Source organism: Furipterus horrens, unplaced genomic scaffold (genome assembly GCF_987537825.1).
Source record: "Furipterus horrens unplaced genomic scaffold, mFurHor1.1.pri manual_scaffold_11, whole genome shotgun sequence".
NCBI lineage: Eukaryota > Metazoa > Chordata > Mammalia > Chiroptera > Furipteridae > Furipterus > Furipterus horrens.
Genome location: NW_028327181.1, coordinates 88,786,564 through 89,067,192, shown reverse-complemented (window position 1 = coordinate 89,067,192; position 280,629 = coordinate 88,786,564). Strand labels below are relative to the sequence as shown.

The 280,629-nt window shown below is 45.0% G+C and overlaps 13 protein-coding genes, 1 long non-coding RNA gene and 1 pseudogene across 25 annotated transcripts; 9 read left to right on the top strand and 6 right to left on the bottom strand.

Moving 5' to 3' along the window:
* Nucleotides 1–1,293: 1,293 nt before the first annotated feature.
* KCNH6 (potassium voltage-gated channel subfamily H member 6) lies at nt 1,294–18,685 on the top strand. Of its 2 annotated transcripts, none has more exons than XM_090290722.1 (13): nt 1,294–1,369; nt 2,185–2,415; nt 7,168–7,329; nt 7,431–7,636; nt 7,979–8,404; nt 9,563–9,962; nt 11,041–11,240; nt 11,394–11,646; nt 14,414–14,607; nt 16,083–16,167; nt 16,740–16,908; nt 17,593–17,779; nt 17,863–18,685. In XM_090290722.1, exons 1-13 carry the CDS (start codon nt 1,294–1,296, stop codon nt 18,136–18,138), a joined length of 2,865 nt encoding a protein of 954 aa, XP_090146848.1. In that variant the 3' UTR covers nt 18,139–18,685. The 2 variants fall into 2 exon arrangements, with proteins under 2 accessions (XP_090146848.1, XP_090146849.1); XM_090290723.1 differs by having other exon boundaries at nt 17,593–17,787; nt 17,871–18,685.
* Nucleotides 18,686–21,166: 2,481 nt separating this feature from the next.
* Nucleotides 21,167–42,032, top strand: DCAF7 (DDB1 and CUL4 associated factor 7). Its single transcript, XM_090291373.1, has 7 exons — nt 21,167–21,374; nt 33,431–33,589; nt 34,271–34,382; nt 34,774–34,892; nt 37,848–38,057; nt 38,982–39,099; nt 41,563–42,032. Exons 1-7 carry the CDS (start codon nt 21,237–21,239, stop codon nt 41,733–41,735), a joined length of 1,029 nt encoding a protein of 342 aa, XP_090147499.1. The 5' UTR covers nt 21,167–21,236; the 3' UTR covers nt 41,736–42,032.
* An 8,595-nt stretch (nt 42,033–50,627) lies between these two features.
* TACO1 (translational activator of cytochrome c oxidase I) lies at nt 50,628–64,400 on the top strand. 2 transcript variants are annotated; one of them, XM_090291840.1, is made up of 6 exons: nt 50,628–51,132; nt 51,436–51,542; nt 55,937–56,064; nt 56,587–56,764; nt 57,097–57,253; nt 64,092–64,400. In XM_090291840.1, the coding sequence occupies exons 1-6, from the start codon at nt 50,853–50,855 to the stop codon at nt 64,121–64,123; spliced, it is 882 nt and encodes a 293-aa protein (XP_090147966.1). In that variant the 5' UTR covers nt 50,628–50,852; the 3' UTR covers nt 64,124–64,400. The 2 variants fall into 2 exon arrangements, with proteins under 2 accessions (XP_090147966.1, XP_090147965.1); XM_090291839.1 differs by lacking the exon at nt 64,092–64,400 and having other exon boundaries at nt 57,097–58,857.
* Nucleotides 59,502–61,451, top strand: LOC149998807 (hepatitis A virus cellular receptor 1 homolog; annotated as a pseudogene).
* Nucleotides 64,401–68,341: 3,941 nt separating the features above from the next.
* MAP3K3 (mitogen-activated protein kinase kinase kinase 3) lies at nt 68,342–126,687 on the top strand. The gene is made up of 16 exons (XM_090291838.1): nt 68,342–68,718; nt 76,989–77,110; nt 89,130–89,170; nt 93,640–93,739; nt 96,806–96,919; nt 103,728–103,848; nt 113,473–113,606; nt 117,130–117,203; nt 118,875–118,942; nt 119,148–119,240; nt 119,857–120,048; nt 120,598–120,746; nt 121,593–121,724; nt 122,224–122,353; nt 122,725–122,902; nt 123,951–126,687. Exons 1-16 carry the CDS (start codon nt 68,715–68,717, stop codon nt 124,177–124,179), a joined length of 1,881 nt encoding a protein of 626 aa, XP_090147964.1. The 5' UTR covers nt 68,342–68,714; the 3' UTR covers nt 124,180–126,687.
* Nucleotides 126,688–128,628: 1,941 nt separating this feature from the next.
* Nucleotides 128,629–130,317, bottom strand: LIMD2 (LIM domain containing 2). The gene is made up of 5 exons (XM_090291837.1): nt 130,250–130,317; nt 129,417–129,510; nt 129,182–129,226; nt 128,963–129,102; nt 128,629–128,887 (listed from the first exon to the last, which is right to left on the bottom strand). Exons 2-5 carry the CDS (start codon nt 129,456–129,458, stop codon nt 128,728–128,730), a joined length of 387 nt encoding a protein of 128 aa, XP_090147963.1. The 5' UTR covers nt 129,459–129,510; nt 130,250–130,317; the 3' UTR covers nt 128,629–128,727.
* A 3,908-nt stretch (nt 130,318–134,225) lies between these two features.
* STRADA (STE20 related adaptor alpha) lies at nt 134,226–163,656 on the bottom strand. Of its 5 annotated transcripts, none has more exons than XM_090290501.1 (13): nt 163,523–163,656; nt 154,808–154,887; nt 152,878–152,935; nt 150,599–150,627; nt 144,253–144,355; nt 143,710–143,831; nt 142,197–142,305; nt 141,970–142,093; nt 137,973–138,144; nt 137,344–137,448; nt 135,110–135,351; nt 134,804–134,846; nt 134,226–134,535 (listed from the first exon to the last, which is right to left on the bottom strand). In XM_090290501.1, exons 2-13 carry the CDS (start codon nt 154,841–154,843, stop codon nt 134,383–134,385), a joined length of 1,296 nt encoding a protein of 431 aa, XP_090146627.1. In that variant the 5' UTR covers nt 154,844–154,887; nt 163,523–163,656; the 3' UTR covers nt 134,226–134,382. The 5 variants fall into 5 exon arrangements, with proteins under 5 accessions (XP_090146627.1, XP_090146628.1, XP_090146629.1 ...); XM_090290502.1 differs by having other exon boundaries at nt 154,832–154,887; XM_090290503.1 differs by lacking the exons at nt 150,599–150,627; nt 152,878–152,935.
* Nucleotides 163,657–167,828: 4,172 nt separating this feature from the next.
* Nucleotides 167,829–183,168, bottom strand: CCDC47 (coiled-coil domain containing 47). 3 transcript variants are annotated; one of them, XM_090292666.1, is made up of 13 exons: nt 183,094–183,168; nt 179,316–179,581; nt 178,753–178,857; nt 178,076–178,250; nt 176,634–176,755; nt 176,328–176,393; nt 175,839–175,940; nt 175,545–175,655; nt 174,816–174,901; nt 173,464–173,522; nt 173,049–173,158; nt 172,675–172,842; nt 167,829–169,530 (listed from the first exon to the last, which is right to left on the bottom strand). In XM_090292666.1, exons 2-13 carry the CDS (start codon nt 179,574–179,576, stop codon nt 169,450–169,452), a joined length of 1,446 nt encoding a protein of 481 aa, XP_090148792.1. In that variant the 5' UTR covers nt 179,577–179,581; nt 183,094–183,168; the 3' UTR covers nt 167,829–169,449. The 3 variants fall into 3 exon arrangements, with proteins under 3 accessions (XP_090148792.1, XP_090148793.1, XP_090148791.1); XM_090292667.1 differs by having other exon boundaries at nt 183,078–183,153; XM_090292665.1 differs by lacking the exon at nt 183,094–183,168 and adding an exon at nt 182,460–182,670.
* A 41-nt stretch (nt 183,169–183,209) lies between these two features.
* On the top strand, nt 183,210–212,753 carry DDX42 (DEAD-box helicase 42). Of its 4 annotated transcripts, none has more exons than XM_090292660.1 (18): nt 183,210–183,233; nt 187,420–187,656; nt 189,279–189,429; nt 193,204–193,265; nt 194,617–194,653; nt 195,477–195,626; nt 199,031–199,135; nt 200,660–200,779; nt 201,606–201,782; nt 202,356–202,484; nt 203,536–203,635; nt 204,228–204,275; nt 204,778–204,875; nt 206,356–206,632; nt 207,131–207,357; nt 208,760–208,870; nt 210,038–210,139; nt 211,222–212,753. In XM_090292660.1, the coding sequence occupies exons 2-18, from the start codon at nt 187,436–187,438 to the stop codon at nt 211,912–211,914; spliced, it is 2,808 nt and encodes a 935-aa protein (XP_090148786.1). In that variant the 5' UTR covers nt 183,210–183,233; nt 187,420–187,435; the 3' UTR covers nt 211,915–212,753. The 4 variants fall into 4 exon arrangements, with proteins under 4 accessions (XP_090148786.1, XP_090148785.1, XP_090148784.1 ...); XM_090292659.1 differs by lacking the exon at nt 183,210–183,233 and adding an exon at nt 183,258–183,405; XM_090292658.1 differs by lacking the exon at nt 183,210–183,233 and adding an exon at nt 183,258–183,416.
* A 183-nt stretch (nt 212,754–212,936) lies between these two features.
* FTSJ3 (FtsJ RNA 2'-O-methyltransferase 3) lies at nt 212,937–219,663 on the bottom strand. Its single transcript, XM_090292663.1, has 21 exons — nt 219,503–219,663; nt 219,311–219,406; nt 219,043–219,148; nt 218,703–218,749; nt 218,503–218,582; nt 217,983–218,082; nt 217,703–217,897; nt 217,507–217,622; nt 217,290–217,394; nt 217,103–217,203; nt 216,788–216,868; nt 216,561–216,707; nt 216,317–216,452; nt 215,086–215,267; nt 214,860–214,980; nt 214,514–214,782; nt 214,157–214,242; nt 213,966–214,065; nt 213,672–213,855; nt 213,495–213,589; nt 212,937–213,410 (listed from the first exon to the last, which is right to left on the bottom strand). The coding sequence occupies exons 2-21, from the start codon at nt 219,375–219,377 to the stop codon at nt 213,218–213,220; spliced, it is 2,511 nt and encodes an 836-aa protein (XP_090148789.1). The 5' UTR covers nt 219,378–219,406; nt 219,503–219,663; the 3' UTR covers nt 212,937–213,217.
* A 218-nt stretch (nt 219,664–219,881) lies between these two features.
* PSMC5 (proteasome 26S subunit, ATPase 5) lies at nt 219,882–223,995 on the top strand. Its single transcript, XM_090292668.1, has 12 exons — nt 219,882–219,965; nt 220,493–220,564; nt 221,519–221,588; nt 221,888–221,985; nt 222,151–222,207; nt 222,287–222,517; nt 222,812–222,938; nt 223,039–223,229; nt 223,312–223,410; nt 223,489–223,599; nt 223,694–223,780; nt 223,886–223,995. Exons 1-12 carry the CDS (start codon nt 219,942–219,944, stop codon nt 223,937–223,939), a joined length of 1,221 nt encoding a protein of 406 aa, XP_090148794.1. The 5' UTR covers nt 219,882–219,941; the 3' UTR covers nt 223,940–223,995.
* A 44-nt stretch (nt 223,996–224,039) lies between these two features.
* On the bottom strand, nt 224,040–233,812 carry SMARCD2 (SWI/SNF related BAF chromatin remodeling complex subunit D2). The gene is made up of 13 exons (XM_090292664.1): nt 233,280–233,812; nt 228,694–228,878; nt 228,459–228,501; nt 228,184–228,306; nt 227,218–227,373; nt 226,691–226,786; nt 226,437–226,538; nt 226,140–226,301; nt 225,922–226,019; nt 225,605–225,740; nt 225,298–225,420; nt 225,063–225,164; nt 224,040–224,988 (listed from the first exon to the last, which is right to left on the bottom strand). Exons 1-13 carry the CDS (start codon nt 233,493–233,495, stop codon nt 224,935–224,937), a joined length of 1,596 nt encoding a protein of 531 aa, XP_090148790.1. The 5' UTR covers nt 233,496–233,812; the 3' UTR covers nt 224,040–224,934.
* Nucleotides 233,813–233,928: 116 nt separating this feature from the next.
* Nucleotides 233,929–247,921, top strand: LOC149998797 (uncharacterized). Its single transcript, XR_016514333.1, has 4 exons — nt 233,929–234,052; nt 244,039–244,378; nt 245,269–246,406; nt 247,706–247,921. It is a non-coding gene; the product is annotated as an uncharacterized LOC149998797 (long non-coding RNA).
* A 2,645-nt stretch (nt 247,922–250,566) lies between these two features.
* LOC149998796 (intercellular adhesion molecule 5-like) lies at nt 250,567–258,385 on the top strand. Its single transcript, XM_090292156.1, has 8 exons — nt 250,567–250,599; nt 252,564–252,639; nt 253,680–253,946; nt 254,819–255,139; nt 255,396–255,674; nt 256,156–256,422; nt 257,071–257,313; nt 257,510–258,385. The coding sequence occupies exons 1-8, from the start codon at nt 250,567–250,569 to the stop codon at nt 257,659–257,661; spliced, it is 1,638 nt and encodes a 545-aa protein (XP_090148282.1). The 3' UTR covers nt 257,662–258,385.
* A 10,097-nt stretch (nt 258,386–268,482) lies between these two features.
* Nucleotides 268,483–270,151, bottom strand: LOC149998795 (somatotropin). The gene is made up of 5 exons (XM_090290973.1): nt 270,096–270,151; nt 269,698–269,858; nt 269,430–269,537; nt 269,062–269,202; nt 268,483–268,786 (listed from the first exon to the last, which is right to left on the bottom strand). The coding sequence occupies exons 1-5, from the start codon at nt 270,103–270,105 to the stop codon at nt 268,586–268,588; spliced, it is 621 nt and encodes a 206-aa protein (XP_090147099.1). The 5' UTR covers nt 270,106–270,151; the 3' UTR covers nt 268,483–268,585.
* Nucleotides 270,152–280,629: the final 10,478 nt, after the last annotated feature.

Genomic DNA, 280,629 nt, shown 5'->3' with positions numbered 1-280,629 from the left:
AGGACTCCAAGCTGTCACCTGGGCTCCAACAAAAACCTCACTGCGTTAGTTTTTTTTGTCCATCCTCCCCCCCCACCTGCTATTGTAAAGTTTATTTCACCGAAATATTTCTTTTATGTCTAACTAGTTAAAAACCTGGTTCTCCAATTAAATGCAGGTGTTCAAAATGTCATCTGAGGATGTTTATCACTTCCCCTTTTCTCCAGCCTCACCTCTCCTGTCTCCAGCTCAGCCCCTTTGACCCAACTGTTCCATTGGCCTTTGCCTAAGGTGCATGACCCCTTTGAATGCTTGCCCTCCAGGGCCTGGCTCAAAAGTGGTCATTGGAATGTCTGCAAAGCTCCAAGCAGGCTGAGATGCTCAGTAAACAGTGGTCCATTTTTCTCTCTCTCCATTCTAAGAAGACTCTTTTAGTAAACCTCACCCCATCTTCTTCTCCTAGTGTATTTTCAATCAGTACTCAGTTTTATCAGTGGTCACTTGCTAATAGGTGGTTTTAAACCTGGTCTCCTCTCAAGCAGCGCTTGTATGCTAAGTGCTCTCAGGCCTCTCAAGAAAGCTCTTGACTGCATATTTCTTGTGCGTTTCATGTGTATTCCTACCCCATTCTCCCAGGACCAGAATTTGGATGGGCTTGCCATTAGGAGCTCTGCATGGGCACTGGGGTTGAGCTGGAGGGCACTTGGCAAAGACGGGCAAGAGATCTAACCGCACCATTGCCAGGGTCAGGTCCAGCAATAATCTTTAAGAAAAGACCATCTGAGGCTTCTAACAACCCTTTCTGCCCGCCCCTCCCCCTGCCTGAGAGACTCGCCCTGGAAACTTCCAGAGTACCCTTCGGTGTCATGAGAGGGTCCTAGGGGGGCTAAGGCCACTGGCCACTGGAACAAGAGCAGAAGCTGCGCAAAGAAGCCCTGCCCCGTTCCTGGCGCGACACTCCAGCCCAGCTCCGTGCCCTAGGAATCGGGGCCCCGCCCCTGCCCCGTCGAGTCCGGGAGAAGTCGCCCCCGCCCCGCGGACCCCGCCCCGCCGCCGCTGCACGGCTTCTTTCAGCACCGCGGCGCGGACAGCTCCCGGGCGGCACGGACGGACGGAGGCGCCGCGAGCGGCCTGCCCCGGAGGGCCAGGCAGGGAAGCGGACGGTGGACGCAGGCGAGCAGGCAGGGCTCAGAGTCCCGCGGCCCTCCCCGGGGGCGGCGCCCACCCAGAGCCGGACACCGCTGAACCCGAGGACAAGCGGAGGCGCAGAGAGCCGGGTCGCTGGTGTCTCCGCGCAGAGGCTGCGGCCGGAAGATGCCGGTCCGCAGGGGCCACGTCGCACCCCAAAACACTTACCTGGACACCATCATCCGCAAGTTCGAGGGCCAGAGTGAGTGTGTGCGTTGGCGTGGGGGGATGATCTGGAGTCCTGGTTCCCTGGCAGCGATAGTCGGACCCCTTTGCTAACTTCGAAAGGAGCAGGGTGGAGGTTACTGGATGCTGTACGCAAGATTCTTCGCTTTCATGTCCCCGAACACCGACTTCTCCAGCGGGCCCCAAATGCCTGCCCGCTTCTATTCTGGAGCACAAGTGTCAGAGCCCAGCCCCTCCTTCCCCCACTGATGTGTTTTCTTCCCCCCAAGCCCTGATCTCCCCTCTGTCACTACCCAGCTTCCTCCTAAACACACACACACACACACACACACACACACACACACACACACACACACACACACACACACCCCAGAGGTTTCCATGACTTATTCTCACCTCCTGACCCTGACCACCCTGGTCTCGCTAAGGGCTCTCCCCAGGCCTGATCCCCAGGTCACATCCCTGCTCCCTCCTCCTGACCCTCTCTACTGTCTCCAGGAAGCCTTAGGCCTCCCTCCCACTTCACTGACCCCGTTATTACCCGGCTCTTCTCACAATCCCCAGGATTGACTTCCCTTCCCCCACTTCTCTGGTCACTGTCTTGCTCCCCTCTCCTGACCACCCCCCTATTACTCTCAGGAGTCCCATGACCTTCTTCCACAACTCTGGCCTCTTTGGTTTTCCCACCTTCCCCAGACCTGACCTCCCCTCCCCTCATTACGGTCACTGCTCTGCTCCCTGCATCTAGATAGCCCCTCACTGCTGGCAAGAGTCCCTTTGATCTTGCCCTTCCTGCCACCCAGTTCTTCCCCCTCCCCCTGCCCACCTCAGGTCGAAAGTTCCTCATCGCCAATGCTCAGATGGAGAACTGTGCCATCATTTACTGCAACGATGGCTTCTGTGAGCTCTTTGGCTACTCCCGAGTGGAGGTGATGCAGCGACCGTGCACCTGCGACTTCCTTACAGGCCCCAACACCCCACGCAGCGCCATGTCCCGCCTGGCACAGGCCCTGCTAGGGGCTGAGGAGTGCAAGGTGGACATTGTCTACTACCGCAAGGATGGTGAGGCACCCTCGAGGCTCAGGTTTCTGGCCCCTCTCCTGTACTGCCAGAGTGACCATGGGGAGGGCACTGACCCCAGGCCCAAGGATCTGGGCAAATCCTGTCTCCTCTCTGGGCCTCAGTTTCCTCCTCTGCATGGGGAGGTGATGGGCATTGGATGTGATGCCTTGAGAGGTCCTTTTCAGAAACTGGACACCAGGCTGAGCCACTGACTGGTCCTAACACTGGGCAGGGCCTCCTGCTCCACGATCCCTCCCCCAGTCTCCTGACTGTCCACTCTGTCATTGTCAACCTCAGCTTTCAGGAAACTGGGGCAGAAATTAACCTTTCCTCATCTCCATCTGCTCTGGGGATTAGAGGAGTCAAGGCCTCTGGCCATGCAAAGCATGGGGGCTTCTGAGTGGGAAGGAGGGGTGGGTCTGGCTCACCCAGTCCTGGTTCCTTTGGCCTGACCTGGAGGCTCATCCAGTTTGGGATGTCACACCAGCCCAAGTTTACTGCAAGCAGAAGAAAAGGACAGGGCAGAGGCTGATGATAAAGACTTCTTCAGGCCTTTGAGACCTTCCCCCCAGGGCCTCTGATTCTCTACTGGATCAGGCACGGAGGGAGATGGGTGGGAACTAGGATCCTGAAAGTCCCTTTGAAATTACTTGGGGCTTGTGTTCCAAAACACACCTTTCCTAGAGAGAGGCTGACTCAGAGGTGTGAAGTGAGGCCCAAACAGGTATATTTGCAAAAATCTCCCTGGTGGTTTGGATATTCAGCCAAGTTTAGGAACCCCTGATTTAGATGAGTCCTTTCATTTTATGGATGTGGACACTGAGGCTTAAGAAAAAGAAGAGCCTTGCCCAGCATCCTACTGCTACAGTCCAACCTGGGGCTGGATCCCAAGTCTCCGGATTCTTCCCTAGAGATATCTCTGTTCTGAGTAATCCCAGGAAAGGGAGAAAGGACTCCAACTGCCTCTGTGCTCAGAGGCAGGACTTTTGGGAAAGGAAGCCCCAGAACAGGCCTCCCCAGGGAAAGCAGGCTTGAGCGGCCATCTGAGTGCAGATGGAGGTCAGACGCCTCTGGGTTGGACCAAGCAGTACTGAAGCTTGAGTTCCAAGGGCAGGGTGTGTGTGTGGAGCATGGGTGTAAGTGTAAACAAACATATGTGTGAGTGCATGCATGTGTGTGTGTATGTGTGTGTGTTTAATGGCTTCCGGGGTGCTTCTTGGGCAAGTCTGGCTGTCCCTGTGGCTGTCTCCTGTTGCTGCTGCCCAAGTGAATGCTGAGTAGAGATTGGGGAACTAGGGAGAACCTGGCTTAGTGGTGGCACTCACAGGGTTAATGAAGTCAGGATATTTTAAAAAGCTGTGACTTCACCTTCTCATATCATTGCAGGAAGGTGACAGTCAGAGGAATGAGAAAGGTCCTGGGGGAACAAAATGGGACAGCAGAAAATGAGGGGAAACTATAGGTCCTTCTTTGTCCCTCTCCTTGACCCCAGAACTCTGTGTGGGCCCAGAGGGGTGAGGGCTGATTCCTGACTCCTGAAAATGTCAGATCAGGATTCTTAGGGTCTCCTTAGTACCCTGCATTTAACTGGCCAAGGGAAAGGTTAAGGCCAGGTCTTGGCCCCCTGAGATCAGGACTCAGGTCTTCAAAATCCCACTGGGGTCCTCCAGCTCTCAGACTTGACCCTGACAACCTAGTCTTAGAGGCTGACCCTAGGTGAAAATGGAAAATTACCCACATACCTGATGCCCCCAAATGCCAGTCTACCCCCACCTCTACTGCAAATCTTCCCTGTTCTATAGTCCTAGCCTTTTACCACCTGGACCTGCCCGAAATTGGCCTGAAAAGGGAGCCCAGAAAAGGGAGCTTCCTGGCCTGCATTACCCTAAGGGAAGGATGTGGTTCTCAGATCATTTGTGTTCACCTCATGGTCCACTCTGACCACATGACCTTTTTAAAAAAATCATATTAACATATCTCTTACAATCCTGCTAAGGAGCAACCTAATGCTATTTTCTCCTGCCTCAGGTCGATACCACCTCTGCCCCATTCTCCCTGGTTCCAGGGAGGTAGGAAACTGAACAGAATTCTAGCTGGTTTATTTATAATTCTCTTTTCCTCTAAAGGAGTAATCCAGTGACAGTTCCCCAAGTCAAAGGGGAAGACCTGTGTTCATGTCTCCACTTCGCACAGCGGCACCATGTTGGGCTCAGAGAGGCCAGGGCACTTGGCAGAAATTACCCCACGGCACAAGGCTCTGAGACCCCTGAGAAGTTGGCTCTTCCTCCATCTGCCTTTATACGGAAAGTACGAACCTAACAGATAAGGAGGAACAGGATAGCCACAAGACTAACCAGTGAGAGTCTGGAGGGAGCGTTGGGAAGCACTTGGATCTCCCCCACCCCTACCCTACCTCCACTGGACACCAGCCCTGCCCAGCTTTGCCAGGTTCCCTGATCCTTCAGCCAGACTAGAGGAAGCCTGGGGCTCCTCCAGTCTTCAGCTCCAGATGAGGAGGACAGGGCACTCACAAATGCCAGAAACACCAAGCGGGGAGTGGGTACGGAATAGCCACTGTCTTAGTGGCAGCATTTTGTAGCACCTGCTCCTTCCTGAAGGCTCACCACAATCCTGGATGGGGTGTGAGGGAGAGGTGGAGGTAGCAGATGGCAGGAAGGCTGTGCAGAGGATGGGTGAGGGCCAGTGGGCAGAGGAGAGCACAGGAACAAAGTGAATCTGAAGGAAAGGGCACATCCCAGAGGCAGAGAAGAGCAGAAGAAGGGTGGTGTGCGTGTGTGGCAGACAAAACTGCTGTTCTTGGCCAGAGAGGTGGGTGGTAGGAGGAGCCCCTGAAAGGGAGTGTGAGACAGTGACTGTGGCTCTTCCTCTAGGAACAAGGCAAGGGTACACGAACACTGCCACTTCTGGGTACAACCTAGGACAACACACCCACTTCTGATCACCCCGTTATTCATGAGCAAGGACAGCCTAGCGATGGGTGGAAAGAATGCTCTGAACTCATCCAAATCCTCATAGCCGCCCTATGGGCAGCAGCATGAAGGTCAGGCATGGGGTGCCATGTACCACCCCCCTCCAGGCCTCACTGCTATGATGGCTGGTCTCAGTTCATTCACAGCTTCAGTTTTCCAAAGAGAGCCTCAGTGGGTGGATACAGCCAATCAAAAACTGGGCCTTGGCTGCCCCCAGCAGCATATCTAGCCTGGAGGCCCTGCCCTCTGCCCGGCTATGCCCTCTCCCTGCCCCATCAGGCCAGATCTCTGCAATGCCAAAGAGCGTGAAGAGATAGTCTGACCTTGGGGGCAGTGTCTTAGGCTGCTGGCCAAGGAGGCTTCCTGGCTAGGTTCCAGCGCCCATGCCTTGCCATGCCCCAGGCTGACAAGAGTGCCAGGCTCTGGCCTGGGAGGCAGGCCTACAGCACTGTGAGCCCAGGAGTGGGTCACAGAGGCAAGTGAGTGGCCTCTCCCCAGTGTGGGTGTCTCCCCTGGGGCTCAGTACAGCAGCTGGCAGATGGCTGCTTGGTGCCTGGGAGTCCGGGAATCTGATCCAGGAGATTCCTGCTCCCGGGGAGGAATGTGGGAGGGAGGATGGAGATAGCTCAGCTGCACCCAGTACTGTTGGCTGTGAGAGGACACCAAGCGAAGTGAGCACTAAATGGGATGTCAGGGGGAAGAGTGACTCTAGTGGACCCCAAAGGAGCAATATCCTGCCAGCAGACCCCCCACTCTCTCACATTTACACTCATATTCATTCACTCAATCAACAACACCACTGGCAAATGAGACAGAGCCACACCCGGGCAGCTGTCTTCTAGTTCGCGCATTTACCTGAGGCCCCTGCCCCTTCGGATCCTGTTTGGGGCCTGACACCCACAAATGGTTTGAGTTGAGGGACATGTAACCCCCCGGTACCATAGAGAGGGGGCTCGCGTACCCACCCAGCCCAAAGGTCATTTTAGCTTGTTTTGATCCATCCACAGATGGCTGCAGGGGAGCAAGACCCTGTGGCGGAATGAGAGAAACAGTGAAGCAAAGGGCTGGATCTGGGCTGCCCAAAAGGGTGGAGAGAGTGGCAGGAGGGGCCTGCCCTGTCCCCACACTGCCATCTCTCTTCCTCTCCAGACCCCAAGCCACTGCCCCGCCTGCTCCTCAGTCCCAGGGCCTCTGCCTTGAAACCCAGCTCCATGTCCCCTCCCAGCACCAGCAAGTCAGCTTCTCTCGTCTGCAGAATGGGGGTCTCTGCCTCCCTCCAAAGGCCCAGTGGGCTCCACCATGGAGACTGAGGCCTAATATGGCAACTAGCTCAGTGCCCAGCATTTAGTGTGTTCTCAATGAGGAGGTCCTCCCAGCGTCAGCTTTGTGGGATGGGAACATGGGAGCTGGACCCAGGGCCAGCTAGAGCTCCATGGGGTAGAACGCCTGACCCACCTCCCCATTTAATCCACTCCCATCTGCTCCGCTTTAATTATGGCAGAAGCAAACCTCAAGGTTAAGCCCTGAGCTGAGGGCTGAGCATGGACTTGGATCTGATGCTACATTATCTCCTAATGAGTAGCTTAGCTGCTCTCTCCACCTCTGCTCTGTAGCACCGCCAGCCCTCTGTTCAGGCCTCCTCACCCTGTGTCTGCCCTTCGTTTGATCTTTACCCGGCCCCCTGCCTAGCTTCCTCTGTCCAGGCTCCTGCAGGAGAGGACCCCTTCAGTGACCGCCCCCCACCCTGCCATGGTGTTTGCAGCCTCCACCCTGCGCTGCCTGGTGGATGTGGTGCCCGTGAAGAATGAGGATGGGGCCGTCATCATGTTCATCCTCAACTTCGAGGATCTCGCCCAACTCTTGGCCAAGAGTGGGAGCCGCAGCCTATCCGAGCGCCTGCTGTCTCTGAGTTTCCGGGGCTCCGGTGAGGTGGGGTACAGGTGTTGGAGGGAGGGACGGGTGGGGGCACCAGGCAGAGAAGCTGGTCCCTGGCCCTGGCTGCTCTGACCCTGGCCCTGCTTTCAGAGGGCTCTCACAGCAGGCCAGGTACACAGGGGCCTGGCACGGGCAGGGTCAAGTACAGGACGATCAGCCAAATTCCACAGTTCACACTCAACTTTGTGGAGTTCAACCTGGACAAGCACCGCTCAGGATCCACCACGGAAATTGAGATCATCGCACCCCACAAGGTGGTGGAGCGGACCCAGAATGTCACCGAGAAGGTCACCCAGGTTTGGCCTGCAGGGCAGGACACACAGGACTGTGCTGGGCCTTGAGGGTGGGAGGGGCAGAGTGGGGAGGGCTCAGCTGAATGTAATGATCAAACCCCTCTCAGACATGTGAGAAGCAGTCAAGGCTCCCTGGTTCTCGGGACCTGTTGAGGCCCCAGATTAGCTTCACACCCCAAATTTGGCTCTTCCCATGGAAGGCTCTGAGAGTTGGCCCCAGGAAAGGCAGACACTGGTCCAGCCCCACAGGGCCTTCCTAGGCATCACCCCTACATCTTCACCGTTCCCAGACCCATCTCACCAGCAGTGGCCACCCCGCTGACCACCCCATGGCCCCCACCCCAGGTCCTGTCCCTGGGTGCAGACGTGCTGCCCGAGTATAAGCTGCAGGCGCCACGCATCCACCGTGGGACCCTCTTGCACTACAGCCCCTTCAAGGCCATGTGGGACTGGCTCATCCTGCTGCTGGTCATCTACACGGCTATCTTCACGCCCTACTCAGCTGCCTTCCTGCTTAGCGACCAGGACGAGTCTCAGCGCGGGGGCTGCAGCTACCCCTGCAATCCACTCACCGTGGTGGACCTCATCGTGGACATCATGTTTGTCGTGGACATTGTCATCAACTTCCGCACCACCTACGTCAACACCAACGACGAGGTGGTCAGCCACCCTCGCCACATTGCCGTCCACTACTTCAAGGGCTGGTTCCTCATTGATGTGGTGGCAGCCATCCCCTTTGATCTGCTCATCTTCCGCACCGGCTCTGATGAGGTGAGCAAAGCCCACCTGGGTCAGCTCCTGCGGCTGGAGAAGGACCAGCCAAGGTTATGCCCCAGGCCAGGGTGGCCCCCCTGTGCTCCAGAATTTGACCCCTTCTGGGATGGGCATTCCTATAGTTCCAGCCCCTCGCGCAAGCTGTTCCTGAATGCAGCCTGACCCCTTCTCACCCCTAAGCTCCTCTACTGGGCCAACTCCACGTCCCATAGCTTATTATGAGGGCATTTTCACACTTTTCTTAAAGCTTCTAGTCCTACTGTGTCTTCTTGCACCACCTCTTTGGGATCAGCTTCTCCAAACAGCTCTCCCTTCTGTGTTCCCGTCATCCCTCAATCACAGCCCCTCAGCTTGTCCAGCAGGGGCTGACCCTCATGATTTCCAGTTCCCATGCCCACCCAGTCCCAGCACACCTATCCCCAAGTCCTCTTCCCTCCTCTCCACCCCCACTGCCCCTGCCTGGACACTGAGTGGCCTTCCCCACATCTACCCCAGCCCCACACCTGTCAGCTTCGCCCCCTCTACACAGAAGTCAGAGGGAGTTTCAGATCACTTGCACAAGCCTGTTACTTCTCTGACCCTGTGCTCAGAACTGGAAATGGCTCCCCAGTGGCTTGGGCAAAAACCAAGCTCTTTATGGACCCTCTGGCCCACAGGAGCAGCCCCTACCCATCTTCCAGGCTCATTTCTCTCTACTCTGCCAGCTTCCTCACTGAGCTCCAGGCTGTAGCACCACACTTGGATTCTCACATGGATTGTGCCATTTCACACTGCCAGGCCATTGCTCACGCTGCTCCCTGAGCCTGGAACGGTCTTTCCCTCTCCCTCCTATCTGCCTGGAGGCCCAGCCTCATCTCAAGACTCAGCTCATGTGTCACCTCCTCTATGTAGCCTCCCTGCTCTGCTCCTACAGATTTGACCTCCTCTTCCTCTGCGCTCTCCCTAGATTTATGTCCTGGTAACCATAACACTGATTTCGAGCTTTAGGGTAAGAACTCCTTTAGGTCCCATGCTGTGCCCCACTGCCAATAGCCTGCCCCAGAGCAGGTTCTTCATGAGTGTTTGTCGAATGACTATGTGACCATATGCACGAGTAAACAAATATGGTCCCGAGCACAGCCTCCCAAGGGCTGACCACCTGCCCTGCTCCTCCAGACCACGACCCTGATTGGGCTGCTGAAGACGGCACGGCTGCTGCGGCTGGTGCGCGTGGCCAGGAAGCTGGACCGCTACTCTGAGTATGGGGCAGCCGTGCTCTTCCTGCTCATGTGCACCTTTGCACTCATCGCGCACTGGCTGGCCTGCATCTGGTATGCCATTGGCAACGTGGAGCGGCCCTACCTAGAGCCCAAGATCGGCTGGCTGGACAGCCTGGGCGAGCAGCTTGGCAAGCGCTACAATGGCAGTGACCCGGCCTCGGGTCCCTCAGTGCAAGACAAATATGTCACTGCCCTCTACTTCACCTTCAGCAGCCTCACCAGCGTAGGCTTCGGCAATGTCTCCCCCAACACCAACTCAGAGAAGGTCTTCTCCATCTGCGTCATGCTCATCGGCTGTGAGTGCCACCTCATGCCCCAGCCCTAACCCACGGAATTCTATTTTTAGTTTTGTAGTGCGACATAACAGAACATAGTAACAATTGTGTGATAGACGGATCCTAAGCACACAGCACAATGAAATATTGCCTTTATACACCAACTGTACACAGAATTTAATATCAGTACAGCCCTTGTTGCTATGTGCCAGGAACCAGGACGAGCTACATCATTTGCAGGATTTAATATCAGTACAGCCCTTGCTATGTGCCAGGAACCAGGACGAGCTACATCATTTGCAGGGCCCAGTGCAAAATAAATTTTTAGAGCCCTTTGTTTAAAAAATATTAAGAATCTCAAGACAGTGAGAGCAGAAAGTAAACCAAATGTGGAGCCCTTCTTAGCCCAGGTTGCATGCCGATGAAGCCAGACCTGTCAGGCCTTTTTTTAAGTGCTCATCGAAGGCCCACTTTTCATTCCCAGCACTACTCCCTTGAGGGCTATATTATGAGTTCAGTTCACAGACCAAGAAACCAAAGGTCCTCATTTGCCAGGGGATATGGAGAGACCCAGTTCCATTCCAGGGAGCAGCTGCCAGGGCGGGTGCTCTCAGGTCCTGCCCTGTGCTGCCTGCCTCCCAAGACACCTGGTCTAGGAACACAGAAGCAGTGTGGGGTTTTACACATAGATTAAGTCGTCATGTTCAGACTGTTCAGAGATGCGAAAGCCCAGAAAAACAAAAACAACAAGAAAAAAATGGGTGAAAACAAGAAACAAAGAGTTTTCCCTTCATTATATTTTTACAGCTGAAAGAGAAAACAAATCTGAACTAAAAAATTCCATTGCCTTAGTTCTTCCTTCTCAGGCGTTTGGCCTCCGGGCCCAGGAAGGTGCCAAGAGGCACAGGGCAGAGGGAGGAGGGCAGGAAGCCCAGGGGCCTCTGTCCTCCAGGCGCCCTGGTGCCATCCTGGGCACTTCTGACTTTGCCCTGGAGAGAGGGCTCCCAGGAAGAGGGAGGCTTGGAGCAGGCCCTGGGGTGGTGTGGCTTGGGGGATGCAGAGGAGCTTACTCCCCGCACCCCCGCTCCTCCCGCGCCAGCCCTCATGTATGCCAGCATCTTTGGCAACGTGTCCGCCATCATCCAGCGCTTGTACTCAGGCACCGCGCGCTACCACACGCAGATGCTGCGTGTCAAGGAGTTCATCCGCTTCCACCAGATCCCCAACCCGCTGCGGCAGCGCCTGGAAGAGTACTTCCAACACGCCTGGTCCTATACCAACGGCATCGACATGAATGCGGTGAGCTCACGCCGCCCCGCCCCGGGAGGGGCGGATGACCCAGCTCAAATCCCAGCTCTGGCTAAAATGCCCCCGGGGGAGGGGGCAGGCAAGGCCCCCAGAACCCTCCTTGCCTGGTCCCCCAGCCCCACCCCCGCCCACTTCGCCTTGCAGGTGCTGAAGGGCTTCCCCGAGTGCCTGCAGGCTGACATCTGTCTGCACCTGCACCGCGCACTGCTGCAGCACTGCCCGGCCTTCCGCGGAGCCAGCAAGGGTTGCTTGCGCGCACTTGCCATCAAGTTCAAGACGGCGCACGCGCCGCCCGGGGACACGCTGGTACACCTCGGCGACGTGCTTTCCACGCTGTACTTCATCTCCCGCGGCTCCATCGAGATCCTACGCGACGACGTGGTCGTGGCCATCCTAGGTGAGTCAGGTGGGGAGAGTGGGGGTAGTGGGGCTGGACCACTCTATTACTAATGATGATGGTGGCACCTCTTATAACTTGCATGTACTTGAGCGTGTGCCACAAAGAGCTTTATCCCCAGATCACTGAATCCGTAAAACAAACCTCTGCCATGGGTCCATTTTCCTGATAGGGAAGTTGAGGCTCAGAGAGATCATGCTGGTAAGTTGCCAAGCAGGGGTTCCAGGGCCACATGTTTGACTCAGAAGTACAGGCAAGTTCCTACCATCTTTCACTCTTGGGGAGCACGGAGTGAGTGAGGGTTTGTCTTGGGTGGAGGGGGGTCTTCAACACAACTGCAGGGACAGCTGGACTTCGGAGGAAGGATATGAGCACTGGATAGGGGACAGATGTGGCCACATGCACCTCTGCCACTTACCAGTTGTATGAGTGAGACCTTGGGTAAGTCACTTCATTTCTCTGAACCTCACAGGGTCCTCTCTCTCTCTCATCTTCCTTGCCTCTCCTTCCCCCTGACTTTAGCCCATCCCAAGTTCCTGACCAGGATGTCAGCCTTACCCTCCTTTGGTTTCCATGGCAGGACTGGAATATTCCATTCCTTCCTGGCATGGCCACCCTTATAATCCTAAGGCAGACCAAACAATATATCTCAACCTAAAATCATCATCTGCGCTCAGAAGCAGCTCCATTGGCCTCACCATCACTGTGAACCATCCATTGCCTGAGCTAGAGACCTTCCTGCCCCCCATCATCCAGGCAGCCATAGAGTCCCATCTGTTTCCCTCTCCGCCCCACACATGGCTCTCTGTCCCTACCTGGGTCCAGCCCTCCTTGTGCCCATCCTGGGCAGGTGGCAGGTGCTCCTTTCCCATGTGCCCGCATCTGGTTTACTCCCATACCCCATCTTCCACCTTCTGCCAACCGTGCATTCTCCTCTTCTGCTCAAAATCCTTCCATGGTTCCCATGGCCCACAGGGTAAGAGTGAACCCCTGTGTGCACAGCTGTCCCCCATCTGGCTACCCTAAGTCCTGCCACCCTCCCGCTGTACTTCAGGTCCAGCCATCAAACTGCTCATCGTCCTCTAGACCTGCCTGTCTCTATCGCACGTCCGTGCCGTTGCACGTGCTGCAACTCTGCTCAGAGCACCTGAGTTGCACTCCTGCCTGGCAGTCTCTGGCCGGCCTCCAAGGCTGAGCTTAGGCACGGGCTCCTAGCTGAGACCTTCCCTTGCTGCCAGCCTACTTTAGAAGTGCCATCCAAATGGGAGGGATAATAATTATTATTAATAATTAAGAAGACAGTCCAATTTAAGTTTCAGTTGGAGACATGAAATCTTCTCATTTTGTCCTGAGTGGAAATGAACATTAAATCATAATCCTTCATCTAGTGGAAAATCATTGCTTTATAATGTTGCCAGGTTTCAAGCTCCTGGGTTTCACATGTGACCCTGGAAAGTCTCTTTCCTCTTTAGGCCTCAGTCCCCTCCTCTGTAAATGACCTTTGAGCTTGTTCCCTTTGGGGACATATCCTGGCCTCCATCCATCATTGTCTGCACAAATTATTAGTGACTTTGTTCAGCAGAGGCAGGCTGAAGGAGCTGAACTTCTCTGTAGCGAATGGATGTCAAAGCAATCAATGTACCCCGGCCCTGTGCTCTCTACCATCCAGCCCTGACTATAGCACTAACCACACACTGTTTTTTCTGCCCAGATTGCCTTTCTCCTTGAGGCCCAGTCCTCCTCAATTCTCACAACACAGCCCCCACTTCACTTCCTCTGTAAGCCCCCCTCCTCTCTGCCCCCAAGCACCCCTAGTTCAATGAGCCCCTCCCTCCTCTGTGGCCCCATAGCTCTTGCTTCTTCCCTGTTGTAAGGCTCAACATTCTGTAAACTAGTTGCTTTTGCTATGTGCCTATTTTACAGGTATGTTAGGGGCTTCTTGTGGGTAAGGCATCATCTTATTCATGTATACACCCTGTGGCCAGCACAGTACCTGGCACCAGGAAGGCCCAATACCCTTGATACATGCTTCAAATATCAGCCTATGTCCACCCTGTGACATCTGTTGATACCAGTGCCTTGCATCAATCTATCTGGTGCCTCTTACTACTCAAGATACTTTCTCAAGCATCACGTCTGCTCCTATGGACAGTCTAGGGGGTAGGAAAGGCAGATACGATTACACCCATTTTAGAGATGAAGACACTGGGTTCCAAAGAGGGTAAGTGACTTCCCCAGGCCTCCTCTACCAGGACCATGCTGGTAACCTGGCCCCACAATGGGTAGTGGGAACACAAATAGACGGAAGCCCCAGGCCCTGTGCTGGGGGAGCTAGGTGCTCCTGGCCCTGGGTTCCCTGCTCTCTTATGTCACTGTGGGAGCTGAGGAGAGGGGAAGAAGTTAAGCATGGAGCCTTTAGTGCTCACTGTCTCTCAGGGTGGGGGGAGGGGCAGTGCCAAAGCATGTGGAAGTAGGAGGGGGATTCTGATAGAGCATGGTCCTGAGGGGCTTGGAGATAGCAGGTGCACCCACATGCTGGAAGGGGGGTCTCTGCAGAGCTCAGAGGATAAGGTAAGGAAGAGCACACTCCTCATTCCCAGCCAGTACCTCTATCCTTGTCCCCAGAAGTAGATCCTAGCACCAGGCCCCAGCCTGGCAGATTCCCTGAGGCGGGAGAGAGCTCATGAACAAGGAGCCCTCAGGGAAGCTCCTTAGAGGAAAGCTTGGAGCCAGGCCCTGGACAGATCCCTATCCCTCTGGCTGGCAGGAAAGAATGACATCTTTGGGGAGCCTGTTAGCCTCCACGCCCAGCCAGGCAAGTCCAGTGCAGATGTGCGGGCCCTGACCTACTGTGACCTGCACAAGATCCAGCGGACAGACCTGCTGGAGGTGCTGGACATGTATCCCGCCTTTGCAGACAGCTTCTGGAGTAAGCTGGAAGTCACCTTCAACCTGCGGGATGTGAGTCTGGGCTGGGTGGGCCAGGGTGGGAGGTGGTCCTTGGCCAGCTGGTAATGGATGATGCCCAGGCAGCCAATTGAGAGTGTGGCCAGCCTGACCTGGGGGGAGCCACCTGACCACCTCCTTTTCTTTCTACCCCGTACTGCATTCTTTATCATAACTTTTTTTCTGTCTACCATGGTCTGCATAACACTAAGCATGATGATAGCTACCAGTTATTGAGCACCATCTATGTGATAAGTGCTGAGATTCCTTTACATTATCTCAGTTAATCCTCTTCTTGCAAAGAGTATTATTATCCTCATTTCCCAGATGAGGAAACTGAGGGCTGGAGAGGATAAATTCACTAAATCCATACAGCCCCACAGTAAGGCATACAGTCAGTGGCAGAGCCAAGCTGGGGAGTCAAGTCTGTGTGACTCCCTAACCCAGGCTTTCCCCACCCATTTGGACCAAGCTGAAAGGGAGAGTGCCTGCCATCCAGGGGCTCACAGTGCCAGGTCCTGGGGGTGTTAAGAAGTGAAAGAGCTGTCTCCTCTCAATCTTATCACTCAGTGGAGGAGATTAAACAAGTCAGGAAAAATAAAGAGCCACACAGTTAAGTAACCAAGGGAATCATGAGGTTGTGCAGGGTGACCAAATTTCTGTGGAGCTCAGGGTTGCCAAGGAATGGGACAGCCAGTACAGACTGGAAACCCAGAAGAGGCTGCATGGAGGAGGGGGTCTGGAATCAGCCAGTGGGAAGGAGGTGGCAGGCACGCTTGGCAAGGGCCACAGTGACTGAGTCCCTGGCTGTGAGCCCTACTTCCCCGCAACATAACCCCCCAGCCTCAGGAGGAGGGGGTCTGCTGGCCCAGGCCCCATTCCCAGGATGGAGGGTATAGTGCTGAGACGGGTTTTCTTACCAAAGACAGCCCTCTGCACCCTGTGCCCTTTGCTGTCATCCCCCCGCCCCCACTGGTCTCTCCCCTTCCCATGTGGCTAGACACCAGGGCGAGAGTGATGTGGTCTTCATGGGCATATGCAGCTCCCTGGGGGGCCCCTAACTGGGGTATCAGAAGGGTGAGCTGCCAAGGGTGCTGCTGAGGCACCTCCTGAATGGACTAGGGGTTCCAGACCCAGTCTCCTCAAAGAAGACTTCCCATTGGCCCACTGAGTGCGGGAGCACCAGGGCATTCAGGAAAGGGAGGACTGGAAGAACTCTCCCCCCCCACCTTCCCCCACAAATCTTGATGTTCAAAGCAGCGTTTCCCAAGACTCTGTGTGGGTCTCCTGTCTCCATGTCCCTGTCCATCTCCTGCCCACCCACGCGGGAGAAAGCCTGCAGGAAGCTGCCTGGAGCATTATGGGAGAGCCCAACCACCTGTCACCACTTTCTCACCTAGCTGTTACAAGGGGATTAGGGGGCAAGGGACAACCAAAGGGCCCTGTCCCAGCTTTGGTCCCTGTTACTTGATGCTCTTGTTCCCCACAAGGCAGATGGGGGTCTCCATTCATCACCCCGACAGGCTCCAGGCAGTCAGGACCACCAAGGCTTCTTCCTCAGTGACAGCCAGTCAGGTGAGCAAGCCATTCTCCACCAGTGTCTGCTCTGCTGCAGCCCAAAGCCCCTGCCAGCCTCCTGTGCCTTCTCAGTTCTTACATCCTGCTTCCTTTGGGAGAGGCCTCTCCAGGCCCTGGATGAGTAGAGATGGACTCCCTCCCTAAGCTTGGTTCTGGAGGCCCTCCCCCTCCCCGCACCCCCCCCCCCCCCAGTGTACTTAGAGGATACCCAGGTGCCTAGTGCTGCCACGAGGGGGTGGTAGGGGGAATACTGGCCAAGCCCCTGGGGTTCCACATCAAGGCACCAGGGGATCTACTGGGTTTCAGCTTCCTGGACAGTGAGGCCAGGGCTGGATGTCCCCACCCAGCCAGCACCCTCAATCTGGGGCCCCAGCCCCCTCCCAGGGCTACAGCCTTCTGGGTCATGGAGGCCAGACCTCTATGGAGGCAGGACCTCATACTGCAGGGCACCCAGGTGAGAAGAGCCACTCCTCCTGCCCTGTGTACCCATTGCAGGTAGGGGGAGGGGCATAGGCTCAGGTGTGTGGAACCAGCTAAACCAAGCTCAGGCTTTCCTTTCCCTCCTGCAGGTGCAGCACCTTCCCTGAGCCTCTCGGATGCAACTGGCCTCTGGCCTGAGCTGCTGCAGCAAGTGCCCCCAGGGCCAGGGGACAGCCCACCAGACCCTCAGGGAGACCCAGACTGCTGGCCTCGGGAGCTGAGCTCCCGGCTGGAGCACCTCCAGGCCCAGATGAACAGGTGAGCGCCCTGCGGGTCAGGTTCCGGTGGCTGCAGAGAGCAAGCCCAGCAGCAGGCTAGGCGTGGGTGCCCCCTCCTGGTGGTTCAGGAACACCACGAATGTCCTGTTAGTTTCAGAATGGCCAGCCCAATTTAACAGCAGTCCTCTGCATCCCTGATGGCTTGTCCCAGCAAACCCTGGGACATACCCAGGAAGCTGTCTTGAGGGAGTGGCATAACTTCGTGCAGAAACAAATTTCATGGGACCTTGAAAAAGGGTCTGTGGATGACAGGGCTCTGGTGACAGAGTTAGGCCTTAGGGGCAGTACAATCCTGGGTTCATATTCTGATTCTGCGTTTACCAGCAAGAGTGTGGGCAAGTTACTGAGTCGCTCTGTGCCTCAGTTTGCCCTTTCATGAAATGGGGACAATCAGAATACCCTTATCAAAGCTTCTTGATCTGGACCGGATGATGTGTGTACACTGCCTGGTCACTTGTTTTCAAAGTTAGGGATGTGCTGAGGGGAATTTGGGCAGAGGCTATGGATTGTAGCAGGAACATAGCTTCAGGTAGGCCCCAGGCTGCCATTCCAACCAGCTGGAACAGCATGTAGGCTACAAAACTGGGAGCTGTCCTCAGGACCTGAACTGCTGTTGCCAATCCCAACCCTGACCCTGACTGTGGGGTTTTGTCCTTTTGGGCAGGTTGGAGTCCCGCATGTCCTCAGACCTCAACCGCATCCTGCAACTCCTCCAGCAGCACCTGCCTCAGGGCCACACTGGCTACATTCTGGGAACCCCAGCCTCCAGTGACCTGACTTTGTTTCCTTCAGCCTCTGCTACTCAGAGTCCAGGAACCAGTCTGCCCCAGGGTGGTCTGCCCCCTGCACAGGTGAGCTGGTGTGGGGATCCACAGGGGCTTGCCTGGATGCAGCTGCATTCCTTCCCCCATTCCCTCTTTCTTGCCCTTCTCAGGACCCAAGCTGTGGTAACTTAGACAAAAAGCACACGCACTCCTCGTCCAGGATGCCTCACCTGGCCATGGCCATGGACAAAACACTGATCCTGTCTTCAGAACTGGAGCAGCCTAAGGGGCTCCTGTCACCCCTAGCCTCAACCCTGCGTCCCGTGGAGGTACAGGGTCTCTTCTGCGGTTCCCGCTTCCCCTCCCTTCCAGAATACCTTGGCTCTGTGCCCCAGCGACTGGAATTCCAGAGACATGGCTCAGATCCTGGATTTGCAGGGAGTTAACGCCACTGAACCCCAAGACAAAAAACACCATGAGGGGCTTGAAGGTGGGTGAGGTTGAGAGTTCTGGATTTGAGAGAGACAGAGTGCCACCAAAATGGACCCATGAAAACCACTCTCCTAGAATGGCTACAGCCTGCTAACCCAGATAACCCAAGATGGCAGGGGCAAAGAGGCCCAGGTCTTTTCCAGTCCTCTCCAGGCCTGGTGGAGGGTGGGCAAAAGCCTTGGGCATTGAGGTAGCTTACAGGACAGAGATGTCAGTGAGGAAAAGAAAAGTTTCCAGTCTTCTGTGTGAGAGCCTCTCCCTGGGCTGGGTGCAACCATTTCCTGGCCCAGAACTATCCACTGCCTCCCAGCCCAGTCCCCAAGGTTGGTCAGACCTGTGAGAGCCTGTGACCTGGCTGGAGATGAACGTGTCCTCTCTAGTGGACACATCAGGGCACAGCACTCCAGCCCTCAGCTGCTCAGCCGCTGGTAGTTCTGTGAAGACCTTTGGGACCTAGCAGATAGTGGAGTGTATCACAGCTAATAAAGTCTGCACATTTCACCGTGGGCTGGGTGTATCATTTACCTGAGAATGATTATGTCCTTGGCTGTTCCAGGACCCCAACATCAGTTGTCTTCTCCAAGAGCTGTGTTGGGGACTTGAAGGTGGCTCTGCTAGACCCACAAGCCCTTGGACCATGGGGCTCTTAGCCAGGCTGGGGTGAAAGGGAGCGGAGAGGTACTGGCTTGGTGGTCACTGGGAATCATGACAACAGCCAATACTTTCATAGCAGTCACCCTGTGCAGGGCACTGTGCGGACTGCTCTCAGACATTAGTTATCTAATCCCTCTCAAAACCCCTGGGGGTGGGGTATCAATGTTATTTTCCTGATTTTAGAGAAATGGGATCAAAACCAGAGAGAGACAGAACAACTTATACAAGCACTGGGTCGGGGGGGGGGGGGACTCCTGGGAGGCTGGTACTTGTCTGTCTCCTGATCTAGGTGCTTGTTACATGAGTGTGTTGTGAAAATATGTGCACTTCTGTGTGAATTATACTTCGATTTAAAAAAATAAAAGAATCTTGCCCACACTATAGGAAAAGAGAGATGTAATTTCAATCCAAATGTTCTGGCTTGAGCATATGCACAGTTAACTACTCCACTGAAATGGACTGTTGCCCCGTCACTAGCCTTTGAGCCTTTCTGCTCTAAGGTTCCCTGAAAGAATTTTGAAAATGTATTTGCCTCCTCACACATTTTTAAATTGACATCTGAAGTATTTCATTAATACATTTAAATAGTTGTGAAGGACATAATTTCCAGTGTGTTGTAAATCTTGACACTTTATAAACTGTTTCATTTTTAGTGATCCATTTTGATCCAAATAGCATAGTGATTTGAGAGCCAACATCATTCATTTTAAAAACACTAGAAGAAGCACTTCTGTAACATTATTCCTTTTTTTCTCATAGTTCCATTCTATTCCTTCCAGTGTATGCTACGTATAATTTATTTTCAAGCTTTAAAGTTTGTATTATTCATATCTATTTGCAATACAAATATATTAATTGAGATTTTTACATTAATTTTTTGTAAACTTACTAAGGCTTTAAGGGCTACACGTAATAGTACAGAGTTGTTCAAGACAACATAAATATACGTTAAAAATTTTATAAACAAATCTTGTTGGAAATACATCTTTTAAAGAAGGGTATTTTCCTGTAGACTAGTTCGATTGTGGATGAATGTCATTTTTTACTAGAATAAGACAGGTTTCAGCAACAATTTTGTACCTATTTTCCCTTCCTTAAAAAAAAAACAAAAAACAAAAAACTTAAGCACAGAGAAAACTTGTTCACACAACTAGGACTGTAAAGGGTTTGCTATATATAGCAGTATCATTCAGTTCTTTGAACTGAGTTGTCTGGTAACAATCACATTTATCACTAAAAACTATATTCAATAATATCTAACAAGTCAATACAATCCTTTAATTTTGTTGAAAGCAAAGAATCAGAAACCATTTAAATCATAGAGATTCAAATTCTTCCCATTTTAACTCAGGACACATAAATTTAGGGCTTGATTAGGTTTTGCTAGCATTTGCTTTGGCGATCCAAGGCGAGGCGGGAAAAGGATGGTGAGGGATCTAGGAAAACTTAAGTTGAGCCATGCTGGTCGGATAAATTCCTAACATTTCTGGATAGACAGGACAGCGTAGGAAATCTTGACTGAAGGTCGCTTGGCCCTGGGTACATCAGCGAATCGGTCTGCAAACGGCATGTCTGCAGCCGGGCCTTAGGGTACTGGGAAAACAACTCTCCTGGCTTAAAGGGGGTGTTGGCATGAGTGAGGAGAGAAGGTGGTTTCCATTTGCCTCTCGCGACAGGCTGCCAGGCTGCGAGGCTCAGTGCCGCGAAATGCAACAGGCCCTCGCGTAAGGCAGGATTTTAATTTTTACTGGACAGCGTGGAGAAGCCGCTCGGAACAGCCAGCTGCAAAGTGGAAGTCAAGGGAGGTCACACAAGAGGTTCCGCTCTCAAACTTGGCCCAGAACTTGAAAACCTACCTCTCCACACTATCACCCCCAAACCACCCACGCCCCCATTCAACCGCACTGCGCTATCTCCCTGACTGACATTTTTGTCAGCCAATGACCTTTGGGACAGAGAAAGAGCCTGCCCCCTAGAATTAAGCTGGACAAGTAGTTGGGATGACAGACATTGGCACCAATAGCGAGGAGGGTCCAAAAGCTACATGCACAGTAGCCAATGAGGAGAAGGAACTGTCCTAAATGATGTGCCAGGGAACCAATGACCGGCACCACTGTGGATAATGCGTGGCTTCCGTTTTGAAAGGGCGGGGCAGCGTCTCAAACGGAAGGTGGCTGTTGTCCGAGCCCAAGCAGGTTTGAAACTAGGGGTCGGGCCGGCGGCAGTCGTTGTCTGTTGCTTAGGCCCTGCTTCCGGGCGAGGCTGTCGCTGCCCGCCCCAGCCCCGCCTCCCTTCGGACCCCTGAGTCCCAGGGCTAGCTTCCTCCCAGCCGACGCGCGCCTCGCCCGCTTCAGCCAGCTGCCGACCCGGCCGGCACTGCGGCCCCACGGCAGCCACGATGTCCCTTCACGGCAAACGGAAGGAGATCTACAAGTATGAAGCGCCCTGGACCGTCTACGCCATGAACTGGAGCGTGCGGCCTGACAAGCGCTTTCGCCTAGCGCTGGGCAGCTTCGTGGAGGAGTACAACAACAAGGTGGGCCGGGCAGGGGCTCGGACCCCCGTTGACGGGGAGCGGGCCCCTGGAGCGCCCGTTCCGGGCCGGAGCCCTGACCCCGGGACCCTCCTGCGGACTTGCCTTAGCGTCACGGAGCGGTTCCTCTGAGTCTGGTCCTGAGCAGAGGGTTTCGCACTTGCATTTAATCCTGGCAGCATTCCTGTGTATTCAGGAGTGTAGTTACCCCGCAGCCCGATTTTACTGATGGGAAAACCGAGGCACAGTGTTGTGACTCGCCTAAGTCAGACAGCTGTTTCGTGGCGAAAACAGATCTCAAACCCGAATTTACACCTCAATGCTATGCCATTTATCACTCCTATCTCCCTCCCCTCCTGCCGCATTGCTTCAGTTGGGGGGCGGAGGAGAAGGAGGAGGGAAGAGGGGAGTGATGACTGTGAAGGATAATGCCCGCGATTCAGTTGTTGGTCACTCCTGGTCTTGCTGAATTTCTGTTAGGGCTGTTTAATTGCGCAGACTTCTCCTCCCCTTACTCCCAGCCCCAGGTCCTGCTCGTGGTTACCCAGTCCCTCTGCCAGGATTGCCACTGCCGCCTCATATCTGCCCTTTAAAAAGCGATCTCTTTTTGGAAAACTTGGCCTTTAACCTTGATCCCGCCATTGTTTTCGGAATAGAGAAGGATGACATTTGCCACATCATCTTACTTTGGCCTCTTTCATGCTAATACAGATGTGTAACCTTGAGTGGTAAGTATCCATCGATTCGAGAAGCCTTCAGAAGCACAGGTAGTAGGCGGAAGCTTTTAAGCTGGCAGTGCAGCATAAGTTTATTTTTGAAAGTTGTTGAGAAGTCAGTGGGAAGAATTTTCTTTCCTTTACGTGTTACTCTCTTCCTTTTATTGTATTAGAGTAAATGTTGTGATTTTAGGGATCAAAGCAATCGAAAGCCTTGACTAGTGTGTTTAAAGCACTCCTGCTAGGCGTGGTGCAAGGAAAAAAGCCAGGCAGCCTAGGACTGGGCCCTCTCTGGCCCATTGACTAACACATACCAGTCTTACTATTTCTGACCCTCGGTTTGTTGTAGGAAAGGCAAAGGCCTCATAAAAAATCATTTGAACATTGTAAGTTTGTTTACAGTTCTTCGGGAGCCCAGCTGTTTCTCTAGAGTTAGGTCTTCTTTGGAATTCCCTTTGAGAAACTGATAAAAGTGATGGCCCTGCATGGCCCAGACATTACACATGCACAATTTACAAACAAAGACCATGGAGTGCACACTGATCTTCAAGTCTGCCCTTTACCCACAGAAACCAGAAAGTCCTGAGTGAGACCTAACTCTATTTTTTCTCTTAATTCCTCTTTCTTTCTCATGGCCGTAGTAGACAGCAGAGCTGGGAATGGGATTCATGGTCCTGATGTTGAAACTATCTTACTAAAATGAAGAGCACTAGAACTATTGTTTACGGATACATGCTTTAAATAAAAAGTAAACTATGTCTTTTAAAAGGCTTGAGTCATCACACAAATAGATGTTTTTTTTTCCCCTTGCAAGTTCTTCCAGGGTTAACTTGAATAAGTAGCAGGTAGTTACATTTCTAAGAGAGGACAAACTGAGCCATAGTTAGGCTGCTGGTGGAATCAATGGAGTAACTGGTGTCAGACCTCAGTGGCAGGAACTTTACCCCAAAGTTTGTCCTTTCACTTAGCAACTGTATGAGAGCTCCTTTGTGCCAGCACACAGGCAGTGTGGCCTTAGTAGTGCAGTGCAAACTGGTAATCCCAGTAGTAATGGAAAAAGCAGTTCACTAACTATATCTTAACTCGCTTATGTGATGTACATGATCAGTGTCGTAAAGCTGTTTTTGTGCCCCACCTATTTAAGTCAGAGTTTTGAACTTGTGGGTATGTGTGTGCACACACACCGTGGACACCTTTGGCAATCTGAAGTCAATAGACCTTTTTTCACAACTTTGTTTTCAAATGCATAAAGTACATAGGATTATGAAGAAAACCAGTTATACTGAACTACAGTTATCAAAAACATTTTTTAAAAAATAGTGATACAGTAATATGTATGCCTTTATATTGACTCATTAAATTGCACCATCCACTGTAATTATTATTGTACTTTTGAAGTAGTGATGAAGGTTAAACAGCATTTCAAGATGTTTAACAACTATAATGTGATGTGAAAAAAATCAGTGATTTATATTTGTGACAAAGTCACAGAAAAACGCTGCTCTAACCGCCTCCATTTGTAATTGAAGGAAAAGCTAATTTCAGCTAGCGGTTAGTGAAAATATGAATGTAATTTTTAAACTCAAGTTCATGGGCCCCAAGTTAAGACAGGGCCTGTGTCTAGGGGCTAGTGGGCAGTAAATCCCACTTTAAAGCAGTGGTTCTCAGGCTCAGTTTTGGAGAAAACTTGACATGGAGTTGCCAGGCTTCATAATTTGCAGGAATTTAAAAATTACTGGTTGGACTTTTCACACCTTTGGTTTCTGCTTGCCTTCAACAGTGATTGCCAGCAAGACAAAATAAATGGACATAGCAAATTAATGTTGATGAAAAGCCCAGAAGTGGTCTTTTTACTGTGAAGACATTGTTATAATTTTTAAAGTTTATATTAATGTAATCGTTTTCCTATAGTAAAATTATTCCTAGTTTGAAGAATTAATTTGTTAGCATTTCAAGAACAACTTGACTTTCAGGTGTTCCAATGTTTGAATAAATTTGGAAGTCATTACAGAGTGAAGGACAGGATTCTGCCCCATTTATTGGTCATTGTGTTTTATGTTCTCTCTTTGTGGTCTCTGCTGGGCGATAGAGCAGCACTGGCATTGAAGCAATCGTTCTCTAAGTTTTAGTGTAGGTGTGATATCCCCTGAGGGACTTGTACATTCCTGGGCTCCACCCCTGAAGTTCACAGACACTCAAGTGATTCAGACACAGGTGGTCCAGATGGCACTCTTAAGAACATTACCCTGGAATTACCTTGGCATCTGCTGACCACAGACAGGAACCTGATCTTTTTGCATCTATAAGCAAGTGCCCTTTCATATGATGAAAACAGCTGTATTACCAGATAGCCTCCTTGAGGTATCCTGGATTGAGATCTCAGGCCTGCCACCTCCCAGTTCTGTGTGGCCTTAGGCAAGTTAACTTCTGTGCCTCAGTTTCCTCATCTGTAAACTGGGGGTAAGAAGTCAGATTAAATAAGCTAATATGTGTAATGAAACTGCCTGGCACATAGTAGGTGATTTAGAATTGTTAGCTATTATTCAATCATCATTGTTATTGTACCTGTAATTGAAATATAATCAAAGAGAAATATATGGGTATTAGGTAAATTTGACTCCTGAATTTTCCAAAGAGGAATCAGGACCTTGGGAGAGAAAGTTACCATAAAAGGTCATTATGCCCATTCAACTGCCTTTTAAAGACCCCAGGGGAAGGGTGGGTAATTCCCCTGATTCCTTTCAACTAAACCCATTTTGTGGTCTGGAAGACTACAAATACTGTAATGTGCTCATTTAAGTCCATTTTCTCTTGTCCCAGCAGGCTTAGACACAGCAACTCTGATGTAAGAACTCTGGTATTTCTCCTGAGTTTTGACATTATCTGTGGTGTTTGGGCAGGTGATATTTCCCCACTTCTATGGGGAAAGATAGGCAGCAGGTCGTGGCATGTTTCAGGGTTGGTTTTGAATAGAATTGGCAGAGTGGTGGGATTTATTTTGCCCTAATTTTAACTTAGCTGATCACTTGTGCTTTAATATTTAGCATCTAGGAAACATTTTTGAGGTTGTGAGGAGAGAGACTGTAGGTATACCTGATGGTTTTTGAAAAATACTGCTAGTGAATCTGGGTAAGATTACTTTGTACTTGAAATACACATGAGATGAATGCTTGTCTTGTCAGCCTGTGTTGATTCCTCTGAGAGTGTTTTAATGCAGTTACTTTATTTACTTGGTGCATGATTATTTTCACTCTGGTATGTTACTTTGCATTTTCACAGTATTTGTGTTAGCCCTTCAGGATTCTCATTCAGTTGTTCATTAATTCAGCAAATATGTATTGAACATATACATGTATGTTTTAGGCACAATGATGATGCTTGGTAACTTACTGTAGTCTTTGTTAGCAGACATGGGATTGGCAGCAATAAAGAAAATGTGTTTTAGTACACGTAAGTATTTTTGACAGATATTCAGACTTTTGGAAATTTTGCAGTGTTCCATCAGCTCTGGTAAGACCGTCAGCAGGGGAATTGAAAAGATAAAACTCTTCTGGTTTTAACTTCCTCCTTTCTTTTTTCTAGACAGTGAGAGGACTAATTCCTTCATAGGACCAACTGGATAAAAGTGCTGCTGCTTTATTGCTTTTTGCCCTAACCTGGCTCACACAGACTTATTGGAGATGCTGTGATTTGAACAATGAATGAATCTGTGTTCTGTAGGTAGTTTGGTCTGCTTGAGGTTGTGATGCCTGATTGGTCAGCCTCTGTGCCAGGAGCTGAAAGGGAGCTATGTCAGAATTCATCTCAAAGTTTGACAAGGCAGGACCTCTCTGCAGACATGAATCAGCAATAGTCAGGAATAGACTGGAAGGGAGGACAATTGGAAAAGACCAAGAAAAGCTACTTTATTCTCTCAGAAATTTGCTTTAGCTGATTTTGGTTATATTAACAATTTTGGGAAGATATCCCACTGACTAGAGCGGTATATTGAATGGGATAACTTGGAGGCTTAAAAACAAAATACATATATATATATATCAGCATATGTGTTGGTACTGGCACCCAGTGTAATAAGTGGAATACACAGTTTCCTCCCTCAGGAAGCTTACATTAACAAGATAGATATGACATCTTTAATTTTTTTTTTTAATGTAAGGTATGAATAATGTGAACAATAATGTGTGTGATTCATTAAAGTAATAAAAATGAAAGTGAAGATGTGGTCATGCCTTCAAGGAGTAAATATTTTATGTTGCATATCTGCTCCTAAGGAGACATCTGGCATAGTAAAATCCACAGTTTAAAAATAAATGAAAATGATCTTGCTTCACAGCTATTTCCTTTTAGGGGCATTTGTTTCACATGTTGTGGTGAAGTGTTGTGATGCAACAGTTACAGAAGGAGCATGGAGGTGGGAAATACCAGCGGTTCAGCAGGAGGACAGGCAACCAGGGAGAACAAAGCAGAGGGCTAGCCTACATGTTGGTAATAAGATGATTAAAGTCAGATAATTTTTGCTTATGTTCTGGCGAGGAGTGAGGAAGGATGGCAGGATAATGAAGATCAGATGGGTATAGGAAGGTGCTGAGAAAGGGTATCTATGGTTGCAGTTTTAAAACTCAGAAGAGCACAGTTTTCCGGAATAGGGATTTGATAGGCCAGATCAGCAGCCCTTTGTTTGGGACAGTGAAAAGAAGGTGCACAGACTGGCAGCAGGAGATTCTTCAGACCCCAGTGCACACTTTGGGCAAGAGAGGAGCTAAGCTGTACAAGGAGACACGTAGATGTACCATCTTCTCTAGAAGCATTAGATGAGGCAGATTGAACAAGTGCTTAAATTGTCAGCAGCTTGGCAGCTCCTCATCTCTGTAGGCTGGGGAGATGCAAAAGCTTTACGTGGTTCTGCTAATTTGGAACATGGCCATGACCTTTCTTCCACAGCAACCTTCTTTACGTCATCTAGGAAGAACTTGCTTCATTCAGAAGGAACCAGCACAGTAGCTATGGAAAGATACTCTTAAGAAAGGAGTGGGGGGATGGGGAACAAGTGGCAGGTAAAGTACCCCTGCTGAAGAAAATGTTTTTTACCTCAGCTGAAAATTAGTGGCCAGTCCTGCCACCATAAAGTTAAAGAATTTAAGAAAATAAAGACCTCCAAGTAGAGATACTGGAGATCGGGCAAAGTAGGGCATGATGACGGGAGACATGAAACGTCAGCAGGCAGAGCCTAGGAAAATAGTGGAAGAGAAAACGAAAATTACCCCAGAATTAAAGGGATAAAAATGAATGCCAACTACCGACAGTACAGTGAGGCATACGGAAGACAGACTGAGACAGTGAAATGGAAATAATTAGAAAGGACATAGTAGATACAGAAAATAAAGATCTAACTTGGGTCTAATTGGCATTCCTGAAGAAGACCAAAGAAATGAGACACAAAACCTCAACTATGCAGTTAAAGAAGACTTTATAGAAATGAAGTTTTAAAGTAAAGAAAAATGGACTCAGAAAAATTGGCACTAAAACATTTCCTCGGAAAGTTTTCATTGTTCATTTCAAGGGTGAATAAAGAATGTTTTGGACATCCAGGCAGAATAATCGAGTCTTCTTGAAGCGGGGAAGGGGAAATCAGGCTAGCCACATTTGACAGAAGCTATTATAGATTGTACTACTGGGAATACCTCGTAGGAGTGTGAGTTGCTACAGCCTATTTAGAAAGTACATCAGCATCTACTAAAATTTACAATGCACATTCTTCTAATACTCTTGGAACTTTGGCCTCCAGAAATCAAGACAGCAGGACACACATACATATGAGCAAGGCATAAAATGTTGTGCATCATTTAAAAGAATGAGTTGGACCTACATAGTGACCTGTGGGATGCCCATTATTTTGTTAATAAAAAATAAGATTTCTAGCATTGGATATAATATCCCTGTTTTTTTTTTTAAAGTTGAGGGAGAACCTGAGGCTTGTGTGTAAATATGTTTGAGCATAGAGAAGAGCATGGAAGCAACAGACACCAAGTTAATAATGTGATATACTGGGGATGGGATGGGGGAGTTACTAACTTTAATATACCTGTACTTTGATTTTATACAATGGTCATACATTTTATAATTTTCTTACAGTCTAAAAGTACACTTAAAGAATAAGATAAACCCAATTGTAAGACCAGTAAGATAGATAAAACTTATGTCAGAGCAAGAAAATGATAGAGAATATAATGGTAAGGGGTTTGGGGCATGATTTGGTGTCTACATTCTACCACTCACTTTCCCCTACAGGGCTTTTTTCAGGAAAGTCATATACAAATAATAGCCAAAGGAGAAATCTGGCTCCCCTCTATTAATAGCTGAAAAAGTACCCCCAATAAAAGCACTTAGGGCCCTGGCCGGGTAGCTCAGTTTGTTGGAGCATCGTCTTGATACACCATGGTTGTAAGTTCGATCCCTGGTCAGGACACGTATAAGAGTCAGCCAGTGAATGTATAAATAAGTGGAACAACAAATCAATGTTTTGTTTTTCTCTCTCAAATCAATAAAAATTTTTAGAAACACTGAGGAATAAAGTTAATGAACAGAATGCAAGACTCCTACATTGAAAACTTCAAAACTTTGCTGAGAGAAGTCAAAGAAGGCCTAAATAAGTGGAGAATTGCTATATTTAGGGATTGGAAGTCTCAGTATTTTTAATAAAGCAGTTTTTTCAAACTGATTTATAGATACAGCACAATACCAATCAGAATCTCAGCAGGCTTTTTGTAAAATTTGATAAGCTGGTTCTAAAATTTATAGATAAAAGTAAGAATGTAGAATATAGCAAGACCTTTTTGAAAGAGAATAACAGTTGGAGAACTCACTCTGATTTCATGATTTTACTAGAAAGCTGCTATAATCAAGACAGTTTGGTACTAGTAAATGGAGAGGCATATAGATCAATGGGAAAGAGCAGAGAATCCAGAAATAGATGCACAAATATATGGTCAATTGATTTTCAACAAGAGAGGCCAAGGAGAAAGTACAGTCTTTTCAACAAGTGATGCTGAGACAATCAGATAGTCATATGTAAAAAAGTGAACCTTGATTCATACTTTGCATCATATAAAACAATCGACTTGAAATGGATCAGAGACCTAAATGTAAAACCTAAAACTACAAAACTTTTAAAAGAAAATATTTGTGCCCTGGCGTTGAATAATGGTTTCTTAGCTAGGATGCAAAAAACATGAGCTATAAAAGAAATAATAAACTGACATTATCAAAACTTAAAATTTCTCTTCTTCAAGAAACATTGAAAAAAAAAATAACAGAGCAGCCATAGTCTGAGAAGATACTTGCAAAACACATAACTAGGGCCTTAGCTGTTCTGACTCAGTGGACTGAGCGCTGGCCTGCAAACTGAAAGGTCACTGGTTCAGTTGCAGGCCATGTCTCCAGTTAGGGGCATGCAGGAGGCAGCTGACAGATGTTTCTCTCCTCTCCCTCCCCTCTCTCTAAAAACAAAATCTTAAACACACACACACACACACACAAAAAAAAAAACCAAAAAAAAAACCGAGGGACTTGTATCCAGACTCTACAAAGAAATCTGAAAACTCAATAAATAAGAAAACAAGCAACCAAGTAAAAAACGAAGTGAAACTATTCTATATGATATTCTAATGATGGATACACATTATGCATTTGTCAAAACCTATCAAATGTGCCATACAAAGACTGAACTCTAAACTCTGGACAGTAGGTGGTAATGCTGTATCATTGTAGATTCATCAGTTGTTAACAAACATACCACTCTGGTGCAGGTGATAGTGGAGAAGGTTGTGCATGTGTAGGGCCAGGGGGTATATAGTAACTACTTTCTGCCAAAGTTTTCTGTGAATCTAAAAAAAAGAAAAAAATTTTTAAAGTATATTTTATTGATTCTGTTGTTACAGTAGTTCCAATTTTTTTTCCCCTTTGCTCCCCTCTGCCCAGTACCCCCATTCCCTCTGGCAGTCCCACTCCCCTTAGTTAATGTCCATGGGTCATGCATATAAGTTCTTTGGCTTCACCCTTTCCTATATTAATTATTCTTAACTTCCCCTTGTCTATTTTGTACCAATTGATTATGCTTCTTAACCCCTGCACCATATCCCCATTTCTCTCCCTCCCGCCTCCCAGCTGATAAGCCTCCAAATGATCCCCATAGCTATGTATGATTCTGTTCCTATTCTGGTTTGCTTAGTTGGATTTTGTTTTTATTTTTTAGATTAAGTTGATAGTTGTGAGTTTGTTATCATTTTAGTGTTCATAGTTTTGATCTTCTTTTTCTTAAGTCCCTTTGACATTTCATATAATAATGGCTTGGTGATGATAAACTCCTTTAGCTTCACCTTGTCTGGGAAGCACTTCGTCTGCCCTTCCATTCTAAAAGATAGCCTTGCTAGATAGAGTAATCTTGGTTGCAAGTTGCCTTTCATCACATTGAATACTGCTTGCCAGTCCTCTGAGAAATCAGCTGATAGTCCTTCAGGCATCCCCCTGTAGGCAACTCTCCCTCTCTCTCTTGCTGCCCCCAGGACTCTCTCTTTATCTTTCACCTTTGGCATCTCAATCACGATGCATCCTGGTGTGGTCCCCTCTGGGTCCAGCTCGCCTGGGACCCTCCGTGCTTCCCAGACCTGTATGTCCATCTCCACAAAATTTGGGAAGTTTTCCTCATTTTTTTCAATTCTTGCTTCCTCATTCTGCACTGGTTGACTTTTTTTCTTCCTTATGTTCCAAATCATTGATTTGAACCCCAGTTTCCTTCCCTTCACCATTGGTTTTGTGTGGATTTTTCTTTGTTTCACTTAGCATAGCCTTCACTTCTCTTATGCGTTTGCCATACTCAAGCATATCTGTCAAGCCTGTGAGCATCTTTATCACCAGTGTTTTGAATTCTGCATCTGTTAGGTTGGCTCTCTCCTCATCGCTTAGTTCTCCCACTGGAACCTTGATCCATTCCCCCTTTTGGGCCATACTTCTGTGTCTCCTCATTCTGACAGGCTCCTGTGTTTGTTTGCCTCAGCGTCCCAGGTAAAGCTGTCGCTCCTGTTACATTGCTAGGGGCGGAGCCTTAGGGATTCGTCAGTACTGGGCGACCTGTTTCACCACGTTGTGGTGCTGTGGGGGGGGGGAGGGGTCCGAGAGGGAACAATGCGGTCTGCCCAGCACTCGCCCCTTTTCCAGGCATCTCTCCCACTTCTGCACCAGACTGGCGCCCCTCTAGCTGCTGCCCTGGCCCTTGTTCCCAGAGTGGGTGGGTCTGCGGACATTCTAGGACCGTGGGGGCCCTTTAAACAAGCAGACTCTGCTGAGACTCGCAGTTTCTGCCTCCACCCCAACCCCCACTGGTTTGCACAGTCAAAAGCAATGAGGCTTGATTTTCCCTGGTGCTGGGACAGTGAGCTGCGATGTCCGGTGAGGAGCTGGGAACGCTCCCCAGGTGTCCCTCCTGACTTTTTAAAACGTGTGACTGCACTTTCTGCTGGCCTGCAGCTGCGGCCGCTGCCACCCCCGCGTCCTCTCAGCCCCGGCTACGCCCCTCCTACCTGTCTGGATGAGTATTTCTTCTTTATATCTCTGTTTGCTGGACTTCCATGCAGTTTGAGTTTCTGGAACTTCTGTTGTCTCTAGTTTTGAGGTTGTTGTAGTTCTTCTTAGTTGTGGAGGGAGACAGAGTGTCTGTCTATGCCTCCATCTTGGCCGGAAGTCCAAAAAAAAAAAAGAATTTTTAATGGACAAAATATTTGAATAGATTTTACCAGAGAATAAATATAGATGGCAGATAAGCACCTGAAAAGGTGCTTGGTATCATTAGTTGCTAGGGAAATGCAATAAAAATACTACTACACACCTATTAGAATGACTTAAAGAGAAAAGCTGGCGGTACCAAGTGCTGACGAGGATTTGGAGCATGTGGAACTCTCATATCATGCTAGTAGGGATGCAAAATGACAGCCACTTTAAAGACAAGTTGGGAGTTTGTTTTTTAATGAAGTTAAATGTACAGTATGACCCAGGAATTTCATTCTTAGTTGTCTACCCAAAGAAGAAAAAAAGCTTATTCCCTCCCCCAAAAAACCCTCATACATAAATGTTTATATCAATTTATATTAATGGCCCCAAATTAGAAATAACCCAAAAGTTTATCAACTGGATATAGTGTTTCCATATGATGCAATATTATTCAGCAATAAGAAAAAGAAAACACTGCTGATACACACAACACGGGTGACTCTCAAGCGTGGCATGCTGAAGGCCAGCACGAAAGACTCAATACCATGATTCCATTTATATGATATTACAGAAAAGGCAAAACTATAATAGATCAGGGGTTTTTAGGACTTGGGGTAGGGGATTGACTGCAGAGATAACTTTGGGGCGATGCAAATGTTCTATATCTTAATTATTGGGGGTGGGGTTACACAACTATATATACATTTTCAAGTGTATGCATACCAAATCATTGAACTGTACGCTTAAAGTAAGTGAAGTTTTATTGTATGCATCTGTATTTAAATTGAAAAAAAAATAAAAAGGAAGATACTGGTATCTAAGACTGAAAGTGAGACAGAGTAAAAGAAATTATATTTTTCTGTTGTGTGGTTAGTGCTTATCCTCTCATTATGGACCTTTAGCAAAAATTCCATTTTCCAGTTCATGGGGGTTCATAAATATATACGATGGCATTTCCCTCTGAGCCAGCTTGTGATTGACAGCAAAGAATGGAAATCAATATTGGCCTAAAACTGATTCTTAAGAAAAACTGGCCAGAACAAGGGAACTTTCTCATCAATGGTACCCACTTTTTTTTCCCCCTCAGTACAGGGGTTTTGGTCTTCGAATGCTCGTTTTTCACACCTTTTTGTCTAAACTTGTTACGAGCCGGTGGGGGACGAGGGTCACTTTGTTGTATGGGACTGCGCAGGACCTAAGTACCCACAGCACTTCAAGATAATGGAGTAACTATCATAAAAACATACTTCAGTAGATGCCTCGGGTGTGGGGGAAGGCGTAACATGCTGGGCAGATAATGCAGGTATATGAGTCAAAGTGCAGGATTTGGATCTCAAAACCTGTCTTCAAGTTTTGTCTCTGCCTCTTACCAGCTCTGCAGCGTGGGCTGTAACCCAGTCCTCCCGAGTCTGGGTTTCCTTGTCTGAGCAATGGGATGACTGGACTAGATGACCTCTCTGTAATCATTCTGGACTGTGCAGTACAGTGTCAGGACTTCTGCCACTGACCAGGGGTCTAATGTATTTGATGTGTTTGCTCCAGAAAAACACGTTTATGTGGCTCAATTGTGTTGTGTTACAGGTTCAGCTTGTTGGTTTAGATGAAGAGAGTTCGGAGTTTATTTGCCGAAACACCTTTGACCATCCGTACCCCACCACAAAGCTCATGTGGATCCCTGACACAAAAGGGGTCTACCCAGACCTACTGGCGACAAGTGGCGACTATCTCCGAGTGTGGAGGGTAAGCAGGTGCTGGTGTCACTGCTGTTAGCAGCATGGAGGCGTAGAGAACAGACTGGGGTTGGAGGCAGTGAGTGGCGTTGCTGCCCGGGAGAAACAAGTACTAGCATATCTGAAACGACCTTGTCTGGCTCAGCAGATTTCCTGGTAAACCTCGCCAGGATTCCTGGAAGTCCCTGCTGCTGGCTGCAGCTGCGCTGGAAACCTGAGGCTCAGTTAACCTGATATAACCTTTTGTGGGGGTGGGGATACTTGTGGCCTCTTACTCAGTTTACAGCCAAGACACTTTTGAGTAAATGAAACTACCGGGCCACTGACTCTAGGGAAGTGTGCATGTGGATTCCGGAGCTTCTGCTCCCCTTTCCACCGAGCTTCTCGGTGGTGGCGTCTCCTAGCCCAGAGGCATGGTGCCCAGCCTGGCAAGATGCCGAAATTCATTCTGGGCTGGGCAAGGTGAGAAGAGATCTCTAGAAAAGTTTGGAAAACAAAGCTACGCAGAGGAGAAACCTTGGAAAGAAGTAGCATTCAAGGAGTTCCTCTGGGTTTTATTACTCTTCATGATAAAAACACTCTGGCCCCTGCCGCCCCCATGTCTTATATTTACTAAGATGTCATCTAAACAGTGCTTTAAAGATTTTTGGTGAAGATGAGACTGGCTAATTTTTTTTTATTGTTCTTTTAGGTTGGAGAGACAGAGACCAGGCTGGAATGTTTGCTAAACAATAACAAGAACTCAGATTTCTGTGCTCCTCTGACCTCCTTTGACTGGAACGAGGTGGATCCTTATCTTTTAGGTAAGGGAGTGAAGGAGTGCGGATTCCAGTTTGAAGAAGCAAAGATACATTTTCTCAGCTATTAACACTGGGCCAGTTTTCAGCCAGGGGCCTGAGGTTCATGCATCATCCTAGAATGGGGCCAAAGAGACTAGATATGGAATGTGGTTATTAATTCCTTACATGGAATCAAGCTTCCCGTGTGTGTATGGTTTGTCTCCAGTCAGAGTCAAAGGTCCCAGGGTAAAGATTGAACTTTTGACTCTTCTGGGCTCCCCTGGTACCCTCCCTGTTCTAGGAAGTGTTTGTGGCGTGTGGTCTCCTGTGCTGAGCAAGTGAGGAGGCGAAGGGGAAGAAGCCTGCCTGGGAGCCTCACTCCCATCAACCACTGACATGTGCTGGTTGTTTCCAGGTACCTCCAGCATTGATACGACTTGTACTATCTGGGGGCTGGAGACAGGGCAGGTGTTGGGACGAGTGAATCTTGTATCTGGCCATGTGAAGACTCAACTGATCGCCCATGATAAAGAGGTAATGATGCTGTCCCCCTTCTGTTTTCTGTGCCTTCAGTGTTGTCAGACTGTCCTCTCACTGTTTTGCAAATGATGCTGAGATCATAATGTTAACATCATGTCTAAATTGAAAATAGCAATGTGTCAAAACAGTGGAAAACACTGTTGTAAAGGGGCTCATTTCTTGACTGATATAAACAACTTGTTCTGCAGTTTGTCGTTTTTCTTTTCATGCCAGAGATTGCTGTTCTTTAATAATGAACTCTTTTATAGACACACTTGGACCTGATGTGATTAAAAATTAATCTTAGAGTAACATTTATCTTGAAATGTATGCTTTCTGGGGGGAAGGGGTAGTGGGAGAGAGGCAGGAAGAGGGAAATTTCCTAGAAGTTAAACCTAATTCAACAATTTTTCTCTAAACTTACTTTATGAAATTCTAGTATGTTCACTTAATACTTAAAACTATTTGAATTGAATATCGGTTTATATTGATAGTGATGTGTCTCCTGTGTTTATTATAAAACCACAGGGAGCTCTTTGTGATTGTGTTTTAATTAGAGCATCCTTACGAGTGATTTTTTGAAAATGGTCATAAATCTTTCCCTCCCAGAGCTGCTGCATGCTCCTGGTATCCCGGTTTCCTGTGGGTAGTGTTTCCTTTTCTCCTCTTCCTTACCTTGCACAGCGAGGAGTATTAATATGTGTACAGATGAAAAGGATGCCTGGACCTTAGGTCAGAAATTTGAGGTTGTCCACAGAGGGGAAGTTGGTGACCAGGTTATCATTCTTAGTAAGGGGTTGTTCTTTGGCTTTCTGTGCTCCTAAGGGTAAGATCTGTTACAATACTGCTGGACTGGGCTGCTGCTGAACCAAGGGGCAAAGGAAGAGTTTGTCCTGCAGGGAGGACCAGTAAGGAACTTCTGGAAACCCCCTTGGCATCAAGTGGAACAGGCTGCTACATGTTAGTTATGTGACAATTTAGTCTGCTGTTCTCTGTCAGGGTCCAGTCCAGAAAACCAGACTACTATAAGTATGTAAACGGAGGGGGTTTCATCCAGGGTGTTGCTTACACAGATGATGGCAAAGCCAAGAGCCACACTGGCAACAGGGAATAGGAGCAGCAGGAAGCGGCACTGCCTATGGGCCCGAGGGCCAAGGGAGGAGGCAGTGTCACCAGGGCCCAAGTGCCGAGTTTACCTGACGAAAGCGAGAACCATGGAGGTGACACAGCCATTGCCAGAGATGCTTCAGGGGGCAGAAAGAAGGCAGGAGAAGTCCCTTAGCTTCTCCCTACCAGGGGAGATGGCTGGGACCAGCAAACGGGCCCCAGGCTAGCACCTGGCCTTGAAGAAATGAGCCTGAGGATAGTTGCTCTGAGAGAAACAGCGATATCTCCCAGCGCCGTAGGGTTTTCCCAGCCCACCCCTCTCTGTCAAAGCCGGACCTTGTGTGGGGGCTCTTGTCACTGCGTGGCAGATTGGAGTAGAGGAGAGCAGCGCATGGGGGGTTGTCATCTTCCCTCAGTTTATGACGAAATACCCAGGTGGAGCCCCGATGAAGAAGCAGTCAGTTAAAGCTGGGAGAGCTTTGTACCCTCGGCCTCATTGCCTGCGGCACCTCGTGGCTGAGTGCTGCTGTTGTGGCGTCCCTGTTCTTGGGGGTTACTGAGAGCCGACCCCAGTGTTGGGGGCTGGAGGGCTGCTCACATTGATAACCATGCGCACGCAGCTGGGCAGAGCTGGATGGAGCCTGGAGCCGCCGGGCCTCCTTATGGTGAACTGCCCCGTTCCCTTTGGAATCATTCCTAATTCCTACCATAGAAAGAGAAGTGTAATTTCTTCATAGAGAAAAAGGAATTTATGAGGTTGAATAGAAATAGATGCTGGCTTGTCAGTGTCCCTTAGTAGGCAGAACCTTAAGAAGGCTGGAGTCATGGTATTTAGTAAGAGATTCAGCCTTGTTGCTCCAGAAATCAGGTGTTACTGATCTTGACCCCAGAAGATGGTTTTGTTTTTTCTTTCCATTTGTTTTTCCTTTTCAGTTTCTCTCTCTCTCTCTCTCTCTCTCTCCCTCCCTCCCTCTCTCTCTCTCTCTCTCTCTCTCTCTCTCTCTCTCTCTCTCTCTCTCTCTCTCTCTCTCTCCTTCTCTGGCTTTGTCTGTCTGTTTCTGTCCTTTCTCTAAAGCTCTCTGCTGCTCTCTGCCTCTATTTTCTCATAGACAGTAGTGGTGCCCAGTGCTTGCAGCAAGTAATAAATGCAGAAACCAATGATTCACAACACAAATTGATTCACTTATGAATGCAGGGCAACTAGGAGAAGAAACAGGGCATGTCCTAGGACAAGAGAGTGATGCTAACCCTCTCTGTGAGTATGGGAATACCTCCCATGACTTAAAACTGCTGTTACTTCTTACCAGTGAGTCTCAGGTCCAGGTTTCACAGCAGAAACAGCTTGGCTGTTATTAAGGAGCTACAGGAGGGCTGCTTCCACCTCTCTAATTGCTGGTCTTGGCCTTAATGTGATCATGGTTCTGCCTCTGAACACACACAAATGAAAGGCCCCAAGGCCCAGGAAATACATGTCTCAATCTTGTATCATGGTAGGAGACAGCCACTGCTCTGTCTTCCACTGAGTCTGTCCAAGCATGCAGAATACTTGCTCAGAAAACTTGTACTCTCTTGGTCAGCAAGGTATGTACTCTTTGTTTTATCACAGGGGTTGGAGGAAGAAGACTTGGAAAGCAAGTGTGGGAAGAAGCCAGCCAATTTCCATAGCAGAATTATCTTCACTCTTTGGAAAGTCATTGATGTTAGAGTTCTTGGGTTCCAGACTTGCAGACACTGTTTGGCTTTATTTGATTCCTCCTGTGTCAGGAACAGGGGTTTAGATGAACTAGGGATAGCAGATTTCCCTGGTGTGTGAAAAGGAGGTCAAGGATTGGAACCTGACTGAAGTGTCTTATTCACCAACAGGTCTATGATATCGCGTTTAGCCGGGCTGGGGGTGGCAGGGACATGTTTGCCTCTGTGGGCGCTGATGGCTCGGTGCGGATGTTTGACCTCCGCCATCTAGAACACAGCACCATCATTTATGAAGACCCACAGCATCACCCGCTGCTTCGCCTCTGCTGGAACAAGCAGGACCCTAACTACCTGGCCACCATGGCCATGGATGGAATGGAGGTGAGAGCCCTGGTTCAGGATAGCATAGGCCCTGCCATCTGACTCTGGCACTACTTAATATATCTAGAACAGTGGTTCTCGACTGGTAGCAGTTTCTTCCCAGTGGATTTTTGAAAACGTCTGGAGACTGTTTCAATTATCCCAACTCAGCGGGGGCAAGTGGTGCTACTGGCATCTAGTGGGCGGAGGCCAGAGATGCTGCTAAAGCTCCTGCAATGCACAGTACAGGGCCCCACAGCAAAGCATTATGCAACCCAGAATGTCAGGAGTGCTGGGATGGAGAAAACCTGATCTAGAACAAGCACAATGTGTTAAGAACTTCTGATACTCAAAGAGTTGAACTTGGCATCAAGGAAAGCAATATCTAAAAAGTAAACCACATCATACGTGCTTATGGTGCTGAGAAAGAAACAAGCAGTTCCCCCTTCTGTAGTCAGGGCAGATTCTTCCAGCTTCAGCGCACAAACATGGAAAAGACAACTCTCGGTAGCCTGTTACTTGACAAAAGCAGTAAATTGTGGGTAGAGATGATGCAGTGATTAACTTCGTTTTGGTGAAGCCAGCCCCTCAGACTCCTCACATTCCAAGTTCTGCTTTGGGGTAAGAGGGTGCTGAGTATGCACAGAAACTTCACGTGCACCTACAGGAACTTGGTATGTTACCCAAATTCTGGTTGCCTGTTCCTGCATCTTCCCTTCCTTATCAGTTTGAAGACCCTGTATTGCTTTAGAATTAGACTATAAACTATCTGTGTCCTCTTTGCTTTCTTTGTCCTCAATCCAGTAGCTACTTTTGGGACAGAGACCCTATGTATCTAATAATCTTTAAATCCACAAATTTTTTTTCTCTTGTGTAGTGTCTTTTGTTTTGTTTTTTTCTGTCACACTCTGAAGTTCCTGGGCCTTTTACTTGCTATTTCTGCAGGTAGTGATTCTGGATGTCCGAGTCCCGTGCACGCCTGTCGCAAGGTTAAACAACCACCGAGCGTGTGTCAATGGTATCGCTTGGGCCCCGCATTCATCCTGCCACATCTGTACTGCAGGTAATCATGGCGGGGGAGGGGCCGCATGGGGCGGGAGAGGTAAGAAGACCTTTCTCATCTTAGAATTGTAATCTTATTATTTTCCAAGGATAGTTTGAGAGATTTACACCAAGTAACTCAATTGAGAGCTTCCCCACACTTGTGAAACTGAAGCATTCCAATTTTCCAAATGCTCTTGTACTCTCAGTGATATCAGAGTGTCTTCCATTTACTATTTACATCACTTACCAGTTATAGGCTTGTGTCTCATACTGTTCCTCCCCACCCCCAAAACCTAGGTTGGCACAGAGGACTCAGATCCAGGAATGTGGGCAATCTCTCTTAACCCTTTGAGTGCCAACATCACTGTGAGCGACACTGACAAATTTTCCCAAAAGTGCCAGCATTGCTCCCAACAACTCTGTTTTCGATGGCTATAAATATAAATAACAAGGGAATAATTCGTATTTTATGTTCTGTTCTCTTTTATTTTTATTTTTGTACCTCAGGTTATATATTGATATAATTTTTTCTCATGTTAATCCAAATTTCGAATTACGCATGGCACTCAAAGGGTTAAACATAACAATCTTTGGGACTGCCACGATTGGGAGTTGCAGTTAACCTACAGGGAGCTCTGGACGCATTGAAGGTCCTTGTGTAGCCTGGCCTGGTCAGTGGTGTGCGACTTGTAGTTTTCATTTCTGTTCGCCAGACCAAAAAGAGAGCCAGCCCCATGAGAATTAGCTGGCTATCAGTGTGCTTTTATTTTAGAATTACATAATTCTCTTAAAACAGAAATATATAAAATAGGGAAGTGAAAATCTTTTCTCTTTCCTATCTCATTTCCACCTTAGTCGTATTCTCTAACAACAACTGTGTATGTCCTTCCAGGCCTTTCTATGTGGATAGATACAGACATATAGTCTCCCACCCTCTATGTGAATCTCTCTCTTTATTTCGCACAGGTAGGATTTCACTCTAGCCCCACAGTGTTGTGCTCCTTCTCTGTCAGTGCCTAGGGTTTCCTTCTAACATACGAGTATTCATTCCTCTTGCTAATCAGTACTGTCCTCATTTCCTTGTTCATTACGGAGCCAGAGGAGCAGTGTAGTAGTTACATGGCTTTCTGTCATTTTAGCATTAATTTGAAATGTCTATGAAGCTTTTCCTGTTTTGGGCCTTTGCTCATGCCTGTGTGTCTCATTGAGGAACAGGTAGAGCCCTGCTGCCTTCCTCTGTGCCTGCTTAGCTTGTGGTCTGACTTCTTCATTATTGCCCTCTTTTTTTTCCCAGGGGTGTGGATAGGAAGGGGTGGGAGAAGAAAAAAATAAAGGTGTCGTCCATTGTTTATGGAGAACGGGAATGATCCCCCTAGCAGGAGTCCGTCATCTGCTTCTGGCACTGCTGTTGCCTCGTTCACTGCTGTCTTGAGTCCTTTCAGTGGAAGGAGGTGCTGCTGAAGAGGGTGCTTGGCTGAGCATTGAGGAAAAGGAACTCAGTGCTTTAGAGGTGCTGAGTATTTAAAACAATTCCACAGATCTGTTGACTACAGATTGTCACTGGGAGGCCATCCTGCAGCTTGCCTGGGTTACGCGGCCATGGCAAAAGGCCAATTATTCAGATCCCTTGTGTATCAGAGATGGACTTTCACATCAGGATGGGCCGATGGGATTTCATGACACTGATAGTGAAGGTCCTTGCCTTTCTTTTTCTTCTCGTACACTAAAAACTTACTGTTTTGATTATAAAAGTAACATGATCACATTGCAGGTCACTTCGGAACTAGAAAAAAGTGAACCTGACAGTCTTGCCATCCTAATAGTACCACTGTTCTCATTGTGTATTAGTTCCTTCTAGTCATCTCTCGTGTGCTTATATCTTTATTTAAGGTGATTACCTTCTTCCCAGTGTTTTCCAGGGGCCTTTTATTGGGAAAATTGTTTTTAATAGCACATGTCCACACAGTACTTTATCTCATTATCTGTTTAAGACCTCACATAAAGGTAAATGTCCATAAAATAGGGGAAAGTTCCATTAAATTGAATCATGAGAGAAGGATCTTGAATCACGCAAGTACTTTAAGTGGCTGAAAATGACATGTTTTAGAATCATTTCTATCTTATCCCATCGCCCTTTCCTGGTGCCTGCTCATGGAAGATGAGAGGTGTCCACAACGTCCCATTCTATTGTCCCGGCTCTGATGTAGTGAACGCAGCCCTGGGACAGTCAGAGGCGCACTTTGAGTCCAGCTCTGCCATTCACTGGCTGCATAGCTCTGGTTTGGGGCAAGTCCCTTAACATTTCTGAATCTCAGTTTCCTCATCTGTAAAATGGGGACCTACAATAATAAAACCTCCCTCAGTAGGGTTTTGGCGAGCAGATGTTTTATAAACTGATGACCACCACCTCCAGATGCAGGGATCATGATCTTCTTTGCCTGAGTTGTGTGTGACCTTGCTTTCTGGCTTTCTCTGTCCCTAGCGGATGACCATCAGGCTCTCATCTGGGACATCCAACAAATGCCCCGGGCCATCGAGGACCCTATCCTGGCCTACACAGCTGAGGGAGAGATCAACAACGTGCAGTGGGCATCGACTCAGCCCGACTGGATTGCCATCTGCTACAACAACTGCCTGGAGATACTCCGAGTGTAGTGTGGAGGCCCCATGCCCACGAGGCAGGGGCTCAGGTGTTTTCTGCCTCTGCCCCACCCCAAAGTAAGAAGAAATGTGTTTCCGGTGGCCAGTGTGTCTTTCATCCATTGTTTTGCACCACTATTACCAGAAACTGCTCTAGATGTTCTTGGCCAGTCACCCCATCGCTCTCTGGGCCAGACTTGACTCAGTGCTATGTGACGCCTCCTCAGCCCAGGGCTGAGTTTTAAGATTTCTCTCTCCTTTGCTCTTCTCCTCTGGTTCCTCAATTAAAATTTTCTGTATATTTGTCTGTCACCCATTGTGTTAATGAGCAGTATAGGCACTGGCTGTGTTTGTATTCATCTGCCCCAGATGTCTGTCTGTCTGTCTGTCTGTCTGTTGCCCAAGGCAGCAATCTGTGTCCGTGTCCGTGTTAGCACTTAAGTGGGAACAAATAACCAAGCTGAAGTTGTCTTTCCTCCTCTTTTCAATGTCTGTAACAAATTTCAACTTTGTATATTTTTTATCTATCAGGCGAATTTTTTTATGAAAAGAATTTTACTCTGGCTTCTTCCTTTGTCCCGTAGTTGTCCCTCTTAGCACCTTCCTCTCTTCCTTCAGTGCCTGGACCTGGCACTGGGCCCTGGCCCCCGTGGGCAGTTTGCCTTCTTGAATCACTGCCTGAGTAGAACAGACCTGACCGGGAGTCCCAAACCGCCCTGGTGCTCTGAAGTCGGCCAGCTCTCACACCTCTTCTCAGCCTGGCTCTTCTCAAGGGCATTCTGGGCTCCCACACAGATGCTTGCAGCCTGCTGTCAGTCCCCAAAGTACCTCTCTCCAGCTGAGATAGGCTGCATAGGGACTTGAGGGGAATAGTTTCAGGAAAGCCAAGCCTAGAGCATATTTCCAGTACATAGTTTCAGAGTCTGTTTTTCCCTCCAAAAAAAAAAAGCCCCAGACCATTCTCTTTCATGTCTTGAATGATAGGTAAGAATAATCCATGAACGGAACCTCCGTATCTCCGTTTAGTTTACTGGGACTGATGGTGTATGCTCAGCCACTCTTTGGATCGAGTGCCCCTGAGGTGAGAGACTCCTGCTTGAGAGGCACACAACCTGTGTGTTTAACTCTGAAAAAATCCCCTTTAGAGTATGGGGAGATGTCAGCTCTCCTAAGAGAGGGACTGATAGGCCATCCTGATTTCAGGCCATCAAATAAATAGATAGCTACAGAAAGAATCAGAGACCCCGGGGTCAGCCCGTTAACAGCTCTTTGCATACCTGTCCACTACCCTGCCTCCAACTTAGCTTCTGAGCAGTGTTGGGCTTGCAGGCTGCATGGGTCTATTTCTGTTACAAGAATGAGTTCCTTGGAGGGGGCTTGTGTGTGACTTTGGTTGTAGGCTGAGTTTGGGACATGCTCGGAGTCTGGGCAAGAGTCTTCCTGGTGTGTTGTGCTCTGCCAAGTCGTGGAAGGTTTCTGAGACCCTGGGAGGGTAGCAGGCCTTAAGGCTGATAGTTTTGTCCACTTAGGCTCTCACCTGCTCTTGAGAAACAAAACAGTCAGCTTTGTTATTCTGAGCCCTTTGAGAGCTTTTCGTTTGCCTTCCTTTTCCGAAGCAGACCTATTTTTATCCCCAAAGTCATAACTCCTTGTTTACTACACAGGGGCTTGTCCCAAAGTAAAAAGTTCTTTTTTAGTCAGGGTATTACCCTTTCTACCTTTCTACTTTTTAATTCTGGTTTGGGGCTCTTTGGCTGGTCATCTGCTTGAGGTTTGTTCACTCTTCTGCATTTGCCACCAGATCTGCAGTATGCCATTCAGAGATGTAACGTGAGCGGCTCCGGGTCAGGACCTTCCTCTGCTTGTAGTTGTGTGGGATGGTCCCAGGGCCCTTCTTGCAAGGGTGGCAAGTCTCAGTGGATGGTTGCTTGCTCTAGGAGGCCGTCAGTTCCTTCCTGTGGAAAAGGGTCTGAAATGGTTAGAATGGTAGGAGGACCGGGTCTTGCTTGTCAGGGCTTTCATGTACCGAGTACTGATTTAAGATTCCTTTCCCAATCTGCACTTAAACCTGGTCTGAATGGTGAGAAAATTTTTTAACTAGAACTTGAAAACAACCTAGAGAAAAAAATCAGTTAATAGTAATCAGAATATATTTGGGTAAAGTTGCTATTTATTCAGGACACCAATTTTGGGGGTGTTTTTTTCCCCTTGCCCTGTGGACTCCCAGCCCTATCACCGTCCTTAGACCCTGCAGCACAGTCCTCCTCCTCATGTCCCATCTCCTGAGCTAACACACACGCTGTCCCAGGGCTGGGATGCTGGCATTTGGAAGTCCTGGTTCCTACCCTCTCTTTATGTCACAGGCCAAACGGCCTCATGGTTGAGGAGGGGATTTCCATAGTCTCGGGATTTAGAAAGCCTCTTAGCCAGCCAGCCATGTTTCAGGAAGCAGAGATCTGTTGTAGTTTCAGAAGCAAGTGACTGTTTGTTTTAAGTTCTCATATTGACAGCCAGAGGGCATGTGTGGGAGGCTCTGGGTCCGCTCTCCCGGAGTGTGAGCAGAGCAGCTGCCAGGACACCCCTGAACAGGCTGCAGGGCACCCCTGGGCTCCACTCTGATGGCCCTTTGGCTTGTTCTCAGCCCCTGAGCTGAAGCTACCCTTTGTTTTCTTGTCTGCCTTGAGAAGAGGGGGAAGGTGCTGAATACACTTGGCCTCAGGTTCCACATCAGAGAGCTGGTAAATGGGTGTAAGTGCTTCCAGAGCCTGGGTGTTTCCTCTTAGGAGAGTTGGAACCCTCTCCTTCCAGGGAGGAATCTGGCTGGGAGGCAGGACTTGAAGAGGGAAGATATTTGATAACTAGGCAAGAATTTCCTATTAGGACCAGGATCAGCTCCCAGAGAACTGGCTAAGTTTTGGGAAGAAACAAAAAATTGAAATTTCTACAAGGTTTTGATGATGGTTATGGCTGAAAGGAAATTTAGGATGTGGGAGAAAATCAATGATAAGTGTTGCTTTAGATCAAAGTAGAAAATATTAGAGGGCAATAATGACCTGAGGTGGGCAAGTATTCAGACTGCTGTGTGGCCCTGGGTGTCAGGAACCATTCACTTGTTGTCTATGATGCTGGGTAACTATGGGGAGAGGGGGACAGCTTAGGGTGGAGGAGCCCCTCCCTGCAGCAACACAGACATGCATGCTGTTTGATGGTAGAAATCTTCAGGTCTCGGGAGTCCCATGATGGTTCCAGACTGTGGCCCTTCTTTGCTGTGGGTTTGTAGAGAGCCAAAGAAGCAGAGTTAGTAAACTGTCATGCCAACTTCCCCCACTCTCCCTCTCCTCTTCCTCTTCTCTTCTCTCTCCCTTTCCACTGTAGAACTTTCTCCCTGCTGCAGCCTAGGCCTTGAATTCCTAGGCTATAAGAATATGTAGGAGCTGCAAGGTTTTCCGAACACGAGAGGGCCAGCCCAGGACCATCTCTCCACCTTCCCCAGTTTGAGAATGTGGCAGTTCCTTCAACTGCCTGGCCTGGGGGAAGGGAGGCCATTGAAATAGTAGTGTCAGAGCAGACTCTCCCTTTGATTCTCTGCACTCCAGGATGAGGAAGGAAGGTTATGCTTGGCACTTCATTTGGGTTTTCCCTGGGAGGAAAGCTGAACTGAGCAGTCACTGTGACCTTGGGACCAGGCTCTCTAAGAATTGTCTTCTTTTACTGAAAAAGTCCCATGTTGCAGAGCCTTGCCCACCTCCCCCACCTGCACCCTCTTCTCCCACAGTTGTCATTGCTGCTAGTGGTCAACAGCAAATGTGTGGGCCAGGTCCTCTCAGGCTACTTTCTGGATGTTATTTTTTAAATATAGGATGTGCAGGTGCCTTTCCAAAGAGGCTTGGACTGGTATATCAAACCAGAAACAAAGAAGCTAATGAAAGCATGAACTCAAGAAGAAAAATGTTGGCAGTCTGTGTAACAGCTGGAAAATTTGTAAGTGCCCACCTTTGGGACAAGCGAATGAATATGAACTTGTGGTATCTGCTATTTAAAAGAAATGTTCTCACCTTGGGTTGATTGTGGTGTACAGTGTGTTATGAAACTTGTTGAGCTAAAGCTTTGACTTGCTTGAGTCAAGTCGAAATCATTTGCTTTGGTTCATGTGTATTTTATGAACCCCCTCACCCTGTCCCCGTCAGTGACTTTTCATCCCTCCTCCCCGTAGTGTGAATTTGTAGCATGATTGTACAAAACTCTGTGTAGAAAATGGAGATTTCTTGTTCTCTGAAATGTTAAGCTCTAGCCAATCAATCTCTGTCCCCTTTAGCCTAGTGTGTCTGAACTTACTTTCTTGTTATATATTTAAACTGTTCCTCTACACTGTAGGTTTTGTGGCATCCTAGGGTCAGGTGGAGAGGAAGCTTCCCCTTGCAGAACTGTACTGTAACCATTTTTCTTTTTAAGATATTATTTTCACAGGACTGATTGTACACAGGGCTTATAATAAAATTTTAACACTGTGCTGTGAAACCACAATGGTAAACCCCATTGAAGGCTATTTCAAAGGCACCTGAGAATGGAGTGTTATGTCTATGATTTTATTTCTTGCTTAATTAGGTATATTAAACCTAATTTTCACCCTTTCATTCTGTTTCAGCCTCCTGTATAAGACCGTATTTTTTGTCCATCATACTTTGTAATAAAACTTGAACATGTATAGGTTGACTGAATTTTGTCTTGTGATAAATTCAGTTCTTTCCATTCTGCCACTGTGGTCGTGTTTCAGAGACACTGGCTGGACTAGACTCCATCCCATCTCACCACTCTCTGATAGCCTTTCACAAAACTCAGAGCACCTACTCCATGCCAGGGGCCATGACCCTCAACTTGCTCACAGTCTACCAGAGGAGACACCCACATAAACAAATACTGTCAGTGTTGAGCGGTAACAGGTGTGTTCAGGCTCGCTGGTAGCCCCGAGGAGTTGGTGATCACCTATGACTGGGTGGGAGCCAGGGAGGGTCAGGGTAAACTTCACAAGGCAGATGCTTGAACTGGGTTTTAAAGGCTGAGTAGGAGTTCTCTGGGAATAGGGAAAGGCATTAAAGGCAGAGAAAACATCCAGGTAACAATCTATAAATGCAAGAAAGAGCATGGTCATATTCAGAGAATTACAAGTTGATGTGGGATTCTATATGGGGGCTGGTGGGAAATGTAGCTAGAGGAGTAGGCAGGAGCCAGATCAGAATCTTTTGTGCTTTGCAGGAAGATTAGACCTTACTCCAGTATGAGACTGGAAATTTTACATAGAGGGAAGTCATGCCCAGAATCGCATTTAAGAAAGTAGTGAAGAAAGTACCTCTGAGTCAGGGGGGTGAGGCAGGGAGTCAGTTTACCTATTACAATAGCCGAAGTGAGGGGAAAAGAAAAAAAGCCTGAACTAAGGAGCAGTGGGAAAGGACACTAGGTTATGATTGAAAAGGTTTAAGAGATGGGATAATCAGGATTCAGTAATCTAGTGGAAGAATGACAAAAGAAATGATAACTCCCAAATCCTGTGGGTTTGGATACCAGGCTCTAATGTGATGATCAGAGTTTCCAAGTCCAAGCCAATTCCCCCAAAGTGGTAGGATGGAAAAGGAGTTCCTGTTCCCACAACTATCTAAATTTCTGAGTCCTGGATGAATACCCCCCCCCCCATTTATTTTTATTGTTGGGCCATTTCAAGGAAAGAAAGAAAAGTGAATTGTGATACTTTGATGAGCCAGAATGTAGGAGTGCCTGCCATTCTGTCAGAAGAGTGGAGCCAGGGGTGGCATTGGGTCTGTGAAGGAAAGTATGTACTTGGGGAATTTAAGTTTTACATGGCAAAGTGAGCATCTGCTGGCTCTGTTAGAACTGTGCTGTATGGTCTGACAATGTGTATTTTGGGGAAAATGCATGAGGTTCCTGCTCTGGTTTGTAAGGGAAAGGCTGGGAGAATAATACTGACTATTCATCTCAATAGACCAGGTTGTACTGCAGAAAAAGAAGAAAAAAACCTCAGAGACTGAACACAACAGAAGTTTGGGTTTTTGCTTACATCAACAGTTTTCATCCCATGCGCCACAAGAATTTTTAAATGCAATACCTGACTGTTTAATCAGGGGCACTGACCTCTTTTCCCTTAGATTGTCAAATAAAAAAAAAATGTCAGCAACCAACACAACAATTCGTCTGGTGTAAATGAATCAAAATTATACTAATTTTTTTGTCAGATAGGAAAAAGTATATTTTTGGTGTGCCACAGAATTTTAGTAATTAGTTTATGTGTCCCAAGAGATGAAAGAGATTGAAAATCACTGGCTTACATGAAGTCCTCTAGAAGTTGCTCAGCTGTCCTCCTTTTGTAGCTATAGTATCCGAAACATAAGGCCTTCAAGGATAGGCCTGGAGGTATTTACTCACTTCTGCCCCTATCTGCCAAACTTAGTCACATGATTCCAGCCTAACTTCAAGGAAGATCAAGAAACGTAGTCTTCCCATGTGCCTAGGAAGAAGAAATAAAATGGTGAATCAGCAGCCATGCCTCTGCCACACCATCATAATAACAAAGTATCTGGACTGCTAACTGGTGTCATCTTATTTGTTTAGAGCTGTTAGTGTGGACAACACACACTCATATCTAACAGAACGATGTCTTCAGCCAGTCTTTCACATCCAAGGCTCATTGTTAGTTAATGACTTCAGTGATCCTGAAAACCAGGCCTCTAGAGATTGTTCAGTCACCTGTGAATTTATCTCGAGACAGTAGACACTTGCTCAGACTGAGAAGGTAAAAAAATCTTCCCTGCCATTCATCACAGATGAACACACAGATAAAAGCAGCCGCAGAGTTAACAGGAATCAATCTTCTTCCTAAGTACACACTACAACTTAAAGTGTCACAACAATTCCCTTCTCTGAGAGACTACTTTTTTAATTCACTCAAAAACTTTGTTCTCTAACATCATAAATTGTTAGTTTCCTGTTTGAAATTGTATCAGCGAGAATGAAGCCTTACAGTCTTGCTTAAGAGAACCTAAGTCATTTTGACAGGGAAGCAGCCTTGATTTCCAACCCAGGTGTATAGCTTCAGAGCAGGGGTTTCTGAACACAACATTCTACATTTTTTAACTTCGTAGTTTCCAAGGAAACTGAACCCTGGGTCTGCTTTGCAGACTAAAGTTTATGTCGATCGTCTTTTCATATAGCTCTGTGTTCCTTTGAGCCTATCAAACTATTTCATTGAAATTTCACCTAACCTCCACCCTTCCCCTCTATCCTACAATTACTATCTTTTCCTTTGGTGAGACACCCTACCTCCCTCTGGTGTGGTTACCCTTATTGCAGTGAGCCAATAAGCCTGACTTTGTTGGACTAAAGGTTTGCCCTGATGGACTAAGGCTGACTGGTCCAGGGCAGTTGCTTTGTTTTGGCCTCTATACTTATTTGTGATTATAAATTCCATTAATTAGAAATCTACTTAAAGTACCATATTAAACTATATATTTTTCCTGTTGTTATTGAAATATATTGACACATTGGATTAAAGGTACACGATATATTTTTAAATTACAAGAAGTAATACTGTATATGAATAGCTAGTAAGCATATAAAAAGATGCTCAACATCATCCATCATTGGAGAAATATAAATCAAAACCACAGTGTGCTACCACTTCATGCCCACTAGGATGACAACAGCTATAATCAAAAAGTGTTGGCAAGGATGTGGAGAAATGGAAACCTCATACAATGATGATGGGAATGTAAAATGACGCAACCACTTTAGGCAACAGTCTGGTAGTTCCTCTAAAGGTTAAATGTAGAATAACAATATGACACATGAACTCTATTTTTAGGTATATACCCAAGAAAAATTAAAACATATGCCCACAAAAACACTTCTACATGAATGTTCATAACAGCATTATTTATGATGATAGTCAAAAGCTGGAAGCAACCCAAATGTCCATCAACAGATAAATATATAAATAAAATGTGGTATATTCATACAATGGAATGTTATTTGGTAATAAAAATGGATGGCCCTAGCTGGTGTGGCTCAGTGGTTTGCCCAAGGTTACACTAGTAAGTGTAACAATGGACTATTACACCCAGGCTAATTTCAGAGGCCACAAGTTTAAACTTCACACTCTGCTGCTCTTTATCTAACAGACCAAGTCCTTTGGATTTAATGGTATGGGGAGCCACTAGAACGTTTCTCAGCATTTGCCACTTTGCTTCTTCTCTACTTTATCCTCCTAATGGATTCAGCTTTCCCTTTTGGGAGGGCAGAAAGAAAATGGAGAGGGGAGTTTGGCTCCAGAAGGCTCTCCTGATTATCCTCCTTCTCCAGAATGGCCTGTGTCTCATCTAAATCTCAATCCGTCTCATGCATTTAGGGGGGGCTTCAACACTATTTACATAAGGTTTATTATTTCAAAACTCCAAGGGCTTATTTTGTGTTTTTAACCTTCTTATGTTGGTAAAGCAAGTACTAGCAGCATCCTTATTTTCAAATACCGAAGAGGAAGTTCAGAGAGACTAAATAATTAGGCAAATCTCAGCTCTGGGCCGTGATTTCTTTTCCTGTAAAATAAGGTTGTTCAAGTAGATGTTTCTTTGCAACAACAAAATATTTATCATTCTGTACCTGCTCAAAGTTCGCAAGCAATTCAGAAGCAAAATCAATTTCATAACTCAGATCTATCTCTACTAGATTATTGTGGGAAATCAAGTCCTGAGCTCCCCAGACAACCGGGAGGGACTGAGACTGGGCTCGCTTCACGTCACCCCACCTTTGAGCCTGGGTAACAGAGGAGCGAGTGCGTGCAGTGGCGGAACGGGTTTTGAGTGCCGTGGGGAAGCGTTTTTAGAACGGACGGGGGAAGGGAAGTGCGTTACACCATCGAGAGGCCCCACACCCGGCTGCCGCGGGGACCCGGCCGAATCCATCGAGTTTGGGCTGCTCCCGGCGGGCCTGAGCCTTTGAGTCACTAGTGATAGGTGGAGGCGACCGCAGGCTCCGTACCCATTTGTTCCGGCGGTGGGCTGGACGGGCCGACTTTTTGGTCGCTGCCCTTTCTCAGCTCTTGCTGACCTTGGCCCAGGGTCGGAGCCCATGGCGGCTTGGGCTGCTGTCAGCCGGAGCAGGACCGCTGCACCATGCTTGCGGGCACGAGGCCCTGGAGTCTGGGCGGCTCTCCCGTGCGTCTCCCCAGGCTCCCAGCCTGACCCTCCGGGCTGTAGCCCCGCTCTGAGGCGGATGTTGCACCTCACCACGGCGGCACCCGCGGGGCACAACAAGTGGTCCAAAGTCCGACACATCAAGGGTCCCAAGGACACTGAGAGGAGCCGCATCTTCTCCAAGCTTTGTTTGAGCATCCGACTAGCGGTTAAAGGTGAGAACCTGACAGTCACCCACCGCTGGTCCCCGCTGCCCTCTGTGCCCAAGGCCTCATTTCCCTCTTTTGCCTCCGGGAGCTGGGCCGATCGTTGGCCCTTCATTTTCTTAAAGACAGAGCGAGTTAAAAAACTTTTCCAAAATATTTCTCCTCCGTATTCTATACAAACATTGGATAAAGTGTTCTAAACTAACCCAGAACAAAGTGGTGATGACTTGCCACTTTTTGGGGGGTAATGAGGGGGTGTATGTCTGGATATGATGAAATGAGATTACCTTGCTTGTTCTTTTCTTATCTTAGAAGGAGGCCCCAACCCTGAGTTCAACAGCCACCTGGCCAATATCTTAGAGGTGTGTCGGCAAAAGCACATGCCCAAGTCAACGATTGAGGCATCGCTGAAAATACAGGTGTGTTCTCAATTTGAAATTCTTGTTATTGATCAGAGCCCCTAAAGAGCCCATGTCTGAAAGGCCACCAAACACTCCTTAAATTATCAGAGAGAAGGGTAGCAATGTGGTTGACATCTTCAATCCACAGCCTATTGATGGCTCTTCTTGGCCATCGGTTATGGGATCAAATCAAGAATAGGATGAATAGATAATGTACAGAACCAGAGCCTAGGACTGCTTGGCTGAGTTGTGAGAAGATGAGATAGAAAGAATGGGCACAGGGTGGGAAAAGCCCTGATGTTAGATTGAGGAGTGTTTGTTTTTCTGATATTTATACCCAAAAGAGAAAAGCCAGTAGAAAGAGAGGATTTGGATGAGAGCGATAGAGCCCAGGTGAGGGGACATCTATTCCTTTAGGACAAGTGGAAAGGAGCTGAAGAAGTAATAATTATCTTTTTTTTAAATTATATTTTATCGATTATGCTATTATAGTTGTCCCAAATTTCCCCTTTGCCCCTCTCCACCCAGCACCCCCCACTTCTTCAGGCAATCCCTGAACTATTGTTCATGTCCATGGGTCATGTGTATAAGTTCTTTGGCTACTCTATTTCCTATGCTGTACTTTACATCCTCATGGCTATTCTGTGGCTACATATCTGTACTTCTTAATCCCCTCACCTCTTCATCCACTCTCCCACACACTGTCTCCCACCAGGCAATCATCAAATGCTCTCTGTATCCATGATTCTGTCTCTGTTCTTGTTTGCTTAGTTTGTTTTTTTTAGATTCAATTGCTGATACGTATTTATTGCCATTTTACTGTTCATAGTTTTGATCTTCTTTTTTTTTAAATAAGTCCCTTTAACATTTCATATAATAATGGTTTGGTGATGACGAACTCCTTCAGTGTTTGTTTGTTTTTTTTCTGGAAAGCTTTTATCTGCCCTTTGATTCTAAATGACATCTTTGCTGGGTAGAGCAATTTTGGCTCTAGGTCCCTGTTTTTCATGACTTTAAATATTTCTTTTCAGTCCCTTCTAGCCTGCAAAGTTTCTTTTCAGAAATCAGCTGACAGTCTTATGGGAACTCCCCTATAGGTAATGAACTGCTTTTCTCTTGCTGCTTTTAGATTTGCTATTTATCTTTAACCTTGGCATTTTAATTACGATGTGTCTTAGGATGGGTCTCTGCATCCATCTTGTTTGGGACTCTCTGTGCTTCCTGGACTTGCGTGTCTATTTCTTTCACCAAATTAGGGAAGTTTTCTTCCGTTATTTTTTCAAATAGGTTTTCAATTTCTTGCTCTTTCTCTTCTCCTTCTGGCATGATGCGAATATTAGACCTCTAGAGTTGACCCAGAGGCTGCTTACACTATCCTCATTTTTTTGGATTCTTTTTTCTTCCTCCTGTTCTGATTGGTTGTTTTTTGCTTCCTTATGTTCCAAATCATTGATTTGATTCTTGACTTCATCCTCTCTACTGTTGTGTCCCTGTAAATTTTTCTTTATTTCAATTAGTGAATCCTTTGTTTCTGATTGGATCTTTTTTATGCCGCTGAGGTCCTCACTAAGTTTCTTGAATATCCTTATTATCGGTGTTTTGAATTTACATCTGATAGATTGCTTATCTCAATTTTGTTTAGCTCTTTTTCTGGAGTTTTGATCTGTTCTTTCATTTGGGTCATGTTTCTTTATCTCCTCATTTTCGCTTCCTTCCTGTGTTTGTTTCTGTGTATTAGGTAGAGCTGCTTTGACTTCGTGTTTTGCTAGTATGGCCTAATGTAGTAGGTGTCCTGTAGGGTCCAGTGGCACAGCCTCCCCTATCACCCAGGCTGGGTACTTGGGGTGCACACTTCGTATGGGCTGAGTATACCCTCCTCTTGTAGTTGAGCCTGGATTGCTGTTGGCAGGTCAGTGGGAAGGATTTACCCAGGCCAATCAGCTACAAGGACTGGCTGTGACCACTGACCAATAACCTCAGCCCTCTGTGGAGGATCAGCTGTGTAGAGGCAAGGTGGTGGTGCTCTGATGTGGTCTGTAGCTATCCAGTTGTCCACTGGGTGCGCCATCTCTAGGGTTTCCCGGGCGGTGCAGGCCAAGGTCAGCCCTCACATATGTTCTGCCCAGGGCCACCCTGCCTGAGCTATAAAGCAATCTGAGGTGGCTACTACTTGTGCTGGGTTTGGAGATTCCCAGGTGAAGCCAAGCTGTGAATCTAGGCTTGCTTCTGCTAGTGCTGGGCCTGGGGCCACTTAGCAAGAGTTACGGGGGCTGGGGACTACGAGCTCACTGAGGCCATCTGTTGCTTGTTTGATAGGATTTAGAAAGTTGTGAAGCATGAGCCAAGACCAGCCATTCATAACGTGGGTGGGCCCGTAAGTTGGGTGGGATGGAGTCTCAGGGAATCTCCAGGGTGGGGCAAACAGTGTTAAACAGTTTGATGGAGTCTCAGATATGGCACCCATGTGCAGGCTATGTGGCTCTGTTGGGGTGGGGGTTCAGAAAAGGGACAATGGCCCCTGCCCCACTTTCTGTTCTGCCTTGATGCCAGACGCTTCAGTTCCTCCCTGTATTCCACTAGTACCTTTCAAGCTGCTACCAAGCTTGAGCTCAGAGGGAGTGAGTCTGAGTTAGTTCATGCATGGGTTCTTTAACAGGAACTGCTTAGGACTCCAGAAGTTTCTTCCATTGACTCAATCCCCACTGGTTTTTGCAGCCAGAGTTATGGGGACTTATCCCCCTGGCACTGGGGGCCTGGTGTGGGGCTGAGACTCTTTGCTCCTGAGTTTTTATCCGTCGGCAGCCATCCGTCTTGAGAGACGATGGTGTAGCTTCTTAAGTGTCTATCTGCACCGCCGAGAATGGTTGTGCAGTCCGACTCGGGAGTGACACGGTATCTGTCTCCTCCCGTGTTGAATCGACATCTTACGATGACGCTGGAGTGTCCTCTCCAGTGAAGCTGAAGCTACAGAGCCTGGGCAGGGTGATATGGAGGGTCTGCTGTTGCCCGTGCAGCAGACCCCCCCTCTCTTCGCAGCTGAGGGATCCAAGGGAAAGACGGAGTCAATACAGCTTGGCTTCAGGTGCGCCGCAGGAGTTGCCGGTGTTGACTACAACGTCAAACCGCCTTAGGGACTCCGGCTCCGGATTTTCTGTCGGGGTTTACTCCCTTAGCCTTTCCCCTGAAGAGGTATGCCGCAAGGCAGCGGAGGTTTTTTGGAGTCAGAGTTTTCCTTCTCTGATGTGCCCTGACTGGAAGATCGAACCAGCGACACTTAGCTCGCAGGCCGACGCTCAATCCACTGAGCCAAACCAGTGGATGTGGGCGAGCTCATTCCGTGTCTCCATCCCTCCTACCAGTCTGGATGGATGTGGTTTCTTTAAGTCCATAGTTGTCAGACTTCAATTCTACTCAATTTCTGATGGTTCTGAGTGATGGTTGGTCTATATTTTAGGTGTAATTTTGATGTGGTTGCGCGAGGAGGTGAGACATGTTTACTTATGCTACCATCTTGATTGGAAGTCTTGAAGTAATAATCATCTTAATAGATAATAGTTGAGTGCTTACTTCAGGTCAAGCATTTTGATAAGAAATCTGTATGCATTATCTCACTGAATCCTTAGAACAATCTTAAGTGGAAGCTAAGACACAGAAAGATTAAGCAACTTGACCAAGTCACACAGAAAATGACAGAACTGAAAAGAGACAGACTCCAGAGCCTATACACTATCATAAATACTGCCTTCACGTTGGCTGTGGTATAGATAAAGTGGTGGAGTCAGAGGGTTTTCCCCCATCCGGTAGACCTTTTTTTCTTTTGTGAAAGAGGAAGGGAGAAGTTATCAGGCAAGATGCTTAGAGGAAGTGGTAAAGGTCAGATGCATGGGCAAGGTGGCGTGGGAGGTCCCGATGAGATTGGTCATTATAGTTTGTGATTGAGTGTTTGAATTTTTGAGATGATGATATTTTCAGTGGCTCTTAAGAAAAGGCATAGGTATGCAATTTTGTGTAGCAGTACTCAGCAGCCCAGGGATAGGATCACAGGTGGATTTTGTAAGGGTTAGGGTGTAGGAGGATGAGTCTTGGTGGGAATGATAGGGAGGGAGGGTGGGTGTGGAATTCAGCTGGGGAGTGGAGGAAGCAAAGCTGAGAGATGGCTAATTAATTGTTCAGGGATCAGGGAAACAGACTCCCTTCCAGGTAAGGGATAGTAGTTCTAATTACCTTAAAAGCTGGTCCTATGGGCCTCCTGTCAGAGGGTGGGAATAAAAATGAAGACTTGGGAGCCTAGGTTCCACCCCAATGAGCCTATCCCATGGAGTCAACTTTATGGGGGTGGTGCCTGTGGTTCTGGGCTGGCATGTAGAAGGGAAATTGGGAGACGCAACCATGTGTTTATGTTGTTTTTACAGAAAACCAAGGACGTTCATTTGTTGTATGAGTGTCGAGGCCCTGGTGGCTCTTCTCTGCTCGTTGAGGCATTATCTAACAGTGGCCCCAAGTGCCGTTCGGACATCAAACATATCCTGAACAAAAATGGGTAGGTGTGTGAGGAAAGTGGAAAGGGATGGAGCCTTTAGTTTCTAATTCTGTGAAAGGAAAGTACTGTCCTTTCTGATGGTGATACAAATTTTACACATGCTTCATCCTTAGCAAAATCTAAATGGGAAAATTTACTCCCTCTTAATGTGTTCTGCACTAGGCAGGATCCAAAAGACTTTTGTAAGTGTTGAAGGGGCTTTTTGGTCCCATTATCCCATCTGTAGCCTTATAATGTCTAGGTCTCCAAATGTACCACCAGGACTGGATCTAAGTGGTATAGGAATTGATGTGTAAAGTCTTTGCATCTTCCAAACTTAAATCAGGGCAGAAAATAGAGGATGCGGATATATTTGGATTATTCCGTTGCCCAGTGGTATAGCTGCATCTTCTTCAGGAAGAGAGCTGCTCTGTGTCTATATATATTCCAGAGGCTGGGTAGGAAAGGGACAGTGCTGTGCAGCGTGGTGTGGAGGCTGAGTGTCTGAAGGCATTTGTTCTGGCCTCTTTCCCTTCCTATCAGAGGAATAATGGCTGAAGGAGCTCGCCACGCCTTTGACAGAAAAGGGGTGATCGTGGTTGGAGTGGAGGACAAAGAGAAGAAAGAAGTGAACTTAGAGCGTGCCCTGGAGCTGGCAATTGAAGCAGGAGCTGAGGATGTCAAGGAAACTGAAGATGAAGAAGAAAAAAACATTTTTCAAGTGAGTATGAAGTCATAGTGTTTGGTGGACTTCTGGGAGGGCATTGATAGCTTCATTAAGGCCTGCCTCTCTCAGTTTCTTTCCTGCACCTAGGGTACAAGTGAGATAAAAAATTTTATATATTGCACAAACATTTGTTAGGTGAATACTGGGTAGAACTTACTCTACTAAGGACTATGAGAAGGATTCAGAAAAATTGAAAGCAATATTGCTGCCACTGAAGAGCTTAAACCCAGGGCTATAGTAGTTCCATTCAGGCTTTTGTAACATTCTGACCAGCTTTGTCCTATTATCTCCCGGCTCCTCATCTCCTGACTTTGCTTTGTCCCTAGTTTATTTGTGATGCCTCTTCACTGCATCAAGTGAGGAAGAAGCTGGACTCCCTGGGCTTGTGTCCTGCGTCCTGTACATTAGAGTTCATCCCCAACACAATGGTGCGGCTGGCTGATCCTGACCTGGAGCGGGCAGCCCATCTCATCCAGGCCCTCGGTAACTATGAGGATGTGATCAAGGTCTATGACAACATTGAGTAACCAGACTGTATGTGCCCTCTGGCTCCTTCCTAGGCAATTGGCAGTTTGTTCCTGAGCACAAGCTTCTGCAGTGTCTTCTAAGACTGAAGCAGGCCGGGGGCCTACCAGGTTCAGAAGCATAAGACATACAGCTCTGTGGACACAGGAATCTCCATACTTCTTTGGGGCCTCTTTGTTCGCTCTGTGGGTGTGTCAGAGCCCTCCTGGATGAGTCCCCCCCCCCTCCCTCCTGGATGCAGAGTGGGGCTAGTCAGCTAGTCAGACTGATCTCAGGAAGCTGGCCCTTATGAGGATGGTAGGTGCTGTGAGGGCCCATGTAACTAGAAACTCTCTTAAGTAATAACAGTGATTGATCTGGGTTGCTGCATTGTTGTTTTATGACCTTTGAGTTTTCCTGGGTTTGTGTCCAGCTGTTGGGACTCTCTTGACTTCCTTTCAAGTATATAAGCCTAGTTCCATTTCTCCAATCCTAGGACTGTTGTTTATGTTTTTGATTGACTATAGAAATGTAGCTCTCTCCAGGTACTCCGTGCTCTAGTGCTGGTCCAATGGCCTAAAACTGTTATTCATTCATGCAACAGATATTTATCAAACACCAGGAACTCCAACCAGGAACTGTACCAGGAAGTAGTTACCAAGAGCACTAGCTGTTCAGTTGGTGCCCTGTGTTAGATCCTGCTCTAAGACATAGGACCTTAGGGGGAAGACACAGGACTGTTCTCTTCTGGAGCTATCCCAGGGCAGTACAAGCTGCTGTGCACACATCCTTGTTCTCTTTTTGTGGCCTTTGTGCCCTTATTCTGCCAGGGAGCTTAAGGCTCCTGCCCAGTAGGAAATCAAGTGCCAATGATAAGAGACTCCCAGGCCCTGCCTTGCCAGGGCTCTGTGTTTTCTGAGATTTGTCATAGTGGACCAGTCAGCAGATTAGGCTACTCTCAGAAAAGGCCATATCAAGCTGGTGTTGAAAGTTGCTTCATTTCCAGAATGCCCAACCCTAGCTCCTCTTCATCGCTGATGCCAGATGATGGGGTACTGGGAACTGGAGGGGAAATGAGAACAGAAGGAAGAGTGAAGGCTTAGTCAGAAGCCTGGCCAAGTGGGAAATAGGGTCTTTGATGCCTTTTGCTTCCAAGAGTCACATGGGTTTAGAGATCAGGAGTGCCAGCTACCTGTGCTAGAGCCCATCAAGCATGTCAGGCCTGGAGTGGCTTTTCTGATCTCTGCTATTCAGCTACTTATAAGTTAAGCCAGATCTGAGTTCAGAGTAATTTTCCTGAAGAAGCCTCAGGTAAATGAGGATGGAAAAGAACTAAAGTCACATTAGTTATAAATGATAACTTCAGCTTCTATGAAGAACATTACTAATTATATGATGACTTAAAACAGCTAGAGAATGAAGGCTAGGGGAAGAAAAACCAGTGAAATAATCTATGAGCATGCCAAAGTATATGCTCTTATGTGTAACTCATTTCATAATCATGATATTACTTGGGATTCTTTAGGTTTTATAGGAGATTACTCATTCAAGTATCATTAAAATAGAGCAATTTAAAGTTTGAATGCTGCTTCATAATTTATAATATACTTTCATATTTTATTTATTTGATTTTCACAACCAACCTAGGAAATAGTTAGATCATGTTATGCACAAACGATCTCGTACCACACAGGTAAGAACAGGTCTGATACTACATCTTGTATTGATAGACCTTTGTTTACAAAATAATGTTTTGTAAATGTTGAATATAAACTAATTTGATGGACTGTGATCCTTTCTGAACTAAGACAGTCCACTCTTGAAGGGAATTTGCCTACACATGTGTAATAGTCTTCTAATAGAATTTGTTGATATGGATTCTTGTGTAACCAATTTTCTTACATCAAGGCATACTAGATAGCGCTGCACTGACACCTGGTGGTGCCTTACAGTCTTGCCTGCAGTTAATACGGGAAAGGCAGAAATGAAACCTCACTTGAACTTGTTCTGCCTCTAGATATGGTAAAGACCCTTAGCTACATAGGTTAGTTAAGTAACTATTTAACTGAATACTTAAATAAAGAGCGTATGAGTTATTCTGCCACGAGATATTCTTTTTCAAAGAATATTTTATGTCAGAACAAATACAATACATTAAATGGAAACAAAGATGCAAAACTATGTGCATTGTATGGTCCCAATTTTAAAATATGCATCATACCATAAAAATATGTCTTTTTAAAAAGGACTAAAAGGAATTGTACCAAAATGTCAAAACTGGTTATATCTTTATGGAGATGTTACAACTGAGTTTTATTTTCTATAATCATGCATTACTTTTATCAGGGGAAACATATTTTTTAGATTTTTACTTATTTTTAGAGAGAGGGGAAAGGAGGGAGAAAGAGAGGGAGAGAAACATCAATGTGAGAGAGAAATGATTGGTTGCCTCTTGTACTGGGATCAAACTCATAACCCAGGCATGTGCCCTCACCGGGAATCGAACTGGCAACCTTTCGCTTTGCAGGACAATGCCCAGTCAACTAAGCCGCACCAGTCAGGACCAAGGGAAACTTTATTTTTTGAAGGAAACTAGTCACATTATTGTCCAACTAGGGAGACAGCATGTGACAGGGTAAGAGTCAGGTGTACCTTAAAGTCAAAAGAATGGGATCTGGGACAGTAACCAGAGGAGCTGGAAGCTGGAAGCCTCCTAACTCACTGGCTGATATCATCATGCATCCTTGGGTAGTCTTCACGGGCCACATACTACTTTGGACAGACGCTGTAGTTTCTCAGGCTCGTGTTAATGAAGTGGTAGGTCAGTCTGTCACGCTACCCTGCACCTACTCAACAGCTCGTGAAACCACAACCATGTACTGGGGCCGAGGGGCATGTCCTTCATTTCAGTGCTCAGATCAGCTCATCTGAACAGATGGACACTGAGTCACCTTTCAGAAGGACAAGCGTTATAACCTAAATGGAGTGATTTCGAAAGGGAATGTGTCTTTAACCATAGAGAATGCAGCCCAGTCTGATAGTGGCACGTATTGTTGCCGTGTTGAACACACAGGGTGGTTTAATGATTTGAAAATCAACATATTATTGGATGTAAAGCCAGCTCAGTCACCAGTGCTCCAACATCACCTAGGGTCTTCACCTCTGCTCCTACAACTGCAGCATCAACAGCAGACCTTACAACAGCTCCACCTAAGGTTACCAGTGTTCCAGCATCACCTAGGATCTCTACCCCTCTTCCTACAATGCATTCATCCACACCGAACCTCAAGACAGAAACTACTTCATCTTCTCCAAAGCAGACAACAGAAACCCAGCCTTTCACACCACGGGAAACAAATATGACTGGCTCATCATCGAACTCTTGCCCAACAGATGGGAACAGCACTCTGACGCAGCCTTCAGATGGCCATGGGCAAAGCAGCAGAAACCACGTGAGCCTGAAGCAAAATCCATGGACAAGCAGCAACAAGGCACTCTACATGGGACTCGCCACAGTGGCCCTGAAAGTGCTTATTATTGTGGCTGCCATGGTCACCAAAAAATATTTGTGTGTGAGAAGAAAGGTGTTGCATATAAGCAAACCTTCATCGAGTGACATTAAGGATGGAACTTCGCAAAATGAAACTGCAGTGCACTACTGAGCAAATGAGAATGTCTACTTTGAGAACAATCTTTACAATGTACATTAAGACCCAGCTTTTTGCCCTTCCTTGCAGAAGACAATGACCAAATCTCACCTGCAGAGCCCTTTTAAGCTCCAGGATGATTTTTCTGTCAAATTCCCATCACATTCCAACATGTCAGTGATGCTGGTTAGAGCGTCTCTAGCTCATCTGTGTGTGGTCAACCTTATTGGTAATAGGCCCTGAATTTTTATGTGAAAACTTAATCTTTCTGATCATAGCAGAGCTGGCTCCCAAGTATGGAATGAACACTTTAGAATCATATGTTCTCGTTAGACCTTATGAATCCTGTGCCCAGCAGGAATCATCTCTAGGTAAACAGGAAAAGAGCTACCTTGGTCACAAAGGACTTCAAATCAGCAAATCCAATTTAAGTCCCCCAAGGGTTTCAAATTATGGAGGTGCATAAATGTTTATTTCCTTTATGGGAAAATAAATTCAGTGTGATATCACTAAAAAAAAAAAAAAAAAGAGAGAGAGAATGGGATCTGGTCCTGGCCTGCATTTGCCTTGGTATTGATTACTGTCTTAGCAATACAAAATCACCTAGCACCTTGTAGCTGGCTTGGGTTCATTTTCAGGTTTCCTTTCGGTGGGTTAGAGGTATCTGTCTGTGATACTGTTCATATCCTTGACTCATCTGATTCGGAGCTGCCTGCCTGCTCTGCCAGAGGCACTGGCTGAATTGAATAGGAACAGTGAAGGCTCCACCTCAGCCCACTATGGAGATTCAGCCATGTGCTTGAGCTCCTATCTTTTCTGCCTCTGAAACATAGCATAGCAGTCAATAAAACTTCAAACTCTAAGAGACCCTCAAACTTTAGGCTTTTATTTGAATCCTTAGGGACTGCTCTGGAGACATTCTATGAAGGGAAATGAGCCAGTAGGTCTGGCCAAACAGTGTTTTGATAGATACCACACTAGTCTTGACTGAAATCATTTTCTCTCTTTTTCTTTTTAATTTTCATTTATTGATTTGAGAGGGAGAGGGAGAGAAGGGGAGAGAAACACCAATTTGTTGTTCCACTTCCTTATGTATTCATTGATTAATTCTTTTATGTGCCCTGGCCAGGGAGTGAACCCTCAACCTTGGTGCATTGGGATGACACTAACCAACTGAGCTATTTGACCAGGGCAAGTGAAATCACTTTCTCTATTTGGTCCCCAGAAGGTGACTGGGATAGCAGTTTTTGCTTTTCTTCTTTTTTATCTTCCTTTTGTCTCTGACAGAAAGGTAACATTATTTTTTAAAGAGTCAAACCTTATTGAAATGTATAACAAAGTCCCATCTAATCCTATCTCCTAAGATATAACTACCATTAAACTATATTCTACTTATTGGAACCAACCTACTGGGGAACAAATTGTGACTGCCAATTGCTAGCAGCCTTGGATGAGAACTTAGCCTCTGCAGCTATTTCTTCATCTCTAAAGTGATGATAATAACCTATTTCATAGGGCTGTCTTTTTAAAAATTAGTTATTGACTTATTTTATTTTTTGAAGAGAAAGAGAGCAAGGGGAGAGAGAGCAACATCAATTTGTTGTTTCACCTATTTATGCTTTCATTGGTTGATTCTTGTATATGCCCTGACTGGGGATCAAACCTAAACCTTAGAGTATTGGACAACACTCAAACCAAGTGAGCTACCTGGCTAGGGCTTACAGGGCTATTTTGAGAATTAAATTATGTTAATATACAGGGTGGGGCAAAAGTAGGTTTACAGTTATGAGTACTCGAAACACAGTTTATTCTTGTATTATTAATCATTGTATTATTTTCCATATGAACAACTATAAACCTACTTTTGCCCCACCCCATATGTTAAACTGGTAATAGTAAGTGTTCAATAAATGTTGGCTTTTTTTTCCACTAAGTATGAATGAATGTTTTTAAAAACTGCTTTATAACCTGTTTTTTTTCATTTCACAATATATCCTGGACATCTTTTAGTATTAGTATGAAGAAGTCTGCTCCATCATTTTTTGGTAGCTACGAAGTATTTTATTGTATTTATTAATGTGCAGTAATTTATTTAAGCCCTTCCCTGGCTGGTGTGGCTCAGTGGATTAAGCGTCAGCCTCTGAAACAAAGGGTCGCCAGTTCGATTCCCAGCCAGGACACATGCCTGGGTTGCAGGCCAGGTCCCCAGTTGGGGGTGCATGAGAGGCAACGACACATCGATGTTTCTCCTCCTTTCTCTCTCCCTTCCTTTCTCTCTAAAAATAAAAAATAAAATCCGTTTAAAAAAAAAAAAATCCCTGACCAGTGTGGCTCAGTTGGTTGGGCATTGTCTCAAGAATCCAAATGTCACTGGTTCAATATCCTGGTCAGGGCACATGCCTGGGTTGCAGGTTTGGTCCCTCGTCAGGGTACATATGAGAAGCAACTGATTGATGTTTCTCTCTCACATCAATGTTTCTCTCCCTCTCTTTCTCCCTCCCTTCCCAGCCTCTAAAAATAAATAAACAAAATCTTTAAAAATAATAATTTACTTAACTAGTCTCCTGTCAATGGACATTTGGATTGTCTATCTTACAAAAGATCCTGCAATGAATGTTCTAACTTAAAAGAATTTTTATCAAATCAGGTGATAGGTTTATTGGTTTATTTTTTTTTATATACCAATTTCATTGAGCTATCCCCCAAGAGCATTCATTTGTATTTATCATTCCCTGTCACATGTTCAAGTGTCCCTATGTTCTTGAAATAAAAAAAAAGAGAAGTGTGTAGCCGGTGTGTGATTGGGCTGTCTAATGGGACCAGCACTTTCCGAGGCCCTAGTACTACGGACAGCTTATGATTCTTGGGGTCTGGTATGGCTCAGGTGCTTATCCAGGGGCATCTATCCAGTGCATCACCAGAGGAACAGACTTGAGAAGGCGTGGCCCGGCTGGAAGACTTCATAGGAGGAAATGAAGAGTGAGCAGAGAAACAGCATAGAAAAAGAAAAGACATAGCTAAAAGTGCACACTTGTGAAAATTACATTCAATTGCTAATATCCCCATTTGAAGTTTATTTATTCAACAAATATTTGTGTTTTGAATGTGCTGTGAAAGATGCCAGTCGTGCTCATTTGGATGACAGCTTCTGTCTTTATGCTTACTTAAAGGCAACTACAATAGAGTAGGACAACTGCTTTGATGAAGAAAGTACTAGGTGCTCTGGTAGTCCAAGAGAAGCTGCTGAATAGACCTTTGGATACAGACCATGAAGCAGGTACCTCATTTCTACTGGCATAAGTGTGTCTCTTAAAAATATTTATCTCAGGTCAATAAAACTAAAGGTTAGATCTGAGTCTCATTTTGGCAGATTATGACCTCCAGCATACGCCTATTTATACTCATTCTCAACAGAGTGATAACCCCAAAGGGGTGACGGAGTTTGGGTTTTATTCTGGGTGAAAGAGGTTTTTTTTTTTTAGAGTATTTTATTAATTTTGTTACAGTTGTCCCAATTTCTTTTCCCTTTGCTCCCCTCTGCCCAGTACCCCCTTCCTTCCAACAATCCTGCCCCCTTAGTTCATGTCCATGGGTCATGCATATAAGTTCTTTGGCTTCACCCTTTCCTATATTATTCTTAACTTGCCCCTGTCTATTTTGTACCTACCAATTATTTTCTTAATCCCTGCACCATTTTTCCCCTTTCCCCCTCCCAGCTGATAACCCTCCAAATGATCCTCATGCCTATGATTCTATTCCTATTCTGGTTTGCTTAGTTGGATTTTGTTCTTATTTTTTAGATTCATTTGTTGATAGTTGTGAGTTTGTTGTGATTTTGATGTTCATAATTTTGATCTTCTTTTTCTTAAGTTAAGTCTCCTTGGCATTTCATATAATAATAGCTTGGTGATGATGAGTTCCTTTAACTTTACCTTGTCTGGGAAGCACTTCATCTGCCCTTCCATTCTAAATGATAGCTTTGCTGGATAGAGCAGGTCCTTCTCATCACGTTGAATACTTCTTGCCAGTCCCTTCTTGCCTGCAAAGTTTCTTTTGAGAAATCAGCTGATAGTCTTACAGGCATCCCTTTGTAGGTAACTCTCTGCTTTTTATCTTTAACCTTTGGCACTTTAATCATGATGTGTCTTGGTGTGGTCCTTTTTGGGTCTAGCTTGTTTGGGACTCTCTGTGCTTCCTGGACTTGTATGTCTATTTCCTTCGCCAAATTTGGGAAGTTTTCCTTCATTATTTTTTCACATAAGTTTTCAATTTCTTGCTCTTCCTCTTCTCCTTCTGGCACCCATATGATTTGGATGTTAGTATGTTTAAAGTTGTCCCAGAGGTTTCTAAGCCTCTCATTCTTTTCAATTCTTGTTTCCTCATTCTGTACTGGTTGACTGTTTTTTCCTTCCTTATGTTCCAAATCATTGATTTGAACCCTGGTTTCCTTCCTTCACAATTAGTTTTGTGTATATTTTCTTTCATTTCATTTAGCATAGCAGTCACTTCTTCCCTTATTGTTTGCCCTACTTAAGCATATCTGTCAAGTCTATGAGCATCTTTATCACCAGTGTTTTGAACTCTGCGTTTGTTAGGTTGGCTATCTCCTTGTCGCCTAATTCTTCCACTGGAACCTTGATCCGTTCCCTCTTTTGGACCATACTTCTCTGTCTCCTCATCTTGACAGGCTCCTGTGTTTGTTTGTCTGTGTCTTAGGTAGAGCTGTTGCACCTGTTACGTTGTTAGGGACAGAGCCTTAGGGATTCGTCAGTACTGGGCGACCCATTTCACCACATCGTGGCGCTGTATGTGGGGGAGGGGTCTGAGAGGGAACAGTACCACTTGCTCAGTACTTGCCCCTTTTCCAGGCACTTCTCCCACTTCCTGTGTGGGACTGGCACTCCTCTAGCTGTTTCCCTGGCCTTCGTTCCCAGAGTGGGTGGGTCTGCAGATGTTCTAGGACCATGGGGGCCCTTTAAACAAGCGGACTCTGGTGAGAGACCAGCAGTTTCTTCCTCCACCCCAACCCCCACTGATTTTCACAGTCAGAAGCAATGAGGCTTTATTTTCCCTGGTGCTGGAACTGTGAGCTGCAAGGTCTGATCTGATGTTGGGAGCACTCCCCAGATGTCCCTCCCTACTTTAAAAAATGTATGACTGTGCTTTCTGGGGGCCTGCTGCTGCTGCTACTACTGCTGCTAATTCCACATTGCTTCCTCTGCTCCGGCTCTACCCCTCTTACCTGTCTGGCTGAGTATTTCTTCTTTATATCTTTGTTTATTGGACTTCCACGTAGCTCGATTTTCTGGAACCTCTGGTTGTCTCTAGTTTTGAGATAGTTGTATTCCTTCTTAGTTGTGGAGGGAGATGCAGCATGTCTATCTAGGCCTCGTCTTGGCTGGAAGTGAAAAGAGACTCTTATGGGTAAAAATAATTCTTAGGTACTAACAATGGTGTGTGGCTTTCAAAGCTCAACTCTACATGACAAAATCTTATTTTTTATTATTTCTTTCATTAGGAAGAGTTTAAATTTAATTAACTTGGTGGGTGTGCCTTCAAAGCTCAACCTTGCCTGACAAAATCTTACTCCTTAATATTTAATTTCTCTAATCAGAAAGGATTTAGATTTAGTTAACATGATGGGTGATAATTGGAAGAAAAATAAAGACCAGTTGAGAAACACTAGCCTAGTGCAAACACATAGCTTTTGGATATCAGATATACCTGGTATGAATCCTGACTCTACCACTTGTACATGGTACTGAAGTTTTCTGAGCTTCATTTTCATCATTTAAATGCCGATAGTATTACTGACCTTAGAATTATTAGGAAGACTAAATGAGAGGACATGCCTGGCATATAGTAAATGACCGATAAATATAAATTTCCTTTTCCCTATATCACCCCTTTCCTCCCCAAAAGAGATTATTATAGTTAAGGGACTGCAATAAACTGGATAGGGATCTAATCAAGAGGGAGAATGACAGATTTAAACCTTTATTCGAGAAAAGAAAACTAACAGGACAAGAGGACTGATAAATATTGAAGTGGAGGTGTAAATAAAGGAGTCTGAGGTAATTCTTAAGAGAGTTGACACTCAAGGCAAAGCCATCACTAAAGGTTCTTAGTTGACAGTTGAAAATTGTATCTGAGGAAGATTATTCTGACATCTCATTTATTTGACACTGGAACAGGAAGAGAGCCCTTATTAATTGTGGTGGACTTGGAATCTGAAGATCTGGGCGTACAAAATGTTGAACAATGGGGGTTTGGGTAAATAAATTATGGTCACTCTCTTTTGAAATATGCAGCACAGTGCAATTGTTTTGGAACAATATTCAGCGGCATGGGGAAACAATAAAATGTAAGCACACCACAAAACAATATGAAGCCATTTTTGTCGAAGGTTGTGTATCTAGGTAGGAAAGATAAAATTATCTCTGAGGTGGGATTTTTTTCTCCTCAATTTTAATACATAGAGCTTGTATTGCTTTTATAACCAGGAAGAAAAGTTTTTGGTTTTTCTTTTTCCCCCGAAGAACCTTTCTGGCTTTGCCACTTAACTGGTTTTGGCCCTGGCCAGCACCGGAACTCCGAGATTTCCGAGGACCCACATTCCAGGACTACCCCAGTCTCTCGGAGGGTGTGGCCCAGGAGGTATGAGCCCCAGGAAAAGGCAGGCAGTGGTGAGGCCGCTCCTGCCTCCGGGCAAGCGTAGCGTCTGGACCGGAGGATTGCCGGAGGATCCCCCGGAAGAGGTGGCCACACTCTGGGAATCGCTTAGAGCCAGAACCCTCCCCGCTAATTAGGCACCCGGTATGGGCACATGGAGGGAGGGGCGGGACCCAGGCCTCAGGGTTCCTCAGCCGGGTAGTGAGGGCGGAAGGCCTGGGAGCCTATCCAGAAGCATTCCCAAATTCCAGCCCCAAAGTAGCCAGTGGGGAACCGCGCCAGCCCGCGCGCCAGCCGAACCGTCGGTGACTGACGGGACATGGGGGTGTGGGCGGAGCCTCACGCATGAACTGTGATTGGAGCAACCAACACCTCTCGGCGAGAGGGAGGGCGAACAAGCGAGTGAGGGAGCGAGAGATCCGCAGAGACGAGTGATCCGAGCTCGCTACATGATTGGTTAGCAGCAGAGTGAACCCGGTGCTGGTTTGATGATTGGCAGGCAGTAGCTAGCCCTCAGAAACCACCTTGGCTTCGCCTATTGGCATCCTGCGCGAGTAGGCGGGATTGCTTCATCGTGTCGTGCCGATGATTAGCTGGCGGCTGAGAGGGTGTTGGGGAGAGAGCGGTGGAGGGGGCGGGGGGCGGTGAGGGCAGCGACTTCCTCTTTGTTATTGGCTGGTGTAGTGAGTGGGGGTGGTACGAAGGTCCTGCGACTGCCTGGGATTGGCAAGCTCTGGTGTGACTGACAAGCAAGGGGGCGAGCTGCGCGACCAGCGGTTTGTTTTTCGGAGCGTTCCTGAGGTGGAGAACGGTGGCCCGACGGAGGAACTGCGGGACTGAGGGACTGGCTGGCGCGAGGGCCGAGCGGCGCAGCCGAGGCCAGGCTGGGCCGAGCCGAGGAGTGCCGGGGATGTAGCGGGCCACCCTGCCCATGCCACAGTGCCCGGCCGCGGCCGGAGCCGGAGCCGGAGCCTGGGGAGGGGGCAGGGGGCCCGAGCGCAGCCCGCGCTCCCCGCGCGGAGCCAGGCCCGCTGCCGTCCCCGCCGCCCGGGCCCCCGGCATGCAGCCCCGACTTCGGAGGTGACACTCGGGCCCGAGCAGCCGCCGCCGCCATCGCCACCATGGGTGAGTGTCGCCACCGCCCCGGCCTCTGCCCGCGCTACTTAGCGTTGCCCCGCCCCGGGATGAGGGGAGGAGGACCCTGGGCCGCCGCCTGACAGGCATGGACAGCCCGCCCGCCTGGGGCTGCGAACCGGCGCAGCCTGCCCGCCCGGCTCGCAGCTTCACCGCCCGGGCGGGGGTTCTGGCTCCCCTGGCCCACTGGGGCGGCCCAGGCTGGCGGAACCCACTCGGCAGCCTCCTTCCGGGCCGCGCGGCAGGCGCATCCCAAGGAAGCAGTGGCGGGGATGGGGGCCGTGCTCGGCGCGGCAGCCGGCTCCGGCCTGAGCGAGCCAGATCGGGAGCTGGAGGGTGGGGGTGTGAGAGTGCAGTGTGGGACCCGGGCTGGAGGCTGGTGCGGGCCCAGCTGCTGTTGTGTCTTTTCCTTGATTTGCTTTTTTTTCCTGCCTGTGTCATTTCCTTCCCTTTGCTCACACAGGCCGGCCTGTGAGAGAGTTCCCGGGGCTTGCTCTCGAGCCCTGCGCGCGCCTCGGCGCTGGGGGGGAGGGCGTGCGGGGAGATAGGCTGGGAGGTGATTAAAACGGCAATCACTGTTATCAGCAGCGCCGAGGAGAAATGCTGCGGCTGAACTCAGATTGCTGGAGGTGGGGAATTGGTCGGGGGCTGCCAGTTATAATTCATGTCCTGCTCTTTGAAAAATCAGATTGCAGTGTTTTGCATCATTATTTTTTTTATCTTATGATGTCCCTGGAATTATATAACTTTTGATAGAAGCATTCGCTGCACAAAAGAATCTCTATGAAATCATTTCCTTCTTATCAATATTTGCAGTTTCTGTTGTGAGAATGTAATCAAAGAAAAGCTTCTAATGTCTTCCACACGCAGCATATGAACCGAATTCCATTTCATGTCCTTTTTGATAATTTAGCAAATGACTATTGGACTAGATTAAGAAGCAGATAACATTTTAAATGTACTTTGCTTGTCTTGTTGGATCAGTTATTGTAATACTATTGTGTGCAGTCGCAAGTTTTGAAAAGTTTTGATATTGTCATAAATAATCGAAGGGTAAACTTCAGTGAAAGAATCCTTTGCAAAGCCATTCATTGCATCTGTGAAGTGTTCCATGTGGAGGGAACATTAATGTTTGCTTTGCCCTATAGCAAGGTCAAGTCATTTTTGTAGGAGGTTAAGTGTATGCTGTGTCACATTGGGCAAATACTCTTTTGAGGCCTGTCTTTACACTCGGACTTTGAATGAGTTGCCTTGTTGTCGTCCAGGCTGCCCCTCATTCAGTAAGGGATGGATTTGTTCACTTGCTGGGCTTACTGTTGCCTTCCCATGCTTTATCTCAGAAGTGCTTACTTTTCTGGGGATAGCCTGTGACAATAAGCAGAAAAGGAATCCAGTAAAGCCTGGTATTTAAATACATAAGTCAACAATTACTTACTGACCACTTACTGTAAATGGGGCACATAATTTTTCTTGTCTTCCTCAAGCTTCAAACATTTATCTAGTGTTCTGGAATTTGAAGATTGACTTAATCTTTGAATTGATTTCTGAACCTGTATTTGTGATAGTCTTCCTAATAAGTCTTTCCTCTGTGTCCTAAGGGGGCAGTCTTTTAAGTCCCTTAGGGGAATGTGAAATACTGGAGGGTATGCAGACCTCCCACTCCCCACTTTCTTGACTGCTAAACCGTTAGAGTGCCCAGATGTTTTGGCTACTTTTCATTGTCTAACATGAAAAAAGATGTCAGCCTGTTTTCACATTTCAAATCATTTTCAAAAGTTTAAGTGTGTAAGTCTATGGAGAGGCAGTGATGGGGAGGAAATGAATGAATCATACAGGTGGAATCTAGAGCCCCAAAGGCAAAAGGAGAAAGGTGACGGGATTGCGAAGTACGGATTGCTAGTTTCAGAATAGTCACGGGGACATAAAGTGCAACATAGGGAATACAGTCAATAATACTCTAATAAATTTATATGGTGCCAGGTGAATACTGGAAATATCCATGGGAACACTTTCTGAAGTATATGGTTGTCTAATCACTATGCTGGACACCTGAAAGTGATACAAAATAATATTTAATGTAAACTGTAATTGAAAAAAATAAAACATTTTTAAAAAGAAAAAGGAACCAGGATCTCAGTGTCTTCTCATTTGTCCCAGCGTCAGTGTTATATGAAAAAAGCTGAGACTGTGAGGAGGGAATTAACTTGCCTGGTGGGCTACAGTATATTAGGGAAGGTGGTTTAAGAACCACTGCCTGGCTTTCTTCAGCACTTTCCCCTCGTACCATTCTGTTTCCTTTTTGTAGATGACCTTGACTTGCATAGCTAGTACTGAATTCTCAGAATCTGGCTCTTTAATTTGCTTTGTATAGAGCTCAGCAAGGATGTGCACACATGCGCACACACACACACACACACAGTTTTTCTTTTAAATACTAGTTTCCATTTTGGTGATATTACTGATGAAAATTAAATTTCCCAGACCTGTTAGTTTGCTTTAGTTGCTATAGTTATAAATAAACTCAAGGGTTGATAAGAGACATAGACGTATTAATATTTTCATAATACTCATTAAACTCGGCCCCAATGAGGAAAGGACTAAAGTTAATTTGAGTCCCTGCAGTTTCTTTGACTAATAGTCATATTTTCCTGAGCTGTTCCAAGCCCCAGACTCAAGCCTGCTTGACAACTTAGGTTGCTAATAAAAACATGTCAATTTTTTTTTTATTGGCTGTTAGAGCCAGTAAATTTCTAGTGGAAACTATACTCATCCTTGTAAATAATAGGAAATATTCTTTTTTTTTCTTTAATACTGTGTGGTTATTTTTAAAAATTGAGATTGACTGGTCATTTTTTCTTGGTCATGCCAGAATTCTCTCCTAGTTTTAGTAATTATAATGGCAAATGCTGTTAATAATGCATTTGGACTTTTTATAAATGCAGTCTGAAACTTAGTGGGAGGTATTACTGAATAATATGTAACAGCTTGGAAACCTTACAGGAAAGTATAGTGAACTGAGGCTAGGATTAAGGATGGTGTGGTTCTGGTTTGATAACTTGGTTTAAAGTCAGAATCAATGTCATTTATAGACACCTTATGTCTCTAGGGCTCCCAGGCTGTTGGAAGCTCCCAGTTAGACCAGTCTTAATTCATTTTGGCTAGATTTGACCACCTGTGTAGGCTCTGAATAGTTAGCAGTTGTTTTCATTGAAACTGTGATCACAGTACGTATAATGAACCAGTATGGCAGTGTCACAATTAGATTCTTGATAGTTTAAAAAATGATAGCTGGATTTTAAAAATGAATTTTAGGCATTTGTGAAAAAGTAAATGTCTTTAACTGAATATTACTTAGTGTAATAATACACAAAGGATAAGAAACAGTTTTCTGGGTTCTATGTAAGCTATCCATTTATTCATTGTCCATTTATTGAATGTCATTTATACGTCAGATAAATGTTAGGCCCTGTATCTGAATTTATCCTGTCCTTAAGAAGTTACAATTACCTGACTGTCGTGTCTCAGTGAGTTGGGCATTGTCCTGCAAAGCAGAAGGTCGCAGGTCCCCTTCCCCATCAGGGCACATGCCTGGGTTGTGTCCCCAGTTGGAGGTGTTCAAGAGGTAACCTGTCGATGTTTATCTCAGTCTCTTTCTCCCTCCCTTCCCCTCTATCTGAAAATGAATAAATAAAACCTTAAAAAAACTTTTTTTTTTAAAGAAAGTTTTCTTTCTTAAAAAGTTACAGTTAAAGTGAACTAGAAACAAATAAATGCAATGAGGTGTTGTGGGTCATACTTTGTTGAAACTGTGTAAAGGTACACAGGAGGGAGAGATCAATTCTATAGTTTAGGGATTGATATACATAAGCCTATAGTTGGACCTTTATGTTAATTTCATTAAATGTTAAAATAAAATATAGCGGTGTTATATTGATTCTTATGATAAAGCAGTGGCTTACTTTGTACTATGTATTTTTAAATTTTGAACCATCAACTAATATTGAAGGGCTCTTATGTCCCAAAAACAGAAAAATAAATACCAGAGATTACTTTAAGGTCTAGCAAAAGTTCAACCATGTCCTTGAAGAAAAAAAGTTTCTTGTGAATTGAGGATCAGGCCTTTTTGCTTATACTTATTATAAAATGATATTTGCCCAGGTATGGACAGGGTGGAGGCAGTGGGAGTATGTGAAATATGTAGAGTTAAGATAGTCAAGTCTGACTCGGGTAGTCTAAAGCACAGGATTTCCCCGGTGAGCATTGTGATCAGACTATCTGGCACAGTAGGGTAAGATGAAGAAGTAACATTGTTAGTTAAGTAAAAACAAATACTTAAATATTACTTTGGAGATTTGTATACAGTATATGGAAAAGAGAGTATCTGACATAGTAAACAGACATATTTATTGAAGGATATAGTACTTCTGGAAACTTTTCTGGGTTTTTAGCCAAGAGAATTCATAAATGGAAGTGCCTTAAGACCCTGTTTTTAGTAGAGAAGTATAGCTGGGTCAGGAAGAGTGACTTCCTGATGGAGCTAAAGAGAGGAGTGTGTTGCTTGGCAGCTGCATACCATAGGTCAGGGTATTTGGAGAAGAAGTACATGCTACTGGATAATTAAGGGTAGCTGTCTGCTTGAGATGGCTGAAGAGCTTCCATTTTTCAAGCCTGAACTCTAATCCTTGTTTCATAGATCCCTTCTTTTCTATTTTCTATGAATATCTCTCCCCTCTAGATTCTTAATTTCTTAATCTCTGATTTAAATTCTTCCTTTCTGCTTCTGCCTGGTAGCTTTCAAGTGTGTCAGACCACCCCCATCCTCAGGAAGTCTTTTCAAGATTATTGCACACTATTACCCCAGTCTCAGCTTGTTCACATGTAAAGTTCACAAATGAATTGATTGTTGATTTCCACTACTTCCAATTTTCTTTTAATCTCCAGCTTCTTGATTCCCTTTAAAATTTTATTTCTGCCTCTATGACTCTATTAGACTTGCCTGGTCAATGTCTCCCACTGGCCTTCTTTGCTCTTTGCTCTGTGGTGTCATTTCCCATCCCCCCACCCCACCCCCACCCCCAATCTTCTTAAAGGGTTCTTTGCCCGAAAACCCTCTTCCTACCCTACTCTGTAAAGATTATAACTCACTGAGGGTCAGTCTCTTTTTTTCCCCTCTACATCTTACTTTCTCCACAGCTCATTTTAAAAATTCTGCTGCATAGCTGCAACAGCTTGCTTTTCTGTAAGAATCTTTATTCTGTTAATAATTATGTAAAATCTATACTACTACTGCTACTCACCCTGTAAAAAAATTTTTACACATGTGTGTTTATATACTCTGGTTGGTTATTGTCTAATTCAATCTCTTTGTTTCTGTACCTCCTATTTGTGTTGTTTATCCTTTTATACCTAGAGTTTGAATACCTTGAAGTATCTTTCAAAAGTAAGTTTGTTTGTTTGTTTTGCGTTTTGCTTTTAACTCTCACGGAAGCTCTGTGAAATACTTTATTTTCTCCATTTTACAGATGAGGATATTGAGGTTTAGTGAGAAGAATTGATTCGTTCATGGCATCCTTAAACACAGCTCTTCCTGACTCCAAAGTTCATTAACCAACTGCTTGTACTCTAAGAAAGCTGCTATTTGTTTTCTAAAGTTTTGTTTGTTTGTTTTTTTTAAAGAATCCCATGCTGGAGTGCTGATCATTCAGTTAAAATCTCAATCCAGGAAGGAATGCCTAAAGGAGCCACTTGATTTACTTCCTGTCTTTATCCATGTCCTCAGTGTGAAGTATCAGTTTAAAAACCTGTCTGCTGCCTCTAGCAGTATATTCAACTTCAACAAAATTAGATTCTGTAACCCTGTTTCACTTGTATCAGTTATCCTGGATTTCGAGAGAGAGTGCCAAACTGATTCTCTAGTGTATTTTCAATGCTGGAACTACCAAGCAAGTTTATCCATTAAGTAATACCAGGAATTGGTTAGGTTCCTGGAAACAGAACTTGTCAACCTGATAAACCAGCTCTTAAAATAGCATCATCTTATACAGAAATAGAAATGGCTTCTGAAGTTTACTTGCCATGAATTTTACTTAAAAGTGTGTATGTGTCTCTGTGTGTGTGTTTACGTACATCTTGGTTCAATATCTGAGTTGAGACAACTGAAATTCTCAATTCTAAGGGTGGTTATCTTGATATGGAAAACTCCATGCATTCTGCTATTATTAATATTGCTGGATGCCCCTATGAAAACACCTACCTAGTCATAATCCTCTTTATCACAATTTACTGTTACAGTTGGCCCAATAATTTTACACATACGTATTTAATAATACAGTATTCCCTCACTTATCACAGGTATTACGGTCTAGACACACACCCCACCCCCGCGATAGGTGAAAATCCGCGAAGTAGGAACCTTACATTTATTTTAGTATTTATATATATTTTAAGGCTTTATAAACCCTTCCCACACACTTATAAACTGTTCCCAGTCCCTTATTAACCTTTCCCAACTCCCTTATTAACCTTTTCCACACTTTTATAAACACTACTTATGTTCTTAAACACATTCTACACTCTTAAACCTACGTAACTTTAACAACATACATATACAGTATGTACCGCAAAATCCTGTGATATAGCGAAAAATCCACGATAAATAATTAAATATAATATTTTTAAAAATCCCATGATACAGTGAGGCCACGGTAAGTGAACTGTGATATAGAGAGGGACTCCTGTATATAAGCCAGTATAATATATAAGCCTATATATATGATATGTGCCAAACTTCCTAGCTTAGATATTATTCTCTAGTTTTTAAAATACAAACACATAAAGACCAAAACAGTTCCCTTTCTTTAAGGAGCCTAGAGAACATTGTTAGAAAATATAAAGTAATTGATGGGATATATGTGTTTTAATTTTGACAAACGTCTTTCTGTAAATATCAACTTCTTCATTTGTTGTCCCATTTACTTCATTCTTTTGATACAACTGTGTCACTCTCATGCATACTTTTGTATACATGTATATTTTGAAGTGGAATTAGATGAGAAGCTACTCTTACTGGTGTTTTTCCTGCAAGTAAAATCTAATTTTACTTTTCTGAGCAGGCAAAAACCTCTTCATGGGCACCCTTCTTTTCCTGCATCTCCTAGAGTGCATGTAGGGCATCAGCAGATTTTGTCTAGGAAGAGGGGAGAGGCATAGAGTGCAGTTTTACTCCCTATACTTCATGCTGTTCTTTCCTTTCCACGGGGTCTTAGAATATTTTCAAGGGACAATGGCAAAGGGCAGAAGATGGGCAGTCTCTTTGGGTGGAGTCTTTTGTTCTTGATTCTTTTAAGGTGTGCCCCAAGTCCCCAAGTGACTCACTTGTCACCAAATCAGTTGTAACAATTCATCCCTCAAGTTTCTTTCCAGAACAACAGATTTATTTATTTTCAACTCTCAGATGGCATTTGAGTGGACCAGGATCTCTTGAAAGTCCTGGGAGAATTTTGCAAAACATGGAATTGGGCTGGTTTTGGGTTCTGGGTTTTGACTAGTTGTCTTCGGTACATGAGAACCCTAGGACTTTATGCTATTTCAAGAAAAGGGGGTTGAAAGTAATGCATGTAAAACAGTGACAATGCATTGCTTGGTCAGTTAGGGAAGAAAAACAATAGAACTGCCTTTTGACTTCCCTTTGGGAAGCAGAAGGCCTATAAACTTGGAAGAGAGCATTCAAAGGCGAGGCTTGTAAGACAACTTCTTTTCAAAGCAGCTACCTGAGAGGTCCTTATTTGGTACCTTTTAAAATGTGCTCTCCTATATATGATAGTTTAAGAATAAGTCTGTGACTGACTCTGTTCCGTGATTAGCGCTCCATGAATTCACCTTTTCACTCAGCACCCTACTACACTGTGCGTGATGCTCTTCAGTTCACTCCAACTTTCATCTGTTTTTCCTGGTTGAGTTTCTCTGGTGCTGGAAGAATTACTCTGTTTGAACACCTCAGTTGTCCCCATTGTCCCCAGTGAATTGGTAAATATTGCTGCCAGCGATCTGACTGGAGAACTGTTTAAGAATTTATTAAAATTCAAGCTGCCATAGTCTGATCTTAGTTACCTACATTTTAGAGACATCAAATGTGTATAACTATAGTTATGGGGTCTGTCGTTTTACCTGGGAAGAACTTCCTGATTAATCATATAATTCGTAAAAGACCTTTGCTACTCTGTATTACAGTATCTTAACCCATGTGGTATCTTTCATTGCAGATGAACAAGAGGCATTGAACTCGATCATGAAGGATCTGGTGGCACTCCAGATGAGCCGACGTCCCCGGGTGCCTGGATATGAGACCATGAAGAACAAAGACACGGGTCACCCAAATAGGCAGGTGTGTGTGGCCCTAACAGACTTAATAAAATTTAGGGGGGAGGAATTTTCAAATAGGAAATATTTGAGAAGCCAAGAAGATATACTTTTTAAGTGGTATATATCACTTGCCACTTAAAATATTGTGGAAAGAAGCATGATCTGGAGTTCTAAAACCTTGTGCATCTAACTTTGTATATAGTGTTTCATCTGTGGAGAATAAGAATAAATCTTTGGTTTATTATGGGACAATATTCATATAACTTTTCTTTTACTGATTATTTGGCCAATATTTTATCCAGATCTATACCTAACTCAGAAGACTTTTAGCTACTTCACGGTATATATTCATAAAAATGCAATTAATTTTAGTATTAGCTTATGTAAAAAATCATTAGGAAGGGTAATTCATTTGATAAAATGTCATATAATATATTCTAAAATAATAATGAGTGATTTTATTATTGTTGTTTTCAGTTGTTTCCCTTTGTTAACTCAGATAGTTGAGAGTGCCTGTTTTATTGAGAGCTGTATAGTTCTTTAGAAAAATAGCTATTATTTTTACTAACATTTAAACCTACCTGCTGAGAACCTTCTTGCCTGCAGTGTCATTTACCTCCCTGTTTCTTGGGTACTTTGGCCTGCACAAAGGAGTGAATGATGGGGAGCTATCCCCTCTACTGGGTATCTAACACTATATCAGATGTTGGTGTTTGGTGTTTGATGGAAACTTGTTCAGGACATCCTTCCTTGTAGTTCTTTGTTATCAGCTAACCTCTCCTTATTTGCACCTTGTCTACCAATTATTCAGAAGTAGCCTTGGCTCCTAGAGAAAGTATAACGCCCTAGAATTTTTTCTGAGGTCTGCTAGTCATAGCTGCCAAGAGTATTTCTTGCCTTTAGGGAAACTGGGGACCTTGAGTCCTTTTGTTTCATTTTAACAGCAGGATTTTTGTGGTTACCTTACAGAACTGGGGGAACAACAGAATAGGGCCCATTCTTGTACTATTTTCATACATTATTCTGTCTAATTGTGTGGGTTCTCCCTTGCTGCAATTCATTGCTATTCAAAGCTGCTTTTGGAAGGAACACTTTTCCAGAAGTGAGTCCCCTCCCCCGGGCTTGAGCCTAATGACCTCACTTTCCTTCCTGTCTTCCTATGTGCAGTGTGCTTGCTAACTGCTGTCGTCAGTTGATCTTTCTCCAAATAGGACTACTAGCTTGGGTATCAGTTTGTAGGTGAAAAGGAGAAACTTTCTTCCTTTTTAAAAAAAATGTATTTTATTTATTTTTTAGAGAGGGGGGAAAGGAGGGAGAGAGAAAGGAAGAGAAACATCAGCCGGTTGCCTCTTGCATACCCCCAGCTGGGGACCTGGCCTGCAACCCAGGCATGCATGTGCCCTGACTGGGAATCAGACCAGCAACCTTTCAGTTTGCAGGATGATGCCCAACCCACTGAGCCACCCCAGTCAGGGGTGAGAAGCTTTCTTGAGTTGGAAGGCCCAAAGGGAGCAGTCTGGAAAGAGGAGGCATAGAGTAGTCCTTGATTGATCCTTGTGGGATATCTATCTTGTGGGAATCCTTCTGCTTAGAGCCTAAAAGTCAGTATAAGAAAATTGTTCCTACTGCTGTTATTGGAGTGTAGTCAGTGGTTATGAAAGTAGAGGGTTGTGCAAAAGATTGACTACTGGTTAGGAAGTAATCTTAGGAAGAGGTGCTGGCTATTTGAATCCATAATTTACTTGAATATCATCAAACTTTTTCTGTTGTATAGAGGATACAAACTATTAATTTCAGGTTTTTATTTTTAAAGAAAAACACAGCAGCCCCTCAGCCCTTCTGAACAGCCCCACAGTAACAACAAGCTTAAGTGCAGGGGCCAGTGAGAAAGAAATTTTGGGTAAGGAACCAAATTTACCCGTCAAAGTTAAAATATACTTTTAAACCTGAAACTAGTGCTGGAAGAGTATGGAGTTCATTTCCCAGACAAGTCGTTTTAGTGGATTTGTAGGGAGCATTGGTTACTCATTCCCTATGTTCTATGCTTCTAGTCACCATTTCTCACAACAGTATTATTCATAACCAGACTCTTATCAGTGCTAGCCAATAAAATTTTTATAATGATAGACATGTTCTGTATCTGTGCTGCCAGTGTAGTAGCCACTGTCACACATAGCTAATGAGCAATTGAGGAACTGAATTTTTATTTTTATTTAATTGTAATTATTTCAAATGTAAATAACCACATGTGGCTAGTAGCTATTGTCTTGGACAGCACACGTTTATATACTGTATAAGGGACTGCTGATTTGTTGGACAAGACATTTAGTACATACTTAGAGATGGTTAGTAATTCATTGACACATTCCTTTCTTCACACAGGTCATAAGTTTCTACCCACTGTCATAAGCTTGTGAAGCTGTGGGACAAACATGGTTGTTTAGAAATTGAAGCTCAAAGTTTTATGCTTATATTGGATAAAAGGGCAATGATAATTTTTTTCCCTTATAAAGTCAAGATTGTGGAATGGTCTCTCCTGGGAAGTGTAGCAGATGTTCACTTCCCAGAAGTATTCTTCAGCAAAATCCTGAAAGTAGAAAAAGGAAGGAAATCTCAGTTAATGTGTTTCTAGGAAGGACAGAGTGAGATGGGTTTGAGGGGAGAAACCTTTGGGGAGAGAGGTGTTCATAGCTTAGTGTAATGAAAAGAACGAACCTAAGAGCCTGGAGACAATACGTTAACATAGGACTTTACAATTTACAGAGTGAATTTACATTTATTATTATCTGTATTTTTGTTCACTTGGGCCTGGGGTAGAAATAAAGTCTTTCTCCATTACCAGATCTTCTGCTAGAAGGCCCATGCTAAGGAGAAGAGAGGAATGAAAGATCAAAACCTAATTTAAATGGCTAAGAGATGTCAAATTGGACCAAATATTCAAATTGCAGAGTCCTGATTGAAAGTAACCATGTACTTTGGCCAGCAGGAAAGGTTGTTTATTCAGGGGAGGGATGGTGCTGGCAGGGGCAAACAGCACTTCATTGTGAAAATGGCAGTGTTGGCTACAAGGCAGAGCTGAGACTGGCACAGCTCCACCAGGTTCAAGCTTGGTATAGCAGGGAAAGCCAGAGGAGTTACGGGTTCGTTGACAGAATTGTTTGGGAGCTGAGGCCTGTCAGAATTAGAAAACCAAATTTAATATCTCTGCTTGACAGGACTTCAGACATTCTCTTCCCTAAGTAAATAAGCTAAATAACTGGTTGAAAAAGAAAATGCTTTAGAGAACAGCTAAGCTTCTGAAAAACAATGGAAGTACACAGGCAATAAGATGCTCAGCTATGAACTATTTGCTAGGAGGTAGTATCTGTGTTCTTTGTATTCTCCCTCCTGTACATTAGGTCCCTGAAAGCCTACAGCTTGGTTAGAGCTGGCTGGACATTCTTAGACGTATTGTACATCCTAAGTGTGCTGGGGCCTGTGGATTGTTTTGCAGGTGATGATGTGCAACATACCTTTAGCAGTCATCAACTCACAGTGCTTTATAACCAACAGGTGCTCGCTGTTTCTCTGAGGTTGACAGCTTAGTGTAGTCAGAAGTTATTGAGTTGTTGATCCATTAACAAAGGCTTTTACAACTGGCAGAGGACTTTCCGCAACAACAGTTAACAGTAACAACAACAATAAGCTGGTGTATCATACTTTAAAGTTTACAAAGTGATTACATAACATTATTGAATAGAGCCAGGAAGCAAACGCAGATCTTCTGACTGACTCCTGGTCACAGTAATTCTACTGTGTATAAGGCTAATAGCCTTTATAAACCTCAGTATTTCTATCTGAAATACAGAGATGATAATACCTGCTGTGTTTAGCTCTTAAAGCTCTTTTAAGCCCTGGCTGGTGTGGCTCAGTGGATTGAGTGACAGTCTGCGAACCAAAAGGTCACCAGTTTGATTCCCAGTCAGGGCACATGCCTGGGTTGCGGGCCAGGTCCCCAGTTGGGGGTGCGCAAGAAGCAGCCTATCGATGTATCTATTGCACATAGATGTTTCTCTCCCTCTTTCTCTCTCCCTTCTCTAAAAATAAATAAATAAAATCTTTAATTTTATTTGCGTACACTTTTTTAAAGTATATTTTATTGATTATATTGTTACAATAGTTCCAATTTTCCCCCCTTTTGCTCCCCTCTGCCCAGCACCCTCCTTCTCCCAGCAATCCCACCCCTCTTAGTTCATGTCCAAAGCTCTTTTAGGACCATGGACTGACATAGAGCATTTTATACATTGCAAAACAAATGTACAAATATAAAGTGGTAGTGATTACATCTCATCTGTTATGTTCTGGCATTGTGAGTATGAACTCTAGTGAAAGCTTCTAACCAGAACTATGCATACTGTCATGGAACTGAAAGGGTTAAGGTTTTCTACCTTTCTCACATTGTCATTACTGTCTGATGGCCCTTTGCAAACTTCTAAAACTATTCTCATTTCTGAAATTCCCAGTGGAGGAAGAAATAGAATTCTTATTTCCACAAATTCTTATTTCCCTCAAATCTTTATCAAAATGGTAGGTAGAGGCTTGAACAGAGCCTACGGTCTTGGTCTGACTCTCCAAATGTTTACTAGTCGATGCTTTAGAAGGGAAAAGTTGCTTTCTTTATAGCAGGCAAAGCAGAGCAGGTCTCTTGGCTATCAGTTCTAGAGGAGAATTTTAGAAATTGTTCCTCCAGCAGGGTCAGTGATTTAATAGACTGCTTTTTATTGTAGACCTGGCTCTTCAGGGCTTCCTTTGCCTTTCAGGGGTTCTTGTATAAGTTAGGCTAGCTAGCTTGAAAATAAAACATAGAGCAGTACATAAGTCTGGTAGTCTGTTTTATAAGAAGCTGCTTTATAATGTCTTCTAATGATATCTTGGGATTTTTATGACTCACACTTATAAGTAAAATTATTTTTGATGCCCTTTTCTTTTTCTTCTCATTTATTGTCTTTGGCAAAATAAGGACTCCAGTGCCAAAGATGTGGGAGCCATCAAAAGAATATAGCAAATACAGGGAGAGAAAACACTACAGAATCAGAGACAGGGTACCCGCCTTGATGGCTAGCTGCGGCCTTTGCCAGGTCAAATTAGTTCACAAACCTTTGTTTAACAAACTTTGATTTTTTTGTATTCTTGGGAGCCCTCTTGGGTTACCTGTTCAGTTGCTGTGTTCAGACTTTGAGAGAGTCATTTCTGCATAAGTTTAGTCTCTGTTGGTTTCTCTTATTGCCCCTGCTGAGTTTCCAAATATGTAGCTCACCTTGGAGGCTGGTACTGTTCTTCTCAGTGTGGCTCTCACTCTTCCTGTTGCCAGATTGGCTATAGTTGGCAGGGGATTTGAACCTATCTAGACGTGAGTTTTTGTACTGGAGCTTTTTTCTCAGCAGCTGTGTCCTCTCCATTCAACTCAACATGTATCTATAGTTAAGTTTCATAGACTTACAAAAGAAATACAAGTTCTGTTCACTGTGCCCTAGAAAGCATGCAGTCTTAATCGGGAAATGAGAAATTCATGGAAAAAAGAAACTAAGGTAGAATGTGACTATGCCTAAATACATGGTACAGATAGTAAGTGCTATAGGAAGCCAGGAAAGTAAAAGGTGAACTTGGGCCAAGGAGTTACGGAGTCATTTCCGGAGGAGGTGGCACTTGAACTAGGTTGTAAAAGTTTAGTTAGGTGGAAAGGAAGAAGAGTGGCATTCCAGGTTGGTACACTAAGTGATTGAAGGCCTAGGGGAAGGAATGAATATGGCATATTTCAGGAAATATGGTGGACATTGATTTGAGAGGGTCCCTGTTGAGAACAAACAATGTATGATGGTTACATAAACTGAATGATCTTCAGTTCCAGAGGTCTTTGAATGATAACTGAGAATTTAGACTTTATTCCATAAGGTCATGAGGATCCCTGTTTACTTTTTGAATAAGGAAGGGACATGGTGAAAGCAGTGGTTAAGATGATTGAAATTGTAGAGGAATGCAAACTATGTTGGAAGGGGGTTGCCAAGAAATACAGAGTTTCTTTTGGAATAGAGGAGTGAGCGCTCAGTGAGAGTGGTGATGGAGAGAATGGACAAGAGAGTCTTATACCAGAGGCCTTTGAAGGGAGAATTGGAATTTACTGCCTGTCTGTGAGGAGGGGAAAGAAAGGAAAGAATCAAGCAGAACTCAGGGGTTTGAGCCTCTAGCCAAGAGAGCAGTGGTACCAAGGCTAGAAATACAACACTAAGAAGGGAGACTAGTTTAGGAGGGTAGCTGATGTAGGTACATATGGTTAAGTTAACCTTGATATTACAGAGAACAATTTAGACTGTGTGTGTATATGTGCTTGCGATGTTTGCAGGTCCACAGTCCCATATCTGCAGTTCTGAAATCCAAAAAGTACTTCAAACTGAAAGGCTATTTAAAAAAAAAAAAATTATGGCAACTCATTTGGCAATAAAACCTGGTCTGAATGAACACAAGGCTGTTTGTAGTCTACTCCATTTATTGTGATTGTTCATACTTTTCATTACAAAAACTAGGTGTGTTTTATTAACAGATGAACCTTAAATCTTAGTGACATAACACAGTATGTCCAGTACAGATAAGGGAGGACAGGATTCCCCATAGTCACCTAGGGTCATTAACTGAGGTTGATTCCTCTGATCTGGAACATGTGGCTGCCAGGTTAGAGAGTCTAGAAACTGAATTCTGTTCTCAGTGTTGGGTCAGAAATACTTACAAAGCCCAAAACTAACTCGAGAGAGGCTAAGTGCCCTGGCCGGTGTGGCTCAGTTGGTTGAAGCATCGTCCTGTAATGGAAAGGCTGTGGGTTTGATTCCCAGTCAGGGCACATACCTAGGTTGCAGGTGTCATCCCCTGGTCTGGGCATATATGGGAGGCAACCAATTAATGTTTCTGTCTTTTCTTTGAGGGTTCTCTCATTCCCTTTTTCTCTCTCTAAAAGCAATGAAAAAAATGCACTTCGGTGAGGATTAAAAAAAGAGAGAGACAGAGAGAGAGGCTAAGCAGTGCAGAGGAGTGGAGTGCATGAGATACCTGTGCACATTCTGCCTCTGCCATGGGAGTGCCGCCCCAACACCCTCCTCCTGGGGGCAGGTGTCACATATACATAGAACATGTACCATAATACCTCTCTAAATCCAATCGTGCATTCTGAAACACTTTTGGCCCCAGTGGTTCTGGCTAAAGGATAATAGGCCCATGTTATTATTTACTGAGCACTTATGATGTGTCAGGTACTGTTCTCATACCTTTATCAATTATTTTATTTAATTCAGTGAGATAGATACTACCACTATTTTCACTTTACAGATGAGGAAACTGAGTCACAGAGAGGTTAGTAACAAGTTCAGAGTCACACAACTAAGAGGTTGTAGAGTCAGGGTTTGAAGCCAGACAGTTTGACTCTAGCGCTACATTCTTAACAACAACGTATCTGCCTCAGATACATGGCAGACAGGTGAAGTTTCACTTGAGAGAATGGGGCTGAACATAAAGATTTGGGAATCTTTTATTTAGAGGTTGCCTGATTTTTTTGTTCCTACTGAGGAGATGTGAGGAGATGGGGAGAAATCCAGAGGCCAAAAGTCCAAACATCAGGGACAGATCACATGTGGGGGAAGGGGTGAGAGAGGGCATGAGGAAGAGGAACCAGCAAAGAAGAAGTGGTTAGCTGATGGCACTTTCCCTGGGCTAGGACAGAGTCACAGAGGCGGGGAAGATAGAAGTTCATGAAAGGGGACTTGGCCTGTTTGAAATGCCTCACAGGCAAGGAGAATGGTTGGCATGAAGGAATTGAATTAAGTTATCTTTATCTGAACGTTTCTTACCCATGGTTTATTCTCGTCAGCTTGACGGGAAACTCAGATTTAGGAATTTGGCAGATTTGGGCACACTCTGTGGTACATGGAAACTGGTCATGGGCCTGCATCCTGCTCGGAAGGGCTGTCACCACATCAGAGAAGGGATTCAGAGTGCTAGGCTTCCTAGCTTACCCTACTTACTTATCACAGGCTCGGTTAGTCTTGAGTAGAAGTGATTTGTGGTTTGGGCCAAAAGTTTAATTGCCTTTCCGACTAAATGCACTGATTTCTTACTATAGAATAGTGCTTGGATTATGACCGATCATGAATAAATTTGGTTCCCTCAGTCCCACTAAGGGACTGAGGGGATTTCTTTAAAAAAAAACAAAAACAAAAACATATATATGGCAGTTCTAATCTCCCCTCCTCCTCTCAGCCTCAAGCATCCACTAATCTGCTTTTTCTATAAGTTTGCCAATTCTGAAAATTTATATAAATGGAATTATATAATAAAATATATATATGTATGCATATATGTTTCTTAACACTCATCTGAGGGGGAGAAGGGAAACATCGATAGGTTGCCTCCCCTATGCTCCCCAGCCAGGGGAATCAAAATGCACAGCATTCAGGTGCATGGGACAGTGTTCCAACCAACTGAGCCACCCAGCCAGGGCCTGAGGGGATTCCTTTATAGGTACATCTAAATATAATGTCCCAGTTTAAAAATTAAAGCTATTGTTATGTGTTTATTTTTGCTATAAAAAGATAAAAATCAACAGTAAAAAAATAAAAATAAAAAAACACCAAGGGACATCTGGATAACGTATGGACTTTAGTTAATATATCAATATTGGTTAGTTAGTAATAACAAAAATGTCCCGTACGAATATAACATGTTAATAATAGGAGAAACCATGGAGGGGAAGTATATGGGTACTCTCTATTTGTTCAGTTTTTCTGTAAATCTTAAAACTGTTCTAAAAAGAGACTCCATTAATAAAAGTAATCATGATCATGAGAGAGCTACACCAAGGTGTCCTGGGCTGTGAGCAAGAGGAGGTGAAAGGATATGGAAACCCACCTGCAGGGACAGACAGGGATGCAGACTGTGGTGAGCACTTGGGCTACTCCACAGCCAGTTGTGGAACTAGAGATAGTGGGAAGCTGGAGATGGCGTGTCAGAGCGTGGCAGCATGTCTCAGGCACCATGCTTTGGAGGGCTCTTGCCTGGTAACTACTTAGTGCTTCAAGGGGAAAGAGAAAAAGAAAACTGAAAAAAAAAACTGCTCTCATTGATATAAACCTTAAATCTACACAATAACTTCCTCTGCAGCAAAACCTCTCCACCTTTCTGCTGCTACACACACACCCTCACCTAGAATGCAGACCAGGTGGGATACACTGCCTTTATCTACCTCCTCTGGCTCCATCCACTCACAACCTTAGCCACAGCCCCCCACTACTAGTCCCCCATGCCCCATAGCTTGTTGCATGATTGGTATCAGTCTCCTGGCTCTGACTCCATTGTTATCCTAGATATGGGGAGCTTTGCATCTCCTCCATAAGTTCCAAAAAGTAATACAGTATTCCCTCACTTATCGCGGGTATTAACGTTCTAGACACACACCCCGCCCCCGCAATAGGTGAAAATCCGCGAAGTGGGAACCACATTTATTTTAGTATTTATATACATTTTAAGGCTTTATAAACCCTTCCCACACACTTATAAACCGTTCCCAGTCCCTTAACTAACCTTTTCCAAACTTTTATAAACACTACTTATATTCTTAAACATATTCTACACTATTAAACCAACATAAATTTTAACATACGTATACAGTACTGCAAAATCCCGCGATATAGCGAAAAATCCGCGATAAATAATTAAATATATTTTTAAAACTCCCGCGATACAGTGAGGCCGCGATAAGTGAACCGCGATATAGAGAGGGACTCCTGTATCACAAACAGAACTTTGCTAGTTTCCTTCTTTCAGTGCTCTGAGTGAAGCCCTGCATCTGTGAGTAAAATAAACCTTTGCCTGCGCAGTGCATAACTTGTAGCATATTATGGTAGTTTAAAAGCTAGGCTCCCACAGTTCAAATCCTGGTTCTTCTTTTACAAGCATCATGACTTTAAGGAAACTTATTTAACCTCATTGTAATTCAGTTTCTTCTGTAAAATAGGGAGACTAATAGTACTTGTGAGGATTAGTTTAATTGATATATGTGACATACTTAGAAAAAGTCTCAGAACATCATGTATGCTCAATAAATGTTAAGTATTGTCATGCATTATTCATGGATAAAGTGGTTCATATGTTATATTAAAGGATGAGAGGGTTGTATATCAGGGCTGTATTTTGAAGCGTCACATCACATACCTGTTTTTCAGGGAAGCTTTGGTCTTTATTGTTTAGTAGGTGATCTTTTCAGGGCCATTAAGCTCTCTGACTCTTGGTTTCTTTGTCTTTAAAATAATGGGTTAGAGAATGGTAAACTTGTATTTTAATTTAGTGATTCTCAAGGTGTGGTCTAGGGACCTCTAGGAGGTTCCCAAGACCCTTTCAGGTGTCAGTGAGGTCTAAACTGTTTTCATAATAATACTAAGATGTTACTTGCCCTTTTCACCCTCATCTCTCAGGAATGTACAGTAAAGTTTTCCACAGGCTACATGAGTATGTGTCATCATAGCATATTGAAAGCAGAAGCTGGTGTGAGAATCCAGCTGTCTCCTATTAAGCCATACATTGAAAAGATTTGTATTCTTTCACTAAACTTTTTTAAAAATATGTATAGTTAGTTTTAATTAAAAATGTGTTTATCGTAGCGTGTACTGGTTTTTAATTATTTTTAAATGAATAAAATAAATTTTCTCAGTTTTAATTTCTAATATGGCAAATATTAGATATAATTTACATAAAAGCTCTTTGGGGTCCTCAATAATTTTTAGAGTGTAAATGAGAACCACAGGTTCAGTTCAATGGGCTGGAAGAGAATTCTAGGTGCTTACTTTCTTGGGAAAAGGAAGTCCTTATGCACCCATTCTAGCTTTCAAACTCTCTGCCTTTTCTATCTGCTCTGTGTTCCTTATCTTCAAATACTCTGAAACCCTCTCCTTTCTTTCAAGATACAGTCTGTTAATGTATCGTTCTCAATATGATTTTCATTGTCTTTCTCTTCTCTCTTATTATTTGTTGATTTCCTGACAGTCTTTTCTTTTTTTAAATTTATTTATTGTTTTTCTATTACAGTTGTCCCACTTTTTCCCCTATTGCTCCCCTCCACTCCACCCACCCCCAGCCTTTTCTTTTTCCTCTATACCTATTTTTTCTTCTGTCATATCTCTTTTCCTGTCACTTTTAGTGTTAACAAATTGCTTGCCCTTTATAATATTTCTTCCTCCTTGATTTGTTCCTTAATATTCTAACACTCCTACTTCCTTTAATTTCTGATACTTAACACTCAGCTCTGTTCTCCAATAATTAATCCATTTAACAAATATTATATACCATTCCCTTTGATTATCATCAGGGTACAGAAACCAGATAGATATGATTCCTGTCCTCCCAGAGCTTATATGATACCCTTGATGGTGATTTAGGATAAAGCCGGGGTCAGTTATAAGGTAATTTATCCAGGGTCTCATTTTACCCCACTGGGCATAGCCTTGAGAGGATCATGGAAATCAGTGGTAGCAGCAGCAGCAGCAGTTTCTTGCATGTCTACTATATATCAAGTATTTTACTTACATTATCTTATTTAGTTCTCATTAGCAACTCTAAATTAGATATGTTTAGCCTCACTCTACAGATAGAAAACCTAAGACTCATAGACGATAAGTAACTTGCTTGTGCTCATATTTCTAGGAAATATCAGTAAAGATTTTTCTGTTCAGTGACATCAGCCAAGAAGGAATGATATCCTGGCCAGGAGGTTATATGGAGGGATGAGAGGCCAGAGCATAGCAAATAAACTGGGGCAGCCACCTAGGGATCTTATCCCAAGATCTTTGTTGCCCCTGAGGTTAGAACTGGAAGGCTACAACTCACTGGAAAGGAATGCCTGTGGGGAAGAGAAGCTGGAACAGGACATCAGGGATGTTTGCTTGATATTGCTAAAGGACTGCTTGTGGCTTACCTGGAAGTAACCCATGCCAGAGAACCCACTAACCTGTCTGTCATTTCTTTGACAGAGTGACGTCAGAATCAAGTTTGAGCACAACGGGGAGAGGCGGTAAGTCTGCCTTATGATCAGTGGTTGTGTTCCTGTGTAGTCACTGGCTAGGCATTGGAGTCGATTGGGCATTAAGGGGAAAGTTTCACCTTTGGCTTGTCCTACACAATTGAACCTTGTTTCTGGTCTATATGGAAGCAATTTCAATTGCTGATGTTTTATTCTTCTGCTCTTATTCTGCTACTGTGATGTCTGCCAGTTTGCTAGGGGAAGAAGTCAGGACTCCAGCTGTACTCAGTCATGACTTTCAGACACACTGACACTGTTACCGCCAGTGGGCATTAGAAGGAGTTCCATTCCCATCCCTGGTAAAGTGGCCCTGATTTTGTCTACATCAGGGGCCAGGCTGACAAATTGGAAGTTTCTTTATAATGTCCCTAGGTCATGGGAAGCTTCATCAAGTCCTTCAAATGTGAAACATTTCAGAGCATTTGAGAACACAGAAAGAGGGAGTTATTCAATCTATATTCTGTATTTTACCTTGTTAGGGAAATGAAAGTAATAGTACAAAACCCTGATGTCCTTTTCTTCATTGTCAGCATTTAGTTTTTTTGAAGTCAAGGTAGATGTTCTCAGTGGAGGAAAATATGACTCCACTTAATTTCTCAAGTTATTCAAGGAAAAACTTCTAAAAATCATAGAGAACTCTGTTCATGGGATATTTGGGACCCTGTGTGTGCATGCATGTGACACTTAGGAGCATAAGTGTGCCTTTCATATCTTGTTTCCCACTTTCTGCCTTTCTCCCATTGATGCCCCCCATTTTTCTTTGCTCTCAGCATTTGGAGAGCTGAAGAAAGGTACCCATGAGGGTGAGGTCCCCCTACTTGACAAGTCCCACCAGAGGACCTAGTACTTCCAGACATTCTTAGTACTGGTAGTTCTCTGTTGCTGGCAGCTTTCAGTCCACTTTGAAGCCAACTCAATGGGATATCTATGGCTGCTGCTCTCTCTTAAAAAGATACATCCACAAGCCCGCAAGGTTATCAGAGGCTGCCTGGTGGAAACATTGTGCAAAGAGTGCTCTGCAGAGCCACAGTCCTGCTGCTGCCTTGTGGGTTCTGGGGCTCTTCCACGCCTGGAAGGAGGAAGGTCTTCTGAGCTCTGTCCTAGTTGCTCCTCTTGTGTCCTGCCAGTAGCAGGGAAGTTAAATTGTCACTTCGTTATTGCCGTTTTTCAGACTTTTAACCTGACTGGGTTTTAGAGGGATGGCCAAACTTTGTAGCAGCACAGAGTTTTCAAAAGTAGATATGAAATCAAAAGGTCAGTTGTGTTGGAGCTTAATTATGCAGTTAACGCTCTCCTGAATTCCTGTTCCCAAAGTGGTATGCAGTTACAGTGAGCAGACTTACACTGAGAAAGTGTATGTGTTTAGTTTCCGAGAAGCTGCCAGATCGAAACCACAAATATTTAAGGTGGTCAGGCAGGAATGGCCTTTTGAAGCCCTGAGCAGTAGAGCATTGGTATCAAGGTTTTGAAAACTGTGCATTCTCTTTTTATGGAGCTGTTTTCAGGAGCCGTGGCATTTCACTGTTTGTGTACTATGTGTGGAATTGAGGACTTCATAAAATTGGTGCAGGGAAGCCAAATTCCAGCTGCTCTGTGCCAGACAGCTCTGGTTTCATGTATTTCATGTGTTAGAATTTTGTAGAGAATTATATTGTGGGCTTTCTTCACTTTTTACAGAGAATGTGGATACTATCTATCTAAATATTGTAAACCCTTATAGAATTAAAATTCATAGAAAAAAGGAAAGAAGTAGTGACTTTTCCCATTCATCTATGTCAAGTATCCATTCTGGTGAACTGACTTCCCTTTTGCTTTGGAAGGTTGGGGCCCAGGCTCCTGACCCTTCTTCTCCCTCTTAACCTCCAACAGGGCAGAAGAGGAGGACTGTAGATTAGGATCTCCTTCCCTTTGAAAACCTTCATGTCTGGACTCTGGTGGAGCTGGTTGTAATGGGTGTCAGACACCTCTTTAAGCACTGACCTAAAAATGCTTGTTATTTATTGTGATGGCAGCAGTTTAGGTCTTACCAAATCTGGATGTCCTGGTGTCTGATATTGATCAGACTTTTGGGCTGCTTTTGGGGATTTTGAATGTCTCGTTGCCTGGCCAGATGTAGGAGAATTTATCTCTGAGCCCAATCCTTTTCTAATAATAGTGTGCAGTGGCCAACTCAGGGGTCTTTTGGTATTTTATTCAAAAAGGCTGGCCCCTTTTGAACTGCTGCTGAGGTCCTGATGAAGGGATATGATTTGTGATTAGGAATTTACAGAGTCGTTCTCTAAAAGGTTCCAGGAAACACTCACATCTAGATAACCCACATCTAGATAGCACCCGACAGTATGATTTAAGGGAAAAATATAAGGATTACAGTATGGTTGGGTTTTCTGGTGGATACAGACTAATATATTCAGCAATATAATTTCCAACATTAAATAAATTATTTGGTCAGATTTCATTAAAATCCAGTTGCATGGATTCCTCTTTCCTGTGATTTATTGCTTCTTCCTCTGGTCATACCTCTTCCCACTCTGGGGAAGCAGGGAAGATGTGAAAGAACCACACACCGCTTCCTCTCAGTGTGGAGGAAGGCACAAACTATAGAGGCTCGAAGGCTGAGTGCTGTTACTCCACCACACACAGGTTAGTCACATTTCATTTAGTCTAGATGTACTAAGAGATGAAGGAAGTTTTAATATGCTTTCCCTCCATCACATTAAGCTTCTTTTCGTGTGCTTATTAGCCATTCATAACTCTTCTTTGAATTGTCTCATCATATTCTTTGCCTGTTTTTTTATTGGCTTGGCTATCTTTTTCCTATTGATTTTGCAAGAATTTTCTCCAAGTTTAATATATTTTTTTCACTTTGTTAATGGTTTATTTTGTCATCAGAAGTTTAAATTTTTGTTGTCAAATCTCCCTTCTTGTCTTCTGTGTTTTATGTCATACTTAGGAAGTCCTTCCCCAATATTAATTTTTAAATCTTATATTTTCTTCTATGTATATATAGAAAGAGTATATATATGAGTTTCTCTCTGGTGGTCTCTTCTGCTTATCTCTTTGCTTATTTTTGTTTTAATTATTTAAGTTTCAGAATATTATGTTGAACCCATATGAAATTGCCACTTTAGGACTGTCAGCAGTATCATATAATTCAGCCTAATACATTCAATAAAACATCTTAATGAAAATTTTAAACACACACAAAAGTAGAGAGATTAGTATACTGTATGTACACTCCATGGTACCATCACCCAGGTTCAACATAATCAACATTATAACATTTTCCCAATTTTGTTTCATCTTTCCCCACTTTTAATTTTTTTTAAAGATTTTATTTATTTATTATTAGAGAGAGGGGAAGGGAGGGAGAAAGAGAGGAAGAGAAACATCTATCAGTTACCTCTTGCACACCCCCAACCAGTGACCTGGCCTGAAACCCAGGCATGTGTCCTGACTGGGAGTCGCACTGGTGACCCTTCGGTTTATGGAACGATGCCCAGTCCACTGAACCACACCAGTCATGGCCCCACTTTTAAATTTTGTTGTGATAGTTAATGACTATTCATGTTAACACTTATACAGTTCTAACAAACTGTACAATTCAGTGGGTTTTAGTATATTCACAGAGTTCTTACTCTACCCTTCATTTCTAGAAATTGTTCTTTGAACCAACCTAATGAGTCTTTCTAGAAAAGCATCATTATCAACACTGCTAACATGCCCGCATATGTCACTGGTTAAGAAAACTGATCATGCATATAACCAACTCGAGGGTAATTCCTGTGACTCTCTGGTAGAAACTCTTGATTCTGAGGATAATTGTATTGAGACTCCTGTGGCATCTCCAAATTGAACAGTGGAAAAGATTCCTTTTTACATTTTATTTCTTAATTTTTAGAAAGAGAGGAAGGAGAGAGAGAGAAGCATTGATTTGTTGTTCTACTTATTTATGCATTCATCAGTTGCTTCTTGTGTGTGCCCTGACCTGAGATCGAACCTGCAACCTTGCCATATTGGGATGGTGCTCTAACCAACTGAGCTACCAGGTCATAGCTGGAAAAGATCTTTCAAGTTCTGAAGTTGAGTCACTTCGGAGTTAACACCATGTTTTTAGGACTGCTGCTTCAATCTCCAGGTTTTCTTCCTAACAGGAGTATTTAAAACAAGTTTTTAAATCCAGGTGTCATGCTATGACTGAGCTGTCACTGACAGAAAGATCCAAGCTGAAGTGGTAGAGCAGTGGTTGGGACTAAGGAATGCTTGTGGGTACTATTGACAAACCTGAGAGATGTTCAGAGGAAGAGTGAAAATATACAGATAGATAAGAGAAGAAAAACAATAAAGAGAAAGGCAAGTTGTGTCCTGTATTGGAAAGAAAAGGAAGATAATCATTCAGAAGCCATAGCTTTGAAACCCTCCATTTAAGTAGGCAGTTACCCGTACTTCCTGTTCCTTTTCAGAATTATAGCCTTCAGCCGGCCTGTGCGGTATGAAGATGTGGAGCACAAGGTGACAACAGTGTTTGGGCAGCCTCTCGATCTACATTACATGAACAACGAGGTAAGGAAGCAGATTAATGGTGTGGGGACAGCTACCTACCTTCTTTCTCCCTGCTTAACTGAGGATTTCCTGGTTTGTTCCTCTAATATCATCATGTGTTTTCACTTTCTGGAGCCTTTTTCCTTAATTCCAGTAACTCTAATTTCTGGAGGTTTTTTTGTTTTGTTTTTACTACATGGAAGATTCCATAGCTATTTCCATTCCCCCTGCTCTCCCAGTGCTGATAGCTCTAATACTCCATGGTGGAATCAGGTATGGTATCAGGGCCAAGGCTTATATTGTCTCCTTTACATTTTATAGGTTATCCTTTTCTTTCCAGCACAGACTTAACAAAAAGCAGGGGTTCATTAGGCTGGGGGAGAACTGGTAGAAAGAACCTCTATCAACAGTCATAAATGCTGGATTCTTCTCTCAGAGTTTAACTCCTGATTGTAGCTTATTTCAAAAGTTAGCACTTGCTTCAAGGATTTCTTTGACTCTTCCTCCTCCTTCCTCCCACTCCCTGCCTCAAAAGTCCTTATATATTCATACTCTGAATATCACCTGGGAAGGAATTCTTTTGAATGTCAGTTACTTGGCCACTTTCCCAGTGCCAGGAAAGGTACTAGAGGCTGTATTCTGCTTAGGCTGATGCTTTGCAGTAGTCTGAAAGGTAATGTGTTTGTGCCTAGTAAAAAGTATGTATCTAGAGCAGTGATTTTCAACTTTTTTCATCTCATGGCACACATAAACTAATTACTAAAAGTTTGTGGCACACCAAAACTTTTTTGCTGATCTGACAAAAAAAAATGGGCATAATTTTGATTCATTCACTCTTGACAGCTCTTGTTGTATTGGCTGATACCATTTTTAAATTTGAATGTCTAAGGGAAAAATGGTCAGTGCTTCTGACTAAATAATCACTTACTGCACATTTTAAAAATGCTTGCGGCACACCAGTTGCAAATTGTTGGTCTAGATCAGTGGTACTCAACCTTCCTAATGCCGCAACCCTTTGATACAGTTCCTCATGTTGTGGTGACCCCCAACCATAAAATTATTTTTGTTGCTATTTCATAACTGTAATTTTGCTACTGTTATGAATTGTAATGTAAATATCTGATATGCAGGATGTATTTTCATTATTACAGATTGAACATAATTAAAGCATAGTGATTAATTACAAAACCAATATGTAATTATATATGTGTTTTCCGATGATCTTAGGCGACCCCTGTGAAAGGGTCGTTCAACCCCCAAAGGGGTCGCTACACGCAGGTTGAGAACTGCTGGTCTAGAGGGAACTGGGTTGAGGGAACAAGACAAGAAAGCTAGGCGATATCATGGCTCTTTGAGAGTCAGGTTCTTCCTGTGTGGTTTTGTTTTATTGGTTGAAGAGTTAAGAATTCCCTCCATAGTTTGGGGCTTAAATCTGTAGGGGCTGAGATTTGTTTGCCAAAAACTCCCTAGTCCCTTCATATAAAATATACAACTACAATTGGTTATACTGCCAAAGAGCTAACAAAAATGAGACCATTTGGGTCATAGCAGCACTATTTACAATAGCCAAGTGCTGGAAACAACATAAGTGCCCATCAGTAGATGAGTGGATCAAAAAACTGTGGTACAGTTACACAATGGAGTACTGTGTAGCAGAAAGAAAGAAGGAGCTCCTACCTTTTGCAACAACATGAATTATGCTTGGCGAAATAAGCCAGGCAATGAAAGACAAATACCATATGATATCACCTAATACAGGAAACTAATGAACAACACAAGAAACGAGCAAGATTGAACCAGAGGCATGTAAACAAGGAGCAGACTGACAATGACAAGGGGGAGTGGGGAGGGAGAGAAGGGAAGTAAGAAAGGGAAGGGCCTAGTCAAGGAACTAGTATAAATGACACATGGACATGGACATGGACATGGACAGCGGGGTGGGGGGAAGCAATGGGGAAAAAATGGGACAACTGTACAGTAGTCCCTCTCTGTATCGTGGTTCACTTATTGCGGCCTCATGGTATCGTGGGATTTTTAAAAATATTATATTTAATTATTTATCACAGATTTTTCACTATATCGCGGGATTTTGCAGTACTGTATATGTATGTTGTTAAAGTTATGTAAGTTTAAGAGTGTAGAATAAATATAAGGTTCCTACTTTCCGGAGGGGTCTAGAACATAATACCCGCAATAAGCGAGGGAATACTATAATTTACATTTTATTAATTTAAAACCCCTCAGCTCCCTTTCTTTTCTTCCCCCCCCCCCCTCTAAACCCTGTCTTAGGATTTGAGAATCACAAATGAAAAAATCTGTTGATTTTATTTTATTTGTTTATATATTTGTAATAACTTTATTGAGATATAATTCATAAAATTTACCCTTTCAAACCCTGCTATTTGGTCTAAATTTGTGTCCTTACTTGAGTAACAGTTTTCATCCTCTGCGTGTCCCCCTCTTCCACCTGTGCCTTTTCTGCTTGTTCTTTTAATGTCAGATATGATTCTGCTGCTTAATTTGGAAAAATATATGAAGACTATAACTGTTTGGGATTTGATTCTTTGTAGTAAAGAGTATTTTCAGAAAAGAACCTCTTAAAAAATATCAAAACAAAAGTACTGATACTCTAGTATGGATGAACTTAAAAACATTAAGCTAAGTGAAAGAAGCTAGATGCAAAAGACTGTACATGAATTGAATTGAAAATACATGAACATTATGATTCCATTTATATGAAATGTCCGAAAAAGGCAAATCTGTAAAGAAGGAAGGTAGATTAGTGGTTGCTTGGGACTAGAGGTAGAAAGGGGGATGACTATAAATAACACAGAGATCTTTTTGGAGCAGTGGAACAGTTTTAAAATTGAATTGTGATGGTTGCACAACTCTGTAAATTTACTAAAAATTATTGAATTGTACACTTAAAAGAAAATACCTCTATGGCTTCAGTTAGATCTTTTAAGATTCCATAGTATCCAATAAGATTGGTTTCTTCCAAACTTATTTTTATTTTTTGTTATTTTGCTTATTTTCACAAACTAAAGACTTTTATATGAATTCCTTTTTCTATGTCCTGTGTCACAGCTCTCCATCCTGCTGAAGAACCAAGATGATCTTGATAAAGCAATTGACATTTTGGATAGAAGCTCAAGCATGAAAAGCCTTAGGATATTGCTACTGTCCCAAGACAGAAACCATGTAAGTAGCCCGTCATGGCCTGGCAGCAGAAGACAGAGCTTGCTGTCCTTCAGGAGAGAATTTTGTGTTCCTCAGCCACTGCTAAAGCAAGAACATAAGCAGGGCCCAGCCCACTGTGTCTTTGGCCAATGAACCTTCTGTGTTTGATTCCACTGCAAAGCCAGATCATCAGTGTTAAAGTTGCAACTAAAGGTTGCTTGGCTTGTGGTGTAGGAGGAAGCAAAACATTTTATAGTAACGGATAAAATTATTTTTCTTTATATTCATGTTCTTTTAATTAGATTTGGACCCCAGCAAGAGAGATTTGATTAGCGTGGGAGGTGCTGATAAGCAAAGGCTGTCAAGGATTTGAGACTGTCATGCTTTGTAAACCCAACTCCCACAACTCCTCAGCAACTGTGCCTTTCCCTTTGGACACATGTAGGAAATAAACTTTTTCTTCTCTTCATGGGGGAAAAGGTCATTGGGCTGGAAGATTCTTGTAACTTACCAGCTGCTGCCTTACCAAATGGCAGGTAATCTACAGGAGCCATCAGAAGCGAGGAGTTAATTCCTTATGCAGTTTCTTCTAAATGGTCCCTGGGGGTCCACGTTCACAAGAACGTCTTCTAATCACTGATTCCTATACCAGTTTTCTTCAGACACATGTTCCTGATGGTGTCTTGGCACTCTTTCCCTTATCCTCAGAGACAGCCAACTATAGACAGCTAACATTGCTTCATGAGAACAATGGATGGGCCATACCAGGACAGAGTCTAGATGGAACAGTGCTCGTGCTGACCATTTGTTTTTAAAGAGACTCATGGGGTTAGGCTATCGTATTAATTAGGAGGAGGCACAGGAGAATGCAATTAGGAAGCCTTAAAATTAAGACTTTTTATAATATTACGGAAGTGTCCTTGCGTGTGAGAATTGGTCTTCTCTATCCCAGGTGTTTTTTTTTTTTCCTGGGTAAATATATACTTTATTATTTCTGAAGTAAACTATATACTTTGTTATTTCATTTCTCTATTTAAATTATTCACCTGCACCTTATAGTCCTTCTTTATTGCCTACCATATAAAACTACATTTAGCCTAGCATCCAGGGTTTATCACAAAGTACCCTTGCTTTTTTAACTCCCCAGTTTCATCTTTTTACATTCTTCAACATACTCCCCCATTTTTCAGTTCATCCATCTTCCTCTTTGCCAGATCTAGTGTGATTTACCCCCTAAAATTTGATTAATATATTGAGTGCAGCCATCTTGATAATTCCCTATTTTAGTCATGGATGTAATTTGCATACCAGTGTATAGGTTGCTTAGTAATTACCCTCTAGTTGTTGCATGTTTGTAAGTTTTACCCCAAAAGATTACAAGCATCTTGAGAATAGGAGCTGTATCTTTTTTTTTTAATCCTCACCAAAGACGTGGCCATTGCCCATTGATTTTAGAGAGAGGAGAAGGGAGGGAGAGAGAGGGAGAGAAAGATTGATGTGAGAGAGAAACATTGATGGTTGCTTCTCATATGCTCCCTGACTGGGGACCAAACCCACAACCTAGGCATGTGCACTGACCAGGAATCGAACCCGAGACTTTCAATTTATGTGACAAGACTCCAACCACACCAACCAGGACAAGAACTGTGTCTTACTATTTTGCATCCCCTTCCCTCCTCATCCTCTTCAGAATACCACAGTAAATACTTACTGAATTATTAGCAAGAGTCAAACAGAGATCGTATTCAGCAAACCTCTTTCTTACAAAAGAAGTTGGAATTAGGGTTTGGTTTAATGATGTGTTGCTTGACTGGGAGCTAGCTCCCTTAATTGTGACCCCTCCACTCCCCTGATGAGAAGGCATAGACAATCAGTTTTTTACATCCACTTTCCCATTCATTAAGGAGTGCATGCACATGGCTTTAGATACTGCTGCAACACCCCGAGCTGTTTGAAAGATGATCACAATAACACATTAATTTTTGCATATGATCCTGCAGTCTTTGGCCATATGTGTACATACTTTAAGTGTTATCATGGTATTTGTACAATTTTCTAATTTATTTTTTCACTTAAATTGCCATGTACATTTTTCTGTGTAATATACAATCTTCATCATTATAATTTATAAGGATACATAATTCTCTTGAGTAAATATGCCATACTTTAATTAAATAACCATTTTTGCTACTGTTGGAACACTTAAGCTACTCCTGTTTTTTGCATTTATAAAGATATACATTTAAAACTAACAGTGATGATGGTGGTGATAACAGTCTTTTCTTGGGAACTTCCTCAACTAGACTTAAGGCTTCTTAATAAACAGAAGTATGATCCAAAGTTGTTATGTGCTCAAGAATCCCACCTCTAGAACAGTACTTCTCTGTCGGTGATGAAATACCAGTTTTGTTTTTCTAATTTCCAATCTGTCATGGACCTTTTTTTTTTTTTTTTTTTTTTTAAACACAAAAACTGAAAACATGGAAAAATTAACTAGAGACATACCAAAAAAAAAAAAGCCAACAGTTTTTATTGTTAAATTCAGTAGACACAAAGTCACTCTGCCAAAATGCTATAGAAGTTTTTCAAGAGTTCCTCTGCATTTCTGTACTTACCTGGTTGAGGACTGGTACACAATAGATTGTGGTCTGGCACCGGCTCCCAGATCACACTCGAAGTTCACTGCTCCAGGATACCATATCACCCTGGTCTTCATCTCCTGCTGATGACTGTCAGCCACTTTGATTCTCTGCCTAGTGTCCTCCATTAGCCATCCATTACCTCATGTACCTTATTACCACCTATACCTTTATCTCTCTTCTTATTCCTGTTTTTAAATGCACTGTCTCTTTCTTCTTTCTGGATTTCTTTTCTACTGATCTTTCTATAAGAGCTTCTAATTTTTCCTCTGTCTTCATCTCTTGCCAAGGTGGATAGTCATACCCCTTTTCACCTCACCTGGCCAAGGCCATGACTTAGGCCTCAGTACATTTCATACTTGAGAACTCCTGGATTTTAGTAATCACAGAACCTCCACTTAGTCTGAAGAGCCTCTCTCTAGCCTTGCTTTCTGTTGCCATTTTAAGATACTTCATAGTTTCCTTCAATAGTTCTTACTGCCTTAGGCCACTGCCTTAGTCAACTCTTATTAAAGAGTTCTCTAAACATGTGTGCATGTAACTCTTAATTGATCTTTCTGCTCTTGACCTTCTTATAACATTCTAGACCCAAGTTTCCAGTGTAATCTCAAGCTTAGCATTCTTTTTTATCTTCATACTATAAAAACACAATACCCAGCCACGTAAAAGAGAATGGCATTTCGTTTTATTACCTCATATTCTCTGTAACAAAAAAATAAACTAATCCCATCCAAATGTTATCCACTTCCCAAATTACTCATCAATCAGTTTGACACTTTCCTGTCTACCATTTAGGTTCAAAATATCAAGGATAATCTAAAGGGTGATTCTTTTCAGTCTTTCTAAAATAATGGGGCAAGTGCAAGACACAAAACTTATATGTGTCTCATTCAATTTTTGCAATTTTGAGGGGTCCAGGGTAAGTAGGCATCTGTTATCACCAGTCTACACCTGGGGAACCTGAGACTTAGAGTGACTTGCCCTAGGTGAGGCAGTATATAGTGACAGAGCTGGTCTAGAATCCAGATAGTCTGATTTGTAGTCTAGTACCTATCAGTTACCATTTAGCAAAGGAGTCTTGGAATTTTTATAGTCCTAGAAAAACTCACCCATGTTCCCCCACAATTCATTAGAAGCAGAACAGAAAGTGTAATGTTGCCCGCAAGGAAAACTGGTGAGATGTGTCATTGTATTCCCTATAGCTCAGAAAATTTTAAGGGGTTGAGGTCACTTTTTTATATTTAATCTAAAAAGCCTAGAACTCCTTAGTCAGGAAAGGCAGCCTAAGTATATATGTAATCAAAGTATGCGAAACATTACAGAGTAGAAGTAATAAAAACAGATTTATTCGACTAATCTCAGTGTGGCTGAGCTCCTTGAATTGGTAATATAGAACAAAAAGAAACTTAAGAATTTGTATAATGGTTGTAAACATCGAATCCATTATTTAAGATGTACAGCTTCAAAACATTTTTTTTAATTTTATTTATTTTTAGAGAAAATGTCCTGACTGAGAATCACAAAATATTTTTAAAGGCTTTAGTAAATTAATGGATGTTAAAGCTGTAAATTCATCAAAGAACCTAGATGCTCCCACTACTATTGTAATTATCATGGTCTTCCATGCAGCTGTCTCTTGGAGCCACCATTGAAGTGTCCAGACGTACGTGCATGCACACACACACACACGCCCCACTCTCTTTTCTCCCCTGTGTCGTTGAGTCCACTTTTATCTGGTATCACCAAATCTTTTATCAAGATTGTGGGTTGGCTTTTATAACCTGCTGATCTCCTGGCTTCCAGTTACTGCAGTCTTTATGTACGTGTTTCCCTGGTAGTGTTGCATGTTGTTTGTGGAAGCTACACACACTGCTACCCACAGAATCTTTTAGTGAGGTTTTCATTGAACGGTCGAATGCCATGTTCTGTTTGCTATCTTTAGGACGTTCTGCTGGCTACATGCTTCTCACCTGTTGGCTCTCCTCTCACTCTACTATGGTCCCCATTTATTTTTCCTAGTCCTACTTTCCTCCTTCCTCTCCCACTGCTAAGTCTTATTCAGGGTTCCCTGAATTCTTGCATCAACCTCATATTTGTTTGCCATACCATTCTCTTTTATCTGCTTAAATCAGGGTTTTTCAAACTTGCCTATTAAAAACACTTGAGGAGATTATAAAAATACCAGTCTCTGGGCCCCACCCCAGCTGGGCTGAAGTGTCAAAAGCCCCAATAGACAGTTTGAATGGGTGGCTAGGGTTGAGAACCACTGCCTTAAATTGAAGCATGACTCACCTTCTGTGACCTGGCTGCTCCAAGTGTGGGCCATGTGCCAGCAGCAGCATCACCTAGAAGCTTGTTAGAAATGCAGATTCTCAACCCCACCCCAGACCTACTGTATCAGAGTCTGCATTTTAACAAGGTCCCTGTGATTTGTATACACATTAAAGTGTGAGAGGCTGTGCTTTGAAATCATTCCTGGTTTCCCTTCATCTGTTTCCCATCCTGTTGCCACAGCTTCAGCCTCTCTCTTTTTTAAAATCTATGCTTGTGTTGGCTGTTGAACCTACTTTCCTATCTCGGCTTTTAGATTTTAAAATTGGGAGTTTATAGAGTGTATGTTCTTTGAAATATTTCTAATTCATGCTGCCAAGACTTATTGAATTCCCACTATGTATAAGGCCAGTGCTGTGTTTAAGCAGGTGAGCCTGGGACGCTCGTCATGCGGCTCTACTCCTTCTGACTGCATGACTGGCCTTCTCTTGCCCTTCACTGGCCTGCTTCCCCAGTGCGTGGCTTTGACTGTTTTTTCCTTTCTGACTCTCAGCAGAGAGCTATTGCACATCGGAGGCTTCAGCAAGAACATTCACTTCCCCTTGGTTCTGACTTCCCATTAGAGCAAGACTGTTTGTCAAGCCAGCCTGCGTGTAATCAAGTCTGGTGTGGGGAGACTGGAAGAGGCTGCTTGGCAGCTGAACTCACCCCTGAGAGCAGGAAGCCTTTTTCCTGGAGGACAGGATATAGTGTGTTTAGGTCGGACTCCTTTTTCTTCTGGGAGGTAAAAGAGAGAGAAGCAAGTAGAAACTTTCATCCAAGTTAATCCATAAATCCCAGGCTCCCATTCCCATTCTCATTCTCAGTCGTGCTTTCTATATTTGTAAGCACATCCTGACATCACTTGCTCACCTCCACGCTTCAGTTTTAAGCTTTTCAGTGCAAGGGCCCCTTTTATTGCTTTGTTTTCTCTAGGGCACATCTGGAGGTTTGACTGGGTCAATGCAAAAGTGGGGGTCGATGTGGTAAGGCTGCTGACCCTGTTCTGAGGTCCTTCACCTCTGGCAAAATGGTACCTATCATAACTTTGCCCAGATGAACACAATGCTGAGGTGGTTCACATGGAAACTCCAGTAATACGAAACAATTGAGATCTTACCTTAATTTTCAGGAAGTGATTATGGTTGGGGAAGAAGCAGCATAGAAGCTACTTTTAAAAATACATATTTAAGCCCTGGCTGCTGTGGCTCAGTGCATTGAGCGTTGGCCTGAGAACCAAGTGTCACTGGTTCAGTTGCCAGTCAGGGCACATGACTAGGTTGCACCTCAGGTCCCCAGTTGGGGGTGTGAGTGAGAGGCAACCACACAGTGATGTTTCTCTCCCTCTCTTTCTCCTTTCCCCTCCCTCTAAAAATAAATAAATAAACAAGCAAACAAACAAATAATAAAAAAATAAAAATACATATTTATTAACCAGAATTTTGTTGGGCAAGGAGGTTGCCATCATTCTCTATTCTGACTCACCACTCGGCAGGTGATCTTACTGCTGAAATAATTTCCTGCTTTTCCTGCTATTCTTCCCAAACTCTCTGGAGAATTTTATGAGAGGGTATTTACAACTCTCTTCTGTTTGGCAGATTAATAGAGGAATGCCTGTTTATTCCTCTGTGTCTGGGTCATCTCCTATTAAATTGGGACACTGAGTCTCAGTGCTCATATATCAGTGAAGCTATAAAACTGCATAGAACAAATAGTGATTTTCCAAGACACATTGAGGAGTGAGATTTGGAGGGAAGCTCGGTAGCAGTAGCTTGTGTTTTGAAAGCGTGAAGGCAGTTGAAAGTATCAGGAAGGGTGCAGGGGCTTTTCTTGGCATACCTGCTTAAAGATAGCTCAACCTTCTTCCTCTTATCTTGCAGACCAGTTCCTCTCCCCACTCTGGAGTGTCCAGGCAGGTGCGGATCAAAGCTTCCCAGTCTGCAGGAGATGCAAATACCATCTACCAGCCCCCCGAGCCCAGAAGCAGGCACCTCTCTGTCAGTGAGTATTTCAGCCCCTTTTTTTCCAATCTCATCTAATTTATCTGCCTATTATTTTAAAAAAAAATTATTAATTAAAAAACAATCAGCAAACGTTATTGACTGCTCCTCTGTAGAATAACACTCTATGTCATTATTTGGGGAAAAGGGGTAAAGAAATGACTGGGATGGTGTCCTGACCAGCAGGAAGCTTCCACTGTGATGATGTGACGGCATAATCAAATTCCTTTTAAACATCCCTGAACAAGTGATCACCTCAGACATCTGCCTGAAAACCTCTAGCAGCAGTCTGCCTTTGTTTTTGATCATTCTTTCCTCAAAGGATTGTGCACTCGTGGAGTTTGGAATCAGGTTTAAGTTTGAATTTCGACCTCAAACCTCTTGCCAATAATTCCTGAGGAGTCCCTATACTTCAAGGTTGATGCTGACCAACGAAACTCTTGAAGAGTCAAATTCAGTTGTCTGGGAAGGATAGGAGACTATTGATGCAGTATATAGAAAAAATTGGCTAACTAGGAAGAAAGCTATGTAGCTGCTGCCACGCCTCTCTAGGAAAGGAATATAAATCAGGTCTGTTTATTATACCAGGTAACCCCAAATTGCTCCATATCTCATTTCCCAGAATCTGAGGAAAAGGCCCATTTCTTGAATTCTGGAATTTGTTTCAAGGGGAAATCTGGCCTAGCAAACATTTGTATTGAGTCTACTGTCCTAATGTTGCTGAGAACCCTGCTGCCACTAGGAAGCTAAACTCTAGCCATTCAGGGAGAATTGCATCAGACCGAACTGCTCTCTGAAGATGTTGAGCTGGAGTTGGGGAGATCAGAGCATTGGTTGTCTGTGAGTGATAAGCCTGCAGAGGGAGTAGCAGGAATAGTGTCTTGCTCAGGCACTGACTTTGCCTCACTGGGTAATTTTTGAAACTCAAGCAAGCATTGGTAGTGAGTGTTGCCAAGCTGAAAGTCTGTGTATGTATTTCATATTTCTCTAACATTGTGGATAATTGGTAGCTGTATTGGTAGAGGAGAGAGAGCCGGAACCCCAACACAGAGACTGTCCAGAGCACCTCTTGGCCCTGGAGATTGAGAGGCTGAGTGGATAGCATTGTTCATTTGTGGAGTAAGCAGTGAGGAGTGACAAGGGGCAGTGATTGGGCCTCCTGCTCCTAAGTAAGTGCCTGTGATTTATATGTGGAAGCAGGGGCTAAATGCTGGGCCATGGTTGTAGGGAGTCATATATGGAATTCCTTGTCTGAGAATGCTGAGAAATAAAAGTTGTGGTTTCTATTTATCTAGAGAGTGGGCAACACAGCCTCCTGACACAGGTAGATCCTGGGTTCCTTCACTCAGCGAGCACTGTGTACCGGCCATGGTGCTGGGGTGAATGCTGCAGGGAAGGCCAGGGGTGGTGTGGGAGCACTGGGGTGGCAGGCAGTAGCCACCTCTGCCCAGGACTTTGGAGAACAGCTTTTGCAGAAGAGGGAACATCAGAGTTGACACACAAAGGAAGATTTGCTGAGCTTAAAGTAGAGACAGATATTCCAGGCACAGGAAAGAGCACCTGCCAGGCACAATCACAAAAGAAGGTGGTGAGATCCAGGTGGTTGGAGTGGTAGATGTGATGAGAGAAGTGGGCAGAGCCTGCCAGCCTTTCTATAGAGCTGAGAAATGGCAGATTATGTCTAACTGGATGGAATGACCTGGGAAGTGCATTCTGGGGAGGAGCTGTTTGAGCTGGATCTCTAGAGATTATGGAGAATTTTCATAGGCAAGGATGAGGGCAGAGGGCTTTTCAGCTATTTGCCTGTGGAGCTCTCACTTATCCTTTAGATTGGCTGATGTGTCCGGAGGAGAAATAGAGGTGAGACAGGATGCCTGGACCACTTTCTGAGAAGCCTTGACTGCACTGGGGCTTCTTTAGTAGGTGTAGTGGGAAGCCTCTGAAAATGCTGGCCCTTTATATCCATTTTATTATAATGCATATCATATTATCTTATTATCTCCCTGTCAGACTGCATTTTTAGTCATTCATTCATTTATTCATTCAAGAAATAATTACCAAAGTATCTGTGTGCCAGAAACATGGGAATCAAAAAGACACGGCTCTTGTCCCTATGGCCCTTAATAGACCCATAGGAAGAGAGCTATTTACTTGTCATGCTGTAATTAATGTATAATTATAGGCTATGACTAAAGATATATGGTGTTGTGAACTCGTATAACAGAGGGATGTGACCTGTTTTGGGGACCAGGAAAGCCTTAGGCTGTGACCCAGAGCATGAATGAGAGTTATGCAGAGGGAACACAGGGAAGAGAGTTCCATGCAGGGAGAGCCGGGTGGCGCAGGGAGTGTGGAGTTTGAGAAACAAAGTCCTGAGGGCTGGAGAGCTGAGAACAAGAGGAAGGGGGACCAGCTGAGACTGGGGAAGGAGGCAGAGCCCTGTGATTTGTGATGAAGATTTTGATCCTTATGTTGAAAGCATTGGAAATCCATTTTAGGGTTCAGTGAAGAGAAATAGGTGATGTGACATGCTTAGATTTATTTTGAAAAGATTTCTCTCAGCTACAGTGTGGAGAACAGATTTCAGTGGGGCAAGAATAGATCTAAGGGAACCATATTAAGCTAATACCGTGATCAAGGTGCAAGAAGACAGAAGCTTGGATTAGCTTAGTGACAGAGTGGAGAGAGGAAGGAGCCGGCGATTTGAGACATTTAGCAGATAAAACTGACAGCGTTGCATTGCAATGGTCCTCAAGAGTGTGGTCTAGGAACTCCAGGATGGTCTCTGCGGTCATTTAAGGAGGTCTGCAAGGTCAAAACTGGCTTCATAATGCTACTAAGAAAAGACTTGCCTTTTCACTCATTCTCTCATTACTTTTCCAGAAGTTACACGCCTGAGACAATGGCATTGCTCTGATGACCTGTGCATTGTATTTTTTAAATTTCTGAGTTGTGATTTCTAATACAGTGACTATCAGTTGACATAACCCACATGAATAAAACCTCTTTAGTGTCTTCAATTTTTAAAGTGTAAAGGGGTTGTAACGCCAGAAGGTTTAAGAATCGCTATGGTATTAGATTGAATTTGCGGCTGTTGAGAGAGCAGGAGATGTTACTGCTTTATGGGTCTGTATAAATGGCACTGCCTTTCATCCTGATAGGAACTCCAAAAGAGGGCCTGGTTTGGGGTTCTGAGAAGGGGCAGACCTGATGTTTTAGACAGGTTGAATTGGAGATGCCTTTGAAACAGCTAATAGGAGATATCAAATACCCATTTGATATGTTAGATATATAGGCTTCTAGCTCATAAGTGAGAACACCATGGGTAGGGAAAAAATTGGAAATTGTCAAATTGAAGCCATGGGCTCGTAAGAGAGTGCCTAAACAGGCAGTAGAATGAGAAGAGAAGAGGGCCTAGGACTGAGCCTTAAAAACCCAGACCCTCAGTGCCCAGTTAGAGGAAGATGAGCCTCTAACGGTCACAGGAAAGGAATGTCTAGCGAAGCAGGAGAGGGTGGGGAGGAGGAGGTTTTACATAGTACCAGCCAGGTGGGAAAGGACAGGCCATGGGTAAGAGATGTACACTTGTCATTTCATCCACAGTTGTCAGTGCTTGCTATGCTGGTACAGGGTAAGGCCTTCTAGAAGTAGAAAGAAGCACGAAGAGAGGAGTCAGGGTCAAAGCATGAGGGAGTAGAAATCCTAGCAGGAGAAATGGAGTTAAAGGACCAGCCTTAGCAATTCAATTCCCCACCACCACCACCACCAACAGAAGTGGGGTTCTTTTTCCTCTTCCTCCACCAATATTAACATAGTTAAGAGTATTTAGTGAGAGACTGAATGGGCAGGTCATTCAGCTCCCACTGCAACATTTTCAGTGATGGAGAAGTGCATTGTAGCCCGATCCAGTTTTAGACAGCTCTTCTTCTTTGCAGTTCTTCCTTATCTTGAATTGAAAACCTGCCTTCTCTCACTTTACCCATTGACTCTAGTACTGCTCTCTTGAGCAGCATAGATAACACAAATAACATCTTCATATGACAGTTTTTCAATTATTTGAAACCAGCTAGTGTTCACCTTTTGTTTTTGACATCATACTATACATACCTTGAACTCCAATTTTTTAAAGCCAGTTAGTCTGTTAAATAGTTCGTGCCAAAACACAATAACAAGCCACCCCCCACACACACTGAAAAAAACCCCAAAACTACAAGGTAATGAGTTAACCCAAAAGAGAGACCCTAGACAAAGCAGATGGAATTGCCCTCCGTATGTGAAGCTGTTCTTCCTCCTATCTTTGCCTGTAGAAATTGTACCCATGTTTGAAGTTAAGCTCAAGCACCATTTCTTCCATAATACATTGAGTGGGTGGTGCCCTTAGCCATGTAGCTAGTGAGCCAGGCCTCAACTAAAGGACTTGTCACGTCAAATTCTGACTCCCACGTGTTCTAGGCATCTCAGGTGCCTTGCCCTCTGTCCTTACTCCATCTCAGTCCTTGTCTCCTTGCCACGGCTTCCCACAGTGAGGCAGCCCAGGTTGCAACCTCTTAAGGCATGGGTATCCAACAAGACAGGTGGAGGCAATCAGTTCTTTCAAGGAGTTTGGCCATGAAAGGAAAAAGACGGGGTAGTGGTGTAAGGAGTAGCAGAAGTAAGCTCAGGATGTTTTTAGGCTAGAGATCTGAGCAGGTTTTTGAAGGGAGGCACAAAGACAGCTAAAAAGATTGAAGGTGGTGAGACCACGGAGGAGCTGACTCTTGCTGGGGAGGAATTGGGGAGCCTGGGTAGAGGTTTATAATGCCTTGGCAAGGAGGAGAGCCCTCTTCCTCTGAGAGGAGAGGAGGAAAAATTCAGACAGGAAAAAAAGGAGTGTTGAAAGAATGGGGTAACTTACAGTCACAAGCAGCCAATAATGAGTTAGAGAGCTGCGCACAGTGCAAACCTCCCGTCCTGGTACAGACGTGGAGGAGTGGAAACCACGACTGTGGAGGTAGGGACCACACACAGGGAAACAAAATGTCAGCTTCCTTCACTTCTACAGGTTTTTTCTCCTTGTTATAAATTCTTCTGTGACACTAAGTGAGACCAGAAACTGTTTAGTAGTGGTAGCAACTTCAAAATAAAATGGGAATTTTGAAAGTTGAAACACCTAGGCTCTTCTCAGGGTCTTAGGGAATGAAAATGTTGAGAAGCTCGGTTCTTTGCAGCCTGGTTCAGTGTGAGCATATTGGGAAATATTGGTTAAGATTTCCCATTGAGAATGAAAAAAGTTATTTTATTCCTCCCCCCATCTCATCCGCCCTCCGAGAGAGAATAGGGTTTAGAGAAAATAGTTGATGGCCAACAAAAGCTATCTCTTTGTACTTGCAATGACCTGCACATTAACACTGACCCAAAGCCCTAGAACGCCCTGCAGAGGCAACTTCCTGACTGCACCAGCTTCCTGCCAGGAGGCTCCTATGAGAAGGGCTAGAATCTGAGAGCCTGCCTTTCAGCTTTGAGTTAAGAGTACAGAGCAAAAAAATCAGCCATCTCCTACAGTGAGAGTTTTGCTCAGACTGCTGCTCTGGGTTTAGGAGTGTAGCACACAGCTAGCCTGCTCTGGGAGGAATGGAGACCGTTGGCAGCTTAACCCCCTGGCTTTCTCCTTCTCGGGAAGTTATGGACCGCTCTGAACAAGACTTCTACTCTGCTCTTCTGCTTCAGCTGGTGCTGGGGTGGGGCCCTTGGTACAAATGGCCTGATGAGCCAGGGAAGGTTGTTCCAGAGAACCTACCGTTCTATTCCTGCTGTGCCTGCCTTCAGAGACCTAGAATGAGCTGTGTCTCACATAGCACTGTAATTTGTGCTGTCTGGCTCACTGCTGTCCCTATTGGTAAATATGTGAGCATCGGTGAGTCTTCGAGTTCAGTGTCCTCTCCTGTTCAGGTCCCTGTCTCACTTCTTGACTGCCATTGTGCATCTCATTGGTCCCCAGTTTCTGAAATGAAGATAAAAACAAAACTGAAAATGCTCTAGAGCAGTTCTGCCAACTCCTGGTTTTTCCATTTGCTTCCTCTGATAGCCATTGGTTTGGGGAGACTTCCCTTTCCTGCCCCAAGCTGTGGACCTGTGCACAATAGCCCCTGGCCCATTGCCCATCAGATAACAAGGCTGGCTCTCTGCAGGCAGCAATGTGTATTGGAAAAAGTGAAAGTCTCTGGCTGGAAATAAAAGCTCAGAAAACCTTTGCTATTTTCCCCCAGCCCCTCCTGGGTCTGTAGTGCTGGCTTCATGTGAGTTAGTCCCATCCCACCTGCAAAACCAAGGAAGAGTTTACTTGCAGCTGATGAAGAAGAAACTGAGTGTCAGGGGCCATGGATATTTTATCCCAGGGAGGTCTCACACTAGGGGCTCCAGGTAACAGATTGAGGGCAGTTCATCCTCTCTGAGATAGTCTGAACCATTGTCTGCAATCTCATCAAGTCAAGTTTTTCTTTCTTTACAACATATTTTTTGTTCTACAACACTTCAGATTTTGTTGGTTAGGGTTCAGTTGTATAGAACAGAATCTACACTTAACTGTTTTCAGCAAGAAGAGATTTAGTGCACTTCTGGCTTAATAATGTTACAGAACTCCTGGGCTCCTCCAATTGAAACAGAACCCATGGGCTGTTTAGTTAGGGGCCCGATTTCCCGCCGCCAGAATTATAACTCAATACCGGAGTTTAGTTAAAAGAAAAGAAATTGTTTATTTAACAGTTATATAGATTTAGATTATTTGCTGACTTCTGCCGTTAGGTCTTATTTTCCTTAAAACACCCACAAACACATATTTCTGCCTCCCCCTACCAAACCAGGCTATTTTTAGAAAAGTTAGAGAAACCATTTCCCTACTTCTTAAACAGTTCAGCTTTACCGGTAGCTGCGTCATTCAGTTCTGATTGAGAAGGTCTTTCTGTGTTGTGGTGCCCGCCAGCTTTTAATCCAGAACCGCGTGAATTCCCAGCCTCCTTGTAAGCTGCATGGAATTTTCCCTTCTTAAAGCAGCATGGTGTACCCTCTTAAAACCGTATGGTGTACCCCTCTTTGTAATCCACATGGAGAACTTCTCAAAACCGCATGGTCAGTCCTGTTAAAAATGTCTGCCGCTTATTTTTAAATCCCTGACTGCGTCAGGGTATGGTCCCCAGATCTGACCATTCACAGAACCTCATGCAGGCTCTGTGTGCTTTTTCCATACCATCCCCCAGTCCAAGACACCTTCCATCTTCCCAGGCCTTGGGTGCATTAAAGCTATTTTCATAACAAAGACACTAGCCCCTAACCTCAGGCATGTGAAGGCATCCTGAAAGCTGCTTCCTTCTCCCCATCCCCCAGCCACAAGCTCTGGGGATTTTTGGACAACCCCCTTCTGTAACAATAAGATCATTGGGAGAGTGAGAAACAGACACACCACAGAGCTCCTTCCTCTGCTCTAATCAGGAAGCCACCAGATCTGAAGCACAGCACCACTCTGCTCTGATCCTCACCACTTAACCTGGGGATTCCTGCACCTGTGTCTTGATAGCAGGAAAACTGGACACCAAGTGTGGGGCCTCTTCTAATCCTTCAGCAGAGAAACCAAGTCATCCATATTGTACCCAGAAACAGCAGAAAGCCATCTACATCTCACATAAGTGCAACTGATTGGCTGAATCTACAGGGGGGGTCCTAGAAGTAATAACTTATAGCTGATTGACTTCTGATGCACAGGAAGGCATACCAGAAGGGTGGAGTGGATCTTGAGTCTAGCTCATTATATCTGCCATGGAGTGTGAAGGAAACAAATGGAATTCTACTGAGTTTCTATCATATGATATACCTGTGCCACCACATTTATAACTTCCTAAAAAAGTTTATGAAATAGATAGTTCTCCTCATTTTTTTCAACTGAGGAAATTTTGGCAAGAGTTTAAATTATTCAGCTGAGTGACAAAGCCTGATTTGAACCCCTGTTCATTTAATTCCCAAGCTTAGACTTTTTTCACTACACCTTGCTCTAGATTGTTTCTGTTGCTAACAAATATTGCCAACATATGCATTAACTTTCCATAGAATGCATGAGCAACTAAAATGTTTTCCAAAGCCAGAAGTGGGAAGCAGGCACTAGGCTAGTGTTTGTAAGCCAAGTATTAAATAGTCCTCCATGTTTTAAAAAACCATCCTTTTTTCACAGCTGCCATAGAATTTTATGCTACAGTGTCAAGGGAAATGGCTAGCTACATGGGTCTTTGACATCTGCACCTCTGAAAAGTGGAGTAGATTTCTTATTTTTGATCGATTTCCCTTACCTCCATCTTGTCATTGCCTTCAAACCCTCTTTTGGCCAGATGGCATCTTGCATCCCTGGCATCCAGCTAACAGTCACCATGGACAGACAGCTTTGAATTTGAGCTGCATGAAACATGGCGCTGTGTTTCCCTTGTGCTGTCATGAAATCCCCACGTTAGCCTCCCTTCTGCTCCTGGAAGAAGGGCTATCACATTTCCTTGTGGGTGGGGATCCCCACCCTCTGTTTGGATCATGCATGGGGAATGTATGGCCCAGAGAGTTCAGGGAGGTTTGCCTTCCACCTCTGTAATGAGCAGCATGTCCACCTTTTGGAAATATGTTCTCAAAATTGCCTAGGCTGAACTGCATTGGGAGTCACAAAGACTGTTTTCTAGCTGTAGCCCCACCGTTAAATCATTCCATGGCTTTGGGCCTGGGCCTCCCCTTCTGTTCAGTGTGAATGATAATACACCTCCCCTGCAGGGGTATTGTGAGGAGTAAACGCGAGGTAATCGTGTAAAAAAGAAAAGAAAAATTGTCTTGGCTGATTTCATCGCCCTGTTAGTTCATGGTACAGTATCCCCAAATTTATACTCAGCAGTGTCAGTTTCTGCTTATAGGCTCAAGGTATCAGTTAGGGCTCAGAAAATCTGGACAGATTCTTTCCTCCATGAGCTGTTTGAGATCATTTGGAAGGCATGACTCAAGTACCTCTTTATCTTAGACTTGGTAGCCTCTACCCCATGAGAGGGGTGTTGAGACTGGAAATCCAGCAAATATCTATGTCTGTTTTCAGAGCAGTTTTGCTTCTGGCTTCTGCTCTGGAGTCAGGTGGGGAAGCCAGGTTACTGAGCGCCTCAGGTTAGCCTTCCCACCGGAGAAACCTCATTGTCAGTGGTCATTAGAGAGAGAGGCTGAGTTGATGCCTCCAGCAAGATATTGGAAGTGAACTTGATAGCAGGTTTATTAAATGTCTTCTGAATAACTGTCTTCAGGTGGAAGAACAAAGGAGTCAGTTTCTTGAAGGACATTGAAAATAATAGTTTAAACTCCTTAGAGAGTTTCTTTCAAAGAACAGCCCTCCCCACCATTCTTTGATCTTTCTATAAGTAATTGTTTCCCTTTTGGGGGGTTCTTGGAGGAGGGGGAGAAGCCACCTGGCTCAAGAAGCTTACTTGAGCCTCAGTACTCTCTCCCAGGATATTCAAAGAGCCATAACTGGCTTTCCACCAGCCTCTGTAAGAGGTGCTTGGTCTGAGCTGATTGTATGGGTGTTCCTCTCAGGCTGCACGTCCTGGGCTCTGTGGTCAAAGATCTTGTTTCTGTGATCTAGGCTCCCAGAACCCTGGCCGAAGCTCACCTCCCCCTGGCTATGTGCCTGAACGGCAGCAACGCATTGCCCGGCAGGGTTCCTACACCAGCATCAACAGTGAGGGGGAGTTCATTCCAGAGACCAGCGAACAATGTGTGAGTATGGGTTGGGGTGTGCCTTGGAGTGTGTCAGACCAAGGTTAAATTGGGGGGAGAGGATCTCAGTGGGTCTGGTGCAGAGCTAAGGGACATAAGCCCCATCCAATTGTTCTTATGCAAATCAGGCCTGCAAAAATATGTATTATTCCTTTCTAGGGGTAAAATATCAATGTATGCCAAAATGGGACCTAAACGACCTAGCATCTTTGGGTGCTGGATTCACATTTGACAAATTTTTTCTCTTCTGTGGTTCTCTCACCAGCCTCCTTGCAGAATACCACTCTTCTGTTTGTATACTTCCTTATAACTGCCTATCATTTCAGCATCGTTTTAACACATGACCAATTCTGAACTGACAGATTTTGTTTTTCATCATCTTATTTTAATTTTGTTATTTTTTGATAAAAGTTAGGCAGTATACCATATCCAGATTACACTGTAGCATTGGTTACTTTCTTTGGTTGAACTTTTATGGTGGTAAGCAGCTATATTTGGTTTTTATTATTATATAACGAAGTACCACAAACATATACCGTGTCACTCCCGAGTCGGACTGCACAGCCATTCTCGGCGGTGCAGATAGACTCTTAAGAAGCTACACCATCGTCTCTCGAGACGGACGGCTGCCGACCCCCGACCACAAACATAGTGGCTTACAAACAGCATACATCTATTTTAAGAGTTTCCTTGGGTCAGGAATCCAGTCATGACTTAGCTGGGTCCTACAACTCAGGGGATCACACAAGGCTGCAGTCCAGTGTTGACCAGCCCACATTTCTTTCTGGAGCTTCGGGTTCCCTTCCAAGCTCACATGGCTGACAGAATTTGGTTTCTTAGGGTTGTAGCACTGTGGTTCCTGTTTTCTTACTGGCTTTTGGTCAGGGGCCACTCAGAGCTCCTAGAAGCCACCTATAGTCCCTTGCCATATGGCCCTCTCACAGTATGGCAGCTGCTTCAGGGCCAACAGGAGAGTCTCTTGTTCCAGTCTCTTGTAAAGATGGAGTCTTTTAAAATCTTATAAAATGTAATGTAATCATAGGAATGAATATCCCATCATCATTGCCATAGTCTGTTGACTAGAAGCAAGTTCTAAGTTCCAAGTTCTACCCAAACTCAAGGAGAAGGGATTATACAAGGCTGTGACTCATGGAAGGCGGATCACTTTATGGTGTGTCCACCACAATGAGTGACCCATTTTAATAGCTAGCTTTTTTTTTTTTTTTTTTTTTTTTTTTTTTTTTAGCAAAGACTTCTACATGGATGTTTATAAGAGTTTTACTCATTAAGAGTCAAAAACTTGAAACAACCTAAATTTCATCAAAGTAAGAATGAATAAACAATTGTGTTATCATCATACAACAATACTAGACAGGAATTTTTTAAAACGAACACTGATATATGCAACAATTCGAATGAATCTCAGTATGCTGTTAAAGAAGAATGTCTAGCTTTTTTAACTAGTGGCTCACTTGATAAAAATGGTATTTTGGCTTAGTAAACCCAGCAAGAATGAGATTTCTGGCTTATTCTGAAGTCTTTTCAATGAATTTGCTTTGATTGCAAAGAGAAGGATCCACTCTTATAAATTTTGGGATTTTGGTCTTGGAAAGGGAAATTTCTTCAGGGTAATAAACCATCCAGTAAAAGGGCCAGCACTATTACATGGGGGATTTTACCAAAAATTGCTTCTTGTAACTTCTTTCTCCTAAAACTGATTCTTAGAGCTTTTCTTTTCCCTTTAATAGCATAACATTATTCAGACTATATAGGCTATAAGAAGCTCTTTATACTGCTTCTTTTCTGTATTTCTGCCTTCCAGATAAATTTATGTTTAGAACAATGACTTGTTCTAAACAGGATGGTTAGTATTTTAGTTTTCTCTACCCAGAGCACTTCTGAACATCAGCTGTACTAGGGTTGACGAGTATAAAATCTCAGATTACAGCAAGTTTGATTGCTTTTGGTCTCTGTCCCTTCCCATGGCCCTATACCCTGGCCCTTTTACTGCTTTGCTTTACATGCCTGGCCCTCGAAGGCATGGGAGGATTAGACGCCTAGTGAGGACAGATTTCTGGAAAGATGCCAAGGAAGGTGACAGCTGGGAAATGCCTAGGTCATTCTCCAGTGCCCTGCCTCTAGCTAAAGAGAATTGCTGCTGCTAATTGAGCCATTCAAGATAAATCTACTTAGAGACCAACACAGCGTACTATATAGTGAAAGAATATTCAATTGAAACTTTCTTAAAAAGTGAAACTAAGATAAGTTTATTTTGTTTTCGCTTTAATCAGATTTAGATAATAGTTGCACCTATTTGCTAATTTTTAGAATGAAATTCTAAGAGGCATGATTCATGTTGATTTTTTTGGCTTAATTTTTCTAAGAAAAAATTTTGCTCACACAACGTAACTTCCTTCACTTCCCTTTAATTTCTGCAGCACTGTCATAAAGAGGGTCCTTTTTTACAAAAGCTTTCATGGGATTCCGAGGGTTTTCCAAAGGCCTCTCTTGAACCTTTGGTATTCCTGCTCCCTCATCACCCTGTCATGTTGTTATACTCACCCAGTCTCTCTTTTTCTATTAACTGTTCCAACTGTGCCAAATACTCATTTGATGGGTTGGGAGCAGTTCTTTCCATATTGGTTTTATCCACTTCGGAAAATCCTATATTCTTAGCAAGATTTGCAGTTTTACCTTGCAATTAATTGCCTTGATTGGTAGTTTTTTAAAAAAACATCATATATGACAGTATGACCTAAACTGTTTGAGATCATGGATGAGATGAACCCTAGAATTAAGTGGGACACTTATTTTGAGTTGGAAACTAATTTTATAAATGTTAGTGAATTTTTATAATTTCGATGCTCTGCTTCCCTGTGTCATGTTCACCTTTGAATCTCAGATAATGAATATGCTGTTAGTAGGTACCTCCTGCCTCCAGGGACAGAATGAGGGAGAGGTTAGTTGGAGACAAAGCTAGTCTGAAGGCTTTTTGTTACTGCATGAGAACCAGGAACTGGGAAATTTTTGATCTGTATCAGCTGCACCCTAACTATTTTCATGACTTTAGACAATTCTCCTAACTTTCCTAGACCTGTAGTGGCTCACAGCAGTACTTGTCTCTGTAAATTATAAATTATGGAGTGTAAACAGAAGCATTCTGGTCCCACCCAAACGTACTGGAAGCCTCCGCAGGGTAGTACCATCTCCAGCACCAGGCTCCAGCAGTCCTGAGCCAAGAAAATGCCAACAAGAGAAGCAGCGTCAGCTTTGCTCTCCTGACAGAGCTCCTTGGGATACCAGCCAGGCATTTTTCTCCCTCCTGGATACTTGCCTTCCAAACTTCAGGGGAGAAGGGTACCTTCCTAATCATTTTTCTCACTGCATGGGCAGAGAAAGGGTGCTTTCATATTTTAACAAAAAGCACCATTTGCTGCCCTTGGCTGGGCTATAAAGCCCTCACTCACCTGGATTCAGGGATTTGGGCTAAGGTTGGAGTTTTATTGTATAATTTGCCTTGCAGATGTTGGATCCCTTGGACAGTGCTGAAAATTCCTTGTCGGGAAGCTGCCAGTCCTTGGACAGGTCTGCAGACAGGTATGGGACTGTGGCTGGTTTGGGGGTTAGTGTGTAGGCGTTTTGGAAGTGATGGGTTGAAGAAATAGTTAGCTAGTGTGTGTGTCTCCCACCTAAACACTGGTCTGCAGGCCCATGGTGAAAACATCATGCTTCTGGAAAAGAACCCCCTCTTTAATTTTCCAAACACCATGAGAATGTTTTGCTTATATAATTAGACAAATTTAATAGCAGCTCACATGTATATTAAATGCTTTCTTTATTCCAAGTGCTTTACATGTTTGACTCTCCACATACTACATACATGCTACTCTAGTACTCTTGGCCTCATTGCTGTGATCCTGGACTGAGAAGCAGTGGACCTTCAGTGTTTTCGAGATAAAATTGAATTATCTGTGGGTTCACTTTTTTAAGTGTTTTTGGTGGAATAAGAAACTGGGATATAAAAAACGGGAAACAAAATATGCAGACTGCCTGGCTTACCACACTGCTTGTTTGGTGTGTAATCTTGTTCTTGCACTTTGGGAGGGAACAAGTGCTGTCCTTTATGTACCAGACGATTCTGTGGAGCCGATTTGCCCATCAGTTGGGGGTATGTTGAATTGGCTTTGGCACTGATCCAGCCAGTCTCTCACCTTGCCCTTGTTATGTCCAAGCGAATGTTTGATCACGTCTGGCTATGGTCAGAGGCCATGGGGCAGGTTTGTAAATTTTTTTTCTTTGTGTCACTTGTTAATTAATTGTTCATGCCCGTACTAACCTCACTGTCTTTCCTAACAGATCTGAGCACTGATAAGCACTCTTCCCTCTAGATATAGAATACAGTCACAGTTACTTGTTGGTATCCAGTTTGTACATTTGTTTGGAGCTTGCTGCCACAGATTGAGGGCTCTGTCAGGATAGGGACTAACTCTGGCTTTGGACTGTCTCCTAAGCTTTGTGGCCAAACTGGGGGTGTAGGGGCTGGGACAGTAGGACAGGATTACAGAAGGTCTGGGTCTAGCAGTTGTAAGGGAAAGGATCTTTCAGGTGGACGCTGGGAAAGATAGCTAAATTTACTCAGTTGATTCTTGGGTTTTTCCCCTGTCCCTCAGTTGCCTTGTTTTCTTCTCTTTGGGAGTGAAACACCGGGACCAGGACTGACTTCTTTGATGCCTGGCCTAACTCGAACATAGGGTTTCCATCTTCCCTTTGTGGGAACTAGAGCCAGATGGACCCCAGCTCCACCAAATATTAGACAAGCAGCTTCGGATAAGTCCATTAACGTCTCTGTTCCTCAGTTTCCCCATCTCTAAAATGGGATGGTGGTGATTAGTCTGAAAGGAAGATGCTTGGTAGTGTTGCTATTTTTATTACTATCCTCACAAGAGGTTTTTTTGCAGCTCTTCCTGTTACTAAGGTGGGAGGAAAGGGCAAGAAGGGAAAGCGCTGTGCAGCCGGAGTGGAGTTCAGCAGGACTGGAGGGGCTCATCAGTCTGGGTCCTGTCACATTTGTGTCTCAGACTAGTAAAGAGAAAGTAGGAGGCTGAGCCCAGAAAAGGGCTGTTTGTCTTGTACTCTGCTTCTTAACGTGTAAAGATGTGTGAGGAAGTCAGAAAAGGGAGTCTGTCTGGGTATCCTGCCTTACGCCCTGGTGAGCTGCTTTGGATGTGTGCTGAAGTCTACTTTGTGATTTTACTGTGTTTTTTCCAGTCCATCCTTCCGGAAATCTCGAATGTCCCGAGCCCAGAGCTTCCCAGACAACAGACAGGAGTTCTCAGGTGAGTTCCCCAGAGCCTGGGTGAGCACTGCAGGGTGTCTGGGAGGGGCTGCAGGCATTCTGCTTTTTGAAAGCTGAGTTGGGAAGCCAGAACTTATTTTAATTCTTCTTGGGCCTCCTGTCTGAGGTCCAAGGTAGCCTAGGGGCTTATATGAATCACTCACTACTATCCACCCAGAAGCCAGTGATTCCTCTGTCTTACTCAGATCGGGAGACTCAGCTCTATGACAAGGGGGTCAAAGGTGGTACCTACCCCCGGCGCTACCACGTTTCTGTGCACCACAAGGACTACAACGATGGTGAGTACACTTCCACCCTCCTGGCTGCCTCAAAAAGGAAGTAGTTACAGCTCTGCTGTGGAAAAGCCACTGCCAGGGCCTTGGTTGGGGCACTCCAGACCCCGTGTTTCCTTTATTCCAGAGGAGCTGTGCCCAGACTTGCGGCATTAGAAACAGAGAAAAACAAAAAGGGGGAGGGTGGTATTTGTGTACTCAGGATACTGCCACTAGGAACTCTTGTCCTTTGTCTGAATGCACAGCCGGCTCCAGGGCAGCAGCTCTCCATCGCCCTCTTCTGCCACTTGGCAGCAAACAGAATGGAGCTTCTGCAGAGGGTTAGGATTAGGGTGCCAAGGAAAACAGAGACTTCAACTGTGGATTGGCCTTGCAAGAGCTGTGGGGCCTGCGGGCCAGCCTTGTGCCTTCTCTTTGGCCAGAGCTTCCTGAACCATCTTTGACTGCTTCCTGATTCCTGCTATTGTCCTGATTCTCAAGATGCTTGGGACATTAGCCGTTCTGGCATGAGTTAGGTAGCAGGGAAGAAAGGATGGACCAGCGTTGGTATTATGACCTGCTTGCACGTTTGCTTCAAGGCCAGAGTCTGATTTACTCTGCTCTGGCCCTTGCTCCCCTTCAGGTAGAAGAACATTTCCCCGAATACGACGTCATCAAGGTAACCTGTTCACCCTGGTGCCCTCCAGCCGCTCCCTGAGCACAAACGGCGAGAACATGGGTCTGGCGGTGCAATATCTGGACCCCCGAGGCCGCCTGCGGAGTGCAGACAGCGAGAATGCCCTCTCTGTGCAGGAGAGGAATGTGCCGACCAAGTGTGAGGAGTGGGCCCTGGCTCGGAGGAGGCTGCTCTGGGGGTGCTCAGATGAGCTACAGGTTGGGAGGCCAGTGAGTCTACTGGGGTGTTTAGTTCAGCAGCAGGCTACTCTGGCCCATCCTTTCACACTGGAAGAACCTGCACGGGAACAGCAGATCCCTTTGACCTTAGTCCTTCACTCTTGGGTGGCAAGCCATTTCCCCTCTTTGGTCTTCAGTTTTTCCTTTTTAAACTGAAGAACTCTCCTTAATTCCTACCATATTAAGATATTTAGGGACTTTGGAAATGTAGGTGTTTGATCAGTGCAGAAAAGCATTTAACAATGACCTCACCAGTCTCTGCTTCTGGGGACTCAGGTCTTGAGGTCTGATTGACCAGGGCTCTGGGCCTGTTCCAGGTGGGGGTGTAGATGGCTGCAGTCAGATGTGATAGTGCCGGCTGATGGGGGAGCTCCAGCCTAAGGTCCCACATAGAGCCTCTGGAGAATGAGGCAGGATATCAATGAGTAATGTGCACAGACTGAAGCTCTTTCCTTCTGTTCTCCTGTAGCTCCTAGTGCCCCCATCAATTGGCGCCGGGGGAAGCTCCTGGGCCAGGGTGCCTTCGGCAGGGTCTATTTATGTTATGATGTGGACACAGGACGCGAACTTGCTTCCAAGCAGGTCCAATTTGACCCAGACAGTCCTGAGACAAGCAAGGTACTGCTTTCCCCATGGTCTGACTTCCAGTTCCACCCTATCTACCAAATGCCTGTCTCATTGCACAGACTAATTGCTCAGGATGCTACAGGCTGCTTCCCCCGTTGTTCTTCCTCCTAATCCCTTGCTGTCCGCCGTGGCTCTGGCTCTGGCCCTGGCCACGGGATGTAGGGACTGTGGTCCAAAGAGCACTAAACGCCCGGGGGAGGGATTAGGTGTGAGGGACTGAGCTGATGCCAAAGTTCCAAGCAACCCAAATGGAGAGGTGATGACCAGTGTCAGAGAGTAGTACCTGTTCCTCACCAAACGGATGTCTCTCAGCATCTTTGTAATTAAGCTTTGGGTGTGTTCTGTACTCCAATCTCAGTAGATAAATACACCAGTTACCTTAAGTACAGCACTTAGCAAGCACTCACGTTCTGCATATTTCCTGTGTGCCGCCACTGGAAGAACTACCTAGCCCTGGCTGGTGTGGCTCAGTGGATTGAGTGTTGGCCTGTGGACCAAAAGGTTGCTAGTTCGAATCTTAGGGCACATTCCCGGATTGCGGGCCAGGTCCCCAGTTGGGGGCATGCGAGAGGCAACCAATTGATGTATCTATGGCACATTGATGTTTCTTTTCATCTCTTTCTCCTTCCCTTCTCTAAAAACAAATAAATAAAATCTTTTTAAAAAAAAAGAAAGGTTGCCCGGCATTGAAGACAACTGAGAGAATCCCCCTTTTCTCCAGCCGAAATTTCCAAGGCAGATAGACCCCCATGAGGACACTGACTAGGGCAAACTGAGCTCCCAGGCAGGCAGGCCAGGGCCCTGAGAGCTGAGGTGACCACTGGGCCCCTCCCCTAGGAGGTGAGTGCTCTGGAGTGTGAGATCCAATTGCTGAAGAACTTGCAGCACGAGCGCATTGTGCAGTACTATGGCTGTCTGCGGGACCGCGCTGAGAAGACTCTGACCATCTTCATGGAGTACATGCCGGGGGTATGTGCCCCTTGATGTGTGTGAGACACGCAGAAGAGAGGGGCTGATCTGGGGTTTGGGGATGCAGAGGAGGGATGCCTTTGACATGGGTCTGATCACCTGAGACTCCAGAGACTCAGAGGAGAAGGTGAGGTGATGGCAGGACTTACAGTCAAGAAGGGCCTGCCTCTGGTCACAGTGATGGTGTGGGATGAGAAATGTCTCAGGCCACCCTCTCCCAAGAGGCTTCCAGGACCGCTGCACTGTCCAGTAAGTACCGCCTTTACCTGGAGCAGAGGGGCTTCCCTTGTGGATTTGGGTCATACGTTTCTTGAGGGAAGGGCTGTCTCAGACTTTTCTCCAAGCTGCCCAACAGCCCCTAGCAAAGCGCCTGGTACATTGCGAGTAGGGATTAGATGAATCACTTTCTTTGCTATAATTCTGGGGACTGGAAATAGCTTTGCCTCCCTTCCATCACCTTCCATCCCACAGTGACTCCCTCTGACTTCTGTGGCTGTAGGGCTCAGTGAAAGACCAGTTGAAGGCCTATGGAGCTCTGACAGAGAGTGTGACCCGAAAATACACCCGACAGATCCTGGAAGGCATGTCTTACCTGCATAGCAACATGATCGTTCACAGGGACATCAAGGGTGAGTGAGGGCAGGTTATGGGTCCCAAAACCTGGTCGCTTAACCATTCCGAACTTTCTGAAAAGTAGGACTCTTAATTGCTCTTTTAATTGCTGTCTTAGGACTCTTAATTGCTGATCATGTGAAGCTCAGTTGAGCAATTTGGGAAAATACTGCAGAGTAAAGTGCTCAGCAGTGTGTTGGCCATGGTGACGATCATTTCATGCTGTAGGGCTGAGGCTTCTGTCACCAGCCTGTTTGCCCTGTGCAGTTCACGTCTAATTACAGTAGCCCCATCCTTCTCAGCAGCCCTGTGACCTGGGAGGTAGGGAAAGAGGGAGAGAAAAGCCCAGAGGGTTCAGGGTTGCAGCCTCTGCCCTTTTTTGTCTTAGGAGCCAATATCCTCCGAGACTCTGCTGGGAATGTGAAGCTGGGGGACTTCGGGGCCAGCAAACGCCTGCAGACCATCTGCATGTCAGGCCCGGGTATGCGTTCCGTCACCGGCACACCCTACTGGATGAGCCCGGAGGTGATCAGTGGCGAAGGCTACGGAAGAAAGGCAGATGTGTGGTGAGCAGTGACTCCAACTTAGAAATGAGCTTTGGGGCTTTGTGGTGTGGCATGAGGGAGGGAGGGAGTGTCCACTTCTTGCCATCTAGGCCAGCATGCAGAGGTGGCGGTGTGTTTTAACTCCAAATAGCAAATGTTATTGCTGGGAACTCAGGCTGTGAAAAACATCCCTGATGTTTGTTTAAAAGGAGGTCAGGTCCATACTGAGGGCCTGGAACAGCTGTTAAACACTGTCCATCCCCTGAAAGGGCCAGAAGGCTCTTCCCCTTGGAACGTTCTTGTGGTGGGCTGAATGATGGTCCCCTGAAGATATCTGTGCACTGACTTCTTTGACCTAAAAATGTTACCTTATATGGCAGAAGGGCCTTTGCAGATTTGATTAATTTAAGATTTTTGAGATGGGAAGATCATCCTGGATCATCCAGATGGGCCAGTATAACCAACAGAGTCCTTATAAAAGGGAGGCAGGAGATCATAGTGGGTAGTAGATGTGACAACGGGAAGCAAGAGAGTGGAGTGAAGCAAGAAAGGGGTCATGAGCCAAGAAATGCAGGCATCCTCTAGAAGCTGGAGAAAGCAAGGACCTTTTCCCCTCAGAGCCTCCAGAAGGAACCATCCCCCCTGAGACTTTGACTTTAGCCCAGTGAGATTGATTTTTGCCCAGTGGGATTGATTTTTGATTTCTGACCTCCAGAACTAGAATACATTTGTATTGTTTTTCATGCCATTAGGCTCATGATAATTTGTTACAGCAGCAATAGAAAACTACCGTAGTTACCATGGAGCTCCTTCTGTCCATACTAAGTGGTTCTCTTCCCCAGTCTCAAGAGGTACCCAGGTGGGTAAAGGTTGATGAAGCCTGTGTGAACGAGGCTGACGGTGCTGTGAAACCTCTCCTGGCCTTGGGGATCCTCTATACTGTGTCCACCCTCAGCTTCACTCGTTCTGCCTCTGTGTTCTGAGAAAAGCACCTCCTTTAACAACAGTGGGCAGGGCAGCTGGGAGCCAGGGGCTGGCCAAGAGGTGACATGGGGTTCTCTCCTTCCAGGAGCCTGGGCTGCACTGTGGTAGAGATGTTGACAGAGAAACCACCTTGGGCAGAGTATGAAGCCATGGCCGCCATTTTCAAGATTGCCACGCAGCCCACCAATCCTCAGCTGCCCTCCCACATCTCTGAGCACGGCCGGGACTTCCTGAGGCGCATTTTTGTGGAGGCCCGCCAGAGACCTTCGGCCGAGGAGCTGCTCACACACCACTTTGCACAGCTTGTGTACTGAGCTCTCCCGGCCACGCTGCTGCCGGCCGCCCGGCTGCTGCGGGGCTCAGCAGAGTTGCTGCTTCTCCCAGACAAGGCTGTGGACCATGGAGCTACAGTCCAGCCAGCATTTGTGCCCCTTCCACCTCTGGGGCTCAGAACCAGGGTGGGGCAGCTGCAGCCTCGAGGACCGGAAGCCCCCAGCCTGCCAGACCTGAGAGCTTCAGCCTCGTGAGCTCAGCGTGGAGGGTAAGGGCCTAGGAACAGTGTGCGAGGCACTGCGGGCCCCGCCCTCGGGGCTGGGTCCTGACACTCTAGTCAGCACCAGAGCCCAGAGGGTTGGGGGCACAAGATGGACACAAAGGTCCAAATAGTGTTACTTTCATTCCGAGTGTTGCTTTGTTTCTCCTCCCCATGTCTGGAGATTACCAGGGCTTCTCTGGGCTGGATGGGCCACCCAGGCCCGAGGTAAGGCCCAGCAGCCTGCAGCCAGTGGAAGGCAGAGGCCTGGGCCGCACTCTCCCTCGAGCCCCCAGGTCAGCTTTGCCAGCCCCTGTCCTTACCAAAGATGAATGAAGCAAATGTTATGCTGCCTTATTCAGGGGAGGAGGAGCCCGTCCTGCCTGCCCCTGTGACCCTGCCTGCCCAAGCAGGGGCCTGAGATGTGGAACTGCCCCACTGAGGGAGCAGTTTTGTCAATGCAACTGTCTCTGTTTTACAAATTGGAGTCACTCTTAATGCTGTACCCAGTTTCTGAACTGGAGACTGTGTGCCCTCTGGGCTCTTGAGTACCCCTGCCGTGGGCTCGGGCCTTAGGCTGGATTGGAAAGAGCTGATGGCATTGGCCTTTGTGCTCCTGGCCTGGCATCTGCACCCCCACTGCGTCAGACAGGAAGACGGACGGCACGCTGAGCGCCTCTGATCCAGCCGGCCACCCTGCCCTGCGCAGGCCGCTCGGCCTGGCCAGGGGAGCTCCGTGAGGCTGTCTTGAGAGCGTGACCCTGCTGGGCCAGAGCCTCTCGACTGGTGAAAGGGAGAGCCCCTGTGACGCCGCCGGCCGTGTCCGAGGCCGCCAGCTCTGTTCCTCCTCGGCCAGCCTTGCCCGTCCCCATGAGGTTTCAGCCTCTGCTCTTCTTGCTCCTCCCCGGGGGGAGGAATGGCAGCAGGGGTCTGGGAGCCAGTATCTCCCAAGCAGCTTAGAGTTGGCCTTATTTACCTCAGCCTGGGCGCTGGTCCTTTCTTCCGGCCCCTCCCCTCCAAAATGTGCCTATTGCTAGAGCTCCTCCCTCTCAACACCCAGTTTCCTTGGGAGTTGTCATTAAAGGAAAAAGGAAAAGAAAAAGCCAGTGCCCAGAGATGGGCATCTCCAGGGAGCTGGGGATTAGCGCCAGGCAGCTCATTGCCAGCCATGCCCACTTCCCCACGGGCAACAGAACAAGCCAAAGCCTTCGTTGTATGTTGACGATGCACTTTTATGAATGTAGTTTCTATCGCTGTTTTTAGCCTTTTCACATCATGTAATGTGAGGCCTTGTACTTGTTAATTTATATCTCAGATCATATTTGATGGTTTCTATATATATCACTTCTAGACTGTTACAGGTGATGGACACCTCAAGAGAGAAAAAAAATGAAAGCAGGTTTTGCAGGAATGTGTTGCACGGTGCCAACTGGGCCTGGGCCCATTTCCATCCCCCCTCCCCGGGGTCTCTGTCAGGCACCCCTAGCCCAGCCCTAAGACAGCGAGCATGTGCTCCTGCCTCCACCTTGGCCTTTCCTAGGGTGGGGACCAGGCCCCTCCTCTCGACCAAAGCTGCCCATTGGCAGCTCGGCCTCCCCACAACCCCATCCTGATGGCTCCACCACTCTTCTTGGGCCCACAGCCCTGTCCTGCCCCCATTTCCCAAAAGGAAGCAGTGTGCGCGGTGCCGGAGCTGACAAGATGAGACGACTCTGTGTCCCAGGTTCAGGCTCTCACAGAGCCCCCATTCCCCCACCACCCCCGCCCAGGGTCTTACCTCACAGGGAATGTGCTTTTAAGAACAAATTCGCAAACTAGCCAACAAATCCTGCACTCCAAAATAAAATAGGGCCCTGATTTTTTTTTGTGCCAAAAACTGTGGACTTGCTGGCTCAGCATCCTCAGGACCAAGTTGTTGCTTAATTTTATTTATTATTAAATCCAGATGACAAGTTGTGGGCTTAGAATGGCCTGGGCCCAGAGGTTCTGAAGGGCAGCCTCCTAGCAGCCCCAGGGTTGCCATGGAAAGGGTCATATGCCATTTGCTCATCATTCCGTGGGGTATGTCAGCCTTGGCCAACCCAGCAGAGGCCAACACTGGGGACACTCTGTCCCCCTGCCACCCTCCTGCCCCTCCCACCCACTTCAGCTCTGTGTCTGTATCTGAATTGTGGATTGTGCAGAAGAACCTGCAGCCATAGTTATCTGACTATCTTGACGGAGGGCTTGCAGAGCAAAGCCAGGCCAGTGTCGCGCATTACTTAAAATAAAAGGGATCATTTATACCAAAGGGGTTCTGTGGCATTACTTTTGGTGGAAGGGTGGAGGGACTAGGTGTTTGCCTGGGAGGGGCCAGATATAGTGCCTGGCAACAAACTTGGGTGCCTCAATAGAGAACTTGAAATGACTCGGGCCTGAGATGAGATGGTTTGGCTGGTACCACTGCTAGCTCAGAGATGGCACCCCCTCCAACTCATGCTCAGCTCTGGTGAGGGCAGTTCTGTCAGGGCTGATTACTGAGGTGAGATTGTCAGCCCTGAGTGTCCCCAGCATCTGGGTCCCCAGCTCCTTTGGGGCATCTAGTAGTCTTCCGAGCCCAGAGAACTCCCCTTAGCCTCATCCTTTCAAGGCAGGAATCAGGTGCCCCCAGGAGTCATCTTTCTGGCACCTCCCCCTGGTTAATCTGCTGCTTTTGCTTAGCTTTGAGCAGGGAGAGACCACCCTTGTCCCCATCTGAGGCTTCTGCTCCCCCGAGTGAGGCTCTGAAGAGACCCAGTCTGCTGTTAGCTCTCTCGCTTCAAGGGGCAGTGTCTGCCTCAACACAGCACAGGGGCCCATCTGCCACCAGAGCTTGAGGCCAGGCTCCCTACCCTGTCCTATGGGCATGAAGTCACTTAAGAACTTCAGTTGTGTGGGCAGTGGCAGCAAATCCCCAGGAGTCTGCCCTCTTGCTCACAGGCAGTTTGGGGGAAATCAGGGCAGCTGGGTCTAGGGCAGGACAACCCACACTTCCTGCCTTTATTCCGTTGGTGGGGGATGGAGTGTCTTAGATCCTCCAAGCTTGCTTTGTTGTCCCTCAGAGGAGCAGACAAGCTGTTCGGACTCCCTGGGATAGTGAGCATGGCTGCCGCGCTTACTGGAGCTTGAAAAGGCAGGTAAGATGATAGATTAGGAAGGGGCACAGAGACTAGGAAACTGAATGCACTTGTTGGATCTGATTCCCTCCATTGCTGATTTCCAGGGCAAAAGGGGCCCAGACTAGAGCCCACCAGGAGGGGTCTACCTTGTACTCCAACGTACCGAAGTACAGTGAGGCCAGGCACCATCACGCACTGGTGGTCTGACCCTCTTAACCAACACAAGGTTGAAGGACAAAGGAGTCTGAGTTATAAAAACTGGGTTTGACAGCACAGAGACCTGGCTGAGAAGGTGACACCCCTTTTCTCAGGCTGGCTGCTATTTCTGACATCCATCACTGCTCCCCAACAAGGCCAGATGAGCTCTGGGCTGATCATGTCCCCTCTCTTCACCTCTGCATGGTGAGTCTGTGTCCTTTTGGCTACAAAGCCTCCCGTTAGGCCACATAATACAGAGTCACGATCTGTTGAAACATGTTTAAAACAGAGTTGATCACAACGGAAGCGGCAGAAACAGAAGAGGGAGTGTGGCCACTGCCAGTCTGTGGCTCTCAGCCTGGCAGGTGCTTTCGCTTCTGCTGCTTGATGCCGGTGGTGCAAGATGGTCCCAAGCCCCACTGGGGCCTGCCCTGCCTTGCCTTGCAGGGAGGGGCAGGGCTGCGCCACTTCCCCTCCCCTCCCCCACGGAGCCCTGGTGGGCATTCGTGAAGCCCAGCAGGAGGCATGCTGGCTCTCCTTCCTCCAAAGTCTCCATGGCTCAGAACCAGGCTAAGGGCAGAGGTAGATGGGGAGACATGGGGGCCACACAGGACCCCAGGTGGCAGTGAGGGAGCTTAGGACCCTGAGGGGGACATGCTGACTCCTTGCTGGAGAAAAGGCACCTAGATAAGGAAGCTGGGCTTGGGGGCCTCCAAAGGAGCCAGGGAGGGGTGAGGTTGGGTAGGCTGAAAGAAGCAGGAAGCAGGGTGGTCAGCAGCCCCTAATCCTGGTTTCCAGATCCCCAGCCACTGAGAGAGAATGAAGGAATCCTGGAGCAGAACCGTGGCCCCATAACCCTCTGCCCAAGCAAGATGGCTTCATCCCCTGCTGCCCCTCCCCCCGCCTCCCCACGCGAGCCCAGGTCCAATCTCTTCCACACTTCCCACCATCCTGCTCCAGGCCCTCTATAGAGGGAATGGACGGGTCTGAGGGGCTCAGGCTGTCTTGGTGCTGGGGTCCACCTCCTTGTGGGCCCAGAGCTCCTTGTGCTGCTTCCGGCCGAAGCCTTCATCGTAGTTGCCTTTGCTCTTAAACAGCTGCTGGAAGTGGGGCTTGCAGTAAAATTCCCCGTGCAGCGCCGCGTAACTGCCCAGGCTGCAGAAGCAGAACAACTGTGGTCAGGTCGGGTCAGGGCTGACAGGCAAGGGCAGGGGCAGGGCAAAGGCGCACCTCAGCTTGGTGTGACAGTGCTTGCAGCAGAAGCAGGAGTTGTGGAAAATGAGCTTGTCTGCCACCAGCCGCTCCATGGGGTACACGGTCTTCTGGCAGGCGGCGCAGGTCTCCTTCACCTGGGCCCGAAGGCTGAAGGACTGTTGAGGGGAGACTCAGCCAGGGGTCTGGCCAGCGCCCATCCCTTCCTCCCCCCACACCCCACCCTCTGGGCCCTACCTTGGAGCGCTGAACGGTGCTGGGGCCACCGCCGCCTTTGGCTTCCTGAGGGAGAGGGCCAGTCAGGGCAGGGGCAGCTGAGAGGTGCCCCAGACCTTCACTGGGATCACCAGCCCAGTTCCCAGGGGCACTCAAGGAGGAAGGGGCAAAGGGTGGGGGCAAACACACGGCTCATCCCCTCATCCCCAGGCCAGACACCTGCTCGGGGTGTCCTCCCACCCGGCTGATCACCTACAGGAGAGGGGGTGGCCTGGGCGGCTCCTGCAGCCTGGAACATGGCTGGTTGGAAGTGATGCAGGCCTGGGTGGAGACACGGCACCCGCTGGGTTCTGCAAGGGGAAGTCGGTCGGTTGGGCCCCACAGCCCTTCCCCAGCCGGCAGGGTGGGGGTGGGGGTGTTTACAAGCAGGGGGCTGGGGGGCTGTGGTTGGGACTTTTTCTAAGTCATTTCCTGTTGCTCTGGGTCTTGCCACTTCCGCCCTCACCCACCTCCCCCCTTCTCCCGCCGCCCCCCACATTGCTCCCCAAGGGGCAGGGGTCCTTGAGTGGAACCATGGATCAAGGGATGAACAGAGCTGCTGAGGAGGGGGCTGCTCCGCAGCCGCCAAGAGCACCCCGCAGACCGGGACCCCGCATGGGGTGGGGGTGGGGGTGAGAGAGGTCAGGAGAGGGCGGGCCGCGCTGGGCCACCGCGAGAACCCGCTGCCCTGGCCTGACCCCAACCTTACGCATCCCAGTGCAGGGCCAAAGCCCCGGGGCCGGTGGCACCCACAGCTCTGCTGACCCAGCCCCTGGACAGCGCTCTCCAGCCCGGCCGCCCGCGCGCCTCGCTCCTCGGCCCCGGACAGGACCCCACACCTGGGACGTCTGCGGGCCCAGCCGAGGGGTACTTGGCCCCATTCTCGCCCGAAGGCCCTCCCCGAAGGCTAGCCGCTAGTCTCGGGGCCCTAGGCGGGAGCGACGGGAGGAAACGCTCGCGTGGGGACCCCGGAGCGGCGGCCCACGCAGCTCCCTGGTTTGCGAGCCTGTTGCAGACCCCCTGCTCCGGGCGCCCACCCTTGTGTCTCACCAGGTCTGGGCCTGGGCCGCGGGGCGGTGATCGGTCTCCGGGGGGGCGCCTCAAGTGCGCGATGTGTGCGGGTGCGAGCTGCTGCCGCTCGCCTGTGGTCCCCAAGCGGCCGCCTCCGCCGCTGCCGCCGCCTTATCGCAGCACCGCCCCTGCTGGCCCCCGCCTCGCGCCCGCCCATTGGCTCCGCCGCGCCCCGCGCCTCCGCCGACCCCCTTTGCGCTTTGTCTTTCCCTCGCTCGTCGTCCCGGCCTTTGTCTGCCCCCCGCCCCAACGCCGCGCTCCCGGCGCTCCGCGCCTCCCCTCCGGGCCCTGCGCTCGCAGGCCTCGCGAAACTGGTTTTCTCATCGGCCCCCTCCAGACGGCGGCACAGACAGGAGCCCTAGGGCCCTGCGCTGCATGCCTCGGGGCGGGGACAAGTTTAGGATGAGCCGCCTGGGGTCACGGGACAAAAAAACGCTCCCGCAGAGGCTCTTGCGGTGGAAAAGGAGAACCAAGCTTCTCCTGGGCCCTTTGCTGCCTCCGTTTCCCCTAGTGGGCCCCGGGGGGTGCAGGCCCGGCAGCCTTTCTTTTCACTCGGCCCTCCGTGGGCCCTGCAGCCTGACAGACCCCGCGGAGGCGGCCCCGGACCCTAGTCAGTGTCCGTGGCTCCCACGCCCCCTTGGGCCGCGGAGTCCTCCGGCCACCAGGGGCAGCTCCGCACACGCCTGCACCGCTGCCGAGGAAGATGACAGCCGTGGCCCGGGCACGCGGTCCCGCCACGTCCGGCCACAGGGCTGCGCGGTACAGCCTGTGTCTCAGGGAGGGCCCCGGGACCTCTGCGTTCAGTCACCTTCGGCTGCTGGCTCACCGCGAAGTCGGCCTGCACGAGGGTATAGTGGCACCACCACTCCTTAGCGCCATCAACTGCGACCCCCAAGACAAGGGGCCCGGGAAGCTGCTGCCCTGGTCTCCCAGCGCTCTTGCTCTCGGAAACCGTTTCTGCGGCCAGATTTTGTAGAGTTAGTCACTCCTGGCCCTTGGGGGCACCGGGCCTGGCAGGAGTCAGGGCACCCCCTCCAGGGAAAGAGATTTCCATCCCGGAGACTAGCAAACCTCGGTGCACCCAACCTCACTTAAGACTAGAGAGCAAGGTCTGAGATTTAAGCGACCCTTTCCAGGTGATGCAGCTGGAGAATAGGGGCTGGGTGAGACCCTCACTCCTTGCGCCCAGCCGGCGCCCAGCCGGCGCCCACCGCCCAGCAGGTCTGAGGCGGGAGGGGGGACCTTGGCCGTGCGGGGAACGCGTCCACACTGCCTCCTGGATGGGCTTCTGCTGGCGGGTGGGGGGCCCTCGGGGCACCCCAACTACAAAACTGCCTGACACCAGGCTGGAAGCAGTCTCACGAAGCACAGCCCTAAACGGAGCGTGTTCCCACACTGTGCAGGGATGGCACTATTGGCGCAGAGGGCGGCCCCGCACTTGTCAGGGACAGAGCCCGTGGCTCACCTGCGGCCACGCTGCGCTTCACTTTGCTCCTCAGCCCCCATTCCTCCCGGAGGGTTTGTTTGGGCTGAGCGGCAGGCCGGAGGGCTCCCTGGATGTGGCGTTGTGTGAGAAACTTCTAGGCCGGTTCCACACGTGTCATCAGATTCTCAAAGGGGGCTGTAGTGATTTCAGAAGGGTCAAGCCCTAGGAGCACAAGGAACGGGCTGGGCCAACGGCGGGACTGGTCTGGCAGCCTGACCCTGAGGCCGAGGGTTGGAAATAGATGTGACCCGGCCTTACTCCAGTTCAGGTCTCCCCACCCCACCTCATGGCTGGTACCGTTCCTTCACATCAACCTCTATAACTACCCAAGCAACAGGGTTTTGTTCTTTAAAAAAAATTTTATCTTCATCACCCAAGAACATCTTTTCATTGCTTTCAGAGAGACAGGAAGAGAGAGAGACAGAAAAACATCGATGTGAGAAACATGGATTGGCTGCCTTCTGGTAGGTGCCCTGAACAGGAATTGAATCCACAACAGTTCGGTCTTTGGGTCAACACTCCAACCTGAGCCACACTGGCCTAGGCAGTTTTGTTCTTTTTTAAACTGGTGTTATAACTTCTGAGGAAAGGGAAAGTGAGAGCATTTGATGGTTCAAAGCGGCTTCAAGAGGGAGGGGCGCTTCCTTAATCTGACATTTGAAGTGCCTCACCCAGAGCAAGGCACCTCACCCCCAGGGGCTGGCAGGAGGGGAAGTGCCAAGCTGGTGCAAGCACCGTGGAGAAGACCCAGGTTAGAACCCCCACCCCGGCTGCCAGCCAGGATGACAAGGCAAGGTGCTGGTCTGGCTCTCAGGTTACCTGCTCTTTGAGTATTAGTTCCAGTGGTAAGGAGACACCCCAAGTCATGTTACAAAATAAAGCCCTCCACCTCCTTTCCTGCCAAAGGTGAATGTCTTCTGCCTGGACTCCTTCCTAGTGGCCCAGAAGTGGTCCTGCAGAGGGGCTGGTCTCCAGCACCTAGACCTTTCCGACCCTCAAGTGTTTTTTGTTTTTTTAAAGATTTTATTTATTTCTAGAGATGGGAAAGGAGGGAAAAAGAGAGGGAGAGAAACTCAGTTTGTGAGAGATACATCAACCAACCACCTCCCAACTGAGGACCTGGCCTGTGACCTAGGCATGTGCCTTGACTGGGAATCAAACCAGCGACCTTTTGGTTCACAGGCTGGTGCTCAATCCACTGAGCCAGAGCTAACTCCCAAGTGTTTTGATGGCCACAGGCTAATATTAATAGTCTCTAAATTTTAGATTGTTAAGAGACAAGTCTACAATGGGTTTTATTTTATTTAATCTTCGCCCAACTACATCCTTATTGATTTTAGAGAGAAAGGGAGGGAAAAAGAGGGAGAGAAATATAAATTGATGGCTGCCTCTTGTAAGCGCCCCAAATGGGGATAAAACTCGCAACCTGGGTATGTGCCCTCACTGGGAATCAAACCCATGACCCTTCTTCAGTTATGGGACAATGCTCCAACCAACTGAACCACACCAGCCAGGGCCTATTATGGGTTTTAAAAGAACTGGTAGGCCCTGGCAAGTGTGGCTCAGTTGGTTGGAGCATCGTCCCTTCAGGTTCGATTCCTGGTCAGTGCACATACCTGGGTTGAGGGTTTGATCCCTGGTCTGGGTGCATATGGGAGGCAACCCATTGATGTTTCTCTCTCTCTCTAAAAGCAATGAAAAAATGTCCTCGGGTAAAAATAAGTAAGTAAAACAAATAAAAGAATCAGTGTGTTGAGGCAATCTAATGACAGAGGTCACTGCTACGCTTCCACGAGCACTTATGGGACCACACTCAGATGGCAGAACCCAGGGTGGAATGAGACACATTTGAGCTTATATGGCCAACACACAACAATGCCACTCTCCAATGGGTGCTCTGAAAATTTTAATTTGTTCTGGCAATAAAACTAACACAGCGTAAGGACTTAAGCCCTGTGGCTGGGCAAGGCATTACGGCCCTTAGAGAAAGCACCAAGGCAGCACAGGCGGCGGGAGGATGGACTCTTGGCGGGAAATGAACGCACTACACCGATGAACTACGGGAGGTTTTCAGGTGTCAGGGCCCAAGTGATAACAAGAATCAGACGGACTGCCCCAGCCTTAACCTGACGCTTAAAAAGAAAAAAATACCCTTCCCTCCAGTTATCAGGGAGAGGTCAGAGGGAAGAGGGCACAGGTTGCTTGCTGCTGGCTTCACCGTGGCCCTACAGGACCTGAGGGCGCTGGAAAACAACAGCACCTGGCTGGCAGGAGAGCAAGAGTGAGAAGACGAAGTCACAAAGTTCCCTGTGCCAATGAGTCAAACCCCAGGCTTGAACTTCAGTCCCCAGGGCCAGGACAGATTCTGTTCCTCCTGAAGAGGTCAGCTGAGCTCCCTGGGCTGCGAATGCTGCTTTCTGGCCCGACCGGATCCCTGGGTCTCAGCCTCGGAGCAATAAGAACTGTCTCTCCAGGAACTTCTCTCCAGTCAGCAAGCGGGCACATTCCTGGCAGAAATGCCCTTTCTTCCCAACCTGCTCCCAGAGGGCGGGACTGTGGCCAGCACCCAGGAAGGGCCCGGGAGGCTCCTGTCACGTGCTGGGAAGCATGCGCCTTCTTCGGAGACTCAGAACTCCCAGTCGTCCACCTCCAGCTCTTCTAGGTTTGTTACGAGGCCAAAGACCCCACCGTGATCCTGAGACTGGCTGCCCTCAAAATTGGTGATTGGGGTGACAGGCCGAAGTAACTCAGGTAAAGCCTCTGAGGCGCGTCGCTTGATCTGGGGGAGGAGAGACAGTGGGTGTGGATCCTCTTGCTCTGGGTCCTGGGACACCATGGAGCAAGGAACCATGACCCAGTGACAGTGGGCCTTTGGGGTCAGGAGTTTCTATAGCGGAAAGGGCGGCACCTTTAACAAGCTTCAGAAAATGGTCATTTCTCTGATTCAAAGGGAGGAGGAGAGAATACCCTAAAAACCCTGAAACTAAGGGGACTGGGGTGGGGGGTTAGCATCACAGACAGATAACAGGGAGCCTCAGCCACTGTACCTGCTTGAAGAAGGAATGGTTCAGGAGGGTGCTGGCACTGGGTCTGCAGAGAGGGAGGAAGAGGAACCAGCATCACCCTGTGCCCCCCGATTTCTAAAACCCTGTTGCTTATACCTCGCCCCCAAGTGCCCCTCTGCTTTGTCCCTCAGCTCACTAAGAAAAGCAGCCAGAGCAGCTTAGCCTGGCTTCTTAGCGAACCGGGCTCTGGACTCCTTTACAGGACAGATGCACCCTCTCAAAGCCTGTCTTAAACCCCAGACCCCACGCTGCTCCCTGGAAAGCCCGCCCCCAGCCCAGCAGAAGTACCTCATATCCGGGTTGCGCTGAAGGCACTGCTCCACAAAGTGGTGGAAGTTGGGGGAAAAGGTTCGGTGGTAGGGGTGGGAGAGCGAGTCACCGTTGGAGGTCCTGGGGGTGCTGGGCGCCAGGCTCTCGCTCAGGCCAGAGTTGGCCGCGGAGCGCGAGGTGCTCATGGTCAGCTCCTCGGCAGGGATGGTGCTGGTGTCCAGCAGGCAGGGCACGGTCCCATTCAGTTTCTCCAGCAGCATCTGGGGAGGACAGAGCCAGGACTGGGCTGGAGGGGGCCCCTGGAGACCTATAGTTTCTTCACAAATACACTTTTCCCAATATTCAAATGTGACTTCGGGGCAGTAGAGAAAAGACAGAAGTAGAATAAGTAACTTTTCCAAAGGCATGCTGGCCACTGGCTTGGCAACCACACCCTATATAGGCCAAATTGTTAGAGGGGCTGGAAAAAAGTGTCCCCTTCACCATGGCTGGAAGGGGCTCACGGTCTCCTCTCCTTCGTAAGTCATCAGATCCTTTTAATTGTGGGGCCCTCCCCTTAGGGTGCAGGCAGCAGCCAGGTGACTTTCTGAAGCCCAGCCCCAATGAGCCAGGCCCAGATGGGTCTGATGGAGTCCCTCACGCCGCACCTGCAGCACCACGTCCTGGGCTGTAGCTGCGGCCGGCTGCACAGGAGCGGTAAGCCTGGGGACAGGCAAAGCTTGGACAGCTGTCCGAAAGCCAGCAGACTTGGCACATGCGAAACAGGCCCCACGTTGTGGATCCCTGTCCAAGTCCCTGGGGACTGCTCTGTCTAAGCCAGAAACATGGAAATCTCTCAGGAGCTGTGATAGTATGGTAGTCACCAGCGACAAGTGGCTCTTTATATTTAAATGAATTTAAATTAGGTTTAAAATTCAGTTCCTCAGTCTCACTGGCCACATTTCAAGTGCCTAATAGCCACAGGCAGCTAGTGGCTGCCACACTGGACAGTGCAGATACAGAACATCTGTTCATCTCAGAAAATTCTACTGGACCTTGCTGTTTCTGGGTCTGTACTTCTTAATCACCTTAAATAGCCTTTTAACTCTTTCCTGAGCATCTTTCTATTAGTGTCTTATACTTAGGTTTTCTAGATCCTGAGATTTCCACCCCCTCCTAGCCTGCCAGATCTAATCCACCTGCTGGAGTGATCTTCCTCAAATATATTGTAGGTCTGATGCTATCACCCTTGTGCCTAAAGGCCTCAGTGATTCTTCACAAGCATTGTGACAGAAACCAGATATCCTGGCGTGGCACATGGAGCCCTTCGTAACCTGCCCTCGTTTCCTCCTCCAGCCACATCGAGCGCCTGCCCCCAGTTGCCCTGTACTTCACCCAGTTACCACCACTTGCTGTTGCCCAGATCCTGGTCTTTCTTGACTCTGGGTCTTTGCACATGCTGTTTCTTCTGTCTAAACGTTTCTTCTAGTTTATATTCTTCAGTCAATTCCTGTTTACCTTCAAGACTCAAGTGTCACCTCTTCCCAGAAGCCTCCTTGGACCCCCCTGCTCTGCAGGGTTCCCCTTTGGCCATTCTCTAGCTGCCCTCCCCACAAGGCGAGCAGTCTGTGGGTTCAAGGGAGAGGCTCATTCATAAATTGCAAGCCCAGCCCCACTCCCTCTGAGTTTAGATCATGTTCCAGGTACCTGGGACCCAGACACTCTTTGCCCCAGTGGCCCAAGTCCACTCTTGGACTTGATAAGGCCCAGCTGGATAGGCCCCTTCCCTGGGTCTACGCCCAGGGGCGGACTATGCCACTGGCTGCAGATGCCGAGAAGTGGCCAAAGGGCGGTCATCGTAAGGGGCGTGAACAGATCGTAAGGGGCGTGAACAGAAGTCTAAGAATTCTAAATTAGAAATTGGCTTTCCACCTATATTTTTCATGGTAGGAGGACAGTGTATTTCATAAATGTATAAATATGTGTGAGCTTGATTTACACACTTTCACTAGACATCTGGTCTGTGGGCCCCCACCTGCGCCCCTTTCAGGCCCTGCAGTTGTTAGCAGTGGGCCCGCTCCTGAGCTCCCCTCCCCGGCCTCCATTTGCACAGCAGTTACCGCAGAAGTAAAGTTCACAACCGTCTCCCTGGGCGGGCTCTTGAAGGAAGAAACTGTCTTTCATCCGAATAGCCCTGGTATCCCTGGCCGGAGCATTTGTGGAATGCAGACAGGCAGGCAGGCAAGATGGAAAGCGCCAGGCTGCAGGCTTACCTGGGTGGCAGGCATATCCTTAAAGGGGACATGGCCATTGGCCAGCTCACAGGCTGTGATTCCCACGCTGTAGATGTCAGACTTGGCATCATAACCCTGGAGATTCTAAGTCGGGAGAAAAAAGCCACAGATCACTCCACTTGTAGCCTTGGTCATTGTTCTTAGAAAAAGAATGGGGTGGAGCAAACACTGAGGAGAGGGAAAGACTGCCTGTCCCCCAATCAGGGCCATCTGCTGAGACCCTCCTTGTCTGCACCACTGAAGGGCAGCTGCTATGTGAGAAGAACCGACTGTTTGGTGATGCTACGGAGCAAGCAGGAGGAAGTGTGGGGCCCCATGCTCCCACTCAGTATAGGGATGGGGAGTGTACCAAATGCTCATTTCCCACAAGATGTGGGGATCTCTGAAAGGAGGCAGTCTGGGACCCCACAGAGGGGGAATGACTTCACCTGCCAGGGGCACATTATGCCTGTGTGAGAGGCCTCCCAGGTTTACCTGCCAACAGGAAAGCCTCCCTCCAGGAGCCTGGACAGCACTCGGATGGAGGCAGAGAGCACCCCATCCCAGGAAATTCCTGAAGGGAAATCACAAGGTGGTAGGGCTGGGGCTCCTTGGGACCTAGTACAGACCTGCTGGAGGACCTCTGGGCTGAGCCAAGGCAGAACCTTGATACTGTACTTGGGAAAATCATGGACCACACGCTGCCGCTGCCCGTGGCTGATCATGCTGAGGTTGCTGCGTAAACCAGACAGGTAGACCTTCCCGTCCACGGAGATCAGAATATGGCTGGCTTTCACACTCCTGGGGGGTGGCAGGTGCGGGGAGAAAGGTGTCACGGGGCGGCAGGAGCCCCTCACGCCACAAACCTCTGGTCTTTACACCCTAGATCCAGCCAGCCATCTCCTTGGCCATGCGCGCGCACGTGTGTGTGTTTCACATTTTTGTGAAAAGTTTGAAACATACAAAAAAGAAAAAATAGCATGATCCCACTTACCTATCACAAGATTGTTTTTTAAGTATATTTTATTGACTATGCTATTACAGCATTCCCTCACTTATCACGGGTATTACGTTCTAGACGCACCCCCCTCCCCCATGAAGTAGGAACCTTATTTATTCTACACTCTTAAACCTACGTAACTTTAACAACATACGTATGCAGTACCACAAAATCCCGCGATATAGCAAAAAATCTGTGATAATTAAATGTAATATTTTTTAAATTCCTGCGATACAGTGAGGCCGCAATAAGTGAACTGCAATATAGAGAGGGACGACTGTACAGCTGTCTCAATTTTTCCCCCTTTGCCCACCTCTGCCCAGTACCTCCCTTCCCTTCAGCAATCCCCTCCTCCCTTAGTTAATGTCCATGGGTCATGCATAGAGGTTCTTTGGCTTCTCCATTTCCTATACTATTCTTAACATCCTCTCATTTATTTTGTACCTACCAGTTATGCTTCTTGATCCCTGTACCTTTTCCCCTATTCTCCCCCTCCTCCCTCCCCACTGACAACCCTCCATATGATCTCCATATCTATGATTCTGTTCCTGTTCTAGTTGTTTGTTTAGTTTTTGGGTTATTATTTTAGATTCATTTGTTGATAGTTGTGTTTGTTGTCCTTTTACGGTTCATAGTTTTGATCTTTTTCCTCGTAAGTAAGGCCCTTTAACATTTCATATAATAATGGCTTGGTGATGATGAACTCCTTTAGCTTTACCTTGTCTGGGAAGCACTTTATCTGCCCTTCCATTCTAAATGATAGCTTTGCTGGATAGAATAATCTTGGTTGTAGGCCCTTGCTTTTCATTACTTTGAATACTTCTTGCCAGTCCCTTCTTGCGTGCAAAGTTTCTTTTGAGAAATCAGCTGACAGTCTTATGGGAACTCCTTTGTAGGTAACTCTCTTCTTTTGCTGCTTTTAAGATTCTCTCTTTATCTTGAACCTTTGTCATTTTAATGATGATGGGTCTTGGTGTGGTCTCTTTGGGTATAGCTTGTTTGGGGCTCTGTGCTTCCTGGACTTGTATGTCTATTTCCTTCGCCAAATTTAGGAAGTTTTCCTTCATTATTTTTTCACATTTTCAATTTCTTGTTCTTCCTCTTCTCCTTCTGGCACCACTGTGATTCAGATGTTGGTATATTTAAAGTTGCCCCAGAGGTTCCTAAGCCTCTCCTCATTTTTTTAAATTCTTGTTTCTTCATTCTGTACTGGTTGACTATTTATTTCTTCCTTATATTCCAAATCGTTTATTTGAACCCCAGCTTCCTTCCCTTCACCATTGGTTCAGTGTGGATTTTTCTTCATTTAGTATAGCCTTCACTTCTTCCCTTATGCGTTTACCATACTAATGCATGTCTGTGAGCATCACAGGCTTTGTTATCACCAGCGTTTTGAACTCTGCATCTATTAGGTTGGTGATCTCCTCGTCACTTAGTTCTCCCTCTGGTGCCTTGATCTGCTCCCTCTTTTGGGCCCTACTTTTCTGTCTCCTCGTCTTGATAGGCTTCTGGGTTTGCCTCTGTGTATTAGGTAGAGCTGTCACACCTGTTACGTTGTAAGGGGCAGAGCCTTAGGTATTCGTCAGTATGGGGCGACCCATTTCACCACTTTGTGGTGCTGTATGTGGTGGAGGCATCAAGGAGGGAACAATGCTGCTTGCTCAGCACTCGCCCATTTTCCCGTCACTTCACCCACTTCCCGTATGTGACTGGTGCTCCTCTAACTGCTGCCCTGGTGATGGTTCCTAGAGTTTGCAGACGTTCTAGGATTGGGGGACCTCTAAACAAATGGACTCTGCCGAGAGACTGGAGGTTTCTTCCTCAGCCCCAACCCCCACTGATTTTCACAGCCGGAAGCAATGAGGCTTTATTTTCTTCGGTGCTGGAACCACGAGCTATGTGGTCTGTTCTGGGGCTGGGACCGCTTCCCAGGTGTTCCTCCTGGCTTTTATACTATGTGACCGCTCTTTCTGCCAGCTGGCCACAGCCACTGCCTTACTGCTGCTGCTGCTGCTACCACTGCCACCACATCGTGTCCTCTCAGTCCCGGCTCCCCCCCACACCTGTCTGGGTGAGTGCTACTTCTTTATGTCTTTGTTTGTTGGACTTCCATACAGTTCGATTTTCTGGTAGTTCTGGTTGTTTTTCTGTTGTGAGGAGATGTTATTCCTTCTTATGGTTGTGGAAGGAGGCAATGCGTGTCTACTTAAGCCTCCATCTTGGCCAGGAGTTCTGTCACAGGATTTTATAACTTACTTATATTTTGTTTAAGTTCTCTTTTATGCTCACAAACTACTGCTTCTGCTACCACCTACTATGACTGACCTGTACTTCTTGTTTATTCTTGTAGAGTGTATCCTTGTTTTATTGGCATGTATTTTCAATTTACCTAATGCTTCTGTGTTATGCACCTCATTTTTCCTTTGTCTCTTAGTGTTATGTTTTGAGATCCATTCATGCTGCCATCTGCATACATCTAATCTTTGCTTCTAATTGCCCTCTATACTCTGGGGTGGGATCTAATACTTTTACTCATCCATTCTTCCAGCAAGGGACACTCCCACTGTCTCCTACCATGAATATGAACAATGACATTGCATAATGTCCCCAATGGGCCTGTGTGAGGGTTTCTTTGGAGCGTACACCCAGAGGCAGCTCTGATGGTCCCTGATTTGAGTGACTCTGACTGGTTCCGTCAGGCCGTCTTCTGCTATACAGACAGGAGACCCCATCTCCTCACTGCACTGGGCCTCACCCAACCTCCAAATTATGCTGGTCTCTGGTGTGTAAGCTGACATCCTCCCGTTTTAATCTGCTTTTCTGATGATTGCTAGGTTTGAGTGTCTGTTCCTATGGCTGTTAACCTTTTGCATTTCCTCTCTTATAACCCTCATGTCCTTCACTCATTTTTCTGTTGCTTTGCTATCCTTTTCTTGCTGACTCACAAGACTGCCTTGTTAGGAAACTCCCTTGTGTTTAGACAAAGCCAACATCTTCCACGCTGTCACCCATATCTCAGCTTTGTTCAAGGGGCCCTTTAGTGGAGAGAAGTATTTCATCTTGATAAGATCAAACTCATCAATTTTTCGTCTTATGCCTTGTGCTGCTATAATATTTAGAAGTTCTCCTATACCTTAGGTCACAAAAATATTTCCTCACATCTCCTTCTGAGTCTGAGTTTTACATCTGACATGTAGGCCTTTAATCCCTCTGAAGAGCTGCTCTGTGTGTGGAGTTCGGTAGGGGCCCCATTTTATTATCCTCCCACCGTGAGCTGCTCTCCTGACACGGTCTACCAGGCCTTCTTTCTTTTCCCCGGCCTCTCGGCACAGGGCTGCACACACCAGTTTGGGGGCCCCGAGGAAGAAGTGGGATGGGGGCGCCACGGTCCTCCTCAGGTGTCCCTCTCACACAACACTCAGGACCAGGCTGCTCAGGGAAGAAAGTCGGCAGCTCGAACAGCGGCAGGCTAAGTGCTCTGTCCAACCAGCCCAGAGGCAAGGGCAGAATCCCGAGCCTGGTTTACACTGTGGCTTCACTAACTTCAGCCGGCCTTCCAGGGTTTACCTGAGGTCACGGGCAAACACCGCCACCCCCGTAAGGGGTGGATATGCTTCAGAGCGCACCTGTGGACATATCCCATGTGGTGGATGTAGTCGAGGGCCTTGAGCACCCCCTGCAGGATGTAAGCGATCGCCAGCTCATGCATGCCATCCATGAAGTGTGTACAGATCAGATCCTTTGCAGAACCTGAAGAGAATTGTGGGGAGACAGGGAGGGGTAGCAGAGGAGGAAAACTGCACATAAGCCAGCTGACAACAGAATTCTCAGCTGGGAGCCCTTTCCCACTCACCATATGCCACGAATGATGTGACAACCCACAGCTCATTGTCTGCAATGAAGGTGGCTCGGTATGGCAGGATATTGGGATGGTTGAAGAGTTTAGAGACATGAAGCTCCCCCTGAAACCAACGGTAAGCTGAAGTCAGAATCAAGGGGCACTGAGGAATGACATTCAACAGGAAGGTGGCAGCATGAATAATATGGGGACATAGTACTCCCTGGGTGCTCTTCTCAGAGTCCTGGGAGCAGTCTTAGCTGGCGCGCTGCAGGATGAGAGAAGCCAGGCTCTGCTCTCCCTGCAGGGAAGGCAGCACTGCTCTGCCAGCTTCTGTCTACATTTGGCTCTGCCAGCCAATCCCAGAGAACCTTCAGAAACAATTCACCACCAACAGGGACACTGCTAGCAACAAAGATCACCCCCGTGGAGGTGATGAAAGAAACTGTTGGCTGAAGACTTATAAAATTCTAAGTTTAGCTCAACCTCAAGGGCCAAGGCACAGAATTCCTCTTTAGATAAAAAAAAAGGAAACAAGAAATGTTTTTCTATTATAAAGGAAAATGTAGTGACTGGAACCAAGGGAAAAAAGCATTAAAGAAAGACGACAACTATTAATATTGGAAGCTGTTTCTCCAGCAACCTTCGATTGAGAGATCCTTTCCTTAGGAGTGGCTATGGAAAGTGTAAGACCTACACAATTTTAAAATTAATTAGACAAAAGATGTGAAAAAAAATTGGACATGAGAACTCTAGAAACTCTAGGGTCCTGGCCTTTGGGAGGTGAACTAAGGCCAAATAGGCAGTACCTCCTATTCTGCTCTACAGAAAGTCCGACATGCTCTAGGAAAATGTTGGGTGTTTTTTCCTAAATAATTAAGTTGGCATTGACATTTCGTTCCATCCTCAGATCTGCAAAACTACTCTGAACCCGTGAACTGGTATTAGACCACTATCAGATGAGCATGATTTCAGAAAAACATTATAAATAGAGAAGGGAAGGGGTGCAACTAACTGTCCTGAAATACACAGACCCAGACCCTAAATCTAAGGCGTTCCCAGTGCAAGCCTCCAGCAGCCAAGGAGAACTGAGTCTGCAGTCAGTTGTTAGACCTCCGTCCCTCCTTCTCCGGTAGAAAGGAGCCTCAGGCAAACGGGACGCCAAGAGCTAGGAGATGGCCACCTGTGGCAGGGCAGGCTGCCCCACATCTGGAACAGGACTGGCTTCTGCCACTTACTAGCATGTATGAGATTGTGGCCAAGTTACTTACTTCGCCTCTCTGAATAATAAGTAAATGAGACACGGAGGACTCTGTGGAGAAGAGGGGACCATAAATTGGGCTGAACAGCATTATAGAATCCTTAATACCAATTGCCCAAGTCTTCATTGACAGCGTCCATCACTTGCTGACATGGCCTGCCTTCATTTCCCCCCAGTTACTTGCAGAAGACAGAGGTAAGAGACACCTTGTAATTACTGCTGGACCTAAGAGCCCACCCTCCGAATGTCACATTCATGTCTTATTACCTGCAAGAACGTCACCATCTCATTGGAACAGGCTTCTAGGTTAATCCTTCGCACTGTCACATACTCTCCCGTTGGTTTGTACCTTGCTAGGTTCACTGTCATCAGGTCCTCAAAGCCTTTGCCTAACAGAAAAGAGGAACGCCATCACCAAGGACAGTAGCACCAAAGGTCTCCTTCTTCCTTCAAGAGACTTGATTTTAAAAGAAAATTCAACTCAAAGCTTTCACTACGGTTCCTTTCAAGGCTGATAGCTCTTGCTTTTTCTCCTATTAGTTCCTTCTCAGCCAACCATTCTGACCGACTGCGGCCCAGGACACCGGAAGTGTGCAGCCGAGAAGAAAAAATTGTGAGAATTCCTTTCCTGGTAACATGCTCTCTTTTCCTGTACTTGGAGAAACAAAACCAAAGAACACCCACAAAAGCCAGTCATGTCACCACGAATCCTGCCAGTAGCTGCCAGCCTCCAGCACACACTCTAGGAGATGCTGGGAAGCTGCCACTGTCCCCTGGAGCACAAACGTCATGACAGTCCCTGGACATTACCTATAATGGTGAGCAGCTCATAACACCCTCCTTCCGGCAGAAAGCTACTCATGATCTCCTGCTTGGGGAAGGATGCTATCGACTCTGAGCTTGCCTCATTGGTCTAAAGAAGAAGAAAAATAGGTTAATGAAATAAAAGTGGGCGTGGTGTGGGAGTGGGGAGGTGGTAATTCAGACCCACAAGGAGACTGGCATCTAAACAAACAGAAATTTCGATTCTGGGGCAAAGAAGTGGTGCCAGCACTCTCTGAGGAGAAATGTCACATAAGACATCAGGCACCAGGCGTAGCCCTAAATCACAGCAAGTGTCAGCGCTTCCTACAAATGCGGGGGGCGGGGGGGGGACGCAGAGAGACAGGGCCAGTTCCTGTCAGCTGATGATTTGCTTGTCCTTCCAACTGGCTCATTTGCCAAGAACTATAACCTTCTTTAAAAAAAATTTTTTTTTAATTTTCAATTACCGTTGACATTTAATATTATATTTTTCAGGTTTACAGCATAGTGACAACTATAAAATTCTTAGCTGCAGAAAGGATGTCTAGAAAGGCACATTTACAAAAGAGAAGGGGGATGGAGAGATGGGAGGATCTCTTGAATCTCCTATTTTTAAGGTCCCCCTCTTAGCAAAGCAAGATCCTAGTCCAATCATTCCCTGGCATTTCCAAGGGAAGCAAGAGCACAGCCAACACACTGGGCTGTGGGTGAGAAACAGAGCTGCCAGGTCTCAGCCATCATCCCAGACAGCAAAAGCGACCTCCTCCTTGTTCCCGCCCATTCGTGCTGCCAGTGAGGCTGGATCCCAGCCATTTAGGGTGTAGGCGTCACACCGCTGGCCTTCGAGGTCCTGAAGGAAAGTGCCCGGCAAAATACACGGCAAACCAGTATCTCTTCCTTCAGCTTAATATAAGCCTGGTTTCCTTCTTCCAGACCTAAATGTATTGGTATGACTTAGGGACTGTGTATTTTTCTTTCTTTTGGATCCTCTTTCTTGGGATGTGTGTCTAACTGAAATGGAGAACCTTAGGCCAGCTCGTATTTCATGTGCTGCGTCCATAAACCTGGCCTCGAGTCAGGAAAAGGTCGTTGTGAACACATGAAAGGCTCTTAGCCCAACACTAACCAGAAGAGTATGAGCTGAAAATGTTCTGACGTGGTGGTACCTCCTCATTTAATCAATTATATATTTCTAAGATTCATCCATACTGTTGTAGTTAGCCAGGTTGTACACCCATGCTATATAATATTCATCTTGGGGACATATATCAATTTATCCATTCCAATGTTGATGGGCTTCTGGGTTATTTTTAAGTACTGATACTCTGAACTATGCTATTAGAAAACCTCTCAGTGTGTCTCCTGACACATATATGCAAGAGTTCCTCTAAAGCTTATACCTAGGAGTGAAATTACTAGGTCACAGAGTATATGAACAATCGACTTTACAAGATAATGCCAAATTATTTTCCAAAATGGTTATACCAATATACACTCCCACCAGCAATATATGTATGTTCTTGTTGCTCCATCTTTTTCCCAACACCTGCTATATTCAGTCTTCATTTTTGCCAGTCTGACAGTCTCATTGTGGGTTTGATTTACATTTCCCTGATTGCTAATGAAGTTGAGCATCTTTCCATGTATTTATTGGCCATCTGGGTTTTTTCAAGGTGGAAACGCTTCTTTCTGTCTCTTGTCCATTTTTCTACTGAGTTGTTCTAATGCAGGATTTCCCCAAAGTAGGCCCCATAGAACACTGATTCTGGCAATTATGCATGAAAAAAGTTTACACGTCCAATTAAGTTAGTAAATGTAGCACACTCTCGTGGAGAAATCACAAGGCATACCTCCATTGTAAAGGCTTTGAAAAGTTCCGTGGTAAGGAAGTGTGTTCAACTTTGTTTAGCCTAGCAGTTCCTAAAGGTACTTGTCCAGAGAACCCTTCTGTGTCTAACATCTGTTAAATTTTGGAAAAGGTAATTTTGGAAAGACTACTTTAAGTAAAACATATGGTATAATGCAAAGACCATAGGCTTAGAAGCCAGCCAGTGGCAGAACTTGAACTCGGGCCTATCACATGTTCTGTGACCCTGGGCAAGTCACTCTAATCTCGTGGGATCTCCGCTGTCTCATCAGTGGAGTAATTCCCACTTCGTAGTATTGTCGTGACAATTAAATGAGATAAAGGATGTAGAGAGTCTAGCACCGCCTGGACTTCGTAAATTCTATTCTCCCTCTGTTGCTGTCTCCTTCTTGGTCACTCTCCTGCTCAACAAATAAGACAGAACAGAGAAAACAGAGAAACCTAAGTAGAGCCTGACCAACAGTTAAGGTTGGTTTGATTTGGGTGTTTACACTTGTGTGTTTTCAAATGTTCTGAAAACAAATTCTAGCCTCATTTAATAGCCACTGTAGCTTCTTGAAATAACTTTGTCTTCAGAACCATCTGAAGACACTGGTTACTACATGCCAGGTGCCTCGCACAGGGGAGAGACACACAGCCAACGGACAAAAATGGAGTAGTGATTTGAGCAAAAAGCTTAAACCAAAAGCTCTGAAATGGCGATCCTCGTTTGTTTAGAATTTACAAGTTGCATGCTGAGTTAATCGTGAAGGACCTCTAACCCCCCTGCACATATTCCTGCTCTGCAGATCCTGTGTTCTCAAGTATCAATCTACTCCTCAATAAAATCTGCGTCACCAGTTAACACAAACCCAGGGGAGTGCTTTCAGACCCCGCCCCCTCCTCGGGCCTGAGTACCCACTTGCATGGCCCCTGTCTGCTTCCAGGACTTCACTCCTTACACTCGTCGCTCCAGTCTAGGAAAACGTGCACTAGCTGTCTTTCTTGGGAATACTGGTGCCCTGCTCCTTCCCTGCCCCTGCCATTTTCTCACGGCTGCTTCCACCTTATCACTGATGTCTTAAACGTCGTTTATTCATTGAAGACTGTCCAGCCAAAGTAAAGGGGGCACCTGGTCACTTTATTATCTTGCCTTACATTCTTCACAGAAGACATCACTGCAGTTTATTTATCTATCACCTGTGTCCGCTACTGGGATGCAGGCTCCACCAGGGCACAGACCTTGTCTGTCTTGCTCACTGATGTATTACTCCCCAATGCCTACAACAGTGCTGGCACAGAACTTGAGAATCATTGAAGCAAAGTTTGAACTGGGCAGGTGTCCTGCCTGTGACTTCGTCATATCCACAGGCTGAAAAGGAGAGTAAGGTACCAGCCAGTTCCTTTGGAGACAGGGTTCAATATTAGGACCTGTACTGGAAATGCCAGTCCTCATATCACACGTTGACTCAGGGCACGGTATAGATCAGAATCTGTACCTGCATGTGAGATGGTACAGCAGGTCCTCAAATGATGTTGTTTCATTCAGTGTCATTTCGTTGTAACATCGATGAGATGCTGCAAGAACTTAACTCTTGTTTATATCAATTAGCCTACGGTTGTGCATTATTTCTCTTAAAATTGCGGAACCTATCAATAATGTTAAGTGAGGGCTTACTAAACTGCATTTTTTAAAGAGATTTTGTTTATTTATTTTAGAGAGAGTATAAGGTAGGGAGAAAGATAAAGAGAAAAACATCAACATGTGAGAGATACATTGATCGGTTGCCTCTCACATGTGCCCCAACTGGGGACCAGGTTTGCAACCCAGGCATATGCCCTGACCGGGAGTCGAACCAGTGACATTTTCACGCCCAACTCAATGAGCCACACCAGTCAGACTGTACTGCATTTTTTTAGCAGGTAACAATATTGTCCCAATGAGGATAAATCTAGAACTACTTTGAATGTCTTCTCTCCTCTGATCTCCAGACAAACTCCTGGAGGACAGCTGGAATCCTGACACTAAAATATTTATTATATACATTTTGAATAACTCCCTTTGGAAAAAACTACAGATAGATATTTTTATTTACTTATGTCCCTCTTCCTTGCTAGGAGTGCATAAAAAATATGTTGCCCGCTAGTCTACAATCCAAAGACACAGGCTTGTTGAGTCTCAGTAGAGAATGATTCATTAAACTACTCACATGATTAGTTAATAACGACAAATATTTTTACTATCTTTGTTGACTGTAGAAAACTATTCAACAGTGTTCGTTTTAGAAAATAAAATTCTTTAGATCATTAGGAATATGAGTTCTTGGGCAATCTGCAATTGCAAGAAATGAGCTAGCCTAGTGGTTGCTGTGGTTCCACTACCACTCTGTCCTCAATCCACTGGAAATGATCCTAAACTGGAAGCTTTATTTTTTGTGGGGGTCCTATAGGTCTGAACTCACAGAGACAGCAACCTTTACTTGGGAAAACAAAGGCGATATTTTGAAAGGAAGAAGTCTGTTCTGATACTGCCACAAGAAAGGCAGGTTAGTTCATTGTATTGTTTCAAATTTAGAAAAGGTCAAAATTCAGATGAAAAGGATGAAATATTCAGTCCTTTCTCTTTAAATGCAGCATGGTTGCCCTGGCTGGTGTGGCTCAGTGGGTTGAGTGTTAGTTAACCTGTGAACCTAAAGGTCACCAGTTCGATTCCCCGCCAGGGAATGTGCCTGGGTTGCGGGCCAGGTCCCCAGTTGGGGGCGTGTGAAAGGCAACAGATCAATATTTCTCTCCCTCTCTTTCTCCTTCCCTTCCCCTCTCTCAAATAAATAAATAAAATCTTAAAAAATATAAAATAAACACAGCATGGCGTAGGTTTAGTGTAATGCATAATCTCAAACTGCCTAGAGAAAGAAACTAATTCTGTCAAAGACTTTTCTGAGTTCTCCGACCATGAAAAGCACCATTTTTCCTTTCGAAGCCTCTGAAAAATAGATAAGCTACTGATATCCAGAAATGGCCATAACATGACAACTTTGTTTAAAGAGTTCAGAACAAAACACAACAAAGCACACAGACAATGCTGATGAAAGGCTACCAAAACAAACACATTTAACCTCCCACAGGTTTCACACAGGAGAACTTTTTGGTGTAACATGGGCAACTGTGAAAATATAAAAATCACAAGTAATTGACACTGTAGTCTGAAAAAAGTACCTAACTGATCCTACAGAAAACATTTTTGGTCTCCTGACTGAAAAATATTGGGATCTGAGAGACAGGTTCTTGCTCCTGACTAGCAGACTATGTCAGCACAGCCAAGGCTTTGCTCAAAGAGAAATTCCTAGTCAGCAGCCTCCCCCTTCACTCCACCATGGGGCTGCCTGCAAAGGTACAATTGTCTGTCAGCTGGAAAGAGTAGGAAGGGTCTTTAGAAAAGGCTCTTACCCTCTCTGTTTATAAGACATAGATTCACATTTATCAAAAATAGCCTGGTACACTGTGCACAGCTGGTGTTATTTCCTTAAGTAAAATAAGCTAGAAGAGTAGAAAGCAGGGTAAGAGCCTTGTAGCTTTTGCCAGTAAAAAATGCATTTTCTGTTTTGTAGTTTTTAGTTTTGGTTTTATTAAAAGACTTTATCCATTTTGAGAGAGAGGGGAAAGGAGGGACAGAAAGGGAGAGAAACACTGATCGGTTGCCTCTCTCGTTCCCCCAACGGGGACCTGGCCCACAACCCAGGCATGTGCCCTGACCAGGAATCAAACCGGAGACCTTTCAGTTTGCATGACGACACCCAATCCGCTGAATCACACCAGTCAGGGCTTGGTTTTGTTTTTAAGGTAGAAGATGAGAGGTCCTGCCTTATAATCTAGACAGAGATCAATTTCATGTCTGTGGACAGAAATCTATTAACAGACTAAGGATGAAAATTTGGTACCACTAGCCACTAAAAGGTAACCACATTTTAGACTGTTGAAACTTTCTTCTTTTTTTAAAAAATTTATTAATTTTTAGAGAGAGGAAAGGAGGGAGAAAGAGAGGGAGAGAAACATTGATGTGCGAGAGATATATCAATTGCTTGCCTCTCGCAAGCCCCCAAACAGGGACCTGACCCGCAACCCAGGTATGTGCCCTGACTGGGAATTGAACCTGTAACCTTCCTGTCTGCAGGCTGGCACTCAATCCACTGAGCCACACCAGCCAGGGAAAAACTTTCTCCTTTTTTGGAGGGGTTGGCGGGTGACTGGGAGGGTTGGGAAGGGGAAGAGACCTTAATCCCCACAAGACAGACAAAAAAGTGCCCAAGATTTTTCTCTGTTTTCAAAGTACACATCAAAATCTTTCCAGGGTGAAACCTGAATTTCCACAAGTAAAAGAATTACAATTCAAATAAAGCTCAATGACAGATAAGCGGGAACATGAATAAGCCAACAAAACACACAAATTTCCACAAGAAGTCATCTCCATGCAACAGCCACAGTGCTAGAGCCTAGAAAGTCACTTACTTTTCTCCGAGTGTCACCCGGAGTCTGCTCTGGAGTAGAGAAATGAGTTGTTGGCATTTTGTTTTTTAGTAGAAGACACACCCACATTTAGAACAGCAATTATTGCACTTAGGACTACGTTTATTAATAGAAACCACTTAAGAGCCATTACAGCAGAAAAAGTGCCTGCAGTGCTACATATAAACACAGACACACGGACACACACACACGCACGCACGCACGCACGCATGCACACCTCCACAGTAAAAATGCTGCAGACAAGATGGGGTTTTTAAACATGAATCTATAGCTTTTCAATACTTGGCCAGGCTACTACTATTCCATGGGTATTCTTTACTGAGTATAACTCAACTGCTATAATTCTGGTCATATATTGACTTTTCATCAGCATGCAATGTTACTTCTAATAATCAGGTTTCAGAGGCTTATATTGTGAACAAACAATTCATGATAAAGTTATAGTGATGGTTGGCTATTTCCCAGAGAGAGCAGGGACTAGAAAACAGGTTTAAAGAAGGCAAAAAAATGTTTTCACACAGTAACATGTGTATGTGGGACCATTACCCAATTTGACTCTCTAGTCAGACATTCCATTCTGAATGCAAATAAAGCAAAGGCTTTGGACCTCTGCTACTCTTGGTGAACACGAATTAAGTAAAGGACAACTGAAACAACTTTCTGCTCTCACATCGGACAAATTCTGTATCTGTGCTTTTGAGTTTCTCCATTCTGTAAATAAAAATCATCAAAGCCAAATTTTTACTGTAAAGTATTGGAAACATTTCCAAATATCTTAAATTAGAAACTACAGCATCCAACTGTGTTGCTAGAGGACACTGGCTACAAAGTCATTTAACCTCGGTTTATCAAAATAAGATTTTTTTTTTTTTACTTGGACATCAGTTTTCTGGTACACAAATGGCAGGAACAGTTGCTTAGGACAGCCTGCCAAAGGTAAGAGCCAGGTGACTAGATTAAAGGAAATCAAACCCAGTCTTCCAGAGTAGAGTTGTATTAAACCTGATAACATATGCTTCATCAAGCTGGAAACAATATACAGAACCGTCTTTTCATTTTCCTCAGATCAGAGACTAAGGAATTGTCGAAACACAGCCAGAGATCCTACACTCAAGACACTGAAACCAAAATCCATTAATTCAATTCACATATACTGGAATATTTTTAACAAATAGATTATAAACTGGATTCCCAACTCAATTTCCATCAATGCCAATGTTTACTTTTAAACCACTGTATTCCCATTAATGCTGGGAAGAAATTGAGAAGAGAGCCAGACTATAGTATTTTTGTTCCATTAGCCTTTTCTTTATTGCACAGCTAATTTTTGTTCTTTATAAAACAAAAACAAAAATAACCCATCATTTTTCTAAACTCTCATTTGTCCAAAACACAACACTTTGACAAACTTCACAAATAATTCTACTCCAGAAGTTTGTTCAGTGGCATTAGGGAAAATAAATTAATAGGTATCACCTAGTAACTAACAAGTTTGAGTTTTCAATTACTTAAGTCACTCGAGGAGTATTCTAAATCAGTCACCCAGTGCATTCAATCTGATAGCCTGTCTCTTTAGCTACAGGTGCCAGAAGTTTCTTGGTGTTCAGACACAGAGAATGGGCTCTCCTACTATTATTTTTATAGAAAGGAATTTTATTTAGCATAAATTAAGATCACGGTTCCTAAAAAGGCTCAGTTTGAAAATAGCCAAAGGAAAATGCCTGGGCCTGTTAAATCTCCAAGATGCAAACCGAAATTACTTCTGAAGCCAACATTTATATTTCCCAATAAGGAAGTTAGTATTTTTGTCCTGACAGAGTTTTCCCTTAGTTCTCTTAAGTCTCATGATTTCTACCATGAAAAGATGAGTCAATGAGACTGATCAGTAAAACCAGAATTTCTACATCATTGCTACCTTCGTCCTGACTATAATTTTATTTTTTAAATCTTCAAGGCTAGTGACTTTTAAAGTTAGTTTTTTTCCTATGAGAACATGGATTTCAACTGGACAAAAACTTAAGAAGAATAACATATGCCTTTAAGTAAATACTCGCTTTCTAACAATCAAGACAGGCTAATGACAACTGCCAGATTAGTCCTCAAATGTCTGGGAAACCATGGATTCAAAAGGAGCCAAATAAATATAACAACTAAAGATTATACTTCCCCTTAAAATTGCTAATTTCTATGAATTGATTTAGTCAATAAAAGAGTAATGAGATTTATCCTGAAGTAATGGCTAAATGCCATATTGTACTTACCTCCAAATAGTTCCAAATCTCTTAAGCCCTCAACAATGAACTTTTCCGAGACCCACCGCTAAAGAGGAAAACCCCAAAGAGAATTAGTATTTCTTCCAAGCCACAAAAAATTAGCTATCAGCCATTAGACAGACAAACAAAACACAACTATAAAAACAGAATCATGCAGTAGAGTTAAGATACGTTTCTACGGAAAAATTCTGAAAAGAATCTTGGATTTAAATCAACTGAAAACAATAGATTAATTCCTTTCTCTATTTCTCTCTGCCTAATTTGATGAATAATTCTTAAATCTGACAGATGAGAAACAGGTAGTACTGGTCCTGATAATGAAGAATGTTTTTCTCCTTCCTATAAATAAAACAATCTCTTGGATCCATCTTACTTATTCCTATTACAGATGCTTACAATCATGAATGCAGATTTGAAAAATTACTGGAATTCACAATACAAATTCAAAGTAGGGACGAAACTGCAGGTTTTCACAAGCCTCTGTTAGTTTGTAAAAGGAAATTGCAAGCTGCATATTCTTTCATCTACTAGGATGTCTATAAAGACATTACTGCTTACGTTTGCTACCAAATGCTAGCTTTACAAAGACCAAACTAGCATGACCAATCTTGGTTCACTTTACTGGCCTATTTCAAACGAATATTGGATTTCCATCATACTGATCAGGGTCTGGTTTCACCTGAATCAGACTAGGTTGAAATTGAAAAGAAGCTCGTATTTAAAAGCAATGGAATCAAGATTGTATTTCTCTTAAGGACTGGTGTTAAAGTTTGGCTTGGGGAAATTCTTTCCACTGCGCAGAGTTCAGGCTAAGGTAAGAATCTATTTTTCCTCTCAAATGACAATGAAGTTTACTGTTTACAATATAAATTGTTTATATATATATAAACATAAGAAAAAAATTAAGTAGCATTCAGAAATAAGTTGCATAATACAAATTATGAATTGGAACTATAACATCATTTTCTCTCCTCTATATCAATTCTTTCCAAATTAAAAAAATAACACTGTTCATTAAAAAAACTTGATATTTAAAAAACATCACATGCACTATGCTACATGATAGTTAATAAAAATAAACTTTCACTTTAATATTTAAAAAATATGTCATATTCATAATGTCTCATAGCATTTTTATATTACAAGACTTAAAAATAATTATTACTGCGTTTGGAAATTAAAACTTCATAACAAAATATGATACTCTTATGAAATTATGGAAGCTTGTAAAAACAGCTAAGTCCAGTTTTTTGTTCTTGAGGTAATTTTAGCTGATGAAGTTCAAGTATAATAAAATCTTTCATGTTAAGAAAGCTTTCAATTAAAACCTGATTATATTAAGGAAAAAAGTGTTCCAATGATTACAATTTGATACCGATTTATTTTTTATTGTATTTTTTCCATTACCATCTGTCCCTTATACCACCCTCGCCTGCAATCACCACTCTGCTGTCCATGTCCAGGAGTTCTTGTTCCTTCTTGTCCCCTATCCTTCCACCTCCTAACCCTGCCCTGGAGCTGTTAGCTTACTCTCTATGAGTCTATCTATTCCGCTTGTTACTTCAGTTTGTTCATTAGATTTTTAAAACACACAATTGCTGAAAATACATATGAAATGGGGAGGTGGTCAGTGGTTACCTATCTACATATTCAACTCATTTAATGTTGAATGACTGATATTCAAAAAATACACCACTTATTTCTAATCTGTCAGACAAGTGGGCGGGTGTATTCTGTGTCTCTTGTCAGCTCCTGCCTGCAAGCTCTTTTCTCAGGAGCAGAGGCTACGATACCTGCTTTACTTCCCCCACTTCTGCATGATTCTGAGCATCACATGACAAAACACCTACAACACTCCCAAAACACTTCACTTTGCAGAAAGTAAAAATAGAAAAACCAGAAGAATAGAAACACTCACCCTAATTCGCTCTGGTTTACTTACAAGAAAAGACATGAGTTCCTAATGTGTAGGCCTATTTCAATTTCAAAAATGTAAACCTAAAAGGAAAATAGAAACAGGCTGAGTTAGTCAAATAAAACTTCCTACAAATCTACAATTCAAAGCACTGTATTAAACCTATAAATTGCAAGATTCCAAAGATTTGTTTAGAGAAATTTTCAGTGACAATCAACTTGGATGTACTTTGGCAAAGGACATCCTGAAACAATGCAATGTCTATTAGAGAGAAGTTTATTGTATGGTTTTCTTCTTTAAGAAATTTATGTTTAAATTTCTCTTGACTCTATCCCCACTGATCCCTTCCCAGACACAATTACCTTCAATTCTTTTGGTTGTTTAACCTGTTTTTCAACATCAATCTTTTTTTTTTTTTTTTAATCTTCACCAGAGGCTATGTATACGTATTGATTTTAAGGAGAGAGGAACAGGGGTGGATAGAGAAACATCTATCGGTTGCCTCCTGTATGCACCCTTATGGGAATTGAACCCTCAACCTTTTGGTGTACAGAAAGACGTTCCAACCAACTGAGCCATGCGACCATCCTTTTTTTTAAACAGAGAGGGGAAGGAAGAGAGAAACACCAATGTGTGGTTGCCTCTCACGTGCCCCAACTGGGGACTTGGCCCACAACCCACAACCAGGCATGTGCCCTGACTGAGAATGGAGCTGGTGACCTTTGGTTCTCAGGCTGACACTCAATCCACTGAGCCACACCAGCCAGGGTGGCATCACCATTCTTAAGTGTTTACATGGCCATGATTTACCCATTTTAGACAGTTATGTACTAACTTCTTACCACGGTAGATGAAGACTGAGCTCTCCTGTGTCACCTTCCTGCACTCTCCTTTCCTGACTTTATTCTTCCAGTGTAGTTCTGGCATAATTATTGGTTAAATCAGTAGTCCACGTTTATATTACTTTGACTATGCAAACATGGTTCACAGCTGAGGCAAACAGGTAAAGATGACCATGTCTTCTTTCTTTACACCCACTTAATAATTGTCTCCTTTTTCACTCCCTTGGTTTTCCATGTAGCTATTATTAACTTTCTTCAAATACTTAACACCTCTGCCATTTGTCCTACCAATATATTCTTCCAGCCCTGAAACTCCCCTGGAGATTGTCCTCCCAGGGCTTGCCAGCCTCCTGCTGCAATTGGGACCAGCTGCTTTCTAGTCCATCTGCACTGTTCTATTTGGATTTCCCATTTCCGGGAAACGTTCGATAACTTTGCCTCCTGTTTTCTCTGTCCTCATGTTACAGAATTCCCAATAAAGATGCACTTCTAGATTTGTCTCCTAATTTTCTACTTGTTTCACTCCTATTTTACAACTCTCTACTTCCCAGGAAGTTTTTTTTCAATTTTATTTTCCAACCCTTCTGCTATATTTTAAATTTTGGTTACCCATTTCCAAGAGTTTTTCCATTTCTTGAAGGTATCTTTTTTTTTCATATCATCCTGATCTTGGTTCATATTTGCTATTTACACTTAAAAATATTTATCTAGAATGGCTAAAAGCATAATACCTCATGAACAAGTGGTGTTTATCTCAGGATTGGTTGAAAATTTAAAAAATGAATCAATGTATACAAAATTATCTTTGTTGGAAGTTGTTTGCAAATAACTAACCAATTTTAACAAGTTTTTAAAAATGAATCAATATAATTTTACTTTATTAACAATAAATGAAAAAAATACAATAATCTCAATAGATGGAGGGAAAGCATCTGACAAAATTCAACATCAATTCATGATTTTAAAGAAATTATCAGTCAACTAGGAATAGTCAAATAGGTATAGAAAGGAAACAGAATTTACTAAGTCAACTTGGTAAAAGACGTATATGGAAATTTTACAGCTAACTTCATACTGAATGGTAAACAGAATGAATGAGTTTCCTCTAAGGACAGAAGCAAAGCAAGAATGTCTGCTCTCTTTACTTGTATTCATCATTGTATGAGTGGTCTTCCCCAACGCAAAAGGGAAAGAAGAATTAAAAGGCATACATGCTGGGGAGAGAGGAGTATAAGGGGACTAAATGGTAATGGAAAAAAATACAATAAAGATTAAATAAAAAATTTTTAAAAGATATACAGATTGGAAAAGAAGGTGTGAGAGACTTTATTCATAGACAACAAGATTGTGTACAGAGAACACAATTGTTACACCTAAGAAAACGAGTTTAGAAAGAAGGTCCAGCCCTGGCTGCTGTGGCTCAGTGGATTGAGCGTCGGCCTGTGAGCCAAGTGTCACTGGTTCGATTCCCAGTCAGGGCACATGACTAGGTTGCATGTCAGGTCCCCAGTTGGGGGCAAAAGTGAGAGGCAACCACACAGTGATGTTTCTCTCCTTCTCTTTCTCCTTTCCCCCTCTCTCTAAAAATAAATAAATAAATAATTTTTAAAAAAAGAAGATCCATTAGAAAACCCAACTCTATTTCTATATAGTATTCCCTCACTTATCACAGGTATTACGTTCTAGAACACCCCCTCCCCCACGATAGGTGAAAATCTGCGAAGTAGGGACCTTACATTTATTTTAGTATTTATATATATTTTAAGGCTTTATAAAGCCTTCCCACACACTATAAACCGTTCCCAGTCCCTTATTAACCTTTCCCACTCCCTTATTAACATTTCCCACACTTTTATAAACTACTTATGTACTTAAACATATTCTACACTCTTAAACCTACGTAACTTTAATGACATACGTATACAGTACTGCAAAATCCCACGATATAGCGAAAAATCCACGATAAATAATTAAATATAATATTTTTAAAAATCCTGTGATATAGTGAGGCAGTGATAAGTGAACTGCAATATAGAGAGGGACTACTATACTAGCAATGAACAATTAGAAGATGAAATTTAAAAAATACCACAAAGAAAATAACAATAAATAAATATAAATAAAAAGCAACACAATTTACAATACCAACAAAAACATAAGTAGAAATAATTTTAATAAATTATGGATAAGAACCTGTATGTTTAAAATTCTAAAACACTGCTAAGAGGGTTTAAAGATAATCCAAATAAAAGCTAAGCCATGTTCAAAGATTGAAAGATTCCATATTGTTAAGACCTCAGTTCTCTCTAAATTGACTATAGATTCACTGCAACCCCAATCAAAATCTCAGCACAGATTTTAAAAGAAATTGATAAGCTGATTCTAAAATTTATATGGAAACATACATGGAAATACAAGGGACCTAAAATAGCCAAAATACATTTGAAAAAGAACAATGTTAGAAGATTTACATTTCCTGATTTCTAGATTTACTTTAATGCTACAATAATCAAGATAGTGTACTTTGGTCTAAAGACAGACAAATGGATCAATGGGACAGATAAAGGATCCAGAAATAGGCCCATGCATACATATACGGTCAATTAATTTTCAAGAGAGGGACCAAAGTAATCCCATGGGGAGAAAACAATCTTGATTATCTATTTTGAAAAAACCAACCTTGGTCCTTCACATATACAAAAATTAAGTTGAAATGAGAACTGATGTTTGCCAGATGGAAAGGGAACTGTGGGGATGGGTGAAAAGGGTGAAAGGATTAAGATGTACAAATTGCCAGTTATAAAAACAGTCACAATAATATAAACTACAGTATAGGGAATATAGTCAATAATACAGTAATAACTATATATGGTGTCAGATGGATACTGAACTTATTGGGATGATCACCTCATTATATAAATGTTTAATCACTATGTTGTACACCTGAAACTAATATAATATTGTATGTCAACTGTAATTTAAAAATGAAAAAAATTTAAAAAAAATTTTAAATGGATCATAGAACTAAAGGAAAAGTTAAAGTTAAAACTACTAAAGAAAACAGAGAAAATCTTCAAGATCTTAGGATAGGTAAAGATTCAAAAAAATGTCAAGAGCACAAAATATTAAAGAAAAACATGATAAATTGAGCTTTATTAAGATTAAAAACTTTTGCCTTTGGAAAGACACCACAAAGGAAATGAAAAAATTGGGAAAACTGTGTGTGCAGTATCTACAAAGGACTTTATATAAAGACTATGTAACACAATGTAATACTGCTCGGCTGTAAAAAAAGAAAATTTTACCCTTTGCGACTGCATGGATGGACCTGGAGAACATTAGCCTCAGTGAAATAAGCCAGTTAGAGAAAAACAAATACCATATGATTTCACTCATTTGTAGAATCTAATGAACAAACTGAACTAATAAGCAACATAGAGACAGACTCATAGACAGAGAGCAGGCTGACAGCTCTGGGTGCGGGTGGGAGGTTTATGGTGTAGAGGGACTAAGCAAAAAGGAAAAAGGACTCATGAACATGGACAACAGTGTGGTAATTGCAGGGGAAGGTATAAGGAAGATAAATGGTAATGGAAAAAAAATACAAAAATAAAATAAAATAAAATAAAAACACTTTTAGAAAGAACTTCTAACCCTGGCAGGTAGCTCATTTGGTTAGTGTCGTCCCAGTAGGCTAAGGTTGTGGGTTCAATTCCCAGACAGGGCATGTACAAAAATCAACCAATGAATGAATAAGTGGAACAACAAATAAATGCTGCTCTCTCTTTCTCAAATCAATAAAAATTAGGGAAAAAATAACTTCTACAACTCAATAATAAGACAACCAATTTAAATAATGGGTAACATATTGGAACAGAAGGTACATGAATGGCCACTAAGCACATGAAATGATGTTTAACATCACTTGTAATCAGGGAAATGTACATGAAGTCATAATGAGATACTACTACACTCCCACCAAAGTGGCTAAAAATACTGACAATACCAAGTGTTGACAAGGATATAAACCAACTGGAATCCTCATACATTGTTGGTGGGAATGCAAACTAGAGCAATCATTTTGGGAAGTAGTTTAAAGAGTCTTTATTTTTTAAATCCTCACCCGAGGACATGTCCAGTGCTTTGAGAGAGACAAACATTGATTGGCTGCCTCCTGTACGTGCCTCAGCTGGGGATCAAACCCAAGACTTGACCAAGAATAGAACCTGCAACCTTTTGGTGCATGAGATGAGGCTCCAATCAACTAAGCCACTCAGCCAGGGCAGTTTAATAGCTGCTTATGACCCAATAGTTTTGCTCCTAGGCAATCTGCTCAAAAGAAATGAGAACATGATCACATAGACTTGTACATGAATGTTCAGAAACCATTAGTCACAACACCACATATTGGAAACAATCCAAACATCTAACAATTGATAAGCATATAAACAAAACGTGGTACATACACCAGTGGAATACTACTCGGCAGTAAAAAGGAGCAAACTACTGACACAGGCAATGATACCTTGTTAAGGGAGAGAAGTCAGACACGAATCTACATATTAGTTCCATTTACATAAAATACTGAAGAAGTAAAAATTTTGACAAAAAGTTGATCTTTGGTTGCCTGAGACCAAGGGTGAGATGAGGGATCAACTTCAAAGAGATAGTAACTTTCTGGTGTGATGGAAATGTTCTGTGTCATATTGTAATTGCATGGTGGTTACATGAATATATCTATCAAAACTCAACAAACTGTACACTTAAAGTAGGTGTATTTTATTGTAGGTAAACTATATCCCAACAAAGTTGATTTAAAAGTAAATAATCAGAAATGCTTTTGAAGAACCTAGAAAAAACTATCCAGATTCCCTTTCCCCCTTTTTTCAGGTGGGCTGGGGTTGTGATAGTAATACAGCAAAGGGGTTGGGGCCTTAATCTGATACATAGAGTTCTAGGAACCCTCAGAACTGCTTCAGAGAAATCAAAGAAATATTTTTTAAACCATGGGAGAAAGGAGGCCTTTCAAAATTATCTACAGATTTTTATCAAATTGGATTCTCACCTCTACCCTAATCTTCTTATAGAAGCCACCCAACATGTTACGAGTCATTTATCCTGCCATGAAATAGTAAAGCTATAGACTGAATTCGAAAAAAAAATTGTTAGAATGCAGTTTTTTAATAATGATAAAGAATAGCATTTATTAAGAATTACTATACATACTGATCTAAGCACTTTACATGCATTATCTCATTTAATCCTCACAAAGAATGCATATTGTTTAATGACATTAAACACAAGGCAACATGCAAAAGAAATTTAAGAGAAAACAAGGTCCATATCCATATATAGTCTACAGCAGGAAGGAAAGGGAATATTAATGTAAAGAGATGAGTTTTATCCACAGAAAAAAAATGTCTACACTCTGGAAAAATACTGGAAACAAAAAGTGAAGTCAGTTCCAAAACACTGCATAAACAAATAAAACTGCCCTTTTAGAGGCCTAAGAACTGGTTCTAGGTTGCCACATCAACAGCTTCATTCATTATCTGAACCCTCGGTTCCCAAACCAGGATGTTTCAAATTAACTTGTGTAGTTATAAAAGCCCATGGATGCCTGAACTCCCACCTCCAAAAATTTTTAATTCAGGAGGTCTGGGGATGCACAAGTAGAAATGGGCAACTCCTTATTGAGCTCAGCCAAGGGAAAGATTACTGCAACGAGGGTGGATCTGGATAGTTTTAATGAAGGGGTGGGGCTTCAATGAATTCTAGGTATGAAATATTATTAGCTACTGGTATCCACTGCTAACTTTGTCTTGTCCAGAGGTGTATATACCTCTGTTTCTAGAATAGTGCCTAGCACACAGTAGGCACACAGTAATATTGAATGACTGACCAAATGTGCTAAGAAGTGTGTCCGCACTTAATGGGGGGCAGTTACAGAAGCAGAACTCCACATACATGAGCACAATGAATAGGTCTTAAGTGCATGCCAGGGTATGAATTTTATTCAGCAGGCAGTAGAAAGCCACAGACTGTAGGTTTAAAACAGAAAGGGGACAAACACAAAACTGTGGTCTAAGGCAGTGTCTCTTAAATTTTATTGTACATGCAAATCACTTGAGGATCTTGTTAAAATGCAGATTTTGATTCAGAAGGTCTGCGGTGGAGTCTGGTGGTTCTAACAAGCTCCCAGTTAATGGGAATCTTGCTGATCTGTGGACCATCACATTTGAGAAGCCTTGTCCTAAGGAACACAGAAGGAATATTATTCTGTAAAGGGATGGAAAGGGGGTGAAGTAAAAATAACCCAAAGAAAGGAATGGCAGTTAGAATACAATTACAGTGGACCATATTTATGGTGACAGAGCCTGTGGCAGAGGGAATGTTAAGAAATAGATGAAACAAAAAAGTAAAAAAAAAAAAAAAAGAAGGATGGGGAGAGAAAAATCACAGTCATTTCCTCCACCAGCACATAGAATCCTTGAGGGTAGGAAATGATGGAATGATCTTGTTTACTGTTGCATTCCCAGGGGCTACTGTGCCCAACGTACATATAATATGGGCACTTGGTAGGTAGCTGCTAAATTAATAATTGTAAAAATAATAAAAGCAGCAAGCATCCATGGTGAACTTAGTATGTACCAGGACCTGTGCCAAATGCTTCACAGAGAGCAGCTTACAATAAGTATTATCTTCCCTGTTTTATAGATCAGGAAACTAAGGCTCAGAAAGGTTAAACACCGGAAGCTAACTCTACAAACCAGAGAAGCCTAAGGAGACCTGTCAAGACTGTGCAAAGATAACATGATGATTGAGAAGGCATGGTCTGATTTGACAATGCTGTATGTGTTGACTAGATGACAAATGGTAGAGAAAGGAGAATTGGTTTATCTTTGTTTTTTTTTCATTTTCTCCCATTTTTGGCACTGGTTTTCCAACCTTCCTGCATGTCTTGGGGTTACAACTATAAATATGGCATTTGAGCCTAGAAGAGGGAACAGACTTCACCAGTTCAGCACTGTAAATAATGGTGGAAGAGGCTCTTGCCTGAGACAGGTAGTCAGGTAGGACTCGGTTTCTTCAGCTCTCAGGGACAAGAAAAGCCTTGGGTGTCTCTAAAACGCATGAATCAGTCAATGAAGAACTCCCTGATGCCGCAAATACATACTGGAATATGGTTCTACAGATATTAGATAAGGGACCAAGTCAAACGGCTTTTCCTCTTTGGGGGATAAAGTTAGGATATGTTAGGATACCTTAGTAGAAGGCAGCGCAGAGAAGTTAGTTGCCCATCTGAAAACTTGAACTATTTTATTTTAACCACGCCCCTTCCCTCCCACACTTCCCTCCCCTCACCCCCAATCTCCACCCCAAATCTGCTGTGGACACTTAACCTTGGGAAACAAGACAATTGGGTCTTTGTTTTAGCTGATTCAGGGAGTCACCTGTATCTCTGTCTTTGCAGGGTCTCGACCCCGCTGCCCGTCCAGCCTGGGAAGAGATGGGGATGGGGAGGGTGGCGTCGGGAGAGGTAAGCACTAGGATATGCCGCCTCTTTGCTTGAGCAGGGCAAATTGAACCCGGGCCCCAGGTTTGCCGCCTGGAAGTCAGGGGCGAAGAAGGGGCGGGTAAGCAGGCGTTCGCCTCTCCCGCCCCGCAACTCCACTCCGGTGTCTCCCCGCCAAGCCCAAATCTGTTCTGCTCTGGGGTTGCAGCCCCTCCGGGAGGGAATCTAGGAGGGCTCGAGTGAAAAAGGGGCCGTGGAGAGCGAGGCGCGGGCCTGGTATGGCCGGTCTGACGAAAGCCCGCCCCAAGAAGATGGAATCGGAGTCGGGAAGAGGATAGACTGACGATCCCTGGAACGCACCAGGCTGCCCGCCAGTCCGATACCTGGTCCGGAGTTAGCAGGCAGACCAGACCGCGTCTCAGCTCCGCCTCCTCAGTTTATGGCCTCTTCGCCGCCACACCGGTTGCTGGGAGGGAGGCACGCAACGTGCCATGCGCAGTAGAGGGATCCCAGGAAAGCTGGGGGAGAGCTCCGCCCCGCCCGGCCCGGCCCCGCCCCACGGGCCCCGCCGGCCCCGCCCTTCCCCTCCCAGTGCAAGCGGGTGCGGAAGTTAGGCCCAGTTTCCTCGTTTCCCTGTCTCCTCTGTCGGGCGCGCCCTGGGTGGTTCTCGGGTGCGGCTTATCTTGTCTTGCACAGCGAGTACCTGAGGGCCTCCCGTCTCCAATGAAAGGGCCCGTTGCCCCAAGTGGGTGAAAGCCAAAGACCTATCCCTTTGGTGAGGACAGCGCGTCCGAAAAGGGCTCCAGGGAGCCCCGCCCCCACAGCAGGAAGGAAGTAGGATGTTTTCAATAATGAAGAGTTAGGGGATTAGAGACGCTTAAACCAACGTTGGCTGCTGATTTAGCTACTTTGAGAATTTTACTTTTTTGTGGTAGGACTTAAGTGGAAAAACCCGTTGTGCACTTTTTAAAAAAAATTGATTTTAGAGAGAGAGGAAGGGAGGTGGGGGGAGAGACATCTATCTGTTTTTCCACTTACCTATGCATTCATTGGTTCTCATATGTACCCTGGCTGGGTATTGAACCCACAACTTTGGTGTATGAGAACCTTGTTCTAACCAACTGAGCTACCTGGCCAGGACACACTTCTTAAAAAGACATCTCAATGCCCCTCATTTTGGCATCTCCAGCAACCAACTGCCAAGCTGCAAAGGGGAAACCCACCCCTTCTGTGTTTCAGGTTACTTATCAGTAAAAGGAAAAGTTAAAGTAATGCGAAATATCACTTTTATCCTTCTGGATCTTTTTTCACTCTAGATTCTTCCTCCTCTACAACTCTTAAAGATATGCTATGCTTGCAGAAACACCTAAGGTTTGCCTTGATGAGGAAGCTAAGCTAAACCAAGGCAGGCAGGGCTTGAAAAATGATTGAGCAATCTCAAGTGATGGCGCAAGTCTCCCCTCTGAGACTGCATGCTTTTTGTTTTGTTTTTTCAGTGACTTACTCCACCCACGGAGGGTCACCCCCCCCAAAAAATTGGATATATACCATCAAGTAATGTACAGTCGCTCTCCCCAGCTGACCCTTGGTACAGATCTATATTGGTCTAACTTGTAGGGTGGGGGAGTTCAGTTACACCTAAACAAGGACTGATGGAAATATGATGAGACTGAAGGGGAATTTTGCTTGTGAAGTGACAAGACACCTCAAGGTCTCATTGAATTTTACCTACATTACTGACCTTATCTGGTTTGTGCTTTAAAATTCCAAAGCACTACCTCATTATTCTTTTTCATTATTCTCTCGTTCTCAACATAAGATGCCTCCCTCAGTAAACTTGGTAAATTGACAAAGCAATATAGTAGCAGAGATTGAAGTAAAATTCTTGGCGGAGTTCTTTTGAAAAGACCTTCACATGTGGTCTTTGTCATTTGGGGTGCTAGAGAAGTCAGTGCCTGAAGAGATGCCAAACTTGATGCAGCCATCACACTGGGTGATTTAAACATGGAGTACATCCTATCTGTTCTAATACCTAACTCAGTAACTGTTATTTTCTATGAGTATCAGTCTGCCGAGGGAGCTAAAAGACCTCACCATCTTCTTGATTGTCCACAGAAGCTAGAGAAATTTTTGGCCCAGACTCTGGTCTCAAAGACCAAATTTCTATTAGCTTTAGTTTTCAATGCAAAAGGGCAGCCTAAATCCAGATAATTTAGAAAACGGGTGTAATGAAAGGTTAACTTTCAGAGTTTACAAAGTCAGTCTCTTCCTGTTTTGCTTTTTACTTGTTATGAGCCCTGGGGTGCATAAGCTCTCTACTGCTTTTCATTTATTATGAGTTGGGGCTCTCCAAGATTTCTGCAGCTTTCTGAAACTGGCATGAAGCCCAGAGGGATGGAGATAGATTGAAGATCCTGTTTTGTTTTTAACTCTTAGCATCCAGTTTAAACTAAGTGCATTACCCTCTTCAAGATACTATATAAACTGAGAAAGGTAAAACTAATAGCCTAGAATACTCAAGTGAAATGTTTATGATGTGCAGTTTAACAAATTGAGTTAATTTGCATATTTTATATGTCAAAGCACTTAATACGTTATCTGATCATCTGAACAGCCATTTCAGAAAGGTGAGCGGAGGTAACGCCCACTTACAGGTGAAGAAACAGCCTTGTTAAAGCACAGGGGCAGCACCTGGGTTCCTGCCCACAAATCCAGGGCTCTTTCCTGAAGCAGAAAACTGGCTTCAATCTTAGCTTTGCTACAATCTTGCTAAGTGATACAGTCACATGCAAGAAAAAGATGCAAAAGAAAGCTATTTAAGCATTTAAATTGAAAATGTGATAGGAAAGCAGTTCTTCCTCCAGCAAAGTTGATACCATAGATAACCTAGGCAGATGTAATATTATCTGATTTCCAAATACGCCCATGGAACTAAATGCCTAAAAAGGCCTGCGTGCCTTTTTACATAAAGTTATACTATATGGAAAAAAACCAAGTAAGTGAAATTAAAGAGGACAGTTTATTTTAAATATGAAAATAAAAACTAATAACATCCATTAAAAGTGGTATAGCAGTAGACACAAGGTTCTCCCTTTCAGGGAGGAAGGAAGAAAGAAAGGAAAATTAAAAAATTAGCCCTAGCTGGTTGGCTCAGTTAGTTGGAGCATCCTCCTTTACACCCAAAGGTTACAGGTTCAATTCCCAGTTGGGGTGCATGTGGGAGATGGCCAATTCATGTTCCTTTTCATATTGATGTATGTTTCTCTCTCCCTTTCTCTCTAAAAAAAGATCAGTGATTTAAAAAATCCTTGAGTGAGAATTTTTAAAAAATTAGCTTTCTTCTGAAAATGGTATTCCCAGTTCATGAAGCTGAGAAAATGGCATTCAACTTGTGCCAAGATAAAAACATTATACTTTCTTCCAATGTAAATACATCTTTTGCTGATCACCAAATTCCAGAAACTCAAAAAAATAATACTTTTTGCTGTTGCTTTAGCAGTCTGTAAGAGAAGTCACTCCAATGGGTATAACTGTCCCCCTACCCCTACATATCCTTACAAATCATGCAAAACGAGGGGAGGCAGGAACAGTAAGGAAAGAGAATCCGGGATGATAAAGTACAGTATTTCACCCCTCCCACCAAAATAGATCCTTGTAGACACTGCTCTAAGTAATTTTCACACTGTCCATTCTTACTGGATGAGTGTAATTAAAACACCAATCAGTGTTTTCCTTTGGTCTAAATCCCATCTGAAAAAGAGTTTCACATCTGGTGCTTGACATGAAGATTCTATTACTAAGGAAACAGAATTATAAACTATTATCCCCCCCCCCCCAAAAAAAAAGTGCTGTCAAATTTTGCAGATAAAGTTAGAGAACCCTGAAAGGATCTGCTTGGTTTCCATTGGGAGAAAGAAACACAAGAGTAAAGCAAAAGGGCACTACTTGGAAAATAGTCCTAGAAAATACCTTACATTTTTATTTCACTTTTTAATTATGAGAGAATTTATTTAGAAAGGTACAAAGGTAGTAGAAGTGAGCCAGCTGGGCTGTGTGGACACAGGAAACGAGTTACAGAGGCAACAGTTGGGCCCTTGGCGCTTAGGAAGGGGGGAGTGGGGAGGAAGGAAGAGGGGGACGGGAAAAACACCCTTATATTTTTAAAGTGCTATAGTTTCAAAGAGAATTTTACAGATACTATCTCTTGGTGTTGACATACCTGTGAGGTAAGGAGAGAAAATAATTACTATTCTCACTTTGTAGAAGGAAGAACAGAACAGAGATTCAAAGAGGTTCATGACTTGCCCAAAGTCAAAGGATTTGTTGCTGGTTTTGCATGCCTAGGCATGCAGACAAAATCGGAGAGCTTAGTGGCTTTCCAATGTGTGAGTCGACAACATTCTTCTCTCTCTGTCTTCTCATTCCTAGGAGAGATAATGGTGTCCTAATTCAAGAGGGAGACTTAAGGGGGGAGCCCATTAATAACATATGGAGCTCTAAAAATATAAAACATTTAAAAATAACTGGCAACAACTAAGGGATTCTTGTCAAGGGCAACTCTTATGAAGGAGAAGCATTTCAGTGCTGATTTTTATTAAACAGGAAAACACATTCCTATGGGCTTATACTGTTGTAGGGAAACCCCAGAAAAGTAAAGGCGGCACTCTTGAGATTTTTGTCAATGAGTTTAATTTCTGTACATTGATTACCATTCATATGAATGCTTAAATTACAAAATTAGCTGCCATGGTCCAAATGTGTGGGACTTTAAGAAAGCTTTTATTAATCAAAAGATAGCTAAGCATATCAATTTTGATTTCTAAAATGTATTTTAAAGATCTGTAAAACAAGGCTAATTCTAGAATTATATAGCATTAAATTGTTATTTGTTATTTTAATAATTTACTTTCATGAACTGTTAAAAAATTACATTTGCATCTCCCAGTTGACACATTTCTGCATTAACCTAGAGAAAAACCCATGTGAAGTTTCCATGCAGTTACAAAGGCAGCAGCACATTGTTTCCACAGCGACTTGTTATTGCTTCAGAACACACCTGCACAAAAAGCATCAGCAAAAAATACCCACCCGCCCCTCTCCCACCAAAAAACCCAACCCTTTCCCATCCCCAGCAAAAGTGACCTGGTACAAGCAGTGACTTTAAAAAAAAAATGCTTTCTTAGTAGGAAGCATTTATAAAATGCAGAGATCTGAACAAGCTAAATGCTTGTGCAGAGATGGGCCCCTCCCCCATGAGTTCCTTCCTTGAGAGGCAGAAAGAACTCTCAATAGTTTAGAAAAGCTCACTTTTAAAAGTCTATTTATGCATATTCATGGCTATTTCTTTGAAAGAATACACCCAGCCCCAGCTGTGGAAGAGATAAAAGCAGGAGAAGCAAAGGGACACAGCCACAACCCAGATAACAGGGCTCCTCCGAGAATATCCGATTGTGAAGCAACCAAGGAAAACACCTGTGACTTCACACAGACCACTGATCTGCTCTAGGTGAAGCAGCTAATTTTTCATGCATTTGTTACTCATGAAAAATATACAACCACTTAAAATACAGCATTCACAATGTCATTAGCTTATGGTATCAGTTAAGGAGAAAATTGCTTCTGTCCTACCTATCCCTAGAATTTTCCACATACATGTCAGTAGTCTACAGTCTACAGATATCCTACAATACTGTCATCAGTACCCCCCACCTATGAAACATACACTGAACTACACTGTTTTGAGTCCCTGAAATTTCAATACCACAGATATAGTGTTCTAAATTTTATTTTTTTTTTACAAGTTTAATGTAGACACAGAAGAAAATACCGAGCAATGTTTACTGTGCAATTCCAACAGTTATTTGTGGAGTCTTGGTTTAGAGTCATTCTTTATAGCCATTTCAACTGCCTAGTTTAAACAAAAAGCAACATTCTAATTATATATCTATAAATTCATGATATTTCTTAAAATATCATGGTACTAAAAGCACTGATGATTCATGTTATAATTTTAAAAGTACTTTAAAACTACAGAGTTCATATATCGTTCCTTTCAAATACTAATCAAAATAATTTGATTATCTGGAAGAAAATTACTGAAACAGAGTCCTTCCAGTGTATCTCTAACCTCTGTAAAACTCCAAATCAAAAACAGAACAGATGATGAAATAAGGGGTTCTTAGTCACCGGGAGTGCTTGTTAAGATGAGAAACAGACTGGCATTTTTTACATTTCCTGTGAATTCAGAGCTTACAGGTAGCATCAGGACTCAGATCTCTGGGCTAACTTTACATGGCTTTCACCTTGATTTGCTTCATTTTCATTTGCTTCTTTTCCAATTTCTTTTGTTCACGCCTCAAGGCAGCTTCCTAGAGAGAAAAAAAGAGAAAATCCAAAATAAGGTCTAAGCACATTTTTAAAAAAATCAAGACTAGAATACTGCCTAAAATATTATTCAAAAACCTAGACTTACACCATAAATAACATTCCAGAAGATGGTTATAAAAATTGCTAATATCACTCTGACTGGTGTGGCTTAGTTGGTTGGGCGTAGTCCAGCAAAGCAAAAGGTCACCAGTTAGATTCCCAAATCAGGGCACATGCCTGGGTCCTGCATAGGAGAGGCAACGGATCCATGTTTCTCTCCCTCCCTTTCCCTCTTTATAAAAATAAATAAATAAAATCTTTTTAAAAATTGCTAATATCTATAATGGTAACAAAAATTAACTTGAAATGAAGCAAAGGCAATTAAATTCTCAAGTGTGTTTAAAACTAGTTTTGTTAGTCTGGTCTGATTTTTCCTATACCCAGGAAACGCTAGCTCGACTTTCATCACAACATTTATGTGTATTTGCTAAGGATTTGTACTTCAGTTCAGAAAACTGTTAAGATCTTGTTCAAGCAAGTTATTAATTATAAATGTCTTCTTATTAGCATGGATGTTATACCTGTGCACAATACTTCATAACATTCAATTGGTAATTTTATCATATTTTTATTCAGGACTTAAGTTGTTATGCAAAAGGAGAGAAATTAGCTTTAAACACATTATATTAGTAGCAAAAGTCTGAATGATTATCTATGTATCTATGCTATTGTATAAGTATCCTGAAGAACTGAACTATCATTGTTAGCATTGCTTTCATGGGAAAATGCATTCCGAGTTTGGGTGCACGAAGGCAGGAATGAACCCACCCTCTCTGGCAGCTGCTGACTCCCGTGAGGGCTCAGTAGTAAGAAAATAGCAACAGCGTTTATGTCAAATGCTATCTTCTTCTGAGACAGCTACACAGAATGGTCAAAGTACTGTCCCAACCCCTACCTCCATCATATTCATTCTTTCCTCAAGATGATCCATCCCTTCCCGATTACATATTATACACGTTTAAAACTACCAATATAAAGAATATGGTATAGTGGTTAAGAGAAATTTACTTATGTTAACATATTTAAAAAACATTTATGTTAATGTCAAAAATATGTGAAAAAATGTTCAACTTCAGTAATAATTTAAAAAATGCAAAAAAAATTAAATGCCATTTCCCCGCTATCAGAATCATACGTGTAAAAAGTTGAGAATTAGTTGTCATAAAGATATGAGTAAAGAGGAGCTCTCTTATCATATGCTGATAAGGTAAAAGTATAAAGTGGTACAACTTCTTATTGGCAGCCTATCTTTCTCTCTCAGGTTTCTTTTCCTCGGGAAATAAAAAAAGTACAAATATGGAAAGACACATTCTTAAAAAAAAAAAAAAAAGATTTTATTTATTTATTTTTAGAGAGAGGGGAGGGGATGGAGAAAGAGAGGGAGAGCAACATCCCACTGAGCTACACTAGCCAGGGCTCAACATCGATGTGAAAGAGAAACATCGATCAGTTGCTTCCCATATGCACCCCAACTGGGACAGGACTGCAACCCAGGCATGTGCCCTGACTGGGGACAAACCGGTGACCTTTGGCTTTGTGGGATGACACCCAACCAACTGAGCCACACTGGTCGGAGCAAAAGATTGCTATATTTTTTATATAAAAAGTTGCAGGACACTGTTCATAAGAAAATCTACATTAAGAAAAGGAGTATGCACACTAAACATATATACAGCTGGGGAACTAAAACAAAAGAGTATTAACAGTGGTTACCATTAGGTATGAAAGTTATCTGAAGGATTATGTTATTTTTACATAGTAGAATTAAGATTAATTCTAATTAATCTTAAAGTTCTGGGTTCTCCTCTTTCTTAAATCTATTGTTTCAAACTCTAGAAAGAACTAGAGAACTTCTTCTCTCATAAAAGAATGAAAGGCATTGTCTAGTAATGATTCCATATAGATCTATCCACTGTATCCATTAAAATGCCATTTTTATTTGTATAGAAGGTTGCATAGCACAGAGCTCTATTTTCAGGGGAAAAATACTCATTAACTAAACCAAGCCAAAGAAAAAAACGATGAGAAATGATAAGATGGGAGGAGGCCTGTGGTATCCTGGGCACTTTGCTCAACAGCATTAATGATTCTACAGGCAACTGAAGTGCCACAGAGCAGCTCACTGTGACAAGGCAGCACACTTCCTCCACTTCTAAGAATTTTCTTCAATCCTCAAGATTATTCTCATTGAAGTTCACCTCTCCCAGAACTTTACTCTCCTCCTCTTTTTATGACCAGCACTTACAAGGTGTAAAATTTTAGAGCTGGACTATGGCACCTTATTCCACGAAAATGTGAGAACACGCTGCTGATGACACGTAACAGCCTAAAAGACTCTTGAGTTTGAGATTCTAGTTATGTGCAAAATAAACACCAAAAACACAAACAAAAATATATCAGAATTCTCTAATTCTATAATAAAATTTAAAATGTTATAAAACAAGTTTATTTAGACCACAGGGCACATGTGCTGGCTTCTATTAAAATTCCTAATTTCAATATCACCTAATACAGGAAATTAATGAACAACACAAACAAATGAGCAAAACTGAACCAGGGGCAAGTAAACAAGGAGCAGACTGACAGTGACTAGGGGGAGGGAGAGGAAGGGTAAGTAGGGGAAGGGTTTAGTAAAGGAACTAGTATAAATAACTCATGGACATGGACAACGGGGTGGGGATTGACTGTGGGAGAGGGGGTGGGTGGCGTTGGGGGGAGCAATGGGGGAAAAAGTGGGACAACTGTTAACAGAAAAACAATATATAAATAAATAAATAATTCCTAATTTCTTCCTACCTCACTAAGTATTTGGCTTGAAAGGTAGTGGAACGTTCAAAATGAGATTGTGCTGGAGGAATAGGATAATTCATATCATTCTCCAGGACGAGACTCAATTTAACATGGTTTGAAGCCCCATTTTTCTTTATAGTGCTATCAACTAACTATCCCAAGTACTGAAAAAATGCCAAAATTTTAGGCTGGTCTCATACCTCCATAAAATTACCTTAACAACCAATATGGTACAAATAGGCATCTTTATAAAAAGATCTTGGTTTAACCCCCGTGACACGGAAAGTCTGTCTTACCTCCAGCCTGCGCTGTTTCTCCGGATCTTCCTCGTTCATGATTCGTTCCTTCTCTGCTCTTTTCTTCTCCTCACGCCGAGACTGTGCAGCCTCCTGTCTTTGCACATGCGTCAGCTTCAAGAAGTTCTCTTCCACTCGAGCTCGGTTCTTATCTGCTTTCTGTTTGCCCTTTCCCCAAGAAACAAAGAGTTTAATGAAAAATCTATTTTAATCCACCAGAAGCAAACTCCCATTTAGTATTCTTTCATAAAACTCCCATTTAGCACTTTCAAGTAAATTAGCAAAACACAATCACTGAAATCCTTAATAAATGAACCCCTCAGAGGAAAAAAATAATAAAAGGTGCCAACTATACTTAAGGCTGCAGGTCTTACTTCTCTGTTGAGTCGGAACTTTTTGGCTTTGTCAATAGAATAAATCACCATATTCATCAGGGGTAGCAAAGCCTCCATATCCTTTGGGTAAGTGTTACCTGAGCCAGGCACTGGAAAACAAAGCCATTTTCCTATTGAGTTAACAGCAGCATTAATACTTCTCAGTCACCCAACTCTTTTTTTTTTTGTATTAATAAACTCCTTTCTCCATGTTTCTTAGGCAGCTAAAATGCGGCAAAAATAGAAATTAAAATATATACAAGACTCTCTTATTGAAAAAACCCAAAGGTAATAAGCAGGAATGGGGTTATTTTTAATGTAGTTTTGTATAGCTGTCACTTAGTAGGGAACAATACTCTCCCTTAAGGTCATCTCTCAAAAAATAAAGAACGCAGACAGGGCACGGAATACTTACCATTAAATGTAAACAGTAGTGTCCTCTTAGTTTCAGGTAGCTTTAAAGGCTGACCTTCCCTATCATAAAAGCAAAGGCTATTTAGAAAGAACACAGGAAAGATATTCTCTATGCACACAAGTCACCCAGTTCACTTAGATGAATAGGTACCTACAAATAATCACCGTAGTACTTAGCTTGGCATCCCCACTCAAATATAATCTCAGAGCCTGAAGGAGCTTTACAGGTCATCTGATCAACCTGTCTCTAATGAACGCATTTCCAAGTGATCTTTTTCCTATACTTGAACACTGCCAATGATGTACCCTCCAGGCAAGATATATTCCATCTCACCTTGGGAAGCCATATTAAGTATGAAGCCCATATTTTAAATAATGTTTTTTGCTTATTTTGATGGGTTTGTATGTTCTATTTCCAACTCTTATTCTGTCTTCTTTCCAATAACGAAGTGTCTTATTTTTGAGCCAGGCTCAGAATAAATTTAGAAATAATCTAGTATAGCATATATAATTTAGTTCCAACTCATCAGATTCCCTTATAATCTTTGACTATCGATTCATTTCCCCCCACCCCAAAAGGCTGCATGATTACCATAATGTGGTACTTTGCCCACAGTGCTGCTATTGAGTTGAGCAAGGCAAGGATGAGGCAACACCATCTAGAGGCAAAAGGACCCAAGTAATTCTGACACACGTCAAACATCCAGAATGGCTTTTAATTGTACTCAATTCCACACCCTATGAGAGAGTAGCCCTTAACCAAAAATTTAAGTCAGAAGCATTTCTACACCAAGGGTAAACTTAAATAAGTATGCTCTCCTGAAATGGAATATGAATTCAAACAACAAATTTAAGTTCTGAGTATGTACATTTGAAAAATACTACTATAAAGCCAGAAACTCTATAGGTGTTGAGGGTGTCTGATAATACACTAGGAAAAATTATAATTATCTACTATACAAAGAAGGAAGCCAGAAAAGGCCAGATTTGCAATCAATCAAACACAAATTAAGTATTACAGATTCATATCATAAATTTAAAAGGAAAACAAAACCTAGACTACAAAGGACAGAGATTAGCAACTGCGTTTCCTTACTGTTAGCCATTTTGTAAGACTCTTCCATGTCACTGAGTGTGAGTGCACAAACATGCAGTGATACATGCAAACTGGAGAGGCCTGTTTGTGTCCTCTAGGTTTCCAACTGCCTTCATGATGCATGTAGTCAAAGCAAAAGGAAACCTGGGAGTCATTACCCCACTCGTTTAGTGAGGGATACTGGACAAGCACCTTGCAAGTGTTTCAACACAGAAAACTAAAGAAAATAATTTTCAATATTTTTATTTCATACGTACTCTTGCATAATTTTTGGACCTGAGAACTGGTCTGAAAAATGAACGGATTCAATCTTGTCAGCGTAGTGTGTAAGAAAGTGAACCATCTGAAACAGAAAATTATTACTATTTTTTAAGTAGGGTTTGATGCATTTCCCTTTTTCTCATATTCACCCTTTAATCCTTCTTACTTCTGTAAATGTCATTAAGGCTAAAGCTTTTCCAAAATTAAATGTAAACAAGATAAAGGATCTCTCTACAATGAAACAGGTACCATTTCCTTAGTAACACTAATACTTAAATTGTCTTTATTGAGCAGTCGGAATAATGTTCTAAATAAGAATGAAAACATGAGGTTAAATCTAAAATTAAAAAAAAAAAACTATACATCCCTCTTCTCTTACATTAGTTGAAACTAAAATAATGGACTAACTGACATGGTGATAAAGATTGAAGTTATAAAAAAAAAAAAAAAAAAGACAGAAAGATTAAAGTCATAGTCCTTTTTCAAAAGACCTGAAAGCCATAAGCAATCCTAGGAACAACTTGCTTTTGATTTAGAGAACTTCTTCACTAAAAATTTTTTGACAAGTTAATCTATTGCTTAAAGAAAGTATTTTATAGTTTTGTGAGAAAGGAATACATAACCAGTGCATTGTCATGAAATAAAGAACTTGTCCAGAGTGACTTTTAGGGAGAGTACTCTGTAAGTGCTAAGGTCTGCACACATACGCCATCCACTGCATTTACCTTTGTATCCATCATTCCTTCAGTGACTTCTCCCATCTCTGACAGGATGGCCAAGGAGTCTGGTAGCCCATACTTTGCACCAGACTTAGGTTTGTCACTACAAAACTCACTCTAGAGGAAGAAGTAATTGAAAGTAAGACATGACATTTTATTATGCACAGACTTTTTCTTCTCAAGAGAATACGTACTGACCTAGTTCAAAGTGGTTAATTATGCTATACTCTGAAGCTGAATGTCTATGTAATAAATAGGCACAGTTTCTACAAATATCTGAGTCAGAATAACTCGACATACCAGATCCTGCATCTCTTTCTGCAGTCGCACCAAGGCTTTCCGGGTACCAACAGCAAACACATAGGTATCCATATCTTCATCATTCATAGTTACTTTTATTTGCTTAAAAAAAAAAAACCAACGAAACTCGCCTGTTAGGTTCTGTGATAGGCAGATTTCTAAAATGGAATCTAAGACTCCCACCCCCCTGAATGTGAGTGGGACTTGTGAACATGATGGGATATTACCCCGAAGACTCTGTTGTGTAGTGTAGTTGAAGGTCTCTAATCAGCTGCCTTTGCTATTAATCGAAAGGGACATTATCCTGGTGAGTGACTTAACAACATATACCTGCCCTCTCAACCTTTTCTATCCAAACAGAAAAGGGTCCATTTTTTGGCAAAGGACATTAAGTTGTCAGAAACTCCTAACAGAATCCAAGCAAGAAAAGGAATAAACTCTAAGAAGAATGCAATCTGTATAGAGAAAACCAGCAGGAAGAATACATACCACTTGATCACTCATTGGCCTCATCATGCGGGCCAGGACATTCAGTAAGTCCTGTCTCTTGAGGAACTAAAAAAAAAAAAGTGAGAACAGTTGTAACTTCTACTTACTACAAATAAAGAGTCCTGGGAGGGGAAACCAGATGCTTTGAATATTCTCGACATTTACCAGTTAGTAGTAGAAAGATGATTTTTAGACCTCGTTTTAAGTCAAACATGAAAAGACGAGACTAAACTTAGAGGATGTGGAATAATGTCGGAAAAAAGTAAAAGGTAGACATATACATTGTACCCGAAATTCCCTTCTTACCCTCAGCTGGATAAGCATCCCCTCACAGCACACGCGCCCAGAACACCACAGGTTGTAGATGTGCTCGTTCTCCTGGTTCAGCTTGCCTGTGCTGGCGGCTTCTTTGTTCGTTCCATCATCCCCTAGGGATAAAGCCACTTACTGTGATTCCTGACAATGTTACAGCCTAATCACCATACCTTCCTCTACCTTGACCCCCAAATGATCGTAGTTTTAGGGTGGCAATACTTTGCTATCTTATAGAACTCTCCTTTGGACATATACGACAACAGATAGTCATTGTTCCTTTTACTTTTAAAACTCTTTATTGTCTCCATTAAAAAATTAGACTCTGGCATTACTTCTATGTCCTTGTTAATGACAACCAGCTTGGATTATAAATTTCTTAAGAGAGTAGATTAAAAATGGAGCAAAATCAGTTTATATGTTCCTCCCAAAATACTCCTAGACAGTGAATAAAAAACACCATTATTACAAACTAACAATCCCTCACTGTATCTCCTCTGAGTTAACTTGAACCAAGTCTGCATTTCCAATGGCAAAATGATAACAGTGATATTAACAGCTGTATTTTAGATCTAGAAGAAGCTCAAAGTCCAATTATTTCTGCTCTTCAGTTAATTAAGTGTACAAAAGAAACTGTTCAACCTCACAAGGTAAAGCAGACTGATACACCAAAAGAGAACACACAAGGGGAAGTGGAAGGCATTAAATGCTGCTTATTATTTTCCTAACAAGCAGGTGAAAAAGTACTCTGAAATAACATGGAGTTTGGAAGCATGTAGACTAGGTTTACTATTGTGGGTACAATAGAATAGCTTAAGTTTCACCATTTCTGGATTTCAGTCCCCTCTTTAGGAAAACAGAAACCATTCAGCTGAAGAAACAATATATGCAAAGTACCTAGCATAACACATAAATGGTCTTCTAAAGAGCAGAGCAGATGGACACTTGCTCACTATTAAAGAGAAACAGAGCGTTATGTGTCAAACAGAGGTGAAGGCGGGCAAGTCCCCCTTGTGCCTTATACTACGTAACCACAACGGCGCCTCTAAGGTGCTCGGTATTTACTTCTTCAGCAGATCCAAAACTCAAGTGTCCGAACCTGAGGGAATTTTGAGGGATTTCTAATTTCAAAAAGATGAACTGAGAGCATTTATTAAGCCATTTAAAATGTCAAAATGCTTTGCCTTCCGCCAGACTTTTTATCAACTTGTTTTGATAAACACTGATGATCTCATTCTAATCAGAAGCTGTTTAGCAACTGCTGATTAATGACAGATGAGAAAAATTATTCATACATACAAGTTATTCAGCATATAAAACCTAACAAAAATGGGATCCTTGAAAAAGAACAAAAAAGCATCCTCTTTGGAAGTCCAAGAAAGTTCTTACTAGATGGTTCTCAAGCCCGCAGCAGGACTTCTATTAGCCTAACTTACCTACTAAGGTAAAGTTGCTCTCCAAAAGCTCTCTGTGAGTGTTAAACCAGGCCTGAGCAAGGCGACTGTTTTTATTCTTCCCAATGATGTAATTCATGATGTAGGCGAGCAGACCAGTCACCATCAAAATTTCTAGATAGTAACTCTCCCAACTGTTCTGGAGATGTGCAGGAACCTAGAGAAGAACGATTATTCCGTTTGATATTGGCTGAGGCTGAAGGATGGAGTCTAACTCACAAGATGAAGGAGAATGAGAAAACCCATAAACAGAAGTAGATTATTGTCAATATATATGGCTATACTTTGAAAAGAAAATGCTTATTTTGATTTTCCACGTTGGCTTTCTAAAAGACTCTTCAAGGAAATATGAGGATAGTCAAGTGGGATAAAAAGATGGAAAGCCCTTTGTGTTAAACTTGATTCTGAGCCCCACCCCCAAATCAATCCAATGTCTATCCTCTTCTCATCATTCCTTGATAAAGAAAACTATGAGGGCTAGAACAAAAATGCAAGGGTTGCTTCTCTGCGGGTGGAGTTTTATCAGAAGAACTGATGTCACTCTTTCACAGCTCCCACCAATATATCAACACCAGCTATATTACTAATTGTATTTCTGGGATTAATAACAGCAGGATATTTTGTTGGTTAGTATGGAATTCAGAATCCTGTATACTTACATCAACAATTGTTATTGGGTCTTTATTTTTGCCAGAAGTATCCGGCTTGTCTTCATAACCTTCAAATTCTTCATCATCATATGGCTCGCCCTCGGTATCGCCCTCCTACAAAAATGAGGCACAATCTGTTTTTCCCTACAAATGTTGCCAGCAAGTGTATCTCCTTTTGTAGGCAACAGTTGTAGAGGAAAACAGAACATGTAAGGAACAAGCACACAGAGATATTAAATGTTTTTAACAAATGATGAGACTCCATGCTTTTGAACCCTTAATTCTAAATGATATAATTCCCACCCACCCCCATGCACAATCTATTCCCCACCCTTGCTCTAAGCCAGGTTTTCCAGAGAGGAGAAAAATACTGTTGATTCTTCCATCAATGTGAAAGGTGGGAACACACCACAACACATTTAGAAGCGCTCCATCTACTAAACAAAAATAAAGATACCAGCAAGTAAAGGTCTCCCTAAACCTGGGTCTTACTTTAATGTCTGGGGAAAATGCTAGTTACAAATTTTCTCATCCTTCCACTTTCCCAAGAAGTTAATGAAAAACAATCTCACCTGGGTATCTGCATCTTCAAAATCTTCTTGGTTTTCGTCCTGCCCTTCCAACTCCACGGTGGTCTCGTCTTCATCATCTTCAGTGGTAATCACCCGTTGAGGAGATTCAGTAACAGAATCTTCTGTAACATCCTCAAATTCAGCAAAGTCATTATCATCATACTCTACTATGTCCTCTTCATCTTCGAAATCATCAAACTTGGCTTCAGAGACACTCCCGAACACCAAAAGGACAACACAGAAAGCGTAGAAGACTTTCATTGCACCTTAAAAATGAGTTAAAAAACAAAACAAAACCCTAAATGGGCTGCTACTCTATATACAACGAGCAAATTTGGAAACAATTGAAAATACATCTATGACTCACTCCTGCTTTTCTGTTACTTAATATTATTCATTTCAGAGAGCATTATAAAAAACAATGAGGTGAGGGTAAAGAGGCCTGAGTTCTAGTTTGGACTCTGTCACTAGTTTTCTGTAAGATATTGGACAAGTCATTTATTTCCTTAGGTTGGTTTCCACTTACCCTGTGCAATCAGTAAGCATTTTCTGAAAGCCTATAAAAAAGCTTTATATAGGAACTGGGAAGGGGTAAAATGAAATAAAATGCGATGCAACTACTTATCTGTTGGTGGTACCAAAAACACATGAATAGAAAAACCAATCAGGCTTAGATCAACTCTGTGTTCATGTGTGAACATCATCATAATAAAAGGCAATGTTTCAGACACAAAGTCCCAGGCACTGTCCTAAAGGCTTTACAAAAAGCAATTAATTTTATCTTTATAACGACCTTTTGAGGAAGAGTAGTATTATTAACACCCCCATTTCACAGGTCAGGAAACGAGGCACAGAGATGTTAAATAATGTAACTACTAAGGAAAACAGAGCTATGGATTAATTGCAGTTTTGCCTCTAGAGTCCCTGCTATGAACCACTTCTCAGGCCACTTCCGAAATGTAAACCACTGGCTGTGATTTTGTACTATTTAAAGTAGTATATTTTGGGCTAACAAAATTGTTCCTAGTGTGCATGATAAGAGTTAAATACATCAATATCCCACAGCTTTCCAAAAAGGACAGCAGGTATTCCACCATGTAAACAAGTTTTTGAACCGATAAATATAATGAAATCAGATTTGTGACAAAGCGTCCCAAATGATATGAATACATGGAGGATACTGAAATCATCTTACAAATAGGTAAGACTCTACAAAACAGCAACAAAAAAGCAGGGGGAGAACATCTGAGCCAGGGCTTCAAGCGTAGTTAGATTTCAACCATCAAATCTACTTAGGCTGTATTTCTAGTCCTCTACTCTAATCTAACTCCCACCCCTGTATCATCAGTTGTCTCACAGACATGTCCATTTTGAGGCCCTACCCATTTTTCCTATATAGAGTCAGACAGGTGTTGTGGGCCACGTAAGAGTCTCTGCTGCACATTAGTCTTTAAAAAAACAAAAACAAAAAAAACACCCTTTAACACACCAGTCAGAATGGCTATCATCAATAAAACAACAAACAACAAGTGCCGGTGAGGATGTGGAGAAAAGGGGACCGTCATGCACTGCTGCAGCCACTAGTGCAGCCACTGTGGAAAGCAGTATGGAGGTTCCTCAAAAAATTAAAAATGGAACTGCCTTATGATCCAGCAATTCCACTTCTGGGAATATATCTGAAGGAACCCAAAACACTCATTTGAAAGAATATATGCACCTGTATGTTCACTGCAGTGTTATTTTTTACTGAAGATTTTATTTACTTATTTTTTAGAGAGAGGGGAAGAGAGAGAGAAAAGGAGAAACATTCATATAAGAGAGAAACATGAATCAGTCACCTCTCGGGAGCCCCCAACTAGGGGCCTGGCCCGCAACCCAGGCGCATGCCGACTGGGAATCGAACCAGCAACCGTTTGGTTCGCGGGCTGGTGCTCAGTCCACTGAGCAACACCAGCCAGGGATTTATTGCAGTGTTATTTATAATAGCCAAGATACGGAAGTAACCCGAGTGGCCATCAATAGATGAGTAGATTAAAAAGCTGCAGTATAGCCCTGGCCGGTGTGGCTCACTTGGTTGGAGCGTCATCAATACGATTTTCACATCTTGTTGAAAAGAAAAGCAAGATATCTAGTTTCTCAGTATCTTTTCCCTTTGAAGTCTAATCAGCCGCCAAATCCTGGTGTTTCCTTTTTTGATTCCCAAAGCCACCATGGTCATCTAAGTTACGAAAAAGAGATGCCATTGCTTCATAGGGTTGTAGTGGGTGGTACAGATTTGTGCCTGGCACATAGAAGTTACGCAATAAATATTAATTCCCAGTATTTCCTTCCCCTGTGCCTTATGTACACCTTTTAAGATTTAAAAACTTCATTTTTGGTTTTTTCCCTTTTAAGATTTGTTCGAAACATTTTCAAATAGAAGCAAATAAAGGTTAACACTGACACAGTCAACTGCCTGCTAAAAGATACGATCATTTCAAACTGGATTCCCATTCAGAATGTTCAGAAGTATTTCTAAGATAACTCAGCACTGTAACAGAACTCGTTCAAGGTTATTTAGGTCAAAATTATCCAAGCTATTTGTGCCTTGGCCTTCCCCTGTCAGAAGCTCTCTGCTCCACCTGTCAATTCATTTCTCAGAAGCACAACTCCCTGCCAGGCCACCCAGTCCTGAATGAGACTCCAGGGGCAAGGAACACAAGCACTAACAAGTCGTTTGATGGGCTGCTGCAAGTTCACTCGCAGCCGCTCATAGATTGGGTCTGGACTTAAAACTGGTTACAGATGGATGTTTCCTTTAAAACACAGGGAGTCTAGGCACTTCATCCTAACGCCTGAACTCTTCTTCCCGATGCACACTACACGCTTCCCCAAACTTTGCCCTTCTGATTGCATTTGTTCACAGACCTGTGGGGAAGTTCCTCAAAACCGTAAAAAGTCACCCCAAATCGGGTCCTGGGGTGGACAAAGTTTGCTTGTTTGTTTTAAGAAAGTCAGGAGAAGTGAGGAGCGGGATTCGATGCATGTCACCACAGGCCTGACTTTGGCGGTTGTACGGTAAACGAGACCGGGATAGGCCACGCAACTCAGGGTGACCACTCGGCCCGGCCCCCAACGACTAACACGTCATGGTCCGCTTCCTACCTGTACCGGGGGCTAGAAACCGGCTCAGATCTCCTGCGACCGCCACCTCTACCCCGCGGGCCTCTCTGCCCGGCCGCCGGCTGCGCGGTCACCGCGGTTTTAGTGCCCCTAATGCCTCTAGGACACAGAAATACCAGGTAGCTCAGTCACGCCGCCCCACTCTTCACGTAGCCTCCACCATCCGTTACGTAAACCGCGTGCGGCCGTCTGCGCCTGCGCGCGGCGAGGGGGCGGAACGCACCCTACGGGACCCCGGGAGACCTCCTCCGCCCCTGCCCTGCGGAGGCGTGGTGGGGCTGATGGGAAAATTACATAATCCCGGCCCCTAGGCCGGAACTGCTCACGCCAATCCCAGCTCTCGCCACTAGAATTAAATCAAATTGTCATCACACTGAATTGGTGCTCCGGAAGCCAAAGATGGCCATGCTCTAAGGGACCACGTGGTCAGAGGCACGAGGAGAAATGTTGTTCAGGTCGTATTTGCCAAGGACAGGAGTTTAAGGGATCGACAATTTTATGTATATACAGTTCCGGCCCAAGCCCTTTCCTTGGAATTTCTGGGCGGCTCCCTGCCACTGCTACTCTTTATTCACGCTCAGGCCGCCTTCCTACACATACCACGAACACTCCTCACCCAGCAGCAGGGCCCAAGTCAAAGCGTCTGAGAGGTCTGCAAGGCCTTCTGGATCAAAAAGACGGGAGCCAGAGGCGCTTTCCGGGAGCGGTAGACCCAGGCCCCGCCCTTCGGCCCGCGCTGTGCATTGCGCATGTCAGGTTTGTATTCCCCCTCCCCCACAGTCGGCAACGGGTCGAGACCGGCGGTAGCAGCGGCGAAAGGGGCGGAGAGGGAAGAGCCGTCGGGACGCGGCCTGGTCCACGCGTACTTCGGGCGGTGGGATTCTCCCCGAGTCGGAGAGCGTAGTAGTAGCTGCCGCTGCAGTAGCAGGTTTGTGCGAGGTGGGTCTGGACGCGGGGCCGCGGGCCCTTGGTGGCACTGGAGACGACTGCGGGGCCTAGCGAAGGCCAGGGAACCGCGGCCTCACTTAACAAAGAGTCGGCGGGGCGCCTGGGCGCAGGAGGCCCAGGGAGCCGGCGAGGGGTGGGAGTGCAGGGCTGAGGCCCCAACGGGTCCTTCCGAGCTGCGTCGCCCTCCCACGGCTCCCGCTTCTCCCATAGCTCTTAGGGAGGCCCAGTTGGCGGCTTTCCCGAGGCGGCTCCCGCTCGCTCGTTTACGGAAGGGATTTGCAAGGTGCCGGGCTCCGTGGCAGGGATAGCCACCGGGAGGATTCTGGCTTTCGGCGGCAGCAGTTGTCGGATGCAAGTCTCAAGTCGGAGGGAGCCTGTGGGCAAAAATTGCCAAATCGGTAGACAGTAAGAGACAGAGTCGGTGATCTTTGTGCAACCTCGAGTAATAACTAGCATCACCATCGTCACACAAACTTTTGCGGCCTGCCTAAAGGCCTATCTGATGTGAGTAAATAATTTACCTGGAGTTGCAAGGATATGTACCAGTAATATAAAGAGAAACTTTACTAGTCGCGAGTTTGAGGGGAATCATACACACCTTCCTTGGCGCTTAGTGAATGAAACATTTCCCCTTTTGCCCCTCCTTTAGGTTTCAATTTCCTTTGGCTTCTCTGTATGTGTTTTGTTTGTAACATTGTTTCTGTATCTCTTCTCCCCCATACATACACCCTAGAGCTCCTAATATGCAGAGACTATTTCTTACTAAATTAACAGAGCCAAGCTCAGTTCTCGCACACGGGGGGTGAGCATTAAGCATTTCATACAAAAATTAATTTTCAGACTCTAAGCGGTGGAAAAAAAATGCTGTGTTTTCCTGTACCTAGAAGGGGCGCTATATGGCCTAATTTGCAATTCATGCATTTAAGAAATGCTTTTATTGACGCCTGAATTGTGCCTATTCCCTAGCAGTGTTTTAGGTCTCTGACCCCTGCCCTCATGAAACTTACTTTCTAATGGGAGGTGGGGGAGAGACAGTAAATAAATATATAAATTCTACTGGTATTAGAAGATTATTAACGCCTTAGGAAAAAATTCAGCTGGAAAGACAAGTGGGAAGGTGTTGCGTTTTGAAATAGGGTGGTCAGGAATGTATTTACTGATAAACTAATATTCAAACAGATGAAAAGCAGGTGAGGGATTACGAGCCCAGCCAGTGTCTGGGGAAAGGAATGTTCTAGGCAGAGGAAGCAGCAAGTGTAAAGGCCTGAAAGAGGACAATGCTGACCTTTTAGAGGAACAATTAGAAGATCAATGTGCCTGTAGCACTGTGAGCAAAGGAGGGAATGGTAGAAGGTAGAAGGTCAGGGAAGAAAAGATTTGGGGGTGGGAGCAGGACAACCAGGATTTTTTAGGCTTTTGTGAGGATTTCGCTTTTGCTTTGCTTGAGATAGGAACCATCTGAGGGTTTGAGCAGAGGAGTGATAAGATCTGACTTAGATTGTATTGTATAATTTAGTATGATTTGTGGAGGAGTGCAGTTTATATTTTAGTTTTTCTCAAATTGATATTCATATAATTGGCTCTCAGTTTCTTTAAGCAAACAGATAAGAGGTGCTTCTAAAATAAGTATAACCCAGCATTTATTTATATTTCGCTTTAGAAGAATGTGATGAAATTCTTGGGGGTCACCAGACTCTTCTACTCCAAAAACACAAGTGGTAAAGTCATGTGGTTTTATAATCAGGCGTGTTTATTTTCTACCATTGTCCAAAATATAAACCCTAGTCGATTTATCTTTCTTAGGTTCTAACTTTCTAGCCTTTGCTATTTCTATCTTGTCTCCCTAGAATGTCTTCTGCCTTCACATTTCCCTACTCAGCTTGCATCATTCTGTGCCTCCCACAGGTTCTAGCTCTCTTACGAAGCCCAGGTAGAACCTTATACTATTTTTAATTTTTCTTTTTGCCCAAGTTATAACTTTCCTTGGGCCTCTTACGTTGAATAAACTTGATTAATGAATATATACTCTGGAAAACAAAAGAGATAAAAAAATGAATAAGCCTGCTTCTTCACCCATGAAACCCAAAACATGGAGTTGGAGAGAGAAAACAAGGACACAGCTGGGATTAAATGTTGGGTGTTTTACGACTAGGAAGGGAGATTGAGGAAGGAGATGCCACTTCTTTGGTGGAATCATTCCTGTCATAGTTCTAGGAGCTGGTATTTAGATGGGCTTTGAAGGGCAGGACTTTGGTAGGTAGGTATAATGAGAGATTTGGTGGAGAGAGAAGAACATTCACAAAGTGCTTGGTCTTGTGAGAGAGAAGGGTGAAGTAGTTTCTTGCCACACTGGAGTCTCCTTCCAGCATGACTTGAGTAACTGTAGAGAGTTATTGGATTGAAGGGAATGACAAAATGAGAAACGTGCGTCAGGAGGGTTTGGGCCCAGGATCTGGAAGAACCTAGAAGGGGGTTTTTGCTGGGCATCTGAATGCTTGCCTCCCTGGGGTGCAACTTTCCCTAATTTCACAGTATTAACGGCATCTTGCTTGTAAATATTCTTACCGAATCTCATCTCACTAGAATTATGTTAATTTCCACTAAAGGATTCCTGAAGAAAGCAGGAGGTGGTCTTAAGTTTAGGCAAACTGGTATTTATTAAGTAATTATTTTAGCTATGCGTTAACTTCTGTGGAGAGCCCAGAATGATTAGACAGTTTCTGTCTGGACCATTAACGGTGGCCCGAAGGTGACGCTTGACATAGCATAAATCAAATTTAATACTAAGCAGACTGAACTAAGTGCTTTATAATAGTTTAAACAAAACCTATAAGGTGTATATAGGGGAGGGACACAGAACCAGAATAGTAAGAGTGTGTTGTTCTTGATCTCTTCAATGATGTGATCAATAAAAAACTGTTTTTGAAACTTCCACATTGGCTTCAGAGTCCATTATGAACATTTAATTTTTATTATTAGTGGTAAACTTTAATACAAAGAAGAAAATAAAAATCAAATAACTGCAGTTAACATTTTGATTAAGAGCCCTCCAGGCATCTCTATATGTAACACATGCTTTTACACTGAATTACTTTGAATCATAATCATCCACCTTGTTTTACACCCTTCTTATTTGACTTAATGTGTAATGGACAGTTTTTCATAAATGTGAGTAGTAATTAAAATTTTTTAAAGGTAGAATGCATCGTCCCTTGGGCTAAGAAATTGCATTTTAAAAATTGATTCTGAAGAAATAATTAAGGGTGTGCGTAAAGATACAGCTATATGATATGTTTCACAACATTATAAAACAGTGGAGAAATGCATTTATTGACATTTAAAGACGTTCATTAGTGTATCATTAGGTGAAGAAATCCGTGACTGAAACTATGTATAGTAGGGTTTTAGTTTCTTTTTAAGTTGTGTGTATATACATAAATGTAGGGGGGAAAAAAACAGCAAAAAGATCAAATTTACATATCTGGGAGAGGAAATAATGGGTAGTTTTCAATTTTCTTGTTTGCTTTATGAGCTTCCTGCTTTTCAACAAAAGTTGGGTAACTTGTGCCCTGGCCTGTGTGGCTCAGTTGGTTGAAGCGTCGTCCTGTAACCAAAAGGCTGTGGGTTTGATTCCCAGTCAGGGCACATAGGTTCTGGGTTTGATTTGATCCCTGGTCAGGGTGCATATGGAAGGAAACCAATGGATACTTTTCTCTACTGTCAGTGTTTCTCCTCTCCCTTCCAGTCTCTAATAACAATGAGAAAAAAAAAAAAAAAAGTGCTCCCAGTAAAATAAAAATTTCTTCAGTGTTTGAGAAAATATGACCATTTTGTTGCAGTTAGCATATTGTGTATCTGAAGTACAAAGATAAAAGTTTTAATTGAGAGGCAAAAATTTAAAATGAAATTGTAGGTAGAGGTTAGGAGAGACAAAATCAACAGGCTATTTACTTTGTAAAGTTAAATTTATATTAGTGTATCTTGTCACTAACAGATCAATTGCGGAAACCATGAACTGGAATAAAGGTGGCCCTGGAACCAAGAGGGGATTTGGCTTTGGAGGTTTTGCCATTAGTGCTGGAAAGAAAGAGGAACCAAAACTCCCACAACAATCCCACAGTGCCTTTGGGGCAACCAGCTCTTCTTCTGGATTTGGAAAGTCAGCTCCACCACAGCTCCCTTCTTTCTACAAAATTGGATCTAAACGTGCCAATTTTGATGAAGAAAATGCGTAAGTGGTAATTCCTGATAATTTAGCAAAGGTTAGGCTTTGAGATAATTCATTCTATCAGTAGAAATTGAGGCAAAGATACATTGTTTCCTGAAAAATAATGTAACTTCCTAAAGTGGTTATCTCACTCAATTACATTGTTACTAATAAGGTAAATTGTAGCATTTACTCATTTGTAACAAGTATGATACTTGTATGCTTACTTATTCCTTTACTTGCTCCAAAAAGGGTTTGAAGCCATTGAGTCCTAAGTGTGACTAGAGATTTTTGATGGTCTTTATTGAAGTCTTTTATTGACATGATGTAAATTGCTTTGTAAACACAGGCAATATCAGAACTGGTAGAGACACAGTTTGCCTCAAACACCCAAGTCTTTAAAACTATTATGTTGTAAGACCTTAATAGTGGTAGAAAAATCTCGGATTTTTGCCTACAGTTCTCAGGAAACATTTAGCAATTATCTTTTTTAGCTTTGTCTAATAAAGTGGTTATTATATAAAGATGGGGTTTGAAGGTTTGAGTTCTAATTCCTGTAATTATAATTTCTGTCTTTGCTAAATGTGAGGAAATTTCTTGCTACTGTTAATTCCTACCTGGTTGTGATGCTGCTTGAGTTTCTTTTTCTTTCTTTTTTTTTTTTTTTTTTAATTAAAAAATTAAAGTACACAGCAGCATTTTTTAAAGTGCTATATTATTCAGAAATTCAATACAGAAGTAGGTGTTTAAGGTTCAGCAAAGTCAAGAATCATTCTAGAGAGCAGTTTACCAGTTCAGGGATACTTTATATTAGTTAAATGAAACCTATGTAAATAAGTGTGTGTGTGTGTGGTGTGGCCTTTAAAATAATTCCTATAAAGAAGAAATGCTTTAAAATTTTAAGCTGCAATTATTTACTTAAATTTGTTTGTAATTATCCTTATAATATTTATAATTATACTATACTTAAACTTACTTAATAAATATTGGTTATGTTAATGTTTTATTTAATTGCGAGGTAAGGTCTAAACAATGTTTTTTTTTGTTTTAGTTTATAAAGAGCTATATATTTTTCTGGGATTTTTGTTAGTGAGAAAGTGATGCTTTCTCCAGACTTTGAAGTTGTCTTTTCTGAATACTTAAGTAGTATGATGAGTGATTTTGAATTGAGCATTGTTTTTTAATCTAGAAGTTTTCTGTTGGTCCTCAGAAAATAGTCCAGAACTTCTGATGGAAGTTCCTAGGCTTATGAATATATCTCTAAAAAAACTTAAAGGATTATAATAGTTAAATAGATTTTTAATATTTCACATGAAAGTAAATTTTTCCATAGCATGCATTAATATTTGCTATATCTATTCAACATTGATATACTGTTGTACTGGAAATTTAACAGAACTGGAAATTAATTTGAACAGACACTACTGAAATATGAAATCTTTTTTTTTCTTGGTCAATATTGGAATTTTGCCTCTATTAAGTAATGATTATTGTCTTTAGCCAAAGCCTGGAGGTCTCTAATTTGACCTGTGTAGTTTAAATATCTTAATAATAACATATATCATAGTAAACATTTCTGTTAAATGAAAGATTCACTGACTCCAAACTAAACATTCACTCTACCAGTCATGGATCTTAATTTTCAGATATTTTGAAGATGAGGAAGAAGACTCTAGCAATGTTGATTTACCTTATATTCCTGCTGAAAACTCCCCCACCCGCCAGCAATTCCGTTCCAGGCCTGCAGATTCTGACAGCGATGATGATCCCTTGGAGGCATTCATGGCTGAAGTGGAAGCAAGTATCACCTCTGTTTTGTTAAAATGCTCGGCAATTAGAAAGAGCCCAAATGAACCTACTATTTCAGTCCTCATTCAGAATGTGTTTTCTGGCCCTTTTTTGGGAGACTTTTGCTCTCATACTCTAGTTTCTTAAATACACTTTCACTTGACCCGTGACCCTGGAACATAGTAACTCAGGATTTTTGTGTGTATTTTATTTTAGTAATTCTTGGTATAGTCTTAAATGGAATGGACAGTTCTCAAAGGGCAATGTTTCTTGTTATTTCTTGAGATCTCCCTAGTGATGAATTAGAAGAAAAATCAGCTCATTTTCTAGGTTTAAATTTAGATTTGATTTTCTGGTAGTGCAAGCTGCCATCGACCTTGTTGAGTGGGAGTATCCAAGAATGACCCATATTCTCTTGCTTAGCATTTCAAGTAGTTGAAACAGTTTGGAGGTTAAATCTTTGATATGATGTCATTCTTTTGTGTATATATATATATTTTTTGTATAGTATCCAAAGAGGTTTTGCTGGTTTTAGGACAGAGACACTGGACATAGTCTGATCTTGGAGAGTGTTGTTGCCAAAGTATTGTATTAATCCTTGGTCTTTGGTATAAACTTCTCTAGTGATTAAACTCAAAAATGAGGATTTATTGTTAGCCAGTGTTTCAAAAAAACATTTATGTAGCTTAAAAAATATGTTCTGTAAGTGTGACGTATGTCTTATAGCACATTGCTATGTCATCTTCACTTGGGTCATAGCCTTAAATTCAGGTGGAGGCAAAAGTAGGTTTACAGTTGTTCATATGGAAAATAATGCAGTAATTAATAATATAAAAATATACTCTGTTGCATACTCACAACTGTAAACCTTTTGCCTCTATATATCTTATATTTGGCTCAACCCTTTGAAAAGTATATTGTGTATAATATTTCTTTTTATCAGGACCACTTGATTAGTTAGGACACATGACCATGTCAGGTTTAACACAGTGGCATTTGTTTTTTTGTTTTGTTTTGCTTTTTTTAGATATATATTTTAATATGCTTTATTGATTATGCTGTTACAGTTGTCCCCATTTCTTTTCCCTTTGTTCCCCTCTACCCAGTGACCCCCCTCCCTCCAGTCGTCCCTCACCCTTAGTCCATGCCCATTGGTTGTGCATATAGTTCTTCTCAACATCTTCCTGTCTACTCCACTCCCTCCTACTATGCTTCTTAATTCCTGTACCACCTCCCTCCCTTTCTCTCTTCCCGCTCCCCACTGACCTCCCCCCAAAATGTTCCCCGTACCTATAATTCTTTTCCCACTCTCATTGCCAACTTAGTTTGCCTTTGTTTCACTTACCTAGCTTCTGTTGTTGGTTGTCGTGATACTGTTTTCATTTTAATGTTCATAGTTTTGATCCTCTTTCTCCTAAATAAGTCCCTTTAACATTTCCTATAACAGTGGTTTGGATCTGATGAACTCCTTCGGTTTTACTTTGTCCTAGAAGCACTTTCTCTGCCCTTCTATTCTGAATGACAGCTTCCCTGGATAGAGTAATCATGGTTGTAGGTTTTTGCTTTTCATTACTTTGAATATTTCTTGCCAGTCCCTTCTTGTCTGCAGAGTTTCTTTTGAGAAATCAGCTGATAGTCTTATTACAACCCCTTTGTACATAATTCTCTTCTCCTTTACTGCTTTTAAGATTTTCTCTTTATCCTTAATTTTTGACATTTTGATGATAATGTGTCTTGGTGTGGTTCTTCGTGGGTCCAGTTTTTTTTGGAACTCTCTGTGCTTCCTGGACCTGTAAGTCTGTTTCCTTCCCCAAGCGAGAGAAGTTCTGCTTCATTATTTTTTCACGTAATTTTTCAATTTCTAGTTCTTCTTCAACTTCTGGCAACCCTATCATTCGGATGTTGGCCCGCATATAGCTGTCCCATAGGTTTCTGATCCTCTCCTAATTTTCCTCACCTTTTGTTTCCTCTTTCTGCACTGGTTGACTGTTTGTTTCTTTCCTATGTTCCGATTTTTTAATTTGATCCCTGGTTTTCTTTCCCTCGCCACTAGTTCTGTATGTGTTTTCGTTCATTTCAGCAGGACTAGCCTTCATTCCTTCCCTGTCTTGTTTAAGGTCCGCTGTTAGGTCTGTAAGCATTCCTATAACCAAAGCTCTGAACTGTGTCTCAGAAAGATTTCCTGTCTGCTGATCTGTTAGATCAGATATTTGCCGGCTGGTCAGCTGCATGACTGGGATCTCTATCATGAACTGTGCCATGCTGACAGTTTTGTGTTTACCTTTGCTTCCTGGGCGGGCTGTCACACCTCCTGTGCTATAGGGGGCAGAGCCCCGTGCACTTGTCACTACCAGGTGACCCTTCTCACCATGCTGTGGTGTTTTCTATGGGGGTGGGGGTCCAAGATGGATTCCTGCTGTTCACTCTCTGCTGAGAGACCGGGAGCCTCCTCCTCCATCCCCACCCCCTCTGGGCCTCACAGTCCGAGGCAATGGGGGTCTGCCTTCCCCGGCATTGGAATCACAAGCTGACGGGTTTGGTCTGCAGCTGGAGGTGCTCCCCAGGTGCTTCTTGCCTCCCCTTAAATACAGTACAGGTGTCTGTGTTTGCCACCGTTGCCGCAGGTGCCATCACCAGCACAGCTTGACCTCTCTGCTCTGGCTTCGCCCCTCCTACCATCCAGACAAGCCCCATTTCCTTATAACTTCATATGTTGGACTTCCATGTATTTTCTGGAACTTCTGGTTATTTCTGGTTTTGAGGTAGTTGTATTCCTTCTTAGTTGTGGAGGGAGATGGAGCGTGTCAGTCTAGGCCTCCATCTTGGCCGGAAATTGTCTCCTCATCTTGACAGGCTCCTGTGTTTGTTTGCCTCTGTGTCTTAGGTAGAGCTGTTGCTCCTGTTAATGTTGTTAGGGGCAGAGCCTTAGGGATTAATGGCATTTTTTTTAAACCAAAGAAATCAGAAAAATTTATGTTTCTTTATGACAAGAAACAGTTCTGCAGCATGTGTTTAGCCTTGGGAAAAATTAGTTCTCTGACCTTGGTTTTCACACATATAAGAAGTTAATTTAGATCAGTAATTATTAACTTGCTTTGTCTAAGAATTGCCTGTGTAAAATGGGAAAACTACATGCATTTAACTCCACCCCTAAGGATTCTGATTTAGTAGGTTTAGAGCAGGGTTTTCAACCTCAGGACTCAATGACTGGGGCTTGATAATTCTTTGCTCTTGGGACTGGTCTGTGCATTGATGGATTTTATCAGCATACGTGGCCTTTACCCACTAGATACTAGTAACAATCTCTGCTTCATCCCCACCCCCAAACTTGTGACAGTAAGAAATGTCTCCCCAGACATCACTATATGTCCACTGGGGACAACAGTGCCTAAGGTTGACAACCTTTCCAGAGTCAGATCCAGCTGTCGGTCCTTTTTACTGGCCTCAGTGGTAGGTAATGTGATGCAAATGGTCTTAAGCTACACCTTCAGAAAACCTGATTTGCCTGAATTTAAGGTCCTTTACAGTCACAATTATTATCATTAACTTTTTAAAAAGTGACCAATCAAGCATTTTTACTGATTTTTCTATGCTTGTAATAGATTACAGATAAAAGTTGTGCAATCCACGTATAGCCAAGATTTTAGAACATTTGCATATTTATCTGAAAAATTGTAAAAATGCATAGCTAGAAGTATGATGGCACTTGTTCAAGTCGAAGAATTCATTGTAAAGAAATTTTTTTTAGATGATATGATTCCATTCAGCCTTTTGTTTCATTAGGATCAGGCGGCTAGAGACATGAAGAGACTTGAAGAAAAGGACAAGGAAAGAAAAAACGTAAAGTAAGTTGTTTTCTCCCTCACAAAGGTTATATAAAATAAAGTATTGCAAAACCTATTATCTCCCAAAGTTAATAGAGGAAAAATTAAAATACATAAATTTTTTGACATGAAGTTATCCCTGTATCTTGAATAATGTTTCTGTAGATAATAGAGATGACAAATCTTCAAATTTGCAGTAATTAGGCTTTTTTTTTGTAAAATGATATTTGGTGTTCTGTAGTATTTTTTGTTTTTTTGTGGGTTTTTTTTTTTTGTAAACTCAGTGAGTTGCAGTGGAAGTTAAGAGAGCATGATTGCTAAAGTTTGGGTTTATTGTTCTGAATTTTGTTCCATAATTAATATAAAATAGGCTAATGCCTGTAGGGTTGATTATGAGAAATAATGGCGATTGTCATTTAAAAACTTATTATTAATAAATAATAAATTAATTTATTTAATGAATGACACCATGCTTTAGCAGTCGGTCAGAACTTGAAATACGTTATTTTCTGGGAAAGAGAATTCTCCTCTATCCCTTGCTGAATACACGCCTCTTAAGGTTCTGCTACCAAAGACAAGTAGGCATGGTTGGACTTTTCCCTCTGCTTGGTAATTAGTGCTTCAGGCCCTCCCCCAAGGTTCCTGTGCCGTATGGAGGTTCATTCCTCTGCTGCTCACTGTGTGTTGCATCCTCTTTCAGTTGCCCTATGCTGATGGTATAGCTGGCCTTAGGAGTAGCAGGTGCTCTAGGTTAGGCAGAAAGTCTGATTAGAGAGAGGTGGTTGTGGGAACTAAGCAACCATATCTCCGTAGCTCCTGAGAGATGCAGCAAGTGGCGTTTAGCCCCTTCTCTGTGTGAACTGCTTAGGAGTTTTAGTCTCAGGCGTACCGAGAGTTGGTTTAGTTTTCCTCTCTGTACCCAGGGATTCTAGCTGAATACAGTTACTGCAGACTAGAAACTCAGGGACATTAAGAAAATTGTGACTTTCTTTTTAGTGTATAACAAAAGCAGGATTTAAAAATATATATAAAATGCTTTTCACAACTGTATTGTATTTGTTGTATGGGGTTCACAAGGCTAGGATCCTTGGGTATATGTCTTCAAGAGTTTTTAGTCCCTATATCCTCGTTAGTAATTGGTATTTCTAGGGGTACCATATCACCCCATTCAAAAGAAATGCAAACTACAGCATACAGAGTGAAACTACACATATAATGGATGGATAGTTTACAGTGTGCTTATTGCTGCTTTGTTATTATTAGTGTTGAGAGTTCCTGTGCTGAATGGAATTCAACACTAATCTGCTGTAAGTGTGGAGCTGGGTATGTGGAACATTTGCAGGGAAGTTTGTTTCTCCGCTTGTTTTTCCAGGGGTATTCGAGATGACATTGAAGAGGAAGATGATCAAGTGAGTTCCTATGCAGTATTTCTATCTTTTATTTTTATCCCACAAAGTCTGTACTGGGGGCAAGCTAGAGCTTGCCTTCACTGAAATGGCCATTCCTGACATTCAGCAGGGAATGTCATTTGACTTGCTCCTTTGCTACATGTGTGACCAGTTGGTAATATAAAGATTCACATGGCTTTCCTCCATGTTGAAGATGGAACTTTTGATCAAACTGACATCAAAAACAAAGAGGAGGTTTATTCAACCTGATTTTTTTAATCCAAATTAATGTTTATTCTCAAAAATCAAGAAGTAGAGTAGTGTGGGATCTACTGATGGCCTAGCAACATCTAACTTCTACCTCTTTCTAGGGGATCTGTTTGTATTTCAAGATAGAACATTAATGACTGTCCTATAGTATTTTTTTCTCATTGTTCAGTTATGGGATGGTGAGAAGGGGATCAAAGTGAGCAGTAGCCCTTTCCAGGTTTGTGACTCTTCTAATCAGTGTCAGCTTCTAAACTTGGATTAGTAAAGCCACGGCATGTGTTCCACAGCTCAGGGCAGGGTAGGTAGACACCCCACCCTAGGAAAGATGTGGAACAGAAAGATTTGTAAGTCTTGTTAAACAAGTTAAATCATTTTGTAGTACTATCTCACTCATTTCTTCTGATTGTCCCTCCAAGTACTCCTATTTGTTAAAGGAATCATTGCTAGTAAAAGTCTTGACTCACTTGGTAGGTAATTAAACTGCAATCATCTGATACACTGTGTACTCTAATTACAGGAGCTAAAATGTTCCCGATTGTACTTGGTATGATTATGTTCTTGTGCTTTCCTGCAGGAAGCTTATTTTCGGTACATGGCAGAGAATCCAACTGCTGGTGTAGTTCAAGAGGAAGAGGAAGATAATTTGGAATATGATAGTGATGGAAATCCAATTGCACCCTCCAAAAAAATAATTGATCCTCTTCCTCCCATTGATCATTCAGAGGTATGGTGTTTCTTACTGAATTTGATTCTCGTTTCAAGCTGATAACACTTTCTTCAGCTTTAATAGTTAGGTTTTCTCAATTACGGAGTACTCCTGACTTACACTTCTTAGGTCATGAGAATATCTGTTCTTCTGGATTTTGCCAGCTCTGCTAAGTGGTTGAGTCAAAAAGTGACTGAGTGATGGAGGCTGTATAACCTGTGCTGTTCAAGGTACAGCTGAATCGCTGTTCACATTTCATTTTATGTGAAGAATTTGTTTTCAAGCAATTGTACTTTTCCACACCATCACTTACATCTTCCTTTCAAAATGTGCCCTTAGGCCTGCATTTGTTTTTTAATTGCCATAAACCGTTATGATTTTTATTAGATCTGGAGCAGATAAGAAGAGACTGTTCTTTCGATGGGGTACCAGCAATTACACGTTCCTTAAATGAGGAAAAGGAAATGAGAATATTAGTATACCCACTTGAAAAACAAACGAGTATTTCGTTGAGGTTAAATATCAGACTAGATCTTGCCTACCCTAGTGATCCTAGATCTAGAACAGTGGTTCTTTTAAGTGTGGTCCAAGGACTCCTAGAAGGATCTTTTTAGGGAACCTGCAAAGTTAATAGAATTTTCATAATACTGTGATTTTTGCCTTTTGCTTACTGAGTCCACATTTGCATCAATGGCTGAAAGCAATGGTAGATAAAATGCTAACACCTTAGCATGAATCAAGACAGTAATACCAACTGTTCTAGTCAATAGTTTTTCCTGCCATACAATCACAGTTAAAAAAAAAAAAGCCAGCTTCACTTAATATCTTTGAAATAGTAAAAATTATTTATTAAATCTTGACCCTTACCTTACATGTCTATTCTGTGTCACAAAATGGGAAGTACAAATAAAGCACTTAGGTGTTTGAATTTTGAGTTGAAGTAGCTGCTTTTTTCATGGAGCATTGTTTTCACACGAGAAAATGAATGGACACTTTAAGGAAAACTAGGAGTGTTTATTGCCAAGGAAGGATAGAAATTTAAACTTTCAACCAAAAGTTAGTATTTGAGAAACATTCACCATATGAGCTTGACAGCTTTCTTATATTTGAAGTTGTTGTAATGAAATTGGTACTAATAACTATGATTTAAAAAATATATATATATAAATTGAAATTTCACCTTTTGAATGATCTGCCTACTACCTCAGTAACCCAGTGTTTTCAGATGGCCAGTGCATGATGTTACGAAATTATGCAAGAATAAAGACTCCATTCAAGATGCATGATAGGTCCATGGGCTATAATATAATGGATTTTGAAGAGCTCATGCTGTGATTTTAGATTACACAATGAAAGTAGCCTTTAAGAAATGACCTCTTGCCCTGGCTGGTGTAGCTCAGTGGATTGAACGCCGGCCTGCAAACCAAAGGGTTGCCAGTTCGATTCCCAGTCAGGGCACATGCCTGGGTTGCAGGCCAGGTCCCCAGTTAGCAGCGCATGAAGGGCAACTACACATTGATGTTTCTCTCCCTCTCTTCCTCCCTTCCCCTCTCTCTAAAAATAAATAAATCTTTTAAAAAGTTTTATTTATTTTATTTTTTTTAAGAGAAAAAACCTCTTGTCAAGTTTTAGCACAGTACTGAAGAAGAGTAAAAAAAACACATGAATCTGAAAAGGCTGTTAAGAAATGCTCTCTTTCCTTTTCCAACCACGTATCTTTCTGAGGCCAGATTTTCTTCATAGGCTAATAACACATACCACAACAACTTGCATGGAGTCAGAGCCATTTTCTTTTGTCAGACATTAGAGAGATTTGTAAAAATGTAAAACAGTTATTAAATAATTATTTTTATTAAAGCATTTATGCTGTAGTATAATGGATTTGTTTTTACTTTAAGTGAATTAATGTTTAATTTTTTTTTCTGTCTTAATACAGTAAATATCAATAGATATAACCCACATAAATGAAAACTGGTTGTTTTTGTTAAATGTAAAGGGTACCTGAGACTAAAAAGTTTGAGAATTACTGTCTATTCAGTTTTTTAAGTGTTTCCTTTTTCACAGATGCTACCACATAATACCTTGATATTTTACATGTGGCAAATGAAACGAAATACTTAATCTGCTCTAGGAAGAAGTATGCACAATAAAGAGTAAAAGTCCAATAAGAAAAGCATATAAGTACTTGAAATAATCATCTACTAAAAATATTTGAGGTCCTTGACAAAGCACTCAAACTTCATCATTCTGGCATATTCACAGTTGTCTTAAGGTCATGAGCAATCTGACAGGAGAGACCAGAAGTAAGGAAAGGTTACCCCTTCTACCTATAAGTAGCTTTCTTCTCATTCTGGTTTTTTTTTCAATAATACAAAAATTTACATACTTGTGTGTAAAATTGTGAACAAAGGCAAAATTCTTGCCCTCATGGAGCTTCCATTCTGATAGAGATGACAGCTAAAGAAAATTATGTTATGTACAGCATCTTGGGGTACATAAAGTGCCATGCCTATTGGTAATTAATTGTAGATTATGTCCAGAATTATGAAAATTTTGACCATCTAGCAAAGGCTTAAATTTTCCTTAAAAAAATAAGTTTATTATAGACATACCATGTCATCAAAAAGAAAATCATGTGGCCAGATCATATGTGATGGTTTGCGTCTGTTTTGTATACTTAATATAGTAAGCTGTGAAAAAAGAACAGAAATTACTTCTTCCCTCTTTGAAATTGGAAATGCTTGGTCATTCAATTTTTTAAAAAATATTTTTAGAGAGGGTGAGAGAAAGATTGATTTGTTGTTCCACTTATTCATTGGTTGATTCTTGTATGTGCCCTGACCGGTAATCAAACCAGCCACCTTGGCATATCTGACCATTGTTCTAACCAACTGCACTACAGGGCCAGGGCTGGTCATTCCTTTTTTTAAAAGTTATGCAAACGGTTCCAGGTTTAAAAACAAAAACAAAACAAAACAAAAGTAGTGCTTTCTCTGAACACAGATCTCTCCCCAAAGGAAATACTAGAAATGTTTTTAAATGCCTAGAGCTAAGTGAACAGCATACTCCCAAAACATTTAAATATTATAGGGTGGACTATCTCCTTTAAAATACTACTTAAAAATCTGAGGCCTTTGACATTGTAGAGAGAGATTCCTTAGCCTGCATCAAGGTTGTTTGAATCTGAGGTATGTTCTTAAGACTCTTTAGAAAGCAGGTTGGTGTTTATATTGATAATGGGATTAGGGAAAGGTGCTTGCTGTACTTCGGGGATGTGTGTCATGAATAAGTGAATTCCTTTGTTCATTTGTTGGTTATGGCTTTACTTATAGAATATTTATAAAAGGTTATTTTGCATTAAAATCAAACTCACAGAATTGACTCTTGAATTCTAGACTAACTTTGAATAATTGGACCTGCAGATTGACTATCCACCATTTGAAAAAAATTTTTACAATGAGCATGAAGAGATAACCAACCTCACCCCACAGCAGCTAATAGATCTCCGGCATAAGCTCAATCTTCGGGTAAGTCAGTCATTAAGCCAGGTATTTTTTTAATGCAATTTTTAATTACCATTTATTCCACTATACCCTCTTCCACCTTCATCGCTTCCCTCCCCCCTTCCCCAGATATTCTTATATTAAAGTTAAATAGTATTATTTAGGGTTAATAGTATTCCTACCCAAACTAAAATAACCTTGAATTTCTTTTCTAACGGTCTCTGAACTGTCTTTGGTAGAGTAATAATTCTATCCCTTAGACTTACATGTCTTGTTTTTATTGCATTATTAGCCTCCCAACTATTTTAGGGTAGGATTATTTTTTCTTTTATATGACACACATGAAAGCTAAATTGTTCGGTCAGCTCTATATGTTGTGTAGACCAGTAAGTCATTGAGATCTTAAAATTAATCAGCAAGGATTTCTCCAGTGAGAACAGTGTGTGGGGAACTGGTGGTGAGCTGGAGATGAAGGGCAGGAGTCCCCATCTTCAGGAAGAGGAGACAAGATTAGTAGATGTGAACAGTATATAAAGTCAGAATAATTCCAAGTTAAGATATACTTCTCAAATTACATATAGCACAGTTATTGTTTTTTTAATTAGGAGAAATAAACACCTTTTAAAGCTATGCATGCACTGATTTCACAATAACAGTTTAAATAGTCCACTCAAAAAGCTTGGGTTCCACATTGGCCACATTGTTCAGGGTGCTGCTAGATGTTAGTTAAGTGAAACTCGCAGAGGTCCTGCAGTGATAGCTACTGTGGTATGGACAGCTTTCTGTGCCTCTGCCTTACCATTTATGTGATGTTTAAACTTCTGTTTTCTCAGGCTGTGTGTGTGTGCTTTCCAAAAGTCCCCCTCCCACATAAAAATACCTTTTAAGTGAAATCCTGATTAGAAATAGCATCACTAGAAGAAGCATTGAAAGGTTGCCACTGTTGGAATCAACGTGGAGGTTAGAAGCCTTGTTAGTCACCTGGGTAGTTTGAACAATGCTTGACAGTGGCTGGATCATCATTAAGTGGAATGTTAACTCTTCAGGCATGACTAAGTAGAGATGGTATATAATATCTTTGTAACCAGTGGGTATAGACATGTCATATTTAGAGCTCATTTGCAGTCTTATTTCAAGAGTAAATTTTCTTTTTTTCTACCATCTGGCTAATAGTTATGCAAAATGGTTAAAAATTATTAATGACTTTTTCTAATTCATTAAACAATATTTTTAAATTTTTTCTTATAGAAAGTTATTTTTTATAAAAGATGTATAGGCACTTCATCATTTTATCATGACAGTTATCTCAGGAATATTTATCATGGAGTTTTTTATATGAGGTTTTAGATCTGTTATTTTTTACTTTTCCAAACAGCGTATGCTTTTGGCTGCAGACTTATATTTTTACTTTATACTCAAGCTAAATGCTAGATTTATATTTTCACTTTGTACTCAAGCTAAATGCTAGATACTGGTAAATGCCATTGAACTTCCAGTGCTGTTGATTTTGAAGTACAAGTCATTCCTGGGAGTTGTCTTTATCTCTAGGTCTCTGGTGCTGCACCTCCTAGACCAGGAAGTAGTTTTGCTCATTTTGGGTTTGATGAACAACTTATGCACCAGATTCGGAAATCTGAATACACGCAACCCACTCCAATACAGTGCCAGGTAAGTAGAACCTAATGAAAGGAAAATAAAGTACAATGATAGTCAATGGCTATATTTATTTTATAAACAAGTCAAATTGGAAGAACACTGATTAATGTGTTTGTATTATATTCCCTCTGTGGCTTTGTCTTAACTTTTGCATTAAATAAGGGGTGGGGGAGACATACATGAAATATACGATTATTTTTGAAACCTTATAAATTAAAGAGCAAAGTGAATTATTTACCATTTTAAAAAGTTGCTAAGGGGGCTGGGAAATATTTTATAGCTGATAAATATCTTGAAAATACGATCTGAAGAAAATAGTTCGTTAGGCCTAAACTTAGTAAAAAATCTGTGTGGACAGGTTTAGCACTCAGTGACTAGGATTTCTTTGTCCATGACCTGAAAATTTTCATAATTACTGAAAATAATAGCTTCTGTTTCACACTTATTTATGAGATTTATTCATTTCTACACAGAAAATGAGAATTTTCTGGATATGGATGAGATAGTCTGCCTTGTTAAGGGGACAGGATTTTTAAATTTTAGCAATCTACTTATAAATTACAATTTCTTATTTCTATATTTTAAGCAAAATGGAGTCATTCACATTTTGTAAATGGTGGCTGATCCCATGAACAGAATAATGTTTCTTACAAATCACAAAGTTGAGGGGAATGCCAGGTATTTTTTGTTACTTCGTAGTCATTATGCATAGCCCAGGATATTTTCGTTCCAGTGGAAATAAGTGGCATTAATAGTCATTTACCCCTTCCCCAGAATTTCCTTCAGAACACCTTTAAGATAGAAGGTTGAGACTAGACATACTTTGCTTTTTCTCTAGGGTGTTCCCGTGGCTTTAAGTGGTAGAGACATGATTGGTATTGCCAAAACAGGCAGTGGGAAAACTGCAGCCTTTATCTGGCCCATGCTGATTCATATAATGGACCAGAAGGAACTGGAGCCAGGTGACGGCCCAATTGCAGTGATTGTGTGTCCTACTAGGGAGCTTTGCCAGCAGGTATGTGTTTTGTGTGGAGTGCCTCCTTTTATATGTGAACTAGCAAGGGACTAACCAGTCAAGTGAGTAGAATTACCCAGGAAACTTCTTTTTATTGTGAAATACACATAAAATTTCCTGTTTTAACCATTGTAAGTGTACAGTTCAGTAGCATTAAGTACATTGTTGTGTTACTAGGAAACTTATGGTAAATGTTATATATTTTCTATACAACCAAATACACACTTTTCCTTTAAAAACTACTGTTTTAAGAGAAAAAAATATGATACGGGAATTTTTTATATTGTAAGCTCCCTGTGTTTCCCTCCTGGATTAGTTATTTTGCTTGGTAGGAAAGGCAATGACAAGAGTCAGGAAGGGAAGTGGAAAATTAATAACAAGATAAGATTTTAGCCTGTTGAGACATCGTAATGATAATCTATTCAATTACTTTATGAATAAAATTGTGATTTTAAAGTATTTTCTAGCTTTTTATTTTCTGTGACATTGCACTCTTTCTTAGAACTCCCTTTTGGTTGTGACAGGTGTTAAGTGTCATTTTGTTAATATGTCATTATGTCAACAACTTTGTAGATCCATGCAGAATGTAAGCGGTTTGGGAAAGCATACAATCTTCGGTCAGTGGCTGTGTATGGTGGAGGGAGCATGTGGGAGCAGGCCAAGGCCCTTCAGGAAGGGGCAGAGATCGTTGTGTGTACTCCAGTAAGTATGGCTTGAGTTTAACCCTTTGAGTGCCATGCGTAATTGCTAAAATTCGTGCAAGAAATGCCAGGCTATTTGCTGAGAAATGCAGAGTTTATGAAAAATGTCTATAAAAACATTATTATTCATTCCATCGTTATTTACATTTCTAGCCATTGAAAAAGTCAGTGGGAGCAATGCTGGCACTTTGGGATAATTTGTCAGTGCCGCTCACAGCGATATTTGGTACTCAAAGGGTTAAATGGCTTCTCAGCCTCTCTTGGTATGGAAAAATGGAGGGTTATTGGAGGACGTTTTCCCTAAAATGTGGTGGAGCAGAGGTTGAGAATACTGTGTTTTGGCTTAATTTTGACTAGTCGACTAAAATAGCAGTCCAATTAAGATTCTCTGACCTGAATGTTAATAGCTACAAATTCCTCTCTACTTCGAAAAGCTTTTCTTATGCTCTCCTAGAAGATGGAGGCCCTGACCTGTGTGGCTCAGGTGGGCTGGGTGTTGTCCCACAAAGCAAAAGTTCTTTGGCTCCATCCACTATCAGGGCAAGCGCCTGGGTTGCGGGTGCAGTCCCTGGTCAGGGTGTGTACAAGAAGCAACTGATTGATGTTTCTGTCCCTCTCTTCCTCCCTTCCCCTCTCTAAATATAAATAAGTAATTCTTTTTAAAAAGAGAAAGAAAATAAAGAAAATGGATTTGTGGTCATTGAGAGCAACAAGAATGAAAAAATTATTCAGTGTGGTCAAGGTGCCTAGGAGAGTATAGTCTAAACATTAAAACCCACCAGTAAGTTTTCAAATTGGGTCTTTTCAGAATGCCTCACAAAAGTAGTTCTGGCTATTTGCCCACAATTTAAATCACAGTGTAAAAGGGGGATCTAACAGTTTTCAAAATTTCTGTTCTTTTAGGCCTTGTAGTGCATAAAGTCCCAGGGCTATCAGACTAGAGTCTTATAGTCTGAGACCAGAGTATTACTACTGTTGCCAGGAGCACAGCCCTAGAGAGTTTTTGTCAATGTCTTTAATTACACTTACTACTCATTTTCTGGATCTCATAGGGCCGACTGATCGATCATGTAAAGAAGAAAGCTACAAATCTTCAAAGAGTCTCTTACCTTGTGTTTGATGAAGCAGATCGAATGTTTGACATGGGATTTGGTATGCCTTGAATACCAGTTTCTTCTGTCCCCCACCTCATGATGCTAGTTTTTTCTACGTCTGGTCTTAGCAGGGCTTTTTTTATGCATGAGAAAAGCTAAAAATATTCCTGGGTATGGTTTAGACTGTAGAGACGTGGCTAACACAACTGTGTTTAGATGCTTGCTCAGGAAAAGTCTGCTGGGTATGAACTGAATTGAGGACATTTTAAAGTGCCTTTGTATGTGGGGGGTATTCTCTCCATGCTCTTATTTTTATTCATGTGCCTCTGATTGTGGAGGTTACGGTCTGTGTTCTCAGGTAAGTGGATATGATACCAGGCAAGGCCCTTTGTTTTCCTGTCGTCCTTCACTTTCTTGACTGTGTGAAAATTTGAATTATCTTTTTTGTCTGGTACACCACTGGGCCTAACCCAGCTCGATGGAGGGCAGATGTTGCTGAGTTTTATACTGAATGATAGGTCTAGGAGTTTCAAAATTTTCTTAATTCTTATAACCTTTCATATAAAGATTTTTACTAAAATGACTTTTCCAGATATCCCAAACTGTATTACCTAGTTATAATACTAATTGTACTGTTCTGCTTCTTCCAGAGTACCAGGTGCGATCCATAGCCAGTCATGTCCGTCCTGACAGACAGAGTATGTATGAAGCAGTTTTATTAAGCCACATTTATACTCAGTAAACTTCTATTTAATTTATAAGCAGTCATGGTATCAAAAATGATCTGATAAGAATGATAAAAGGTAACATACTGACACTACCTGAGCTGATAACCTCACTAGTCACTCATTTTTATAGATACAAGAACTAAGAGTGAGAATTAAGTGACTTCCCCCAATTTATAGAGTTTTATTGGTGGATAAAGGCAACGCACAGTGTAGTTAGCTGATTTGAAGTCAAGAGCCTTTTCCTGAACCATGCCAAGAAACGCCATCTTAACCAGAAATGTGTAAAAATAGAATAAGAGCAAGTCTTTTTTCCTTTGTGAATTAGTTTTTTTTTTTTTAACTAAATTTAAAGTTAAGGTAGGTTTATTTTTAAAAACTGAATATATTAAAAAATATATTTTGTAGGAAATTTAATGGTTATTCTAAAAAGAAGTCATGCTGTTTCTTTAACAGAATTTGCTTTACCTTCTAGCTCTCTTATTCAGTGCAACTTTTCGGAAAAAGATTGAAAAACTGGCCAGAGACATCCTGATTGACCCTATCCGAGTGGTGCAGGGAGATATTGGAGAGGTAACCCTAAGCAGGGCTGAATGGGACCCCAGTGGGTAATTTCTCATATTATGGAGACATGGAACTGATTTCTCACTGCTGGGGGAAAAACGTCATATATTTGTGGATGAGGCAGCATGTTTCAAACTTGCTTTAAAAATCACAGGGAGGGTTTCTGGACCCAAGGGTAGGTAGGACGACAACCATGTCCAGCTTGAAGCAGCTAGAGGAGCTTGAGACCTTCGCCCATTGTCCTTTACAAGATTACAAAGGGTCTTAATATCTGAGAGGGAGGGATAGTTATTTTTTACGAACCATGGGTATGGACTTGGGGGGGGATGCTGGGGGAGGGAGATACTGGGTGGAGGGGAGTAAAGGGGAAAAAATTGGAACTACTGTAACAACATAATCAATAAAATATACTTTAAAAAAAAAAAAATCACAGGGAGGGGGGTAGACGAAAAAGATGGTAAATGTTGATCCGTAAATAATTGTTGAAACTTGGTGATGGATATAAGGGAGTTGTTTTATGTTAATTTCCCTCTCTTTTTTTTGAATGTTTGAAATTTTTCCATAATTTTCTAAATTTATTGGGATGATACTGGTTAACAAAAGTACACAGGTTTTAGGTGCACAATTCCACTACACATCAGCTGTGCACTGTATTGTGTGTTCACCACAAGTCAAATCTCAGTCCATCATCATTTATCCCTCTCCCCCCCCACCATACCCTCCTTCACCTCCCTCCATAATAAGTTTAAAAATAAAAACTTGGTGGGCGGTGGAAAGCAAGCTTTGCCTAGAAGACTACCCGTCAGTTAGGATGGAACTGACATTTGAAATTATTGTGGGAGGAGGACTACACAGCATGGAGTAGGGGGACTTGAAAGGCCTGGTGAAAATGAATTCAGGGTTTTTTCCTTACCCGCAGAAACCCTATGTGGAAGATTTCTCTGAATTGGGATTTGAAATTCAATTAAGATTGCCTTGAGAATTCCTTAAGTTTCATGCTGTGTTTATTAAAGTTCTGTGCAGTGAGCATTTTGACAGTGTCCATTTTACATTTCTGTGTGCCTTGTGTGTGTGTTTGAATTGTACTAGGAACAGTGAGTTGGGGGGGGTGGGATCCATAGCCAGTCGTGTCCATCCTGACAGTATGAAACAGTTTTATTAAGCAATCATGGCATCAAAAATGTGATGAGAATGGTAAAGGGTGAGATAACAGTTTAATAATAACAGCTTAATTTATTAATAACAATAGGAATATAAAAATATTGCGGCTAATAGGTAGTCAGTATATGTATGCATCAGGGGAGATGGGAGAGCACAGTGATTCGAGAACAGACCTGAGTTCTGAGCTGCACTTGACTTGCTGAAGGAAGGCCCCAGGAGAATGAGGGATTGTTCAGGGTTCTTCTAGATGTAGGTAGGAAATGTAGGTCCTTGTTCAGGTGCCGTATGGCACAAAGGTCATAATCCTCTTTCATTTCTTCCTTTTCAGGCAAATGAAGATGTGACACAGATTGTGGAGATTCTCCATTCCGGTCCTAATAAGTGGAACTGGCTTACACGGCGTCTGGTGGAGTTTACCTCTTCAGGGAGTGTCCTCCTGTTTGTCACTAAAAAAGCTAATGCTGAGGAGCTAGCCAATAACCTTAAACAGGAGGGTCATAATCTTGGGCTGCTTCATGGGGACATGGATCAGAGTGAAAGAAACAAGGTCATTTCGGACTTTAAGAAAAAGGATATCCCAATCCTGGTGGCCACAGATGTCGCAGGTAGAGTATGAGTTTCCCCAGTAACCTTAGATTGCTATGTTGTCAGTGTGCTCTGTCTTGCTTATATAAGACCTATAATATCCGGTCAGGCTGGTTACAGGCACTCTGCTGGCCTGACTGGCCAGGTCCTGTGGAGCAGCAGTTCAGAGCGCACTGATCACAACCAGAAAGAACTTAATTTCTCAGCCTTGGGCACATTTGATGCTGGTTTTATTTTTTTTTTTATACCTGGTACATGAGAGAGGCCATGGCAGGTTATTGATGCAGAAGATGTATGTCCCTTACAATAGGTGGCCCAGCATCATAGAATCTACAATAGTGGCATTTGTTCTAGAAGGGTAACTTAATACTTGTATCTCAGGTGAGCAAACCATGCACTTTGCCTAGATAAGAGGAATGTGGGTTCATAAAGGTTTAGCATTCTGGTTTACTTTGGTCTTTTGACTCCTGATGAAGAATAAAGGAATTTAGTGTGTGTGTTTTGTTTTTTTATTTCAGCTCGTGGTCTAGACATTCCTTCAATTAAGACTGTCATTAACTATGATGTGGCACGAGATATTGATACCCACACTCATAGGATTGGCCGCACAGGACGAGCGGGTGAGAAGGGCGTGGCCTATACCTTGTTGACCCCCAAGGACAGCAATTTTGCTGGTGACCTTGTCCGGAACTTGGAAGGAGCCAATCAACATGTTTCCAAGGAACTCCTAGATCTGGCGATGCAGGTGAGGGGCTGGGCACACTTCAGATTGCTTCCAGATCTAAAACTAAGTAAAAATTCAGTAAGCTTGAGGCAGATAACCTAGAAACATGTCAAGAAGGGGGGTGGGGTGGGGAAGGATAGTGCTTATGAGGTACTGGTTAGTATTGTAGGACAGTAAAATTCATCTGGTCTGTCTTCTCATCCTCTCCTTTCAGCAGCATCTATGTTGAAAAACTATTCCTTCCTTTGTGCCAAAAATCTGTCCCTCTGAAATTTCTACGTGCTTGCCCCATAGCACACTTAGGAGTAGGTCTAATCTCAAATGTGGCTTCTGTTCTCTTCAGTCTTCTCTTTTGGAGGCTAAAAATGTGTGATGTCTTTAAAAATGATGTATTTATTCCTCAGACATAGATCTCAGATTTTTGACCACACTGATTGCCAGTCCAAAACTGAGTGAAGCATTCTACCAAATTAAGTCATGAGTCATGTCGATACATGCAGTCCTCAAATTACAAATGTGTATGGGAGACTTAGGTATTTTTCAGATAGTCAAGCCCACAGCGCTGTTACCCATAATGCCATTGTCATGTGCTGCTGTTCGTGCTTCAGGTCCTGGGAGTAAAGGACCTGCATTGCTGAAGAGTAGAATAATGTTTTCTTCCCTTTTAATGGAGATAGAGAGCCAGTCCTGAACTGAAATTTTGAACAAGATCATTTTGTCTTTGGCATTTTTCTGTATTTCTTTTTGCGCCTCAGGCTCCCTGTGCTCTGAGACTGGAATCAGCTTCTCTCATCAGCTACCTTTCCCAAGTGTGCCCTGTCGTGTGTGATTGTCAGATAAAGCCCCAGCCTCCCCCAGAGATGTTTGCAGTCTGAGGAGAATGTGAATAAATCTGATTAGTAGTATTCTGACAGTGACCAAGTTCAGTGAAAACTTTTCGACTCTGGATAAATAAAATTTTATGTTATTTTTTTATGTGGCTACCAGTCCTGGGCCTCTGCTTGTAGCATCACTTCACATAGTTCTTCTTCCTTTAGTTTTGAACCCACTAATTCTTTAAAAGCTTTGAATTTTTATGTCCAGTGCTATGTATAGATTTTTTGAAAAACAGAAAATAAATTCATTTTCCTCAAGGAAGTTAGAAGTGTCCAGAGTAACTAATCACTTCCCTTCCTAGAGGCCTGGGGGAAGGAGCAATAAAGGAAGCCTTAGATAAGGATCTAAGCCTCCTGATAAATTGGTGGATTAAACAACCAAAAGAAGTGAATCTGTGGTTCTTACGAGCAGTTCCCCCGTTGCCATAAATAATTGGCTAAAGATTAAGCAAAAAGTTCTCTCCCGCTTAGTTTCCTCTTTGAGCTTGTCCTCTTCCTGTGGCCCCCTCTCCCTACCCCTGCTTCACCTTAAATTGTGTTTAATGCAGAACGCCTGGTTTCGAAAATCCCGCTTCAAAGGAGGGAAAGGCAAGAAGCTGAATATTGGTGGAGGCGGCTTGGGCTACAGGGAGCGGCCTGGCCTGGGCTCAGAAAACACGGTGAGTCCACACTACGGTAGTGCCCATGACGTGGCCCCAAGTCCTACGTGGTGCTAGGACTGTTCTCCTCTGAGAAAATCTCAGTGAGTTCAGAACCCTATTTGAAGCGAGCTTTTGTTTAATCTGCTGGTTTAAGTCCATCTTAATGCTAGCTCTTGGTGTTGTGATTTCCTTTTGAAGAAGCGCCTGTGGGTACTTGACTGACTAGCCGTGCCTAGGAAATCAGTCTAGATTAGCAGTGGTCCTCAAATTGTGGGCCCTGGACCAGCTGCAAGTGCCGAGTCATGCCCCACCACAGACCTGGTGAATCGGAAACTCTGGAGGTGGGGCCTGTTTTACCAAGACTGGCCTAGAGCCTGCTGCTAGAATGGCATTGCCAAAGGGCCACTGTAAACTCTAGCTGTATCTTCACTACATTAAGCTGTGGGAAATTTCGTCAGAAATGAGAGAGAGCTTTTCTCACCCACCATGTTAATGAAAGCTCCCCCCGACTGTCTTAACTGCCTGTCTCCTATTAGTCTGATTCCTAACTCAAGTCTACATTTCTGGAGTATTGTAGTTAACTTAGTGTCTTTGATAAATAAATAATCTGCTCCCACATTGCATCGATGATGATGATGCGGATGCTGCAGGTGATTGCAGTAGCTAATACTGAGTACTTGCTCTGTGCCAGGGCCATTCCAAGCAGGCACCATATTAACTCGGTCCGCTCAGCTACTCAGGGAGTGAGCACAGGTAATGAAACAGGCACCAAGGTTACACACTGCTCCCTGCGGCCCAGCCTCAGACTCCTAAGGGTCTGGGTTCAAAGCCTGAACAGTCATGCATGTGCCCTCCTGCCTTCTGGCCTTTTCATCTTTACTATAATTTTTACATAATTACATAAGCATGTTCACATTTGTATAAATAATACCACGTAATCAGCTTTGGGCATTATCTGACCTCATTTCTGCTTATTGGAATTCCCAGAAATAGAAGTACTGGGCTAAAAGGCATAGCATTTTAAAATGATTCTTCATTCTTGCACCTTTTCTCACAAAACATAAGTAACTTTCTAACAATATCCTGTCCCCATTTCCACTCCAGCTTTCTGTATGTTGAGGCCCAGTCTGTAGCGGGGAGCTTTCCTACTTTTTGTCCATCTTCATCGGTGTCCTTATTTTTTAGGACCGAGGGAATCACAACAATGTAATGAGCAACTACGAGGCCTACAAGCCCTCCACAGGAGCCATGGGAGATCGGCTGACGGCAATGAAAGCAGCTTTCCAGGTCTGAGATGAGCATTTGTCTCAAAGAGCTTTCAGCAGTAACTCCTAGGCAGGCTCACCCTGACTGGTGTGGCTCATTGGGTTGGGTGTTTTCCCACAAACCAAAGGGTCGCCAGTTCCATTCCCAGAATTCGCGCTTGGGTTGCAGACCAGGTCCCCATTTCGAGTTGTCTGTGAAGCAACTGATCGATGTTGCTCTTCCTTTCTTCCTCCCTCCTTTCCCTCTCTCTTAAAATAAAGTCTTGCCCTGTCTGGTGTGGCTCAGTGGATTGAGCACCAGCCTGCAAACCTAAGGTTCGCTGGTTCAATTCCCAGTCAGGGCACATGCTTGGGTTGCGGGCCAGGTCCCCGGGTAGGGACATACGAGAGGCAACCAATCTGTTTCTCCCTTCCTTTCCCTCTGTCTAAAAATAAATAAAATCTTTAAAAGTAAATAAATAAATCATGGGGTGGGGGGACCTCAGGCAGTCACAAGGGGGCCTGCTCTTGAGGTGTAGCGGGGCTTGTAGGCTCGATGTTGGATTTAGGGCCCTCTTACTGCTTTTCATTTGAATATAAATTTAACTGTAGCTGACCTAGAGATGCAGGTGTAGAGACTGCAGAAAGCCCTCATGCTGGTCATCTACTTCAGGCAAACCCAGAGCCTGGGCTCTTGTGCTACAGCAGGGCTGAAGGTCCCTCCCTCCCTGCCCCTCAGCCTGCCTCCAAGGCTATTGTAATCTGGCTGTCAGTAGTTGCCCTTTTTTTTAGCTATGACAAGTTTGATTCTGTATCTCTTGTGAACTCTGAACCTGTCTCTCTTCTACACTTAACCTCCAGTTGGCTAGCTGGCCTTAATTTGCACATTTATTCATCTCCAGGCTGATACTTCTGTTAGGTCCCAAGATGTACTCCTTTTTCATTAATAGGGGAGCCCAGAAACCACAGAATTGTGGGGCCATCAGGACACTAAAGTGCCACGATAGCTTGGATACTATCTTCTTTGTGAACATGCAAGTTTTTGTATACTTGGTCATTGCCAGGCTTATATATTCAAGTTTCTTGAACTCACTGATCTTACCCATTTTCATTCTTTCTCTTTAGTCACAGTACAAGAGTCACTTTGTTGCTGCCAGCTTAAGCAACCAGAAGGCTGGAAGTTCTGCTGCTGGAGCAAGTGGATGGACAAGTGCAGGGAGCTTGAATTCTGTTCCAACTAATTCAGCCCAGCAGGGCCTTAACAGTCCTGACGGTCCCACTGCCAGTGCCACCAAGGGCATCCCAGGCTTTGGCAATACTGGGAACCTCAGCAGTGCCCCAGTGACCTACCCCACTGCCGGAGCCCAGGGAGTCAACAACACAGCTTCAGGGAATAGCAGTCGAGAAGGGATTGGGGGTAGCAATGGGAAGAGAGAGAGGTATGCTGAGAACTGGGGTGGCAGCCGTCATAGCCATGGAGAGGGTGGCAGTGGAAAGCATGGCGAGAGCCCACATCATGGAGATGGTGGTCGCCATGGAGAGGGACACTGCTATCCAGAAAGCAGTGGCCGTCATGCCGAGAGCCATCGTCACGGAGAGAACAAGCATGGAGGAGGCGGAAGCCGGCATGGGGAGAGTCGAGGTGCAAATGACGGCCGGAATGGTGAAAGCAGGAAAGAAGGCTGTAACCGTGAGAGCAAGGTGGACCCCAAGGTGGACAGCAAGATGGACAAGATGGACAGCAAGACAGATAAGACTGCTGATGGTTTTGCTGTCCCTGAGCCACCCAAGCGCAAGAAAAGTCGATGGGACAGTTAGATGGTATGTGCTGAAGTGTGAATTCCTTTAATTTTATTTTTAGAAAGATTTTTGGTAAGTAGGAGTCTCAGGGCTGGGTTGGGGCCCAAGGTGTAAGGACCCCCTGCCCTTAGTGGATAGCTGGCGCGTGGAGACATTACCCCTTCATCTGGATTGTGTTTGTATTATTTTCTTGGGAAGCTACTTTGGTCCTTAAGACACAGTGAGGGCTGGGAAGCTGCTTTTTGGTCAGGTGAGAATACTTTGGAAGAAAGGGCCCGATAGGGTACAAAACTCACACTAGGTCTGTATCATATGTAGTGTATATTTTTTACTGCCATCTTATAAACATCTGTAAGTAAAGTTCTTTTTAGCTGTGTGGCTAGGCAGTTCCTTTAGGAGTTGGCTTCTGCAAACCCAGTCCTTTGAGGTATTACTGATGTTCGGGAAGCACTTTAGTGCTTCCAGACATTTGCAGGGAAGGGATGTGACTGACGCGTAAGCGGGAGTCAAGGCTCTCAGGTTCTGCAGCCAGGTTTGTACCCAGCCCTGAGACAGCAGCCCGCTGGCGCGGAGCCGCTACTATTGAAGGGGGAAAATGACCCTAAAAACAGGATCGCTCCAGGGCTGAAGTACTGCTAAATTTAAAAAGCAACCCCAACAGCTTTTACCTGTCTTCTGTTTCATTGTTTTTTTTTTAACTCACCACAATGGTAGAAAAATCTTTTGCTGATTTTGATGATTTGTTCTATCTTGTTTATAAAAGAAATATACATACTTTGAATTTTGTGACTTTGTGAAGGTTTCTTTAAGATGTGCAGTCCTTTCTGCTTGCTCTAGTAAATGTTTTACTACTGGGACCTGTGGATTGTCATTTCTACCTAATGAGTCAGTACATGTTAAATAGGATTTAGGACAGTGCAGCATGTAAGTTAGCACTTAATGGGAACTATCAGAAGACACCTATAATCATGATTTTGTTTAAATGATCGTGGGAAAGGATGGGAAGGTGGGGAAGACTAGAATGAATGTCGTCCCAACACTCAGCTTCCCCACAGGATTTAATAAAGGTATTTTTTATCCAGTAGCCCGCATTCTTCCCGGAAGGGCTGTGGGGTCTGTTACAGCACCAGCGGGACAGGCACCTTACTGGAGGCAGAGGCTGTCTGCATCGTGAGAGTTCTAGGTAGCCGCCCCTCGCCAGATCTTCTCAGAAGACTGCGACGCAAGCCAGGGCAGGGCTGGTTCCAAGGTGGCCAGAGTAATCTGCAGCGAATCCCTCCTCATCCAGGCGCTGCCTTCTCAGAGGCCCTGGGGGCTCTGCTCACTTTCGCCTGTTCTTTTTCTTCTGCTCCTTCCGTTGCTGTGCTCTCTGGTCCTTCTTCATCCTTGAGTCCACCACCTTGAAATGGCCTCTGACTCCAGCTGGCCGGCGCACTCTGCGGCCCACACCCTTCTTGGCTACAACATAGGTGACGTGGCGTTTCTCCTTGCCAAGCCCAGCCTTCCTGTAGAGGCTACAAAAGGAAGAAACAGGTTAGAAGCTTCCTTTCTGCCACTTTTTGACCAGAGTGCCTTTGTGGGTAAGCTCCCTCCATCACCTTTTAAGCTGTGCCACTTTCTCTCGTTCTGAGATGTCCACCGTGTTCACCACGGCTTCTGCCTTCTTCTTGGTTTGCTCCAGCTTCTTCAGCATCTGTGTGAAGCGCTCAGTCAGGCCGGCCTCCTCCCCGCTCCTGCCTGCCCCACCGCTCACCTCAGGCAGCCCCACCATTTACCCTCCGCTTCTTTCTGGCTTTAGCCTCCGCCACTTTCTTGATGGGACGTGCATTGATTTCCCGCCAGCGTTTGCGGTAATGCTCCACCTCCTCCTTGTTGACAGGCAGCTGCCGGATCCTGTGCGGCTTTTCCTCCTGCACAAACCACTCCGGGAGCTCCCCCTCAGCCTCATTAAATGTGTACCTAGATGGAGAGGACGCAGCCCTAGCAACCGCCCGAGGCTTTCTAGAGGAGAAACCGCTGCTCCCCCATGGCACCCTGGGCCACTTCTCAGGATGTTCCGGCCCCCTTACCGGTTGAAGGAGTTATCTATGAGGTCTCTCTTGGCCTTTTTGGAAGAGGCAATAATAGCACCTAAAGCAAGGCCTTCGGGGTCTAGTATCCGATGTTTGACTAGAGAGGGGCGGGAAAAAGTCCAAGCTCAGTTCCCACCCTGGAACTTCATTGTCTCTTCCCACTCTCCTGGGTGCAGACCCAGCCTCACCTGGGTCCTCAATAGGCACTACCTCAAATCCACCATCATCAGACTTGGGCCCACGGCTTTGCTTCTTACCGTGGCGTGGTTCCCAACTGCAGAAGAGGGGAGGACCGTGCGTGAATGCCCCGCATTCCCCACACCGCTCACACCCACTCCCACGTCACCCCTGGCACCTATTTGAGACTGCTTAGGTAACCTCCAGAAATCCTGCCACAGGCTGTACTGCAGACCGCTTCAAGCAGAATCATCAGTATTTTTAAAGCTCTCAGAATCTATAGCCAAGGTTGAAAACCCCAACTTGAAAAATGGTTAGAAATCACTACTCCCTCTTCACCCCTTCCCCCATCAGCTGTAGCCACTTACCTCTCTTCATCCTCACTGCTGCTATCACTGTCCGAACTGTCATCTCTCTCTTCACCCCCAGTGCCAGTGGCAGCCTCTGTCCCTGATGGAGCCTCTGCCTCCTTAGGGGCCTCGTCCTGGCACCGGGAAGGTTTTCTCTCAGTCTTCAAACTGGAAGGTGGCGGTGGTGGCAGCTGCGACGGCCCCTTCCGACGGCTCTCATACAACAGCTGGGCCTGACTGATCTCCAGAGCCTCATCAGCATCATCCTCGATCCCACTGAAGCCATCCTGTGAGAGGGGAAATCTCCAGCCATCCATCCCCAGGGAATGCCAGTTTCCTAGCTTGGCCCCCAGCCCCCTCTTACCTTTGAGAACCACAGGTTGGCTTGTTCTTCCTGCAGGACCGCCTTTTCCTCCAATGGCACCAACAGCGGATTCTCTTCTTCAGCCTCCTCTTTATCATCTTCTGCTTCAGCAAATCGTACACTGTAGACCCAAGGCCAGTGGGTGGAGGGTCAATGCCCTGGAGAACTACCCCTTACCCCCAATCCCTCTGGCAGCACCTCCTCCTGCACATCAGCCCCACCTTACCGCTTTCGGTCCTTTTGACTCTGAGGTCCTCTGACTCCTGCCAGCTCCTCTGGATCTAGGTCACTATCCAGAGATGAATCGTCATCATCCTCAACATCTGACACATAGATGTCATCTCTTGGCAGATCAGACAGAAGCATGTCTGCAGCACTCATATCCCCTTGTGTTACCTCTTCTAACAACTAAAGTTTGACAGAGAAAGAGAGCAAGGGTACTTAAAAGAACACACTGCTTTGTGTCCATTATCTGTTTATCCTCGGCAATGTTAGGCAATACATTGTGGCAAACACATCATCTCCTTTTATAGACGGGAGGGATGGGGCTGTTAAAAACATCCCGTTCCAGGCCAGGGCACTCACCCATCACCGTCAGCTGTCTGATCTTCAATGGCAGCAGAAATAGGGCATGCAAAAGTTAAGTTCCCCTAGCCTATGTAGCATCAACTCTTAAAATGTTCTAAAACACTTTTTTCTTTAAAAAATGACTCAGAAGGTACCCCATCACCTTCTGAGAATTAAACAATCTACAAATTTTGTTTCCATTGAATAAAGGAGCCCAGGCAACATCTTTTTTTCTCCCTCCCCCCAACTGTAGTACGTAAGTTCTCTTATTCTTTTTTACAGATGAAGGACCTGAGGCAAACACGGGTAAGTGGTACTCTGCTCTTCTGTGCAACAGATGACCTGGTTTTCCATTCCCACACAAAAGCCACCAAAAATCATTTTGCTTGTGACACTGCTTTTATTAAGAAAAGCAAATTCTCCAGTGTTCAGCAGAAAGCACTATTCAGTAGCCACATGCACCAAAGTGCTAACTTGGTCTCAGTGAACTGAGGAATGTTGCTCCCCTCTGAGGGAAATCCTCCATCTCGTGCTCTGGTAGCCTAGGTACCCTGGCTGCGTCTGCTGGAGGCTGCCTTCTTGCAAAGGGTGCCTCTTGGTTCTTACGTGTTATATATTTTATAGGCATATGTGATATTCTTACCTTACAGTTCTGGCAAGAACAACTTTTCCTAATTTCATCATGCTAGATTTATGTTCCTTCCAGGCCTTTGAGACAGGAAGTTCTTGTTCTACTCCCGGTCTCCCCTCACAGAGTCATATATTTATGGGTGGACAGCAACCATGAGTGATGATCATGCATCATACTTGAAGACGTTCAATCCCTGCCCCCCTCCCAAATACCCAAACAGATTCTCCTGTCTCCTCAATCTGTGCTAACCCCACCTCACCTGGTGACCCCGGATGGTGCGCAGGGAGAACATGCCAGTCTCCCCTTCATCTGCAATGGAAACCCCAGGAAGATCCATCTTCAGCTCCACACGCTCCCGCTGCTTTCTCTGTTCACGCAGCAGCTTCTTTTTCTTCCTGAGGCAGACAGTCAGGAATTACACCTGCCCAGCCCTGAAGATCCCAGTTACTCCTTTATTCTCTTCCTCCATTCCCACTCCCAAGCTCCTACCCTGCTACCCTTACCTCTTTAATTCTGCCACCTCCTGGGCCTTCATCTCTGCCAGGGTCCTGTTCAGTTGTTCCTCCTCTTCCTCCTCCTCAGAGATCTGCCTCACAGTCCCAGCTGCTGATTCCTCTTCATCGCCTTCCTCTTCCTCTCCTGAGCTGAGGCTGACAAAGAAGTTCCAGGAATTTGTTTACTTCCCGACACTTGCCCCCAACACGTACCCTGCTTTAAGCTCCTCTCTCACCTGATGTCCAACGCTTTGGCTTGCTCTTTCAGCTTTTTCGCCACATACCGCCGAAGTTTCGTCCTCCAGTTCAGTAGGGACCTGTCCCCGAAATACCATCACTGACTTTACCGTCCATCTCCCTCTGTGTCCCTGCCCCTCCTGTTTTAGGCCCACACCCCAAATTTCACATTTGAGTTACAAATCCCAGGGCTCAGGTCCCCACCACAAACCTGTAGCATAGCAGCATCCTGCTCTCAGCGACCAACATCTTGGTTCTCCCAAGGCCTCCCTACCTTTGGGGGTCCTGGCACCTACACCCACTCCACCACATACCTAAGCTCCTTGCGCCCCAGCACTTTGATATCCTGACAACACACATGTATATCCTCAGTAGTGGCTGGATGCCGTGCCAACTCTTCATCATCTAGTGCAATCTGTTTTGGAAGAGGGAAAGGAGTCGGGAAATTTCAGGCCACATTTCTGGGGTTCCCTTACATCTTCCTCATGTCTGGGGACTCACTTCGCTGGCTTTGGAGAGGAAGTCAACAGGGTTGGCAGCTCGGAGGAAGTCAGTGACCGAGGTACGATGATACAGAGTGAGGTCGCCCTCTGCGTAGCCTTCAGCCTTAGGGAGGGAAACAAAGGTTGAGCAGTCCCTTCCAGGGTGTCTAGAACCCAGCAGGCTCAATCTCCCCAGAGTTTCAGGATCTGAGGATGACCACATTTATCAAACACACCTTTGGTTTCTTCTTAGTCACCAGCTCAGTAACAGTCTTAGCCTGAACTTCAACCTCCTTGAAGGCAAATTTGGGGTCAAAGAATTTACTGTCAACCTTGTCAGGAGCCAGGAATCCTATGATAGGATATATAAGAAAGTGAGCTTTTGTAGTTGACAGACAAGTCAAGAGAAAGGAGGAAGTGATGCCCACCCACCCTGGCAGACTACAAAGATCTCTGCAGATTCATGGCGAGAAGCTTGGGGCTTTGTGGCCTGGACATGGCGGAACAGCTGCTGGAAGATCCATAGCAGAGGCTGATAGTCACGGGAACGGAAAACCTTCGTGATGAAGCAGCCACCACGGGCCAGAAAATCACAAGCCAAACGCAGAGCCATCAGTGTCAAGTGGGCTGTGGGAAAGAGCAAGTTAGCTGACTACCGATGCAGCCCGACAGGGCATGCCCACCCCCACCCCCGTCTCCATGCCCCTGGCACCTTGTGAGTAAGCATCATGGACCCAGCTAGCCCCAACATTAGGGGCCCCATCATTGAGCACAACATCAACTTTCCAGGTCTTCAGCTCCCTCCTTAAGGCCTACGAGGAAGGAAAGGGGTGAGAGCATCAGAAACATAGGAATGGCTACAAATTGAGCCATTTGTCCACCCAAGCGTTTGCTGAGTGCCCATCAAGAGCCAAATACTGTGCCTGGCACAGGGGATACAACAGCAAACAAAAATAACACATCTGTCTTCGTGGAGCTTACAATCTACTAGGAAGCTCACTGGAGAGGACTTCACTGAAATCCCTGCATTTTTCCCAATTCTAAACACCTCATTCCTGACCAAGTAAAGGCTGGAGTCAATACAATGCATATCTTTGGCTTACAGACATCATGCAGGTACCGCTCAAGGCATGGTAAACATGAAAAATCTCACTTTCAGAAAATTTGAATGGGATGAGGAATCAAAGTAGTTGTTTGCATAAAAAGGGGACAGGAAGAGAGATTCCTATCACCTGCCTACAGCGTTCTGTTGTGATGTCCTCTTGGAGTGTCACCACATTGGGAAGAGGCTTTATTGGAACCAGGTCCACCCCTGGAAGAAATCAAATCAGACAATTCCAAAATTTGCCTCAGGCATGAAGAAAGGAAATGTAGAATACAATACCTCATACTGGCACCCCTAAAACACCTGGGAGAGCCACCTGTCACTCACCCACAATAAGACTGGATACCGGCATAAACTTGGCAGCCACCTGCAGCCTATAAAAGAGGAACAAAGATTAAAATACTCAGGACTGTCCCTTCCCCTCCACTGGCAATATGATCTGTCCACCCCCCCATTATTAGGAGGAGCCTTGCCAAGTGCAGTGTCCAGAGCATGTCACCTATACACGTTCCAAACCTCTTCTCTGCGGTGTATGTTTCGGGGTGTAGAGAAATTCAGGCTGGTATTACTGTATTCTTCTCTCATCCAATGCAACTCTGAGTTTCCCCAAGCGAGACAGAACCCAGAAAGCCACCGCCTGAAGCGACAGATGCCAACTGTTACCCACCATCCCCCTGGCGCAGCACACAGGTCCAGCAAGGCTCGGGCTTTCTGCAGGAATTGAAAGCGGCGATTCAGCTGAATCAGCTTGAAAGCAGAACGGGAACGATAACCTAGGAGCGTGGACAAAATAATGAAGTTCACGAAGTGATTTCCCAAAGATTTCGGCGACCTCACAACCCACTACCCCTTTTGCGAAACTCAATATTCGGAAAGGGGGGGAAACCCGACAAAATCGCTTGTCTAACTCGCGGAAGGTGCGAACCCGGACTCACCCGTCTCCTTCGCCAAGTGATAGAACTTGTCCCGCCGGCTCTTTCCGACTTTGCCCTTCTTGCCCATGGTGAAACGGGGGAGGAGTGTCACTCAATCTAGGGAGAAAGTAGAAACTGGAACGTCTCTTCCCGGAGCACTAGATTCCGCTTTCCGTAGCAATCACACTCAAAGCCATGCCTCACACCACTCACCAGCACCCAGCACTGCTTCCACCACTCTTGGGAGTTGCACATGGAAGCAGCAAACGTACTTCCGCTTCCGCTTGCGTTGCGTGCGTCCCCGGCTCCAAGTTTTCCGTCATTTGGGGCGTGGCCATAAAAATATATACTTTGTACCCAGGTTTTATAAGTTGGAAGTTGAGACCAAGAGAGTAGGCAACTTATACTGAAACCGAGTTTCTGGACAGCAACATTTAGGAGTTCTGTGCCTTCGTCACCCCCTTTCAAAGCTCCTGACTTGACGTACCCCCCTCCCGTTTCCATTACCACCCCTACAGCTTGTTATTGTTTCTACGCACACCCCGCCCATTGACCCGGAACTCTTTACCCTGGTCTTCCGGCTCCAAAGCCCTGCTTCTGCGCCTGCGCGCCGAGGCGGCTGGAATGCCGGCAGTGTCACGACAGAAGGAAGATGGCGGTTGACGGACCAGAGCAGGTATGCAGGCGGCGGTGTCTGGGCAGGGGCTGGGACTGGATGCGGAGCAAGGCGTGATCCGAGGTGGGCCGCCGGCCGGGGCAAGAGGATCGGGTCGGTCGGGAGTGGGTGGACTAGTCTAGACTGGGCCCTGCCTGGGGCCAGATCTGCTGTGTCAGCGCCGCCTCGGTGAGTCGGGGCAGGGACAGGAGAGGACACGGTGGAAGCGGGAATAGGCCCGTCCGCGAGTCGCAGGATACAGGAAACCCCGTCTTCCTGCTAGCTCCGCCTGTGGTTATAACACCCCAGTCTGTGTAGCGCCTGACTCGGTACAGAGCACTCCCGTGCCTGTCGTATCTTGATCCTTGTGAAAGCCTTATGAAGTAGGCGGCATTCTCATTCTTTTAGTTTATCGTAGGTAAATAGAGGGTTCTGGAGAACCGCAGTAAGGGATTAGAACCCAAATCTTATACCTCCATAGTTGAAGCTGGAAGTGGCTTTCACCCTTGGTTGTTTAGCCTGTTGTTTAATAATTGCACTGTCTTCAGATGGAGCTGGAAGAGGGGAAGGCAGGCAGTGGACTTCGCCAGTATTATCTGTCCAAGATCGAAGAACTCCAGGTGAGGACGGACTGCAGGAGCCCAGAGAGAGCTAGAAGGGGGGTAAAGGATTGATGGAGCAGGTTTCTACATATCCACAAAATTCCATTGGGGGCGCAGTGGAAAAAATAATAGTTTGTCACACATTTTCAAGAGTCAAACAGAAAAGGCATTCCTTTTGGAAGAAGCCTGATAGAGAGGGTTTCCTATAAAAAGGACGACACAAGCTCAGGTGATGCCATTTATCACACAGAGGCAGGGGCCGGGTGAGACTTCAGGGGAAGGCAGAATTGAGTCTGGACCGTGCTAATTCCATGGGACTGAATGAAAAGGTATTGGGTGAGCCAGTGCTCCAGCTTAAAGAGGGAGCAGGGCCCATAAAAATAAGGAAAATAATTAATGAAGTTGGGTGGAGGAAAGCCATGGGAAAAATTTCTGTACTCCGGGTACATTTGCAGGTATTGTGTATGGTTTATCATTTTTGAATGGGTGTATGTGTGATTTCATTTGTTCCTCTCAACGGTCCTAAGAAGAGGCAGGGTGTAGGTGATGCTGTGCCCACTTGCAGTTTGGTAACAACTGGGCCTTTAAACGGCTTCCCTTGGCTTTACCTAGCTGTTAAGTGGCAGCAGGAGGGCTAGGACTTACGCTTCTGATGCCAAGATCTTTCCACTCTAGCATGTGGATATGCCGCCCTGCAAGAAGTTGCTACACGAGCCTGCTGTCACTTTTCTCCATTAGGGTTTGTTATTCCTGGACCAGTACTAGACAAGGAGCCTGTTTTGATGGCTGCCCTAGGCTCCAGAGGGGCTCTTGGAGGACAGGCCAGGGTCATTAAGATCATAGTGGAGAATATGAAACAACATGCAGGTGCCTGCGCTCTTTGCTCACTCATTTCGTACCAGCCTGAGGGGCTCAGCCAAGATCGTAGCCTCCTGCTGGTTTCTGCCCTTTGAAATGCCTTGTCTTCCACAGCTAATTGTGAATGATAAGAGCCAAAATCTCCGGAGACTGCAGGCACAGAGGAATGAGCTTAATGCAAAAGGTGAGGGGATAGAAGGGAAGGCTGCACGTGGGCAGTTGGTCCAAGGTCTGACTGGTCAGGGCTCCCTGAATTGAGTCTTCCCATTGGTGCTTTCATTTTCCTGTCCGAGGGGATGTTCACATGCGCATCTCTCTCCCAAGCCCCATCGTTAACTCCCTTAAAGACGTGAACTTTTACTTTCTTTCTGTGGCTACTTTTTCAAAACTTCAAAGTGGTGGTTAGTTCGTGCACATTGAACTGAGTTGTGGGGGAGAGGACACCAAAGACGCTGGGTGACCGCTGTGTCCTTTCCCGTCTAGTTCGCCTGTTACGGGAGGAGCTACAGCTGCTGCAGGAGCAGGGCTCCTACGTGGGGGAAGTGGTCCGGGCCATGGATAAGAAGAAGGTGCTGGTTAAGGTAAAGGCAGCGTGACCCAGGGCCCATCGCCTGCGTTCCCGTACCTCTGTGTTGCCCTTGTGAGGACATTGTTCTGCCACGTTATTCTAGAACTTAACGGGTCTTCCTCAGTGAGGTGGGTGATTTGGTGGCTGTCAGGGAAGGTCATGAGCCCTGTTTCTTTAGGTACATCCTGAGGGCAAGTTTGTTGTAGATGTGGACAAGAACATTGACATCAATGACGTGAGTGTAGCAGGTGAGGTGGGAGGTTGGGGTCAGTTCTCATCACACAGCTTCCTGAAAGTCTTGCCCCCTTGCCTAGGTGACACCTAACTGCCGGGTGGCTCTAAGAAATGACAGCTACACTCTGCACAAGATCCTACCCAATAAGGTGGACCCATTGGTATCACTGATGATGGTGGAGAAAGTGCCAGATTCAACTTATGAGATGATTGGTGGACTGGACAAGCAGATCAAGGAGATCAAAGAAGTCATTGAGCTGCCTGTTAAGCATCCTGAGCTCTTCGAAGCACTGGGCATTGCGCAGCCCAAGGTGAGAAGCAGAGCTTCTGTGGGTGGGCTGAGCTGTTCCGCTACACCTCCTGTCCCAGGCCAAGCTGAGTGCAGGGATTGGGAGGTACAAGCTGGCCCTCCCCACCGCAGAGGGCCTGGGGAGCTACCAGGGCATTGAGGCGGTCTGGATATAAGCTCCAGAAAGGACCTGGACGTTCCTTCTCTTATGTCCCTAAGCATCTAATAGGGATGTGGCGCAGAGCACACATTCAGCAAAGCTCACTGAATGAGATGTGGGGCTGGCTTTCTGCCCTGAGTCCAGCTGTCTCTCTAGGGCGTGCTGCTGTACGGACCCCCAGGCACCGGCAAGACACTGTTGGCCCGGGCTGTGGCTCATCATACAGACTGTACCTTTATTCGTGTCTCTGGCTCTGAGTTGGTACAGAAATTCATCGGGGAAGGTAACTATGGCTGGAAACCTGAAAACCAAGCAGAAGTAAGGGGCGGAGGTGAGGGTAGGGAGCTCATCAGCTCCTTAATGCCAGCTTGGCCTCTGCACAGGGGCAAGAATGGTGAGGGAGCTGTTTGTCATGGCACGAGAACACGCGCCATCTATCATCTTCATGGACGAAATCGACTCCATTGGCTCCTCGCGGCTGGAGGGGGGTTCTGGAGGGGACAGTGAAGTGCAGCGCACCATGCTGGAGCTGCTCAACCAGCTGGATGGCTTCGAGGCCACCAAGAACATCAAGGTAAGGTGGTGTTGGCCGTGGCCCTGGGTGAGGTGCAGCCTGGGGAGGCCCTTAGCTGATGCTATGCCCCTTCTCTACACAGGTTATCATGGCTACTAACAGGATTGATATCCTGGACTCAGCTTTGCTGCGGCCAGGACGCATCGACAGGAAAATTGAATTCCCACCCCCTAATGAGGAGGTTTGTGATGGGCATTGTTGGGAGTGGCCTTGACTGTGGGTGTAGGCAGTGGGGCTCATGCTTGTCCCTCATATCTAGGCCCGGCTGGACATTTTGAAGATCCATTCTCGAAAAATGAACCTGACCCGGGGGATCAACCTCAGGAAAATTGCCGAGCTCATGCCAGGAGCATCAGGGGCCGAAGTGAAGGTAACTGGCGTGCCCAAGGAAAAGGACGGGGGCAGAGGCAGGAAGCTCTGGGTTCAAGGACCCAGCAACACCCTGTATTCCTTCTGCTGCTCAGGGTGTGTGCACTGAAGCTGGCATGTATGCCCTGCGGGAACGGAGAGTCCACGTCACCCAGGAAGACTTTGAGATGGCAGTAGCCAAGGTATAGGTCTCCCATTTTTTTGCCTTTGCTGACGGTGGCCCTAGAGCTGTGGGGATAGGGCCTGTGTTCACTCACTTTGAAACTGAGCGTTTTCTCTCTCTGCAGGTCATGCAGAAGGATAGTGAGAAAAACATGTCCATCAAGAAGCTATGGAAGTGAGGTGGATGTTCGTTGTGTGGATCCCTCAAATAAAGCTCTGCAGGACAAGCCCTTTAGGACTCAGTCTGTTAATGAGTGACTACACTGTTCAATGACCAGGTCTGGGTACCACCAGTAAAAGGATTTATTTGGACGTTTCCAAACCTGCCAGAAGTGGCACTTTCTAAGCGCTAGGCCCACCCTCCAAATGGCAACGAGCTCTCCCCACCTCCCTCTGCCCTCCACCAAGCTCATACACCCATACTCGGGTCAGACCAGAGAACTTGAGTATCCCCTTTCTCTAGGAGGCTTTACAGCCCTGAGCCCAGAGCTGGGTGGCAGTCCTCTGGCTTCCCAGGAGATGATGGCGGCCAGAGCCACTTGCATAGATTGAAGAAAGAAAATAACGGAGGAGGCACCAAATAGGGCTCCCTGAAAAAACCCCAGCTTGCCCCCTGTACAAAAAATGGCTCCCGAATAGAAGAACCTGCTCCCCAAATAGTGCAAATACCCAAAGAAAAGGAAAAAAATCCAGCAGCAAGGCTGGGCTGGTAGGAATGGCAAAGAACTTTGGTTTAGAAAGGCTAGGAAGAGTGTAGGCTGTGCCCTCTTCCTTGCCCAGCTCCCCAGAGCCAGCTAGGGCACTCGCCCCAAGGGGGAGTCTGTAAACAAGCAAAGCCAATGAGTGGCCTTTGGTTCTGAAACATCCGCTTTACAATGACAAAGCAAGGCCTCCAGCAGTCCTACTTGGGCCTGCCTGCAGGGGACAGAGGCATCCATTGTGTACCCAATTAAAGCCAATGCATAAAGTAAGTAGTAAGGCTTTGGGAACCAAGCAACAAGGAATTCTATCACTACAGTTATGAAACTAAAGCTGGGAAGCAGAGGGTAACAAGAGACACCCCTCACCGCCACCCCCTCCTTATCCTGTGTCTGCAGCCTCCGATGGTGGTCCCTCCCAGGCTGAGAAGGGGATGGTTCCAGGGCTTGGAAGAAAGGAAGGGATCCCTGAGCAGTTAGGTCAGGCGAATTCCCAGCACCTGTTCCAGTTCCTGCCTTCGCTGCTGCACCTGGAGGAGAGAGACCAGCAGCTCAGGCCTCTGCTGCTCACAATCACAGGAGGGCAAACAGGGCAGAGACTTGCCTTGGCAAAGATGTGCCTCCCCACTGCCTCCTGGGCCCAGGGCTGGTGGTAGAAAGCAGCTCGTCTCTCCTCCTCAGGATTCCCAATCACATCAGTGATGATCTGCAAAGAGCCATAAGGAAATGTAACTTAATTCCCACTCCTTGAGCAAATCTTCCCCTGGAGCTGGAAGAACAGTGATGGAGGTAAAACCACCCAGAGCTTAACATGGGATCAATTCCAGCAGAGAGGACACCTTGAGGTCTCGGCGCTGCGAGCGGAGCCATTCCTGGATGAAGTCCTGGGGATCAGTGCTAAAGCTGAGCATGAAATCTCTTTGGGTCTTCAGCTGGTTGATGGACTCAATGGTCTCGTGGATCTGGGAGAAGTGTACATACATGTGTCAGACTGGCCCCTACCATTAGGGGGTCTGTTTCCAGGCCTAACCATCGTATGTGGACAGAAATCCCATCCCAAGGTACTACAATGTATGGAAATGTCCAACAGAGCCTTCCCAACCCCATCCAGGGCCCCAGAGGAGGCTGGGAAGGCAGAGAGCCCACCTTGACATCAAGGGAGGCAATCTCCTGCTGATTGGTGGTAGAGGCCAGAAAATTGCTCATCTGGGCCTTGAGTGGGTCGTCCACCTCCACATCAATATCATAACAGGCTGTCTTCTTCTGGTCGTTAGGGTCCACGCTACAGGCGGCACACCGGAGGGGAAGGGTGAGCACATAGGGGTATCCATCCCACCCACCTGGGCCAACCCTGTACACACTCGGGGAGCAAGAAACCAGGCCTGCTGCTTCTCTTTGATTTTAGATCAACCCAAAGGTAAATTGCTCTAAGAGAGCCTTCCCATCGCCCTCTTCCCACTTACCTAATAACATGGTTGATGACAATGGGGTCTGGATGCTGCAGCAGCCCAGCCAGCTTCATGGGAATCTCGGAGAAACGGAGTCGGCCACAACTGAAGATCTGCAGACAGTACCAAAGATGCCTTTCAGGGCCCAGGAGGAAGGGGATCATCCCTGGGTCAGTGTGAAGAATGTGGCCCAAAACTAGCCCAGTGGGGCAAGGGCTGGCGGCCCAGCTGACCTGGCGGAAGTAGCGGTTGCAGTTGATGTACTCGCGCTCGTGCCCGTCCTGCAGCTGGTTGTGTTTGATGTAAAGCCACAGGGCCTGCATGATGGCGGCCCTTGTCTGCGTGTGCACCCCCAGCAGCCTCGCCAGGCGGGGGTCCAGCTTGTACTGAGGAGGCTGGGGGTGGACAGAAGGGAGTCAGAGGAGGGGTGCTTGTGAAAAATCAAAGTGAAAGAACAGGGCAGGGCCAGGAAGGGTTTACAGTGAGAACCTGCCCCTGTCCCCCAGACATGGCCCCAGGGCATTTGTTACCTGATGATCCAGCATGAGCAGGAGGGTACACTTGACATTGAGGTCTCCAGGCCGTTTCACCTGGAAGCCATCCGTCTCCTGGGTGGTGGGCATCCGATGCCACTGGCAGAGAGGAGGGAGCAGAACTCAACACCAAGGAGGCGGGGGGTGGGGGGGGCATGAACACAAATACCTAGCCTTCCAAGGGACCAAGGCTATTTCTCTGTCCACCAGGCACGTCAGCTTGTGCTCCTATGCCCCAGGTCAACTCTCACCTCCACCAGGTGGTTGTCAGGGCCATACAGTTCCTTGTCTAGCTCAATGACGAGGCTCTTAAAGAATGAAGAGAACTTCCTCTTCTGTTTGCTAGGCTGAGGATAGAAAGGGGTGAGATGGGAGTGTTGCTGAGCTCTCAAAGCTATGCAAAAGCCCCAAAAGAGGAATATTGTTTCAGCCCTGAAGTACAGGGTACTGAGGAATTTGGGCCCTGAAGGAAGCAGGGAAAAGTGGGAGGCTGGAGGCAGGAGAAGGACCCTCCATGCAGCCCCAATGTTAGCCAGCAAAGGATTATGAATTAAAAAGGGGAACCCCTTCCTCAAGACACTTTACTGCCACCTACAGGAGAGCTGTCATAATAACCACACAATCTCCAACCTCAATGGGCTTGGCCCTGTGCAAAGCTTAGCCAGAAGCAAGCCCTCTCCCTCAGGCAGGACCTCCCCAGAAGTACCCAAGTGTCTGGCCCCCGTCTTTGAACCCACACAGGCCATGTCCTCTCCAGACACCTCCATCCCCAACTCACATCATCCAGGAGTTTTCCCTCCACTCGGAGTTCCCAAGAAGCCACCTTGTCCCCTGCTGGGGTGGCCCCAGGGGTCCCCGCAGTTCCTGCACTGTCACCTTCTGCCTTGCTGGGACTGAATGTATTGGAAATATAGATCCGCAGCTTTCGTTTTTGCTGAAGAGAAAAAGACAACCAGCTAGAGGTGGACCAACATGTTAGGGAACAACGTTACCCAATCTTCCATCCGAACCCACTCAACATCAATACTGAGGGGCAACCATGGGCCAGGCACCTTGTTAGGCACCAGGAATTGGAAGTAGGAAATCTCGGTCTTGGCTTTCAAGGAACTCACAAATTTGGGGGATGCCAGATGCACTACCCACAGTTCTACACGGTGGGATCAGTGGTATGACTAAAGGACAAAGGGTGGGATTGGGCAAATCACATGCCTCCAGCTCCTATTTTAAATGAAACTCAACCATCCATCATGGCCCCCAAATATTCTTGTCTCCTAGAAAGCCTCCACCATTCAGGGAACTATTCTAATTCTCATTAAAAAAAAAAAGGAAAGAAAGCTTATCTAGGGATGGGCAAGCAGACAGGAATTACCCTCATCTATTCTCTGTTCTTGCCTTTCAAACTGCTGGCCACGCTCTACATGGTTTACATTTTAAATCATGACCCAGGATCTGCATATACCTATACAAATATCTGAAACAAAAATGTTATGAAATAATACCTTTCTACTATGGTAAGTATCTTACCGTGAAGAATTATGATTATAATTTCTACTATTGTATATTTCATCAAAAACATGCTGGTCCTACCACATTAAGCTGAGTTTATGCTCCACTAAAGGACTGCACCTGCAGTGTGAAATATCCTGTTTTACCCACTGCAGACCCTCGCTTGGCCCCTGGAAAACCAGGCCAAGGAGAGGCAGAGAACTTGAGAAGGCCCAGGAATAGCCAGGGCTGCACACACCGTCAGAGGCTTTTTGATGGCCTCCTGGATCTCCATCCGCTTGCGAGCAATGGTCTGGTCCAGCTTCCGCTCAAAAGCCAAGAGATCCATGTATGCTTGAGACTCTGGGACAAGCTCCCGAATCTGGAGAAAGAAGGACATTATCAGTGTGTTTCAGCTGCAGCTCTGGCTCTTTCCTCCCTTCCTTCCCCATCACAGGGTTGGGGGAGACTGACTTCACCCACAGCCAGCTAGCCACTGGGTGGGCATCCTATACCCCTTCCCAACATACTCACTCTCTGAGGTAGAACCTTATCTGCCATCTTCCTCCTCTTTAACCTGGGAAGGACAGAAACCCACTTAAGAGGTCAGTGGCCTAAAGGACCTCCACAACCATCCCTCCAGTCCCCAGGACCCTCCCCCAGAGAACGAGGGGTCTTCCTCAGTCATCACAGCTCCTAGAAAGGAAGGAAGCCCTCTATTTCCGCTAGGGCTATTCTAGGTAGGCTGGGAGAAACAGGACAGGCTTACCCCCGGCGCTGCGCGGGCATCGGGGGCTGGGCCTGGGGCACAAGCAGGCGTTTTCGGAATGGGTCCATCATGGTGGGTGGCATGCCAGGTCGAAGTGCAGTAGCTGTGCCAAATGGGGAGCCCGTAGGGGGTCCCACCTGCAAGCCAGCCATGGGCATCCGGCTCCCTGGAGACATGCCAGGCCGCTGGAGAAAGTGAGCCAAGGGGGGTGCGTAGGTCAGTGGCAGGGCGCTAGGAGACCCATAGCCCATTCCCTCCATCCTGTCCTCAGCCAGGTCCAGCCCTGAGTAGCACACCAGGGGCCCGGGCTAGAGTGCCAGGAACAAAGGGGAGCAGCTGGCCCAAGAGCAGAAGTGTAAACCACACCTGCCCCGCCCCCTTCAACCCCTGGCAGTGGTGCCAGCAAATGAGGCCTGCAGAGCCCAGGGGGTGGGAGGAGAACCCTGCCTGCAGAAGAAAGGCCTGAGCGAGTTTTTCAGGGCCCAGAGCCACCTTCTAGCCCCAGCAGGCTAAGCCCCTGCTCCCTGGGACCAGCTGCAAGGCATTATGGAGGCACTCAGACAGGTCCCACCAAGCACTCCCATCCTTCTAGGGCGGAGGAGCACAGCACGGGAGACTGGGGGTTGGGGGGTGCGGTGTCACAGCCAAGCAGCGGGGTGGAGTGGGTGACATGAGCAGGTTGGCTGGGCAGAGCCCTTACACCCATCCCGTTGCCAGCCTGGTGGTGGGACTGAGGGGGGAAGGAAGTCCCACGGGCTGGCAAGCCCATCAGGCAGCAGCACTCCAGGTGAGCAAGCTGCAACAGGATGGCTTGGACATGTCCCAGCTGGTGGGGGTGGCCACAGGCACAGTACAGAGACCATCTGGTTACCATCTGGCCCCTACTCGTATCCCAGAACTAGACCCTTCTCTCACCTCCCTACTGCCCAGCCCCAAACCCCTGTACCAGAAGATCCCAAAAGGGGAGCTGTGGCTCCTGGGTGGCTTGTGAGAGACAAAGCAGCTGACACCTGAACTCTGCCTACGGTCCACACACCACCTGGCTCCACTCAGCACTCACAATCCCAAGCTGCAGAATGGAGATAAGACTATCCTGGGACGCAGGGTCAGAGTCATAACGTCAGCAGAGGAATGTGGGCGACAGAAATGGCTTCCTTAGAAGCCTGCAGAAGCATTTCCCACAGAGGTCCAGCTCCCCAACATTTGCGGAGCCCATCTGGGAGTAACCTCCACCCCCACCCCGCCCACTCTCACCATGGCTGCTGTCTGCAAGGCCTGTTTGGCAGCTCTGCCTCACACACACTGTCCCTGGCAGCTTCACAGGGCTGGCCCCAGGGCCCAGATTATGCAACCGGCACAACCAGCCAACCAAGCCAGGCTGGGTGGAGACTCACACCAAATCAAAGGACCCCTGCCCCAGCATCAGGGAGACGAGATTCTTCCCCCATCTCCTCATCTAGCACCAGACCAGTGTCCTCAACACAGAAGGTCAGATGCTTGACCAGATGCAGAGATAAGGAGAAACAGGACCCAGAAGCACGGGGAAGGGGAAGAGAAGAGAAGGCGAAAAGGAAGCGTTTGGGAGAAAGGAGAGTTAAACACTGGGGGGCTCTGGGACCCTCGGGAGTCCCGCCAAAAGTCTCTCCTCATCAGGGAGAGATTTGTTTGAGCTGCTGAAAGGTACAGGACAGCCGTTTCTCTGCCTTAATGAGCCACGGCCAGAGGTTACAGAGAAGTCAGTGTGGCCACAGCTGGAAGCCCAGCACCCAGCCATCCCAGATGTGATTTTCCCACCCAGTGCCTGACCCGCAGGGAAGGAACAACTGTGAGAGGAAACCTACAGAGTGTGAGCAGCTCAGGCCCTGTGGTCCCCAGGGAGGTCCTCTTCAGGGTGTTCAAAAACCTCTGCAGCACCACCCATCCTGGGCAGGTGTTTGAATAATAACAGGAAGTCCCAAGACAAGGCAGCACAGGCAAGCCTGGGATAGGCCCCTCCTAGACATCTGCTCCAGACTTCCCAGGCACCGAGCCCCCAGGGCCCCCAGGGCGCCCAGGGCCCTTGGCTTCCTCCAAGAGCGGGAAGGGGCCCCGGGGAAGGGCTGTTGATAGTGCATGAAGTCCCAGCTCAGCCCTGCCAAACTCCACTAGTAACCCTTCCTCTTCCAAAAAGCCGCCCAAAGGTTATAAAAAAGGTAAAAGAATGCAACCCAGAACTCTCAGGCTCCCTAAGTCCCCACCTGCAGCAGCGCTAGGCAGGCCTGGCTCAGGGCCCTGCACCCTAGAAGCGTGCAGTGAACTCGCCCTGCAGCCTAGCGCCACCCCACATCCTAAGCGTTACTCTACCTCCGCCACCCGGGAACGGGAGGCTGGGCCTGACGCTGCCGCCCCCAGAGAGCACGCTGGGCCCTGCCTCACAGCTGCTGGTACTGGCGCTCCTGGTGGCTGGGCCCGAGGGCCTAGAAGAAGAGCACATACCCCTCCACAAGGAAAAAAAAGGTTTCAACTCTCTGGAGGGAACCTAGCAATCTGTGGGGTTTGTTTGTTTTCTTCCTTTAAGCCCCTCAGCTGTGAGCGTGACTGTGATCCACAGCTAGAAGCACTGTCGGGGGGAAGGTGGGTTATCACTTCCCTTCTCTCAATAGGCTTCCCTATTTGCTCAACTTAGGCCCTGAAATACTCTGAAATCCTTGCTCTTTCCAGCTCACCTCACATGTCCCAACGGACAGGAACCCCTTTGCTCCTCAGATCTCAAGTCCCTTCTCCTCAAGCACATAGCTGGACTTGGTAAGAGGCCAAACGTGATCCTCCCTGAACTCAGAAAGAACTGGGTCCTCCCTCTCCCCATCTACCTCTATGACTTCTCCCTGAAAGAGAAGGAGGAGGGGGACGAGGAGGGGGACGAGGAGGCCAGGAGAAGCTCCTGGGATGGGAGGCCCAGGGAAGCAGGGGCTCTGTGCCTTCCTCCCCCACTTCCCCACCCCCAGTAGCCTGGGGCTACCCAGCCAGCTTGCTCAGCCTCCCCACTGGCCCCAGGCCACTCCCTACAAGTTGTTGTGGTGGAATCCACCCTCTCAGGGGCTTTCCCCAGGCACATTTCCCATGGGTTGCAAGGTGAGGAAACTGGAGAGGCTCCTATCATTCCCAAGCCCACAGGGAGGCTCCCAGGCCCGGCCTCCGCTAGCTGGCCCCAGGGTTAGAATGCCTGATGCAGGCATCCCTAAAGGGCACCTTGGCCCAGGAATCCCCAAGGGGGAGAGCAAAAGGAGAAAGACAAGCCCCAGCTGGAGCCCAGATCAGCTAGGTCTCTGTCAATACCCAGACCCTTTGTTTTTTTTAGAGAGGAAGGAGAATGAGTAGTAAGAGGGAAAAATCACTGTTCCCAGTGAAGCATCTTTTTAGAAAGTGAGGGTTCAAGGCTCCTGGGGAGACATGCATACCCTGTTCTATGAGGATCCATTTCTGAGACCTCTACCTGGAGACAGGAGGAGAGAACAGAGGAAGCCCCAGCTTCCTTCTTTCCTTCACACTTGCTAGAAGCCAGTGCCAAATGCTGGGAGCACCGGGTTGGGAATATGGCCTTGTTAGACCCTAAAGCCTAAATAAAAGTGGAGAGGGGCAGGAACAAGGATGGGCACAATTCCCAAGCATTCTGGGACAAACAGAAACAATGGACTGGCAGACATATGAGTCCCACCAGCAGAGTCAGGCTGAGTTCCTGGAGTCCCTGCCTCTCAGTAGCCTTTGAAGCTGCAACCTGAGAAGCTCTCTTTGAAGACAAACCCCAAAGGGATCAGGACAGAACCCTTTGAAGCAGCTCACAGGTCCCTCCAGCCCTAGAGCAGCAGGACTCTGTGGAGCCTCTCTGCTCCTCCAAGCTAATCAACTCCTGGACACTGCGACACCAGGCAGGAAGCCAAAAAGAGAGTCTGCCCAGAATGGGCCGGGCTGTGTCCTCCTTCTTCAGGCCTGGCCAGCACTGTCTCTGATCTAACTCAGAGTCGACCCCGTGCAAAGACTCCTGGGCCTGACCCCAGGGTCGGCTCCCCACCGCACAGGCTGCAATCCTCGGGCCCGAGACCTGGCCGCCCGTGCCCGTGGGAAGCCAGGCCCGTCTTCCTCATTAGCAGCTGGGAGCCATCTCAGACACGCTAGAACTCTGCCAGTTCCCAACTAGAAAAAACAAAGCAGACTTGGAGTGGGACCGAGGCCAATGGCAGGGTAACCCTGGTTTCTCAGGGAGGGCCCTTTTCCAAAACTTTCTGATCACTTCCCAGGAACGCCCTACCGTAGGATCTACACTATTTCTCAGCCCACCCGTCCACAACTTACTGGCTCCCACAACTCCTCCATCTCTCAGGTGCTCAGAACCCCTGTTCTAAGGAAGACCCCAAAGCCTCCCAACTGCTTCAAACCCTCTACCCTCTCCTCCCGCCCCAAGTCCTCCAACACCACCTAGCGATTCCGAGGGTCCCTGGCCTTGCCGTCCACATGCAGGGCCCCCGTGTCTTCCGTCCTGGAGGTTGCCCACTCCCTGTCCCCGGGCACCCGCGTGCTCGCGGCGCCGCCCGCCCATCCACCCTCCTCACCTGGTACTGCGCCGTGGGGCCCGCGGGGCCCATGGGGCGGAAGGCGGCGGACCCGGGGCCCCCCACGCCTCCAGCCGGCCCCGGCCCCCTGAGCGCCTGTCCGGGCAGCATGCCGGGTCCAGCTGGCGGAGGCGGCGCTCCCAGGGCCGCGGCAACTGCACCGCTGCCGGGGCTCAGCGGGGGCAGCGGGAACCCGCCCGCGCCACGGCCCGACATCGCTCCGTCCCGTCCGGCGGTAGAGCGATCCGAGCTCCGGGCTCCGCGCCGAGTCCGCTCCGCAATCCGTGCTCCGGGACTTTCCGATCTAAATTCCGGGTTCTGGGGTTTGTTGATCCAGGTTCCGGGATTTCCTAATCCAAGTTCGCGAGTTCCTCACAGACCGGGTGTGGGGTAGGGCCGATCTTGATTCTGGTCCGGCCGGGGAAACCCTAGATCCGTGATCTGCTTCGGGTCCGCCTGCCGCCCCCTGCCTCCGGAGGTTTGGCCGCGGGAGTCCAGTTAACCCAGAGGCTGCAACTAACTCCCCGCTCCGCCCAACTCAGCCCTGCGCTAGGCCCCGCCTACACCTCGCGGCCCAATGCTGGGATGCCTCCTCAAATCCCGCCCCTCGCGAGAACCGCCCCCAACAGGCACGGTTCCTAACCGCCGACCCCAAGGCCAAGTCCGCATCCCCTGGGCCAGCCTTTCGCGGGAGGGGCGGAGGCGGAAGCTGCTCCAGGAAACGCCGAGCAAGGCGCGGGGTTAGAGGTCGAAGGTCACTTAAGGCTAGTGCAGTGAGTAGTTAATTGATGCCCTTTCCCCGGTGTACACTACTCGCCGAGGTACCCGGTCACGCTCCTAGAAATAGTTTTGTCAAGTCTCCCTTCTGCATGTTCAGCATTAAAGACCCAACTTAGAGCTGCACTCAGGGGCAGTAGAGCCGCCAACTTAACTTCCTTCACAAGTCCACCTTGGTGGCTCAGACTTGCCAAGGGACATGGGCTACCCCAGACCCGATCCAGCTCTGTTAAGAGTTGACCTGACCAGGCGCCGATTTCTTATCGCTTATTTTTAATGAGGCCCCTCTTCACTTTAAGGAAGCCTAGTACTTCACTCCAAAGGAAGTGTTTCTAGGAGAAGGAATTTTGTGTTATAAGAAAACTCCCTGCGGTTAAATAAACAAGGGCTTTCTCTAGGATTAATAGTACCTAATTTTCAAAAATTACATACTTTTTCAAAAACCACTGTCCTGTATCAGAAGGTATTCAAAATAAAGTGCTTTGCGCTATGCCTAGGAGCCTTATCCTCTTGGTGGTCTGGGTTTTTCTCCCCATGATACATACCAGTGCTTATTAAATTTTAATAAGCATAAGAAGCATTTGGGGCTCTTGTCAAAAATGCAGATTATAACTCAATAGGCCTAGAGTCTGGGGTAGGGCTTGTATTTCTAACAAGCTGCCATTGCTCTGAGACTGAACATCACAGTCCCTCCCATGAAATATAAGGTTCTATAGGGCCTGGCTCCTGCTTACCAACTTGGGCTCATTTTAAATCACTGCCTTTGGCTCTCTGAGAGTCAGTCCAGAGGTTCTCTTGACAGTTTCTCAAACTGCTTTCAATCTCAGAACCTCTCTGCCCCAGCTCCTCTTTAACGTTTCTCCTCTCTCTCATTATTACTGTTACGTGGCAGCCTAGCTGGCTTCCAAGTTTCTCTCCTGTACCATGCTGCCTTAGCCGTCTCTGTTCCCTACTCTACTTCAAAAGGCAAAGGTTCCCCAGTTGATGTAACATTTGAATGTGGCAGCCAAGTATGATAACCATTGTTATAAAAGCTGTGATTCTCAACATTGACATTGGAATCCCCTGGAAAGAATTTTTTAATTCTGGGGGTGAAGGCGGGCATTGAGGGGGTTCAAGGAGCGGTTGGGAGGAGGGGGACTGGATAGTAACTGGAAGGGGACACCTGTGACCTTCTGGAGTTGTGATAATGTCCTATTTATTGATCTGAGTGCTGGTTATTTGGATGTTTTAATTTATGTGAAAATCATTGAGTTGTACATTTATGACTTTTGTACTTTTCTATATGCATGTCAATCTACAGTAAAAAAAATTTTAAATAATTTTTAAAATTTTTTAAAGTATATTTTATTGATTATATTGTTACAGTAGTCCCAATTTCTTTTCCCTTTGCTCCTCTCTTCCCAGTACCCACTTTCCCTCCAGCAATCCCACCCCTTTAGTTCATGTCCATGGATCATGCATATAAGTTTTTTGGCTTCTCGCTTACCTATATTATTCTTAATTTCCCCCTGTCTTTTTTGTACCAACCAATTATGCTTCTTGATCCCTGCACCATTTCCCCATTTTCCCCCTTCCCCCCTCCCAGCTGAAAACCCTCAAAATGATCCCCACACCTGTGATTCTGTTCATGTTCTCGTTGTTTGTTTTTGTTTTTTAGATTGTTGATAGTAGTGAGTTTGTTGTCATTTTAATGTTCATAGTGTTGATCTTCTTTTTCTTAAATAAGTCCCTTTAACATTTCATATAATAATAGCTTGGTGATGATGAACTCCTTTAGCTTTCCCTTGTCTTGGAAGCACTTCATCTGCCCTTCCATTCTAAATGACAGCTTTGCTGGATAGAGTAATCTTGGTTGTAGGGTCTTACTTTTCATTACATTGAATACTTCTTGCCAGTCCCTTCCTGCCTGCAAAGTTTCTTTTGACAAATCAGCTGATAGTCTTATAGGCACCCCTTTGCAGGTAACTTCCTGCTTTTCTCTTGCTGCTTTTAGGATTCTCTCTTTGTCTTGAACCTTGGCATTTTAATTATGATGTGTCTTGGTGTGGTCCTCTTTGGGTCTAGCTTGTTTGGGACTCTCTGTGCTTCCTGGACTTGTATGTCTTATTTCCTTTGCCAAATTTGGGAAGTTATTCTTCATTATTTTTTCACATAAGCTTTCAATTTCTTGCTCTTCCTCTTCTCCTTCTGGCACCCCTATGGTTCGGATGTTGGCATGTTTAAAGTTGTCCCAGAGGTTCCTAAGTCTCCTCATTTTTTTCAATTCTTGTTTTCTCATTCTGTACTGATTGACTGTTTTTTTCTTCCTTATGTTCCAAAGCATTGATATGAACCCCAGCTTCCTTCTCTTCACCATTGGTTTTGTGTGTATTTTCCTTCATTTCATTTAGCATTGCCGTCACTCTTTCCCTTATGCATTCGCCGTACTTAAGCATACTTGTCAAGTCTGTGAGCATCTTTATCACCAGTGTTTTGAACTCTGCATCTGTTAGGCTGGCTATCTCCTCGTTTGTTAGGTTGGCTGTCTCCTCATCGCTTAGTTCTCCCACTGGAACCTTGATCCATTCCCTCTTTTGGACCATACTTCTCAGTCTTCTCATTTAGACAGGCTCCTGTGTTTGTTTGCCTCTGTGTCTTAGGTAGAGCTGTCACACCTTTTACACTGTAAGGGGCGGAGCCTTAGGTATTCGTCACGTGGTGGCGCTGTGTTTGGGGGAGGGGTCTGAGAGGGAACGATGCCGCTTGCTCAGCACTCACCCCTTTTCCATGCATTTCTCCCACTTCTGCATGGATTTGGCACCTCTCTAGCCATTGCCCTGGCCTTTGTTCCCAGAGTGGGTGGGTCTGCGGACATTCTAGGACCATGGGGGCCCCTTAAACAAGCGGACTCTGCTGAGAGACCGGCAGTTTCTGTCTCTGCCCCAACCCCCACTGGTTTGCACAGTCAGAAGCAATGAGACTCTCTTGTCCTGGGTGCTGGAAACGTGAGCTGTGCGGTCTGGTCTGGTGCTGGGAGCGCTCCCCAGGTGTCCCTCCCTACTTTTTAAAATGTTTGACTGCGCTTTCTGCTGGCCTGCTGCCGCCACCACTGCTGCTGCCACCACCACACCGCATCCTCTCCACCCTGGCTCTGCTCCTTTTACCTCTCCGGATGAGTATTTCTTCTTTATATCTTTGTTTGTTGGACTTCCATGCAGCTCGATTTTCTGGATCTTCTGGTTGTCTCTAGTTTTGAGGTAGTTGTAGTCCTTCTTAGGTGTGGAGGGAGATAGATGCAGCTTGTCTGTCTAGGCCTCCATCTTGGCCAGAAGTCCTAAACTAATTTTTGAAGTTTTTGAGAAAAAACAGCAGTTGTCATTAGCCACTTCACTGCCCCCTGGGAAAAGGTCCTGGACTCACCATCTTGAGGATGCTTTTCATAACATCCAGCAGCTGTTGGCCTTTGAGTCTGTGTCTGTCCTTGACAACGAGCACACCTGCTCTCTCACCCTGATGCTTCTTCCTGGGCTGATGCCACAGCTAGCTACAAATTCCTCACTGTGGCTGCAGTAGCAGGTACTCACCAACATCAAGCCCTGCGGCAAACCTCTGCAGCTCCTCTCTCCCCACAGCCAAGCCCTTGGACCTAGGGCAGCAGGGATGTAAACAGCTACAGCCTTGCACCTGGGGCTAAGTCCCGAGCTCTATCTTGACTTCGGTCTTGATTTACTGCATTCACAGTTTAGCCTCTTGCCTACCACACTGAGAGAGCTCAATATTGTCATCAATCATTTTTATTGAGGCCTCCATATTGTAGCATCTCTTAAGTGCTCCACCATTACCTCCCCATCCCCACTTAAACCTTCCCTCTCCCACATAAAAAGGATCTTTCCAGTGTTTTATTCTTTAGGCTGGTCGGCTAAGTCTGTGATGTTGCAATGTCTGATAATGGACACCCCCTCTTGCTTTGGTTTAAAATGGTGGGGTTTCACGCAAGGTGGAAAGTCAATACAGAGAGTACTCCCAGGCTGGGAGGTCTTCCAGAGGCACTTTGAGACTCACATATCTTTGATACCATTTCCAACTACTCCACAGCAGCCCTGCAGAAGACAGACTGGGGCTATGGCTGCTGACCCACAGAAAGCAGGACACTCTTTTTAAATTTATGGTAGCACAGGGAGGCCTCTTGGTGTTAAGGAACCAACAAGGTGGAATCTGGAATTGGGAATTAAAGAGACCACACCCCAAATCCTTGTTCTACCACCATGTAAAATGGAGATATCAACTCCCCACCTCCCCAGCTGGTAAGCATAGAGGAGGGAATTCTTAGGTGTTGGTGCCCCAACCCCCACTACCTGTGCGTGGGCTGCTTCTGCCCTCTAATGGCCACTGGGTAACTTGCACAGTGAGTTGGCCTGAAGATGGGGATGTGAGAGATGCTTTTCCCCACTTCCGAAATTACCTGATGCTGAAGTTCTCAACCTTGACAGACCCATAACTCCCCTTTTCATAAACTATTATCAACTTTATGATTTCATAAACTGTTATCAACTTCATAATTTCATAAACTTGATACGTTAATGTCATTATTATGGTTTTAGAAACATTTTATTCCAGATTTTAACTTGCCTTTGGCTCAATTATTACTCAGTGTGTGTATGTTTAATCGTTTTTTTTTTTTAATTGTAGCCAGAATATGGAACCCATATAATTCCTCCTTTGTGGGGGGCGTGGAGTTGAGGTATTTGTAGTCTAGTTTTTAGTCAGCGTGTAAAGTATTTGAGAAGGTATATATCCTATAGGGTAAAGTATAAGCCTGATAATAAAGCCAAAAATTCACAATCTTAGTAATATATGTTTTGAATATGTATAAGTGGTAGCTGTCCTTTTGCATATTTCCCTGGGATGTAGGATACCTGTCAGATTCACATCCTCACCCTTTTCAGCACTAGTATCTTTGTCCCAGTATAAGTCTCTGATCTTCATCATCCACATCCATCCGCTTTTGTCTCATTGTTTTCCACATGCCTTTTTGCTCTGCATTTGGGGAACTTCTCAAATGTGCGACTGCACCCTTGGCTGAATTTTCTGCCACGTGGATCCTGCTCTCTTCTGCCTTCAGGGCAGATGTCATCTGTCACTGATTTAGTTCTTTGTGTTCTGCATTTCAGCAGCCTGCATCATTTGGAGGTTTTTGCATATTTTATTGAAAACTCAAAGTGGTCGTTTCCTCACATTTTCCTCAGTTTTCTATAGCAATTTATTTCCAGAACATTCTTTTTCACTATCACCTTTAGAACCGGCTAGAGGAACCCCTACCTTGACCTTATATTTTAAGTCCCCCTCATACAAAATAATTAAATTTATTAATGACCACAGGTGGCTCTGTCACTCAGGATCTGGCACACAGCCCTGGCACAGCAGGACCTAACCCTAAGCATCCAACTCTCTTGACTAATAATGTTCAAGGCCCAGGGCAGTGCTTAACATCTTACCCTAAGTCCACGAGGGGGAGAAAATGCCTCTGCAGGTTTAATGAAAGCTTAATGGGGCCCTTGCTAGGTACTGTCTGGAAGTGCCAAGAAACTTTGAGCAGAAAAGTACTTAGGGGAGAGAAAAGACAAGGAACTTGTCAGCTTTCCTCTAAGATAGCAATAGATATGAGTGCAATGAAAAAGCACTTTATAATAATGCTGAGTGTACAATTTCTTCTTGTTTTTGTGTTCCTGTTAGTGGTTCTGGAGGTACACATGAATCAGTATGGTATTTGCCTCAGTTGTAAATGGAAGCTGAGGACATTTTTGTGATATTACATAAATCACATTACACATTGCTTTTAAATTTGTCTATAGGTTTCGACTTTAGACATAACATGATACCAATTCTTCACATTGACACATAGATGGAAACTGCATGCTAGAATTATGAATTTTAACATTTTTGCTTAAAAAGTTATTTACACTTTAAATTAAAATTTCAATTAGATGTCTAATTTAAATAAAATTTAAATTTTACAATTGAAAGTTACTTAAAATTGAGTTAAGCTTTCAAAGAATGAAGTAAAATGTTTGGATTTATGTAAATAATTTTGATATAAAAATTTGATAAGCATTAATTCTAATTTGTATTTTGCCTTTTGAATTATTAAATACTTTTTAATATTAAAAAAGCTACCATAGTTTTGATCCTCTTTCTCCTAAACAAGTGCCTTTAACATTTCATATAACAGTGGTTTAGATCTGATGAACTCCTTCAGTTTTACTTTGTTCTGGAAGCACTTTCTCTGCCCTTCTATTCTAAATGACCGCTTCGCTGGATAGAGTAATCATGGTTGTAGGTTTTTGCTTTTCATTACTTTGAATATTTCTTGCCAGTCCCTTTTTGCCTGCAGAGTTTCTTTTGAGAAATCAGCTGATAGTCTTATTGGGACCACTTTGTACATAATTCGCTTCTTCTCTCTTGCTGCTTTTAAGATTCTCTCTTTATCCTTAATTTTTGACATTTTGATGATAATGTGTCTTGGTGTGTTTCTCCCTGGGTCCAGTTTTTTTGGAGTTCTCTGTCCTTCCTGGACCTGTAAGTCTATTTCCTTCCCCAAGTTAGAGAAGTTCTGCTTCATCATTTTTTCACATAATTTTAAAATTTTTAGTTCTTCTTATTCACCTTCTGGCAACCCTATTATTCGACTATTGGCCCGCTTATAGCTGTCCCAGAGGTTTCTGAGCCTCTCCTCATTTTCCTCACTTTTCGTTCGCTCTTTCTGCACTGGTTGACTGTTCCTTCCCTACGTTCTGATTTGTTGATTTGATCCCTGGTTTTCTTTCCCTCACCACTAGTTTCATATGTGCTTTCATTCATTTCAGCAGGACTAGCCTTCATTCCTTCCCTCTCTTGTTTAAGGTCTGCTGTTAGGTCTGTAAGCATTCGTATAACCAAAGCTCTGAACTGTGTCTCAGAAAGATTTCCTATCTGCTGATCTGTTAGATCAGATATTTGCCAGCTGGTCAGTTGCATCACTGGGCTCTCTATCATGATCTGTGCCATCCCCACAGTTTTGTGTTTACCTTTGCTTCCTGGGTGGGGCTGTCACACCTCCTGCACTATAGTGGGTGGAGCCCCGTGCATGCATCACTACCGGGCAACCCTTCTCACCACACTGTGGCGTTTTGTGTGGGGACGGGGTTCCAAGATGGATTCCTGCCGTTCACTCTCTGCTGAGAGATGGGGAGCCTCCTCCTCCATCCCCATGCCCTCTGGCCCTCACAATTCAAGACAGTGGAGGTCTGCCTTCCCCAGTGTTGGAATCGTGAGCTGACATGTTTGGTCAGCAGCTGGGGGTGCTCCCCAGGCGCTTCTCACCTCCCCTTAAATACAGGTGTCTGTGCTTACCACGATCCTGCCACCATCACTGCAGCTGCCACCACCAGCACAGCTTGACCTCTCCATCCCGGCTTTGCCTCTTCTACCTGTCCGGACGAGTACCACTTGTTTATAACTTAACACATTGGACTTCCATGTAGCTTTATTTTCTGGAACTTCTGGTTATTTCTGGTTTTTGTGGTTGTTCTATTCCTTCTTAGTTGTGGAGGGACACAGAGCATGTCAGTCTAGGCCTCCATCTTAGCCGAAAGTCCTAAATAGCTATTTTTGATGTCATATTCTGACTTTCCCTTTCCCCTTTACTTTTGTTACCCAGATACTTTGAGGCAGAAACTTCCCATTAAGTAAAAGACTCCTTTCTTTTCCACCCAAGTCCATCTCTGGAGATTTGCCTGGTAGGTAGTGAGTGGTAGGATCCGCCCCTCCTCTACTGGATGGGCTTGGTAACAGTACTCCAAGGATTCCTTCCTCCTAGGGCTTTACCCACACCCCAGCTCCCACTGGCTTCATATCCCAAGATGCAATGTGCTGCTGCCCTACTGGGAGAAGTCTGCAGGCCTAGGGCATGGGGCAGCACTGCCCACTTAGAAAGCCCTTTCTACTTTCTTTCTGTCAGACCCTGCCATCTTGCTTCACGGGGTAGAGTGGCCATCAGTAACAAAACTTTCTCTTGCTTCTTTTTTGCTCCAGTTGATAGAAATCTCTCTCAGATTTCCTTGGTGACTAATGATAATGATATGTGTGGCCTTCGCTGGTTTGGCTCAGTGGATTGAGCGTCGGCCTGCGAGCTAAGTGTCGCTGGTTCGATCTTCCAGTCAGGGCACATCAGAGAAGGAAAACTCTGACTCCAAAAAACCTCCGCTGCCTTGCGGCATACCTCTTCAGGGGAAAGGCTAAGGGAGTAAACCCCGACAGAAAATCCGGAGCCGGAGTCCCTAAGGCGGTTTGACATTGTAGTCAACACCGGCAACTCCTGCGGCGCACCTGAAGCCAAGCTGTATCGACTCCGTCTTTCCCTTGGACCCTTCAGCTGCGAAGAGAGGGGGGGTCTGCTGCATGGGCAACAGCAGACCCTCCATATCACCCTGCCCAGGCTCTGTAGCTTCAGCTCCACTGGAGAGGACACTCCAGCGTCATCGCAAGATGTCGATTCAACACGGGAGGAGACAGATACCGTGTCACTCCCGAGTCAGACTGCACAGCCATTTTCGGCGGTGCAGATAGACTCTTAAGAAGCTACACCATCGTCTCTCAAGACGGACGGCTGCCGGCTGCGGCTGGCCTTCACGCAGAGGTGTCAGGTTGTCAGGTCATCATTCCATAGATGGTTAACCCCATGCCGACTTACTAGGCAGTGCACTTTGGGATGCAGGTGACAGAAACCCAACTCAAACTTGTTTTCCACAAGAAAGGACATTTATCAAATTGCAGGATTACAATAAAGGTAAGACTGTGTTTAGAAAGGGTGGACTCTGGGACTGGAAGTTTGTCTGGACTCTGCTTCCTCCTCAAGGAGGCTTATCCCCTCAGATGAGCTGCTCTCCTCTGCTTCAACTCAAATTACACTGTCACCTGGAGGGCAGAGCCCTGTGACTGGCAGCCCCGCTAAAACCTAATGTGGAATGGAGCTCCCCACCAAGGCAGTCCTGTTCACAGGAGGGGAGGAGGTGGACAGACAGAACAACGAGCACTTTCTACCCTGTCCTACCCAGTGGTCTTCATCATAGTTGTCACCTCTCCTTCCAGGCCCATCTGCCATTTCTGTCTGAAGCTGAAATAGGCCCCAAGTCACAGACAGAGTATTTCCAGGAGAGTAATGATGTCACAAAAAAGGGGTTCCAGAAGGCAGGGTAGGGTGGGGCCCAGAATTCCCACCTTGTTTAGAACATGAAGAGCTGTAAGCTGGGTGGGGCTAGAGTGTAGTTCATGAAAAAGAGTAGGTTCCTACCCAAACAGCTTTGTTCTACAGATTCTCAGAGAAATCCCTAGGCTGCCTGGGACCTGGGATCAGAGAGGGGCAGGAGAGAGGTAAGCTTCAGAAGGGGAATGTACCGGCCAGAACAACTGTCTTCCCCAAGGGGATCCCAAGAGTGAACTTCAGTGCTTCCCAGGGCTCAGGGACACCTGTCCCTGAAGGAATCTACCGAGTCAGGGCAGGGTAGGGTTGCATGAGCCGTACTTATACTAAGAAAATATTTGTTGCTTGTCTGAAATTCTAATGTAAGTTGGCATCCTATAATTTCATTTTCTAAATCTGGCAACTCTAGGGTGGGAGAGAAAAACAAAAGAATGGTTGCAAGCTCAGAATAGCACAGGGTCAGTCTTAGAAGATAGAACAAAAGATCCGTGAGGAGACATGGCCACCAGGGTAGCCACCTTGTCTGAGCAGAAGCTGCTTCATGCCTGACTCATGTAGTTGGTGGCTGGAGAAACCGAGTCCTCTGACCTCAGGAACACAGACCTAGTTTAAGGGGAAAGATACACCCACACGACACACACACACTGCTAGTGACAGAAATAGCCCCCCTCTTTGTTTTCACGACACTGACTGTTCTGAAGAATATAGACTGGTTTATTTTAGAGACGTTCCCTCTGTTTGGCTTTGCCTGATGTTTCCTAGGATTAGATACAGGTCCCCAGCCAGAATACTACAGAATAAATGAGAAGAGACCGGAAACGGCCAGATGGGGAGCAGTGAGTGAGTGAGCGAGGACAATGGGCTGTTCTCTCCTGATTCCTCAGACTCTCAGAGAAGACCAGCAGGAATCCCGTGAGGCCCTAAGCTCTGCAGGCCCTCCAACGCACCTGCTCCCCTCTGGGGATGAGGGGGGCGTTACTCATCGCCTTGGTCAGCTGCCTCGTTGCCAGAAATCAGGCCAGTCTTATCAACCGCTGTGACTTGGCCCAGGTGCTGCACCAGGAAGAGTTGGATGGATTCGAGGGGTACTCCCTGAGTGACTGTGAGTGCCATTTTCTCACCCCCTCCCCCTGATTTCTACTCTACTGGTCATACCCTATGTGGCCATCTTTCTTTTTCTCTTTCATCTATGAAAGTCAAGTTCAAAAAAAGCATCCCTCTCCAAGAAACCTTTCCCAACATTCCATGGTCATTCAGCCATTATTGACTTACTATGTGCCAGGAAATATTTTAGGTGCTGGGGATATAAACAAAGCCCCTTCCCTTATAGTGTTCACATCTTGGGGAAGAGATAAGCAATTAACAAACACAAAAAAATATAAAGCACTTCCTGGTGGTGATAAATGCTAAGCAGAAGAACACAGCAGGAGGAGTGATGGGGGTTACTGTTCTAGAAGGGGAAGTCAAGGAAGGCCTCTCTGAGGAGGTTACATTGAGCAGTGCTGGTCACCCAAAGGTTTAGGGAAGAGCATTCCAGGCAAAGGGAACTGCCATTGCAAAGGCTTCATCCTACTGCATGTTAGGGATATCTCCATTTTGCCCAGAATTTGGGCACACCTGTCTTACAACACTTTTTTCTTTTAACTTGCTTTGTGGGTTTTATTTCAGGTATATATCTTCATTCTTGTACTATAGGCCCTTTGAAGACAGCATCTGCATTTGACCCAACTAAAAACCCCTTGCAGGGCTTTGTACAGTTTCTGGCACACAGTAGATGATTAGTAGGTGCCGGAAGCATGGATGGACAGATGAATGATTAAGGTGATGGTTGGGTGATGGACCAAAGGATTCAAGGAGAAGCTAGGGGGTGTTTCTAGTCTGCTAGCTTCTTAGGCCTTGTTCCTTCCTTTTCATTTCTCATTTCTCTTTCCCTTCATCCTCCTTCTCCCTAGCTTGGCCCCCTCTAAATACCCTCCTCTCTTTTTTCCCAAGGGTTGTGCCTGGCTTTTGTAGAAAGCAACTTCAACATATCAAAGGTAAATGAAAATACAGATGGCAGCTTTGACTATGGCATCTTCCAGATCAACAGCCGCTACTGGTGCAACGATCACCAGAGTCACTCGGAAAACATCTGCCACGTGGTCTGTCAAGGTCTGTCCTGGGCCCCAGGGTGGGAGGAGGGAGAGGGGACCAGACTCTACTCACCAAACTTCTCTTTTCCACTTGCAGTCTGAGAACGTCCCCAGAGGGGTAGGTCAAGGAATCAGGGCGTTCCTTTGCTGAGCGGGTGTGACTAGTGGCCCCAATGCCCACCCATTTGGGAGATGCTGCGGTGTCCTTGAGCACCTTCCAGAAAGGCTCTGCACAGCCTGTAGCAGGAGAGCAGCAGCTAACATTTATTGACAGCGCATTCTGTACTAAGCACTTTTCACGCATAGCTGGTTTCATCCAACTTTCCATGCAGTAAAAACTATTATTCCCACTTTACAGAAGAGCAAACTGAGGCTTGTAGAATCAGTGGTAGCCAGACTGGTGATCCTGGGGGCCCAGCTCTCATTAATAAGCGGTACCCTCTTTGGTTAACGATCTGACCAAAGGTCGAGGACAAACTCCCCATTTCAGAGCTGATCCAGGAGACTCCACAGGTGCCTGACTCTGCCCCTCACTTCCTCTTTTGTATTCTGATTAATGTCCCTGGATCTTCACCTGAAGAGCCCTCATTAGGCAGGACTTGACCTTGGTCTCTGTGCTGCCTCTTTGGCATTTCCTTTCCCTAGAAACTCTCAAACTTTGGGTGAACCACCATCCACTCTGGCTAAAAACTATGGCAGTAAACAGGCCCAAAACTCAGTCCTCCTTCCCCCAGCCTGGGCCACCCTGACCACCAGCAGCCATTGTAGGGATGTCTAAAAGGGCCTCTGGAAGGGAGGGCTTACCTAGTCTGGATAGCCAGCCCCCAGGAGGCACATGCCTAGGCAGGGAGAGTGAGTGTCTGCCTCAGTTGTTGCGACTGTCACCTGCTCTCACAGGTATCTTCTTTCTCCTTTTCAGAGCTGCTGAGCCCCAATCTTTTCTCAGCCATCCACTGTGCAAAAAAGATTGTGTCCAGAGCAGGGGGGATGAAGAACTGGTGAGAAGGACACTGTAGGACTCAGTTAGTGGGCAGAGCCCCAGGAGGGGTGTGGGAGGGACAGTAGGCCAGGATCAGGTGGTTTCTGCAGTCTAGAAAGGAGTGGGATAGTGACAGGTCTCAGGACTCTGACTTGTATTAAACAAAAGCCTTTTGGTTACAGTAACAAACTAATTTGAGCTAGCTGAGGGAGAGTTCGTCTGCAAGGACACGGTGTCTTGCTGAGCCCACACAAAGGTGCAGCGTGGCCTCAGGAAGAGAATGGAACTTGGGCTGGAAGCTGTCAGCAAGCTTTCCCTGGCAGGGTTCTGCTCCTCTTGGTGCCTTTGCTTCACTATTTCTCTGCAGACCAGCTTTCTCTGCTCCACGGTCCACAAGACAAACTATGGTCTAAGTGGTTAAGCTCAGTCCCAGTCTAAGTGCCTGGGCCAGAGAATCCGATTGGTGCACCTTGGACCCTGTGCCCCACTTGGTTCCATCAACTGTAGGTATGGGAACAATTAAGGCAGTACTGTCACGGCTGCCACAGGGCTCCTCACTCCATAACTGGCAGCAACAGTTTCCATAAAAATGTGTTTCTCATTGGCTGGGCAGTCACCCCCAAAGCTGTCAGCTTACCAACACAGGATGTTGGCATGATTACTTAACTTTTCTGAGCTTTAAACTGGGTGTATAAATAGTATCAATGGCTGCCTTCGCAGGCAACTGTGAAGATGGAAGGAGTTAAGTGCCTTGCATACTCTAAAAACACCTTGCAACAGAAGGGACAACAATGGGGAGGGGGATAACTGGGGAAAGATAAGGAAGGGTCTAGTCAAGGAACAAGTATAAAAGACCCATGGACATGAACTACAGGGTGGGGATTGACTGTAGGGAGGGGCAAGGGAGGGGAGAGCAACGTTGAGGGTGCGGAATTGGGACAACTGTAATTGAACAACAACAAAATAAAATAAATGAAAAAAAAGAAGAAGAAGGAACATGGTGACAAGGCTGAACCTTTCTGGAGGGACAGTCAGTAGTTGCCCCTGGAAAATATAGTAACTCTCAGCCCTGTAAAACAGTGTTCGCCCTCTTCAGAAGGACATGAGGATTTGAAAATGCCAAAGCACACTGACTGGGGAAGAGTGCGAACACCGTGGACAAGGGAAACATAAGGGAAGGATCAGAGGGGCCGGAGGAAGATAGATGAGAGCTAGGAACGAAGGCGCTCTGCGTGGAAGACTGGCTAAGCACTGGGTCACGTGGGTGGAGAAGCAGCTACTGTGCGGGAAGCAAGAACCGGTTTTTCTCTCTCCACAGGGCAGCCTGGAGGATGCACTGTTCAGGCCGGCCACTCTCCTACTGGATGACAGGATGTCGCCTGGCATGAGACAGGGTGCAGGCCTGCGGTGGGGTCATTCCAAAACCCCTCTCCTCCCTTCCGAATGCTTCCTCCCTTCTTCTCTTGCTTCCACTTCCTGTTATTTTCTTCCCTTCCCCATTACAAATAAAACTGACCAGAGTCCCAGGCATAAATGATTTTCTAGGGCTTTCTTCTTGTTCCTATCCAGGCCCAGGCCCCTGGTTCCTGACTGTCATGTGTAAACCGAGAGGACCACAGTGGAGATGTTTCTTTATTTTTTTTAAAGTATATTTTATTGATTATATTGTTACAATAGTTCCAATTTTTTCTCCTTTGCTCCCCTCCACCCAGCACCCCCCCCTCCCCCAACAATCCCCCCCGCCAAGTCTGTGCCCATGGGTCGGACATACAAGCTCTCCTGCCTCACCCTTTCATATATTCTTCTTTTTTAAAATAAGTAAATAAATAAATAAATATTTTAAATAAATAAATAAATATTTTAACAATAAAAAATAACAATCCCTCCCTCTCAGACTTAAGACCCTTTATAATCTTATAAAGGACAATGGGCGAAGGCCTCGATCTCCTCTAGCTGCTTCAAGTTGGACATGGTCATTGTCCTACCTACCCTTGGGTCCAGAAATCCCTAATAAGAGTGGGGAAGGATCGTGCAGACTCCAGGTCAGTTGGCTGTCCCCAGACAACAGCATGCTTGATTTAACAGGCTGGCATCTTTGTTGTATTCTGGGGGCAACAGATCTGGCAACAGGGTTAAAAGACATCATTCAGTCCATAACCACTAGATGACAAAAGGCAGGTATTAATTTTTCAATGTCCTACATTAGGGAAAAGAAGGGCTTCTTTGGAGGAAGGTGTGCCAGGCACATCTCACCTGTCCAAAACCCTTTTGCCCATTATACTTAGTTTGTGCTGAGGGAAATATTTTAGGTTTCCCCCCCTCTCAGACCTCTGGGCTCTTTCTGTCCAAGCCATTAGGATAGAAAAGAGAAACCAGTTTTAAAGCGAAGCCCACAGACCACCCCATTCTTCACCAACCCAGCTACTTAGTTCAGCCAAAACATTGAGTCTCAGGAGGCAGCGATGCAGACAAGATTAAGTGAGGCTTATACGTACAGACAATCACTCAGGTAATGCGGTCATAGGCTTATGCCCTTTGAAAACAGAAAACACATGTTAATTTATGTAACATAACCCACATATGTTTCTGTATTTTTTTAATTCATTAAGACATTCCTTGTGGAAAGAATTGTTAATTTATTCATTATTAATTCCACATACATGAGAGTACCTAATATAGCAGGAGTATGCTAGGTACTAGAAGAAGGAAGCTAAAACATAACTATTCTTTTTAAAGTGTTTGGAAAGATAGTCTAACAATTCTATTTCAGAAACTCATCTCCAGAAGACATTTTTCTTGATTTTTTTAAAGAAAACGGGCATTTTCAAAACATGTGATCTTCTAACTCTACTTTGTCATACATCAGCAACCTCTTTGGATATCGAAGGCCTGGATGTGGCAAAGTTTTCTTTAGCAGGTTAGGAGGAAAGTTGAAAGCAATTTTTAACATCATATACACAATTCTTGTATAAACCGCCAGTAAATGTAAAAGAAAAATGTTGGTTCTTAACACTTACACTGGACACAAAAATTGCCAACTACATTAATAATGTCCCTGCCTGCCACCCTGATAGAGAATAGTGAAGCCTCCCCGGTATGTTTCCTTATCCATAAAATGGGGTTAATAGTAATGTGTCCTGTGAAAGTAGGTATATTAAATGAGAAAGTGGATGCACATAATTACTGTCTTTCTGAAAGCAAACAAAAAACCCAAGTCCTCAAATCTCACTGCACCAAGGAACTCAGTGCATGGCTCACAGTCAGACCAACAATGCAGAGGAACCAAAGACATAACATGATGGCCATGAGAATGGCCCAATCTGGACTCAGGGAAACTGTTTTGAGAACCAACCCCAGGAAGACATCTGACATGGAAGCTGAGGAAAGGGATACCGGGTGGAGAGATGAAAGAGAGATGGATTTACTCTCTCACCCCATGTTTACGACTCACTGCTCCGTCGTGGTTCAGAGGAGCAAGAACGCAGGCACGTTTGGTAGGAAGTAAGGAAATTCTAGGGCGCTGAAGTGTGTGACTTGTATATGGAGGGTGGGGCACGAAAGGGACCTTTCGGATATTGGTAGAGTCCCGCCACATCCGTCTCTCAGTACACCCAGAATGAGCCAAGAGAGGATCCCGATAGGATTCTTGAGCCAGTGAAGAACCGAAGCCCAACGCCAAGCAAGCTTCGCCACCCACGGGGTGAAGGCAGCTGCGCGCGCAGCCCTCTCCCGCGCGAAGCGGCTGGAGTGTTCAGAGGGCACCGCGAGAGGAACAGGCACAGGCGAAGACAGCCCCTTCCTTTTCCTCATAGAACCATTATTTTCTGCAACGAAATCTTTCTTTCTGTTTTATTTAGTTGCGATTATCTTGGGTCAAATAGGCACTCCCTTCCAAGCAGGATTCAGACATCCCTACCCTCATCTTCCCCGCGCACCCCTCCTCTCGTCTTAGCACCTGTCTCAGCCAACCCTTGCTAAGCCGCGTTCCTTACGTCACGAGTTTCTAGGCAGATTAGGAAGCTCCTCTCAGCAGGAGCGTCCTCGCGCGCCCCCGCCTGGCGCGACCAAACGGTCTTGAGAACAAACGGTCTTGGCGCGACCTAACGGTCTTGGTGCGAGGCTGTCCCTGAGAGCGTCTCAAGCGAAGCCGGCGAATCGGTGGGCCCGCGGAGCGACCCGATGAGCGGCGGGAGCAGCGAGGAGCGGCCCTCAGTGAGGATTTAGATTTTATTTTGTTTGCTTGGGTTCATGCCGGTGTCTCCTCCCGGATTTTTTTGTGAAATTTATAGAGATCTGGCCTCATGGCGAGCTTCGCCTCCTCACACGGTAGTGGGCTGGAAACCGTAAGGGTCGCTCATTGATTGTCTCTTTTCCACATATTTTAAAAAATGTTTTAAATACCATCCCCCTTTAAAAGCCGTCATGGCCTGCGGGGCTGAGAGCGCGAGAGCCACATGTGGACACACTGGAGAGGAAACTCCTCTGAGCAAGAACGGGCCGTCTCAGGCCCTGTATCGAATGGCGGGCACAGGTCCTCACACAGTATTTGCCAATATCCTGTTGTAAATATCCTGTCTAGTCTGTTCGTTCACTGGGTCAGAGCTGCTGAACTCCTACGACCGTTCTGGGTGCTTGGGATCCACCAGTGAAAAAAACTAAGGGCCCTGCCCTCGTGAGGCCTGCCATCCAGGGAAGGAGGGAGGCCGCCATCTTAACAGGCCTAAGCGGTAGGTGAGAGTGTTAGGTGCTGCGGGAACGGAAAGCAGTGTCCCCGGTTACGGGGCGTGCTGTGGTGTGGCGGGGCACTGCGGTTGAGAAGAGGGTGGTGGCGGCGGCCCTGATTGCAGAGAGACGTTGAACGGGGTGAGGGAGGAGGCCCATTCCAGTCCGAGAGCGCATGCGTGAGAGCGCGGGAAGGCTGGAACACGACTCGGGCGTGTACAAGAGATTTCGAGGAACCCTGGAATGTAAATGGGCGGTGAGAATCCTAAACTGGGACAGGAAGCCAAAAAGCAATCCAACTGCATCCCAGTGTCTGCCGCCCTCCCCTCGCTGCCCACCCCTCTCCCTGGCTGGAGGACAAGTCTAGAAATGTAGAGTTTAACCCTTTAGTTGGGGATGTGATCTACAGATGAAGCAAAAGGAAGTTCAGAGATTTTAAAAGTATTTTCCCTTAGGGATGCCGCTATCTTTCTTCTCAGAAAAGGAATATAAAATTTCATGGTTTAGTACCTGCTCATAACATGCCACTTGAAAATAAGGAGGAAATATTGGCGCTGTGGGAACATTGGGGGTTTGTGTTAGTATATGAGTATGAAATAAAAAGGGACGCCCCTCTGCCATTTTCTTATATCTTTGTATGTGGCATGGACATATACTGGTGACAGCCACAAGGGAAAACCAACTAGCTTGGCTTATAGTGGTCAGAGTTGGGAAATCTATTTTTAGCTAAGGCTCTAGGAGCAGAACATAGTCTGTGAGATTAATTCATAAGATTGGGCTTTGCAGAGAAAGGTAACATCAGCAAGCTAAGGGCAGATGAATAAAATAGAAGAAGCTTTTTGATTAACCTCTGTTGGGAATTGTTTGTGACAGTGGCCCCATCAAAGCACAGATAATACGGACTCATCAAATATATAGGAGCAGTGAAGTACTAAGAACGTTGCCCAGCAGTTACCATGCCTGGGTTTGAATTCTGGCTCCACCTCTTAATTAGCTGTGTGATTTGGGATAAGTTACCTCACTTCTTTTAGCCTCCATCTGATCTGTAAAAGAGCGGGGAGGAATTATTAAAGTAAAGCACTCAGTCCAGTGCTTGGAACTTAGTATTTATTTACTAAATGTTAAAATTATTAGATAAGATGTGGTTGAGAAAGTGTCTACAGATCATTAGGGAGTGCCTAGCTTGGAGTAGGTGTTATGAAGAGAGCACTTTATCTCAAGAAATTCAAAAGTTAATTGGGATTCCATAATGTATGAGTTAATGTGACTGACATTAAAAAATAATTCAGCTGAATAATGTTATGCATGCCCTTGAAACAGCAGGCAGGCCTTTTTCCTGTGCCTTTCTCTTGCCACTTTCAAAATAACATTTGATATAAACAATTGATATTTTCCAAATCTTATATAAAATGTGGAAAGAAAGACTTAAAACACTGCTATTTCTTTTTCTCCAGCTGTTGGCCTTTCTCATAAGGATGGAAATGCTACTGTTTGGTGTCTGGACCCTGCTGGCTTTGATCTCTTCCCCAGGTGAAGCTATTTGCAAAAGTTCCTTTAGCCAGGGCACAAGGTGGCTGGTCAATGAGGAAGAGGATAGGAAGTCCTGAATGGGGCAACACCCTAGTATTTCACACATCTGGACCCTCGGGAGAGATTCCTATTCTTTGGATCACTAGGATGCAGAATCTAGGAGTCTCTGGTTATATTGGAATAACCCAGATTAAGGGACAGGATACTAGACCACCAGCAAGAAGTCTCCATAAGAAATGTTACTTCTTGGCTTGGCTCCCTGCTGCCCAGGGCTGTCCTATTTTTCTTCTCTTGAAAATATTTTCACTTCTTTGTTGCCACCCTTTGTGTCATGAAGAGCCACAGTAGGACTTTGATAGGACAGAGCCCATAGCTCAGGTGTGAAGAGTGAGTTCTCTGAATGGCAAGAAAGGAACTGGAGCCTCAGTGGGTAACATTGCTACAAGAGGGTCTCTTCTCAGAGGGGACTGGTATTTGGGAGATGAAGTAGATGGTGGACTTGGCATAGCCAAAGGGGACTGTATCAAAGCTTTCATGAGACCGTGCTCCTCACCTACATCAGGCATCTAAAATTTACCCGAGACAGATGTCTCTCTCACTGTACATGAGATTTCCCAAACAGACTAAGCATTCAAAAACATCCGTTGCCTTAGCACCAAAGCAAAATGGAAGTCTCACTTTAAGAAGAGGTGAAAGGTCCATGGAAAATGAGTGACCCTGGGGTTCATCCTGGGAGCTTCCAAGATTTCTGGAAGTCTAGGAAGAGAATGATTTCCCGGGCAGAATTTCTAGTGGCGCTCTGGTTTCCACAGTGACACTAATGAGGAAATCAGATCCCGAGGAACGTGATGAGTGGAGGGATTGGTGGTGGACTCAGGATTCTAACTTGTTCATTAAGGGTCTTTTTCTTGGCTTGTCCCCTGTACCTCTTCATTCAGGGTATGTTTCTATTCTCTCTAACTAGATAAGTAGGCTCTGTATTTTGTTTGGATCTTGTGATCCTCACCAGAGTCTTTGGCATGTATGGTTGGTCATTTCAGGGGCCACAGAAGGGCTATTTGAGGTCTCTGTTCAGCCGGAACAGGCCCTGGTAAAGTTTGGACAATCCCTAATGGTCAACTGCAGCACTACCTGTCCAGACCCAGGACCCAGTGGAGTTGAGACCTCTCTGAAGAAAACCCAGGTGGGCAAAGGGCCTCAGTGGAAGGAGTTTCTCCTGGAAGGCGTCACAGAGAGTGCCATCGTGCAGTGCTTCTTCTCTTGCGCAGGGATCCAAAAGGACGCAAGCCTGGGCATCGCCATGTATCGTGAGTGGGGCTGAGGGCAGGGGAGGAAGAGAGGCATGGGGGAATGTGACTGTGCCTTATTTAGAGGGAAACTAGAGATTTCTTTTAGGGTTAGGGGAGAGAGTTAGGGCCCTTAATAAAGATTTCCATCATACTGTGGGAATTCTAGAGCCAATTACTTCTATTTCCATTTGGTGTAGACTTTTAAATTAGGAGCATACTACGGAGGGCATCCAGACATCTGTCCTTTAGAATACGTTCACATACAGGAGGCATATGCTAATAATGCTCACTTATAAATGGTCAAAAAAGTATAAAATTAAAGCTGAATTATTTGCCACAAATTCTTAAAATAAATAGGGATTGGAGAAAGGAGGGTCTCTGTGGGCTGGGGTAGTTGGAGAAGTCTTCCTGGAAGAGGAGGCTCCTGAGCTTCATTCCTGCAGAATGGTTAGGATTTGAAGTGATAGGGATGGGTGAGAGGGTCTTTCAAGTGGGCAGACAGCATTGGCAAAGATATGGCTCTTAGAACAAGTGCGATCCCTGTGGGGTAAGAGTGTGGTTAACTTGGTATAGTTTTTGTGTGATTCTCAGCAGCCCCTCAGAAGCTGCTCACACCTCTGAAGCACTCTGGCTAGAGGTAAAAGCTCCCCAAAATGGGAGCAACCATCAAAGCAAGGCCCCTCTTCTCAGCAGTCATATTTCTTGCTTATGGCTTTAGCCACCTTTGATGGGCAGAAGAAGAGCCAGAGGCTAACTTGTCCCATCTGACATTGATGGTCAGATGGTTTAAGGGTAGCAGTCACCTTCTATCATGGGCTCCCTGTCCTATACTATTTCCTTCTGGAAAGGTGAGTAGCCTTCTCTCATCAAACCCACGTTTTGTCTTAAAGAGCCACCAAAGCAGGTGATCCTGGAGCTGCAGCCTGCATGGGTGGCCTCAGATGAAGTCTTTACAGTGAAGTGCCATGCGCCCAAGGTAGCACCCCTGGAGAACCTCACCCTTACCCTTCTTCAGGGTAACAAAGAACTATACAGAAAGAACATCGGGAGCTTGGCTGTGGCCTCCCGGAGAGCTGAGGTCACCATCAACATCAAAGCGCAAAGGGAGGATCACAGCTGCAACTTCTCCTGCCACGCAGAACTGGACCTACGTTCACATGGTGGCAGGCTCTTTCACTCCAGCTCCGCCAGCAGGGTGCTCCGGATTTTTGGTGAGTAGGCGCTCAGGTGTGGAAGGAATCCTGAGGCTCATTTTCCTCACCTTACTGTGGCCTTTAGGACTAAGTTCTCACAGCACTTAGGGTGTGGGTGTGAGGGTAATTGAGCTTCACCTCTTCTTGGACTTTAAGTTCACCCTGGGGGACAGAGACCTTTTTGCCCTACTTTCTTCTAACATTGTGGGCTCTTACATGACATGATTTATTATGGTTTTTTTCCCCTTCTTTCCTTTTCCTCATTTCTTGGCAGAATTCTCTCAGCGCCCCCAAATCTGGATCTCTCCACTTCTGGAGGTCGGGACAGCAGAAACCGTGAGCTGTGAGCTGGCTAGGGTGTTCCCAGCCAAAGAGGTGATATTCCACATGTTCTTGGGAGACCAGGAGCTGAGCCCCTTCCTCTCCTGGGAGGGAGACACTGTGTGGGCCAACGCCACTGTTCGGGCCAGGGAGACTGGCGATCAGGAGGTGTCCTGCCATGTATCTCTGGGTCCGATGGAACAGAAAACAAGAGAGCTGGTGCACGTCTATAGTAAGTTACCAGGCTCTTTCCTTTCCTTCCCCTGAGGGTCTTCTGCCACTGAAAACTTCCACAGTAAAGCCTTGGGGGTTTTCTGATAAGTGCAGGCAGGTAGGAGACCTGTGTTGAGACTAGTTTTATTTAACCTTCACCCTGTTGCCTTAGGCCAGCCTACACAGAGTGATTGTGAATGCTTGGACCTGTTTCTAGGGACAATCACTGAAGGTGAGGGGGAAGTCTGTAAGATGAAAAGACTTCTTGCTCTCCGTGCAGCAGAGACAAAGCCAGATGTGGGCATGTCGCATTTGTTGTAGGAAAAGCTCCCAAATTCCCAAACCACTTTGCGGCTCCTGCCATTCTGCACGGAGCAGTAATGGTCTCCATAGTCTTCCCCCTGTTGTCTGCCTACCCAAGGGATGCCACCAGTAGCAGGAGCGCCAAAGCAGCTGCCAGTTTTGAGAAGGATGTTTGGTTGTCTTTTCTTTTCTTATAGGCTTCCCACCACCAATCCTGGAGGCAGAAAAATTAACACTGGTAGGGACAGACATGAATGTGACCTGTTCAGGGCACGTGTTAACATCACCCAGCCCTACTCTTCGGCTTCAGGGAGCCCCAGACCTCCCTGCCCCTGGGGAGCCTGCCTGGCTTTTACTGACCACCACGGAGGAAGACGACGGCCGGAATTTCTCCTGTGAGGCCTCTTTGGAGGTTCAGGGTCAGCAGTTGATCAAAACCACTACAGCCCAGCTCCGTGTCTTATGTGAGTACAGGCCCGGTCCTTCTTCTCAAAGCAAGGCTCACTATTGTCCTGTTTCCAGAGATCCTTGCCAGCAGCTTCATTATTAGAGTTGCCATATTTTTTTCTCTTTAAAAAAAAAAAAAAATCAAAAGAAAAAAGTTAAAGCGCTCCAAGCTTACCTTACCCCCAGCAAATGAGTGGGAGAAATGTGAGGGAAATTGGGCACAGAAGAGAGGAAATGGGTTAGTGATCAGGTGGCATTAGTTGTGGGCCAGTTGGCTGAGAACATAGGAAGTGATAGCTGGAGTTTATTCTGAGAAAGGAAATTTCCACATAAAAGTTTGTATTTTGAAAAATGGAGAAGTTCTCATCTCCGGGCTCACCACTACCCATGTTCTCACTGACTGAGAAGCAAGGGCCCCAGGGCCGCCTTTGGCGGAGCACTCCACCCCACTGAGTCAGTGTCTGTGAAAATGCCCTGTGCTGCGCCTCAGACTCCTTGCCCTTAGGGACAGGAGGAAATAAGAGTGGCTAAAAGCAGGAAGTTGATGATCTGCCCTTGGGTGGAGGGGACACAGCATTTGGATTAGGGGAGGGAGAGGTGAGGATGACCAAGAAGGAAGGAAGGTGCACAATGAGCTCTGTTCCCTTGGGATTTCTTTTTTCCAGATGGGCCACGGTTGGAGGAATCTGGTTGCCCTAGCAACCAGACATGGATGGAAGGGATGGAACAGACGCTCACCTGTGTCCCGAAGGGAAACCCAATGCCGTCGTTGGTGTGTACCTGGAATGGAGTGATCTTCGACCTTGAAGTACCGCAGAAGGCAACCCAGAACCAGACTGGGACGTACTACTGCACAGCCACTAACCAGCTGGGCTCTGTCAGCAAAGACATCTCTCTCCTTGTTCAAGGTGACTGTGGGTCCCCTGCTGCCAGGCCCAAGATGGAAATGGCCCAGGGTGTGGGGATTCTTATCCAAATACGTGAAGAAGAAAGATTTCACTGGGCTGGGGAGGGTGAGACCGAGAAGTGGGCTTGGTGGGCTGGGACAGGGTGATTCTCTTGCCATTGAACCTTTCCAATTCTGTGTCTTCTGTGCTTGGGCAGGACTGGCTGAAGACATGAGATTCACCTACGTGATCACCATTCTCGCCCTCGTAGGGAGTGTAACGCTCATAGCAGTGTATTTGGACTACCTGCGCTTCGAGATACAGAGGGAAGCCAGTTTGCAGTCAAGTAGAAATGTGCATTGCAAATAATTGTTAAATAGAAACAGCTCTTTGGTTGAAGGTGACCTCTACTGCTGGGGTTTTCTAAGGGAGGAAGGGGGTAGAGGAGAAAGGAAGAGACATCCTCTGTGTTATGAAGTCCCGTAAAATGTGTTATTGGCCCCATGTCCCTTGTATCCAGTCCATCCATATGCTGCACTCCTCTGAGTTCGCTGTAGTCTCCAGGAAGTTCTCAGTGGGGCTGCTGCTTCGGACTGTGTGCTCAATCATTCCACTCCGATTCAGAAAAGAAGGTTCTGTCTGTGCCTTGTTGTCCCCATTACCACTCCCCTTTGCTCCCAAATATCATACTGAAGAGATAGAAATGTTGCAGAAATGCAACTCATTTCTTATGGTTTCCTCATAACTAAGTGGAAACCAATTTCTTAGTGCAGGGACAGAACTTTGAAGGGAGTAAGTACCAAACAGAGGAGTAGAAATCAGAACCCTATTCCTGCCTATGCACTCCCTGGCTTCTCTAACCTGGGATTCCGGAATGTCAGCTCCCGACCCAAGCTTGTTAGACTTCAGCTCACTAACCATCTGGTGTTCCTTGGAGGAGAATAAAAATCCTAAGACGTTCCATGTGGGGTTTTACCTAGCCCAGAGTTTTGTCCCTGCTGTGGAAGTTAAGAGTTCTTCCATGAAATTGGCCTCATAGATTAAGGGTGCCAAACATTTCTGAATTCCTTTTCAGAATCCATTATAAAGTAATCATCTGTGAGTTCACATTTAACATATATATATAATTATTATTATTATTATTTTTACTTATTCAGGCTCTTAGGTAGAGTTTCAATGTTTATGCCCCCTTTCCATAAATAAATATGTATTTTCATATGTTTGCAAACTATTTCCTTTAAGTTTTAGGAGGGCTCCTCCTGTGACAATGTTTACCATGTGATTTTATGATTCAGCTTCCTTCTTGGTTCTTTGGGAAGAGAAAACTTCAGGAACCATAAAACCAGATCTTTCCTCCCAAATCAGTCACATGTGGGTCACTGAAATGTTGGAGCTGGTAAAAGCCACATGGTTGCGCTTTAAGTACAATTTCTAAGAATGTCAAGTCGATAGCATAAGCAACCAGCCCAGGGCAGGTGGTACGTTAGCTCAGGGCAGCAGCCTATCTGACGTGCCCTCAAAACTCAAGTTCAGACTTCCAGATAGAGAGAGGTCCACAGCCTTTCACACAGAAAGAACACAGCATCAGGCATCAACGTGAAAAAGTTCATTCTTCCCAGACCTTTCCTGAGTTTGGCTTGTAGATTAGGTATGAACACTTTGGTTTCAACTCATACCAGACGGGGGATACAATGGTGAACAAAACGCTGTCTGCCATCTACAAGCTTACGGTCTCTGAGGGAAGCTGGAGCAAGTCAACAGGAAATTACGATTTTGCCTTAACTCCTATGACCGGGAAAGCACACATGGGTAACAATTTAGGACCAAGGATTCCTGGGAGGAGATTGGAAATACCTTGATTTTGCAAAACAGCATGCCCCCAAAATGACCTTTTCAGCCTCAATTTTCCACTAAATATAGTAGTTACTGCTCTCTCATAATGAGAGTAATATAAATTATTCACTTTTCTGAATTGAGCACTTGGGGAAATAGGAAGCAGGTTTAGGAGATGAGTATAGAGCTGTCTAATCCAGGAAGTTCCCGCCACATCGGTGTCTTGGGATCAGCTGCCTCAGGTCTGGAGTTATTTCAGTCTACACACCCCACTTAGTGACCGCAGTGCCCCAAAGCACAGTGAATACTAAACAGGAGTGAGGAAGGGTGTTCCTTTGGACTTCCCGGTTCCACCTTGGGGAAAACTTGCAAGCTTAGGTGGCCTCTGCCTTTGCTTTTCACTGACACGTGGTGTCGCTGTTGACAGTGTCTCACACATTTCACGAAACATCGCGGTTCTGCAGGTCCAGGGTCCGGGTCAGCTGCTGTGGCTCTTTCAGGAGCCTGATGCGCTTCCTCAGGGCTTGCTCAAGCTAGGGGTGACCCCGCATGCATGTCCAGGGTCACCGTCTCAGAGCTCAGTACTTTGGATTAGCTGTCCAGCAAGGCTCTCCAGATTTAGGTAGACCCGTCCCTCCTGTAGACTTGGAATTTCGGTTCCCCTTGCCCTCCCCAGAGAGCCACACAACCAGAGAGCAGGTGCCCCTTCCTAGTCACTTCTGAAAGCACAAAGGGTTTCATTACATCTCTTCTAAAATAATAGAGCTAGTCTCTGCCCACTCTTCTAAGGGTAGCTTTCTTGTTTCCAGGGTCCCCACCCCCTGAAACGTTTGGATCATACCTTTTTTTCTTCTAAACAATAGAGCAACCAGCTCACACTCAACTGCAGCTATTCCCTTGATTATCTTCAAGGGAAGGGATAAACTTCAAAAGTTTATCCTCTTAAAAAAGTCAAGGTAACTTTTTGGTGTCTTTCTTTTTAAACCTGAGGAGAAAAATGCTAAATCTTAAGTGGGGTTTCTTACTATAGGGATAATAGTATTTACCTATTATATTATAGGATTATAGTAGGAAAGAGATGACATAGTACTTGTAAAAACACTAGCATGGTGTTGTATACATGTGTTAACAAGTATTAGTTTTTATTATTACACCCATAATGCTGGTGGTAATCATACCATAATTATAAGAAACTCAAAACAGAAAACCATGGCAACCACTGACAGCCATCAAAAGTCATATATATCGTAGACACCTCCTTTTTCTTTCCCACTGTGCTCTCTCTTCTTTTCTATTCCTCTTTTTTCTCTCTTTCCTCCTTTTTTGTTCCCCAAGATTTAGGACTACTTGTAGGATGACCAATTGTTCCAGTTTGCATTGCGATGAAGAGTTCTGGGACATGGGATTTCCCAGCACTAAAACTGAGAAAGTGTGGTACGAACCAAAATGAGTTGGTGACTGTAATACTGGTATCACTTAAAGTCTTTTCTCAGCTTTGGGTGGGGCTGGGGTGGGGGTTCAGAATATAAAAGGCTGCAAGGCAAAGTATCATGTTTGCTTGACCCAGAAGCCCAAGTCTTGTAATTCTAATTCTGAGGAGGGCGGGTGAAGAAAAGGGAAAGGGTCATTTCTGTCCTCGAATGTGTATAAGGGGACAAAACTCACTCACTGCTTGTATTGAGCAACACTGAAAGAAGAAATTCAGAAGTGGTCGTTTAGGTTAAATTTAAAAGATTACTTGAAAGGTATTACAGAACTGTACACTTGAAACCTATTTTATTATTTTATTTTATTTATTTTTAGAAAAAGAGGAAGGGAGAGAGAAAAGAAGGGAGAGAAACACCAATGTACAGGAGATAAATCAATTCGTTGTCTCCCGCATGCCAGCATGCAACCCAGGCATGTGCCCTGACCCAGGAATCAATCCAGTGGCCTTTTGGTTCTCAGGCCAACATTCAATCCACACCAGCCAGAGCTGAAACCTGTATAACTTTATTAACAAATGTCACCCCAATAAATTCAATAAAAAAGTTAAAAAATGTTTGAGTAAAGGAATTGATAAAGTAAAATAAATAAATAGACTTCCAGTCAAAATGGAGGCCCAGACAGACACACTGCATCTCCCTCCACAACTAAGAAGGAATACAACCACCTCAAAACTAGAGACAACAAGAAGATCCAGAAAATTGAGCTGCATGGAAGTCCAACAAACAAGGATATTATATAAGGAAGAAATACTCATCCAGACAGGTAGGAAGGGCAGAGCCAGGAGGGAAAGGATGCAGTGTGGCAGCGGCAGGCCAGCAGAAAGCACAGTCAAACATTTTAAAAAGTCAAGAGGGAACCTGGGGAGTGCTCCCAGCACCAGATTGGACTGTGCGGCTTGTGGTTCCAGTGCCAGGGACAACAGAGCCTCATTGCTTTTGACTGTGCAAACCAGTAGGGGTTGGGGCAGAGGCATAACCTGTTGGTTTATCAGCAGAGTCTGCTTGTTTAAAGGGCCCCATGGTCCTAGAACATCTGCAGACCCACTCACTCTGGGAACGATGGCCAGGGCAACACCTAGAGAGGTGCCAGGCCCATATAGAAGTGGAAGAGGTGTCTGGAAGAGGGGTGAGTGCTGAGCAGGCGGCATTGTTCCCTCTCGAACCCCTTACCCACACACAGTGCCACAATGTGGTGAAACGGGTCACCTTGTACTGATGAATACCTAAGGCTCTGCCCCTTATAACGTAACAGGTGTAACAGCTTTAAGAAACAGGCAAAAAAACATAGGAACCTGTCAAGACGAGGAGATAGAGAAGTATGGTCCAAAAGAGGGAATGGATCAAGGTTCCAGTGGGAGAATTAAGTGATGAAGACACAGCCAACCTAACAAATGAGATAACCAACCTAACAGATGAAGAGTTCAAAACACTGGTGATAAAGATGCTCACAGACTTAACAGATATGCTTAAGTATGGCAAATACATAAGGGAAGAAGTGAAAGCTATGCTAAATGAAACAAAGGAAAAGCCACACAAAACCAATGGTGAAAGGAAGGAAACTGGGGTTCAAATAAATGATTTGGAATATAAGGAAGAAAAAAGCAGTCAAACAGTACAGAATGAGGAAACAAGAATTGAAAAAAATGAGGAGAGGCTTAGGAACCTCTGGGACAACTTTAAATGTGCCAACATCTGAACCATAGGGGTGCCAGAAGGAGAAGAGGAAGAGCAAGAAATCGAAAGCTTATGTGAAAAAATAACAAAGGAAAACTTCCCAAATTTGGCAAAGGAAGTAGACATACAAGTCCAGGAAGCACAGAGAGTCCCAAACAAGCTAGATCCAAAGAGGACCACACCAAGACACATCATCATTAAAATGTCAAAGGTTCAAGATAAAGAGGGAATCCTAAAAGCAGCAAGGGAAAAGCAGGGAATTTCCTACAAAGGGGTGCCTATAAGACTATCAGCTGATTTGTCAAAAGAAACTTTGCAGGCAAGAAGGGACTGGCAAGAAGTATTCAATGTGATGAAAAGCAAGGCCCTACAATTAAGACTACTCTATCCAGCAAACCTGTCATTTATAATGGAAGGGCAGATGAAGTGCTTCCCAGACAAGGGAAAACTAAAGGAGTTCATCATCACCAAGCCATTATTATATGAAATTTTAAAGGGACTTAAGAAAAAGAAGATTAACACTATGAACACTAAAATGACAACAAACTCACAACTATCAACAAATGAACCTAAAAAAGTAAAAACAAATACAAAACAAGCAAACAACCAGAACAGGAACAGAATCATAAGTATGCAGATTATTTTGAAGGTTATCAGCTGGGAGGGGGAAAGGGAAGAAATGGGGAAGTAGTTCGGGGACTAAGAACCATAATTGGTTGATACAAAATAGACAGAAGTTAAGAACAATATAGGAAAGGGTGAAGCCAAAGAACTTCTATGCATGATCCATGGACATGAACTAAAGGGGTGGGATTCCTGGAGGGAAGCGGGGTACTGGGCAGAGGTGAGCAAAGGAAAAGAATTTGGGACAACTGTAACAGCATAATAAAATATACTGAAAATAAACAAACAAATAAATAAAAGTTTACATTGAGTTGGAAGAACATTATTCCAGGCCTCTAGGATTGCTTGAACTCTGCCTGTTGAATTTTCTTGTGCAAATCTTGCTAATTTTACTCTTGGGAAGATTTTTGTTTTTCTTTTATTGATTAATTTTAGAGAGAGGAAGGGAGAGAGAGAGAGAAATGTTATGCATACGCAGACACAAATTGATGTTTCTCTCTCCCTCTCTCTCTAAAATCAATAAATAAGAAAAAATACTTAAAATTTTAAAAGCTTGTGGTAAAATAGACATAATATTTACCATCTTAAATGTTCTAAGTGTATAGTTCAATAGTGTGAAGCACATTCACATTGTTTGCAACCAATCTCCAGAACTCTTTTTCATCTTGTAAGACTGAAACTCTGAAGCCACTAAACAACTCCCTGTTTCCCTGCCCCCAGACTCTGGTAACCACCATTCTACTTTCTGTCTCTGAATTGAGCACTCTAAGTACCTGATATGAAAGAAACCATATAGTATTTACCTTTTTGTTACTGACTTATTAGAAAAAAATTGAATGAAACCATATAGAATTTACCTATTTGTTACTAGCTTATTAGAAAAAAATTTGAATGACTGGTTAGAATTAGCAAGAACCACAATTGGCCCAGATCTCACAACTCCTTTTACCGCCACCACCCCCTCCCCCTTTTAAAAAAAACCAATATAATAGCTGAGACACATGTATCTTACCTTTGTGGTCCTGAAGTCAGTGGTTCTCAACCTAGTTTGCAGTTTAGACTCACCTCGGGAGTTGTGAAAAACACTCTTGCTACCCCAGTGGGATAGCTTATTAGGTTAGAGCATTGTCCCCTTATGTCAAGGCTGCCACTGGATCTCAGGTCAGGGCACATACAAGAAGCAACCAGTGAATGCATAAATAAGTGGAACAAACAAAAAGATTTATCTCTCTCTAAAATCTGTTTAAAAATATATATATATATATATATTCTTACTTGGATCCTTCTGCAGACCAATTAAATCAGAATCATAGGGAGTTGAAGCTACCTGCAGAGTTGTTTAGAAAACATTGCAGGCGTTGCTAATTTGCAGCAGAGGTTGCCTAATTGAAGAGCTGAAAGACAGAACAACATTTGTTAAATCAAAGAGTTTAGGGTAGATGGTCTTCAAGGTCTTTTTAAATTCTAAAATTTTGCAAAATCTACTCGCTTCTTTGAAATCCTCAACCAGCAGGGGTGCAGTTGATTCAGCCATCCTGGGAAGAAACTGAGCTGAAACTCCCTGGAGTGTGGTTCCCCCTGCAGTCGACTACTGTCATGACAACATAGAATCCTCTTACCAGTAGCTAAAACATCCTTCTAGGAATCCCTCTGCGGCTATACTCATTCAACAAATACTTAAGATGGCTCATGTTTCTTTTTAGGACACGTATTCAAGCCAAGACATAATAATATATTTGTGCCAATTACATCATCTTCTAAAGACCATGAGATTTCCAAATAATTCTAAGGTCAAATGACGGATATTATAGGGATATTTATTTCAGCTTAATGTAAGAAATACCTGTCTGAAACTAGAGAGATTTAGTAGAGTGAGTTGCCTTGTGAAAGAGTGATTTCCTTGATGCTAGTGCTACACAAGTGAATACCATCTGTAAGGGATGCTATAGAGTAAGATTCCTTAAAGGGCCCTTCTAGCTCCAAAATGCCACGATTTTAAAGTCAGACAAATAAAAGAATGACCTAAGGCAGATGAATGATTCCTGAGCTAAGAAATGAAGCTCTGAACTTACGGCCAAGATGAAGACCTAGACTGACACGCTGCTTCTCCCTCTACAACTAGGAAGGATACAACTGCCTCAAAACTAGAGACAACCACCAGAAAATCAAGCTGCATGGAAGTCCAACAAACAAAGATATAAAGAAGAAATACTCATCCAGACAGGTAGGAAGGGTGGAGCTGGGGCAGAGAGGACGTGGTGTAGTGGTGGCAGCAGCGGCAGCAGCAGCAGAGGCAGCAGCTGGCTGGCAGAAAGCACAGTCACACAATTTAAAGAGTTGTGAGGGACACCTGGGGAGCACTCCCAGCACCAGACCAGACCTCGAAGCTCATGGTCCCAGTGCCGGGGAAAATAGAACCTTATTGCTTTTGACTGTGCAAACCAGTGGGGGTTGAGGTGGAGGAAGAAACTGCCAGTCTCTCAGCAGAGTCTGCTTGTTTAAAGGGCCCCCCACAGTGCTAGAGCATCTGCAGACCCACTCACTCTGGGAACAACAGCCAGGGCAACAGCTAGAGAGGTGCCTGTCCCATACGGAAGTGATAGAAGTGCCTGGAAAAGGGGCAAGTGCTGAGCAGGCGGCATTGTTCCCTCTCAGACCCCTCCCCCACAAAGAGTGCCACCACATGGTGAAACAGGTTGCCCTCTATGATGAATACCTAAGGCTCCACCCCTTACAACATAACAAAAGTGGCAGCTCTACCTACGACACAGAGGCAAACAAACACAGGAGCCTGTCAAGACGAGGAGACACAGAAATATGGCCCAAAAGAGGGAGCGGATCACGGTTCCAGTGGGAGAACTAAGCAGTGAGGAGATAACCAACCTAACAGATGAAGAGTTCAAAACACTGGTGATAAAGATGCTCACAGACTTAACAGATATGCTTAAGTATGGCAAATACATAAGGGAAGAAGTGAAAGCTATGCTAAATGAAACAAAGGAAAAGCCACACAAAACCAATGGTGAAAGGAAGGAAACTGGGGTTCAAATAAATGATTTGGAATATAAGGAAGAAAAAAGCAGTCAAACAGTACAGAATGAGGAAACAAGAATTGAAAAAAATGAGGAGAGGCTTAGGAACCTCTGGGACAACTTTAAATGTGCCAACATCTGAACCATAGGGGTGCCAGAAGGAGAAGAGGAAGAGCAAGAAATCGAAAGCTTATGTGAAAAAATAACAAAGGAAAACTTCCCAAATTTGGCAAAGGAAGTAGACATACAAGTCCAGGAAGCACAGAGAGTCCCAAACAAGCTAGATCCAAAGAGGACCACACCAAGACACATCATCATTAAAATGTCAAAGGTTCAAGATAAAGAGAGAATCTTAAAAGCAGCAAGAGAAAAGCAGAGTTTCCTACAAAGGGGTGCCTATAAGACTATCAGCTGATTTGTCAAAAGAAACTTTGCAGGCAAGAAGGGACTGGCAAGAAGTATTCAATGTGATGAAAAGCAAGGACTTACAACCAAGACTACTCTATCCAGTAAAGCTATCATTTAGAATGGAAGGGCAGATAAAGTGCTTCCCAGACCAGGTGAAGCTAAAGGAGTTCATCATCATCAAGCCCTTATTATACGAAATGTTAAAGGGACTTACTTAAGAAACAGAAGATCAAAACTATGAACATTAAAATGACAACAAACTCACAACTATCAACAACTGAATCTAAAAAATAAAAACGAAATCCAACTAAGCAAACCAGAATAGGAACAGAATCATAGATAAGGGATTGTATTGAGGGTTATCAGCTGGGAGGGGGAAGAGGGAGAAATGGGGAAATGGTGCAGGGATTAGGAAACATAATTGTTTGGTACAAAATAGACAGGGGGAAGTTAAGAGTAATATAGGAAAGGGTGAAGCCAAAGAACTTATATGCATGGCCATGAGCTAAACAGGTGGGATTGCTGGAGGGAAGGGGGGTACCAGGCAGAGGGGAGCAAAGGGGGAAAAAATTGGGACTACTGTAACAGCATAATCAATAAAATATACTTAAATTTTTTTAAAAAAAAGACAAAAGAAAGAAATGAAACTCTGGAGTTTTGATTATTTTCATTTTCAACCACTTCCCAAATATTTATGTTACTAAGTGTAAAATATTAAAAATAAATACTGGTGAGTCCTGTTTTAAAGAAAATGAATTATAGCATATAAAAAATATGAACTTTGCAGGAAGATTAATTAGGAGGGTGATTATTTGGATTGTAAAAGAATTACTGATTTTGTAAAATTATATTTGGGTGATATAGTTACTTTGAGGATGTAAGTATCGATTTACTGGTTACTTAGCCAAGGTGTTTGGGTGCCCTTTTAAGTTCATTTGGAAATTTTTAAAAAAATTAGACTACGGAATATGACTCAATAACAAGTATTTAAACATTCCATCAGAAAACGTGGACTACCCAAAATTCAATACAAAAACAGCTGCAATTTCTTGAGTGTTGTAATGTGTCAACCCCTTCAGAAACATCAATTCATTTAACCTTCACATATGGCCTATAAGACGATTTATTATAATCTCCATCCTGTAGATGAGGAAACTAGGTCTCTGGAGGGTTGCATAATCTATTCATGAGCATAAATTCAAATCAAAGTCTTTCAGGTTCTTTCCCTTACACCAAGTTATCTGAGTTCACGACTCTTAGAACAAATTGCTCACCAGCTGCTTGAAGACCAATGTATATGGGTTAATTGTTCCCCTAAAAATGTTTTCAATATGAAATGCTGTTTAAAAATTAGATTTCACATTAAGGTCTAGATGTCCTGTCTGTCTCAAAGAATCAGCAGGTCTGGCAGCCCTCCTCCTGCAGTCCTGAACAAGGTTGGATGGGCCCCGCCTTAGCTAGGGCCTGAGTTCCTTATGTTACTCCAGTCCCCACCCCTTCGTGTTGTATTCCTCACAAGGAGGCTGAGTGTCAGTTGCGATTTATCTCTTCATATCCAGCCCCCATTACTTATGTAATTATCTACCAGGCACCTGTTTACGCTGAATTTGCAACCCCTAATTTAGAACTTCTCCAGTTCTTGCCCCAGTTCATATCCCAAAGTCATTTTCGCCTTGTTCCCATTTCCTAAGGGGAGCGGGGCCCGTTGCATGTTCCCCTTAAAGTTTCTGCACAAAAGTAATTCTCTGATTTCTCTCATTGTGTTGGGGTGTTTCGCTTCTGTACTTAATAGCTGTCTTGCTTTCATTTCCCCCCGACTCTTGGGGGCTAGGTTTGGGGTTGTGGTGCTGGGATGGATGGTGGGAAATGCCTCCAAGGACCTTATGGGGGTGATCCTACCTATGGTAATCTGGGACCACGGAGCTGGGGACTGAACCTGGTGTGTAGCAGAGAGGAGTGAATGTGTCAGCCTCTTTCTAACCCAGGAAGAATTTCCAGGTCAGTCATCCTTCAGTGTCCTGGTACTATTTAACGCACCCCACGGGATTCCCGCAGGTTGTTCTCCCAAGCTGCCCCTTGTCCCGTACACACTAGCTCACCCCGTCCATAACAGAACGACACCTACTCAGACATTATGATGCAACTTAATTTTATTAGGAAAGGACCGTGGGCACTGGAGTGTCCCTTCCCAGGGTCAGGGGAGGCCCTGGAAAGGGTCACAGAGATGCCCAGCAGCTAGAAGGCACAGCTGCTTTCCATGAAGCGGCGACACTTCGTGAACCGCAGGTATGTCTCAACCTTGTGCAGGTCCTTCTTGAAGCAGGAGAGTAGCCCATAGTTCTTGAGCACTGTGTCATCACCACGCAAGTTGGTGTCAAATTTGTCATAGGTTTGCCTGAGGATCAGCCCAGCCCGGGGGCTGCCATCTTCCAGCTCCTGCAAAAGGGAAGGAGAGAGAGACTCAGTCCTTGCCCTTGCCCCTCTGTGTCCCTTCCTCCCCTCCCGGACTCCGAAAGGCTGGAGGGTTCAAAACGGGAAATGAGGAGTATGACTTCCCCTGGGTCAGGGCTGGGCTGCTTCAAAGAGAGCAGCGGTATCTCTCTTCTCCAGCAGATGGGTGGCCCCCACCCCTCAGCTAAGCCAGCGGGGCCTCCTAGCCCCTGGGAGGGCAGGGATGGCCCCAGGGTTGGGGACACACAACACCATCCCACCCGCATCAGAACTTGGATGCCTTCCTCCAGGTCCTTCAGCTTCTCATAGACGCGGTTCGAGGTGAAGACCCTGCTGAGGAACTGCACGGGCCCGAGCCAGGACTGGATGAGCAGGAGGGAAAAGCGGAGCAGCTCCACGTCCTGCAGGGAGGGGTTTGTGGTGGGCGCCGGGCAGCCCCACCAATGGCAGCCTCTGCAGGCTGTCCCCTTCATCCCGCCACCAACTGCCACCCTCCACCACCTGGGGGAGAAGGCAGCCCAGGGCCCGGGTGCAGGTGCCGCTGCCCAGGCTCTTGTGGAGAGATGGGGCTGCCTTCTTAGAAAGAGGGAGGTGGCTGTTCCTTTGCTGGGTCGTGGAGGCCACTCACAGATCTCTGCCGAGCCTCTTCCTTGCCTGTCGGGGCCGGGATGGTTTCCGAGAAGCAGAAGGCAGCCTGGATCGAATACCTCTGTCCTTCTGGGATATACATGCGCTCCTGGGAGAAGGAACATTGGCCCCGTCTAAGCCGGTGCTCAGTTCTCATCACTGCTTTCTTTGGAACGTGCCTCAGTTTATACTCACTCACCTGACAGCATCTTCACTGGGATAAACCCCTTCCTGCCACCTTCCCCCCACCAGTTTCCTGGGTTGCTTACAAACTCTCTGTAGGTGTCAGCAGCCAGTTGGTGCAGGTGCTGGGCCCGGAGCACAGCGTTGGCAAACAGGCTGGACAAGGACATGGTGGGGAAGGCGCCCACCTCCTGGGGCCAAGGCAGGCAGAGCAGGGTGAAAGCCAGGAGCACAGAGGTTCCAGGGCCTAGGGAGACACGGAGGCTGAGGGTGGCGCCGCAGAGAGCAGGAAGCTGAAGTGTCCAGCCAGCCCTTTTTCTGCCCCAGGGGCCTCCTTTTCTCCTCTCCGTCCCCCAGCAACTGAGAGCATTCGAAACTCAGCCACATGTCTGGGGATGGATGTCTATTTCTCATTCAGAAGCCCCACAGCCCAGGGTAGTGCCCCCAGCCATCTGCAAGCCCAGGGGGTTTTAGATGCACCTACCTGCAGCCATCGCAGTTGGGTGAGCTGTCCACAGGTCCCTGAGCGGTTTGGGGAGCTGGGTCCTAGGATCCTGGAGTTGATCCCTTGCAGACCCTTTTTATACCCTGGCCCCGGCGCTCTTCCTCCCACCCCCCGCCCCTGCCTGTGTTCTCTATGCATTTATGTACGGTCCCGCTGGTGGGCCTCTGCTGATGGATAATTTAGAACCTCCTCCCACTCATCCTGTTCCCGCTCCTCTCCTGGGGTCATGTCCCCCAGGCTTGCTCCCCTCTCCACCGTCACCAGCCCTGTGAAGATTGGGCACACAGGGTCTCAACTGGAGAGACTATCCAATCTGTTCTCGTTTTAAGGGGTGGAGGGCAGAAAGGCATAATCTGAGTCCAGGTGTGCACTGGCAGGATATCGCTGTGTAAGTGTCCCCTGGGATGAAGAGGGCCCACCTGGTCCCCCAAAGGGGGGCTGTGTCAGAATGGCTGTGGCTTCAGAGCTGTGTCGACCCCTCCTGTACTATATCCCTTTTTTCTTCCCTGTGCAGTCTCCCTCTGCCCACCGCAGAGAATGTGTATGTTGGGAAAAAGGGTCAAGACAGCAATAGATTCTGGGGTTTCTGGGCAAGGTTCAGCCCCAGATTCTACCTTCGCCTCTACCAGCATCAGACCACCTCAACACCTGGCCCTGCCTCAGGCACTGGATGTAGTGCTAATACTGACCACTAGAGGGCATCAGCCCCACACTGCCCTTCCTTTTCCTGAGTGTTGGGGCTCCCCCAGGTGGGTGGGCAAAGGACCAAAACTTTAGAGACGGGTGCTCCTTTGGACCTGTACAGGGATGCAGACTAAGAAGCAGCAGTCCTGGGAACAAACAGTGCTTCCTCCCGCAGCCCTCTTTCCATCAGAGAATCTCAAAGTTGGAAGAGAACTTGAGAGTTTGAGCCTTGTCCCCAGGGCTGGAACCCAGGGTACTGCACCCTGAAAGATGCTCTCTCCACTCATTGTAGTCTTCTCCCATTCTGTCTTCTCTTTTTGATATTTGTATGAGGTGTATTAGATTGTGAAGAGCATGCCTATGCTTTCTCACATTTGACCCTCACAGCCATCTTGTGAAGGAAGTATTATTATCACTCTGTTTTACAGACCAAGGTTCAGAGAGGTTGACTTGCATGAGCAACCTTGGCCAAGGCGGCAGATCTCCAAAGCCTCTTCCCATGTTGCATCATCCTAAGCCCTTTCTCCGAAGCAGACTGGGTGGGTGTCACCTAGATATTTTAATTTCCCGTCACTCTGAACACAGGGATCCTTCCCCTAATCACAAGGGTCCCTTTGTCTCATGTTGTCCTCTCCTAACGGGCACATTGTTTTCCTCATTTCCCAGGTGAGGATGGCCCGGAGACACAGAGTACACGTTGGAGACCACGCAGCAGGCAAGGCTAGGGCTTGGGAAAGGTAGCGCTGCTGCCTTGCAGCCTCTCTGTGCCCAGGGTCCTGGCTATTTCAGTATCTGGGTGTTACTAGCCCCCAGGGATAAGAGCAGGAAAGAACACATTCTTCTTTGTTTACACTTTTTGCCCCTTGAGTCTAACAACATTTAGTACTTGATCCTGTGGTAAAGCAAACAAGCAAGCAAACCCTCCTAGAGGTCATTGGTTAGGGTACTGGCAATCAACATTGAAAAGTTACCCCCATGGTCTACAATGTGGGTACTTGTGCCCTGCCACCTCCCCGTTTTAGGACCAGTAGAGCTCCATTTTCTCCCATCATTCCTGAACCATTGCCCAAACATGCCATTGATTCGTTATCTGCTAGTGAGGGCACTGGGGCCTGTGGGAGCTGTTCTCCAGGCAGGACTGTCGGAGAAACAGGGCGGAGTGTCATCAAAGCTACAGACTCTGGGGAAGGGGGGGGCGACCCTTCTTCACAGCCTTCTGCCTCCCTTGCCACTCCTTCCTCCTATGCCACCTGGGGGAAGGAGCTCTGCTGCGGAGCCCCTCATGAAGGCTTCTTGCTAATGCTGGGGGAACTTGTATGTGAACAGTGAACCATAGGAGAAAAGCCCCAGGCCTCCCCTAGGTGTGAAGGACTGCTTGAGAGCCACACACGTGTGGCACAGAGAGGAGTGGCTGAGGCTCCTCATCGGGCAGGTTACTGCCAAGAACAAATGGGACCAGCAGGAGCAGGGAGTGTCTCCTCTCAGCAAACCTACGTCTGCTCACCCTAGGACTAGGTTGGCCAATGGGGCTCTGGGGACCCTTAGGGATAAACCTTTTCCTAAACGTCACCATGGTGGCAACTATTGGACCCAGAGAGGGAAGAACTAAAGGGTGTGGGTGAATGTTGGTGATCCTCTCCTCTGGTCTGGAGTTTTTCAGGGCCTTCAGTGATGAAGACCATGGACATAATTCATGATTATAGAAGCTAAACTTTGAATTAGATGGGATTTTCCCTCTAGTGCAGGAAGTCACCCACCCTTTCTTGGGGTACCACCTGGGGCCAGGCCCCTGGCTTCTCCAGGTTCTGAGAGTACCCCCAAATAACTTCGGCATGGTGGCCAGTGAGGAGAAGCTCTGACTAGCATCTCTGAGGTTAGCCTCGAAAGGCTTGGGATGGGCCTCCCATTATGTTGGAATCTGTGAATTTCAGTGTTTTGGGAAGCCTTTCATGTTTCCATATTTGACCATCTCTGAGGTTCTCTGTACCTATTGTAGAAACTCTCAGGTCTGTTCTTGATCCAAAAGTGGCCTCTTTCAGGCTTCAAGAGCCCCTTTGAGGCTCAAGTCTGTGAACTTTAGGGTTATCTCATTATTCAGAGCCACACTTGCCCTGATCTTAGCAATAGCCTCAGAGGGACTGGCGGCAGTTCTTCCCGCTCTCCCTTGGTCACTTGAGGCCCACACTTCCCACTGCTCACTCTGTCCTGACATCCTTAAGGCCAGAGTCTGGGATTATCCCCAGGACAACTTTACTTACGCTTTACTTCTGTAACTGAACGCAAGTCCGGCTGCCTAAAAGCCAACACTCGAGAGGCAGGAGCTGATATAAAGGAAAGTGGTTTTATTCAGGCACTGGCCACCTGGAAGATGAGGGACTCTTGTCTCAAAGCCCACCTGAGCATCTCAGGCATCCTGGCTAGTTTATACAGGTGAACTGTGGGAAGAAGGGAAGCAAGGAATTCCTGGCGATGTGCAGTTTCTCAGCTCTGCTCTTGGATGTTTCAATGTTATCTCCTGCGTGCGTCATCCTGTAGTTTCATTGCTCCAGCCACATTTCCACTGCTGATATCTCAGAACAGGATGTGCGGACAGTGTTTCTGCTGGTTCTTATATGAGTCACTGACATTTGCCCAGTTTCTTGGGGTCAGGGTCATTCCTTGGTTAAGCAGGAGCTGCCACTGCTGATGTCTATAAAATCCTTGTAAGGAAACTTTTAATACATGAATCTTCTATGAATTTGTTAGTATATCCTATTTTATAATTACCACCTGATTAGTATATTATGTTTACTTCAATCACTGTTACAATTCCCCACTGTCAATTTTTCCTCCATATCTATGGAGCTACTGATGTCCTCTGAGTCTTCTAGGGCAGTGAAAAACTACCGTGTTGTCGAGCAAAACCTCATGAGTTAAAAGCAGAGATATGTATTTTTAGAGGCACCTGTTGAACAGGTACAACATTTCTGGTGTGGGAAAACCAAGTCATAAAGAGTTTTGAAACAATAAAGACAAGCATTATAAAGAAAAAAATGGTTAAACTTAAAAATTTCTCCTAATATGGAGCCAAGTCCTTGTGGTATTCATGGAAATAGACTCGCAAACCAACCTCCAGTTCCCTCAGAGACGGGGGTGTGATGGTCCAATGTTTATTGAAGCCAAGTAGCCTGTTGCTTCATTTTCATGATGCTTGTTTCCACCTGACCTGAGGTGTCAGTGTAAGTATAGCAAGAGGCGATGATGGTCATGCAAACTCCTTCTTATTCTGTTAGTATATAGTCTAAGCTAATTTGATGATCTAAGATGACTTTAGCTAGAGAGTCCAGAGATTTCTGAATATTAGCAAATGAGGTGGCAGTTTCATTGGCTATGGTGATTAAAGTCTTAGAGAGATTCCAAAGTCCATGCTCAAGTGCAGCTACTTCCCACCAGACTAATAGAATACGTCTAAAGAAACATTCATCACTGCCTGGGATTTCTCTGGGGAGATCTCAGGCCATTCAGGTGAACATTGATTGCTCCTCCTGGAGTCCCATCTGCCTAAACACTTTTACTTACTTGCTTGTAGCTCTCAGGAGGGAACAGTTCTCCTCTGGGGGGCCCCTGAACAGGTTAAAAGCACCTGGAGTTGAAGCTGCTGCCTTCAACTTCCTCTTCCTCTTCTCCTTCTGGCACCCCTATGGTTCGGATGTTGGCATGTTTAAAGTTGTCCCAGAGGTTCCTAAGTCTCCTCATTTTTTTCAATTCTTGTTTTCTCATTCTGTACTGATTGACTGTTTTTTTCTTCCTTATGTTCCAAAGCATTGATATGAACCCCAGCTTCCTTCTCTTCACCATTGGTTTTGTGTGTATTTTCCTTCATTTCATTTAGCATTGCCGTCACTCTTTCCCTTATGCATTCGCCGTACTTAAGCATACTTGTCAAGTCTGTGAGCATCTTTATCACCAGTGTTTTGAACTCTGCATCTGTTAGGCTGGCTATCTCCTCGTTTGTTAGGTTGGCTGTCTCCTCATCGCTTAGTTCTCCCACTGGAACCTTGATCCATTCCCTCTTTTGGACCATACTTCTCAGTCTTCTCATTTAGACAGGCTCCTGTGTTTGTTTGCCTCTGTGTCTTAGGTAGAGCTGTCACACCTTTTACACTGTAAGGGGCGGAGCCTTAGGTATTCGTCACGTGGTGGCGCTGTGTTTGGGGGAGGGGTCTGAGAGGGAACGATGCCGCTTGCTCAGCACTCACCCCTTTTCCATGCATTTCTCCCACTTCTGCATGGATTTGGCACCTCTCTAGCCATTGCCCTGGCCTTTGTTCCCAGAGTGGGTGGGTCTGCGGACATTCTAGGACCATGGGGGCCCCTTAAACAAGCGGACTCTGCTGAGAGACCGGCAGTTTCTGTCTCTGCCCCAACCCCCACTGGTTTGCACAGTCAGAAGCAATGAGACTCTCTTGTCCTGGGTGCTGGAAACGTGAGCTGTGCGGTCTGGTCTGGTGCTGGGAGCGCTCCCCAGGTGTCCCTCCCTACTTTTTAAAATGTTTGACTGCGCTTTCTGCTGGCCTGCTGCCGCCACCACTGCTGCTGCCACCACCACACCGCATCCTCTCCACCCTGGCTCTGCTCCTTTTACCTCTCCGGATGAGTATTTCTTCTTTATATCTTTGTTTGTTGGACTTCCATGCAGCTCGATTTTCTGGATCTTCTGGTTGTCTCTAGTTTTGAGGTAGTTGTAGTCCTTCTTAGGTGTGGAGGGAGATAGATGCAGCTTGTCTGTCTAGGCCTCCATCTTGGCCAGAAGTCCTAAACTAATTTTTGAAGTTTTTGAGAAAAAACAGCAGTTGTCATTAGCCACTTCACTGCCCCCTGGGAAAAGGTCCTGGACTCACCATCTTGAGGATGCTTTTCATAACATCCAGCAGCTGTTGGCCTTTGAGTCTGTGTCTGTCCTTGACAACGAGCACACCTGCTCTCTCACCCTGATGCTTCTTCCTGGGCTGATGCCACAGCTAGCTACAAATTCCTCACTGTGGCTGCAGTAGCAGGTACTCACCAACATCAAGCCCTGCGGCAAACCTCTGCAGCTCCTCTCTCCCCACAGCCAAGCCCTTGGACCTAGGGCAGCAGGGATGTAAACAGCTACAGCCTTGCACCTGGGGCTAAGTCCCGAGCTCTATCTTGACTTCGGTCTTGATTTACTGCATTCACAGTTTAGCCTCTTGCCTACCACACTGAGAGAGCTCAATATTGTCATCAATCATTTTTATTGAGGCCTCCATATTGTAGCATCTCTTAAGTGCTCCACCATTACCTCCCCATCCCCACTTAAACCTTCCCTCTCCCACATAAAAAGGATCTTTCCAGTGTTTTATTCTTTAGGCTGGTCGGCTAAGTCTGTGATGTTGCAATGTCTGATAATGGACACCCCCTCTTGCTTTGGTTTAAAATGGTGGGGTTTCACGCAAGGTGGAAAGTCAATACAGAGAGTACTCCCAGGCTGGGAGGTCTTCCAGAGGCACTTTGAGACTCACATATCTTTGATACCATTTCCAACTACTCCACAGCAGCCCTGCAGAAGACAGACTGGGGCTATGGCTGCTGACCCACAGAAAGCAGGACACTCTTTTTAAATTTATGGTAGCACAGGGAGGCCTCTTGGTGTTAAGGAACCAACAAGGTGGAATCTGGAATTGGGAATTAAAGAGACCACACCCCAAATCCTTGTTCTACCACCATGTAAAATGGAGATATCAACTCCCCACCTCCCCAGCTGGTAAGCATAGAGGAGGGAATTCTTAGGTGTTGGTGCCCCAACCCCCACTACCTGTGCGTGGGCTGCTTCTGCCCTCTAATGGCCACTGGGTAACTTGCACAGTGAGTTGGCCTGAAGATGGGGATGTGAGAGATGCTTTTCCCCACTTCCGAAATTACCTGATGCTGAAGTTCTCAACCTTGACAGACCCATAACTCCCCTTTTCATAAACTATTATCAACTTTATGATTTCATAAACTGTTATCAACTTCATAATTTCATAAACTTGATACGTTAATGTCATTATTATGGTTTTAGAAACATTTTATTCCAGATTTTAACTTGCCTTTGGCTCAATTATTACTCAGTGTGTGTATGTTTAATCGTTTTTTTTTTTTAATTGTAGCCAGAATATGGAACCCATATAATTCCTCCTTTGTGGGGGGCGTGGAGTTGAGGTATTTGTAGTCTAGTTTTTAGTCAGCGTGTAAAGTATTTGAGAAGGTATATATCCTATAGGGTAAAGTATAAGCCTGATAATAAAGCCAAAAATTCACAATCTTAGTAATATATGTTTTGAATATGTATAAGTGGTAGCTGTCCTTTTGCATATTTCCCTGGGATGTAGGATACCTGTCAGATTCACATCCTCACCCTTTTCAGCACTAGTATCTTTGTCCCAGTATAAGTCTCTGATCTTCATCATCCACATCCATCCGCTTTTGTCTCATTGTTTTCCACATGCCTTTTTGCTCTGCATTTGGGGAACTTCTCAAATGTGCGACTGCACCCTTGGCTGAATTTTCTGCCACGTGGATCCTGCTCTCTTCTGCCTTCAGGGCAGATGTCATCTGTCACTGATTTAGTTCTTTGTGTTCTGCATTTCAGCAGCCTGCATCATTTGGAGGTTTTTGCATATTTTATTGAAAACTCAAAGTGGTCGTTTCCTCACATTTTCCTCAGTTTTCTATAGCAATTTATTTCCAGAACATTCTTTTTCACTATCACCTTTAGAACCGGCTAGAGGAACCCCTACCTTGACCTTATATTTTAAGTCCCCCTCATACAAAATAATTAAATTTATTAATGACCACAGGTGGCTCTGTCACTCAGGATCTGGCACACAGCCCTGGCACAGCAGGACCTAACCCTAAGCATCCAACTCTCTTGACTAATAATGTTCAAGGCCCAGGGCAGTGCTTAACATCTTACCCTAAGTCCACGAGGGGGAGAAAATGCCTCTGCAGGTTTAATGAAAGCTTAATGGGGCCCTTGCTAGGTACTGTCTGGAAGTGCCAAGAAACTTTGAGCAGAAAAGTACTTAGGGGAGAGAAAAGACAAGGAACTTGTCAGCTTTCCTCTAAGATAGCAATAGATATGAGTGCAATGAAAAAGCACTTTATAATAATGCTGAGTGTACAATTTCTTCTTGTTTTTGTGTTCCTGTTAGTGGTTCTGGAGGTACACATGAATCAGTATGGTATTTGCCTCAGTTGTAAATGGAAGCTGAGGACATTTTTGTGATATTACATAAATCACATTACACATTGCTTTTAAATTTGTCTATAGGTTTCGACTTTAGACATAACATGATACCAATTCTTCACATTGACACATAGATGGAAACTGCATGCTAGAATTATGAATTTTAACATTTTTGCTTAAAAAGTTATTTACACTTTAAATTAAAATTTCAATTAGATGTCTAATTTAAATAAAATTTAAATTTTACAATTGAAAGTTACTTAAAATTGAGTTAAGCTTTCAAAGAATGAAGTAAAATGTTTGGATTTATGTAAATAATTTTGATATAAAAATTTGATAAGCATTAATTCTAATTTGTATTTTGCCTTTTGAATTATTAAATACTTTTTAATATTAAAAAAGCTACCATAGTTTTGATCCTCTTTCTCCTAAACAAGTGCCTTTAACATTTCATATAACAGTGGTTTAGATCTGATGAACTCCTTCAGTTTTACTTTGTTCTGGAAGCACTTTCTCTGCCCTTCTATTCTAAATGACCGCTTCGCTGGATAGAGTAATCATGGTTGTAGGTTTTTGCTTTTCATTACTTTGAATATTTCTTGCCAGTCCCTTTTTGCCTGCAGAGTTTCTTTTGAGAAATCAGCTGATAGTCTTATTGGGACCACTTTGTACATAATTCGCTTCTTCTCTCTTGCTGCTTTTAAGATTCTCTCTTTATCCTTAATTTTTGACATTTTGATGATAATGTGTCTTGGTGTGTTTCTCCCTGGGTCCAGTTTTTTTGGAGTTCTCTGTCCTTCCTGGACCTGTAAGTCTATTTCCTTCCCCAAGTTAGAGAAGTTCTGCTTCATCATTTTTTCACATAATTTTAAAATTTTTAGTTCTTCTTATTCACCTTCTGGCAACCCTATTATTCGACTATTGGCCCGCTTATAGCTGTCCCAGAGGTTTCTGAGCCTCTCCTCATTTTCCTCACTTTTCGTTCGCTCTTTCTGCACTGGTTGACTGTTCCTTCCCTACGTTCTGATTTGTTGATTTGATCCCTGGTTTTCTTTCCCTCACCACTAGTTTCATATGTGCTTTCATTCATTTCAGCAGGACTAGCCTTCATTCCTTCCCTCTCTTGTTTAAGGTCTGCTGTTAGGTCTGTAAGCATTCGTATAACCAAAGCTCTGAACTGTGTCTCAGAAAGATTTCCTATCTGCTGATCTGTTAAATCAGATATTTGCCAGCTGGTCAGTTGCATCACTGGGCTCTCTATCATGATCTGTGCCATCCCCACAGTTTTGTGTTTACCTTTGCTTCCTGGGTGGGGCTGTCACACCTCCTGCACTATAGTGGGTGGAGCCCCGTGCATGCATCACTACCGGGCAACCCTTCTCACCACACTGTGGCGTTTTGTGTGGGGACGGGGTTCCAAGATGGATTCCTGCCGTTCACTCTCTGCTGAGAGATGGGGAGCCTCCTCCTCCATCCCCATGCCCTCTGGCCCTCACAATTCAAGACAGTGGAGGTCTGCCTTCCCCAGTGTTGGAATCGTGAGCTGACATGTTTGGTCAGCAGCTGGGGGTGCTCCCCAGGCGCTTCTCACCTCCCCTTAAATACAGGTGTCTGTGCTTACCACGATCCTGCCACCATCACTGCAGCTGCCACCACCAGCACAGCTTGACCTCTCCATCCCGGCTTTGCCTCTTCTACCTGTCCGGACGAGTACCACTTGTTTATAACTTAACACATTGGACTTCCATGTAGCTTTATTTTCTGGAACTTCTGGTTATTTCTGGTTTTTGTGGTTGTTCTATTCCTTCTTAGTTGTGGAGGGACACAGAGCATGTCAGTCTAGGCCTCCATCTTAGCCGAAAGTCCTAAATAGCTATTTTTGATGTCATATTCTGACTTTCCCTTTCCCCTTTACTTTTGTTACCCAGATACTTTGAGGCAGAAACTTCCCATTAAGTAAAAGACTCCTTTCTTTTCCACCCAAGTCCATCTCTGGAGATTTGCCTGGTAGGTAGTGAGTGGTAGGATCCGCCCCTCCTCTACTGGATGGGCTTGGTAACAGTACTCCAAGGATTCCTTCCTCCTAGGGCTTTACCCACACCCCAGCTCCCACTGGCTTCATATCCCAAGATGCAATGTGCTGCTGCCCTACTGGGAGAAGTCTGCAGGCCTAGGGCATGGGGCAGCACTGCCCACTTAGAAAGCCCTTTCTACTTTCTTTCTGTCAGACCCTGCCATCTTGCTTCACGGGGTAGAGTGGCCATCAGTAACAAAACTTTCTCTTGCTTCTTTTTTGCTCCAGTTGATAGAAATCTCTCTCAGATTTCCTTGGTGACTAATGATAATGATATGTGTGGCCTTCGCTGGTTTGGCTCAGTGGATTGAGCGTCGGCCTGCGAGCTAAGTGTCGCTGGTTCGATCTTCCAGTCAGGGCACATCAGAGAAGGAAAACTCTGACTCCAAAAAACCTCCGCTGCCTTGCGGCATACCTCTTCAGGGGAAAGGCTAAGGGAGTAAACCCCGACAGAAAATCCGGAGCCGGAGTCCCTAAGGCGGTTTGACATTGTAGTCAACACCGGCAACTCCTGCGGCGCACCTGAA

What these genes read in the sequence shown, in the direction of transcription:
- KCNH6 (XM_090290722.1), top strand. Translation starts at nt 1,294, where the DNA reads ATGCCGGTCCGCAGGGGCCACGTCGCACCCCAAAACACTTACCTGGAC. An exon ending in CCGCAAGTTCGAGGGCCAGA is followed by an intron (nt 1,370 to 2,184) that starts GTGAGTGTGTGC and finishes TGCCCACCTCAG; the next exon opens with GTCGAAAGTTCCTCATCGCC. An exon ending in TCTGAGTTTCCGGGGCTCCG is followed by an intron (nt 7,330 to 7,430) that starts GTGAGGTGGGGT and finishes CCCTGCTTTCAG; the next exon opens with AGGGCTCTCACAGCAGGCCA.
- DCAF7 (XM_090291373.1), top strand. Translation starts at nt 21,237, where the DNA reads ATGTCCCTTCACGGCAAACGGAAGGAGATCTACAAGTATGAAGCGCCC. An exon ending in TGGAGGAGTACAACAACAAG is followed by an intron (nt 21,375 to 33,430) that starts GTGGGCCGGGCA and finishes GTTGTGTTACAG; the next exon opens with GTTCAGCTTGTTGGTTTAGA. An exon ending in CTGCCACATCTGTACTGCAG is followed by an intron (nt 39,100 to 41,562) that starts GTAATCATGGCG and finishes CTCTGTCCCTAG; the next exon opens with CGGATGACCATCAGGCTCTC.
- TACO1 (XM_090291839.1), top strand. Translation starts at nt 50,853, where the DNA reads ATGGCGGCTTGGGCTGCTGTCAGCCGGAGCAGGACCGCTGCACCATGC. An exon ending in CATCCGACTAGCGGTTAAAG is followed by an intron (nt 51,133 to 51,435) that starts GTGAGAACCTGA and finishes TTCTTATCTTAG; the next exon opens with AAGGAGGCCCCAACCCTGAG. An exon ending in AGGCATCGCTGAAAATACAG is followed by an intron (nt 51,543 to 55,936) that starts GTGTGTTCTCAA and finishes TTGTTTTTACAG; the next exon opens with AAAACCAAGGACGTTCATTT.
- MAP3K3 (XM_090291838.1), top strand. An exon ending in CAACAGACAGGAGTTCTCAG is followed by an intron (nt 118,943 to 119,147) that starts GTGAGTTCCCCA and finishes TGTCTTACTCAG; the next exon opens with ATCGGGAGACTCAGCTCTAT. An exon ending in TCATGGAGTACATGCCGGGG is followed by an intron (nt 121,725 to 122,223) that starts GTATGTGCCCCT and finishes CTGTGGCTGTAG; the next exon opens with GGCTCAGTGAAAGACCAGTT.
- LIMD2 (XM_090291837.1), bottom strand. Translation starts at nt 129,458, where the DNA reads ATGTTCCAGGCTGCAGGAGCCGCCCAGGCCACCCCCTCTCCT. An exon ending in CCCAGGCCACCCCCTCTCCT is followed by an intron (nt 129,227 to 129,416) that starts GTAGGTGATCAG and finishes CCTCTCCCTCAG; the next exon opens with GAAGCCAAAGGCGGCGGTGG. An exon ending in GCACCGTTCAGCGCTCCAAG is followed by an intron (nt 129,103 to 129,181) that starts GTAGGGCCCAGA and finishes TCCCCTCAACAG; the next exon opens with TCCTTCAGCCTTCGGGCCCA.
- STRADA (XM_090290501.1), bottom strand. Translation starts at nt 154,843, where the DNA reads ATGTCTTTTCTTGTAAGTAAACCAGAGCGAATTAGG. An exon ending in GTAAACCAGAGCGAATTAGG is followed by an intron (nt 152,936 to 154,807) that starts GTGAGTGTTTCT and finishes TTTCCTCTTTAG; the next exon opens with CGGTGGGTCTCGGAAAAGTT. An exon ending in GCCCAGAGGTCCTCCAGCAG is followed by an intron (nt 137,449 to 137,972) that starts GTCTGTACTAGG and finishes CTCCCGACTTAG; the next exon opens with AATCTCCAGGGTTATGATGC.
- CCDC47 (XM_090292666.1), bottom strand. Translation starts at nt 179,576, where the DNA reads ATGAAAGTCTTCTACGCTTTCTGTGTTGTCCTTTTGGTGTTCGGGAGT. An exon ending in GGATGCTTATCCAGCTGAGG is followed by an intron (nt 176,394 to 176,633) that starts GTAAGAAGGGAA and finishes TTTTTTTTTTAG; the next exon opens with TTCCTCAAGAGACAGGACTT. An exon ending in AGAAACAGCGCAGGCTGGAG is followed by an intron (nt 169,531 to 172,674) that starts GTAAGACAGACT and finishes TTTTCTCTCTAG; the next exon opens with GAAGCTGCCTTGAGGCGTGA.
- DDX42 (XM_090292660.1), top strand. Translation starts at nt 187,436, where the DNA reads ATGAACTGGAATAAAGGTGGCCCTGGAACCAAGAGGGGATTTGGCTTT. An exon ending in CCACTCCAATACAGTGCCAG is followed by an intron (nt 200,780 to 201,605) that starts GTAAGTAGAACC and finishes CTTTTTCTCTAG; the next exon opens with GGTGTTCCCGTGGCTTTAAG. An exon ending in TGTCCGTCCTGACAGACAGA is followed by an intron (nt 204,276 to 204,777) that starts GTATGTATGAAG and finishes TTTACCTTCTAG; the next exon opens with CTCTCTTATTCAGTGCAACT.
- FTSJ3 (XM_090292663.1), bottom strand. Translation starts at nt 219,377, where the DNA reads ATGGGCAAGAAGGGCAAAGTCGGAAAGAGCCGGCGGGACAAGTTCTAT. An exon ending in GCCAAAGCGTTGGACATCAG is followed by an intron (nt 216,708 to 216,787) that starts GTGAGAGAGGAG and finishes CTTCTTTGTCAG; the next exon opens with CCTCAGCTCAGGAGAGGAAG. An exon ending in ATAGATAACTCCTTCAACCG is followed by an intron (nt 213,856 to 213,965) that starts GTAAGGGGGCCG and finishes CTCTCCATCTAG; the next exon opens with GTACACATTTAATGAGGCTG.
- PSMC5 (XM_090292668.1), top strand. Translation starts at nt 219,942, where the DNA reads ATGGCGGTTGACGGACCAGAGCAG. An exon ending in CCAAGATCGAAGAACTCCAG is followed by an intron (nt 220,565 to 221,518) that starts GTGAGGACGGAC and finishes TGTCTTCCACAG; the next exon opens with CTAATTGTGAATGATAAGAG. An exon ending in AGAAGAAGGTGCTGGTTAAG is followed by an intron (nt 221,986 to 222,150) that starts GTAAAGGCAGCG and finishes CTGTTTCTTTAG; the next exon opens with GTACATCCTGAGGGCAAGTT.
- SMARCD2 (XM_090292664.1), bottom strand. Translation starts at nt 233,495, where the DNA reads ATGTCGGGCCGTGGCGCGGGCGGGTTCCCGCTGCCCCCGCTGAGCCCC. An exon ending in AGGGAAAACTCCTGGATGAT is followed by an intron (nt 226,787 to 227,217) that starts GTGAGTTGGGGA and finishes TTCTATCCTCAG; the next exon opens with CCTAGCAAACAGAAGAGGAA. An exon ending in CTGACAACCACCTGGTGGAG is followed by an intron (nt 226,539 to 226,690) that starts GTGAGAGTTGAC and finishes CCTCTCTGCCAG; the next exon opens with TGGCATCGGATGCCCACCAC.
- LOC149998796 (XM_090292156.1), top strand. Translation starts at nt 250,567, where the DNA reads ATGAGCGGCGGGAGCAGCGAGGAGCGGCCCTCA. An exon ending in GCAGCGAGGAGCGGCCCTCA is followed by an intron (nt 250,600 to 252,563) that starts GTGAGGATTTAG and finishes CTTTTTCTCCAG; the next exon opens with CTGTTGGCCTTTCTCATAAG. An exon ending in AGCCCAGCTCCGTGTCTTAT is followed by an intron (nt 256,423 to 257,070) that starts GTGAGTACAGGC and finishes TCTTTTTTCCAG; the next exon opens with ATGGGCCACGGTTGGAGGAA.
- LOC149998795 (XM_090290973.1), bottom strand. An exon ending in AAGAGGCTCGGCAGAGATCT is followed by an intron (nt 269,203 to 269,429) that starts GTGAGTGGCCTC and finishes CCCTCCCTGCAG; the next exon opens with GACGTGGAGCTGCTCCGCTT. An exon ending in GCATCCAAGTTCTGATGCGG is followed by an intron (nt 268,787 to 269,061) that starts GTGGGATGGTGT and finishes TCCCTTTTGCAG; the next exon opens with GAGCTGGAAGATGGCAGCCC.